We start from the raw sequence: 288,358 nt of genomic DNA on the forward strand, positions 1-288,358 counted from the left end.
ATACTATATACACACTCAAACACACACACGTAGAAAAACATATTTAGTATACACATTCAGTAATGTATATACCTTTACATATTGTACATATATTTATTACTTTTTAGATTAGCCATTTTTATATTTTGCTTGTTTTACATTATTGTATTTTGCACAACTCTGTTGCTTGTGAAGCTCGCACACAAGAATTTCACTCACATGTACTGTACCAGTGTACCTGCACATGTGATGTGACAATAAAAGTGATTTGATTTGATTTGATTTGTGTGTTCTTAACGGGGTCCGACATTACAACCACCATCACCACCTCTAAGGAAAAGAGAGCTGGATGATTGGAACTGGAAATGAGATTTTTAGGAGATACACCCTGAGGTATCAATTTCAGATTCCCTGGTGACTTTCTTCTTGAGTTATGGCATTCACAAGATTTTCGGAAGACTTGACCTATGACATTGACTTTAAGATTGAAAATGTCCAAATTTTTTGAAGAAAAATTTACCTACAGTATCAATTCAAAATACGTCACCTTGTTCTTGAGTTCTCAGACTCACAAACTTGTGTGTCCATGACTCCTGCCGCCTGGCAGGGTCACAATATCCCATGACTGGACATAATACAGATGTAATACAGAGACACAAGTAGTCTTTGAGAGCAATCACTGGTCAAATTTAGAAACTTTTTTAGAATTTAGAAACCATTGTTTTTGTGTCTGAAATTTTGATCACCTGTTTGTGAAATACCTATGGTATAACATACTATCTGTCGTAATCAATTTTTATTTTATCAAAAGTCCTGTCAATCTTGTGCTCAGAGGGCTGTGGTCATCAATCTGTTCTGTTCTGATGAACCCACATTTCACCAACATCTTTAGATCTGTTCAGTTTTATTCAATAATGCAGGGATGCGAATAGCACGCCACACTATTCAGATTTTTATTTGCTTAAATTAAAAAAATCATGTATTATTTTCATACCAAATCACAATTACATGCTACTTTGTGTCAATCTATCATAAAAATATCAATAAAAAACATTTTTGTTTGTGGTTGTAAGGTGACAAAATGTGTAAAAGTTCAAGAGCTATGAATGCTTTTTCAAGGCACTGTAACTTGTTATTCACTATTCTATGTATGTTTATGAGTACAAGATCCTTTTTTTCTATCAAATAACCTAAACAATGACTGACTACACCTTTAAAAATAGTAACTGAAATTAAAAAAGATAACCCAGCAGTCCATAGGAAATAATGTGTGCAATATGTCACTAAAGTTATTTTAACTGCAAATAATATTCATTTTTCTGTTTGGCAAATCTGAGTCACCAAAAGTCAATCAGACAAGAGAGTTGGTATAAACAGAGAGAGGAGATGAAGCTTCTTTTAGACAGAGGAATGAAAATATTTAGATTCACTTTAAAGGATAATTCTCTATTTTAGCACATTCCAGTTTCACTTTCTTGCCATTAGTAGGAAACTGTACAGAAGGTACAATTAGCTTAAAATACATTAACACAGAAAAGTAAGAGTGTGATTCTGGCAAAAGATAAAACCTAAAATTTAGCATTTTTAAAGGTCCCTGCTCACGGACCTCTCTGCCTCTTTTCTTAACTGCAGTATATGTGTTTGATTATTTGGACTACATTGCATTGCATTGTACAGTTAGACTATGATTGAGAACAATTACATTTGTTCAGGTGTATTCATTTTCAAAGATGAGTGAGCACTTCTTTAAGGCTGGTCTGGAGACATTAAACTGCTCTAGGTGACAGAAAGTGTTGCAAGGACTAAGAAGACAGTATTAATCCCTAATTTTGGTACACATTATGACAGCTGTGATTTATGTATTGTGTATATTATGTGTTGAGGTTTTCTCTTTGTGACTGAGGTCCTTACTGGCAGTGAGATTTGTATTGAGCATGCACATAGGTGCTGTTCCAGAAACGTGATGTTTTTATTGTAGTCACTGTAGCAAGTGAGATCAGGGAGAAATAAAACAGGAGAGATGGAGTGAAAAGATCAAACAACTGATCTTAAAGTCAATTATATAATATAAATTAAGAGAACAAAAGGCTAACTCTGTGGAAGGCTGAGATACTCATCACTTCTGCAGATGAGCAGCAGAGACAGCAGAATAAACAGAGAAAGGGTTTTCTTGCTCTTACCATGTCCAAACGAATTTACAAATTCTACATGACATGCCGTGTAAGTAAATACAAACAACGAAAGTTTGATCTGCATTCTTTGAAAGATCATTTCCCTCAAACTTAGAGGGTCCACACTGTCTACACTGTATTTAGTGAAGTCTGCAAGTTTTTGAACAGTGAAATTTGTTTTGTGCCCAAATCATTTTGCAGATCATCAGAACGAAAAGTTATTGGCCATGTTTGCTTAGCCCTTTTCAAAAAATATGCTTTCCTGACATTATTGTGTCGGGTGGTGGTCAGGGCTATCCAGACTGACAAGTGGGACATTGAATGTTACTTCTGTGGTGGGGAGGGAGCCTGAGATTGTCTAAATTGGGGGTCTGTTCTATAGCAAATGTAGAAAAAATGTTTTAAGAAAGCAAATAAGTTGGTGTTCTCAAAAAATATGATTGTTTGCTTGCAGGACACCAGGAGAGAAGAATCCTCCGTCACAGATGGTGTGGTCAGTGAAGATGGCCACCTTCAAGGTCATTGCATCTCCAGCCCACATCCACTGCCACTGTACTTAAGGGAAGGTAAAGACTTTGTTCACTTACATTTGGATCATCTAAATCCATGACAGTCATTCAGGCAGTAATACCAGGACTGGAAACAAGCCATCCTTAAAATATTACAACATACCAAGCTTCTTTGTTTGAATGAAAAACAAATGTGTTGTTTGATCTAGAGACTGCACTTGTGACTGAACAATAAATCTATTTTATTTTGATTATATAAGTAATGTAACTTGCAAAACAAAGTTGCGGAAAGCCTAAACTTAGTTTTAGAGTAATTCAATCTGAGACTTTGTTTCATTGTAAGATTATAACAATCATGGCAATATAATTGTTTGTTGTTCAACAGAACAGTGCCCAGTATGTTGGCTGTTATACTTTTTTGCATTTGAAAATAAAAGTTGGGCTGATTTAACACCATTACAATAAGTGTTGTTAATTATTTGTGTTGTTAATTACTTTTCGAATCATAATCAGGTTACCACAAATTGTTTTTTAATTTAGTTGAACTTGAAATGTTTGTCAATGGGTAAACAATTAGTGTTGCACAGTCAGAAACATCAAGTTATTCCTAGTACTGTATACTTGGAATGAATAAGTTGTCCTAACAGTCATCTTAAGTAAGCTTTACTTAGTTTTTTTCAGGCAAAGAGTTAGCATAATATTTTTGAGTTCTAAATGAGAACTAATGAGGTTGTACAGTGCACTCAAAATAAATAAGTTGCCCTAACTTAGTCATCTTAAGTAAACTTTACTCGATTTTTTTTTGAGTTAGCGAGTTTCCATAGTTTTTTTGAGTTCTAGGACCTAATTAGATTATACAGTGCAGGAAGTACAGAGCCCTCTGATAGGCAGCCAGGCAAGACTTTCTACAAAAAAGAATATAGAATATAATAGATTCAATAGATATAACAGAGCGGCAGTAATGCTAAAGACTAGGTCAACCTATTCGACTACAAAAACAATGACCCTAATAAAGGACCAAGGTAATTGTAAAAAAAACAAACAAACAAACAAACAAAAAAAACAGAGAAGTCCTCATTAAGGCCAGGATAACTGGTGGCCTTAAGGGTACAAATCCAATATGCCTCTGTTCGTGTTAGGCATGTGAATTCCCCCCCACCTCTGGTATCAAGATAGTACTCTCCATACCAGACACTCTTAAGTTTCAGTCACTCCCATGATGTGCTGCCATGTAGTATTTGGCTATATAATCGCCAGTGTGAATGGCTTACCTATATTTATTAAGCCTGTCCTTGATTCATTTCAACAGATCTACAGAGAAACAAAAACACCTCTAGTACATCTGAGATGGTATATGGTATGAGTTATGACAAATGGGCAACTTCTGGTAAACGTCTGTGTACAACAATGAGATACAATGAAACTACAGAAAATAAAATGTTGAAAACAAGTTAAATGTTTTGTTCTTGAAATATACAAAAGGGTAAAAAAGTAAAAGAATTTAATGCCTAAATATTATTGTAATGCTTATAATCCTGCTGGCTCTGATTTGCATAATTCACAATTGAGTAACCTTATCTTTCTAACTCTGGGTATTGGTGGAGTTCCCTCAGTTCACACTCTGAAACAAGCCGCTTATCTTCCTGGCTGGCTGCTCCTTGCAAACATAAGGTTTGAATACCAGGTGGGTGAGGGTTGTGTGCTCACACCCAGAGCACCCACATTAGGGGACACTTAGCTGGAAAAGAGCAAAACATAAAGATTCTCTGCAAAGGAACTCTAACAACATTATACTCTGCAGCTAGATGTGACACACTGGTCTGTCAGAGTTTACAAAATGAGCAGCAGAAGTAAAGTCGAAAGCTCTGGAACTCAACTTTGGTGATAGAGGAGGAAGATGTATCTGAAGATGAAGGCCATAATGATATTAATTCTGAATCTGATGATTATATACCAAATGAGGGAACTGGAATTTCTCCATTAAACATAATAAAGACAGCGTCAGGGCCCACTAGAATGTCAGTGACTCGTTTGCTAAATATCAAGTCAGGTTTTGACTAATTTAGATCCTCATTGAACCATGATCTGTGAGAGGTAAATAACACCACTGCACTTAATATTGATTGAAATAGTTAGTAACGGCATTAACAATGAGATATAAACAGTATTTATTGGACGCTTTTGGATAATTGCCCTGGGTCAACTTGAAGTACATTTTTTTTTAGGTTTAACAGTCACTTTACCACTTTAAAACCCAACTCTTAAGGAGTCATGAGAAAATTAAGTTATAAAATAACTGCGGTTCATAGATAGCACCCGAAGGAGAGTTATGTAAATATATTGTCAACCCATATTGACACAATGGGAAGCCTCTCTTTTACAGAATTACGTGTGCCAATGAAACATTTTAACAGTATGCCTATAAGAAAAACCAGCCTTGAGGCAACCATAAAAATGCTGTCCAGTATGTATTGGGCAATATAAGCTTTATTTAGCATATCTGGGTAACTAAACAGCCATTTAAAACAATCATGAATATGTTTGAACACATAGCAATATTTCCAGAATTGTTTTACAATTATAAAACACTGAATTTTGGCACCACACGGTGGTTAAAAACTGGTAAAAGACAAGCCATCTCTGCTCCAATACCTCCTGCTTGAACTGGATGTAGCGGATGTAGGCAAGTAGATTAAATCAGGGCATTTTAGATGAATCACTACATAAAGAGTATGGGCATACATTACATGAGAACCTGTAGGACAAACATTGCAATGGAGTCATCAGACAGTTAACACAATGTAAGGGCTCGAATGTGTAATCTCTGTTGAAGACCACTGAACTGTTGACTTACTTATACGGTTGATTTTGGAATCACAGTTTAAAGAGGTCTGCTCTCTGATAAAATTTAATCTCAAACTACAGCTTTAATTATCTCTTGAAAAGTCAATAGCCTCCATAGAGATTCAACATCAAGATCCTTATTATTGCGTAATTGTGCAGGAACTGTGTGGAGCGCAGATGTAGTCGTTCTAGTAACCCACAGTTATACAAGCTGTAATCTCTCTCCCTCCAGTGGTGTTTATTAGTAAGCAAATAAGGAAAAGCCACGTTAGGTTAATGCTTCTACGGGTGATGTTTAGTATGTGATGGCAATCTTTTTATAGACAGAACAAAATGCACACATTTAGGCTGACAAATATTCTCAAAAGTATGCTAAAATGATTTATGTACTTTAAAAAAAAAAAAAAGTAAAATATTTCATTTTTTCCCCCCAAAAATGAAACATTCCTCTACATGTTATTTAAAATGTATCCAGTTTAATTTTTCAGGAGATGAATATGTACACTTTTAATTTCATCATTTGCCTCAGGCAGTGAGCAGTTTACTGTATAATAGATTTACATAGCAAATACTGACATAGTATTCTGTCAAGGCATGTTCCAGCATCAAAATAGGCTTCAAAATACATAATATTGTTCCACATAAAATAGAAAATCGCTGATCATATTATAATTATTTTAGGGTATCCAAAAATCTGAACATCCCCCCGCCCCCATCAACGTTCTCTCGTGCGTGATAATTACAATGACAATCAGCAGTTCTTATAGATGCATTAAAAGGGAATAGCAGCCAGAGGGGGGGAGGGGAGGGCAGACAGGTAAAAAATATACTTCTTCTAAAGGATTTACTCTTGAGCAATCAAATAGATTAAGGCAATAAAAAACAAAAGAAAAAAAAACAAAACTTTTAGTGTAATTTGGCAACTCTCATTTTTGTTTTGCTTTCATCAAAGAGTCATCCAGCCTCCACATGACAGCGATTCAGGGTTTCTACTATCCTGAGATGTTTTCTTCTGCTTGAAGGCATCGGAGGACATAGAGGATCACTTGATAGCAGAAAATATACTGCTCCTGAAAAAAGAAAAGAAAAAAAAAAGAGGGAAATGTAAGGGAAAGCTTGGGAGCTACTAAGATGTGTAACTACTTAATACTTAAAACCAAATCACCTCTGTTTGGACCATTCCTTGTCTCTGAAGCCTCATGTTCCTGACAACGTCTGAAATATCAAACTACCAAAAGAAAAGAAAAAAAAAGGAGATTAGAAGTGATACTGAAAAAAGTTATTATTAAATTTATAAGATGAAAAATACCGACATCTGCATCTTTACTGATGAGACCCAGAACCACATCAATGCAGATGAGGGTCCCTGAACGACCAATGCCTGCACTGCAGTGTGTGATTATAGGCCCCGACAGATGAACGTGCCGCATGTAGGATATGAACGTGAGCAGCTGCTCAGGTTGTGAAGGTGTCCCATGGTCAGGCCATCCAGTGTAGTTTAGATGAGTAACAATCTGGTTTTCATTAGTCTGGAAAGAAGGAAACTCATATGTCAATGTGGACAATTCAAGTAGAAACATCTTAAATTAGGGATGTCAAACATAAGGCCAGAGGGTGAGAAACAGTCCAGCAAAGAGTCCAATCCGGCCCACTGGCCTGCTTTGGAAAATTAGGAGTGTGTAGATTTTGGACTTTCAACTGTACTTTATCAATAGCGAAAGCTGTAAAACATAAGACCCATCACCCCTAATTAGCATTCATATTACACCACAGTAATAGTCTGATATTAATAAAACTAAAAAATTAAACTTGATGTGAAAAAACATTTTAACTAAAATAAACATACAAACTAAACTACGATGTAAAGTTTGACATCCCCGTCTTAAATTATCTGCACAATCGATCTATACACCGATATACATGATATATATTTACCTGGACATCTTTGACCTCGATGAGACGGATGACGAAGTTGTCCAAGTGCTGGTCTTTGATAAGTGTTATCTGCAATCTGTCATCCACCATCTCTGCCGTCCTCGGCGTGTCCGGCCAGTACCGCTGACATTTGACTTTCCCCCCCTCAACCTCCTGGGTCATCATTGCAATCACATTGGACTTCTGCTCCCACACCATCTGCCAGAAGTCCCCTAGAGTAGTGGGTAAGGGTCCTTGACAGGCAATGTACATGAAGTTCTCATCCTTCACCGACATATTAATGAAGTTGGCGTTGATGTAGCCTCCGTCTTTGCCGAGGACAACACGAGTTGTGTCAACTAGAAGAGACGTCACGAAAACCAAGTTTCAGGATTAAAATTTGAATTCAGAGAAAAAAGTACTAAAAAAGCCATTAAAGTACAGTAGATGTACTGTATATAAAAGAGGATGTAGCCTCAGACCATGAGAAGAGACACAAGTGCTGTGGTTGGAGCATGAGGGGACAGTAAACATTTTATGGACAACTTTGTGGTTTCAGTTGTCAGTCTTATTTAATAGAGAAAGTCTCTACATCTTAAAAGTGTGGAGTGTCTAGGTGTGGGGAAGAGGGAACAGATAAAGCATAGTATCATAATATATTGAGTGGCAATATTGTATCGATATATCCATCCATCCATTTTCTTCCGCTTATCTGGGGCTGGGTCATGGGGACAGAAGCCCAGACCTCCCTCTCCCCAGCCACCTCCTCCAGCTTATCCAGGGGAACACCAAGGCGTTCCCAGGCCAGCCGAGAGATATAATCTCTCTATTGTGTCCCGGGTCTGCCCGGGGCCTCCTCCCGGTGGGACATGTCCGGAAACCAGGGGGCATCCTTGTCAGATGCCCAAACCACCTCAACTGGCTCCTTTCGATGTGGAGGAGCAGCGGCTCTACTCTGAGCCGCTGCTCAGATCAAATGGCCGAACTTCTCACCCTATCTCTAAGGGAGAGGCCAGCCACCTTTTGGAGGAAGCCCATTTCCGCCACTTGTATTCGCAATCTCGTTCTTTCGGTCACTACCCACAGCTCGTGACCATAGGTGAGGGTAGGGAGCTAGATCAACCGGTAAATTGAGAGCTTCGCTTTTACGCTCAGCTCTCTCTTCACCACAACAGACCGGTACAGCGTCCGCATCGCTGCAGCCGCTGCACCAATCCGTCTGTCGATCTCCTGCTTCCTTCTCCCATCACTCGTGAACAAGACCCCGAGGTACTTAAACTCCTCCACTTGTATCGATATAGGGACACCAAATATTAGCATCTTATTATATAAAATGTCAATAAAATTATAACTCTTTAGTACTAGCATAATAAATCAATTACTTATTCAATCTAAAATAGCATTTAGCATGCAGGACGAAGTTGGTAAAACTACAATGGAGGTATCAAAGAAAGAAATCAGGAAAGTGCTGTCTATATCAAAATATGGACCCATTTTGGAATTTCCTAAAAAAAAAAAGAGAAAAAAAAAAGGATGGAATATTTAAAATGAGGTCCACATCAAAGTAAAATACTCTTGGGATAATACGAGTATAAGGGCTCATGTCACAAACTGCCAAAACTTGCTGAGAATGGCAAGGTAATCAGCTCAACCGAAAAACCAGCCAACACTGGGCACACTTAGTTTGACTAATCTAGGTCCCAATTTAGAAGAAGTCAAGAAATCACCTATTTTATGTGAAAATATCTGCATCCACACAACACTGAGAAAAAAAATGAATAGGGAACTGCATGTTAAAAAAATAGGAAGCCAGGTGTGCGACATTTCTCTACAGTGAAGTCAAGGGTGACGTTGAGGAAAGTTTGCGAAAGGGTTGCAATAACTTGTGTTGGAAAAGGTCATAAAGTAGAAAATATTGGAATATATGCTATTGTAATGTGACAATATATTTGAAATTCAATACTATATGCTGGGTTAGTATCATTATAATATCTTATCTCGTATTTTTAGCTTTCTGGTGATTCCAGTTACTCTGACAGTGACTTTGCTTTCAGATCCACACTTCGTTTGTCACACATGGACCAAGACAGGGACCGCTACAATGCTCAAACTGAGATTTCACAGCAGTAGTCTACAAACCAGTCACAGTGGCTACATCCATCGTTCATATACAGTTCATAGTCCATGTTATTAATAGTAATCACATAGGGAACTGCTAGTTTTTCTTACAGGGGACAATATTCTTATAGCGGTTCTTCTTCTTGTTCTCCTTCGTCTGACCGATCAAACAGTCATCCAGCGGCTGGAGATTCTGAAGATTCTGCCAGAACGGAAAATGGATATTCAGAAAAATCTAATGAAAACTATTGTCATTTATTCTTTGGCAATGAAATTCAAAGAGTCATACTTCAAACTCCTGTAGAGGCACTTTCTGTTCCAAAAGTCCCCTCATCGTGCGAACCACACTGTTGAGCTTTTGTCCTGTGTACTGGCCTTCAGGGACCACTCTGACAAGGGGCAAAGAGGTCAGCTCGTCCTCTGTGATGATTGGCCCGTCTGTGCGAAGACATAAACGAGGGAATTAAAAGTTTTTTAAGTAACTTGTGACAATTATTTACATGTATTGTCTAAGACATTGACTCCTACCATCTTTTGACTTTGAGTTCATGTTTTCAATTGGCAGTTCATCGCTTCCCCACGTGATTTCATCATCGTCTGGCTGCCCAGCACTCATCTGCAGGTAGCTGTTGGTTCAACACAAACAGCCAAGAGGTCTTAATATAAATGATGTACAACCTTAAATCTGATGAGTGGACATCTAAAAAGTAAAATCGTACTTTTCATTGTGTGGATCGTCAACACTTTCCTCATTCCATCTCACCTTTCGGGAGTTCTGCAGTAAAAAAACAACAAACAAAAAACAAATGACACAAACAAAACAACATCAGAAAAAACAGACGGTTGTTTCTGTGGTTTCTCAAATGGCGAGTTTGATTTGTACCTCAGGAGAATCTTCTGGTAAAGAAGAGCCATCGCCGTCAGTGTCCTCCGAAAGCTCTGTGCCCTGCTCGGTCTCTCTCCTCTCTCCTAGTTCACCATCATAGTCTGTGAAATATGGGAATGTAGTTTATGTTGGGTTTTTTTTGTTTGTTTTTTTACACATTTATAACTTTCCATTTCATTCTGCAGCCTGTGTGTGCTATACCTATAGGTGGTATGACAGGACACAGCTTAGTCTTCATGCTACTGTCGCCACTCAGACCTGAAATAAACACGAGCAGGTTGCTTTAGAAAATATTCAGAAAGAAAAATACACTCATAAGACAAAAGTTTAAAAAATACAAGTGCATGATTTTACCAGTATTTCCATTGCACTTGTCGGAGCTGATGGGTAGAGAGGCCAGGTATGTGTTTGGGTTCTGGTCTGGTGGTCTGGATACAATAAGATGCACCAGGCCTTTAGTTTTACGGATGGTGGTGACAGCTTTGGTATGGGACACACCTGTCATTAGCTCTTCATTCACCTACAAGACAGAAAGCCAGTCAATCAGGGCTGTATACAGTCTCAGAAAATCCACAGAAAATACTTTCTTTACTTTGTAGCCAATTATTTACAAAATGTTCACAAAAAGAAAATGCTTTTTGTAAATATTTTAAATTCTGTGTTATTACAACACAGAATTTAAGAGATTCATGTTAAAAACAAACAAACAAAAAAGTCTACAAGTAAATCACAATGTAATGTGTTTTGTTTAATAAAGCACATTACAAGTCCAAAAACACTCACTTTAAGCAGCCTGTCTCCTACTTGCAGCTTGCCTGAGGACTCTGCTACTCCTCCTGGTGTGATGGATTTAACAAAGATCCCCCTCTCCCCTCCAATTACGGAAAACCCCAGACCTCCTGACGGCGGCTTCTCCAGATCTACCTTTATGATCTCTTCCTGCGTTTTCAGCAAACAAATGTGTCATTCGACACTTCAGTAAGTTACTTTTTTTGTTGGTTTGGGTAACTGTCTGCGTTCCATTAACAATAACACCTGATGAACTCCACCAACATATTTCATAGCTGTTTGCTTGGCAAAACATAACCAACACAAGAACATGTTTTCACCCCCAGGCACCAACATAATTAAAAAAAACAAACAAAAACTCACCTCTAAAGGACAAAGTGCTGCGAGACCTTCTGTATCTCTTAATTCTTCCCCTTTAAGGAACCCTTAAACAGAAAACAAAACAAAAGTTGCAGTTACACTTATCCCATTATTACTTTGGTTTATTTAGTTTTTATTATCATCACCTTTTTAAAATAAAGTTTTCACACCATCTTTAAATATTTGGCAAGTAAGAAACTTGATACGAGTAAATCTATTCTTATTTAGATCGATTTATCAGTGCATCTGTAAGTCACATTTCTTTAGATTATAAAGCATACCATTCATGGTGGATGAAACTGTCGTGCTAACGTTGTTGTTGAGAAAAGAAAGACTTTTCTGCATAGGACAAACTGGCTTTCCATCCCTGTTAGAGTAAATAAAAGAAAATAAAAGTTACCGAGATTATTGTTAAGATCTTGTATTTTCTGTAATGTGCAATGCTATAAAGACAAAAAAACATAAAAACAAGCACCAAAAAAAAAAAAATGTTATTCTTTTTTAGTGTAGATTACCTTGTGGCTTTTAGCGTGAGTTCACTGGGGGAGTGCTCCAATAGCCTAGTGCTCTCACTGAGAGTCAGGTCCTGGGTAGGGGCCCCATTGATGTAGTGGATTAGGTCAAGTGGCATTAAGCTTCCTTCTTTAGAGGCTAATGAACCTGGAAGAATATCTTTCACATATAAGACTCCATACAAACTGTCACTACCACCATCCAGTACCAAACCTGGGGAATGAATAAAGAATAAAAATATTTAGATTTGATTCTTAAGGACTAATTTCTGATGCAACATTTGGGAAGATTTTCAAGACATTAGTGGCTTAATGTGAGACACACCAGTGATATTTTCTTTTCTTAATCAAGGTTGTTTCTTACCCAGTGGTTCTTGGTTCATCTTGAAGTAAATGTCAGGCAGCAGATGAGCTTCTATGGGGGGTTTAGGAACCTCCAGGACCCTCCCTACCACCAAATCAACCACCCGAGGGGCAGCACGCACAAGATTGACCACCTCAGTGTGGCCCATATCGCTCACATCAGTGTTATTCACCTGTAGACAAAAACATTCATTCAATGTGTAATGGTTTGGGAAACACAAAGGATCAGAGAGCCAGACTGTTTCCAGTTTGTACTCGATAACCGCCTCTATATGTCTGTGTAGGTTCTCAGTCATCCAGGTCATAATAATTGAAGGAGCTTGGAAAGAAAAGCGACTGGACTTCTTTAAGTTTCCATAGTGTCCATTGATGTAGTTTCACTCTTTAGTTGCATACCTACAACTGAGGCAGTGGAGACTGTCAGAAAATCAACTACAGCAAGACAGCTTCTTAGAAAACAGAACTAGCTTTACCCCGATCAGATTTGCACACTATTAGACCTCTGCCTTAGCACCACATAATTTAAATACAACAAGGGTTTCTGCAGACAAAAACATGGATGTGCCATGGACTACCCACTGTCTTCCAATGTAGCCAATCTTTACATGGAGCTAGTAGAAAGTAAAGTTCTTGGCTCTTTCAAAGGGACAGCACCTAGCCACTGGTACCGATACATGGTACAGACTGTTCACATCAACTCAGTGGAAACAAAGTCACCAGGGGAGACATAAAGAATAATAGTTTGCCATTTCTGGACCGTGCTGTGCACATTGAGGAGAACGGAAACCTCAACATTAAAGTTTAGCCCACACACAGAGACAAGTACCTGCTTTCTGACTCCCACAACCCTTTGGAACACAAACTTTGAGTAAACAGGACTCTGCAACACCGGGCAGAAAACATTCCCTCTAAGCTAGACAGAAAAGAAAGGAACACACATATGTAGAGAAAACTCTTAAAACATGTGGTTATCCCAACTGGGCTTTCATCAAATCAGCAAAGATGCACAGTAAAGAAGGTCACCAACTAGGGAGAAACAGAAGGACAAACGGACAATCCCTTATGTAGCAGGTTTGTCAGAGAAGCTCAGGAAAATTTTCTCCGAGCACGAAAACCCAGCCACACACTCAGACAAAAACTGGTTCATGCCAAGAACAAAACTCCCAAACACATACTAAACAACAGGCAAACCAAACAGCCACCTCATAAACACATGGCACAAGACAGAAGAGCCACCTCAACAGGACAACACTCTGCATTTAAAGGAAAAAGGTCACTCTTTCAATGATGCTAATTTTCACATTTTAGACAGAAAAGGCAGATAGATGGCTTTTTTCACTCCTCTTGCAAACTATGTCCATGTGAATAACCATCCTTGAACAGAGGGGGTGGCTTGCGACACCAGCTCATCTATAATCCAGTTTTGAAATCCCTTCCCAGGTGTGTTAACGCCCACTTACATCTTGCGTCAGCTGATCTCAATACGTCACAAGATAGGGTGAGGCAAGGTCTCACAATGATTTCACCTGAAACCTCTGCTGATAATGATAATCCACACGCTTTTTCACACCTTGGCACATTGTGAATAATGGGAATTTATACCGTGATCATTCGGTCCCCGGGCCTGAGCCTTCCATCTCCTTTGGCTGGATCCTGGATGATGTCATGGATGTAACATCCATGATCATTGCCTTCAGTGAGGGTGAACCCAAGGCTGCCCTTTTCTGACTTCACCAAAGAGACCTGTAGCTCTACTTCCTAGCAACAACAAAAACACATAACCTCAGTAACAGGAATAACATCTTGATCCCCATTTTAGTGGAAACCCTAAAATGATTAGATTATGATTCCCTTCCTCAGTTCTTACTGGGACGAATTCATCTCCATCCTGTCCATTGCCAGGTGCAGTGAGGTTCAAGGGCAGAGGTAGTGGAGGAGGCAGGGGATCTGGGCTTGGGGAAGACAGGGAGGACACCTTCGGAAAAGTGGATGACTCCAGATCAGCTCCCATTGGGGATGAAAGTCCCCTGACCAAACATCCACAAAGCCAAAATTTAGCAAAAACACTAATAATCACATTTATAACTGATAATGCTAATCGAGTATTTAACATTAGGTGAATTACCGGTTGCTGAGGTCTGATCTTGTCATTGATAGATTTGAGGAATAGAAAGCTGAGCGCATGTTGTCATCCAGATGACCACTGCTGTCGTAGCGTCCCAGTCCCGGGTTGCTACCGGAGGTCTGGTAAACACCCCGCTCCCAGTTCTGCCTGCTGTTCTCCACAGAGCCTGCGCTGAAAGCTTCTTCCACCTCCTCATCCCCATCGGTGCTGTCGCTGTAGCTGTTGCGTCGGCCAGGGGTTCTGTGTAGCAGCCTCTCCAGGGCCTCTTCCACAGGGCCCTGTTTCTTACTCCCTGGAGCAGACGTGAGCCTTTCTAAGTTCAAGCTGGGCTCTCCAAATGTCCCTGGTGCCTTTCTAGGCGATGGCTTAGGTGTCTAGGAAGAAGTTTGGTTCAATTTAAGTTTTCAACTAATGCTTGAAGGACTCTCAGTGATGAGGAAAATATTAATTGACTCACCAAAGCTGCAGTGTCCATCTCAGGAAGAATGCCATGCTCAGGTCTACAGAGAAGCAAAGTCACCTCTTGACCAGTTCCTCTCAGAGCGGATATCACCTCCTACACAAAATGTAAAGGAACCACAATTTCAAACATATTATGACATCAAATAACTTAGTGTGATTTTTAAATGGGAACTGAGACAAAGTGTATTACATACATGTTGCGAGAGTCCTTTGAGTGGGGTTTGATTGACACGCAAGATGACATCACCAACTTTGATACGACCGCTTTCTGCAGCTGGCTGGCCAGGAAACAGTTTTTTAACCCTCACCATGCTGGAGCCAGGGGGTTCGTTGGGGATGTTCTCCTCTCGGCTAAAACTGAAACCCAGCCCTGATGTGTTTTTCAGTAGGCACACCTCAAACACATTATCTGTGAAACAGAACACATGAATTTGCAGTTATTGCCATAGATGGTCGATGAATGGTCACACAGAATAAGATAAAATATAAAACCAGAATGGATGAATTATAACTTATTATGATAACAGCCATGTAATACACTAACAACCTGTAGACGGTGTACCCAACCTCTTAAAATTACATGCAAGTAAATATAAGGAAAGGATGTTCTATTGGGGGTGTGGGGGGCTCAAAACTGGATTTCATTGTCTGATTTGGTAAAATATTTAGGATATTGTATATTAGGAACCTGACTAAACACATACAACTTCAGCACACGCCTGATACACAAAACAAAAAGTGCTTTCCCAACTTGTATTTATAGCCAGTTAGGGAGAGCACAAAACTAAAGAAAGTCCAGCTCTGGTTGCAGAAGAGCAATTTATGTAGATTCTACCCATCTACTCAGCTCTAATAGAACAGCAGTGTGCAAACGATGGGTTGTACACACATGCTCATTTGATCTTGGTGTAAGTCTTGGTGTAACACTGCTAAAAAAATACATTGTATGACCAAATTTGTTTGTTTACAGGTGGACACAAGTATCAAAAAGAAATGGTGCATATACTCTTAAAAAGTCTATTAGCCTTTTTAAAACTCAAGATGGCTGTTGGCAAAAGAAGAAAATATAATTTGTTATTCAGAGTAACTATAAAGTAAATGTCAAATCACATATGTTCAATAATGTAGAAATTTACTTTAGAAGTCTGAAACTACCCTCTTTTTTTTTTCTTTTTAAATCATTTGCAAACAGTCTCCAGTAGTACAGGAATTACTCTTCGTTTCCATTACATCTCCTGGATGGACCCTTACATTCTCACCTACAGCAAAGCAAACTCGTATTGCTTATGGTTGCACAAGAGTTAGAGAAGGTTGTCTACTATTCCTAAGATCAGTGGCTTGATCTGCTGCATCCGTATGTGGAAGCATCCTTGGACAAAATACTGTAAAATGCCTCTTAAGCACCTATCTGGGCTTTAAAAAGTGGCTGCAGGTTGCAGTATAAAAGTAATTCATGTGCTAGGTGAGGGTAAAAAAAATGAAAAAACAGCATTATAGAAACTACAGTCGTTTTACCATGACTAAACTAAGACAGGGTGGAACATTGACCAACTAACCTAACTTACTTGATGGTGCAGTTAGATTAGTTATGCAGGTAAGTTAATACATCAAAGAGCTGGGCAGTGGAGTGGGGCATGTGTTGCCTTGGAGCAAGAAGGTTTGACCTGCCCAAAGACCTGCCTGTCAGGTTATTCTAAAGTCCCTTTTTGGTGCCATGGTAAGTGGTTATCTGTCTCTCTGCGACTGCCTGTTGAAAGGATAAGTGGCTCATTTTTTTTTTTTTAAACCCTTAAAATTAAAACAATAGCATGGTGTGCCAGGATGAGAGGCTGGGTAAAAGAGTCTTCATCCATTAAACACGTGAAATTCACTGAATTGCACAGGAAAAAACTGGCACAGAATGAATATTAAATGTCTGAACCTAGCTTTGTTGCAGTGCTACGAAAGAGGTCAAAGGATAATCCCTCAACCTGCACTTTGCTGTGCATTTTCAATGATAATTAGACCACTGAAATTAGACCACAGAAAACAGGAAAACGCATTATAGGGGGTGTTAAAATAGATCTCCAATCCCAAAATAAACCACACCACATCCTTTACCTTGTGTGATGAAGCTGTACTCTGGTTTTTCTTTGGCTTCGAGTGGCTGCTCCTTGTTCTTGGTCGGATTTCTGTCGTAGCCAGTGCTGGCAGATGGTGGAGTGTTCTTAGGTGTGAGGGGAGCGTGGATGCTGTTTGCAGGTACGTGACCCCTCTCCAGCAACAAGTGCACTGTCTGAGCCATGCAGGAAGTAAAACTAAATGTTAAGATGCCAGCTAGGCAGCAACATAATTTAAAGATACTGCTCACATGGTGGCTCATGGGAACTGTCATCCCCTCACCTGCCCGGTGTCTCTGAGAGCCTCTACCGCTTGTTGATGAGTGGCCCCCTCCAGGCTCTTTCCATTGACGGCCACCACACGATCACCTAAGCCGCAGACAGGTGATGCCCAAAGACGAAAGAGTCTAAATTTCATCTAATTTCATTTTTTCCTTTGTGCTACATATTTTTTACACCAGTGTCTACCTTTCTGTATCCTTCCATCAAGCTCTGCAGCACCTTTTGGTATAAGACCTTTCACATAGATGCCTCCATGTCGGACAGCAGTGCCAGCTCCTCCCTAAGATAATGACAGAACTCTTAGTGAAATGAGCCAAAGAGAAAATACGTAATTCTTTATTTGTCTGTGGGGGTTGATGGCAGGGTTGGATGTGTTTTATATGATAACTGCTTTATCTTTATTGTGGCTTCAGAACTGTGAAGAGAATATCAAACTTTACAAGAGAAGTATTTTAAAGTAATTTTAACAGAAAATTCAAGACCAGAAGTTTATATTTCAAAGTTTTTTGGATCGGGGGTTGAATGAAGCTTATACTTTGGTGCATAAGAACTGTCACAGGTGGAGTAGATGATGATTTTGAAGTTTAGCAAGTTTTGTCCAAGACCAAGTTAAAACTTGGTTTTAGACACTATGAATCATGACAACATGACACAAGCTTCTTTTCCTCTTGTTCAAATGACATTTGAGGTGGATTTTGTGATTCTGGAGTTTGCGTAGGTATTAAAAAAAGCTCTTATTATTTTTAAATCTTCTAAAAATTTAAAAAGATGTCAAATTTCATTAATACATCAATGTTTGCAAACCAAATCAGTATTCTAACCACACAAGTTCACGTGTGACAGCAGTCTGAAGACATAATAAAGTGATTTGTTAAAATGGTTTAGTGGTTTAATTAACCCAAGTCAATCATATTCAAAATTCCAGAGAGACTAATTAGAGCAGTGATTACTCGCATCATTTAAAATCCCTACTGTAAGAGATACCGTGACATTTCTTTCTTTCAAATCCTTCTTGATTAAAAAAATAAAGTTCACATGCATGAGGGTTAGTATTACCACAAGAACGTCCAACACACGGCAATAAGAAATGAAACCAAACCAAACAACATGTGAACTGGATGAGTCGGGGGGGAAAAAAAAGGTGCAAAACAAAGAAAAGGGTGAAAACCTTGCCGAACAGTACCGTGACACTTAAGCCCAGGCTGCTGTCTTTTTTGGACAGCTCAATGTCATATAGTTCTCCTGGATGGAGACTATTGACCCCTGAGGCATTACCATTTAAATTTTCCATGATGTTTTCCTGCAAACAGAGAATAGGGCATTACAGTGAATTATCACAAGCCTGAACATGCAGAAAGAAATCAAGGTGAGTGAGTAGACTGACTAAACAAGCCGATCCAGTGAAAAAAAACACACACAAGGAATATCATGCAGCATACAGTTGCAAACAGCCTTTCATTGACAGTGTAAATGCAATGACAGGCAAATGTTATAAAGAACAGGCAGTTAGTTGTGCCAAGCATCAGGTTATATATAATGCTTGTGTATAGAAAACAAACAATCATATTCTGTTCCATTAACATAAGCAAATTTCTACTAGAAGACACAATTCTGTGTATTATACTTAACAGAGCTCCTAATTGAGAGCCTAGGGCAATGTATAAAAGTAGGGAATCCATTGAAATGAGTCCATTTAAAAAATAAACAAACCTTTTTGACCTTTTGTTTCTCTTGACTACTTGAATAAGTTTCCTCGTCCATGTCTGAATCTCCCCGGTCAGAATGCTCAGAGACTTTGGGAGCTTCCAGCACTTTAGATTTTCTAGTTTTGGGAGGTAGAGCTGGTGGTGTAGGATCAGGACCTACATTTGGATGTTGGGCAGTGGGTGCAGCTTTGGCAGCACTCCTTTCTAGGTACTGCTGAACTCCACCAGGGGCTTGGCTGGTTTTAGCCATAATGCTCGTCTTAGAGTCTTGAGAACTGAGGGAAGTGTGCTGTTGAGCTGGTGATGAGTTAGATGACTGTATGCCAGCACTTTGCTGTGGAGGGCTGGGGCTTCTTGTTCCTGCATGCTCTTCTGAGGAGGTATCAAAGTCTAGTTCTTGTTTCTGAGCAGAGTTAAGGGACTTAAATGAAGACCTATGCTGGTAGGGTGAATATCCTCCAGGAGATTCTGTCGGAACAAAAAAAGTTTTGGGTAAAAGTCAGGATCAATCCTGACAAGGTGCACATGAAAACAAAAATTATACTTGTAACCCTGATTTTACCTTTGTAGAGCCTCTCTTTGGGCTGTGATACGACGAGAGTAACGTCATCAGGAGAATTCTGAAGTATATCAACCACGGTCGTGTGAGAAAGTCCTTCTAGGCTTTTCTCATTTACAGAGATCAGCCGGTCACCTGAATCAACAAGACCACCGTTGCTCACACAGACAACAACTCTTCATATTCACAGCAAGAACGAAACAAACTTAAGAGCTAACCATCAGCACAAGCAGACAACAAGAACACTATCATCAGAATACGGAAGGTAGAAAGTGGCAACAAAAAAGTAGCATACCGGGTTTGAGGCAGCCATTGATATCAGCGGGACCACCGGGAGTGATGGAGCTAATGATGGTGCCAAGGTCTGCACGGCCAGAGTTCTCTCCTCCTACAACTTGAAACCCTACAGGACAAACACACACGCGCAAATGTATGAACCCAAAACTATAAACAGTTGCATGCAAATGTAGAGGCAGCCTCTGGCAAACACCATTTTTGTTTATTCAGCTGAAACATTTGCACACAGCAAAATTACTGGTTATCCAAGTCCTTAAAATAGAAAAGCAACAGCTTGCCTAAGGGGGAGTTATTCACTTCTTTAACTCAGAAATCTGTCAAGTATACAGCATGGCCAGGGTTCCCCCAGCATTTCAAGCAGTTTAAAGCAGTTGTCAAAACAGCAGAGACTGTGTAAAATAAAACGAATTTTATGAATATATTCATTCACTTTTACCTAGTCCGTATTTCACATCTTTCTTCAAGTTTACAGTTGTGATCTCTCTCTCTGGAGATGGTAACGCATTGACCTTTTTCTTTAGGGAATCTGTCCAAACAAAAAACATTAAATACATGACATCTTTTGTGACACAGTTACATCCTTTTGTGAGTTTGGTAAGCAGGGAAGAAATGCACAGGCCACTCTGAAAGCACTACACTGTAACTACTAATCAGTTCAAGAGGACATACAGTGTAGCTGAAGGGCTCCCTCTTTAGTAGAACTGAATAACAAGCCTGAAAAGCTTGGCTAAGCTGGGATGAAAGTTTCGTTCAGTGCCAAGAATTAAGCTATTAAATGGTGGGAGCGGGGCCAAAGCCAAGGTCCACAGGCATCGAGCACTGAGAGAAAAGAGACTGGACTTTTTTTTGTGTATATATTCATAGTTTGCTAAATCTCAGAGAGATATTGTTGAACAGACTAGAGTTGTAGAGACAGAATGCTAAAAATGAGTAATAATTGGTATCTGTGGGAACAAGAATCACGTTTCCTTACGTACCATTCACAGATGCTGGGGTTGAAGGTGGTCCAGAGGAATTGTGCATGCTAACACCTGTGAAAGAATGCAACCCATTAATAAGAGCATTCTTTCAGTATTTCAGGTATGACCTCTACACCTCTGATGCTGTGCACCGCTCTTCACAGGTCAGCATTCTTACCTACTACATATGCTTGGCCAGTATCCTCTATGGAAGAAGAGTCAGATTCTTTTTTGGACATGCTGGTGCTCCAAGCTGCGCTGCTGAGGGATGGTATGCCAAATGATCTGAGAAAGCAAAACACAGATGAGAAAAATGAGGTGTCTTCTACAACGCTGAAGACACTCTCTTAATAACATTAGGCCTCTGAAATTTCTAAGCTAAAAATCACAGGTCATCTGTGAAGCTGACACAAGGGGGAGCAGCTGACACAAAACAGACTTGTTGCTTACTAAAAAAGGCACAATGACACAAACACACACTAAGGCGCATGTACACCCACACACAGACCCCCAGAGGGTCAATTACAGGCTGGAGGTAGAGTTTTATATGTCTCTGTAGTGCAGAGTAGTCTCAGCAACAGATCCTCAGTAACTTTAGTCTGCCCTGAAGAGACTGACAGTGAAACCTAAACACATGCGCAGGACCCCATACTGCGGGAAAAAGGCATTGAAGGACCAATAAAAAGATAAGAAACACATAGTTTTCTTATTTATTCTTATTTCTTATCATAAAGTTAAATTCAGCATTTGCTCATAATTTCTTTTCATTACGTTTCATTAAGCATATGGGAAATAATCCGGGTCTTGCTTTTGACATGCTTTGCTTTTCTCAACTCACTTGTCCTGTTGGTGTAGGATGGAGTCTGTGTCTGAGCTGGCTCGCTGATGTTGCTGGAAGTGAGAGGCCAGTTGGTTGGCTTGTGGCTGACTAAGTCCGCTGTGCGACTGACCACGATACAACTCTGCCAGTCTGTCCTCCGGAGACTCTGGCATTTGCCCGAGGTTGTGGTGGGAACGACTCATTGCTCGGGGATTGGAAAGGACCGTGGAGGCCGCTGGATTGAACCCTGGAAAGTGAAGCTCATCTTGGACTAATACTGAGCCAGACAGTGCCTTATTGAGGGCTGCCTCTGAGTATGAGATTCTCTTCAGTTGGTCTGGGTTGGAGCGTGTCGATAAACTTGGAGCCAGGCTGCCCGAACTCGCCGTCATACCAACAGCATCTCCACTCCGAGAGTCGAGGGAGTACTGCAAACTGTTTTCTGGTGAGCGGGAACATGAAAGACATAAAAGTCTGTCATTCTATAGTAATAATAATCATTAGTGCTTATTAACATGAGGCGGGTAATTCCAAAGAGCTAATTCGTTGATTTATTCCAATTAGTGTTGCCTGTGACAGATGTATCAAGTTAACCCTCATCTCTATTAAAAAACAAGCAGCGCTTAGCTGGCTATATATTTACATCTTTCTAAACATGAGGTGCTCTTCTTGCTTACCTAGGTCTTGCTGCTCCTGGTTGTTTTGGCGAGCCTTCATCTGCAGGTGGAACTTATGCTGATCCGAACACAGCTGTAGCAAATACTGACATGTCTTGTTGCTGTCTGTCTGAAACAGGTGCTTAATGCCATCTGATGTGTTCTGAAGGCAAATCTTCTTTTTCTGGAGGATTACAGACAAAAAAGAAAAAAAAATTATAATAATAAACAAAGTGAAAATGGCCATCAATTGGATTACACTATAGTGGAAAACAAATATTGGTATACTGTAGTACAGGTTTATGTCGAATAATAAGAGACAAGCGCATACTGCAAAGGAAATCTTCTTTGTCTCCCTCCAGGGGAACCTTAGCACTGGGGTACGATTTCCATTAAGGACTTCAAAAATGAGCACCCCCTTGGAGTAAACACCCAGCATGATCCCTGTCTGAGATCTCTTCTCAGGAAGCACTCGATGGAAGTGGACTCCATATTCTGTCAGCTTCTGGCTCATCTTTAAAGACAAGAGAGATGGTACTAAGATACTCAAATAATAATCAAATTAACATAGAAAACGGTAACTCTCCAAATGAGAACCAGGGGTTAGTTTTTTTTTTTTTTAATTAAGGTCGATGAGGAAGCAAACATCTGTTTTTGTAGTCTCCAATGAGACAAAAAATACAACAAAATGAAATTTAAACAGACATTTTGCTCTTGTTACAGTACTTATTTTTGGTCAAACATACACTGCATGTCAGTCCTTCTGCCAAAGTAAACTCTTTGGTATAAAATAATCATTTACATCACAAAATAAAAACCTTGAGTTGCAATTTATTACTGAAAAAAATAACTTCAGCCATAACTGAATATATTTTTGATATCGATATGAAAACTGAATTTAAATGCAGTCTACTTTATTATTGCCAACCTTAAGGAACTCAAACTCCGCCTCAGATTCTGTTGCTCCGTAGTAGTTGCTGTGAAGCTTTGGCAGATCCTCCCTGATGGTGGCCTGGCCCACTTTGTCCAAGACAGACATTGGGAGATAGTGCTCCATTCTGAAATAAGTCTTCCCATGGAGCTGCAGGATCAGGATTAATGAGATTATTTTTAAGATACTTTTATTGTTTTATATATACAAGAGTCAAACGAAATACAATTTTTTTTAAGTCATAAGAGAAAAGACACTTTTAGTTGACTGATAACAAATAGATAAACAGCAGAGTGGGTACCTCAGGCTGATAGTCACCAAATTCAGCCTGCAATGCCAGAGAAGCCAGCAGCATGGCATCTTCTGTTCCGCAGCGCACTCTTTCCTCCAAGATGTCCTTCCTCAGCTGTAGGTAGTACTGATGTTTGGTCATTGCGTGCCTATAATCCACAGAAAATCACTTTAAGTGGTTAATATGCCAACATGAACACACTGTGTTATTTTTTTGTGTAACGACAGCACACATTTGGCATTTAGGTTTTCCAGCTAATTGTGTGCAAAATGTGCACTTACTGTATTAAGTTGATATCTTCAAGGAAGAATTTGATGCGGAAAAAAAGGTTAAAAAGCATGTCAGATCTCCTTTTCTTGGACTCCTCCTTCCATCCCTCTGGGGCCACTTTGGATAATTTGGCATCAAGATCAACGAAGAAAAACTCATTTTCTGTGTGTGATTTTCAGGATGAAAGGGTTAGAAAGTCAAGTTAGGCTGGCTTAAGTTTTGCATCTTTACAGGAAATTGATCAAAATGAACAACTAAAACCAACCAAACCGATATTTTTTATGTGCATTTATACACTTTTTAACTTTCCACTTCAAAAATGGAAACATTTATTTTGAATACAATTTGAGTTATTTTTAAAGAACTTTTAAAATGCTTTTTTCTTATGTGAGAATGAAGACCACTGGGGGCAACTACTAAAGACCAAACAAACAAAGAACAACTGTGAAACACTTACCAAAATCCCAAAATAACACAAGAAAATGCACATCCATTCTCTTACACACACCTCAAACCACAAACACACAATACCTTTGAGGTATGCGAGGCCGAAGAGATGATGCTCCACAAGTCCAGTGTGAGCAACCACCATGTCAAAAACGTCTTTACACACTGCCTTGATGTCACAGCTCAGCTCCAGCTTTTGGCCATTGAGCAGCACCACACCCACCTTCCGCTGCACTTCTTCCACCTTCCCACGTTTCTTGAGTTAAGGAATACAAAGCATGGAGTAATGGTTTACAAACAGAGATAAAAATATGAATTCTTTGGCTTCAAGGTGGCATAATTTTACATTCTCACCATTATTGACGAGGGAACAGATAAGGGCACGCAGGGCTCGCTGGCCATCTTCACAAACTCGGGTCCATGAAAGTTCTACCACATAATAAAAAAGTCACTGTTAGACTTAAGTTTTATTTTACCAGCACACTAAAGGGTCTTTTGAAAATTACAACTGCCCTCTCACCCATGACATAAAATATGCATAACACAAATACTTCACACTAAGCTGCCACTTTATTAGGTATACCTACTCAGTTGCTTGTTAATGCAAATATCTAATCAGCCAGTAATTTGGCAACAACCCAGTGCATTTAGGCATGGAGACATGGTGTAAACGACCTGCTTAAGTTCAAGCTGAAAATCAGAATGGGGAAAGAAAGGGGGATTCATGTCACTCTGAATGTGGCACGGTTGTTGGTGCCAGATGTGCTGGACTGAATATTTCAGAACAGGAAATATTCCCAAGGCCAAAATTCACACAGGCTCACTAAAATTGCACAACAGAAGTTTGGAAAACATTGCCTGGTTCAGTGATTCTTGATTTCTTCTGAGAGACTCAGATAGAAGGGTCAGAATTTGGCCTTAACAACATGAAAGGATGCATCCATCCCACCTTGTATCAAGGCAGCTGGTAATGTTGTAATAATGTGGGAGATATTTTTTCTGGAAAACCTTGGGCCTCTTAGTACCAAACAACATAACCACCTTGAGTATTGCTGCTAATTACGTTTATCCCTTTATGACCACAGTATGCCCATCTTGTGACGGTTACTTCCAGCAGGATAGCATGCCACAAAGCTCAGATCATCTCAAACTGGTTTCCTGAACATGACAATGAGCTCACTGTACTCAAATGGCCTCCACAGTGACCAGATCACAATCCTAATGGAGCCCCTTTGGGATGTGGTGGAATGAGAGATAGGCATCATGGATGTGCAGCTGACCAATCTGAAGCAACTCTCTGATGCCATCATGTTAATATCCACCAAAATCTCTGAATAATGTTTCCAGCACCTTGTTGAATCTGTGACACAAAGAATTAAGATACTCTGAAAGCAGAACGGGAACAACCAGGTTCTAAAAAAGGTATAACTCATAAAGTGACCAATTGCGAAAAACACTTTGTATTCATATGATGCTTTATAGTGTTGTACACATTTCCTTGTTGATTTTTTTGTTTTGTGTTTTTGCTATAATTGAATCTCACATGAGTCAGAAGAGCAGGACTCCTCTTCCTTAACTCATATGCTGTTTTTCCAACTGGAAACCTTTACATCCTAAATTCCACCAATTATAATCAACCACAAACTAACTAAAAAGTCTAGTCTTAGCAAGGGTGCTTAATTTATTGGCAATATAATATTCTATAGTATTTGGGGTATACTGGGAACAGTAACACAATTGTTACCATGCTTACCAATTGTGTTGATAAGCATGGTAACTACTATTTGGTATTGGGTAAATACTGCCAAATTAGACCATCCCATAAGGGAAAAAAGGGAGAAAAAAAATCCACACGTCCCACAATCCTACATACTTTTAATTACTATAAGGAGGCTGAAATGAATTATGTACTCCAGTCAGCAGTTCATCTTTAGAGCATCAACAAGTTTGCTGCCAGTGAGCTCATGTGAGTCAAAATTATACATCCATCATCAAATATTGCAATGCAAACACGCTTCAAGGCCACAAATGCTCAGAACTTGGATGCTGTTCTAGAGTTAGTGTGCTCCATAATGATTAAGGAGCCGTTCTATTTAAATAAGAATGTTTTTGTAAAGAAAATAATACTGCTACATGTGCAAACCTTGAGTTTGCGTGGAGGTACAGAAGAGGTATAGAGAGACTCTTGAAGGGCCAAGGGGTCATCTGTGGGGTAGAGGTTGGCCCTGGACAGCCTGTGGGCCATGTGGGCCTGAAGCCGCTGCACTTCCTCCTCCTGCCTCTGCAGCAGCAACTCTGCTCCAACCAGAGTGTCATCAGCTCCCCCCTCATTTTGCCTGCAGGGAAAAGAAGAGAAGAGGATGGGCGTCAGAAGAGTCTGATGCTGTCTATAAGCAGAAAGGAAGCTATTCTCTCTGTGTGAGTGTGTGGTGGGGTTTATCTGAAGATACGTCTTCTATTTGCAAGCTTTGTTTCATTTTTTATGTAATGGACAAGTTTAAAGCTAGCAGCAAAATGGCTTTTTGTGTACAGCTGATGTTTTCGCTTTAGCATTCTGGGGAAAAAGGGAAGAAAAAGGGGCTCTGCTGTGGGACAAATTGTTGAGCAGGCTGAACAACAGCAGGCAGTTCTGATCTATAATGCCAGAGATTAGAGAGAGACAGAGAATGTTGAATGTGGATGTCACATTAGATGACCTCACTAGTGAAGCATGGAGCTGACCCTGCTGAGCCACACCAGCTGTATGTTTGTGGCTTAGAGTACCAAACAGGATAGCTTCCACAATCACCAGGAGTTTTGTGAGGTGGGGGGTGGGAGAGACTGGGCATTACCTGTGTCTGTTTGCATTGTGGCTTGACAGTGACAACGCGTCATGTTCGGTTAGAAGTGCCAGCTGGGAGCCATACCTGCCAATTTCACCAGGTTTCTTAGCTAGAAAAGACAGCAGAATGTCAGTACAATAAACAAAAACAAAGGAAAATGCACATCAATTAACATGAATACTTAGGTCCATCATTTCATTTTTCACTGACAGTGGAAAAGAATTCTTACCTTGCGCAATCTTACATAGTGAAAGACAACATGCAATTTGTTTAGCGGCATCAGGCAATCAAATAACAGCAGTTGATTGGAAGTTACCTCAACATGGGAAACTGCCAGGTCTGCTGCTGTGCTTCTAAATCAAGCAAAAGCAGCGGCACTTCGCTTTAAGCCTAAAAAGTGCACTATGAAGTCACTGTAAGCCACTGCGGAAACTGAGTATTAGCAGAACAGCCACAGCTCAGTATGGCTCTCTCATGTTATTATTAAGTGACTGATTTATTCTCTTGCATGCACATAGCCAAGATGAGTTACATGTGTGCGGCACCTATCACCTGTTAGTTACATTTCATAGTATGCTATGTGTGGGTGGGATCGCCATTAAAAGCGTAATAGCAGTAAAGGATTTGTCAGTGGCGTCTTTTACCTTGCCTGTAATCTGGATCAGAGGAGGCGAGTGAGGGGCTTTCACTGGATGAACTGTAATCACTGTGGTACCTGTGGTGGGTGTGGACTGGGTCTGGCAACAGAGAAATTCATTTGAAAATTATGTATTATACAAACCACACAGTACTATAGTAATAACAATAATAACAACAAAAGGGATAACTTCATGCACTTAATACAAATTAAGGTGTTAAGGTGAAGCCGTGTATTTGTCAGTGTTACATAAAACAGAGGTTTACAATAAGTTGTATGAGACTTTATGGGGCTAGGACAACATATGAATTGATGGGCGCATGTTTTCATTTACTCCACAATCTACTGAAACCAAACGGTGACACTAAGCCTGTAAAATAACACACACAAAGCAGGATTTAGTCATGCTGTGGGTAAACACTTCTAATGAAAGGCATATGTACCTACAAGGAAAAGCAGATTTAGCAAGTGTATGCAGGCATGCCTCCAGTCAGGTTAGAATGCTTTTTTTTTTTTTTTTTTTAATTTAAGGCGTAAACTTTTGCCTTGCTAGACTGGGTGAACCACAGCACCACAGCAAGCACAGACCAGTTCTCCACAGTTAAACTTTTCTCAAAGCAAAGCCCAATTAACTCAATAATAACCTAAAAATCTGTGGTAACTGAGAAAAAACAAACAAACAATATGAGTCAATCTGAAACCTACCCTAATGTATCATGTGCTCTTTGCATTGTACACAGAACTTGAAAATCCTGCTCCTCAGTACCAACTACATAGCTTGAATGAATGGGATTCCCAAGTCACTGCTAAGGCATTTTATTTTACAGTTTCACAAAACAACAAAGTTCACCTTGTACTGATCTCTGTCTTACGTAAACATGTTAAGCAAAAAAGCATTGTGGCCCGACAGCCACTATAATGTTACTTAGAGGAAGGAGGACTGGTTGGACTATCACCCAAAATAGTTTTCCATCTTCCAGTGGACGGTGACTCATCATTTCCTTTAACACAAAAAGGTGCACAGAGGAGCAGTCTTGTGTAATTTACAGCAAATTACCCATGCAGTCACAATGACTTACATTTCTGCTTCAAAGCCCTCACTGAGACATACATACGTGCAGTCACCTGCCTTTATAGTTAAGTGAGTTTTAGAAACGCTGAGGTGAAGAATACAATGCAGAGAAAAATTATCATCATGAAAAAGTTTTTTCTAAGAAGAGGAGCTTACAACAGCTAATAAAAAACATATTTATCAATATGGATTACTTAACAACACTTTACTGAGCTTCACAGAAAGGAGGAAACATGATAAAAAGCAATAAAGCATTTGATTTTAAAGGAATCTACTTCTACTATCTAGCTCCCATTACTCAACTACGATGTTTTGCTATAAGTCAGAATGAAACTGAAGGTTATTTCAGTTTTATCAACCTTGTCAAGGAAAAAAAAAAAGAATTATAACCCCACTGTTTAAAAAAAACAAAACAAAAAAAACCAACCCCACACTCCGACTCCCTAAGTCTAGTGAGGTCCTGGAGGTGCTAAAAATAACAGAAAAGCTTGGAGCCTATCCCAGATAAATTTCATCCAGGGCGGAGCACCCATTTTGACAGGTCGTTGGTCAATCCCGGCAACCACACTTACGAGTTTCCTCCTCATCTAACCCAATTGTCTTTGGACTATGGAAGCAACCGAAGCACCTGGAAAAACCCATGCAGAAAAGTCTGAGCCGAGCTGTGAGATTACCACGCTGTGCTGACCCACGCAAAACATAAATATATTTTTATGAATGTGTCAACCTGAATCTGGATACAGATTTAAGATGATTCATGTGCCACACACTCTTTTTGGTCATGGAAACAGCACTAAATGAGTTAGTTGTAACAAAGACAAGAAAAAAAAAATCACCCCAAAACCCCCCCAAAAAAACAAATAATCCCCAGGACCAACGTTTTCAGTGTGTCAGGCAGTGCTTTTAGGTCATTTCAAAAAGTAACAGAGAGGATAACAGCTGAGTGGAGAGTGAGATTTTCCTCATAATGTAAATGTTTAAAAGTAAGCAAGGGAACAGAAGGGTTAGAGAAATGCCGAGTTCAAAAAAGATGTAGTGCAAAGCTCATTCTCAGTGCCACCAATTATACCAGCTTTATTCACAGGAAAATATAAAGGAAACCATTAAGGTAAAGGTAAATAAAGAATGCAATAAAAATCCTTCTTTTTCTTAAAGATTGTAATGACAGAAAAAAAGATGAGTACTTCTGTTGTTCATATGTTTTGTTTTCTGGAAATACTTTGCGTGAGAGAGAGCACTCCCCACAAACTTGCTGGAAAAGCTGTCTCTACATAACAGTTTCTACATACTTTAAGGCAAAGAGCATCAATTCTAGGAAAGAATTATCAAAGCATGCATTCACCACCAAGCTTTCTCCAGGCTGCACTTCATCTTTCATTTGTCCTCACATACATGTTTATCTCCATGATCTGACTTTATGTAGGTGACACCTCTGCATGTACTACAAGTGTCTACAGTCCTTCAGTCTTTAAGTATTTTACACTGAGAAAAAAACCCTACTCTGACTGTGCTCTGAGGTTATTTAGTGCCTGGAGGTCAAGGGACATTGGACATTATTCATAATGTGAAGAGGAAATAAGTTAGGTAGCTTAAATGGTTTAGAAATAACAAACAGTCAACAGCTTTTCACAAAAAAACAAACACTCAGTAATCTCATCTCCTGCTGACTCAAATAGAATAATTAAGACAATTTCAAAAGGCTGTGATTTACAGACACACCTCCCCTTCCTCTGGAGCAGCAGCGTTCTGTACTGCTGTCCAACATGGACCCACCCCGGCAGAAACCCACATAATCTGCTGCCAAGTGCCGGAAAAGTCCAATAATGTTAGGAATTCCCTCATCTGCTACGCATGACTCCTATTACAGCCTCCAGTTCGACAAGGAAAGCTTTGACTTATTTAAGACTGACACCAAAAATGGTGTGTGGGGGTTGGGGGTTTTCTTGGAACTGTTTGAGACGGAAGAGCCCAGGTAGAGACATGCCCATGCACACAAAGGCATGCACACAAGCACACAAACGTGAGCGTTACAATACATTTAGACAAGACTTGTAAATGCACGCACACACAGAAGGGCAGTCAAGGGCTGTTTAACCCTGTAAAACCTGAGACCACTGACCACTGCTGTGCCATCACTTTCCTGCAGAAAAGAACAGAAAGAAGTGAGAGAGAGAAAAAAAAGAAAAGGAAAAGAGGTCTCTGCCAAGAAACACATCCAACAAGGCCCCCTCCAAATGGTTTGTACTCAATTAGGCCCCATTCATGGTGTAGCCAAAGAACAGTTGGCTCACCCTTCGCAGACACCCTCAGTCACTTCTGATGGCAGTAAACAAAGCTTCTCTCCAGGATGCTTTGTAATATCCATCATTTAATATTAATGAATAGTTCAACCCACTCAGTCTTCTCTGCACATTTACAAGCAATCACAAACACAACAGTAATGCCATCTTTTCCCCACAATTCCTTGCTAAAAATCTCAATTTTTTAAATATTTACCACAATGTTGGGATGACTGCAGCGTGTGGCAGTCATCCCAAAGCTTTAGTTTAAGTTTCTTTCAGTTTGTGGATCTTAAATTGGAAATATCTGCTGGACTTTTTTTAGTGACTCTTTAAATCTGGACCTTGTTTTTGTGTCATCTTAGCAGTTATATGAAGGTGTTGCTCATGCTACCCATAAGGTGTGAAGTGACAAAGTCTTGCACTTTCATGAGATGAAGAAAAAAACCCAAACCCTCAAATCCTCTAAATTACAATCGATACAAAGCAAAGGGGAGTGAAAGAAAAGAAGGCAAGAAGGTACTTGCTGGGGGATGAAAAGCCACAGTCGAGGAAAAGAATGCTTGGTTGGTGGTTCAGTCAGCATCAAAAATAGCTGCGAGAAAAGCAGGGAGGCTGAAGGCTGGAAGGAGCACAGAGTGGGGATGTTGCAAGAACAGCAAGAGAGCAAGAGGTAGAAGACAGTGGTTTATTGTATGAAATCGTTCAAGCCTCATGCGCCTTAAACGGCTCTCAGCTGGCCAAGAGACATGTGACTCACTGCATAAACTTACTTTACTAAGAATTTCATAATCTCCAACAGGAAACTTAAAGCTCTTATAACACATGACTGACGTGTTAAACAGTTCTGTTTGATGTCCTTGATTTAAGCATTGTGCTATTATTTTAAGACTATTTTTCTTTCAGTCTGTACACACTGAAAGTATGTAACTAGTTTGCATCTATCCTTTATATGCATGTTTATAGCCATAATAATAATATTTTTAAAAAAAAAGGGATTTTGTATATAACATCTCTGACAGTCAGCAGCAGGCTAGAATTAAGCCAACCTATAATTACTGGTCACTGTAGCAATGAGTCATTCTGTCTAAACCTTGCTGCCCAGCCACCACCAAGCCAGCACCCGGTTCCCCATACTTCACAACACTTACGTGGTAGTTACTACAGATGGATACGCAACTTGTAACTAGTCCAACTGTCTGGTTGCTCACTTGATCCCGTTGCTTTCACTTTTTTTTGTCTTTCAGATCAGGTCAGCTGATGACTCCATGCTGTGCCTGATAAATCCATGCACTACAGAGTCTGACACTTCACTTACATCAAGTGACCCTGAACTGGTCTGTTTTATTTAAGACTTCCTTCCTTGCCACAGTTGCAGACTAAACCCAAGAAATTTGTTGTGGCCAACCACACACATAACAGCAATCTTACATTTTTACACACTATAGGCCACATGTTGTATGCTCCGACAAAGGACTCCTAACCACACATGACCAAAAGCAACCAGGTGCTTGTTGTTTGTGATGTGTTGAAATAAGGAAAGGCTTACATCGAAAAAACATCCCATGGAATGAAAACAACAGCTTGTTAGTCATTCTGTTTATATTTAATCAGCGCCAGCTTCCAAGAAAAGGCCAAAACTGCCATGATGGGTTTTTTTCCTAAAAGTGAAAATCATTCACAACACGTTGTCCACAGTAGGAGTCACAACCACAACGTGATACCACTTTGAATTACATGATTCTGGTTCATATTTTGTTTTGAAAATTTGTCAAGGAATTTAACAAACACACAAAAAAAATCACTTTAAACTTAACCCTGAAAACATTCATTTGTACAAATTCTCTATTAAATTAAACCCCTAGTTTCAGCATACTCACCATCCACTGCTTGTCTTAGCGCCTGAAGTTTCCTCTGTTTTTCCTTGATCTTGTCATAGGCACCGGTGATGCCCGAGCCTACAGACAAGGCTGAGTGGTGATGAGGCTTCCGACTGTTCAGCCCACCAAACTCAAGGTATTGAGAATCCCTTTCTCTTAAAGCTTGCAAAGGTGATTTGCGCCTGCCACTGGAGTGTGTACTTAAGGCACTACTGCCTCTTCTTGCATCCTCCAAAGCCCCAAAGCGAAGAGCCTCTGGGTCAATGCAAGCCAAGTCCACAGAGGAAGCCCAGGTCTTCCTGGGCTGACTTAGCTTCAGTTCCCCACTGTGGAAAGGCAGAGATCTACGGTCCAGTTCCACAGGCCGGCCTTTTTGCTGGGGGTGAAAGGGGTGCAGATAGGGATAAGAGCGCTGGGAATGGAGCGAGGGGGGCTTTGGGTAGAGTTCACTGGGTGAGTCAGAATTGGTGTGATAATCAGACAGGGAATACTGTAAGGCTGCCCCGTCATCCCCCTTCAAAAGATCCTGGATTGGCAGTGAGCCCATGGAACGACTAAGGCCTCGGTTTAGAGAGGTTTGTTCCTGAGTCTTCGCTCTGTAGCGCTCCAGAACCCGAGGGGCAGCACTCCTCCCTAAGAGCAGGGGAGAACCAAAATTTTAAACACCAAGCAGATACAGAGGCTGACAAGTGTTAAAATAGCTTCTTTGTGTCCAATAGTATATGACTGTTACACTTTTGCATGTAAAACAAACAACAGCAGCCCAAGGAATAAAAAGCTAATATTACTACAGTTCCTCAGTTTGTTGAGAAACTATTTTTCCATTGTTTTAAAAGGAAACCAAATTGTGGCCCAATAACTAACAATTTCTGCCATAAGCATCTTACAATCTAGCACTGCCTTTCCTTGAATAAGAACTTTTGCTTTCACCATCCATACATTTAAAGTTTGCCTTTCCAGGCATATAAACACTACTAGTAAAGTCTGTTTTTTAGAGAGAAATAAACCAGTGAAGTATGCAGGAACAAAACAAAGGGAAGAAATACAGAAACAAGAGGGTAATCGGGCAGATGTTGAGGCCTGTAAAAAAAAAAAAAAAATCCTGCATGTGGGTTGGTTTTAATCTAGAAAGCATATGTTTGGAAATGCATTAAAGATAGCCAGATTTCAGTCTTCCAGGAACTCAGGAGGAAACTTGAAAAAACTTGACTGAGTAAAACTGGAATAAAAAAAAAAAAAAATCCAAAATTTATGCTGCATGTCTTTGATTTGTCAAAGAGGTGAGTTACACTCCCGGACACGCTGCCAGTCGATCACAATGATAACATGCACAGCATGTGTAAAAGGAAAAAAGACAATATCTGAATTCCCTAAGCAGCAATGAGAACTTGGAGCCACTGGGTTAAGGGTGACAGAGAGAGAGAGCTGGTCCTTTCAGAGGAAAGATGCTTAAGAACTGAGTAATACTCTTTGCATGTACTTTCCCTAGGGCTGGCTGGGGATCAACCAGGGAAACAAAGCACTGATACAAACAGGAGACCAGCAGCTACACTGGTGACTCCAAAATATGCATCTGTAATCAATGCCATGCCGTGCTTACATAATCGGGATGGAAGCCATGTTTGTGCTCTGCTCTCCTCTTCATGGCCTGGAAAAATGCCTGAGTTCTCTCAGAAACCACTGGGAAGATTTGTTCATATTTTCCTGAATTAAATCCGATTCGAGGTTGTAACTTGCTGTTCCTCTCTCTGACTACTTTCACTTCTTTCCCACAGACTCAAAGAGTGAGTATGTCACTGATAAATGGTTAGAAAACAAGGGGAGCAATTTACATCTCATTCTTTCTTCATTAAAATATATTTTTAATAAACATGTGGGCAACCAGCATAAACTGTTAAACCCTCACAGCTTAAAGATTAGGAGTGAGTAAAACCACCCGGCCAACATATTACGATGACCCCATGAGCTGCTGTTCTTTCGTGTTTTGCCAAACATTTTAACCGACTTATGAACCTCTGAAGGTGACCCATGGTTTCTGGCACCACAGAAGCAGTTCAGTAAGTTGTGAGAACCCCTAACACCCTTTCGCAATTTGATTGTTTTTCTTTCCATGAATAACTTTATACCGACAACAACAAGCACCCTGCATAGTTGGCTGTTTCAGAGATGAAGACTTGGCCACTGTCAATATAATCTTCAACACAATGGCAATTCACTATTCATCTAACATATACCAGATTATTATTTAATCTTCCATGTCACAATGTTATTCTCTGTATCTATCAGTGGACACATGTTTTGGTTCGTCTCTGGACTCGCTTGACAAATTGAATTTCAAAGTGTTCTCAAATGTTCTAAACAAAGCCTGCTTATCTAAGATCTGGTGATTTGTTTTAAAGAGAGGCTGAACTTGTGACCCTCATATGAAGATTACACAGAATGTAGGTAAACAAAACATTTAAGTGCAACGGACTAATATTTGCAGAGTTCGACACTAAAAATAAATAAAAACCTTATCTCGTTGGCAGCCTTTTATCCCCCTGCAGCCAATAGATACGACTCAGTGTGGAAATTAATGATTTTGAGCACACCGCTGCAACATTACTGTGTGTCACTTAGGTGCGGCTCATCTTACCTGAGGGCAACCCTTTGCCCCTCAGCCTCTCCCGAATCTCTTTGCTCCGCTCAGGAAGAGATTCTCTGTCAGTCAGCAGACCGTCCAGCTGTGAAAAAGACAGAAAATGAAAAACAAAGAGTGAGGGTGAAAGAAGGAAGACGTCCTGAAACATGTTCTATCAGCATGACCACATTACCTGTTGTATAATTCAAACCTAGTGTGCTTTTGGAAGAGCTTGTTATAGGTCTTTAACATACACTTAGCTAAGAAGCATTCTTCCAATAAAGGCTTCCTGACAATTTTGCAAATATGGACTCCTAGACAGGAATGCTGGAATTTCATTTTATATACATCATCACATTTTATACCTGAGAAAGGCTGCCCAGCACTGTCCTGACGAGTCTTCTGATATAACTGAAAGGAGGGTCACAGCTGGAGTTTCGGATGTGTTTGCTGGAGATGTCCAGGACTGTGCGCAGTGACATTCGACTCAATGTAATGTCATCACACATGTTGAGGAGTAAACTGTTTATGTGTTCTCCCAGCTCCATAGGCTGCATAGGGGTAGGGGTGGGGGTGGGGATAACACAGTTAAGCTACAAACAGTGAAAAGAGCATCTTGTTCTCAAGCATCCTGGCAAACGGTTGGTCTAGATTTTAATTAGCGTCACAGTCACTACATAACATCAAATTAAATTTTATGAAATAATATCAGAATTCATCTGTCTGTTAAACGGAGAAATGTTTGGCTGCTTTTGGACCGAACACTTTATAGCTAGTATGCAGTTGGGAGGGCTCATTACAAGCAGCTGTTTTGATCCACAGTAGATGCACATTCACAAACAGGAACTGAAGCAAGGCTAGGACACCACCTAATGTTGTCATTCTTTAGTTTCTGTTAATTCTGTTTTCAGAGTCTTCATTTTCTCTGTTTTTAAAAATGGGAAATTTTGGTGCTGCATTCCTGTGTTTAACCAAACAAGGTACACTTTCATCTGCACATATCTCAAAACCTTAAACTTTGTCTTATGATGAGAAAGTACCCAGTCCCTGATGGAAGCTTAAAAAAACAAAACAAAACAAAAGACCCTAAAAAACAGATTTCTGAGAGATGTGATGTTCCCCAATTCAGTGGTTTGTAGAAGTAAAAACACGTATACTACCTCCAACAGTTATTACATTATGAAAATAGTTTCTGTTATCCAAAGGTGCCTTCTTTACATGCATTTCTGTTCATTCTTCATGGTTTTCAACAAGTCTGATCATTTTACATCATGCAGGTGTATTGCCGGGGTATCACAGAAGTACTGTGTTGAGTTTTAGGTCACTTGGATGAAAAATTCTCCTACTTTAGATTAAGAATTGGGTAATTGATAAGATTTTAAGGATACCAACTCCAGTACTGACTGTGCTTGTATCCCTGATTCTTTATCAATTTCCTGGGTAGTTTAAAAAAAAAAAAAAAAAAGAAGAAAAAAAAAAAGAAAAGAAAGAAAGAAAAGAAAAAGAACTAGACTCTGGTATGCCAAAGCAGTACTATTGTGATTTTTGCCTTGCTTTGCAATACATGACTGTCAGAAAAACATACCAGCAGTGATAACAGGTACTGATAAGACTGGAGGCATGTTGGAAGCTTTTCTTAGTGCCCATCACCAGTACAAAATGCACTCGATCATCTTTTATTTTTTCATATTTTTTGGTACTGTAGCATTTGGCTGTGGGCAGTGAGCTAGCAACTGATTTCCATCATTTACCTTATCTTAGAAATAAAGGGGAGTTTTTCAACAGAGCTGAATGTTGCAATCCACCCATTCCACAGAAAAAATGCTTTGATTTTGTTTTTTCCACCATATATCATGGGATTTTTCAAAATACGGGATGAACAAAGTATATCTTTACCTATTCTACTGGAGAGTTGAGTAGAATGACATAGAGTTATGTGTTTTAAGTGCACACAGCCACACCTTTAAGGGTGACAGGAAAGGCTGATGAGATAGGGATGGATGAGAGTGGATGGAGCCTCAGCCTTTCAGTGAAGCGGAGCAGATGGCAAACTTGAGTGTGAGATGCCTCTAAACTGTGGGCGGTATTTTCTCACAATAGTGAGCACGCTGTGCAGATTATCTTTTACACCTGACTGACTCTGGTCGAGATATGAGCATGTCTTCGAACCATCTCTGTAAATTCCAAAGTGCCTTTACCTTTTCTTCCATTTCTTATCTAGATGTGAAGATCACAGTTTGGAAAAAGACATATATGCCTGAAACCTCATTGACGATGTATATACAGGTATCTGTGGAAGTATTTGGTACTACAATATGCCTAAGAGGGACATGCGCTACTTTCTCCTATTCCACTGTTCTCCACTATTTCGGCAGCATGCCTGTGCAGGTTTGACAGCTGAATTTTAAGTAATTCCACAATGCTCAACATGATAGATACTATTAAACCTTGACAAACACAGGTGTGTCTCTTCCAGTAAAACCCGTTCAACACTTACTGTATTTGCCAAGTGTGCCATTTAAACACCTGATGTCATATCTTTAGTCCAGTCTCACACAGGCAACAATGTACTAAAGCATCACTTCTACACTTTAAAATGTGCTGCTATCCAAACTCTGAGATTTTTTAATGTATATTCACTTCACTGAATATAAAAAATATATATACTTTTAGTTTATAAGACTTTGTTAAAGTGTACACAGAATTCCACATCCAAAGCTGTCCAGGTGGCCGGATTGGAGCCTTTGGTGGGCCATTCTGGACCCCCAGGCCATATGTTTGACACCCTTGCTCTGCACATGTGGAAGGAAGCGTCTGTGTTAAAGATTTACCTGACTATGGGGGATCTCATAGTCCGCCCCCCAGAATAAGGTCATCCCCAGAGAGTACATGTGCATCTGTGAAAAATAACACCACTTAGGAATCATATATAACATTATATTTCATTCACTCAAGACAAAATGCATGCAACAGTAAATAATAATAATAATATATGTATAAAGATGAGGCACAAAACCTGAAAGCAAGTCAAAGATAAATGGACTAAGGCTCAACAACTGCTAAGAGATTTTAGGGGGGGCGGGGGAGGAAAAAAACAGGACAGGGGCTCTCAACCTAAATCCAGAAACATTTTTCCATTTTCCCCTCCTTACTCCTCTCCGCTCGTTGCGTGGAAGAGAAATTACTTCCCCTGAATGTTGGGCTTGGTAGAGGAAAGAATAATTCAGGGACTGCCAAAGAATGCAACATTGCCTTCAAGGTCTTTTAGGAACACATCACAGAGTACAAATTTAAAGAAACACTAACACTTTCAGAAAACGTGTAACCTTAGACGCTGTCGATTAAAAGCGCAATATGACCTCTATATGTCAAAAAAGGAAAAGGAAAACTTGCACATGACGTATGTTTATCCGCAGTCTGATAATGAAGGAAACAGATTATATTCTCTACACTGAAATAACTTAGCTGGGGAGACAGGCCCAGGGTTGGAAAACTGACTCAGCAAAAAACCATGTTGAGGTCTGTGGGTCTGTGCCAGAGACGGGAATCCAGTCATGCAAGGTTTTTGCTCTTCACCAGAGAGGCAGAGTTAAAATGAGGGGGTGTGGTGTACTGTGATCGCTCACAACTTCAAATCTGAATCTTCTACATGCTGTCTCTGCTTTTCCAGTGAAGAAATGCTCTAACCATACACACTGACTATTAGTATCATCTATACCCAACATTTAACACGAAACGTTGCAGAACAGACTAAATGTACTAAATGCAGAAAATGTACAAAACTTTAAAAACGCAAGACATCTGAAAAAACAAAGACAAAAACTCGTGATAGACAATAAAGACAGAACAAAAATAGCTCTGCCTTGTTTGTTCATTTTCCATTTAGCATGTCATTTGCATGTCTTTTGAAACTTTGGATGCCAAGGAAAACAATGACTAGCATCAGCAAAATGACGTAGGCAGGATCTTAAAGAAACAGAAAAAGAAAGCACGACACACAGCTATGCACGTAAGGAAGATCTGTCTGCCAGTAAAGCCACAAAGTATGTGTAAACCTTTCACAGTAATGATGCTTTTTCACAGCATTTCTAACCATTTAATGAACAATTATTCATCATGCTTGAGTACGTGAAGCCGATAAACAAAACAAGTTATAAACATTTTTCTTACAATCATGGTGATTTTCTTTTGGATTCTGCTAAAACATCTTTGGGAAAGATAATTAAATTCCTTTGTGCAGGAAACCCCCCGATGAGCACACAGGTGTTGACACATATTTCTCTAGCCAGTGTCAGGCTATTAAACTAATGGTTTTGTGCCAACAAACCACCAAAAGGCAGAAAAGTTAAGCATGTCTGACAAAAAAAAATCTCCATTTAAGGGAGAAAATGCATCTATGTCATTAGTTAGGATACAACCGACATGACTTGGTCAGAAAGAGCGAATGTAAACATGGCTATGTTTAGAACAAGGGGTACTCAACAGTCACCGGCTGGTTAGATGACACCAAGTGATGGTTCGAAATGAATGTTTAGTTTAAACACAAGATTTCACTTAAAAATATGGGCAACAACAAAAGATTAGAGCACACACACACGTAGACTAAACAATTTGGCAGATGCTGTCGCCACGTGGTGTATTATCATGGTTTATACCTTTTCTATGTCAGAAACAGAAGTCAAGGAGTTCCCCTTCAGGACCTCTGGTGCTGTGAAGGCCCTTAAGTCCTGCTGGGTGACATACTCGTCTGTGAATGAGATGTTGCCAGATGGCATGAGCAGGAGGGACCAGGGAGATATAATGAAGCCCATGGCTGAAGGGTCTGGAAATGGAAACAACATTTCAATGATTAGTTTGCCATCACGGTTGAACAGCAGAAAAAAAATAAATAAAAAAATAAATCATAGTTTCTTCACATAAATTCTTAGCCATTACCACATATTCACACAAGGACAGTGTTAAAGTCAAGATCTGTGTTTTTAAGCTTCATACTAGCATCAAATTTTGTCTAAGCATTTACAGCCTGGATCCAGCGACTGTACACATATCCAACCACAGTGGAGGTTTCTCGCCATGGCTTTGGCGTTTATGGAAATTCAAGATGATTGAAGTAAACAAAAACACATGTTGCTTTCTTAGTCGGCAAGAAAATAACTGTTGGGGCATGGTTGCAGAAAGGAATGGCCACACAGCGTAATTCTCTTTTCCTAAAAAGCCACAGCCAGTGTGATGGTGGGAGAAGGTTTTAAAAATACACAAAGGAATGTTTAAGCAGCGCTGCAAAATTCTTTTCTTTGACTGATAGTTAACTCTGAGAGGAGCAGGGAGACGAACACAGGAATTTGATTTGAGGCAAAGCTGGTTTTTACTAAGTAAATACAAGTTTCCTGTTTAAAAACTCATTTTACCAAGATCTTACTCAAAAGTAACTGGTTTAGTAGTAAGTCTATCCCATGCAAAGTTTTTGCTGACCAGACTGACTCAGCCTGAGGACATGCATTTCATGACAAATTTTAATACATTGCAGATATATGCAGAAATCATGCTAGAAGGATAGTGCTTGTCAAGCCAACAGAACACCATGCAATGCAACATTACATAACCTACCATCTTCAAATGTAAGTTTTTAGCCTTTTGAACTGCTAACTAAGCTTAAGGAACAGGAAATAATTTTGAACAGCTATATTTATAGCCCATTCAGCTAGGAATGAGAACTAAGCAACTTATCCAGTTGAGAGCTGGTACCAAATTATCCAATTCATTAGAGTCGTATTCCTCTAAGCTAAACAATGCCTTTTTTATCAGTGCTGGCGTGTTTTTCTGACAAACGAGCATTACAAAATGAGACTCATGGTAGCTGATATTTTGAACACAGAGGTGCAAGCTTTTTTCCCCTTAACCATTCCTACAATGAGTCCAGAGATGAAGAAGAACTGCTTTTGAAGATACACCGACTGGAATTGTCTTGGGCATCTGAGTGTCCATCCTGATGTTTTCTGACTCCAATTTTGTTTCTAGGAACTGAAATTGACAGCATGTGCTCTCATTCATTTGTTTCTTCTTTAATAGAAAACTGAATTTGTGTTCTTAATAAGAACACTGACCACTTAACTTTTTCCCCCAAAGAGGCCCCAGGTCCTTAAGTCACTCTCACTCAAATAAAATCTCAAAGTGAAGTGTTTTACACAGTAGTAAAAGAAAATTAATGAAAATTAACTGGAGTATAAACTACTTTCTCTAATATGCATTATATGTCTGTGTCAATCTGCAATTACTTATCCAAAAAACTTGGCCATCGGGTACTTTGCAACATGACTTTAGCTGTACTACAAACACTGCTTACTCAGCTGAGCTCACAACTTTGCAGTCGGAGGTAGTACTTTGACTAAAATAAAATAAAATAAATAATAATTTATATTTTGTTACCACCTAGCCCTATAAAAAAAGGAAATGGCAGATTACTGGTTACATTTTGGGTAGTAATCAGCCAATCACATGGCAGTAACTCGGTGCATTTACGCATGCAGATATGCAAGACCTGTAGGAGATCAAGCTGATCATCAGAATATGTAAGAAAGGTGAGTGACTCTGAAAGTTACATGGTTGTTGGTGCCACACAGGATGGTCTGAGGATTTCAGAAACTGCTGATCTACTGGGATTTTCCCCACACAGCCATCTCTATGCTTCACAGAGAAAGGTTCAAGAAAGAGAAAATATCCAGTGAGAAGTTCAGGTCAGACAAAAATGCCCCCCTACATATTAGCTGAGCATCATTTGGTGCTCACAGCTAGGGCTGGGCCATATCATACTGTTCACGGTAATACCTGTATAATGTTGGGCAATGATAAGAAAATGAAATATCGCGATAGAATAATGGTAAAACACGCATGTGCAGTGCCTTTGTTGTAAAGTATTTTGTCTCGTGTCAATTATATCGTCAGTTATATCGTTATCGCAAATTTTCAAATGTATATCGTGATAAATATTTTTGGTCATATCGCCCTGCTCTACTCACAGCCTATTTTTAGTATTACTGAACGGCTGATCTGGTGACTCAATCTATCACCGTGGATTGAGTCACCAGAACTCAATCCACGGTGGTGGAACGAGAGACTCACATCATAGATGAGCAGCAGAGAAATCGACAGCAACTGTGTTATGCTATCATGTTATGTCAGACCAAATCTCTGAGGCACTCCTCTAATATATAAATGGGACCATGAAGAGTTATTCCTACAACAAATTAGAAACACTCACCCAGCACTTATTCAAACAAATCATTCTTATACAAATATACAAACCACTACTGTTTACACAGAGAAAAAAAACTGTGCTAGTGGTGTTTGACCACATTAGCACACACAGAGTGCTGGAAAATCTTGACCCTACCTTTAACCACAAAGACAATGACAAATCTGGTGCAAAAAGCAAATATCTAACACACTTCACCAAAAAAACCAAACCAAAACCTATTGTTTTCTCTTTGTTTAAAGTGTTTCTAGTCATAAATGGCCAACTTCATCTAAGAGAACATCCAACACAAATATTAAAGTTAAATGGTTACTAATATTAATCCACTCCGTCATAAACTGTCTTTACATAGCTTTTAACTATATAACAGCTGGCTTCAACATCTGCTAGTTAAATTGTAGCTTCTCTATGCAGTCTAAAACTATCCAACTAAAAATATTCTCAGCATAGCAACACAACTACACAATAGCAAAACAAAAATTATGGTGCATTCATATCATTGTTCTCCTACAAGTCTTGCCACCTAGCACCCATATGGAAAAGCATTTGGACACTTATTTTGAACTATTATATAAATCAACCACAATTTCAGTGGTCATGAGACAGAAACCGCATGTATAGAGTCACAAGTCAGCTCTGATAGAACTGGTTAAAAGGTATGTTGACATGCCCCAAATGTTCTTCCCACGGGAAGAGATGCTTCCATCAGGACTTCTGAAAGAAAAGACTTTAAACCAGGATTCACTCTGTGTCTCTCTTCAAATATCTCTGATTAGAAGAGAATATCATAAATAACTGGTACATCAATGCCATGTCAAGACTACTTTTATCAAAAATATTCCAAATATCAATCTTTCATTCATGTCCTTAATATCTTCAGAGCTTTATCTCAAAAGACAATAAATTTCTGTATAAGAGTATCTGAGCATATATTGCTTGTAATTATTGTTGAATATTTACAGGCTACGCTGACAAGAGAGGGTTATTACAGCATTACCAGTACTGTCTGGAAATGAAACCAATCAGAAAAACTAGAAGTTGAACTCAACCTGGTTTATGCAGACTGTAGAAATGCACAAAGTCAGTGGTTGACGGTTTATTTGACACAGTCCTGCCCTATGTAATCAGGTGCAATGAAATTTTGTCTGAACACCCAGGGACTGCAATGTCTGCTGACTCACTTCCTCTGAGTCACATGTTGTTTAAATTTTTCTTAAGTTACAAACTGATATGATTGCATGAGAACCAAAAGGCATTTATAGGCACAAGTAAGTCACAAAGTTTATTTAAATACATTAAATACGGCAGATTTAAAAATCCTACTAATTATGTCATTCTCTGATGCAAAACACTGACAAATAAAGGTTTGCATTGATTCAATGTTTTTACAGATTTTACAGTGAGGAAATAAAATTATGACAATACAATTTGACACTGAAAACTCACATGATGTGGTTTTTTTTAAGAAAACAACACAGATAAATATATTAATTTATTTTGAAATAATAACGCATGATGATGACAGAATAAGGCCTCTACCTTTGATTCCATGTTCACCTACCTTTGTGAAAAAGTTCTTGGAGGCTCTCTGCACTCTGACTCAGCACTGCCCAGACCTCCTCTTCCTGGAGAGGACCTCCTCGAACCTCCAAGGCTTCTGCCAGAGACACATGCATGTTCCCTGCAGAAATACAGCAAGACGAACAAGAAAAATTTAATTTACACAAAAAGACCTTCTGAAATCTAAAGAAATACGTATTTATGCCAAAAAGATTGCCATCTTGAAATTTTAATGCTTCCATCCAAGTTTTATTTATTTTTTGAAACGATTGCAAAAACTTTAAATATTGTTTTCTGCAAACTTCCCCCATAAAGACAACATTGAAGCCTGCCCGTACCCTTTAATTTAATTGTTTTGACACCTCAGTAAATATCAATAAACATGTTGTTTAACACCAATTACAATAGTTTCTGCGTTTTTCCAAGGGTAGTTGCATAAACAGAGATCACCCTCACTAACTTCTAATGCACACTACAAGTAGGCCTGAAATACGACATGATCTGCTCGGTTCAGAAAAGAGCTTCAAGAGTTACTCCTAGTAGGCTTTCAGGGGGTGAAGTATAAAATATAGCAGACCTTTAATTCAGTCCATTCCATCAAATTTATTGATTATTCGTCCACTGATGTTGGACGAGAATGCCTAGCTTGCAGTCTCTGCTCTAATTCATCCCAAAGGTGTAGAGGTCAGGACTCTGTGGAGGCCAGTCAAGTTCTTCCACACCAAACTCGCTCATCCATGTCTATATGGACGTTGTGTTTTGTCCTGGTGTGAAGTTATGTTGGAACAGGACAGGGCCATTCCGAACATGTTCCCAGAAAGTTGGGAGCATGAAATATTCCAAAATGTTTTGGTATGCTGAATATTAAGAGTTCCTTTCACTGGAAGTAAAGTAAAGCTGCACAGCCATGGAAACCCATCCCATGAAGCTCTCTACGGACTGTCCTTGAGCTAATCTGAATGCCACATGAAGTTTGGAGGTCTGTAGTGATTGACTCTGCAGAAAGTTGGTGACCTTTGTGCACTATGATTTTACGTCTCCAAGTGCTTGACTTTATACACCTGTGACTATGGAAGTGATTAAGCAGCAGAATTCAGAATGGGTGAGTGAATACTCGGCAAACAGAGATTTCTTGATTAGAAAACAAAACAAACAATCAGGCTCGTGAGTGCAGACATTAATTCAATTGTCAAGCTTTGCAATGCAACAATAATATTTTAATGGCTCCATTTAGCACCTTGTGCACACTCGTTTTTCACATTCCTGGAGCATGACTACTTCATGACAAATGTATGATTGCGCTGAGTTTTGTTTTAGGCCAAGAATTTGACTAAATTAGACTTAAAGTTATACAGATATGTTTCTGTCTGGTGACAGTACTTAAAATCAACTCCCCTCCTGCATGGAAATCACTTTCAATTAATTCTAGGGCTATACACAAAAAAAAATGCATTTTTTTTTAATGTAAACTTTTAATTGGCTGGGATTTCAATACTTGCTTTATTAAACCACAAACACCTACAAACCAACAGCTCCTGACAAAATACTCTCAAAATGCTTTCAGAGGCACAGAAGTCATTTCACAAAAAATGCTAAGTATTTTTAGGTCAAACCCACACAGGAAGTCAACACAACAGGTAAGACAGGATAATAAAGAAGGAGCCTGCACAAATCCACAAGATGACACATATAGTTCAGTCTAATTCACCTAAAATGGATTTGGTGCTCTCAAATTCAATGTTATCAAAACTCAGTGACTCTAAATACATGAGTAACCAAATAATCTACCTTAAAGGCAAGTCCCATAGTGAGACATTTCACTCATGCTACTCTGAGAGCTGGTGTTATGCAAGAACCAAAGATTACGAAACAAGGACACTTTCTATACTTCTAACAAAAGCAAAAACGCTTCACAGTCCAGCAGATTTCAAGCTACAACATTTCCATACCTCAGTGAAAACAAGCATCTCTATTTGAACCTGAGGTTCGTTCCCACGCATGTAAAATGACAAAGGTCAAATAAAGTGTATGCATATCTCATATGTTAGGCATGTCAAGTGTGAATTTGTAGGTTTGTTTTGTCATGTGTTCTTGTGAATGTGCTTCTATCTGTCCCTGTCAAGAGTGAGCATGCCTACTCACAATGACTGGACTCTATAGAAGCATGTGGGAAAGCACTTGATCCACCAACTTCCTCAAACACAAGTACACACATATATTCTGTCACTACATTCAAATCCTAAACCTAATTCTAATTGCGTCCCACACGCATTCTCTGAGTATAAGAGGCTACACGCAAACACAAGCATACACTCCTGCAGCCTCTTAAAACAACCTAAATGTTGCAAATGAGCATCTTAGTTTGCAACCAATCTACTTTAGAAAGTCTTTCAGAGTCAACTGGACGCAGTTTGTCTACGGTCCCTGTGTGTATGTTTTATTCCTTTTCCTCTGTGTCAACAAGTGTGTGCCTTAAGATTTTTTTCTGCACGGTATGCAGAGGGGGAATGTGCATTTTAGCAGTTCCTCTGGCTTTTTATAATGAGCCAGCTACTACTTGCTAACACAACTAAACCATGAAAAGTACTTTGTGCATACACTACTCAAAACACCAACTACTAAGTGCACTGGCCTGGCTTCTGTGTGAGTTTAAAAAAAACAAAAAACACTACAACTGTTTGTATTCGATTACAAATACTACTAAAAGTCAGAAATCATTTTTATTCATGCACTAAAACTTAACTAGATTCCCTGTCACATAAAAATCACCTACAAAGACCATTTTAAATAGGAAAATAAAAACTATTTGCTGGAAGATCACATTTTAACCACTGATTCAAATAATCTACTATCTCATTATTTGTGTTTTTTACTGTCTCCACTGTGCAGCTGTTTACTTTTTTTGGACTTTTTTGGTTTTATGTACTGTAATGTGATTCTAACCGCTGTTCTAAGCTGTACAACAGGGGTTTGTTGTGAACCAGTATTAACTTAGGTGGGACAATTAAATGTATTTAATGTTGCATTTTATTTTTCCTGCATCATAAAAGGAATCAGTCATCTGTTTTACAAGAGCATCCGCCATAAGTTTTTGTTACTCCATATTTCTGCCAATGCAAGACAAAAGACAACTTGCATTTCTTGAAAGTCAGCAGCTTCCAGAAAACTCATATTTCACATTCCCGGAGGACAACTTCATGTTCCAACAATTTAAAGACTTCAAGGACCTTTTAATACGTTTTTAATAAATTTAAGATGTAACTGTTGTAACTTAAATACCTTTGGGTTTTTGACTGTTTACCCAGCTATAATAATTCTTAAAACTTTAACTGGAGCTCTGTTACCTGAAGATTAAAATTTGTTATCACTTGCTAGATTTTAGACAATTATTTCAAAAGACTAACCACCATATTGTCAAGATCATAAGCTGAGAATGGACTGAAACAATCGATAGATTATGTAAACATACAGAATAATTAGACTGTTACTCACCTGTTGACACTTCACACCACAGTATCTCACACACTATACAACAACATACAGGCTGGTACAAGGTGCATAGTTAGCATTACTGGTTGTTAGCAGGATTCTTCTTGAATGAAGTAATTGTACTTTTGGGCACTTCTAAGATGCCTTACAAGAGGCAAATGAAAGTGACAGTTTTAATTTTTAATTCACGCTTTTTAAATTTAGGCACAATTTAAATTTATTGTATTGAAAAATCCAATCCATAATACAACATGTTCCTTTCTCTTATAGTATGCTAATAAATATATAAAAAGGACATTTGGGAAAAAACAAAAACGGCATGTTCAGAGATATATATTAGAAGTAGTTAAAGCTAAAATATTATTGGATATATGGATAACTTCGACATTCCACCCAATTCTATGATTCTGTTTTAAAGGATCCATCTGTGAATAACTTTGCATGTACAGGTTTCTTTCACACAAGACAGCAACAACACAACATGTTAAATTACTAGCTATGGCTGCAATTGCCTTTTATGGAATTTTAAAAAATAAATAAATAAACCCAAATCCGCCAAGGGCTGTATATTCTTTTCCATTTGGCACTTAAAAACATGTGTTAGCCATCTTGTTAGATGACCTTAAACACTGACCACCAAAATTCTAATCAGTTCAGCCTTGTATCCAAGTGAGTTTTGCGTCACATTTAAATATATTTCCTCAAAGCTTTCAAGAGATATCACATGAACATAATAGGATGTGCAGACATGCTATCAAACTGTAGCGGCATCCATATCTGCCCAGTGTTGGCGGATGTCTGCGTGTCAGCAAAAAGATTACAGTTAGTGATGTCACTGGCTGACGTTATCATGTCAATTTTCTAAATTAAAAAGAAAAAAAAAACAATTAAAACAGTGCACTTATTTTTTATAGTTACAATTTACATGCCAAAGAAAATCTAAGAAATGCTAAATAAACAAAGAGAACAATTATTTGCACTGACTATTCACCATGTTGGTATTATAAAACATTGGTATTAACCCAGAATTTCACATCTATATAGCACACAGACTAAATAAATAAATACTAATAGAGCTTAACAATAAATGTGGAAAAAGGGGGAACATATTTCCCACTTATGATATACAATAGGAATAATATACGGTCAAATCAGCCCATGAAACAGAGCATCTGAAAATTACACTTTCTGTTGTAGTCAAAGCTATATTTACCTTAGACTTTTAGCTTCCCTACCTAATTACTGAGTCATCAATCAAACGTATTGCTTCAAAGTGAAATAATGCTTTAATTTATTTAAGAATTATAGTCCTACATTTATTCATGTAAGAAAATGCACAGATTTGTTCTCCTTGCTGACCGGACACACTCAGAAAGCAAATATTTACAAACACGAAATATCACAACAATACAATCCAATGTATTTAACCAATGTATTTACCCCTGCTTAAACCTGCGTACATGATTTACATTAAATCTACCCTACAAACCACTGAATGAGAAAATGGCACAAGGAATATCTTCTCTTATCTGTAGTTTTTCTTTGTTTTTTTTTTTCTCTTTAAACTCCAGCTACTGTGCTGCACTGACAACTCTAGCTAACCTTCCCAATCGAGTGATGGAATGATACCAATGTAAGCAAAACAGGAAGCTCCAGTTTTACAGACTAATTTACCCTGAGCAGAAACTGTGAGCTCATTTCACTTAGTTCAAACATAAACAACCATATTTGCATCTTCGTGCGCATGTGTGTCACATATAAATGGCTCTGTTGTGTTGGTTTGTAGTGCAATTTCTCCAGGATATAAAAATGTCACTGTAAAGCTGTAAAGCATTGTTGCTTTACGGCATATTTCCTGATATGCAAATATGCAAATATCGAGGGCAATGCAACAGATTCAGAAGGTGTGCCGGGTGTACTTGGTTAAAAATATGCATTACTGTGCATTTATATAATAATAATGTGCATTTGTAGTGAGGATTTAAAGATGTTTCACAAAATTGAAAAAAGTCCACACTAAAAACAGGACAGACTATACACTCAGCCAGTTCATTAGGGACACTTGTTCCAATGTTCATTAATGCAAATACCTTTTAAAATCCAGCACATTAAGGAAAGTAAATGTGGTAAAGACGACCTGATGAAATCTTATCATTTCAGAAACTGCACAGATTCTCCCACACAACCATCTCTAGAGTTCACAGAGAATGGTGTGAGAAACAGAAAATAATCCAGTGAGTAGCAGTTCTCTGGGAGAAAATGCCTTGTTGATGTCAGAGGCGAATGCCCAGATTGCTTTGAGCAGATAGTAAGGCTTGGTCTGATGAGTCTTGAACTCTATTGCAACACTGAGAAATTCGGGTTAGAATTTGGCATAAACAACATGGATCTCAAGACAAAGGGTGTCCAGCTCAGTACCAATAAGTGTACCTAATGAAGTGGAAGTGAGTGAATGTATGTAGATGTGCTTGATCACAGCTTTGAGACAAGATTTCATTAATCAGAACTCAACACAAAAGTCCCGCCAAAAAAGTCAAGAAAAGAAATCCAAACAGGAAAACAAGCATAACTGCAATAAAAGATCAACCAAACAGCAGCCACTTAAAACCTGTACCAGACTGTGCAACGTCACATTAAATTAATTTTCATCTTCTGTTGAAAAACTGTACTTAAAACATTTTTTCAATGAGCTTAAAATCTTTCATATTTGGATCAGATATCGGTCTGACACGGACTCAAAGAAGTAGCTCAGGTATCTGTGGAAGCACTGAGCACTGGTAGCGATCTGTTCAGTTCCATATTGTTCTGAATTTATTTTGCACTAGTTGCTCAAAGGACAACTCAGCATACCACTGCTTGTGTGAGAGGAGAGGTCCTTAAGGCAATCATAAATTCAGGCACAGTTAAGCCTGTCACAATGAGCTAAAATGAAATGGAAGCAAATAAATCAGGTAAACAACGTAAACAGGTGAACAAAAAGTTTATCTTATATATCTTGGCCCTGTTAAGTATTTATTTTTTAACCAAACAATGCCAATTTAAAACAAATGTATACTTATAAATCTATTTTTTATATTTTGTTTTATAATTTTACAAAGAAACTAAGTAGAAAGGTAAGTTTAAGTTTCACGTGATGTTGACTTTCATTTCAAAGAATGATTCGCTCTCTTCTCCAATCAGTTCAACCAGTTCCAGGTATTAGCATACAACCAAAACTTATCTGTATCAGAACCGCCACCTGAGATCGTGTCCCTGCCTCATAAGTTGGCAGCCAATCAGATGTGGCAAAGACACAAAAAGGAGCTTAACAGCAACCATGTCCACACCTAATGTTTCATTTGAAATTTGACTGCATTACATGATATTACTGCTCTGAAGTGTTGCCAGCACCAAGCACCTGTGTTTTCCTCTTTCTTTTGGACCACACCTTTGGCCTCATTTGGTCTAATGACATCCCCCTTTTTTGCAAATTGCAAATTTCACAACTGAGAAAAAAAAAAATCACAAGAACATGATATCCAAATATCAGTACTGGTGACTGACAAAAACATGGCATTTACCAGTGTCACTGGCTGATATATCATATTACATAATATCATCAGTAGCAGAAAGCATCTGAAAATCCATTTTCCCACCTTTTTGTCACCAGGGAACTGAGAGACCTTGGACTAAAACTTTCATGACAACTGAGGGAGGGTGACTATGTGTGAGGATGAGAGAGAGTAAAAAGGGTTTTACTTAATCTCTTAGGTCAGCTGAAGAAATGTCAAAGACCATCAGTCTAAAATCGCACCAAATTGTGAGCAAATCCCATTTAAGTGGATAATATGAAAAATCCAACATGCTTGTGGTTCTATGAAACTCTCTGGGGATAGAAGTGTTACAGAACCCATTACCATCCCCTAAGAAGACATCACAAAGGAAAAGCCGTGTACCAGTGTTGTTATGTCTGGCACTATGAACTCATCTGCTATAAACTGGGTCACCAGCCTGTTCTAGCGCTGTATTTTATTTCTGAAAATAATACGTGAAACAGTGTCCTTTCAGTGAATCTTAGTCTGGAGAAGAGGGTTAATGAGTAAGCAGGCCAAAATTCTTATGCAGGAATGCAGGTTAACCATTCTAGCCATCAGGAGGCGTGAAGTTGGAGGCGAAGTGGGATACTACCCATCTTGCTCATTACCCATGAGAATGGGGAGAGCGGGTGCTGTGAAGCCCGATTGTTTTGTGGCCCTTGTTATTTCAACAGAGACCTACAGTGGAATGTTTTTTATCCTCACTCAGGCTACTGTGCAGGCCAGCTCCTCTCTCTCATTGGACTATGGTCCTGCTCATTATTGAGGTGCTTAGAAGGCAGCGGGCCAAAACAGCGAGAGCAGACAGCCTTCACCACTTCAGCACCCCATTCTCTGTTTTCCAAAGTGTAGAGATGTTTGTTCCCAGAAATTCCTCTGAATTCCCATACCATAGCTAGGGAAAAAAAGGGGGAGTCTGCTGCTGTTCGTGTTTAAAAGCCTAGGCTACAGTCACAAGGATTTTAAAGAAAATAATCCTGGAAACGTGATAATGTTCTTTACTCTGCACTTTTCCTTTCCTCCCACCTTCCTCTGTCACGGCTACCAGTCCACAAAATGGATTTGAAAACAATCACCTGCAGCTAAATAACAGAAGCACACATAATTCCAGTTTCTCCTGCTGTCTTCCAAGTTCATCCCTCAGCAATAAACAAAAATCTAACCCTGCTCAAAATCATCTGAAAACAAGCCTAGCCGCACTTTGGGGGCAATGTGGCATAAAAGCACCAGATTCCACTCTTGCGTCCAAAAGCACAAACTCATAAAGATATGAGAAGGAATGTGTTCATATCCTCCAAACATCAGACCTGTGGTCTCAGCTGGCAAGCACATCTGGAACAGAAGCTGGTAAGAGGTGGTGGGGAGGGGAGAGGGGTTACCCTGCGCCAGCACTGAGGTGAAAATCGTCCTGAAGGTTTTGCGTGCCAGGAAAATTCAGTACCAAACTCTGAGTGAACCTCTATTCCCCGAATCTTACTGTACTGTGCAGCCTGCAAGCACATGATTCAAATTTAAAAAACACACCCGTGTGTGTGTGTTTTGAATTTGAAGAAAGGCTTGATCAAGATATCTTTCGCGAACACGCCTTATGACACAAGCAATGAGAATTCATACATAGCTAACTAGGCTGCACACTACTGAGGTGATAAAATGCAACTTTAAGCCAGAATTACGGTTTGAAAACCTCAACCTTCACTACCTGTTAAAGGAGCTGATGTGGTGCTCCTTTCTGCAAAAATTAATCTGCTGTTGTATTCACAGCTGTGTCCTGCTCATGTTTGCTTATGAAAGAAACTGAGCAGAGCAGGAGTGACTCAACTAAATAAAATGGGAAAACCCAGTGGTGAGTTTTCATTATTTTTGACTGACGTACAATCAGTAGACATGCTTTTCCACATTACTTATGAATGTCTAAACAGGGATGCTGACAATTACAGCAATGGGACCAGTACCTTCCAAGTACGTCCCGTTAATCATCTCTTAGCGTTGGTGTTTGTCTTGTTTTTTGGTTGTTTTTGTTTTGAACAAAGCTTGGGTAGGAACCAGAAAAGAGAGCTTAGACTATTTTGTTGAATATCAGCCCAGCTCTGGACCAACAGCCCTCACTTCTCATTTTGGTCTCGACCTCATCCGTTCCATTTCTGTTAATCACAGGGTTGCTGTGAGTACAGTGACATGCAGAGCTTGGTTTTGCAAAAAAAACCCTCACTCCAGCTCCCCCCCACCTCTTCCCAGCACACACACACAAACCCAACCCACTGTCTATATTCCTATTTTTTCCTCTTTTTCTTGACGGTGCCCCATTATAGCCACTTTAAACCTGGTCAGGCACACAGCCTAACCTGATCGTTATATAGTCTGCAAATTGACCTCTGACCTTAGGTTAATTACCACAGAAAAGCGGTGAAGTTAAGGGGGAGGGGGGCCAAGCTGCCTTCCCCGATAAAATCCTTAGCCTGTAGAGACACTATACCGCTTCACCTTTTGTTAGGGTTTGGAAGGTGCGTATATGCTAAAATGTTATTCGCATTTCTCATAATTATCCAAAAATGTCCAGGTAGAATCACTTGAAATAAGTCAGTCTGCCAGTCTTGTGCTATTTTTGAGGTGGTGTTTCCACCCTCGCAAAATTACACTACGATGTGATTAGCTTAAAGATGCCCCATTTGTCATGGGTTCTGGACTAAGTTAACATGACGCATAACTTTTAAGGTCGAGACATATTAGTTAAATATCAACAGTGCAGCCAGCTATTAGTTCTGACGATGTTAGTTTTGTTATTAGTTTAAAAAAAAGGGTGGAAAAGACATAAAACCTCCGGTATTTGAGGCTCCTCACGAGTTACTCAATCCCTCGGTTATCCCGGTTTGGCTAAAGTTAGCTAGGACACTATAAAGTTTGTTTACATCACTTTCTGAGCGGTTCATAAAAAGCTTACCGGCCGAGACGAGCTACAAAATCAGCTGTGAGGGAAATGTTGGTGCTCGGACGAGGTTATGAGTGGGCATACAAACGGCACCAGACGCCATCCCATCCACAAAGCAACATCTTGGATCGTAACTGTCGGCGAGGCAGGCAGGCAGGCGGAGAGGCAACAGGTTTACCTTTCCGCGGAGCAGTCACCTATAAAAATCCACTTCCACTGAAGCTGGCCACAGCGAATGAAAAAAGAAAAAAAAAGTAAAACTGTTCTTCTGAAACTCCTCAGCTCAGAAGCTGCGCTTGTTGGCCACTAAACAGTACTGCTCTCACCACCAGAGAAGCCAAGTTACCATTACTGCTGAGGAGTGGAACAACCCCTCCCTTTGCGCGTGGGCTGACTGGAAGTAACCAGACACCTTACTGTGGCTGTCTATTGGCTCTCCGCGAGGGGACTGTCATTTAGCCGTTCCTATAGTAACACAGTACCAAGTCATGGAAGCAGAGTATGTATCCAGATCGCCGACGTTTCTTTAAAAATTGCTCTTATAAAATTAAATATTGTCCACTGAGATACATTTAATAGTTGTATAAGAACGAAGTTTTTTTTTATTACTTTAAGATAAATTTCTTTGAAATACACCACTTCCATAGGGTTATGTATGGTATGTGTGTGAATCTATTTGTGTATTTTAATATAATTGAAAGGCTGTTTTTAAAGAGTTCTTAAACCATGGGAAATTACGACGGACCCGACCTGTTTCCTGTTTAAAATAATTCCAAAATTAACCATGATTTCTGTATATCCCATAACATCAAAATGAGTCAACTAAGCAGTCAGGAAGCAATTCACTGCTGAGTACTTCCTTCCTATAGGTGCTCTTGTCTTGATGAGCTATTTTTGTGGTTTACTTTGCGCCATCTTGTGACATTTATTCCTCATTACAACCTTTAGTAGCCAGATTGTGGCCAAGGGTTATCTCTGCCTGCCTGTGCCTGTTAGTGCTAAAAGACATGATTATTATCACCAGCCATTGCCTGCAGTGATAAGGCTTGATTACTTGACACTGATTTTCCACTTAGATTGAAACCAGTATTATCATTTCAGCAGATGATGCCATTGCATATAAACCATTTCATTTTTTGCGCGGGCATGTCTTTGTAGGTGCATATTTAGTCTATTTCTGAATGCAATAAGACAAATATTTTAGCCATTCCTTATATTTTTAGTTTTGTCTGTAGGAATTGTTATACTTTTATACGTATAACAGTCTGTTGGTGGGGATCTTACAACATCAGCAGTAGATCACCAAGCACAACAACTCAGTAACAGAGACAAATATGTTGTAAAAAATAAATAAATAAAGGAGAACAAGAACAACGAAACCAGAACAAGAATCATTAATACATGATATGCCTAACCATTATGACTAACTATTATGACGCCCTCAATAATCCGATAAAATGATGATATTTGCAAAGATAAACAGCATCTTTGATTGGCCCATCAAAGAATATGTGACAGAAGATAAGATTGCCTCTTTATTTTCAATTCAAAGCATGTCTGAGGATGCTCAGAATCATACTCAATCATTTGTTAGATAGTTAGTTATAGCTTTCCTTCTAAAAACATGTAATATTTGGGGAGGCTGCTTAAGTTTTTTTTCCACTTTTGTTACACTGTTATGATAAACCGTTACAGCTGTTGGAATGTCCTGTTGTGTACCTGTTGTCTCCTTTGACTGACTAGCCTTTAATCACTCTACATTACCTGGAGCAGAGAGGCCTCATCTGGGGACAGAGTCTTAGCAAGTCCTTGCTAAGCCTTAGTAAGGAGTTCTGAATTTTAGATTTCTTCTTCCTGCTATTTCTGTCAGTACTGTCCTTAATACCTCCTTATTGGCACTGGCCTGAGCCCTCGAGGCAATTTGCAGTAAAACCCTGAAAGAGTGGATATGCCTGTCATGACAATCTTGAATGTGGGGCACCTGGAACTGTTGGCTGTGTGTGTGTGTGTGTGTGTGTGTGTGTGTGTGTGTGTGTGTGTGTGTGTGTGTGTGTGTGTGTGTGTGTGTGTGTGTGTGTGTTAGGGTGGTGGTTTTCCAGTAGGTTTAGCCTTTGGTTCCAGCTGGAAAGCATTAAAAAATCTGACCCTCCTTTGCACTTACTTTGAAATTGGGTCCTCTATCTGTGTCAAGTTAAAATAAAACCTTGGCAATAAATTGTCTCAGACACTTCAGAAGTCAATGTATACAGACTGATGTTTTGAAGCTCTGCATGTAAATCCCCCTATTGTCCCCAATATTGTGTCAAATCCCTTTTAACTTATGGAACCTGGCCTCTGTACTTGACAGTGATGAATTCTCACACACTGAAATTCTCTAAGAGGCATCAGAGCAGATTATGCTGGTATTTTGCTAGTTTGTGATTACAGTAAGTTAATTCAGTGGTTCCACAAGCCTGGGAACAAAACAAAACAGCAACCACTGCCTCTGAGTTTCCGTGAAGCTGGTGCATTTATCAGCTTGGTTCAGGGGGGATTTTTGACAAATTATGACAGAAAGGGATTTTTTGTTTTTCCTTTTGGTTGCTTGGTTGGTTTTTACAAGAAAAGACATTTTATCAGCTACTATCAAAATGAGCAATGGAAGATAAGCATTTAAGAAAGCAAACCAGTGGCAGAAGCAGACTATTTTTCCAGGGTTGGTCTGGCTGAGACTATTACATTGATGTGATTATCTCCTTATCTTCTTTTTTTTTTACTTCTTGGCTGGTAAATCTCACTTAGGCTAAATATTCAATGTTTTGGTCCCTCTCCTGTTTGATTTACATATGCAGGTTTCCATGCAGAAGTCTCTGTGTGGAAACGTGCTCACAAAGCGCTCAAAACAGGTTAAATGACTGCTTTGTTTAATGTGTTTGTGTGTGTAAAACTATTCCTCTAAAAAATAACACTGTACTGGTAGTATATGTAGTACCTTGCATATACTCTTAGAACTGGCAGTAGTTTGTTTGAAGTGGTCAGATGAGTGGAGTAGTCGGGGCTGGCAGCAGCCACCGATTGCCAAGAAAGAGTGCTACGATGTTTATTTCAAATACTGATGGAGAAGTATGGAGAAGGACACCACCATATTTTTGTGGATCTAGAGAAAGGATAGGATAGGGTGCCAAGAGAGGAACTGTGGTACAGTATGAGGAAGACAGAAGTGTGAAGAAGTTTGTGAGGGTGATGCAGGACATGTATAAGGACCGCGAGATAGTGGTGAGGGGAAGGAGTGACAAATGGGTTCAAGGTGGGGATGATATTATATCAGGGATTGGCTCTGAGCGCTTTCTTGTTTGCAGTGCTGATGGACAAACTAACAGATGAGGTCAGGCAGGAGTCTCCATGGACTATGACCTGTAGTGAGAGTAGGGAGCAGGTGGATGAGAGCCTGGAGAGGTGGAGGTATGCACTGGGGAGAAGAGGAATAGTGTAACAGTGAAGACGGAAGACGCAGTAGTAGGTGATGAACACAGTGCACAAGAGAGGTGACAAAGAGAGTGCGGACAGGGTGGAGGAGGTGAAGGTGAAGTGTCAAGGATGATAGAAGGGTAGCAGAGTGAAAGGGATAATTTACAAGACGGCAGTGAGACCTGTTATGAAGTATGGTTTGAAGATGTTGGCACTAGCAAAAAGCTGGAGGCAGCAGATTTGAAGATGCTAAGGTTTTTATAAGGAGTGAAAACAGACAAGATTGGAAAAATTAAAAATGAGTATCTCATAGAGACACCTCACATTAAGCAATCTGGAGACAAAGTTAGCAAGACAAGGCTGAGATGATTTGGATATGTGCAGAAGAGGAACGATAGGTTTACAAAAGATGCTGAATATGGAGCTGCCAGGCAAAATGAGAAGACAAAGGCCTCAGAGGAGAATCATGCGAAGGGAAAGATGCAAAGGGCTGATGTGGCCAAGGAGGATGCTGAGGTGAGATGGATGCAGACGACCAAACATAATGAAAGGGAACAGCTGAAGGAAGAAGTAGAAGAGTGTAATAATGTGTATGTGATTTTAATTATGTCTCTTCTGCTGGGTAGCTTTATCTATGAGACCAACACAATATCTGCAAAATAATTTTTTATCTTCAAAATAAGACGTAAATAAAGTCGAGAACAAAAAACAAATAAAAAACCCAAAACAACAACAACAATAAATGCAAAAACATTATTTGCATAGACACGCCCCTGGAAACCTGAGAAATAACAGAGCTTCATATCGCACCAGCGGGATGGTACAGGATGGGATGAGATGCTCTAACACGCCCCTCCCATCCGGGGGGACAGCTTTCATGTGATCTCTCCCTCTCCCCTCTCTGTCCTGGCTTTGACGTCAGACGTGCTCCTGTTCGATTGCCATGGCAACATCGCCCCCCATCGCCCCTCCTCTTCCCTCCCTCTCCTCTCTCTCTCTCTCTGCTCTGGTGAGGTCCACAATGGTACAGCCAGCATCTTGCAGCACAATGGTTGCAAGGTGGTGAGCTGAGGGAGAGTGATTCAGCATCAGCAAACCTCGGTTCGGTCCACCTCTGCTTCTTTTCCCCCTTTCTCTCTCGTCTTCTTTTTCGGACCCCTTTTTCCCTCTCACTCCTTCGTCACATCAATGAATTTTTTCATGAAGCCTTCAGCAATGGTCTCCGCAGTGTTTCCCGTCGGGATGTTTTGAAAAGGACTGGCACCGGACTGGGATCGTCATCAACTGGCACGGAATGGTAAGGCCGGACGGATTTGTTTTATTTCAGTGTGGACGCGATGCTTGGATCTCGTGCCTGGCCGGAGGGTGGACTGATGAATATTGATCGAAAGGGAAGGTTAATGAAGTCCACTGGTGATGCCTCAGTGAGGGGGGAAAAGGGACAGCGATTGATAAATAAATAAATAAATAATCAACCCCATCTTGAGTCATTCACAGCCGCGTGTGTTGTTCTATAACTCACTAGCAGCGCTGTGAGGGATTTCATAACGACGCGAGCCCTGGCCTGACAAAATATCTCGCATCTTGCATTGCCTTGAACGCACATCGGTAATAACATCATCCAAATCGGGTGAGAGAGAGAGAGAAGGGGTGCGTGTGTGGTGGTGGTGGTGGTGGTGGTGGGGGGGGGGGGGGGGGTATCCAGATCCAGGCTACCTCCCTTTCCATACATCCATACAGTCTGATTAGTCGGTGGGAAAGCGCGTTATGTATGTTTGATTGGCGGATGAAACTGGATGTTGGCTGAGTGATGCTCTTCATATCTCTTCATAGCCTTACACAGGATACATATTGGAGGCCTACATGCAGGGCTTGTCCCTCCTCCTCCCCCTCACAAGTCAACTGCGCACCTTGTGCATTATGCAGACCATCAGTACTTCACAGAGATGATGGGGGGGGGGGGGGGGGGGGGGGGGGGGGCTTGCCTCATATCTTTCATAAGTGCTGGAAAACTGTGTCCTCCTGCAAACAGTCTGTGCTATAGTGGTGATTTATTGGCCCATATGGGTGTTTCTAAGACTCATGGTTTTGCTGCTGTGATTGTTTATAGTGTATATGAAGAGAAACAGTTGAAGTCATTTCTGGGCTGTTTGTCATGAAAGCTGAACTTGAAATAATCCTAATCCTGCAGACAGAGAGAGAGAGAGGTGCTGTTCAGCCCTAATGTGGGCTGCATGCTGTGTAGTGGATTAAATGAGATGAAGCTGCAGAGGAAGGTAATTTCTCTAAATCAGCTTTGTCCTGAGTGCTCGATCATTGGGAAGGCATGGTAAACCCACCTGACCTACTGCACTTATTGCACAGGTATGCAGGCGTGAGCAGGGCTCTCTGTTCTATTACTATTTCTTGTTTTTGTGCAGGCCCATAGTCATGGACTAATTGCTGGCTTTATGCTGTGCAGTGGAGTCAATAGATGTTTGAAGGGATCACAACAAACTCTTCATGTTCATGACAGGAGGAAAATAGAGTTCTTTTCTTTTTTTTTGTGCCGTGACCTTGGGTGCTGAATTATTCAGGAGCAGGCTTCCATGTTTGTGAAAGTGCTGCAGGGAACAAGCTTAACAGTTAAACAAAGCTTTTTTATGGGTGTCTCCGCAGCAGCTGAAGAGTTGCTTTTTATCTCTTTTTTATTGGATAAGTAGGCTAAAGGTTCTACCCTTTCTCCTCCTTGTCATCTTTAGCTGCCAAAAAAGGAACTTTTTTTCCCCAAAACAACTCAGGTGAATTTCAAAAGTAGCTCTAGCATTATATACATTTATATTTAAAAAAAAACAAAAAACAGTCTGTTTGATTTGATGTGATATTGACTGGCAGTGAAGCAGCTCGTTTATATAATGGAGCATCATCAATAGAAATGGTCACCAGTAGACTAATATTATGCTGCACCACTGCACTCATTTTTTTCCACCATTCTGTTTTTGTTTTGCTGAGTCTGGAGCATCAGTGCAATAATCCTTTGTTATGTAATAAAATAAGGCAATGCATTAAGTTGAGATAATGGAGGGATTTCAGGCTTTATTAATCAGCAAAGTAGGGAATGTTATTTTCTAGCTATTATTTGGTTGGTCACTCCAGTCAGTTTCACACAGTCTGTGGTAATGTCTTCAAATGTCCCGTTTTGCCCAAATAGCACTCCCAGTCTTAAATATATTCAGCTAGCAATGCTATATAACAGCAAAGTCATTACAAATGAAACCACGGGGAGGAGAGGAATGAATAAACAACAAATAATTGAATAATTGAAATTACTGTCCAGTTCAAGGTAGCTAGTCTGAAGCTGAAAAAAAAACATCTTCCTCCTGACAATCAGTTACTTAAATATCCACATCAGTCATCTGAGGGCCTGCCTGTCATTGCTCTCTTTTATGGAAGGTCAAACTCATCATTAGATGAGGATGGGTTACTAAGGAACGCTGATTTAGTCTGCCATCACCCAGTGACCCTAGCTGAGCATTGTTCCTAGCTGTGGATTGGTGCTAATAATCCATATTACAATGACAGCTCAGTTATTAACTTGGATGAATTAAATTCAACAGTTGTCTCACGATGGATAATTAAACAAGAAAGGAAAAAATATGGAAAACGCTGGCTGTGAAAAAATGTAAGCAAGTAAGGGAGAGAAGATTTATTTAGCCAGCCTGAAGTAGATTAAGACGTGCTTGGTAAGTGGTCACACTTAAAATCACATAACTATTAGTAATGTACTAGATATAACTGCTTAGAAAGCTGAAAAATGTGCTCCGTGGACATCTTTCATAGCATGCTCTTATTTATTTTAGTTTGAAAAAATGAAATTCTCGCTGTGTGCCAGTTTATTCCCCCCCTGAGTTGCAGTATTGCTTACAACTACAGACAAACAGTGACAATATGCCTGCAGCATGGGAAATGCAGTTATGTAATTGGATTTGATCTGACAAATATGCAGCTTTTATTTGCCTTTACAGATAGCTGCGTGCAAGACTTAGAGCTGCTTTAGATTTGATCTCAATCTTCTCACACTGCATATGAAGATAATTAGGAGACAACAAAGGTCACCGTGGAAACTCAGGTGTTATCAAAGGACCTGAGGGTGGAGGTTTTACATAAATTCATCAACACAGGGGGGTCGATTTTTGTTGTTTTGCTCAAACTGAGGCGTTTACAAGTATAAAAGTTCAGAAAGTATGCCACAGTTGAAACAGAGCAATAGAAATGTTCACAGTTCACATGACAGTGCTGAAAACTTCTCTGTCATTGTGCCAAAATAAAAGTTAAAAGTGTTCAGGATGCCATTTTTGCAGGATGCGCGGTGTGCTCCAGTTGTGGCTCTTCTTCTTCTCCTTCTACTGAATGTGTGTCAGGTTTTGCAAGAAAAGCTGTAAATCAGATGATTGCACTCAGCACTTGCCAAAGGTGTACATGTCGTTACTATGCAGCCTATCAGAAAACTGCAGTGTCAGCGTGGTTTTTCGGCCAGCGTGCCTGCTGTTTACCTAAAGCAAATCAGAGGATGCGAGAAAGACTACGTACGAGAGCAGAGACAGAGGAGGTGAGCAGATTTTCAGCTGTGAAGAAACAAATCGATGGGTGTCAGTGAGCGTTCGGATTCTGACACCCCTTAGATGAGTCAGTCCAAGTCTTGTTCTCCTGCCTGGGCCCTGCAGTTACTTTTCTGTTTTCCCCGAGCCCAAAAGGGGGAGGCTGTGCTGCGTTTAGCTCAGGCTGCACAAGGAAAAGACGAGGCATTCGCTGCATACTGCAGGAGAGGCTGAGGCTGCTGAACCAAGCACTCACAATGGAGCTCCGAGGGAGGGGGAGGGGAGACAATTGCAGGCAGGCTGGGAGCCTGGGAGTGGGAATGGTGGGAGCAAGGGAGGGACAAAAGACAGGAAGGGTAGGGAAAAATGCAGGCTCTCATCAGTGCGGACGATGGAGGGAGGAATAAAGAAACAAGGGGGATATGGGCAATGTTGTGGTGCGAACTGGGTGACATCAACAAAAGGAGCGGAGTGGGAAGAAAGAAAAGATGGATATGAGAGCAAACATTGGTATCTGTGGACATTTTGACTGGCACATGACTGGCTTTATTGAGCTTTATCATTACTTTTTAGTAGTCAATCAGCCTGACAGCACAGACAGTGCCTGTGCTGAACAAAGAATACAGTGGGGAGAACCATAGAAGCACAACAATGCCATCCTGTAGCAATGTGCCTGAGTCCAACCCAAAAACAGGCATAAAATGCCCGCTGAAAGCAGGTGAGACATAGCTACCACACAAAGACGAACATCATTATTGCCTGTTTCCAACACCTCTAACACTGTTCCCTCCAGTGCTTATTACTACACTGTACCATTGGATAAAATACTTTTTTTCTCTGTCTCAGAGGCCGCTATGGCCGCTATGTCTGCCATTTCTGTCTATGAATATTTTCAAAAGCAGAAATGGCAGACATATTCAAACACACCTTTCAGTCCTGAGAGACTCTTGGTAGATATTGGCATGGCGCCCCTTGGCTGCAATTCTGCAGCTAGTAATGAAATGGACCCCCGTGACACACAAAAAATATCTCATAACAGATCCTTTAATAATAGTCTGTGGGCTTTTAAACTTACCACACTTGAAAGGTCAGAGTCAGAAGAACTTGACGGTACCCCAAAGCCTCTTAGCTTTACTGCAAAGGTTTTGTACTGGTTATTAGTTTGGATAATTAATTTTAGTATTGGTGTTGACCACTTTATTAATACACTCAGCCCACAAAAGAAAAACCCCCAGCAAAATCTGTTTTTGAAGATTACTTTTGTGTTACCTCAAACTAAGGTTTGCCTTTCCTTTGACCTGGGAGACAACTAACACTGTATCACGAAGGAGTAACTATTTCACTGTATCCATACACTGTATCTGCGATTAGGTGAGTGCAGCCTTGGGCTAGCACTTGTTAAAATGAATGGGTGCAAAACTGTCTACTTGTTCAGATGGCTGGGCTTTGCACTGAACTCCTTTGTTGAGTTTGTAACTAAACACTAGCATGTTAAACTTAAAAGAGAGGAAAGACACCGTAGGAGGAGTCAAAGATGGAATAATAACCATATTCGGTCACAGCTTCACCTGTCTTAGCCATGCAGAGCAGGTGCATCTGTGGCCCCAGCTAGCAGCCTCACAACATGAGCACTGAGCACCAGAGCATCCAAGCTCTCCTTTCTGTAGCATCTGCAGATACTTTTTTTTAAATGGCCTGGATCAATACACTAAGTGTTCATACGGGGTAGAAGGGATTTACCGCGAAAGTTACTGCAGGCCGCACTCAAAACTAACTTACAGAGTGTGGTGGTCAGTTTTCTCTTTTAATCAGTTGCTCTAGTGTTTTTCTGCTGATCATGCACAATTTTGATAACCTGGCGTGGTAAAATATGATCCGCATTTTACTGTAGAGCTACTGTAGTTTGCCTCACCTATAGTGATAATGTGATTGGTTTGGTTTATCAAGGAAAAGCCTTCACCATGTACATTTAAATCTCTGTATATATTATAGCTGAAAATCACTGTCATCCATTTAGTATTTCCTGTGTTACACACACAGATAAATACACCAATACTCTCTTTGGAATAGTTCTGTGTAAAAGACTATTTGAATGTAAATTGTAAACTATATAACACTATATAGTATGAACCTTTCTGCCAGGTATGTGCAAAAAAGAAGCATCAGAAAATCTTAAACCTCCTACAGTTGATTGGACAAGAATTAGGAACTAATGCTGTATTTTAGGATCCTGCCTCCTAACTAAAGTGATCACTAGTTGCCTGAGGTACAGTTGTACCCACAGGGGTGGATGTAACACAATGCCCAGGATCCAAATAACAAGGATCAGCTACAACTGCAGGCAAATGCACTTACACACAACAGCCACTCCAATTAATCCTGAGATGTACCATACATCATCTACATTAGCCCATTTTAGATAATTAAAACCTTTCTGGATTTCCATGCTGTCTTTTTCATTGTGCCGTTCTTGAGTTTCTTTAGTTGTCTCTTAATGGCAGTTGGTCACTTTTTTTGTAATCATACAATAGATTCATTTCTGTAAATGCAATGCTGCATCTGAGACAGTTTATTTACGGCCTATGTGAAATAGCCTGAATTTGTTTGCACTGCGTGATTTCTCCTCTTTTTATATGTCTCCTATTTTTTTGTGGACGACTGTTAGCAATTTAAAAAAAAGATGACTGAAGGTGACGCTTACATAAAAACCAGAGCCAATACTTGTAAAACTCTTCATTTTGCTCTTTAAAATGTATTTAGAAACATTTTTAATCTGTTTTCTTTCTTTATTTTATTTGTTAATGATTCCATTTCTACAGCCTGCTTCCCCATCTAATAATTTGGGACTTAATAAAATGCATAAAATATAAAGTTATTGTTTCAGTTATCTATGTCTCTTGTTTAGTTTAAGAAAAAAGAAAGAATCAGCGCTAAATCAACGTGTTGCTGCTTTTGTTTTATAAAAAAACTGCATTAGTAATGATCCTTTTTTGGGGACAGTAAAGTGACTTTGTTTGTCTGTGCGCTTTGTCGTTCAGTAGTTTGCTGTAAAATTGCACATCACCCACAGGTCCATAAGAGTTATTCAAATATGTTAAAGCAGTTACATGGTCTGGAACTGGGACTGATGGAAGTTCGCTCACTTGGCTCAACTGGTCCTGCATTTAATAACTTTGACACAGGCTCTCAGTTGTCATTTTCAAACTAGGAAAACAAAACAAAACAAAACAAAAAATGTCAGACATGATGGCAGTGCTACTAAAGTCCTACCGACTGCTACTGTTTTTATATAGTTTACAATGCCAAGACTCCTCAACATCCTATAAGGCTGTTGCTTTCTTAAGCGTGATGCAATGTAGAGTAATACTTCGGAGACAGTTCTCACCTTCATAGAGTCAATCCAGGTTTTAAAAGCACAGAGCTGGAAAGTGAACTTCCTGAAAATGAAAACTTTGTTCTCTGAGTTCCTGAAGCAAGATATTAGCACCATGCAAGGCATTTATGCTGCCATTAGCAAAGTTAGCTTTCTTTTAAAGGCAATGAATCTGACGTGAGACACTGTACTGTTGGAAACGGTATCTGCACTGCTCCTCTAAACTGTTTTCTACACAGTTTTGTCTGATGCTGCGCTTTCCACACTCCTGATAGAAACCCCTGCAACCATATTAAACATGCCCTATACATCACAGTCTTCTGCAGAGCAAAGCTGAAGGTGAAAGGCATTTTAAAGCAGAGTAGGTCATGCTTGTAACTGCTGTAGTGTTATAAAATCTTCATTGGAGTTTAAGGTCAATTCACTGTAATGTAGGCAGGTCTAAAAACTCTTCAAAATCTTTGAATGAGCTGAAAATCATCCTCACCTTATCCTTACTTTTTGCTTATTCAACCTCTCAATCAGCTGATGCCGGCTTGTACTAAGGAGACGTATTGCAGTCAGGATGATATATGGGCATTTTGAGGAGTGGTGCTGAGCATAATTGTAGGTGCAAGCAGCATTTCAGCCATAAGGACAATCAGCAGAATGTAGTCACAGGGTTAAACAAACAAAGCACAAAATCTGGTGGGTTTTTTTGTGGGTTTTTTTGTGTGTGTGTGTGTTTTTTTTAGCTGTGGGCTAACGTGGGAGAGAAGAAACTGTTGTGGTGCGATTTGTTTTGGTCTGTCATTTTCATTGCTTCTTCGTGAATAACTTTTCCTGATAATTACCCAATTTTGCTTGTTTTTAACGACGTGCCAGACAGCCACGTTCTAATTTTAAAACTCTAATCTCCAAAAAATTGTTGGCTCCCAGGTAAATTGTTTATGGTCTGTACTCAGTCTCTCCTTCATCTTTCATTCGTTCTGATGAAAGTGCATTCACCATCTGCTGTCTGTTAAAAGTCTTATGGAAACGTGTTGCATTAGAAATTAAAGCTTTTTATTGAACTGTTTATTTATCTTACGTTTATCTTTTTTAAAGCAAAGAAAGCATAACATGTTTTACTAGTTTTTTTCTAAGGCTGCAATATTTTTAAATGAACATCTGCATATAAATATGCTGCTAGGTTTGACAGGACTGTAGTGTGCAGGATCCCGCCACCATCTAGGTGGTGTTTACCAGCGTATACTGCTGGAAGACAAACAGTTTGGCCTGTGAGGGCTTTAATAGCTTATGTACTCAGACAGGTAAAGATTAGAGCAGCACAGATACAGCTAGCCCCGTGCCAGGGCTGATTCAGTGTTGACCTGTTAGAGTAACAGCAAATATTATGCTACTTAATGTGGTGACCGGGATGCTAGTCAAACACACACATGTGGAATGACATTACTATAGTGGTTTGACGTGTTGGAGACTGTGGGCTCAAAAATCGCATATCTTTCTCGTCTCATTACCCTTCCCTTTTCTTTGTTTCAAAACAGATTTTAAAAAATCCATTTATGAATGATTATTAATTAATTTCTCCTAATTTAATAGCACAAATTCCTACCACACCCAACAGTGAAATTCACCCATTTACTTTAACACTTTTTCAAGTGAAATAAGCTGAACCAGAAATCTCCCACCTTCGAGTCCCTTATCTCTTTTCTAAAAGCTGCTCTGCTCCCTTTGGATTCAGCACACGCATTAAAGCGGGAGCTGTGACAGTATTAGAGGACAGCTAGAGTTAAAAGAGACATTTATGTCCATTTGCTCCTCGGAGAAAATTGCAGAGTTGGATCCTTTCAATGCTTTGCGAGAGACGAGGACGTCCTCCAAACTGTTTGGTGACATTTGTGTAGTTTTACAACCACATGTGAACTCCCGAACTACCGAAAAAGGTCTTTTTACCCCCCCTCCTTCTCTATTTTTAGTAGCATCATTAACATCATGTATGAACTTATTCGAAAGATGTGGTCTTTAGCCCTCTGGGACTTTCATTACCTGAAAACCCCTCAAAGATAGAGTCATTGTGGGCGAGCTCTCCCTCCAGCTTAATGTGGGAGCTACTGTCATTCAGAGCTTTCTTTCCTCTTTGCTTCACTCTGGCAATGAAAAAAAAAAAGCTAAAGAAAATTGGCAAATCTCCAGTTAAACCAAATTTACCCATTAGCTGCTGTTTCACAGTGAAAGCCTCAAAGCTTTACCAAAATTCACTGCACTGCTTTTATGCAAATGCAGTCTTTGATGGTACTGGCTTTTGAAAAAGCTTTTTCACCTGTGATGGTAGTGTTAGATATATTCCTGGGAAACCGCTTGTGTAATCCTCTTAGTTTCCAAACTCATATGTTCCTGTAGGTTGAAAAGGTTAACAAGTTTAGTGTTCTAGTGTTAAAATAGGAGGTTGGATAAATGCATACAGTGTCAACAGGAAAACGGTTGACATCACTTTTTTTTTATTTGCATTTGTGGAACTAAGATTGAAAAATCAGAAAAACATGTAGTTGCGCAACTTATATGTCACGGATTGATTTCTATGACATGTCATTGTATATTGAGATCAACTATCAATGCATATGCACACGTCCACAAGAATAATTTTTGGGGAGATCAGACCATGCAATGTTCAGAGAAATTGCAAAAGAACCCAAGCGCTACATCTCACACTCTACTGGCCTCAGTTAAGATGTTAAATTTTGAAGTTCATGACAGTACAATTAGAAAAAGAGTGTCTGGAAAATTTTCCTGGGAAAAACCTTTTCAGTCTTTGAAGTCAGCACCACACATGACTTTATGTAAGGAAATGATGACTGATTTTAGAGTCACCAGTCAATTTCCTTGTTTTTCCTTTGAGTAGTTTGGCCAGCTGTTCCTTTTTCTTCCCAGTGTTTATGCACACATATCCTTTGGACACTTGAGACCAAAGTGGAGATGTTTAGCCTTAATATAAAACCTTACAGTCTTGGTAGCTGGGGATCGGTCCGCCAGGGCCTCCGCTCCTGGCCGCCGCCCAACTCACATTGCACCCGACCCCTACGGTGCCTCCTGCGGGTGGTGGGCCTGCAGGGAGATGGGCCCTTGTCCCTTTTTCGGGCTTTGCCCGGCCGGGCCCCATGGACTAAGGCCCGGCCACCAGACGCTCGCCCTCAGGCACCCTCCCCGGGCCTGGCTCCAGGGCGGGGCCCTGGTAACCCTATCCCGGGCAGGGTGAACTGTTCCCTCGATGGTCTTTTCATAGGGGTCTGCTTAATCGCTCTTGTCTGGTCACACACCCAGGACCAATTTGCCATGGGAGACCCTACCAGGGGACAAAAGCCCCCAGACAACATAGCCCCTGAGATCCCTGGGACACACAAACTCCTCCACCACGATAAGGTAGCGATTCACGGAGCAATTCATCTGACAAGGATGCCCCCTGGGTGAGGTTTTCTGGGCATGTCCCACCGGGAGGAGGCCCCGGGGCAGACCCAGGACTTGCTGGGGAGATTATATTTCTCGGCTGGCCTGGGAACGCCTTGGTGTTCCCCCAGATAAGCTGGAGGAGGTGGCTGGGGAGAGGGAGGTCTGGGCTTCTCTGCTTGGGTTGCTGCCCCCGCGACCCGGCCGGACAAGCGGAAGAAAATGGATGGATGGATAAAACCTTACATTTGGCAAAAAACAAACACAGCATATCAGCACAAATACCTCATGCCAGCTGTCAACTGTTGTTGTCTTGTTTTCACACTGAAGGCGAAAGCGCATCAAATACGACTTTTTTGACCCTATGCGACCCATATCCGATCATGGTATGACAGTGTGAACGGCACAAATCCGATATTTTCAAATCCAATGTAGGTCACTTTCGTATGTGGTACTGAATCCGATACATATCGGATGTTTTAGAAAGCGACTGCTGTTTAAATCGTCATGTCGCATTAAATCCGTCTTTTACGTCACTGACACAAGACAGACGCCAATTATCAGCTCCGGAGAAGCACCCGATAAGACAACGCGAACACTTCCTGGCCATCCAGTGTAGATGTTAGTGAAACTGCTGGGAAGACAACTTTGGAGAAACGTGAACATTTTATTTGTACTGTATAATCTGCAGATTCTGACTGAAATCTGGAACTATCCTGTGAAGCACCGCTCCTCTCTAAAACAGCAATAAGGATCATTATTTGGCCATATGTAAATAACAAAATAACTTTACAACTTAAAGCAACATTGGGAAACGTAAAGTCCGAAACAGTCAAACAATACTGTTTGGTCTGGGTCTAAACAGAGCGCGTTGTGTGTTAAGTCTTCTTTTGCGCATGCGGGACGCTTTGAGGGTTCACACTAGAGCGCGTTTGCTGTCACATTTTATTTGTAGTGTGAACAAGCAGACAAAAAAATCGGATTTGATCAGAAAATCAGAATTGAGCATTATGACCTGCAGTGTGAACGTAGCCTTAGATGGCTTACAGTCATTGGATGGACCATAAACTCCTTTTACATACCAAAGTATTTCAATTTCAAATGTGAGGCCATCTGTCCAACAGCTAAAGCTTGGCAAGAATTGAGTAATGCAACAGAACAATGATCCCAAGCAGCAAATCTACAACTGGATGAGTGAAAAAGAAAAGAATTGAGGTGTTGCAGTGGCTCGGTCCAAGTCCAGACCTCAGCAGTGCATAAATGAATGTATGTAAACCCCAGTGAAGTGAAGCAATGCAAACAAGAGTGGGCCAAAATTCTTCCACAATGATATAAAAGACTGAAAAAGTCACACAGAAAGTCACACTGGTTTTAGAATGGGGGTACTAGTTTTTAAAGGTGCTGATCAGTAATTTTTTTTTTTTTAACTTTGGGCAGCTATTTCTTTGTCTCTCCTGACTTCAAGCTGAGCTATCTAAAATTTAACAAACCAGGTCTCACACAGAGGGCAAAAGAAAACACATTTTAAAAAATATAGATTTATACTGTTAGCTTTAAATTTACATTTACACAAAACCTGTTTTAATCAATTTTAAAAGGGAAAACTTGCTTTTAAGCTGTTTTGGAATTCATCAGCAAATATCTTCTCATCGTCTTTCACTCATCAATGGGACCACCTCCTCATGTCTTATTTTCAACACGCATTGATCACTGCAACCACACTGCAATGTGCTCTGATGAAGAATCAATAACTGGTCAGTTCATATTTATCGAGGACTGGGAGGTGACGAATTGTTGTTTTTCTCATTTTTATTGAGAATGATGGGAACAGAGTAGAGAGGACACAAGTGAATTTTCCTGGTGGGTTTCAGTCCCCACACGGGGAGAGGTGTGAGTGTTGTTTTGCAGAAATACAATAATAAATCTTTGTTTTGCCATTGTATATGTGACAAATTGCCACTACCCACACCCACACCTACATGTGCTCACTCTCTGCTTCTCCTCTGTTTGTGTCTTTCAGGTATTTATGAGCAGACATTTCTTATATAACTGCAGCCAACCAGTCCTGGATGTAAAGATAGCCTTTTGTCAGGTGTGTGTTCCTTACAGGTAAAAAAGGTACAGTATTCATTCACTTCCATTCCCTCTATTCTGACTCTGTATGGTTTTTTTTGTTTTGTTTTGTTTTTTCTGTGTATGCAAAATGAGCTCTTAAGCAGTTGTGTGCTCAAAAAATAATTTGAAATGTTTAATTAAGAAAAACAACACAATTTGTGCAAAATGGTTTGATTAAGAGGTTTGAAGCAAATGTCCTTGAGGAGCCTTTATCAGAAGCTGACGTGTTTTCAGCCTTTTGTTGATAATTCATTATGTATATCAAAACAATTCAGCTAGCCCTGATTTTCTACTTTTGTTCAACACCTCCACTATTTATCTTTAACTGAGGTCTATACTAAAAAGAATGCAGTATAATCTGCTTATTACTGAAGCTTAATTGCTGTCTCCTCTTGAGTTCCCACAGTGTAAATACAAAACTCAGCTGGGGTTGTGATTCCATAAGATAAAAAGTCTTTATTTTGACTCTTTTTACATGCATTGTGTTGCTTGTTATAAGGAAAAACCACAGACAATTCAGTTGGAGCTCAGATAGATTGGGATGTTTGCATTGCACATGAGATTCTAGCTGAATGTTTAATAGCTGCTAAAGATGCCAGATATATATGAATAATCTGAGTTTGGAGGACATCGACCTTCAGCGCCTTAAAGCAGATTTATCAATCTTCCATTGTGCACAAAGAAGATGGTTCAACCATAGCAGTGCATATGCAGTAACTTTGGTTGGTTTGTGAGCTGTGTTATAATTACCAAGTCTGTAATTACCTGATATGCTTTGTTGTGGCACCATTTGGTTGCCTGCTTTGCCCAAGTAATTACAGCCTGATTGCCGGGTGAAATGTAGTCAAGTAAGGACTAAAGCTAATGTCGTTAGAGGGGCTATTACAGAGATTATATTTCTGCATTGAATTCATTCAGCTGTAAACTCGGCTAAACCTTATGTCCTGTCTTGTTTATTCTACTTTACCATTTTTACCAAATATACCTTGATGTATGCTTTTTTGTTGCCTTTACAGCAGTTAAATGCATGTTATGATGTGAAGCTCTTCTTAGATATTAATGATGGTTATTATGGCTATATATCATATAACAATGATATCGATTTTAAAATGAGTAGCCTAATAAAAACAAATGTGCAGTGTAGATGTGTTACATATGCATTTTATGTCATCCCTTTGCAGGGTTTTGGAAAACAAGTGGATGTGTCATATATTGCCAAGCATTACAACATGAGCAAAAGCAAAGTGGACAACCAGTTCTACAGTGTGGAAGTGGGAGACTCTACCTTCACAGTTTTAAAACGCTACCAGAATTTAAAGCCCATTGGTTCTGGAGCTCAGGGAATTGTCTGGTAAGTGCTCAATGGTACATTTCTCTAATGTCTTATTTTATATCATATCAAGCTGTTTGATGGGCTTTGGTGTAATCTTTAATGCTCAGTTAACTCATTGCTAGCTGATTTTCTAACGTTTGTTTTTAATGTTGGAGTGAATTTGTGAGGTTTTCTGAATAATTTTGCTAATTTAATTTATATTAAAGTCATATTTTCTATTCTTCTGAAAAGCCTGGAGAGATTCCTTCTTCTTTGTTCATTTGCACAAATGTTTGGTTTAAACTTAATCGAGGCAAGCAGGTGCAGTGATTTTAATTGTTTGAATTATCTGTGTCTGCTGATGAATGTTAATATCTTTAATGTTAGGGAAAAAAATAATCATTAAATGATGTTTTATGTTGACATTGGGGAAACAGACTGTATATAAAAGATGGATTTTAACTTTTTTGCCTTTAGAACTGACTTAATTCGTCATGGCATAGGTTCAGTAATGTGTTAAAAACAGACATTTTGGTCCATGGTGACCTGATAGCCACACAGTTGCTACAGATTTTTCAGCGGCACATACATTATGGGAATCTTCCATTCCAATCCAATAGAGCTTTCCAAAGGTGCTCTACTAGACTGAGTCACATTTGAAATGATCCTGCTGGAGGCAGCCATCAGAGGATGGGTACACTGTGATCATAAAGGGATGGACATGGTCAGCAACAATAATCAGTAAGGCTGTGGTGGCTAAATAAAGCTAAGTTAGTACCAAGTTGTCCAAAGTGTGCTAAAGGCTTTTCCCACACCATTACACCACCAACAGCCTGAGCTGTTGATATAAAGTAGGACTTGAATGCAACATTGTTCATGTTGTATGCAGCAAATTCAGCTCAATGGCATCTGAATATTTCAGCAGAAATCCCAGACTAGTTGGACCAGCCAACATTTTTCCAATCTTCTGTACAATTTTAGTAAGGCTGTGTGAACTATAGTTTCCTCTTCTTAGTTGACAGGAGTGGCACCCAGTGTGGTCTTATGCTGTTGTAGCCCATCTGTTTTAAGGTTCAGCATGTGTTCAGAAATGCTCTTCTGGGTGCTTTGTTTTTAACAAGTTTTTATTTGGGGATGGTTGTGCAGGAAAATCCTAGTAGATCAGCAATTTCTAAAATACTGAGACCAGCCAAACAACAGCTGTGCCACGATACTTAAGTCACCTTCATTCTTATGTCCGGTGTGAACTTCAGCAGGTTGTCTTGACCATGTCCATCCATCCTTTTCCACTTATAAAATTCAAGGTCATGATGGTGTTGTTTCTAAAGGCAAGACGTATGTTACAACTTGGAGAGGTGAACAGCCATTTGCATTCACACCTACAGCCAATTTGGAATCATCAGATAACCTAACCCCACGCATGTCTTTGGAGTGTGCGAGGAAATCAGAGGGAACACATGCTGACTTTGGTGACTAGCCACCATGCTAGCCTTGATCCTGCCAGCATGCCAAAATACACTGAGTTACTGATGGGTCAATTAGATGTTTGCATTGACAGGGAGTTAAGCAGGCATACCTACTAAAATCCGTGTAGCTTGAGAGGCTGAAAAATAAAGCCAAAGTGCCCTAAACCTAATTCAGGCAACCGGCAGGGGGGTTTCTTATTAGCTGCCTGTAAGAAAGACGCATTGGTGCAGAAGTCTGTGGGGAAACAACCCTACTTCCCAGTTGATCTGTGACCTCAATAAACACTTTCCTGATGAGTTTACAATCTTAATTGCTTGTTTTAAGCCACATTTGGACTAAAATTGATAGCAAATACTTAAAAAAGCTAAAAAGACAGTTAAATTGTTGCTACTTTAAAAGAGTAGCAACAGTAATAATATCTTGTGATAATAGTATGAATTGTAGTTGTGGTGTTTCTGAATAGACTTTCCTGAAAAAATTACACTCATCAAATATCAGAATTAGCTTTTTTTCTCTTAATGTTTTCTACAGATGTGAAGGGTGTAGTCTTATATCCTTCCTGGTGTGCTCCAGTGAGCTGGTGACATATCGTTTATTTTGAATATGGATGTATGAGCCATAAGAGCCTTACAGGGTGGGCATTAAGTGGACCCTTAATCCAGATTGCAGAGGAAGCTTGTATTCATTACAAGTCAACTCACGCACGCCCTGTCAGAATGCAGAGGAATGTCTGCCAAGCCTCCACTTAAAGGAATGCATCTTACAGTGTTTGTGAAATGACCAGACAGAACTATAAGTTATATTTATGTTAATGTTGTGTCACTGAGGGTGATATTCTCATGCCACAAACTCTCCCAGAGATGACTTGAGCTGACATGTTTTACTTCAGTGTATATTGTGTCGTTTTTGAAGATTCACTAGCTCTCAACTCTCCTGCCCTTCACTTGACCTCTCTCATTGTCCTTCCTTTGCTTCCCATGTCCTCAGTCCCACTCTCTTTCCGCTCCAAAGCAATTTCGTGCATTTGCAAAAGAGCTTGGGCAGGCTGTAACTGCTAATGCTGGGATTGTGCCCATTTTAAGGATATTGTAGAGATGGATGGCAGGGAGTGCAAATCTAATTGAACCTGCTCTGCTGTGTGCTGCTTGGCTGTGTCCACAGCTGTCATCTGGTGTCATATGGTGATAGCATTAAAGCAACCAAACCACATAAAACCACAGAGAATGATATAAATATCCTTGACCATATCCTGATCATAGAGATGAAATTGGTTGAACTATAAGGCCTTGTTTAGATGTTCACAAATACATAAAAACATAATAAATGACTTTGACATGTGTATTTATAAAGATAAAACAGGTGACTTGCTGTGTCTTAACTTCAGCATAATCCCTGACTGGGTGACATAATCATATTTACATAAACATCTGTCTGATGGTTTGCACAGATGGTTAAATGCTTACACATTTTATAACATACATGGGCTTTCACTGCAAGCAAATAATATGCATACGAGCAGACAGAGATCCAGAAGCTTGTCTGGAAAAAATCAGCAGTGACTAAGTACACATTCTGCTTCTCTTATGCAATCAGTAGAGTCTTGTCCCAGTAAAGCCTGAGAACATGCTAATGAGGTAAAACTTGTTCTTGCTTGTCTTTGCCGCAGTTAAGAGTCACTCTGCTAATGTGGTCGCCCACAAAAATCCCAATCTGTGCACATCTCTGACCTTATGAGTTGGTCAGAATGAGCTTTCCCAAGCATCTTAGGAGGGATGAAGGCTTTAAGTAGTTTAGCTGGTTATGACATCATCTTTCACTCAGCTACAAATGTGATGACTGACTCCAAATCCCTACTGGATCAATGCTTTTATAAAGGCTCCACTGTTTCCATGGCCACACATCATCTCTGGCCTGCAGTCTCCACACAGTCATGGCAAACCACAGCGTATCCCACCCAGCCGTACACAGTCAGATGCTTGGAAACTCAATTTTATAGCATCTTGTCAGAAAAGGCACATTTTGAGGTTGAGCCGAAACAGTGAGATGACATTTTTATGGCAGCTTTTTCTGTATTACCGTTCAATGAAGGCCAACATAAACTGCCACAAACAGCTAAAATACCTGAGGCTTTCAAAAATTGGGATTGTGTTGAGCCAGCAAAGCACCCACTCTGCTGTAATGGTCATCAAACTGGTGGAAGGAAAGGGCATCTACATATAACACACATTCTGCTGTGTGGTTTAGTTTAGGTAACACTTTAACTAGAGAGATAGATAGATAGATAGATAGATAGATAGATAGATAGATAGATAGATAGATAGATAGATAGATAGATAGATAGATAGATAGATAGATAGATAGATAGATAGATAGATAGATAGATAGATAGATAGATAGATAGATAGATAGATAGATAGATAGATAGATAGATAGATAGATAGATAGATAGATAGATAGATAGATAGATAGATAGATAGATAGATAGATAGATAGATAGATAGATAGATAGATAGATAGATAGATAGATAGCCTTACTTTTTCCATACTAATTAAGAGGGTAAGTAGCAACCACTTAGCAGTTTTAGCAGTTTATTGTTTTTGTTTGGCATTCAGGTGCGTATTAACACAACACCAAGTAAGAAAGACATCATCAATGATCTTAGAGAAGCAACTTTTACTGTCCATCAAACAATACTGTTGATGATTTTCATGATCACCTCTGTATACCAAAGTACTGTAGAGTCAAACTGAGAAAGAAAGGAATCGGGGTGTTGCACTGGGCCAATCAAAGTCCGGCCTTCAACCTGACCAAAATGCTGCAGCGGGACTCTAACAGAGCTGTGAATAAATGAATGCCAGTAAACCTCACTGTAAAGGAGACTGGTCCAAATTTGGTCCATGATGATGTGAGAGACTGGTAAAAGTCACAGAGAAAACACTTACTTGACTCTGTTGCTGTTAAAAGTAGTACAACAAGCTGCATGTTGCCTTAATTTATGTTAAGTAAATAATTTCTTTTTACCATGACTGTGAATTCAAAATGCAGAAATAAATACAATAATAATTATTAAAAAATAAATAAATAAATTGAATATAAGATTAGATAAAAATTTCAAATAAGAGTAATAATAATAATAATAATAATAATAATAATAATAACAATAATAATAGTAATAATAATAATACGATATGAGAGTAAACTCATTAAATTAAAAAATAATGTATACATTTATGTTTAATCACAGTTTGTCATGGATTTAATGGGCTACTTATTGATTTTAGTTTTATTAAGTATATAACTTACTATTACTGTAATACACAGTTGTCACACAGCTAGCAAGTTATAATTGAGCCCTATAATCTTCATGTATTAATAAGTTCTGATTTATATTATTTTTACAGAGAGAAATAAGCTTAAAGCTTTCGCCTTTCATCTATTTTATCCTTTTGTGTCAGTGACTATTGACATTAAGCCATGGATTGTTACAGTGTGCAAGAGGAATACTGATCTCTGTGGTTTGTTTTCTGCAGTGCGGGCTATGACGCTGTCCTGGACAGAAATGTAGCCATCAAGAAGCTGAGCAGACCCTTCCAGAACCAGACCCATGCCAAGAGGGCATACCGGGAGTTGGTGCTCATGAAATGCGTCAATCACAAAAATGTAAGCGATTCTAACGAGAGGTAACAAAGGACCAAAGGAAAATGTATCCCAACTTGAATGAGATGCAGTTTAAAACTGCACCCCAGTCTGAGTCTATTTCTGGCTCCTGCAAAATCCCTTTGCTACAAAAGCAGACAAGTCTCAGCGATGTTATGACCGTGCTAAATTCCATGCCTCCAGAAATGTACTAAACTGGCAGGAGACTGAAACAGAGAGTGCTTCAAGGCATGGATGTAATCACCAGTGCCGCAGTTTGTGCTCTTCTGTCTCTTTTTTCCATCCTCCACATTTATCCCCACTCTTTTGTTTCGCTTCGCCTCTCTGGTTTACTCTGTCTCTCACTCAGCGGTGTCCTTCAAGAGGGTCATTACTAACTTGTGCCCACAGTCCCTTGCTTTAATGTCTTTTCTTGTATTTTTACTGCTCTTTGTTGACCCTGTTCATGCTGTTCTCTTTTTCAGATTATCAGTTTATTAAATGTCTTCACACCACAGAAATCATTAGAGGAATTCCAGGATGTGTAAGTATACTCAGGAAAAAAATTAGCAAGAAAACGAAACATGTGTTCATTTAAAATGCCAGACAAAATACAGGGAGTCTATTTATACTACATTAGGTGCTTATTACTCCTTTGCACCTCATTCGTTTTTGACAACTATTCGAGTGGAATCAGTGAACGTACTGTAGGTGTAATGTGAGGCAGCCAGAGGTGTCCTGTTTCCATAATGAATGATAAATGAGAGTGAATTCACTTTTAGAACAATGTCTGTGTAAATAGTACCACAGTGAGAGTGATCGGCCCACGTGGAGGCTTTCAGTTTCTCAGCAGTAACTCGTGGGCCACACATCTCACAACTGTGTCAACCATTCATGCATAAATTAAACTTTTTTTGTTTTTGTTTTTTAGGTATCTAGTGATGGAACTAATGGATGCCAACTTGTGCCAGGTGATTCAGATGGAGCTTGACCATGAGAGAATGTCCTACCTGCTCTACCAGATGCTGTGTGGTATCAAACATCTGCACTCAGCCGGCATTATTCACAGGGTAGGAGAGCAAGCCTGCTCTGTCTTCTTGTTCCACTGCTGGATTTGGTTTGTGTCGTGTGCTTTTAAATCTTCAGCAATGTCAATATATTGCACACGTTTTGTGCCATCACCTCAATCGCTTTAGTGAGAAAACGCTACAGAGACCAGGGCTGAGAAGCGGGAACAAGTGCCCACTGGACTCTGCAGGTTTTGCGTGCCACGTGCATGAAGGCAAATGAAATTCCGGGGCAGACAGCATTTGCATTTGTAGAAAGCACCTTCCCTATGTCAACAATAATTTAGTCCCGACATTGCTGCAGTTCAGATTACCTCCTGTAAAATAGCAAATTGTTGTTCTAACACCCCGAGTTGTGTGAGGATCAAAAAAAGAAAATATGTGTTGATAGAATTTTAGAGTTGCTGGAAGGTTTGTTATCATCAGAGAGAGGCAGTCTAGTTCATCCTCGTTCTTTCATTTCCCTTAATTTCCACGTTTTTGTTCTATTCCCTTAAATGAAAAACTGAAGTATTGTACTAAAGATTTTCTGAGTCTCTTACATGAATCATTAACAAACAATAATTAAGGCAAATGCCAGTTAATAGACTTTCTATGAATAACAGCAGGAAATAATCATTAATAAACATTTTTTCCCATTTCCTATTGCTTTTGCCAGGATCTCAAACCAAGCAATATAGTGGTGAAATCAGACTGTACCCTGAAAATCCTGGATTTCGGTCTGGCTAGGACTGCAGGCACCAGTTTCATGATGACCCCGTATGTGGTGACTCGATACTACAGAGCCCCAGAGGTCATACTAGGAATGGGATACAAGGAGAATGGTGAGATTTAACAATAACTAGATACATGTGGGATTCAAACGGAAAACCTTTAAGGGCTAGAGTCATGGTATTTAATTTTTATTAGTATTAGTATTTGCTTTTAGATCCAAGTACAACTGTAACTGTACACTGCAAATTGTAAATAAAAACAGAATGTGATGATTTGCAAATCTCATGAATCCATATTTTATTCACAGTAGTACACAGAAAACATCAAATGTTTACACTGTGAAAATGTGCTATCAAAAAAAAATCAAAAGTGGTACAAAAAAATGGTAATAAAGTGGTAATAAATTTTTTTGCAACTGCTTGGGTCATAATATTTTTCTTAAAATGGGAAATTATCTCAGTTTAAACCCTTGATGTAATTTCCTATGTTATATTGTGAATAGAAGATGAATTTATAAGATTTTCAAATCATTGCATTCTTTTTAAACAGCAGCCTATTTTGGGGGGAAATTTTTCTAATATGGTTATATCATCAATTAGACTTTTTAGTTTATTGGCACTTTTTTGCACTTGGTTATGTTCTTGCTGTGGCAGTGAACCAACATAAAACTGATGTGGGGGAAAAAAAGCCTTTGAAATGTTTACATTTTAAGAAGCTAATTACACCCAGCAGCTGCGAGGCTCTATGTGTTTTTAAATCAGCTACGATCTGAACAATCAAACTGCTCACATGTGCAGATGATCGTTTGATGATGATTCCAAATTAAAGTGTCATATCATTAACTTTAAAACCTTATCAACAATTCTGGTTGAGTGAATTAAAGTGCTGGAGTTATGAGTCACTGATTAAAAGCCCCCAGAACATGTGACTGAGTGCCAGCCTCAGTGACTCATTAGCCATATTCCTCTGAAGAAGGGAAGCCTGAAAGCTCCAGGGCTTTGAATTTCCTGCCACTAGTTAGTCTATCTAAGGCGCTGCTTCACTGTGCTTCACTCTGCTCTGTCTATCTCTGTATTCCATTCAGATTTGAATCCTGAAACATGCCTCTCACTAATTATTCCTCTCACAATTAAAACCAGTTAGCATCTGATCACTAATGCCAGTCTATGAGCTGTCTGTGGACAACACTAACCTTTGCTTTCCCTCCTTGTGTTTTGCTCCCTCTGTGTCTCATCCTCACCTCTATGCGTGCAGTGGATATTTGGTCGGTGGGGTGCATTATGGGAGAAATGGTGCGCCACAAAATCCTTTTCCCTGGCCGGGACTGTATCCTTGTTAATAAAAACAGATCAATTCTTTGACTGTAGCTTTTTACATGTTGTAGTTTTGCTCATAAAAGTCAAGTGACACTCACACTGAAAATAGTTTTTTTAGTTTAAAGTATAACCAACCATGTTCAATTTTGATTGATTGTAATGCTCTCTGAAAGCACCTGAGGGTATCTGGAAGTGCTATGCCAGCTAAGGAAAAAGAAGCTGCCGCCATGCAAGCAGGTAAAGATCTTAGAAATATAACTTTTAAATGGTGTTTTGGTCAAGCAGATACTGAGCCTGATGTTTGCTGTATGTTACTGAGGTGAACTAAACCACACTCACATCTGGCTGGCTTGTAACACATATTTATAGCAACAACAACTTTTCTTCTTTAACGCTTTTCACTTAACCTAGTAACATCATAAAATGCTCTTTTCAATGCTTTTTTTCACTGGGAAGAGGAAATTCTTTCTTACCTTATTTCTGAATATTTAAATGTGTGCTCTTAGAGTGCTACCTGGTGTTTTCTCTTGCAGTGATCGGGGTGTGATTGCATCCCTGAGAAGACTTCTTTCAGTAGGGTGGATTTGTAAAAATAGTCCCTGTGCTGGAGTTGAGGACATGCGCACATATGGGATGAGCACATCTACATGTATGAGTCAGGAATGCTAATAAAATATTCAGTAATGAGTGAATAATATTGAGTATTCCCTTTGAGCATGTGTAAATAGCAGCCTGGTTGAACTCAATTAGCAGTGTGTGGAAAGTTCAAAGGTTGAAAGTGTAGTCGATTAGCACGTTAGCATGGGTAACAGTTTATAACACGGCCCCAGTAATTCCCCTGTAATTAAATGAAGTTATTTGAAATTACAATGTAATTATATTTACCCACAAATACTTAAAGACAGATACACAATTAGGGGTGTCAAACAAATGCTAAAATGCAAAAGTGCAGACATCAAACATTTTCCCATCTTACATCGTAAGCACACTGTACTTTTCAGGCCAGAGGTCTTATTATGGATTGGGTTAATGTTGCCTTTTGATATCTTTATTTAATATTTATAATGTTGATGTGCATGATGGATGTTCTATTATTCAACTGTCCTTTTATTCTACCAATATATATGTGATAAGGACTGTTCCCACTCACCAACTTAAAAGAAAACATAAATACCATCAAAACTTGTAGGTGTGTGACCTTATATTGATGGAGCCAAGTCGAACTTGATTCATTTTCTTTCACAATCATTATTCAAAAATAACTTTCAGGAAATTTCAAGTTATTTTAAATTTTAAGGTTAAGGCTACCCCATAATACAAAAGCACAACATGCTTACAGTGTAAGATTGGCAAATTTTGTTTACTTTTCTACAAAATTATGTAGAAGTTAGTATTTAGTACTTGCAGTACAATTTGTGTTTCCTGTCTAAAAAATCCTCTGAATTCTGGCACTACGTAAAGTAACTCATGCTGTAATTAAAATTACTTACAGACTACTTGAATTCACTTACAGTATATTCTTTTCTTTGTTTTGTGTAAAATCCTGACTTGTCATTCCTTATTTTAGTGTACCTACCTTTACGTATTTTTAAGTAAATATAATGACACTGTAATTTCAAAGAAATACAATGAAATGCCATTTATTTACAGGGGAATTAGTAAAGAGCCATATTATAATCTGTTACCTTAGCAAGTAATTAAGATGAAGAATAAAGTGCTATAGGTGGTAAACATTCCACTAAGGTGATGCATGTTTATGTATGAGTTTTGGGATAACCTATATTTTACCAGTATCAAATCAAACATGCCTTTTAAAGACTGAACCCAAAGAGCGCCATAAATTCAGACACACAGATTGGCTACAGCCTACTGCTGTAAGGCTTGTGTCTCATCCCCAGCTGAAAACAGTTTCTAACAAATACACAATTTAATTTGGAATTAGAGGTAAAAGATTCCGACCCTTTGCCTGAATTCAGGGGGAACAAATGGCAGTGAAAGCAAAGCCATTTTCATACGTTTTGTTGTTGTCACAAGTCTGAAGCAAACCATCTCCTGTTGTGTTTTCACGTGTCGCACACAACAGAAGATTGCGTCAAAGTTGTTCTCACCAGTATAAATACTCAATTGATTTAGGCGGGGGTGCTGCCTGAATAGAGAGTACTGGGTGCAGGACACGCAATGCCCTATTGTTTGTTGTGAATCCATTAAACAGTTATCTGTGCTATTCCCCGTGAGGTAAAGACCATTTAATGTCTGACACCAGCTAATTGGATATTGCCTTTTAATGCGTGTCAGTCATAGGCTTTAATGTATGTATGTATAAAAGAACCTTAGCATAATGACAGATCGTCACAATTCTTGAGACACATTGCACTTAGGCGCTTGAAGGGATTTCTTTGCACTCTGCATGCAGATCCAGTGCCTACCTTTTCAAATATGAAACATGAAGCTCACAGGTTTTGCAGCCTGTTTGCAGATTCTTGTAATTGATTCACTTTTTGTTGTTTAGGAACCTCAAGCAAATTCTGTTTGAGGGTCAATATTCAGATAATTAATACATTTATTAGGACCAGAAAACAAACAAAAAGTAGCACATATATCATACAGTGGTAGTACCACTAACTGTGCTCTCTTTTCATGTAGCTGCTAGCGTGTTTGACAGTGAACTGAGATTGATCACAGCCACACATGGCAATGGTAAAGGTAATACTCTGCTGTCTGCAGCCCTGAGCACTGGGTCCCTGAAAGATTAATGTTCTGGAAAACTAGAGAAACCCAGCAATGAGCCAAGCAATATCTTTCTCCGCTGTCTCTGCTCCCAAAATGACCTAAAAATTCGTATCATTTCATCACTCCATACCTTTTGCTTTAGATCAATAAAGTAGAGTCATGCACACTTTTGTTAATCTTCTGCTTATAGATCAGTTCTGGACTGGTACCCTGTTGTCGCAAATCTTAATGTACTTCATTGATTTTTCAACTTAGAACTATTGACCTGGCTAAAGTCTACACGTCCCAGAGTGTCTGTCAAATGATACAGAGTAGGTAAGAGTCTACCGGTAAAAGCCCTGTGGGCTACAGGGTTACTGGTTGTTCTGTGATGGATGAGTGGAGCAGTGTGTTTATTAATAAGTTATATTGGAGGTCTTGGAGGAACCAAAGGTGGATTTTACTGTGTTCAATAAGCTTAAAAATATATTCTCTCTAGAGAAGGTGAAATGATTTTAACATTTCCTTCTGTACAGAGGTCTTATGTAGGCATTTTTTCTACTTAGTAATCATACAGCCACCATTATCTCCTTTGTTCTTTAAGTTTTAAAATGTGGCTGACTTTTGTTTTAAAGTACCTCTCTGCAGAAATGATTAAGTACTGATACATAGTTTGGATAGCATTGCTGACTGGTGTTGGCCTATTACAGATGCACTATATGGACACAAGTATTGGGTCACGCTGCTTAATCTTTGAACTTGGGTGGAATTATGTTTTTGTTTTGTTGCCAATTTTGTTGCCACAGGGGTATAAAACCAAGAAAGAATGGGTGGTTCTGAAGAGCTCACTGAATTTGAGCGTGGTACTGTAATAGGATGCCAGCGTTGCAACAAGTCAATTTGTTCCCTCCCAGATATTCCACAATCAGCTTCCACAATCTTCCACTCCCCCATGAAGTGGCAGACCATGGTTGCCAAGTGCTGAGGCACATAGTTTGGCACTCCAGACCTCCTTTGGCATTAACATCAGCACAAAAACTGTGTGCTTGGAGGTTGGGGAGGCATCGGTTTCCAAGGCCGAGCAGCTGCATGCAAGCACTATATCACTAAGTGCAAATCCAAGTATCAGATGAAGTGAGTAAATCACTGGGTTCTGGAAGAAACTTGTTCTGTGGATGGGCGAATCATGGTTCTCTATCTGGCAATCTGAAGCATGAGTGCATTGCATTATGCCAACTGTAGAGTTTGATGGAGGAGGGATGAACTACAACAGAGACTGTGAGCCAGGCCCTTTTGTCCAACAGCACTGTGTGACCTTCACAAAAGGTCTTCTGGATGAATGGGCAAAAATCCCCACAGGCACACTTAAAAATCTTGTAAAAAGACTTCCCAGAAGAGTGGAAGCTGTTATAGCTGCAAAGGAGGGACCAACTCCATGGCTTTAGAATGGGATGTCAGAAAATCTCCCGTGGGTGTAGTCAAATAGGTAGCCTAAAACCTTTGTGTATACAGCACATATTGGTATTTCATTGATGTATATGTTATGATATACTATAGCAAATGAGGCTCGAACAACCCAAAATAGCTTGTTGTCCGAACAGGGCTTAAGGTTGCAGTATAGCCCAAACTGTTCCTGGGTGTTTAAGCGTTATGTGCTAACTCTGTTGTCACACCTAATAAACAGCATATGTTTCTTTTCCTTTTCTATTTTCCTAAAAAATAAGTTAAATATATTACACAGCATTAGTGTGTTATTTGATTTTCTTCTGAAGTAATAATGGTACGTTTACAGGTACTCTATTTCTGGTTGACATTCTCAGTATTTCTAAATGGGGACTTTAAATTGGAGGCCAATGTGTTTGTCTCACTGGTCTGCTTATAATGTGCGTTAGAGTATCTTCACCCTGACAAAAAAAACCCTCCCTAACCATTTTTTAAAAATGTAAACACTTTGCTATTTGAAAAAACGGAGAAGGAGGAATTTTAATTATATTAAATGGATCAAATTACAAAGTGACAAAGTGATTGTTTGGCTTCTAGAGAATTGTTGTTGGGGTGTACACCCTCTCTGTAGCTTTACAGAGCTTCATAGTGTTTTTTTAAACACTGCTGAGCTGTCTAGCCCCAGTGCATTGCTTTAACTGTTAGCAGGGGGCCTGTTTTCTACAAAAAAAGAACAAAAAACAGCTGTGATGACTCACTGTAAGCAACCTGCCCTAAGGACAGATGCAGTTAGCAGATAGCTGGTGAACATCTGGTCGCTAAAGAGTCACATATTTCCCTCAGCAAATGTTTGTGTTTGTGTGTTTATGTGGGTGCGTGTGACCTTAGTGGACATGTGGTCAGTCGGCTGCATCTTTGGAGAGTTGATAAGAGGGACAGTGCTGTTCCCTGGGACGGACCGTATCCTTGCTCCCTCTGTTAGAAATGTAAACCTGAAGGCAGCAGGAACCCTGCAGCGTTTTTTCGAGGGCAGTTGCGAATGACTCTGAGTCTATCGAGTATCATGCGTTTTGGCACTGACATGCTGAGAAAAAACAAAAAAAATCACCTCGAGGTGTCAGAGCGAATCCAACTGCTTGCTGAAGAGCCGTGGATAAGAGTCTTAGTGGATTAAAAAAAACCCCACCTTACTAGGCACTGGGTGGATCATGGCCAGTGTGCAATAGAGACAAAACGGAGATGGGAGCGTGAGACAATCCAGCAAAAAGAAGTAATAGGGATCTATAGTGGCCACTGGCAGCTCTCTGCCCTAACTGGCACTCGGTGTGAGAACATTAGGAGGGGAAGGTTTGGAGTGTGTCGAAGGCTAAGAGAGGAAATATTTGTTGTAAGGAAGGAAGTGAAAGAGAAGCTGATACAAGTATACTGGACACATGGCTACATTTATACCGTACACGTGTCTTTTAATCCAATCAGTCATGTTTTCATCAAAAGGTTTTTTATTTTTTTATTTTTAGAAACACTTAACAATGGCTGGAGACAAAGAAAAACAAAAAGAATAAAAGGAATTTTTTTTTTTAATAGAAATCTTGTGTTTTTCACCATTTAGAAGTCAGCTGGGTTTTTTTTCCTAATCCTAATGGATGCTTCTTTTGGTGGTTAAGTGGGACACGGCTGATTTGAGATTAAAAATTATTAATTTATCTTGGTCACAGCACTTTGTAGCACTCCTCTTTGTGCTTTTAAATGGAAAATGAAGTCAGAATTGTATTGTAGTGTGATACCTGAGGGGACACTGAGCTTTGCAGGGTGACAGGATGCTCTGTATTCCATGTGTGTTTCCCTTAATCTTGGCCTTCCACACCAGATATTGATCAGTGGAACAAGGTGATCGAGCAGCTGGGCACGCCCTCGCCAGAATTCATGAAGAAACTTCAACCCACAGTGAGGAACTATGTCGAGAACCGGCCAAAGTACGCAGGCCTCACCTTCCCCAAACTCTTCCCCGATTGCCTTTTCCCTGCTGACTCTGAGCACAACAAACTCAAAGGTGAGAACCTGTAATTATACACAGGGAACCTGTGAACTTAGGCTATTGCAATTTAGCCATTTCATTAGCTTCCAGTATGAGGCTTTTAAGGTCTTTTATTGAACCTTTGCACAAATATGATGTCTGTCGATTAAACAGAGAGTCTTCTTTATTGCACTTATCACTCTGACAGGCAGTCATTCTGTTTTATAGATCAGGCATGTATTTTTAATTTGTGTGATATACTAGGATATTAATAATTACAGCTATTTGTATAGCTCTAGTTATTTGCATGTTAACTCTGTAAGTATGCTATTCTTATTCTCAGCATCTTAGCTGCTCTGTGAGTACATATCACCTAGCAGCTAAGATGGCTATACATTTTGTTCATTTCATGTATGCTGTAGTATGTCAAAAACTAAGTATAGCCTGCTTCTATAGAATATAAGAGGGTAAGTAGTAGCCAGGTGTTGCAAATTAAATGTACTTGATTAATTTGTCATCAGCAAGTGTGAGAACCTCTATAGAAACCGAAGATTTTAACAGTTTGTTGATCTTGCTAGGACTGGGCATCTCAGCAAATTAACCCCAATGTTAAACAGTGACCACGAACTGTGTACCAAAGTATTTTAGAATCACATGCAAGGCCATCTGTCTGACAGCTAAAGCTTTGGGTGATGCAACAGACAACGATCCCAAGCACAGCAGCAAATCTACACTCAATGCCCAAAAAGTCTCAAATTCAGAGTCTCAAAACTCAATTAAGTTATTGCTGCTAAAGGTGGATGCACAAGCTACTGAATCGTCAGGTGTATTTAGTTTTTTAACAGGACTGTACTTTTACATTTTATCTTTGGTCATCCTCCGAGCATCAGTAAACTGCAGTATGTTAATCCTGTACCGTGTGAGCCGATTTCAATCGACTTCTTATGCAGAGTGTTAACTGACATGTTGTTTCTTCTGTCTCAGCCAAGAATTGAAGGCATCAAAAACATTTCCAGTGAGCTATAAAAAAAATATGCCTTTAAAAAAATATTTTGCTCTCCCGCTCCCACATCAAAGCTCTCGAATGTTGAAATTCTAATGAATCGCTTTTGTATTCAAGCTGCTCCCCGCTGGAGTGACACTGTTAAAGGAATACACCGAAAGAGACAGACAGAGTGAGAGGGTGTGAGACCAAGATGAAGTGTTTTGTGTGTTTTGTTTTGTGACAGGTAGGAAGTGAGTCAGACATGAGAGAAACATCCTTTGGGTTTTATTTATTTTGAACCTTAGGGGGAAGACGAGTCACAGTACTGTAGGACAGAGGGAATGAAAAAGAGGTAGGTAAGGAATAAGGAAAGGTGAAAGGAGAGAGACAGAGGAGCTATTTTTTCAAGTTTATCATCTTTTTGATGCTGTGGTGATGCTCAAAGGGTACGCCCAGCTCATCTGTCTGTACTTGCTTCAGCTTCTTCGCTCCTCTGCTGGTGGAGATTTATTTATAGTGAAGGTCAAGTGTGTAGGAGAGGAAGTGTTGTGTGGTTTTAGGGTTTCAATTTCAGATCAGTTCAAAATGGCCAGAGGATAGAGAGTCTGTCCGAATGAGTGACTGGTAATGCTTATTGAAATTTTTGCTGTTGATGTCCAATTTACTGCAAAATGCAAAAGAACAAGTTGACTGGCAACATCTGCAACAAACAGACCTAGTGCTTCATTAAAAAATACATATGGGACAAACTGAGGAGATATCTGGATGGTTGATTATTAAAGAATTATCTAGCAATAATTCAGATTTCAACCAGTCTGCAGATTAAATACTTAAAACCCAATAAACCCTATGAAAATTCTGTGAAGCCTTTTTGATTTGTCTGCCCTAATAACAAGTAAAACACAAATATAAAGAAAAGTTTGGCACAATTTATTCATGACAACAACAAAAACAGTTATAAAGTTACAATATCAGTTACAAAGAGATACACATATCCCAGCATACAAACACATGGCCAAGCCTGAGTTCTTACATCTGCTCATACAGTCATGCTTCCATGTAAGCAAAATTTAAGGAAAAGCTGACTTACAAAGAGTTTCAACAGTTGATTCAGTCAGCCAAAGTTTAGATGCTAAAAGCTCAAACGTGTCATCATCTTGGGACTTACAATAAGAGTGTGGAACACTTAAAAGGCCCTGACCTGATCACTGGAGAGGCCCATCAGCTGTATAAGCAGGTGCCTGGCCATTCATATGTAATTAGTAGAAGTTTAAAATTTCATGTGAAGCCAGTGATGGGAAAGAAGAACAGATGGACATTCGGTTGCTAGTTTTTGCCTTGACTAATTGAAGATGGGCTAAAGAGGGCTGAGAGATGCACATTCAGAGTGAATCACAATAATCAAGATACAAGAAAAACTATAGCATGTAATAGAAGTTTGAGATTATTGGCTGACTGTATAGCAGATGGTCTGATACTGCTGTTTTAGAGGACTAGTTTGACATATGTCCTCCTTAGAGAAGCTATCAGGGCCAATCATGAGAACCTCAGTTTTGTCACTGTTGAGCTGGAGGAAATTTGGTTAAGGGAAACAAAAGAAATAAACTGGAAAATAAACAAAAATAAGAAATAAACAGACTTTGGCCTTTCTATTCTCAGGTTGTGAGATTACTGTACTCATCCTCCAGAGGTCACCATTGATGCATCTTTGACTATTAAAGACTATTATTATTAGTAGTAGTAGTAGTATTAATATTATTATTATTATTATTACAATGCTAATTCATTGAATCTTGGATCTTTAATTTTTTTGACCATCTATTACCTCTAATAACCACACTGCATGCTTGTATATATTTTAGATGTTACCCATATCATTTATATTAACTCATGGTAAAATTAAACCAAGATACTGCACTTTGCTGTGAGAATCTGGTTTCTAGTCACAAACTCCTGTTAATTATTCTCTTTAATCCCTGACATTTCCCGGTCTCTCTCTCTCCTCCCTCTTCCATTTCCTCTGCTGTTTGGCATGTAATACTTTCTTGTTTCATCAAAACATCTAAATATGGTTTTTTCCTTTTTAAATGTTTTTTTTTTTTCAAACTACAGCAAGCCAGGCTAGAGACTTGCTGTCTAAGATGCTGATTATCGACCCTGCTAAGCGGATGTCAGTGGATGAGGCCTTACAGCACCCCTACATCAACGTGTGGTATGATCCGGCTGAGGTGGAGGCGGTGAGTAGGACTTCAGCAGAGCTGTGTATCGATTACCATCCCAAGCTAAATCCTCCTCACCCCGCCCCTCCCATGTTTTAATTTGTACGCACTGATAGTGATTTATAGCATGACTAAACTGCATTTTTTTAACCGCTTGCTATTTTGATTACTTTTGTTCACATCTAATTTGCATTTTTTTCCTCACTTATATTTTTAGTCTTTAGTGCAGAACCAAACGATTTTGTAGATTTCTGTAAAATAACCCAAAGTCTTTGCTGGTAAATTTTCATGCTACACTGAAAGATTTATATAGTGGATTGTTGGATCTTGTAACATGAGAGGGGTGGTGTTGCTGGTTGATTTGGTGAAATCTGGCGTCTTCATCAGCGCCTCATTAGTATGAGGTGACAGTGAGATTGGGTAAAAAGCCATCTGCAACCCGATAAATTTTTACAGCAGTACAAGTAATGAGAGCACAACCAGCTGATGAATGTCAGTGCTGCTGTTCTACTACGTGAAATATCCTGTTGCCTAACACACTCACTGTATAGTAGTTTTTCCTCCTTTACAGAAGATTTCATGACTATGGCCTTGTCTTGTCATCTGGTGTCTGATGGTTTTTAAAGATGACTTTGTTGCTTCTGTTGATGTATAACATGGCTGTGAATGGCATTTCAACACGTTTTCTGCTGTTTTCCCCCCCTTCTCTAATGTCACCTCATCCTGATGAAGGCCAGAGATAACATCCAAATATCCATGGTAAATAACAAACTCCCTACATCAAAGAATGCACTGCAATTGGACTTCTTCGAATAAAGAGTGTAAATGAAAGAAGATTTTTGGACACATGTGGTTCAGTGCTTCTGCCATATTTGAAGATATTTAAAATCAAGAGAAAAGAGACTGTGTAATGCAAAGATAGGAGCAGAAAATGACAATCAAATGAAACATCCAGAATATCTGGATATTGCAGTAATCACAGACTGTATATAAAAGATGGAAGTAACTTCTGGGTCTGAGAAGTGAAGCCAGCGCAGAAATGACCCTACTGTTCTCTTGATCTATGATGTATATGTTTATTTAAAAGAGATAATTAATATAAATTACCACAAGCACTTAAATTCGTCATGTAAATATGCCAGATTTAGCCAAATGGGCTAATTTTCATGTGTAGCTCCTGCCAGGTTAAATGAATCAACAAAACAATGATTGTGAGCATAATTAAAAGACACAAAAACATGTAAAATTAAACACATACCAATATAATATATATAAAAAAAACTAATATTATTCTTAACTAAAAGTAGCACAATGCTATTCAGTAAATACTGTACTAACTTTATGATAACTGTCAGGAGTTTAAAGTCTTTTTGGTACATCATCATGTTATTTTTGTAAATGATGGTTGAAATTAAAGTAAAATAGATGATAAAGTGAGTGCTTTATGGTGCAACAACCTAGTGACTAACTCGTTGGTACTATAAGAGTACACAGTGTCCTGGTTTATTAGTCATTTTCACTCCATGCGTTTCATTTTGTAAATCAAAATGCAGCAGACTTCAAAACAGATATCCACCAACTAATGGGTCACATCAGGGTGGTTATGTCCATCTTTTATATACAGACCGTGCGCTGATTTTAGTGGAGCTCAAAGAAACTGTCACATGTTAGCAGTCATTGTCAAACTGCACATGCTTCACTCTGCACATAGACCAAAACTCGTATGTCACAGGAAACCTAATCTATTCATTAAAAAAAATCGTAATAGAATACAAGGTTTTAATATTTACTGTAAGAATTTGTTTTGAAGAGAGCTCCTTAGCTACTTCCACAGCTCCACAGCGTTAACATCTACAAACAGTTGGTTTGTCCTGCTGTGGCCGCTCAGTGCTGACCCACAACAGTCCCCTCAGGGTTACACCAGAGAGGTTCCTTGGTGGTCTTGTCACCCACACTGACAAAGATGGGCAGGATTACGATGTCGGAGTCTGGGGAATGAGTGAATGAGTAGTTAGATGGGCTGACTCGATGCCAGTCAGCGTATTCTTGACCGAGTAGACGAGATGACAAGTCCCATGAGGGAGGGTGTGGGGGGAAAGCACTGGCGCCAGATGTTTTCTTATCTCACTATCCTGTCAGGTATTTAGTCTTGATTATAAAGAATGACCTACTTTGAGACATTTTTTGTTTATAAATGGCAGACAATGAACTTATAATGCATTTTATGGAAGTAATACATTATTGCTTAATTTTTATTTAAATTTAATTCATAATCAACATGTGCCGAACTTTTAGACCCGGCATGCTGTTTGTTTGTTTTTTTCCTTCCATTTGCACATTTGAAAGATGCATATTTATAATGTGATCTTGTAAAATCTTGAGCTGCTTTCTGTAGGTATTGCACTTGGGAGTAATGCTAGGCCGTTAGCTGAAATGTTACTAAAATGGAATTGTGTTCTCTCTCTCTCCTCTTTAGCCTCCACCTCAGATCTACGACAAGCAGCTGGATGAAAGAGAACACTCCATTGATGAATGGAAAGGTGAGTGCTGCTCATCCGGGCTAAAAATAAAAACTCAACAAAGGACACATATGGTAGAACGATAAAAAGCTGTATATTATATGTGCAGTAATGTACTCGATTGAATAATTTTTTAGTGTTACCATGCATTTGAATGATCTTGTTTTTTTTAGTAGTTAATGGTAATATGAACACTGTCTGCATAGATGGGTGCAGATTGCACATATTTTTGTCACTTGTGTGTTCTACTACCTTTTTCCCACACCCCTTGCAGAACTTATCTACAAAGAGGTGATGAACTTTGAGGAGAGAACGAAGAATGGCGTTGTGAAGGGACAACCTTCACCTTCAGGTACTCTCAGTGCATAAGCCTAACCGCTCTGTAAGTGAATTTAATATAACCTTACTGGAGTTATCCCTTGTAATTAGAAAAACCCATTGTGCTGTTGACCACATGTCTCTGTCCCTTGCATCTCAAGTTAAATGTTGTTCAGTTCAGTGATGTCACTTTGTGCCTGATGATTTGTAAAGATTGCTATTCTGTGATTGCTAAAATTGTTTCGTAGTACAGGATAATTCAAATGCCTTTATGATTGTATGTTTATATGTATTACATTACTGTGTCTTAAGCTTTGGGTTTTGAGGGGTCTGTCTCAGGAAATGTCAGTCTACTTGGCTACAAATGCCCTCAGAGGACAAAAACTGCTATTCTTATGATGTGCCACAGGATGGCAGTATAGAGTCACTTTGAGCATACTAACCAGCCCAGTCAGCATTTGCAGAGATCCATCTAAAAAAAAAAGAAAAAAAAAAAGGCCGCAGTGCTTGTTTGAAACCACAACCACACTGCACGAAAACAGTAAGAAGGTAGATTTGGAAGACTGAAAACACAAGGAGAAGAAATTAAACAGACGCCTCAGATCAGAGAACGCCTTTCTGGGTGTCCTCTTTCAGTCTATTGTACAAAGTGAGTGGGATTTTCCCTCTTAGAAAACTTATAAACCATCTCTCACTATAAGCTGGGCAACAAACATCCTTAGTGCCAAATATAGTTAAATAACATGGTGCTCGTTTTTGCTCTGTGTCTCTCGGCCCGTCTCTAGAAAATTCACGAGCTTCATCTTTTTTCTTCTTTCCATCTACTTGTAATTAAGCAGATGGGCCGCTGTATAGCGTCTGACGCAGTGCAGGAGCTGCAGACGACAGTGTCTCATTGCAGCATGAAGAGAAGACCTGCAATCACACACAGTCAGACCCACTTTGTGTGTTTAGATTATGATATTTTTAATGATGTTAGCAGAAGATTTATCAGCCCAGTGCTGCAGTATTTATTTGCACGACACTGTGCATTATCTCATTATCTCCAAGAATATGAAGAAATGAGCAACAGTTTATTGAGTGTGGAAGATATGTGTGTGGGCGTGACGCTGTGATATGATTCAGACTTTTTTAGGAGTCAGAATCACATATTACTGCTTTTGCCACAGTTTCTCTAAAGGTTAATAATATGAGGTAATGACTTAAACTCCCATCTTATATATCGCTATGTAACTAGTGTGGATTATTGCACGGTACAATACTTTATGCTGTGCTCCTCTCACACATGAAGCTTTAACTGTCACTTCTGATTAGTTACCCTATAAAACCGATGCGCGCTATTAATCTTGCTTTATTTAAACAGTTACTCCCAACAGGAAACAGACACAAACAGCAGACTCACAGCGTGCAAGTCCTCTGCACAAATTACTGCATTTGGTCTGTTTCCTGCATCTGCTTTAAAGTCTTTTTTTAAAGGCTGACAAAGCAGGAACCAACTTCATAGAGGTATAAATTGGTCACTGCGTGCTAATAGACAGAGCATGTACTCACACACACAGTTCCAATTAGGCTTCTGAGGATGTTGGAAACAATGTAATTTTATTTATGCATAATATCATTATGTATATTATTTATTAGATCATTAATGTTCAAAAGCAGCAGATTGATTTTGGGGAAGTACCCCAAGTTCCCTAATGTGCATACCTCTGACTTTAAAACAAGGTGAATGTAAGATTATTAATATTAGATTATTAGTCTACCATGTAACCAGCTATATAAAACAAGGACCTGGCCACCATCTCTTCACCCACCAGGTTTTGGACCATGGGTCTTGAAGTTTCAGCATTACTGTGTCCAGATGAATACTCTAGTTATGGATGGATACCCCACCTCATACCCCTAGAATCTATCCATAGAGGGAAAAATCTCTTTTGTAATGGGCTGTAAATATGCTTTATAACATTGGGCATCTATGGGGACTAGCTCACTTTGGGAGCCAGGTTAAAGGAATTGGCACTTTTGTGTTGGCTTTATTTTTCAGCTCCAGAGGTTGCCATTTGTTACACACACAGACACACAGACCTGTATGAAGGCATAAATCAGGTATATAATTAAAAGGAAATCATCAAATAGCAGCTTGTTGGCATATAAATGACTACAACAAGCCACGCTTATGAACTGCTGAAACACTCAAAGCCTTTAATGATATTTCCTGTGGAACCCCCCGGACCCAAAGCTTAATTATCTTTGTCTCATTACAGATGCACTGTGATTGTGATGTCCCACAGATGTTGTAAATGTTGTTGACATCTCTATCTCATGGAACAGCTAATCATGAATCAGCATTTATCTCACTCTAACCTGTGTGTGCACTTGTATATCTCCTGCGACTGTTTCTCTGCTCGCATCTTGGCCAGGACTCTTTTACGTTGTAACCCCCCGCTGCTGTTGATTCCCTTAGCACAGGTGCAGCCGTGAACAGCAGCGAGAGCCTCCCTCCCTCCTCCTCAATCAACGACATCTCCTCCATGTCCACCGACCAGACCCTGGCCTCAGACACTGACAGCAGCCTGGAGACCTCTGCAGGACCCTTGGGGTGTTGCAGGTGACTAGCCGCCTGCCTGCGCAACCCCATGTTCTTCCGAAGGTGAAGAACCCAACAAAAACGACCGCCGGAAAATACGAAGGCAAAACAAAAAGACAAAAAAAAAAAAAGAGTAAAGATCAAAATTAATATATTAAGAACAAAAATATGAGATATAGGAATCTGAATTTATGAAATCTAAAGCCTGTGCATTGTCACTGAAAAACAGCAGCGGTATTCAAGTAAATGAGCTCAGATATATGTTAATGATCCTCTAGTTGCTTTGCTTATATTACCCCTCATATTCTTGTATATGGCATCAGATCAAAATGACCAAGCGCTTAGACTTGCATCTCCTGTAAAGTGCATATTGGCTGGCAGCTGGTTTCCCAATTCCTTACAGACAAAAAAAAAAAGCAACCAAAAGAAAAGCATTTATGCTCTGATCATTGTGGCAAGGTGGGCTGCCATTTTTGCTCATCACTACTGCTAAATGGGGACTTTCCTCTCGTTCCTCCCCCAGCCCCTCTCCCCTATTCAGCTCTAATTTAATTACACTGCTGTATTTAAAACATCTAGGCTTTGTGTGAGACACCGCCCCCCCCCCTCCCAAAAAACAAGTAAGGTTTCCTGATGTGTTTTCAAGTGGTAACTCTGCAGGGACATGTTCCTGCTGTCACCAGGAGTGCCCCCCCCCCCTCCCGTGCTAATTTGTAAATATTGTAATTCTGTACAGCTGAAGGGCACACAGAGTGGGACTGACGGCCAGTAAACTGAGATTTTTTTCCTTCTATTTTTCCGACTAGCACACCTTGCCACATCACCGCTTTCCACCTCAGTTGCCCCTGCCTATTGCTGTAGTCCTGCATGATTAGATTTAAACAATGCTAATCTCACTGTATGCTAACGAGTCTGTATAGAGACTTTTGTTTATATACAATGTAAACTAACTGGGCACAGTAGGACGTGTGAGTGTGTGTGTGTTGGTGGACCACAGGCAAGCCAATAAGACACTGATAAAAGTCGGGGCTGTTTAGGACGTAAAGGGCCAGTACACACAGAAATAAGTTATTCTGATTGTGCTCAGACTTCACGAGACAGCCTTCAAGAAGTCTAATTTGTGTGTAATGTCCCTTTTTATTTCCCCTGGCAGTGTATGATCGGTCCCTTAACCACAGCCCTGCATGTCACTGTTTATCATTAACCCCTCACAGGCACAGGAGTTGGATCGGTTTCACTGTGGAATAACCACAGAGAACCTTTTCCCCTTTTTGTTTGACTCTTTAAAACATAGCAGAAGTGATACAGTGCGGAGTTTTTAAGACAGGTGATGAGTGTTAACCTTGTAGCTATGGCTCGTCTTCTCATCTGCTTTATATCACTGCACACCGCACAAAAATGTCGCGACATGAGAAAGCACCCATTAAATGATTTCATAGGCGAAAGATTCTTTAATTTATTGATTTATATATTTTTGATAGATGGAATCTGAACATGGCAAGTGCCTTTTGGAATGAAGCATTGCAGGTGCAGAAATGATATATTTTTGTTTCCCTCTGTTTTTTCTTGTTCTGCCTTAAAACTGTCTGAGCCCCAAAGCTTAACTATGTTTTCCTCGGTGTTTACATTAAAAAACATCCCACAAATTTTTCTTTTTACATTTTAATTTGACCTCTTTGTTTTGTTTTGTTTTATTTCTCCTACAAAACCAAATTAGCTTCCTTAAAATAGTGTAACCATATTTTCTCTAGCTGGGGTGCAACGCTCAAATATTCACATGCAAAATGCATTTGCACTTTGCAAAGGCTTGGCAGCTGTACTGCTCTCATCTCAAGTTAATGTCACATCTCACATTTATCTGTGCAAACTCAGTATTCTTAAATGAAACAAGAATATAAAACAGTTTTTGGCAGACTGAAATAAAGTGAGCTCCACTATGGCAGAGATTATTTCACCCACTGTGAACCTGCATGGGCAAGTTAGGGTAATTTGGCGTAGTAAGACCTTGGAGCTGGATTTATATGGACAAAACATACATAATTCCCTACTTTAGGCATATTTTGTTTCAAAAGGTGTTTTGCCATGATCCAGTAAATGACAGCAATTAGGTCAGATGAAGAACAAGAATGCTCACACTGACTTGTAATAAAACATATGGGAGCCTCCGCATGTATGAAATAGATTCAGTCGCTGCCATGACTTTAAGGAGATGTGGAGACATCGTTGCCACATATTTATTTCAGTGACAGTACAAGTCTGTAACCTTCAGTTCAGCTGCTGCTGCACAATGACTCTTTTTTGCATGGAGTTGTTTTGTGTACAATCTCTCACAGTCCTCCACGTTATGGAGATAACTTCAAAAAGCTACTTTGTTAACACTCTTACTCCCTGTGGCTTGTGTATAGTGAACCACACACAGACTAACAGACTAACCTTCGCAGAGCTCAGAGGGTAACTGAGGTTGGCGTCTCCAGAATAAGCTATGGCTAGCTTGGCTTTTTGTTCAGGGTCTGGCCAGGGCAATCTTTTAAAACAGGGTGCAACTTTGATGAAATACTTTGTGTTTAAAAAAAATGTTTTGATGAATTTCTCACAAAAGGGGCGCAGAGTCGACCTCTACACCACAAACACACAAGGTACTGTTGCAGTTTTTTCTACAGGGCATTTTTAACCATCCGAACACACTCTTCTTTCTGTATCTTTATATGTTCTGGTCACGGAGAACAAACACTAACATCGCTAATGTTTTTTTTTTCACTTTTTCTGAATGTGAACTGTTTGATCTTTTTATAAGACATCCCTCCAGACAATTCTGTTGTGATAAAAGGAGCTTTAGTTCGGGTAAATAAAGAAGGAGATTGAGCTGGGTTGTCAGCAGTGAATGTAAAAATGAACGGTTTAACAATCACGCACATCATTGATGCTCTGCTCATCAGTGTGTGTGTGTGTGTGTGTGAGAGAGAGAGAGAGATTAAATCAACCAGCATTCAACACAAGCTGCAAGTCTGAGTTGAAAGGTGTGATGTGGCGTCTGGAGAAATGATTTTGCAACACGTCTTCATTTTTTTTTTTAAATTTTAATACGAAATCATGACTTTTGTGCAATTATTTTGAAGAATGTCAATGGCGAGTAAGCACAGTTGTGTGTTTAGTAGTAGTTCATGTGTGTATTCATGTTCTGTCACTTTGAATTGAATTAGAAAACCACTGTCATTCCAGCTTCTAATTTTTTGGAGGGGGTCTTAAAATGACCTCTTATGGATTCATACACTATGAAAAATGATTACATGTCACAAGTTGTACACAGCTGTGCCAACTTAAAAAAAACAATCTTTGGATCTCCAGCTTGGCAATTTTCACCTTTTTCTTTTAACTTCTATTGTAAATAATAACAGTTCAACAATGCAATAAACACTTTATTGCACTCAGACAGGGAGGCAAGCTACTGCAAGGGGTCGGATGCTAAAATGTTTAGAGTCTTAAATGTGGAACTCTACAATGACGAAACCCTGTATAGCTCATCTGAGTCAGGTGATGTTGTTATTCAGTTCTTTTCTGATTCCTTCTCTCTTGTTTCTTTTACTCCGTGCTGTTTTAATGAATCATTCCTTTGACATTGTCAGGTTTAAAACAAAAAAAAATTCAAAAAGAAACAAACAAAAAAAAAGAAATGGTATTGTTTCAGGCTGATCTCGAAGCTTCAGGCTATAGCGTTTCAAGTAAAGTCAAAAACAAATGCAAAAGAAAAAGAAAAAAACTTACTGAAAGCTGTTACTGTAAACACATTTTAAAGGAACTGTGTATGTAAAAAATATTATGTATTATGTATGTGGTTGAAAATAAACAAAACCTTTGACCTTGGGCGTTCGTGGACCTTTTCTTTTTACCTGGAGACTAATTTAAATGCACTGCAGATTTGTTTCAGGCCTTGCTGTCAATAGGAACCATTTATCCAATCTGTCACTGTGACCCCTACACAGAATCTAATGTGCTTTCAGGCACTTTCAGGTGGATGCACAATCTTAAAGCAGTGCCATTAACTAGTTCTCTGACAGAGAAAAATAATGTAGCATGAGAGCGCAGCATGAGAACAAGTGCACTGACCTTTCTCAGTAGTTTCAGGTTGATAGAGTATACCAATGAAATGAAACGCACTCGATGGCCACTTTATTAGGTCTACCTGTTTAATAACGCAAATCACTGATCAGCCAGTCAGTGCGGCAGGATGCCAGTGCATTTAGGCATGTAGATATGTTTTACATTACTACCTTAAATTTAAACTATGCATCAGAATGGGGGTGAAGGTTGATTTAAAGTGATTGAAAATGTGGCTTTGTTGTTGGTGCCAAACCACGTTGCAAAACCATTTTTAGAGTTTACAGAGAATGGTGCAAAAAAGAGAAAATATCGAGCGAGTGGCAGTTCCCCGAGCAAAAATGCCTTTTTGATACCAGAGGTCAGAGGAATATAGTCAGACTCCTTAACATGCAGGCAAGCGCAACTAAAGTAAAAACATTCATTACAACTAAGGTATGCAGAAGAACATCTCTGAATGCACAACATATTAAACCTTGGAGCAGATGAGCTACACCTGTTGACACACCTGTAAACCTTAAACGGGAAACAGAGGCCAAAATTGAACAAGAGGACACTGGAAAATGTTGCCTCCTCTAATGAATCTTGCTTTCTGCTGCGATATTCAGATCATAGGGTCACAATTTAGGATAAGCAACATGAAAGCATAGATGCATCCTGCCTTGTGTTGACGGTTCAGGCTGCTGCTGGTGGTGTAAAAGACCTGAGCGTTGTTTAAACACCACCTGACCATTGTTGCTGACCCTGTCCATTCCTTGGACCAAAGTGCGTGTTTCTTGAAAAAGAGTGCACTGTACTCAAATGGCCAGATCTCAATCAGAACGAGGAGCCAACAAATATGCAACAACTGTGTGATGTTGTCATGTCAACATGGACCTAAATCTCAGAAATGTTTCTAGAAATTATTCGATGCCACAAAGAATTAAAGCAGTTCTGAAATCAAAAAAAGTAAAAGGTGTGTAGTGAGTGCAGATATAATTTCTAACCTAGCCGTGCCTTTTGTGGTAAGACAGTAGGCAGCATCACTGGGCATGACTACTTTTGGCAATTTACATTTTTTTGCATCAGCTAATACTAATACTGATTTCTCATGTACTTTGTTAGCAGCAGTAGACATCAGACACTTGAGATTAGCAGCACAGGAGGCCTCAAGGATGTGTTTTTTTCGTTTTAATAATCAGTCTGTTCTTTATTTGGACAAAATTTATTTGTTTTAAAAGCACAAATCTTAACAATTCTAGTTTTTTAAAAGTGAATATTTTCCACTTTTCTCCAAGTTAAATGACTCAAAATAGTTTTTTTCCCTCTAAACAAAAATAATGACAAATAAAAATAGCCCTGACTGTCCGCCCACTAATTGTGTTAACGTGAGGCCAATCAGATGTTCTGCCTTGTCTTCAAACATATTAGTTGGACATTTGAAAAGGAAAAATGACAACAGAGACTTGCATTAAAATCCATCTTTATTCCTATTAAGTCATTTTTAAAGTTCCTTTGTGTATCAAGTATTGTCATGAAAACATTCCACTATCCCCGTCCACTCCGTCTGGCCCTCCATCCATAATCCGCCCTTTTGTGTGGAATTCACAGAACAAGGTGACACTGTCAGCTTGGCTTAAGCCCATTATTTCCCGGTGAAGGCTGTGAAATGAGAAGCGCAGGCTCCCCTCTCCCTCCCTCCCTCCCTCCCTCCCTCCCTCCCTCCTTCACTTTTTCAGGCACTTTTTTCTTCTTTTTTTTTTTGACTCCATATGCACATTCCAGATGTCCTGCAATGACCAGCAGCAGGTTTAAAAAGAAGCCGAGCAGCAGGTCCGCGCACACGTGTACGCACCAACTCCTCTCTGACGCAGGTCCATTCCTGGTCTGATCTATCAGAGGTGTCCCGTTTTGTAATCATTTGCAAATCCACATCATGTGCAGACATTTGGTTTCGGGCTCCATAAATACACTTCATCCATATACAGTCACTTTACAAACATTCAGTTAGTGTACACCGACCCTCGTAGACTCATGCAACCATCATGCACATACCACTTATTACTGAATTTTGCAGCCAGGCTGATAATGTCATCAAATTAGAGGCTTTAAAATCCCAATTATTTCACAGTTATGACCCACAAACGTGTGCTTGCCTAGAAAATCAGCAAATTGTATCTTTAAAAGCGGCATCCCATACAGTTTCTTATCTGAAATTCTGAATTCAAGACTTAAAAGATTTATGCCAATAACCCACTGTGCAACACCTTGAACTGTACTCTAACAAACTACAAATCATTCTTCAGTATCAACTCAATTCATGCCATACCCATCTGAATATCAGTAAACCACAATGCAAACTATCTAATCTAGTCACGTCTGCATTTATCTATACAATATTTACAGTACAGGCTCTTTTTCTTTTGGTCATGGGTAAATATAACAGCACAGAAGCACAGGCACACGCATCGACATATAGACTGACAGAACATCCAGTACCAACTTGCAGAGACTAAACAAACATTTAAGTGCAAAAGAAAAAGACAGAAAAAAAACTGATAGAAAATATCACACTTTTATAGCTTTGCTTAAATATCACAAAAACAATGAAGTGTCAGTTTTACTTCTCTTTACAACATATGACATCTTTGACATGAGCAGATGCAGAATTATATTGAACAATAAGGTGTTTTTTGGTTAGATGATAAAAATGAATAAAAAGGAGGAGTTTGGTGTGGTCTTTTCTGCATTTTCAGGTCCAAGGTTGGTGTTGGTATTGTTCTTTTTTCTATTTTTTTTAACATTTTTTCTTCCCTTCTATCTCGGAGCTAACATAAAATGGTAGTACCATATGTCCTCATAGGCTGTTGTGTACTGTCCCTTTGCTCCATTTCCCAGCCAGACAACTGAACAAACCCCAACCACTTCTGGGAGACTGGAGTGTGTCCATGAGCGTCTGTTTAAATAAGGCTATATACAGATAATGTCACTCTGGCATCACTCCAGGTGATGTCTACATTTATAAAGGCGGCTTACATCAGCCCTATATCTCCTATTTCTTAAATTAAAACGTGCCGTTACCCTTTGCAATGTGTTTTCCCTCCTTCGATCAGCAGCCAAATCTTGTTAAGAGTCTCTCTAAAGTTCACATCATTATAATAACCCAGTTCCTGTCTTGGCTGGCATCTTTTTTCAGCCTTCCTTCACTGTATCCAGATGGTGTTGTTTCGCTCTGGTCGGCGGGGATCGGGGGCTGCGGCGTTGCCAGTTGCGGTGAGGTCACTAAATGTGGAGAAAAACTGTTCCATCTCTTTCTGTAGCATCTGGTTTCGGCGCTCGGCGTCATCCTTGGCGCGCTCAGCGTTGCGCAGCTTGATCTCCGCCATGGTGTACTTCTTCCTCTCCTGGTCCAGCTCCTCGTGCAGGTTCACCATTTCAGTCTCCAGCTCCAGATTACGCTGCTCCAAACTGCAAATGAACCATACATGGGATTAGGAAAAGATTAGTAGTGCCGTAGTGAACAGAGGATTTGCTCATCTCAGAGCACAAGGGCAAGTGTTAGCAGCTGCAGATCTTTTTAATTTTCTTAATGACCTAATGAATTACATGCAACCACAATCTCTGGGGCTGTGGAAGTGTAGAGGTGCCAAAAAAACCCCCCCAAAAAAACCAGGTCCTCAAATGGCAAACTGATACTGCTCCATAGTTTTCCATGTTAATATAGCCAACTTTAAGATAAACTATAGCTCAAAGAAAAAAAAACCCAAAACAATTCTTTGGCAAATTTCCTCTTTGTTGACGGCTGTATGGGGGCATTTTTCTCAAACTTGATGTTCAATCAATCTGAAAGCTTAAATACGTTACGGATTATTCAGGAAAGGGCTATTTTGAGTGACTTCTAGGTACCTTTTCTTCCTGTTCAGTGTTCAGGTTAGATTGGAGATATCAAACTTTGATTTTCAGTGGGCCAGAGCAATTCAATTTGATTCAGTTTCCTTTATATAACACCAAATCACAACTGTCGCCTATGTGAAGTGCCACCAGTGAAACTCTTCTTTTTGTCAGTATAAAGAACTACACATTTAATACCTGCTACATTGTTACATAAAAAAAAGAGGTGTAGTTTCAACCGAATGTCTCAGTTTAGTTTTGCATTTGCAGCAGCAAATGAAAAAAATCTGTCAGCATGACTCATAAGTAGAAAGAAATAATTGTATAAAACTACTTACTACTTTTTTCTTTTATTACTTTGGTACAGGATGAATGTAGCAAAAGCTGTAAAACTTAACAAAACACAATTTATGCCCACATTTTCCAAAGCCATGCAGTGGGCTGAATTGGAGTCACTTGTCCCCCACTGGTTCTGGACCCCGAGCCTCATGTTTGACAACCTTACAAGATTGTAGCTAATGGAACAGAGTGAAAAAGACAGCTTCTGATTGGCTATTTAATCCTCACTGGAGAGTGGGCCCGTTTTGTTGCTTTCCCATAATAGGACAAAGCCATGTGGTTGCCAAAGACTAAGGCAGCTGTTCAGACTTGTGTACACTCCTGCTCATTAATGGGAATGCCCATTAATAAGATTTTGATTGGTGGTTTCAGTTTTATTTCATCTGCAGCCATCAGCTTAGATGCTCTGCCAAAAGGCCACTGTGACCTTTGGATAGTAATGAGCCAACAAAGGGCAGCTGGTGAAGCAGGCAGGAGGTTACAAGGGCTAATGAGATAATGACGGAATCAGGTGAGGGGCATTAAAAAAAGAAAAGATGTGGGCAGACACAGAGGAGGGTGTAGTCACTGCCAGTGAACTTGAACTCTGCGTTTTAATGAAGTGGTGAGATGTTGATTTATAGAGTGGATCCTGATGCTCTAGAAAGGTTTATTCACTGCCTTCTTGTCAAATGGAGGGAATGGTGGATGTAGTAAAAGAGGAAAGAAGACACAGAGCTGGGTGGAGGATGTTATGTTTTATCACTCATGTACTGGTATGTCTCTGTCAACCTGATTAACGGATGAAGCCTGCTGCACTAAAAGAAAACAGTGGTCTCTTAGAGCCATCCATGCAAAACAACATTTTAAAGCAGGTTTATAGTTGGGATATACATTTTTTTTCTGTTCACTGCTGGCATAATACAGATTAAAGTAAGGCTTTGAAGAGCTACAGCATCTGACTAATGTGTGCCAGCTTTTCATATTCAGAGGAAGGAAAAATTCAAAATAAGGACTTGGTTTTTTTTAAGTGCTAGATTAAGAGAGGTAGCCTGCACCTAACCTCATTTTAAGATTTGAAATTTCCTTTTTTCTCTTTTGATGTGACTTGATCTCTACTGGTCTAAACCTTTGAAGATGACAGTATGATACACAAGAAAACCTCACTGGTTTACATGCCTGATCACCTGAGAAAAAGGATGGATAGCTTGCAAAAAAGGCCAAAGTGAAGATTAAGCGCTTGTATTGATTCAAGCCCTTCACACATGGAGCCGTACCTTTTTATCCTGGCCTCATACTCGGCCTTCTGCTTGTGCATTTCCTGCTTAAGACTGGCCACTAGACTGTGCAGAGCGCTGTGGTTGCCGGGTCCATTACCAACAGGAAAACCGTCGCTGTTATCACTGCTGCTCGTGCCCCGACTGCTCCTCCCAACCTCTCCACTTCCTTCTCTGTCGCCATTTCTGCCCTCTCCTCCTTCGCCAGACTGGGGATGCTCGCAGTCTTGTGCTGGTCCATCCAAGTCTTCGTAGTGCCCTCCATAGAAGTCCTGCTCTGGGCAGGTGGTTGTGGAGGAGCGACAGGAAGTGGAGTTGTCAGGGAGGGAGATTTCACAGGAAGAAGTGGACCAGGTGGCACTGTCCACACTCTGCTTGTCCTCGCAGCTGGTGTTCAGACACGTGTTGGCGATCTGGTTCTGCTGCTGCAGATTGTGATGGTTTAGCTGCACGTTATCGTATGTGGACAGACGATTCTGATTGGTTGTCTGATCTCCGCCGTGGCAGTCACGAGCTTTGCTGTTCTCCCGTAACATTACACAGCCATTCGGCTGCCAGAGGCTGTTGCGGCTGTTCGGACTCCCTGTGACAGCGTCAGTCCCATGAATGCCCATGCGTACAACTCCAGTCCCATTCCCTGTAGTGCTGTTTCCACTCGTGACGCCGCTGGTGCCCATTTTTGTCCCCGAGCCTTTGAGTGTGCCACTGCGACGCACCGGTAAGCTGCCACCTCCACTCTGGCTCTTTTCCACAGTGGGATCTGAAGAGGGTGAGGAGCTGAAGGACCCATTGGTAACAATGCCACTGCCTTTACTAAAAGCTGGATTCTTTTTAACGGTCAGCGGTGGACTGCGGGTGACGTCGAAGCGTCCCATGACTCCATTGCGGGGGCTTGCCGATCGTGGGGAGCCACTGTTGTCTGCGTGCTGGCGGTGTGAAGGAGACTCGTTGGCTTCCCAAACACACTGCCGCACAACATGTGTGTTGTTGTTCTCAGCATTCTGAGACACTGTAGTGATGGCTGAGGTAGATGTAGTGGTTTGCCGCCGTGGCTGTTCAATATTGTTGTTGACGAGCTCAAGGGCAGTAGGGCTGTCTTCATCTCGGGGGAAAAGCACGTCGTGGTGACCAATCAAAACAGCCATGAGCTGCTGGACCAGAACAGTACCTAAAAAGAAACCAAACATCATCATCATCTTTCTTTTAAAACCAACATTCATCTTATTTAAGATTTAACACTAAATATTAAGAAAGTAAGACACGTATACCTGACATTCTTCAACACTCACCTTCCATAATTGCTACTGGATCCTCAACTTTTGGCCTCAAGATATTTGGCCCAAAGACTGTGGCCAAGTTTTGGACACTCATTTTATTCACCCCTGAATATGACTGGACTTCATCAAGAAACCTAGGGAAATGGAAAATATCAGCTTCTCATGGTTCAACAATGTAAAACTGTATCCAATGTTAATTATTAGTACCTGCAGATGTATTTTAGGAGGTTGTAGTTCACTGGAGGTAGACTTTCCACAAGCCTTCTCAATTCCTTCATACCCTGCAGATAATAAACGGTTTTAAAGTAACAGTAACTCAGCAAAATAATCATTCATAGAAACTTTTGCAGCAGATTGTCTGTAAAGCCCGTGATTGATCACAATGTGTATAATGGAACAATCACACCCAGGATCCAGTTGGAAATGAATCAGTGGAAAAGAGGGGGGGCTTATGTAAATATATGCTCACTGGTCACTTCATTAGGTACACTTATTTAACAAACATCTGAACAATCAAACACATGGAAGAAACCCGAAGCATTCAGGTGTTTAGATACTGTCAAGACTGTTTTGAGCTGACAGGAAAGCAGCGGTAACTCAAATGACAACTTTTTACAAACAAGGAATGCAGCAGAGCATCTCTGAATGCACAGTACAGTGAACGCTGAAGCAGATGGGCAACAGCAGCAGAAGTCACTGTGTGCCACTCTTTAACTGAGAAAAGGAAACTGGGGCTACAATTTGCATGAACTCACCAAAATTAGACAATAAGATATTGGAAAAATCTTGCCTAGTCTGCTGAATCTTGTTTTCTGCAGCAACTCTCACATGAAAAGGTCTGAATTTGGCAGGATGAAAGCATGGATCCATCCTGCCTTGTATCAGCTGTTCATGTTGCTGCTGGTAGTTTAATGGCATAGGGCAGGGGTCGGCAACCTGCGGGTCCGGAGCCGCATGTGGCTCTTTTGTCCTTATACTGCGGCTCTGCGTGGTTTGGGAAAATAAATTAGAAGTATTTAGCTGAAGTGTATTTTATTTGTGTTTAGTTATTTTTTTTAACTTGTAGTTCTAAATTGGAAGATTATTGTGATATTGAAATATAAAAATAAAATTATATTTTATTATTTTTCATCGCTCAAAATAAGCGTCACACTCGCGGAAGCCGGTATACCCGCCGAAACGCCGTGCATTTATCGAGACTTTCAACCCCAGGTAGGCCAGTTGTGGATTTTTGGATCCACATTATGTCAGCAGCTATTCTCCACCGTGAACTATGTTAAAAACAAACACCGCTCACGCCTCACAGATGACAGCTTATAGTCCTGCATAAAGATGAAAGTGACTTCTTACAGCCCCGATTTGCAGACGCTGTGCGCAGAGGTTCAGGAGCAGAAGTCCCATTGTAAACATACCACGGCAGACCTGCTGCTTTTCAGCATTTCTTTATTGACCACTTTTCACACACGGTTGCTGTACGCATACAGCCGGCTGTAGCTTTTCAGCTCACAGCCTGACAACACAACAGCAGAGAGAGCACAGACTTTAAGGCGGCGAGGCGTGATTGCGGGTGCCGCTCAGGTGCGTCCGACTCCCATGCAGCGGCGCTGCGTCCAGCCACACACATTAACCAGGTAAAATACATATTTAGGCAGAATTTTGCAAATATCTATTTTTCATTTTTTAGCAGCATAGTGCTTTTTTTCCAATTACTTTTTAAAAGTCAGGTCAAGGCTCCAAACGAACCAAAGGCGATATAAGGGTGGCGGCTCACGACAGTTTTTGTTTGCTGGATCATTTTAGTTCAGCTGGGTGTCTTTCCTTTTGTTATATTTCTTTAAGAGTTCAAAATGTGTTAATTACATAAATAAAATGTAATGTTCTCTGTAGCACTTCATGGATTTCATAAGCAACACACTTTAGTTGCTCTGTGGATTCTTTTAAAAAGCAGTTAAAATATTTCTGTTCAAACAAGCCTTTTGTTGATCTACGTATTTGATATTCTTTACATTTGATCTTTTACATTGTGTATAATATCTATTGATTGTATTGTTTATTTTAATATTTGTGTACAGCGCTTTGTGATTGCCTGTCTGTGAAAAGCGCTTAATAAATAAACTTTACGTACTTACCTACTTTAGTTGTTCACACAAGGCATAAAGGTAAAAAAACAATATATACAGTGTTATCTTCATTTTAGATGTCAAAAAGTATTTGCAGCTCCCAGTGTTTTCTTTTGCGTGGAAACCGGGTCAAAATGGCTCTTTGGGTGTTAAAGGTTGCTGACCCCTGGCATAGGGAATATTTTCTTCATACATTTGATATCACCCTTAGAAAAACCCAAGTATCATTTATACACCACAGCCTACCCACCAGGATTGGTGCTGATCGCTGCTTCCATCCATGCTATTTTTTTTAAATCCAGCTTTATATTTAATTAAAATCCCTTTTGCACTCGATACAAAACTGTGACTAGAAAAAGCAAACCAGATATAAGAGGATTTATCATTATACCCATTTATAAACTATCTATATGGATGTGCCACTGAATCAGAAGTGGTCTCAGTTAGGTTACTGAGAATAAAGGATATGTGGAAACGCTCTGAGGCCTTTTCACATGAAGAAAAAAAAAAACTCTTTTCCATCCATCTCCTTTCAACTTCAAAGTCCCAGGAGGGTTAAAAAGCGGGGAAACTCTCATCCACACTTTACCATATGTCTTCTCGTGCCCATCTGTAGCATACATACACACAGACAAAAACCACAAACTTAGGTTCAGAAATGCTGAAGAGGGGAAAGACACTGAGGGAGCAAAAGGCTAACCCCAGCCATGCTGCCGACTGTGCCTCATGGTGTGAGCGCAATCCTATTTAGATGTTAAAAGTCAAGACGGACTCAACAAAGTCATTGTGTGAGAAACACAGGGCTGAGCGTGGATGACTGGGCGGCAAAAGAGCAGATTAAAAGCCAAAGAATAAGACTTCTGTGAGGGCTTTTCAGTACCAACTTTTATTGTTATAAAGGTTGAAACTTTAAAAAAAAATCCCTATGGTGTGTGAAAGCTAATTTGCCGGTAGATGTGGATACAAAGAAAGCAATCATCGCATGTTTCTTACCATTTCATCATCTTTGCCCAGGAGCTTGGCGTAGGACAGGAACTCATCGTACTTCTGGAAGGGGATGACGGGCTCGGGCAGCTCTCTGAGATACAGTTTCAGCAGAGAAGCTACTGTGTGCACATCTGTGTTACTGTTGAGAGAGACAAGACACCGATAAAAAGTTAGGGCCATCATTTATCCTGGGTGAACCGCATGGAGACAAACGGCAATCACCATGAGGCCAACTCCAACTTTAGCTTTCACACTGTCGGGGAAAAATGTCAAGCTGTAGTCTTTTATTTAAAAGTGTATGCATACAACTGACATTACTGACCACCTACTGACTGCTAATGCAGGTGGTACCATCATTTTCCAGTTTTTATTTTCTATGTTTCCAATCGGCACTTTCTAAATTTATTTAATACGGCACCAGCCTAAACGTCTGCCAAGAGGCCACTGCAGCCTTTGGAGCAGCTGGCGAGGCAGGCAGGAGGTTGCAAGGCAGGAGGTCACTAATGAGGGAATCAGCAAGATGAGGGACATCAAAATCAGACACAGGCAGGTACACGGGAGGCTGTAGTTTCTACCACAGCAAAGCAGAAATAGGAAGGCAGAAATGTGTTACTGTGCAGAGGACGTGATGGACGCACTCGTCAGTGTGAATCTGAATTACAGGAAGTGATTAGATGTTGATTTATAGAGTCGATCCTGACAGTTTCATCCAGGTTTTATTTATGTTATTGGTGGGAGTGGCACGATGCCGTGGAAAAAAGCGATCCACAGCTTCGTAGAGGATGGTATGTTTCATTACTCAAGTATGCTCTAGATGAAGGCTGCTGCATTAAACAATCAGTGCTTAGTCTCCTACAGCCACCTACACACGGCATAATATAACAGCAGGTGTATAATTGGGAAGTATGATTTTTCCTTTTTACTGTTGGCAAAATACTGAACAAAGAGATGCCTCGGAAAGTTTGAGTGGCTGGCTACCACGTCCCTGCCAAAGGAAAGAAAAGCATGAAATAAGGTTTTTTTTTCCCTCAGTCCATTAATCCAGGACATAACTGAGCTGAATTTACCGTGAAGAGTGTGATTCTCACAGTTTACTGATCTTTATTGGTCTGAAATAATTACCTGTGGAGATAACGGATATAAATGAGAGCCTGGCTGCTTTACAAGGCTTATCAAGTGGATAAGTAGTTAAGAAAATGGATGGACGGGCTTCAAGTGCTTTTGAAAAAGACCAGAGCAAACCAGTGATGGGAATAACGGCGCTACAAGTAACGGCGTTACTAACGGCGTTACTTTTTTCAGTAACGAGTAATCTAACTAATTACTATTCCTATCGTTACAACGCCGTTACAGTTACTAACAAGAAAATGCGGTCGCGTTACTATTTTTCAAAAAACAGATGGTTGAAGCTGTGCTCAGGTTACTGCATCTTATATCAGTTGCACAGAAGTAGCTGCAAGTAATCTGGTCGCTACAGCTTTAAGCAGCTGCGCGCGCTCCCGCGGACGGCAATCACTTTCTGGCAGACGATCACTTTTTGGCACAACACCTGAAGCTAAGGGGGTAAAAACAATCGCATGAGTGCTGCTGTTTGACTGAGGAAGAATAAAGTACCGTAGTCGTGGTAAGCCAATCACATGACCACTTCAAGATGACAAAGCAACAATGTGATATATACCAGTTTTTAAATTGTGCTAATAGGCCACGTAAAACCAGAGTCATGATAAACAATATATGCGGTGTTTTTCCTGAATACTTTCATCATGTTTACTGTCTAAGGACAGCGCTAGCAAGCACTCTCTGCTTATGACCAAAAAAAAAGACAAAACCCCCCCACCCCTTTCGTGTTGGTGGAAAAATTTTTAGGAGTGACGGCGAGAGAGAGAGAGAGAGAGCGAGTTTTGAGATGTGAGAGATTTGTGACGTTTAGCGTGTTTGGAGTGTGTAGTTAATGTGTTGTCTTGTGTAGTTAGTGTGTAATTTTGTGGATAGTTTTGTGTTGTGTGTCAGAACAATGAGGCGACTGCTGTCTCCAAGTCAAGTCAAGTCAAGTTTATTTATAAAGCACATTTAAAAACAACCGAGGCTGACCAAAGTGCTGTACAATAAAATACAAATATAAAATACTATAAAACACAGGTACATAAAATACCTCACAGATAAAACAATAAATTAAAAACAATAGGTTAAACCTTGCTAAAAGCCAGTGAAAATAGGTGAGTTTTAAGAGCAGTTTTAAAAGTTCCTAGGCTTGTGGAGAATCTGATGTGAGGGGGTAGACTGTTCCACAGTCTGGGTGCAGCCACAGCAAAAGCCCTCTCTCCCCTAGTCTTTAATCTGTACCTGGGAACATCTAAAAACATCAAGTCTGCTGACCTCAAAGATCTCCTGGGGCAGTAAATGCTAAGAAGCTCTGCCAGGTAAGGAGGTGCAGTACCGTTAAGAACCTTAAAAACCAGCAGTAAAATTTTAAAATCAAACCTAAAAGCAACTGGGAGCCAGTGGAGAGAGCAGAGGACCGGAGTGATGTGGTCTCTCTTTTTGGAACCGGTCAGCATGCGAGCAGCAGCGTTCTGCACCAGTTGGAGGCGATGCAAACAGGAACGATCTAAACCAGCATAAAGGGAGTTACAGTAGTCCAGCCGTGAAGTAATAAAAGCATGGACCACCCTTTCTAGATCGTTCCTGCACAGGTAGGACTTGACTTTAGCTAAAATCCGTAGGTGATAAAAAGATCCCTTGACTACGGAGCTGATTTGTTTATCAAATTTAAAAGCACTGTCAAAAGTAACACCGAGGCTCTTAATAGAGGAAGTACATTCAGAAGTTAGGGGTCCCATAAAATCAAAAGAAGAGTTAGGGTCTTTAGGAGGCCCAAACACAATGACTTCAGTTTTACTTTCATTTAGATGTAGAAAGTTAAGAGCCATCCAAGTCTTAACGTCAGACAGACAGGAGAATAACGGCTGCAAAGAGTCCTTACAGTCTAACCTCAGAGGGAGGTAGATCTGAATGTCATCAGCAAAAAAGTGGAAGGACACATGTTTGCGCAGCACATCGCCCAGAGGGAGCAAATACAAATACAATACTCCTGTTTCCAGGTAGAAACAGGAGTGATACACCTGCTGCTGTCAGACCTGCAGGTATCAGGCTGTGATGTTCTCCTTTATAGTGGACAGAAATTATTTTTATGGAGTGGCACAAATAATTTTGTGGCATCTTATTGAATGCAGAACAGCTGATTGTTCTGTAAATAGTTTGAAATGGTTATTTAAAAAAAGGGTAAAAGGTAAATGGCTGCAAATAACTGTTTGCAAAACTTGTGCATAGGATTTTAAATTGACAATTTATATTTGCATTTAAAGTTCTGAAATATGATTCAATAAACATGTTTGTGGTTGTTACAGTAAAAAACCTTTTCTACTTGGAATTTATGTTTTTTGTCTAATTTAAGATCAATTGTGTTAATACAGTATGTCAAAATGAAAACGTAACTGTAAATTCAGACACGTGAGGTTGTGCTGAAAAGGATGATACCAAACAAGGCAAAGTAAATAGTTTTTAAAGGTAAAATGTGGAGGGAAAATCAAAAGTAGTTAAAAAATGGCCAATTATACCCTGGACCCCAGAGGGTTCATTTACTTTTTTTTTAAAGTAACGCAATAGTTACTTTTCAAGTAATTAATTACTTTTAGAATATTGTAACTCAGGTACTAACTCAGTTACTTTTTTGAAAAAGTAACTAGTAACTATAATTAATTACTTTTTCAAAGTAACTTGCCCAACACTGGAGCAAACAGTGATGTTGCCTTTTCACAGTCACAAAGCTTCACGGTGATCCAGTGAAAAGGCACCTTTCACTTCAACGTCCCAGCAAAATGCATAAAGCGAAAGCTAAAAGTCTGAAACCCATACTGATATTTAATATTTTACAATAACAAACAACCTGCAATTCCAACTTCCAGATTTCTGTTGTTTTTATATATCCTCAAATCTTAGAGCACGCATTTGTCCATTTTGCAACATTGTTTTAACTTCCCAAAATCTGAGTTCCAGTCCAGGCATACTTTTAGTTGTACAAATAGGAAATAAGTTGATTATCTTGGATATTTGTACCTTGTGTTGTGAAACTGGTGTCTACAGCACATGTTTTTTTTTTTTTTTTTCTGGTTAGTCAGAGCCCTTCCGAGATCTGTAGAACCGATCTACGTTTTAATACAAAAATTTGGACAAAGTGGCGGTTCTTGTTTTGTTTTAGATACCCTGTGCAGCATATGTACTGAGGCTGCTGTTACTCTGGAACCGGATGGGGGCAGTTTACATTTACACACGTTTAAGATACAGATTGCCATTAAGTTTGAGACAGTTTTGCTGTTGTACAATCAACTATTTTCAATACGCTAAACGGACGGCATTGGCTAACTTCCATCCATCCGTTACCGCTTGTCTTCCATGACTCCATCGGTTAACATGAAATGCTTTAAAATAAGCTCATATTATACCTCGTACTGTCACTTGGCTACTCTGCAAACACTTCTTTAGCAAACACATTTCTGATATTGTGACATCCCTACTTCTATGTTAAGTTTTCCTGCCCTACTTGGGATTTTTCAGAGGGCTCATACCTTTAACTGGTGATTGTAAACTGGGAATGAATATTGTGACTGGTTGTCTGCCTCTCTGTGTTAACACTGTGCGGACTGTCGATCTTGTCCAGGACATACCCCTTTTTTTCCCTGACAAAGTGGTGCTATCTCACAAACTAACATATCATACCATCAACCATCCATCCACCTATATGTCCTGTTAAGTGCTTATCCAATGCAGGATAATGGGAGGTTGGCACCTGTACCAGCTGTCATTGGGTGAGAGGCAGGGTTGAATCCAAATCTTTTTTTCTGTGAGGCGGCAGTGCTCATCTCATCACCACTGTACTGCTCAGACTCTTATTTTTGTCTATTATTGCTCCGTAATGATGGTTAGGAGAAAACTGTTGCATTCTTGTTTTCTTCATACTGGACAGAATAATTTGTCTTTGATTGATTTAGATTTAGCAGAAATTGGGTGGAATTCAGTGAGCTCCAAACAAGATGATGACTTTGGTCTGATGGGACACAGAAAAACTCATTTGTGCACAAAAATGTTCCTCTGAGCAGACAAGTCAATGAACTGAGCTGTGCCGCTTTCTGTGCTCTCCACACACCCACTCAGTCCGGAGGTCTAATTCAGCAACAGAATACCTGTTAAGGAGGTCAAGGGGCATATAGGTCCTTAAAACGTATTATATAATATGGTAACTGCCTGCATTTGTTTATTATTTGTGTGGTTGTGCTCAAAAATGTAAAACCGGTTCAGTTTTGATTATTTGAAATCCGAATAATGTGTGGTAAAATGCAACACACAAATAACCAACAACAGAGTTGTGTTTTCTCTAATTTAATGAGGCGATATTCAAGCTGTTGTGTTCAGAGGGACAAAATGAAAACTGGCAAGTTAAACACCCATGTTTGATAACGATGAAAGCTTCATCTCACATGCTAACATTCCACCAGAATGACCTGAGACTGACCTCCAAGTGGTAACCATAAAACTGACAAATTGGACATTAGCCATGCAGAAGAAGACAGCCAAAGGAGGCCAAGTGCTAATATGAATTATGACAGAATTTGGGAGACCTGCAGAACTCCCACAGTAAAGATGGCTGAACAATGAGGCTGTGTTTTAAATATAAGACATGAAAAGAGCTGAGGAAATTTGTTCTGATACATCATCGTGTGCAAGAGACATCTCACCAGGTCAGGTATGAATATGGTGCCTGCAACTGTAGTTTCTAAAACATAATCCTTCATATAACTCACCTTATAGATGGACAGATAGTGTGCAAATATGAGGATGACCTCTCCCTGCATGGAGGGGAGTTATCATACATTTTAACTATCATGGATTTACCACATTGGTCTTTGTGATAGCGCTGTTTAAGCAGCTTGATACTTATTCAGGTACTTATCTTCAGTTTAATAAATCATAACCAATCAAGTTTTTGCCAAGCTTCAATTATCACATTGCTCAGACTTAAGATACATATTAAATATTCCTAAATTAAATAATTACGTCTTTCATAATTGATACAGGTTTCGAGCAGCTGTATCACTCAAGTTTCTCTAAGCAGATACAACTGAACCCTGTACTAACCCACCCACTGTTTTTGCATTTCAACTCCCCGAGCTGAACGTATCAAGACGACATTAAAACGCACTGAGGAAATCTAAACCAGCCTTTACGGGCACATTTCTGCTTACCAATCAAAAGAGGGCTTCTCTCCACAGTCAAAGGCATCCTGCAGCTCTTTGACCAGGTTGGCCTGTCCTGGCAGCCTGAAAAGGCCCTCTTCCTGAAGACCCCTCTGCCGAATGAAATCCACGCACTGCTCTACCAGCATAGGGGCGAGCTTGTTCCCAAACCGGCGTTCATACCGCACGGTCTCTTCCAGCTTCTGACCAAAGATCCCTGAAACAGACACACACACACACACAAAGTTTACTAATGCTATAAAGGTGATAAATGTCAACTCTTCAGTTCTGTATATATATATATATATATATATATATATATATATATATATATATATGAGGGGTTTTTTTTTATCTGGAGAAATCAATGCTGTTTAATATGTTGAACTCCCTGACATATCTCAAAGAATTACAGAGGCCATTAGCATGCCATCTACAGCTCAAGTAACATCAAAGAGAGCAGTTAAATCAATTGAAAGGAATTTATGATAAGGTTTTCCTGACAATCCAAGCAAATAAAATGTAAAACATTCTCTCTAGCACAAACACACACACACACACACACACACACACACACACACACACACACACACACACACACACACACACAAACACACACACACTTAGTCTGATGATCAAATCTCTAACTTCCTGAGCACCTCTCGCCTTTTGTCCGAGGCAGACGCTGTAGAAAAAAACCCAGCCTGATTTCCATTTTACAGCCGTCTCATGTGGATGCAACACAAGAGGGGATTAAAGCTGCCTTCCTGAGAGATTTGGATCTGCATACTTTTCCAGTCTCCAGATACAGACAGAGGCTACTCACACACATACACACACACACACACACACACACACACGTGGTACAACATGGTACAGTCAGACACCGGAAACAGATCCAGCCTACCAGCATCCTCCTTAACACAGCAAGAAACGGCTTCAAATAGCCAGGGTCTTCAAATAGACACCAAAAAACTAGTAGCTTAAGATTCTCAACAGGTGTATTGAGACTTTTCCCACAAACTGCTGCAAAGGCTTCAACACATTTCTCATTAGAAGCGAATGTGATTACTCACCCCTCTTAAAAATGACGCAACTTTTAAGTTTCCAGAAAAAAGGCCTATTAATAAATTTGTGATAAGAAAACATACCAGAGGTGCAAATTTTCAAGTGCCCGCACACAAGCATTTTCCCAAAACCAGCCCTAATCTTTGCAGAAATGACAGAGAACAAAACAAAAGCAGTGGAATAGACTGGACGCTTCAGTTTGACAGCGGGTCAGCCAAACTGTTCTCATTTCCATCTCTCAGAAAACTGTCTTTGCTTGATGAGAAGAAGCTCCTCAGAAGTCTGGAGTCGCTCTGGGATTTTGCCACTTCAATCTTCACAGCAACCCCAATATGACAAAACAGTGAAATATCTGAAGCTGTGGGTCCATTTTTCCAAATATTAGACAGAGTAAAATACAGAAGAGCTCAGCTTCACTTTAGTAAAGAATGATTAATATCCGCGAGTATCGAAAAGAGAAGGAAAAAAAAGTGAGTGAAAATGAGGTCATCCCTCCAGACGTTCTGGTCATGAGTCTAGGAATGTTTTCCTGGGTCACATGTAAATGTGTGTGTGTAAGAGTGTGTGTGTGTGCACCAGCTTATGCAGAGTGTGAGCAAGTGTTTATATGAATATTTGGCGCTCCCAATAGTGCTGGATACGGGACAAACCACAAGACCAAAGCGTGCACATGAGTGACATCTCTGCAAAAAATCTTAGTATCTGCCAGTTGCACAGAATCTCTCTCTCTCTCACACACTCACACACACAAGTATAAAAGTGATTTTAGTTCATGGACAACATACAACCTGTTTTATCAAATACAAACCAATAAGACATTTCATGATAATCCACATAAAAAACCTCGAATTGCTTCTCTGACCTTTAGTGTAAAGGTAAAACATGCAAACGTGTAAAACATTTGCATTTAATGAACTGCCGATTTACAAAACTGACGAGGCCAGTCTGGATTGTCGTTAAGGAAATAAAGTTTAGATTCAACAATACGCCTCCAGACAGAAACATGCTGACACAGCTCTGTTTGTTTTACCATCGCTCGGTGTGCCATGGCAGGACTTAGGTAATGCCTTCGTTATTAAGAAGGTTTAAAACGTAACGATGATTCAGAGCTTTGGTATGGATGAAATTAACAGTTAGGACAACTACTCTGAGTGTGATCTGTAAAGCTCAGAAGCATAATATAAAGGCAAATGATGGCTGATCTCACATCCCGACCAACATTTAAAAACAAACTTTCTCCAGCTTTTATGGAGATGAGATCAAAGGAATTTTAGAAGAGGACACTGCAATCCAAAGCCAGAAGACAGATAAGCACCACACTGTTAAGTACATTTATCTGTGGGGTCACATTTAAAAGCAATTTTTTTACTGTAAGTTATGACAGTTTTGGAAGCCAGACTGAAGCTGAAAGTGCACAAGTGCGCAGGAGGTGAGGAGCTGAATTAATAGATGAAAATTGTTATTGCCACCACTATTACTGAAAGTCAGTGCAGCACAGGGATCAGACAAAACTGGACAGAAATGGCACAGCAGTCTGGAACAGCTGACATTTACCACAGGGAACATGGCTTGGAAATGAGGCATTTTGAAAATACTAAAAGAAGCTCTTTTCAAATTCAAACTCCAAACACTTCCCCAAACTACGAAAAGACAACTGACATTTACCATGACACAGATCTCCAAAGATCCAGACGGAAAAGCCGCAGCTGCACATCTCACACTCTTTCCTGCTTAAGTGTTTGTTGCGGTTAATGCCACATCACAGCGAGTGGCATCACAGCATGACGGTAAAGGTTTCAAGGGGGGCTCATTCATTCTGGCAGCCGCCTTCCTGTCACTTACTGAACAGAGTTTCACCACACTTCAGGATCACTCGTCAGCCAATCCGTGCTCAGCTAGCTTCTGCTGCTACTGCAAAATGTGAAAAGCTGGAATATGTGTGTGTGGTGTGTGTGCGCATGTGTCTGGGCTCTGTATATGTGTGCATGATAGAGACAAAGACAGCCTGGCTCTGGTCCAGCATGGAGCCACCTTTCGTGTGGTATCTTTGACGAATGGCTCGTCCTTTTGAAGAGCAGTCAGCTGCAATAGACATCAAGCTGCCTGCACTGAAAACAGAGGGGCCAGCTCTGCCTCCTCTATTCATTTTGTTACTGAGAGCTGCCTGGACTGGCTGTCCGGTTACAAATGCTGCACTTGTGCCCCGTTCTTACACAAAGTAGGCCAATGTCTGCCAGTGCGGTGGATAATGAAACCACGGCGGCGCAGCAGGAGGCTCGGTAATCAGCGCACTAATTCCAAAGTCAGGAACAACTTCATGAGAACAATTACAGCATCATGCACTTGGGCGATGACTCACGACTTATTTTATGATTAGATTTCAGTTCACTTGACACATGTGACCACTATAGAATGCATTTGTGTCCTTTTATTAGCATGACCAGGCTGGGTAGAAATGAAAAACAAAAATACTATGTGGAGAAGCACAGACTTGGATTTGACAGTTCAAAAGACACTGAAAACATTATTATGTCAAGTAATGGCCAAGTACTATGATAATGCCACCCGGAACACGTGCCATGATGCCACAAGGGGAAAAAAAGGTTTTAAATGCCAGCACACTCTTATTTTATACTCAGTGGACTTTGTGCCATAGATTGCTGCTGGAAACATCCACATTACACAGTTGCTGCAGATTTGTCCCGTTCCACTACATGCCAGAGGTGATGGATTTAAGATCTGCTGACTGTGGAGGCCATTTCAGTACAGTGATCTCACTCCGAGTTCAAGAAACCACTTTTAGATGATTTGAGCTTTGTAAAATAGCATGTCTTTCAGTAGGGTACACTGTGATGATGAAGGGATGGACATGGTGTCCAAGTGTGCCCAGAAAATACCCGACACCATTGCATCACCACCAGCAGCCTGATCATTTGATACAAGTAATCTATGCTTTCATGCTGTTTACACCAAATTCTGCATGTTGCAGAAATCAAGACTCATCTGATGAGGAAATGCTTTATTTTTTTTTAATCTTGTGTTTTCCTATTTTAAAGAGCAGGTGTGAATTGCAGCCTCGCTTTCCTGTTCTCAGCTGGAAGGAGTGGCAGTCAGTGTGGTCTTTTGCTGCTACAGTTCATGTGCTTCAAGTTCAATGTGTTGTCCATTTAGAAATGTTCTTTTGCATCACTGTTCAGCAGACTGGTCGTTCTCCTCTGACCTCTAGAACAAACATGACACTTCCTGCCAGAGAACTGTCGCTCACTTGAGGTTTACTCTTTTTCTCTGTAAACCATAAGGACGGTTGTGTTGGACAACAACCATGGCACATTCAACGTCGCTTAAATCACCTTTCGTCCCCCTTCTACAGCTGTGTTTGAACTTCTGCAGGTTGTCTTGCTGATGTCGACACATTCAAACAGTTAAAAACAGAATAATTCAAATAAATGTTACCACTAATACAAATTTTTCTATATGCTGTGTGTTCAGATGCTCTTCTACATATCTTGGACATGCAGAAGAGCATATCCAAAATATGTAACTAGTAGTTATTTTAATTACTGTTGCTTTCCTATGAACTTGAAGTAGTCTGGTATTGTCTGTAAACTTTGAATGCAGTTCCACAGGTATACACATTGTATAAATATATTCATATATTAAGACTTTTACTTGCCCAAAATGGGCTTTGCTGACCAAAAGGTCCCTTTTCAACATATCAGCTTTATCTGGCCTAAACACAGAGTGAGTTTATACTTTCAGGTAGGGGCTAGAGCACAATGCTGTGAAGAGAAGATGTGGGCTGGAGTTACTGGAGACAAAACATCTTGAACGTCTTCGTTTCACAACTGTTGGAAACCAAAATAGTATGTACTAACCTCCACCAAAAGGCGCCCAGATGACTCTTCGGATTGTCTTCACCCAGTCTTCCATGTCATTCTGGGTGCTGGCCATAAGAAGGTAGGTCTCATGGTTGGCTGTCATCCGCTCTCTGTCTCCACCTGTATAAATAAACGGAGGAAAAATTTAAATGATGCACGATCCAAAACTGCACGCTCTCCAACAAGAACTAAAATAACATGAATCGAGAATAACGTTTTTCAGCACGACAAGAAATCACCAGCTGGCTGCAAAACACATTTCTGAACGGACAGAGACTAATGACAAGACAAGACCTTCTGGTAACCAAGGTTGCCATTAAATGTCTTTGTTTGACATAAATTACTTGAACTCCATTTCACAACTATACGTCTTCTGAAACACGCGCACCACACAGTCAAAGGCAAATGCTTGTATCTCAGCATGTTCCATTAGAGGCAGGCTCTGTATCTTGATTTAACCTGTGGATAATGGCCACAAGCACTCTGCTGTCATGTCATACCAGACAGACTGAAGTGGAGACTCTGTACCTGTTTCACATAACCAATCTGGCTGCAGTGATCACTATGACAACAGAGCCCTTTTCACAGCTTTACATCAGCTTCATCGAGATAAACAAAACAACTCGCTGCATTTCACAGGGATGCACCGGGCCTGCTGCAGAAGAGACGAGCTCTTAAGAAGACAAATGAGGAGTCAGACTAGCAGTTTAATTATTTATGACTCTGACCACCAGGGATCCTGCCACAGTGATGGCATCAGATGGATGAGATCTGCATGTTGCATATGAAAACTATTAATAGACTGGAACACAACATGACAGTGGGTGGAGGGGGGGTCAGGTTTACTCCTAATGAACTGAAACAAAGAAAGAGAGATAAAAAGAGATGCCTAAACTGTTTGCTGGCTCACACAGAGAGTCATGCATGTGTTTAATGTGAATGTTGCATAAACAGTGCTTTCAACACCTGAGCTGTCAGTTTGGTGCTGGCCTTTGACAGTTAGATTGATCCTTCTTGTAAGGCAGCAGATGCCAGTGTTTGCTCAGTTTGCCATGTTCACTATGTTTATAGATGACAAACTCCCTTCACAAACACACAATGTGTACACACGACAAGTAGACTGACTATACTTAACGTAGAGGATAAGCTTCTATCATCTGTTGGTATGTCATATTTGAAAAGAAGTTTCAGATGAGGAATAGTTAAAAATGCAAGGCTAGTATCACGTTACGAAGTGTGTAAATTTAAAAGCGCCTTCTGTTACTTGTAGGCTTCTCAAAATCCCATGACTAACAGCACAGACATCACAGCATGTGTCAGCATGTATCAATTTAGTGGGGTGGGGTTCTCTGTGTCCTGAAGAATAGGTAAAAAAAGGAAATTTGTCTTCCTATCTAAGGACAATACATTTGCTGTACTTTTGCATGACCTCAAGGTTACTGGTACATTCCCAGCACTCCCCAACTGCAATCAGTTTGATACAGTTGAAATAAGCAGAGTAGAGGTTCCTGGCACAACTTCATCACTTCCAATTTGCATGGAGAAGAGGAAAAAAAAAAATTGGAAGAGGCCAAAACTCCAGCAACACTTGAAATGTATGTGTTTTGGCTGGTAGACTTCACCAAGTTGCTACAATTTTGACCTTTTTATACAGTAAAGATTACACAAAAATCTAACTAAAATACCCGGGAATGTTTTACAAGCAAAAAATACAATACAGCAAATAAATGTTTGCCAAATTTGACAGTATTCAGACTTTGAAGACACCTCAATCATTAAGTTAAATAAAATTTACCTCATCATTAACAGTCAAGGATGATAATTAAGGTTACATGTGCCATAAAACACAAACTAATCCAATAGGGCGCTACCTTTTGTTAGCAACTATTAGATTCTATATAAAAAGCATAAAAGTAGTTATGTTTGAAGCCACTCTTTAAACCATTTTATTAATAAAATAAAAGATCTGGCGGATTGCTACTGTTCATATGGTTCCTAAATATCATTACAGCAGTACATGTAGCTGTTTAGCCTATTGATAATCAATCTAAGCATCCATTAATCACCGTTAGAGTAAAAGTGTCTGATCAATGCTTGCAAAGGTTTGCAATTCGGCTCTCACATTAAAGTCGTTTAAGTTTTGATCTATTTTTCGATCTGTATCCAGAAACTAAGAGTCATTCTCACAGTAGTCTAATGCGCTCTCTCGCTTTCCTAATCCAGTGATTAGTCACGACCCGCTATTGATCGTTCGCAGAGTTCCCATTAATTAATTACACTTTCCGCGAAGCAGATACGATTCATTAACCTTGCCACGCCCACATATTTACCTTTGAAGACACTTGACGTTTGTGTTTATGCATGCAGAAAACTTATTCGGTCGTTCCAGTAAATGTTTGAACGTGGCCATTCACGAGGAAAACAAAAACAAAGCGGCAGCTTTAGCTCACCTCCCAACCGCACAAATCACAACCGCAGCGTCATTTTACCTTCCCTCGACCTGCGACACGCAGTCGGTCAGTCATTCAGTGAGGCTGTTTGTCAACGAAAACAGAACCAAAACGGTGCACTAACCGGTAACCGAGGCGCTCACTCGTGCTCGCACATGGGAGTGTTTCTTTGGTCACCGGCGTAAAAGCTCCGTCGCTCCAAAACACTTCTCGCTTGCGAGACCGCGCCTCCGCTTTTAATCCAGCACGGAGTCCTCCGTGTAGCAAACTCGAGAAAGCGGGGGATAAATATTAGCTTTAATTCAAAGAGCGGGTGAGAGCGCCACAATATCGATGGGTTTGCGTGTGCCTACTGTTTCCGACACACCGTGTGAGACTGTGGCGACCAGGGCCGTGCAAAGCCGTTTCGGGTTCCAGGGCGAATGATTTACCCCTTATGGTCCAACTTCCCCTCTTGTCAGTACTGAACTCACTTGTTCCTGCTGAAGGCATAGGTCATTCCAAATGGCTCACTACTATTTCAATTCATTTTTAACGTCATATATCCAATGTTACATTCTCCATTTACATTTATTTCACGTGTCACATTCAACATAGTAACTTAACGCTCACCAAATATTTTCTGTCTATGCCGTGGAATCTTGTCACCGTGTAAATACGAAATGAAGAATTTGAAAAAGTGCCAGAGGCTAGTTTGTATAATATAATTTTAGATGTAAAGCAGACATAAGCAACCAATTAAACAACAACACAAATACAATGTATTTTATTTTTGCAACTATGAGGTAACATATCAAAGTTGAAGTATTGTTAATAAATTATGCTACAAAATCAAACATTTTTAGAAATAAATGCACATTATTCCAATTTTTGTTACAGTTGACTATCAGTGTTACATTTTGACATTAATATGATAGAATTTAAAATGTAAAGCAGACCTAAGCAGCAAATTGAAGAACATTGTAAATGGAATGCATTTTATTTGTGTAATTATGTGGTGACATATCAAGGTCAAAGCATTGTTAATATATTATACTGTCAAATATAACACTAAAGAAACAAATAGGATATTTTGTAACTGTGTAACAGCCTTACATTCGTTTTTACATTTGTATCACAGTCACCTCAAACACCTTGAGACGACTGTTGTGAATTGGTAGTGTATAAATAAAATTGAATTGAACTGATTTGAATAATATCATTTTAAACTTAAAGCAGACAATACAGATGCGAATACTGCAGCCATTCCCCAACTCTCTGTGAATGGTTCTCATGACCATTGATCAATGGGCTCTGATCAGTGGTTGTTGATCAATGGTCAAGACAATTTGCATATTAATGATCAAGGAACTCACCTCAAAGCCCATTGTTCATTCAGTGGGCTACTTTCAGTCACTGTGCAAAGGTATTGTTTATAAGGTTGGGGAAACCTGCAGTCAGCTGAGACTGAACAAGTCACTTGGATGAGTGACGAAACATTTCTCCCAGTGAAAACGCTACATCCAGATGAACAGAAGACCTGTATGATTGAGCATGCATCAAGACGACTCACTGTGCAGAGTTATTTGTGAAACACTAAGCCACAGTGCCTACAGATGCATTCTTTCTAATGGCCTGCAGGGGGCAATGGATCCAAAAACAAGTAGGATTATATTAAGGCGAATAAGAAAATCACCCAACTGGTCATGAGCTGATGAAGTTTTGATCTGAATCGCTAGTTTATAGCGTTTAGCATCAGGTACATTTTGTAAATTTGGTTCACTATGGAGTAAAATCAATAATAAAGAAATGACTACTGTATGAGCAGGCAGTTCAACCCCTTGCTTGTGATACCTAAGACGACTAGACATCCAGTCTATGAGTGTAGTTCACTGATGTATTTCTTTTATAAGCTGCCTATAATGCATACTAGTTAACAATTAAATCTTCTTAATTTTGGTCTTTTCATGCGGTACACGACACGGCCTTTGAATAAGGCAAAGAAAAAAAAGGTTTGGTTTTTTTGCCTTGTATTACAAGCTGATTTGACTCATAAGTTTACACTGCATATTTAAAAAAGAGAACCCAATCTTAAGAAACTAAAATTAATTCATATATGCAAATTAAAGCACAAATGATGAATCAGTTTACTATGCAGCAGCAGGTCCAGTGTAACAGCAATAATTAATTAGGCTGTAGCAACAAGGAAATGACGCATGCGTAACGCTTTATACAAACTGCCTCAACAAGGTCAACCTGACATATTTCTCAACCTGAGCATGTGATTATTCTTAACCACTGCTTTGAGTCATTACCCACAGTTACACCAATCACTCCCACTGGCCAGAAAGGTTTCTGACTCTGAGGCATCTCCACCCTGCCAGCATTGTTTGCGTTAATTGTCATGCAAAGTAACTGCAATTCCCTGGTGTCCCTTTGAGTTCCTCTGTCCACATTTAAAATCAATCAGCGTTCCATTACTTGCATGGACAGACAGAGCATTTCCTCTCGGAAACAACAGTTGTGAAGCCGTTAAACAAGCGTGCAACAGGATTAAACAGCATACCATGGGCATTACAGCACACTGCTCTTCCTCCTGTCATTTCCTGTTGATGATCCGCTTTCTTCCATAGCGGCCTAAGTTGGCCTCATAGTTTATAAGGTTGGGTGAGATGTCACACTCACTTAGCACATGGAGAATATAAACTATTTAGGGCTCAAGTGGTAAGTGTTTGGAGAATCTTACTATTTAGAAGCACAGAGCATTCAGATAATCCCATCGTCTCCCAGCATGCAAAGGTCAATCACTGATTTATGCCCTAAAACTATTCTTATCCACTTTCAGTGACATGGAAATGGTAGTAAATAATTAATAATATTAACTTCAGAAAGAAATTAACATTTAGCTCACAAATCATGAGCCACAGGTTAAATTCTGACTATAATAAATTAAGATCATTTTTGACTGATTCTTTTACGGACAAAGTATATCTCTCATACAATTCTTGGGCTGATTGTAGTTCAACTGGTACTATGTTAAAAAAACAGAAACACTTTTATGACTTTATAAATGATATCAATCTCAGTAGGTGTTCATATGCAGAGACGGTCTTCGTGTATAACACGACTTTACCTGAAGAGACAACCGTGGCAGCTTTCACAATTCGCCTGATTTGCCATGCTTTGGCACACTGCTCCAAAGTTTTACAAAAAAAAGAAAAAAGAAAGAAAACCTCAGCTTTCAGACCTTTACTTCAGAAGCAGCTTCCATTCAGTGAGACATAGACATTAAGATTCCCTGTTCACACTGAGACTTCATAGAAGAAACGTTAAGGAGAAGGGAAAACACCATATTTTTCATGTTTTAGCATTAACTCTACTGGTGATATTCTCTGCAGTGGAGCACGTACCAAAATGACAAGTTAGTTTAGGCTTTCATCTGCTACTTCAAGATCAGCATTACCAGACAGAGGATTAATACAATCAACCCCAAAACCTGATACAGCAACAAACACAGGAAAGACACAGCTAAACTGAACTGCATGCAGCTGCAAGAAGAATTGGCAACTAGACCGCTTTGCAATAAACTCCTTGTTTTCTTTCGAGAACAGCGTTCTGTGAACAGATGAGACAAATGTTGAACTTTTTGATAGAATGTGAAACACTGTGTTTAAATAAGTATGGTATTGCACACACACCAAAACCTCAAATCTAAAGCCTGGTGGAGCAAGTTTTGTGTTCATGTTCAGCATCTTGACCTATAATACTGGTGAGAATATATACAGACTGTATACATGCGCCCTCTATGAGGACAATGGTAAAGCTTCAGACTACTTTAAACATTCAGTTTCAGATGCTTTTTTTCCTCCTCTAGGATCTGTATAATGTCACAGAGATGGGATAATAATACAGTCAGCTCCAGCACACAACTCTGGTAGGGAGCGCTGCAGCTCCTTTAAACTTCACACACTGTTCTGCAATAACATAGAAAACTTTTAGTGGATTTTCAGTTCAGTCAGACTGTTCGTCTATATGAGTTGGACAAAAAAAATCCAAACGGATTACAAACTTTTCTTGCAGCTGTGCATAAACTACATTAACAACTTGAGAGCACATCTCCAAACAAAACTATAGCCTCTCACTGACAACCTGGGATCAGGTTCAATTACCTTTACATGTGAATGGCAGGCCATCTTAGATGGGCTCAGTGCAAACGGCTAACAACTGTTCATTCCAGCTGAAACAACTGGCTTTAATAAGTGGCCAAACCAGCTGCACATAGTCTTTAACTAATGGCTCAAAACAGGTGGGAGACAACAAAGGATCCCACTGTGCTGTAATTGCTCACAAATACCTGGATCCCCCGTGCACTTCACTTTGACTTGCATGTCTGCACTGAGCCCTCTAGGAGCCACAGTGGAGTGCATCTGTGTAGAGCGCCACAGTGTGGCTAAAGACCATAGAATATATGGTTATGTTTTGTGCTGATAAACAGTAATATGTTACCAGGCATGAATGGCCCAGGATACTCACACCCTGTAGTTACATCAAGTATTATGATAGGTTACATGAACAGTAAACATATAATATAAGTGGATGTGAAGCGCCTGTCTTTTGGCTTCAGTTATATATTTCGGAAAGTTCCAGTTACTATAAGATTGACGTCTTTCTCATATAAATATATTTTACATCAAATATGGTGACCGTTAGCTTAGCAGATAGATTGTAACAATACCATGCCCAAGAAAGTAATTGTCTGGCACATAAACTCATGTAAAAACACAACTTGATTTAAAGTTTATATGCTTTTGAGTTGTTGGCAGGCAGATTTGTCAAAATGGTTTTTTTTCCCCCTAAATACCTTCAGACAGCCCATCTGTTTCCCCGCCTCCAGGCTTTGTGCAAAGCTAAAAAGCTACCTAGCAGTTGTAGCCTCACATGTGAAGAAAAGATCTGAAAACAGAATATCGGTTTTCTTGCACATTTGTCAAAAAATAAGAAACGTATTATTAAAAATGATAAAATATTAATGTAATGTGGTTCTAAAGTATAGAACGCAAACCTTAACAGTATGACACTTCCATATCTTCAAAGCAGTTTTAGTCCATCGAATTGATAATTGCAAACCTCACTCCTGGGGTATAACCACATAAAAAAAAAAAAATTAAGGCAAAGGGAGCACAGTAGGTGTTAAAAAAAAAGGGGGGGCCAAAATGAGCTAAATATTCCGTACACACAAACATGGAATAGATTTTTGTCTGCAGACTTGTTGTGAAATGTTAAGCTCTTCCAGACCCTGACTGCACATCTTGCCAAGTGGAGGAAGCAGCTGCTGCTGGCAGAGAAAACAATGCAGACACTGTAACTACCTTGTTTAGCGATAAATGACAAAAATATGTGTCATAGTTCTCCCAGCCTGTGTGTGTCCATGTTGAGTTTAAAAGGAGCACATCAGCGTCAGTTCTCTTTTGTCTTCTGGAGTCGTCTTGTTTGTGTGCAAGCAGGAGCAAGTTGAGATTCAATAATAGGTCTAATGATAGTCTTCTCCGAGGTCCGTGCATCATAAATGACTCTAACATCACAGGAAGTCGGTCACTGGGTGGTGAGCTACGCTACACGGCAAAGGGAATTGTCCATTCATACGGAATGATGAGTATTAAGAGTGGAAACAAAAAGAAAAAAAAACAAAACACTGCTCCCATTTTCTTTTTCATCTTTTGTTTATGACTGTTGGTACCCTTATCTACAGGGTCCATTTCACTCATGAGTAATATCATCTCCAGATGGTCTAAACATGCAGCTGTAACAAAGAAGCCTGTAGTAAACAAGTTAAGGAAATACTTAAGCAGTAGCAGGACAGAGGCTGTGCATATAAAAGCTTTCAAAAGGCTCAAATAATAAACTCATTACTGTTACCTTGATGGGATGACAATAAATTAGTTAATCCATACTGGGGTAAGCTATGAATCGACTGATGAACCACCTCCATCCCTCGTTCGTTATCTCCGGCAAACCCAGGGTTGGAGGAGGGGGGAAATAAAGAGGCGTCCTGAATGAGTTACAAAGTCCTGGCTGTCTGAGTCAGTGAGGACGGGAGTTTCTGACTGGAGGAGCTGCTCTGCCAGTTTTTGGCCCGGCTCAGAATGAGTGAGTGAGCACAGCTGAGAGGGTGTGAAAGAGAAATCGGAGGGAGGGAAGGGGTGGGAAGGGGAGATTTGGAAAAGCAGGGGGAGGTTGGTGAGTACACACACACACACACACACACACACACACACACACACACACACACACACACACACACACACACACACACACACACACACACACACAAACTTCTGCAGAGCACTGTAATGGGAACAATAGGTAGAGCTCTCTGAAGGCTTAGGCTTAACAGAGGCCAGGGTTCTCCAGAGGGCATGACCCCCATGAGCAAACATGGAATCTCCCATTCCCACCACAATGCTTTTTTAACATTAAGACTATAATGATGTAATCATATTGAGCTTTCAAATGTGCAATCAGGCATTAATGACAACATAAACAACATTTAGAGTGTATGTACGAGACTAAAACTTCTGCTTTTTTACTCCACTTTATATCAGTCGATGCAATTGATTTATCAAAACTAAAAATCTTAAATCTTTGGTGTACTAGTGGAAAAACATCAGCAGAAGGTCGAATGAACACTCGGCTACAAAGTATGCTGGAGATTAAGCTGTTTAATTTGCCTTAGTTTGCATGGCTGATTTACTAAATAAGAAAAAAATATACACTAGCTTTTGGCTGTCTCTCTATCTTGGCTTTATGCTTAAACTAAGAGTCATTCTGTTTTAAGATAACAACATAAATGTATTTGCAAAATGAGTCATCATCAGCAAAAATGGCAAAAGTCAGTGCATGCTTAAATCTTCGCAAATGTGAGGATTTGCTACTTTTTTCTGAACATATAGATCATCAACTCAAAAAGGTCACCTGAGGAGCTTAGGCTAATCTTTTTAATTTCTTGTGACATTTTTTATACAATCAAAAATAATTCCTAAACTTACATTATAATAAGGTTACATATTTTCTGTCTGTGTTTTGAAGAACGATTTAACGTTTTAAAAGTATTTTCAAAACAGCTATACTCTCATTACAAGTCTGCCATGCTGCTGGTGATACAGCTCCCCTCTCTGCAGCTATATCTTCCCACGTATTTGTAATGGGTGTCCCGTTTCACCCCCCCCCACCACCACAGCAAGGTATCGACGGCTAATTCTCACCCTGGTGTCATGGTGGTCCTTGCCTGTCAATAGATGTAGTCTGAAGACAGACATCACAACATTAGCCTGAATCCCTAAAGACCTCGTCTAGCAGAGAACACAGACTCCATAGATGTTTCTATGGCTATCCATTACCATCTGATGCCGAATGAGTAACATAGTGAATAGGAGTGGGGAGGTCAAAGGGGACAAGGATTCTTTGGCTCTACTGTCTCTTTTACAGGCGCCCGTAGGAAAGTGGATAATCATGGCATCAAAAAAAAAGGAGAAAAAAAAAAAGGAGACTAACAGCCACATCTCAAAAATCGCTGCATTATTTGCTTTTGAAAGGCTAACATGATACTGTGTCTAGTTGAACCCACAAGAATATGCATAGTCAAACTCACTGGAAGGTTGTCATGTTTTAAGGTGTAGTTGCATTTAAAAAAAAAATCAAACAAGTTATTATCGAGTTATTCTGCGAATACACATTCACCTCTGTCGTCACAGGATATGAAAAGAAATCAAGTCAAATTGCAGCTGTTGGGTAGAAAAAGTGAGTGGAGTTTTAATGAGCTGTCATGAGCACAAGCAGGGAAGCAATGGGTCAGTCCGTTCAGGGAGGTCACAGGACTGTCAAAGAGCCAAGTGTCTCTGTTCTGATTTCATGCCAACTAAATAAAGAGCTATGTCTGTGTGTTCTGCCAAGGCTGCTGTAAATATACCATTATGTAAGGGGAATCAATTTCAACTTCTGAAGGAAGGAAACGCGGCTCAAGCAGGCCTTGAAGCCCAGAGCTTGTAACGTAAGTTGGCATGATAATCATAAAGGCTAGACACTAAAGCAGAGGTGCAGTAAGGGGGGGTGGTGTGTCACACAGTCAGATTTAAACATACCAGCATTTTAATTTTTTTTAGGTTTTATCATTAGTGTGTGATTTAATGTAATATAAGCTTTTTTCAAAGAATGTATTAATATTCTTCTTCTAGAAAAAGAACAAAAGGATAACATTGGTATATCCACGCATTCCTCCAATGGAAACTGTTGGCTGCCTTCGGGGTGGGGAAATTTGAATCAAACAGTCTAAAATAAACTATGTTTTGCTTTGAAAAGCTGCTGCAGGGGTGTAAAGCATAGGCGATTTGCAGTGAACGTGCTAATGGATGGGAAAAGACCAGAAGAATCCTTTAATATGCGACTTGTTTTTTTAAAAGAAGGGTCCAAAGCCACAAAAAAAATTGTAAACATTCCCAAATGATATTCATGTTAGTTCTCCGGTGTCGTTAAGAAACCACAATCATTCTGTTCAACCTATTTATTGCCGTGGCAGCATAAAGCGGACTTAACTCCGAACACATTTAAGTTATTCATGATAACAATTTAAGTTTGTTAAAATACCAAAATCGTTACGAGTGAACCTTTTAGAGCACTGACAGCTTTAGTGGCTACTAGCTGCTGGATTGATATCTCATTTAAATGTTAGGGAGCGCTGAGTTTTGGTGAGGGCTGGCAGCTGTTGTCACTTGCACACAACGCTGGGATGTTAAAACATTACATTAGTGATACAGGCATAATGATGCTGGAGGGAAGCTTCTGGAAAGGTGCAGAACACGCAGATCCAAGAGAAAAACCTCAAATGGCCTCACAGAAGTCAACCCTCCCGCAGATATAACGTGCTTTTAGTCTGGTATCGTCATCACCACACTGTCTGAGAATTTGTTTTGTGTATAACCAGAGACACTTTGAACAGCTAAGCTCTCTGTTGGGCTGGATTGTATCTGACAGGATGAGTGGTATACTGTATTTTTTAAGTGAATGCATTCAGTCTGTGTGGAAGGAATACGTTGTCACGGTTATGTAAACACATTGGATCACACTATAACAGATTTGACAAATGTGTCGTGCACCCCTGGCTTGGGAGACTGTAAATCTGTGTGGGACTCCTTGCCAAAGAATTCAGTGATGTGAACTCTGCACTACCAAAATGTTTGTCACTTCTAAAACGTTTTTGATTTACAAACAGGATGCTGTCATTACACACAAACAGTGTAATATCGGATTCCACCCATCAAAGGACTTTTGTGGTAAAAAAGCAAAAAAAAAAAAAAAAGCAAAAAAAGAAAATAAAGAAAAATAAAGACATGTCATCAGCCTCAAATATCCTCATTGTTAACAAGGATATTTTTAGATGATGCGGTTTGCTACTTGATTACTAAAATCAATTACAATATTGTTGATGGAGCCACTGGGAGACAAACTTCCTGGCGCTTGAAGATTGCAGTGAGCTTTTCCTTTATCCTCACCAGAGAAAAGAACAAGGAGTGGACTTGACAAAGTACCTGTTGCCCCACTCAGTAATACCTTCTAATATCAGCTTTCAGCACTGATGAGGGCCTCAGGGTAGATGCACACCTGCAGTCCCTGCAGTCAAAATAAGTAGTCTGAGTCAGCCTGGCCTTTGGGAAGCCCTTTGAACCTTTCACACAGGGCTGTGGAGACGTGACTTCTGGTATATTTTGAATAATGGAAGCAGAACAGACGGTAGAATCTATTTTTCCCATGAGAACCCATAGATTTAAAAATATATATGCATGCAAGCTTTTCCCTAGCTCAGCTCTTGTGAAGAATAGAAATTCTGAAAACACAAATTATCGTTTCCTTTAATTTCATTAACCTTGTAAAATGAAGTCGTTTTGGACACTTCTATGAGAAGCATAAATCAGTATTTTCATTTCCTAGATTGCTGTAGAGATGTAGAGAGATTGAGGAGCCTGTCGGGGCAACTTTATTTTGATAGAGAGAGATAAATCTGACTGACAGTCATCATTTATCATCCTGGACGTGAGATTCCCACCAATGCATTTTCTACTTGGTGGCTATGGCTATAAAACAAGAAACATGAATATGGATAACTATTAGGAAATGTGTTTCCAAGTTACACTGTGCACTTCTATAATAATCTGCTTAATAGGGTCAGGTGACTGGGTGAATATGCTGGCTCTAAGATCAAAGTTTCACAATTTTGAGGAGATTTTTACCAGTTTATTGAGTTTTAGTTCTATATTCACACATCTGAAGGATGGCTTTGTATTCATTTTTTAAGATGTTGCTGAAATTGCTTGTGGAGATCTCTGCAACCCTTACCCATGCTGCACAAAGACCTCCTCAAATACACTGATTGTCATCTTTCTCGAAAACCCCTTTATGCACCATAAAACACTCAGGTATGAAAATATCTGCAATCTGGACATTCAGTGCTTAGTGTGAGCTTCAATAAGATGGACGAACAAGTGAGTCTACATATTGATCACTGCAGCATTGCTAGCACTATTTTTTTTTCCCCCTGACAAAGTTGGCTAAAACACTGCACTGTCTGCTAGAAAGTGATGCGGCGCACTGGGGGCAATTAAATAAAAACATTGGAGAGACAAAGAAATGCAGATGATGATGAAGACTCTCAGTGTTGACCTTCTGCTGAGGTTTTTCCACTAGTACAGCAAAGACTTATCATAAGGTGAGAGGCTATGACTGCAGTGATAGGTTGCCAATATGTTGCAATGTTGCAGATGGACAGCTATCCACACTCCACGCCAATTTAGAATCCCCAGTTAATTTAAAAACATGGACGTCTTTGTTCTGTGGAAGGAAGCCAGCGTAGCTGGAGAGAACCCACACACGCCTGTGGAGAATATGCAAACTCCACAAAGCTGATATTATTAGTTGATCTAGCATCATTACTTGCCGCCTCCCCACCAGTTAAGTAATCAAAGAGACGTGTTGGTTTCATTCAACACTTTTCACATTTTTGGTTTAAAGGTGACAGATTTCAGGATGTCTCAGCTAAAGTCAGGAGAGTCAGTTTGCGCTCTTGGCTTCTAACATATCACTTTTATTGAAATACTCATTACAACTTCCCAGACTGCTTTAAATCACTGTTCCCACCTTTGCTCTCCTCACCGCCATCATTCAACTTTTTCTCATGTGTAGCCAAACATTATGTACAATACAGTATTTCTTTTGTCTAGTTTCTCTCCTCATTTGTTGCCTTGGATTTTCACATGAGAATGTCTTAACTAGGATGGATTTACAAGCAGGCGGGGAGCTGTGCGTTCAGGACTCTGTTCTGTTATCTGCCCCAAGCAGCTAAGCAAAGTGAAATTTGAACCGGCTAGGAGAATGTTCTCCACCAAGCATGATTTTTCTTCCTCTGGCAAGATTTATTTTAAAGCTACATATATGCATAGTGCAACCAAATTGAGTCACACTTACATGTATTGTGTATGGTTTATGGATGTTATTCCTTTGAAAGACTTTAAATTGTAATTTGAAATGACATGGTAAAGATAGAGAGTAGGGTTACCAAATGCTGACTTTATACTGATGTTAATACCAGAGTAGGTTCGGAGGTCTGCAGTTATTAACTGCACTAAAGCTTCACAGCCTGTTATCCATGATTGAGCAGCTCCTGTAGGTGTAAAAAATAAAAAACAAAACAAAGAAAGAAAACCCCACACTAATAATGCCTTACAAAGATCTAGCATAGACAAAGATGAAATAATAGTTTAAAAATTAACTGAACTCAAACAAATATTCTGGATGATCAAAGTTATTTCTAATTGTGAAATCAACCCAAACAAGCTGTTTTTTGTGGCTCAAAGTCTATGTAATAAGACCAAACAAGCTACTTTTGACTCCTAAAATATTTCTAATTCAATGAAAAAAAATGGCATCAAACCCTGACATCAAAAACCACGAGCATCAGACTGTAGATTCTCACCTGATGTGAGCAACAATCAGAAATGGGTGGCAAGTTAACTGAAATCGTGTGAGGACAGGTTGAGCTGTATGGTTCAACTAGAGAAAGACAGGGAAACAAGGCTAGGGCTTAGAGAAAACTAAGTAAAATCACGGGAATTCGCGGTACTTTGTAAAAATATGCCACAGTTACTTGTTTTGAGCTATCAGTTGTAGTCCTCCTATAGCAGGGACGACACAATACAATGAGTAGCTGGTAAAAACACCAGTAGAAGCACATAATTCTCAAAAAAGAAAAAAAAAAGATTATTTCATGTACTTAGTCACAACCTCCATTATTAAAAACTTATTTTAAATCATTTAAAACATAATATTTTGTCAAAAGGACACAAGGTATAATGTTTTAGTTAGCTAAAGCTAACGTATATTACTTTATGTTAGCTTCAGCGTTCATATAATGTTAGCTACTGCAAACATTTTAGCCTATGAAACACCACAGGCTATAACTGTCTCAAAAAAAAGGTAATTTGGGATAACTTCAAGTCTTACTGCCTTTCTTATTGACAAGTCAGGGTGAAGCTAATGCTGCACATATATTACACAAACAGCATCTGTAGGCGTATGCTGCCCCCATCAGTTTTGAAAGAATTGCAGCCTTGGTACATATACCGCCAATGGTACCTAAGTGCCCCCCCCCAGTACTGATGTGTTTTAAGAATTCTGGTATCAAATGGTGTTGGAAGTATTGTTTGTATGACATCCCTAACAGTTAGTGTACCATTAGCCATGAATATTTACAGGTTTCCATCTGGTCAAACACATTCTGTATGAAATATTAATGCCTAGTTTACTATATATGTTATTAATTCTTTTGTCAGAAATAGTTCAATGATCACAAAGCATATTTGCAAAAATGATACCAATGGAAGGAAAATTAATAACTTCTTTCTTCTCAAAATCAATCACAGCTGCAAAAACTGTAAACCATAAAGTGTAACTTATAAAACACCCATCTGCTCACATTCTGCCTGACGTCAGATCCTTCACTTTGAGATAAGTCCAAAAAGCATCTCATAATGACACTGTCTAAATCAAATACAGATGTATTAGTTTTCGTTATTGGTATGCAAAAAGACACACCTGGGTTATAGTTTAGATCCATGGGATGCAGATGAAGACGCGCCCCCTCTCAGGTGAAGGCTGAGGTAGCGAAAGCCACGCTCTTGCTGCTTACTGCTGACCCCCACGTGCCACTTCTTCATCTGTTCTTGTTGTGCACCACTAGCAGCTCTATCACCCTATTTTTCTGCTGAAACACAGTCCGCTGCACTTCATATTCTCCCCCACCTTTCTTTGCTTATCCTCCACGTCATATAAGTCTTCTACAACTTCATTTTGCTAAGTCAAACGCAGGTCAATGTGACACATCGATCAGCGGCAGTTAGGCGAGGTCAGGCCGAGGCTAGTGTGCCTGCATGCCTCTCAGGAAGCCTTTTTCTCAATGTACAGTATACGTCTGTCAAAGGAGCTGAAAGAGCGGAGGAAGCACATTTTTGAGACACACGCGAAACGACTGCAGGACAGAAAGCAATGAGTGAAACGGCGAGCCGGAGGCAAGATGGTGTGTCTGCTCTTCTCTGAAGAGCCCCTGAAGGAAGTGAGTGGGGTGGGGTGGGAGCTAGTGGCGGAGGGAGGTGGGTTGCATCATAAATCAGGCGTCCCTCCCCGGAGTGGGACCTGTAAATCTGGTGAACGAAGAATGGGCACTCAGCCGAATGATTCATCCACAGTGCTCTATAAATACTGCTGTACAGGGTCGGCAAGGCTGTTGCTACTGGTGGCCAAGAAACCCAGAGACACTGGGGTTTCTCCCTCTGAACGGAAGGTCTTTAATAACCCTCTTATCTTTTTCAGTCCAAGCCAGACTTGTAGGTGAACTACACATTACTTGCTTCCTTTAAGTGGGAGAGAAGCTGGCGGAAAAGGTATTTAACATTTAACACCAACACTACCTGTTGGGAGTCAAACACAGGAAAAAAGGGAAAAAAAGACATGTGGGAAGAGATCTAAATATTTACCCAGAGGAAAAATCAGTTTACATACCATTGGTCTGGACAGTCATATGAACTGACCCCGACAGACAAACACAGTATAACAGTCCAGCTGAAACTTACTTCAGTGGAGCCCCAAATGTGTACTCACTGAAACCTGGCCTATCAGATACACGGTGGGGGGCAGGGGTTGTGGAAAGACATTGGAGTGGGAGTCTGATAGTGGACATTGGTATGCAACTTTCAAATACCAAGCCCCCCTCCCAGAATAAGGCTGTTATATAAGCATCTGTGCTTCCTGTCCTGCTTCTCTCTCTGGCTTAAACTGTTTTCTGCATTTTCTCGAGAGGATCGAGAGGCATGGATTCTCACAAACGGGGATGTAGTGATGCATGGATACAAGAAAGGAGGAAGTCTGGAATCCTGGAGCCTAAATGATAGTGAGGAGGACATCTCAAACATCTACTACATACAAAAGGCATGCAGCATATTGTCTGGAAATGCCGGCCTCCCTTTTCCTGCTTTTTGTCAAGTCTGTTCGATCCAGATGTAACATTACAATTATGGCGTGTTTAGCTTTATGCTAAACAACGCATGTACCACTTATTGTCCTTCACAGATCGAATGCAAAGTAGTTTTCTTGCACAAGCTTGTGATTTATCATCTTTTGACTGAATGACAGCTAATGGAGGACACATCATTAAGTGAAACGCCTCTTTTGTAAAGTATGAAAATGTAGCAGGCGACATTTCATGTCCATTCATCCAGTATTTTATCCTCTAGGGCTGTTTTTGCAAATGCCTTTCCCCATTTACCAGCTGATCAATCATGGCTTCATGAAAAATGGCCCTAGTCAACACAGGGTACAGTCTGAGCTATTATGTGGACTCTCATGGGCTTTATTTCCACCACTAAAACACACAAACTGCACATTGTGTTGTTATAGAGAAATGTAAGTGGGCTGAAGCCACTAATCAAACTGCTGTTGATTTGCTACTAACATATAAAACCAAAAACTATATTTATGTTGCGTTTTGCGTAGGAAGTTGCCTTCCTGCGCAGGAAAAAAAAAGTATTTTGTTAACTGTCAAACCATCAAATTCAATGTGCAGTGATTTGCTGTTGATATTACAATCCCTCCTAACAATCATTTAACTTAAATTTGTTGAATCAAATCATTTTTATGCTCTTTAGATACTGTTCTGATATGAAGTTTCAATCCTCAGTCAGTTAGCATACTCTAGTGCAGACCTTCCCAAAGTGTGAGGCCCGCCCCCTACGGGGGGCGCAGAGATATTGCAGGGGGGGCGCGGTATGAAAAGGGAAAAAACCCCACAAAAAAACCCAAATCTTGGACACTGCTAGCACGCCTCCACAAACGCAAAGCAGGAGATGAAGCATCGCTGAATATGTTTCCAAACCAACTTCATTCTAAGCCAAAGACTAGAAAATATGGTGAAGCAAATCTTCCCTTTGGTTTCACCTGCACAAGTGCCAAGGTAGGTCTCCCTGCAGAACTGGTTTTCCCTTCGTGGGAGCACGTGCTGGGCTCTCCAAATCACAGACAAACGGTATCCCACATTCTTGATTTTTAGTTCACAAACACTTCTTGTGATGACTAACTACTCATGACATTTTGGAGATGTTAGCTCTTTATACAGTAAAGTTACAGTGGGATACAAATAATATCAGGCTGATCCTGCCACGATTTGTCCCCCGGTTCAAATCACGGACAAACAGTATCCCACAGTTTTTTATGTTTTTAAACCCATTTTGCACAGAGAGGCATTTTTTGAAAAATGTATTGATAGCAATGTTGAACATTATTACACAGGAAAAAAAAAATTACACCGTGACCTCTGCCTTTCTAAATGGAGGGACAGTAACTGCGTGTGTATATGTAAGTGTGTAAAACCTGAAGATAGAGACAAAATACTGTTAATCTGACTATCTGCCATTCTGCAATTCATCTCATGTAAACAATAACATGGCGCACAGCATGACGTGAAAAAAGGCACATACCTTTGACGTTGCCTGTCCAACTCTGTATTCCTCGTCCACACGTAAACGCAAAAAAGGAGTTTTAAAAAATCTCCGTTTTCGGTGATTCGAAAGGCCGTTTACGTGTGGACGAAACAGCTGCGTTTTCGAAAATACCCCTGTAGGTGCGGACGTAGCGTAAAAGAGTTAGTAGTTTATTTCCTTACTACCTGTAATTTATTGTAGATTACTTGTATTTGCTTAATTGTTTACTAAATGTTTGAGGTGTGAAATAAACCGCAATGGAGCAAAATATGGGTGTGTGTGGTTGGAGGATGTGTTTGTGCGTGCGTGCGTGCGTGTGCGCTCGCGCGCGGGGGGAGGCGCGAACATTTTTCTTGTAAAACAAAGGGGGGCCTAGCAAAAAAAGTTTGGGAACCACTGCTCTAATGTAACAAAGGGTACAATGTGTATGACAGACTCTTTCAAACCAAAGATGACCAAAATGAAGTAAGTGTGGCAATACATTAGGCTCTTATTTCTACAGTGAGAGGCTCAAATGGCTGTTGTTGGTTGGATTTTGTTAAGCCTCAGTCACACAGGCCTAGAGATCAGCTCCTGGACCCCTGGCAACCACCGGTAGCTAATGACGTTAGTTAGACTACGTCCACACTAGCCCGGATAGATTTGAAAACGGCGTTTTCGTCTGAAAACGGCGTTTTCGTCTGAAAACGCTCAGCGTCCACACTAGCGTTTTCAGTCGTTTTCAAAGAGTTGGCGTCCACACTAAAACGGCCGAAAACGCTGTTGTTGCAGTTCTGCTCGTGTGCAAAAGCGAGTGAGAATTAAAGAATTTGAAGAAAAGCTATCTGAAGCATGTACAAACTGATATTAATCTTTTTTAGGGCTGTCGAAATTGAGAACAGTCAAAACAACTGCTGTATAATGCACTCCGCTATCTTTAATTGATCACATGACTAAAATGTGTCATCGTTTTAGAAAGTCTGCGTTTTCGAGTGTCCACAATGCGACAGGACAGCTCCGTTTTGAAATGTATGCGTTTTTCCTCGGGGAAAGCGCCACCTCAGTGTGGACGGGAGGCCGAAACAGAAAGAAAACGATGCGTTTTCAAATGAAAACGCATTAGTGTGGACGTAGCCTTAGTATTCTCTGACCAGTTGCAAGTGGTTGTGATGAAAGCCATAGTCTTATCAGTGATCCTCTGTAAAGTAAACGTTACACCTTTTGAAATGTGTTGGCTGCAGCAGTAAGGCACAACAATAAGAATACTCTCTGTTTCTGGTTTCCATTTCATTTTTTCTACTTCCACTAGTGCTCAGCCAGCAGTTAGCAAGTGTCCGCGGACAAGTCGGTGCCTTCCATGAAAACTACACAACAATCTGCTCTCAGAAAGTCTCACTTGCAAAATTTTTTATGCAGTACCACCTTTATGACCAATTTCCTTCAGCAACCACTCAACCAGTCAGGAAATACACTTTTTTTCCTTAACAACTGGAGGTTGCCATGGGTCACCGACCGGCCTTTAGGCCTCTGTTGACTAAGGCCTTAGAAATGTAGGATAGCCATCTCACTTTGTGCTGCTGCTATGACCTTCCTGTGTTCCACGAGTATTGTAGCATGAAATGACAGTCTTATCAATGCGGACTGATAAGAAAAAAAAACAACAAAAAAACAGAATAAACCCACACAATAGCTGGAGATAAAATATTCAAAATGTAATGTTTTGGATTCCACATTGAAGAAAAAAAAAAAGTTGTCTGCAAAGCCTCGTTTGTATAAAATTTCCTTGAGCTATAATCAAGATTACGCCAAAGAAGCAGCAGCATAGAAATAAACAGAAAAGCCTACCAATCGATATTGGTGGGCATCATCGCTCTGCCTAGGTACATCACACTTTATGTCATACCCAGATTTGTTTTATCTGCACAGTTTGGTTTGCAATAATTGTTAAAATGACAGTCTGTAGGCTGTGAACAGTTCCCAATTTAATGGTTGCAACACAATTTATACCCTTTTTTCCCCAATTACAATGAAAAACATTAGTGAAATTAACAAGTCTCTAAGAGTGCAATGTGTGTGTGTGTGTATGTCTGTGTGTCATTACAGAGATTCTCTGCTCTCTGGATTATAGTTGACAGACAGATGTGCGCTGTCATGTGGAGGAGGATGAGTCGCACATTTCAGCTGGTAGTTTGAGTTCCTTTCAAAATGTGCAGCTTCTTGTGTTTCACAGTCCACTAAGATTCACAGAAGCAGCTCTCTGTCATTTATGTGAAACTGCAGCACAAAATGACAACAACAACAAAAAACTCAATCATTTACTTTTTTTGGCAGGCGTATGACTCCTGTATCCTTCATTTGGGGTATAAAAAAACCCCCCAGAATAGTGCACATGCTCTGGTTTTACAGTTGCCAGATGCAGTTTTGGCTCGGGCTATTTTTTTTTTTTTTTAGCATTGTTTGCTAGCACAAGAAGACAGGTCACATAGCGGTCTTCTGTCTCTGCTCTGAATAAATCCATCCACGGTACACTTAAGAAAGATGTCACTGCAAAGTGGATCTGGATTGTTAGCACAGGAATATATTTCACAAATTTCAGATACCTCCTTAATCACTTTAGTGATTGAGGTGCAAATTCCACACATCCTTGTCAAAGAGACATGTAGCTCAGTTTTTCTCTTTAATAAACCAAATAATAGCAGGCAAGCACTTTTCTCATTCTATGGATGATTAAGCAGCTTGGGCTCCAGCTCCGACAGCCCAAACTCCTGTGAGTGTGGGACACCTTGGGGAACTTAGTGACATTTTTCTACAAAGCCACATGAAATCAAGAGCAATTCCTGCTACCCTTACAGCTACCTTTGAGGAGGAAAAAAGATTATACTTGTGCTTTGAGAGCCAGGAAAAATTTCTACTCTTCAAATCAATTTGCCAGTCAGAGTTTCCTTTCCAGCACCCTGTCAGATGCTTTCAGGGAAAGGGAGCTGTAATCGGTTTGAACAAACCCTTCAGACCTCATAATGCTATACTACCACCATTCACCCATACAGGGGAAGTGATCCTAAGCATGGCTGACACCGAAGAGTCTTTTAAATCACAGCAAGCCAACGTTATCCAAACATTTTTTTCACTGATAGTAATGCGTTTTCTAGCTATTTCAGCAAACTGCAGAGGAAGTTTACAGACGGTGTTGAAAATCTTTTGAACTAAAAACGTGATTTGAGCTAATGCGATGGTGCCACATACTTACATAATATAGTAGTAGCCAAAAACATAGGATAAATTAGATACCCTCCTCTAAGCTCACACTTTCTCACTGGCAGCAAGACTTTACCTACTATTGCCAGCCTTCAGTTAGCCATTTCCACAGCTAGAAGAAGGATAGTGAAGACAGATTTTAGTTGGACGCCCACTTCTGGTTAAAGATGAATTATTTGGACAAATGTGCATTTATTCTACTGGCCACTGCCATAATTTGCCATAACAACTTTGTTCTCTTCTAACGCAAAATTTAAGATAATGCTTGACTTTGTCATGGTGCTAGTGAACCTTGAGCTAAATGCTAACGTCAGTATGCTAACAAACGCATGCCAAAAAATATCAATGCTGTTATTTTGTTAATAATTCATACACTTAATTCTTTTATTATCAATATTTTAAATGTATATTTGATTTAATTTATCTGTATTTTAATGATATATTATCAAATTTTAATAAGAATTTGAAAATTGCAGTGATGAAGTGACAAAACCAGAGCAATGACCTGTGTTTAGGAATGCCGTTCAGTTAATGACTTCCAGTTAGCACTATATGGTTGTCCAGCCTGCAGTCTTATTGCTTTGGCACACTCAGTGCTCTCATAACACTGGTTTCTGCCAAAGCAGACAGCTGTTTCGGGTTAAAGCACTAAACAGCTGGCGAACACAGGGTAGCATTTAGCTGCTAAATAAATCTTAAAAACAAAACAAAACAAAAAGGCCAGATAATATCAGATTTATATTTATCTTTTGGGCAGACAGATCCCAAAATTAATGATAATGTGGCTGTGTTACTATTACTTCTTGATATTTAAATAGACAAGCATAAACTGTAATTTATGAGGTGATTAGGCCTCCTGACCAATGTCAACATCGTCACAACTTATTTCTGCTGCCCTCAAGTGGTCAAAAAGAGGCAGGGCACATTCTGGACAGGTCAGTCTATAACAACTGAGCCTTAAAATACACATTTTGGCTAAGTGATAAAATGACTGTGAAGAAAAATGTAAAAGTGTTGCATACAGAAATGCTTACTCATAACTGTATAGAAAGCTGTTTCCTTTTTCACAAGATAATTGTGCTAAATGAAAAGTTAAAAACACCATCAAACTTACTTAAATTGTTCAGAGCAGAAAATACTACAAGCACCAATTTCAGTAGCTTTTTATAGTTTACTTTGTACACCATTTCATAGCAATCATTTCAGCTTGTGTTGGATATTTTAGATTAGGCCAAAATGACGGACTGATCTAACAGATAGCTACTGGGATAACTGTATAAAAAGAAAAAACAAAACATCCCAGTGTTAATACGATGTATTTGGTCTGTTATTTCAATAACCCTCATATCAGATGCTTCATCTTTTCAGAGTTTGTGCCTCAGCGCTCAGTTCTAAACACAGTCTGAAAAACAAACATCCTCCCCCGAAGTCCTTCCTGGGGAAAAATGTCACTAATGAGGCACTGTGTGGTTTTGGAAAACACCATTCTTGATGTTGGATGTTACATTAGAGGGAACTACTCCGTTATTGAATTGTGGATCTAGAACATTAAGGAGCATTTAGTTTACAGAATAGGTCAATACGAAAAGGTTATGGGAAGAAACTACCATTGTGACTATTACCATGTTTGTTTTTTACACTCACACACACACAAAAACAAACCAATCTAGTGGCTATTACTTTTTTAATAATATTAAATCATCATCAGACACACTCACTTGAAGCTGAGCATTGATCCACGATGTGTGTCTGAAGGTGGCCTTCTGTCTCCGTGTGATCGCAAGCATAAATTCAAAATGTAAAGAGAGCAACAACAACGAGAGATGAGACCCACAGAAGCTCCACACACGGTATGTCAATAGCAGCAGACTGCAAGGCCATATGCTGGTGTGGCACAGACACCAGGTTATTGAATTCATGTGGACACTGGGAAGATACAGTAGATACATGCACACCCACACACTGATAAACAAGCACAAGGAATGAGTTCAGTTTGTGACCTTTTTCAAAATGTCATCGAAACAAATTCTTAAAGAGTAAAAAAAGCCACTGAAAAACATCCCACAGGCTCTGACAAGACAAGCTAATGGAAGATGTACAGTGAAGGATAGTTGACAGCTTCATATGCAAAAATCAAACCGTTAGTTCTACAGGCAACATCATTTTGCCAAAATAATATCCATAAAATCCATTACACTTATAATGCACGTACCGATAATGTTGCTCACATTGTTCCTAGATTTCTGGAGCATTAGATGCTGTGTGGGCACTACGCGTCCGAGTGACGATTAAATCATCATATCAGAACATGGAGTCTGAAACCCAGAAAGCATGCTCATCTCTGTCTGTTTAATTTGACCTAATGTATGTGTGGATTGACTCATATTCAGTGAAGTGGGTGTAGGAGGTGGTGTCAGGTGGGGAAATTATTTGATTTTCACAAGCTTTTTCCATTTATGTAGCAGGGAGCTCCCTCACTGTGCATGCTATTTGGTAGCTGGGTTTACTGCACATTAATGGAGATGCAGACAAGCTCCTCTGTTTTACCTTTTACAGCCTAAAAAGAGATAATGTGTGTAAATAAGCTATGACCAGGAGTCGCACATAGTTGCATTTTACTTAAATGAACAAAAGTTTTCTCAATCTGAACCTTCGGGTAACGGTTAGGGTCGAGAAAATCAAATAGTTTTTGATGTGTTTAAGTTATGATATTTATTGATTTGCTCCCTTTCAAAAGCTAAAAAAAAGATATGAAATAAATTGCATGTTGGAGTAGCAGAGGTTTAAGGCTTGGCATGGGATTAAATAACAAAAATAAAAATACATACAAGCTTAAAATATTACCAACAAGGTAGAAAATTGTGTGGGGTTTTTTTCTTTTGCATTGCAAATTAATGCAAAGGAATAAGGAGGAAATGTGCGCTCGGAACATTTGCTTCTCTTTGGATATCGGCTTGAAATAGAAGTGCGGATAGAAGACGTGAGCATATTATGGGGTTAAAATAGCACCTGGTATTTAGAGACTTCATAAACACGAGGCCACGGTAGCACTACAGATGGATGCATACGCACATGATATCATGAGAAACTGATTGGGTCTGTCAGCCCTGTGAAATAATCACGACTACAGTAAAAAGACAGTGGGCTAAAGTTTAAAGCTGCATCGACTGCCTTCAGTCTGTGCCAATATAGAAGAAGCTATCTGTGACTAATAGGACATGAGAGCCTTTATGAAAACCACCTCCGTGTGTCCTGTGAAATGTCAGCACAGCAGATTCATAAGTGTTCTTAATGACTCTACAGGGGCTTCTTCAACCTTAAACACTGCTGCCTGTGGGCTTATATTGTCACTCTGTCATATTTCTTAGCCACAGTTTTTTTATTTGAAAACTTCCATCCATCACTCACTCATCAACTTTGAGTGCTTTTAATTTAGCCCACACTTTCTCATAAAAGACGGCACAGTGGTCCATGGTCTTGAAATTGCACGTCTGTCTTCAGCCTCCAATAGTTATCAGTACTATTAGCCCGACATTCAGGCATTACTAGTTCAAGTTATTTAATAAGAAGGCTGATGCAAAGTATTAGGGATTCCTTTAGTGTTATACAGCATGGCCAGTTTATGCGTCATTCACTCAAACAAAAATAATGATACGAAAAGTCTCAGTTTCAAGTTTCGAGCTCTCTGGGACTCTTAGCTTCCTAACGCACGTGAATACAATTACATCAGCATGATTATCGGAGCAAGCGTCCACCTCAGTGACAGATGATACCCACGGATCTTCAAGGTGCCCTCCCCAGAGCTGTTGATCAGACACAGATGGGAAGCAATCACAAGAGCAGGATTCAATTATTATCCCCACCAGCTCTAAAATGAAAATTAAATATTTACATGAAATATATTAAATAACTATCACTGAGGATATTTTAACACAGTGAAGGACTCCAAGCATTTGGACTTTTTTTAGAAGCTCTTCTCTACCAAGTTACTTTTAGCTGTAGAGTGTTGGCAAATACTACCAGAAAAACAGTACATTAAAATATGTTTCCCACTAAAAAAAGATATGTAAAACTAAGGAAAAGGTTAAATCAAAGTCATATTTGCACTAGACTTGCACATTATTTCAAACAATATTTGAAAAGGACATGAGGTCATCTTAACTTGCAGCACAAAGGCTAAAAACTTCTGGTGCTGATTTTTTTTTTTAATATTTGCAAATTTTCTGTGTTGTAATGAAACCAAAAGGTCAAATTTTTATAGTTTGACAGATTTTAAAAGTTCTTGTTTTTAGGTAGCATTTGACATTTTTACTGGCATTGCAATGTCTAAGAAAACCACATGAGGGCACTATACCCTTTCTTTAAAAAAAAAAAAAAAAAAGGCCCCAAAGCTGTAGATTTACTCAAACCCAGAAAAACATTAAAACACATTCACTGTGAGAAAATGCTGAGAGATTAATTGCTTATAAACAACAGTTTGTCAGCTTTTTCAGTTGACTCAGTCAGTAGCATTTAAGCTCGAGGCTGTCCACAACAACATGAGGAGTTTCTCTCATGAATGAAAGAGTGGCAGTCTCTGTAAACGAGCAGGGCACTATTCCCTTAATTAAAAAGCAGCGGTTTGCTCGGTGACAGAGCCGAAGACTGAGCCTGGGGGCAAACACAGACAAAGTGACGCACTCTGAACTCTTGCTGGAGCTTTGTGCTTTTTGGAAACTTAGAAAAAGACGTGCATGCATTTTCTCCATCAAAACCACAGCGGGCAGTCTTTCCTGCTCAGATAATTAATCACAGTTGGGTGACAGGGAAGTGACATTTAGCAGCAGCTTAGATGTGTAGAATGAACGAGCAGCGTATGCCTTTTTTGTTAAGATAGTCGTAATTTGCTTCTCTGCTTGCTCACTGCATTGTTCTGAGCTCTGTCATGCCATGCAGAAATATTATGATGATGATGATATCTGACATTCTTGAGAGGATTTAACAGCACTGCAGGAAATAGAACTGCAGAGCGATCCTTATCACCGGGACGTTCTGATATGCGTTTCCGATGTATGGCCTACATATCTAGACAACACTATGAGAGCTATAGCACCTCCAAGATCCTCCAGGTGGAAGGAGGATCCACAGGCACACATCTGTCACAACATTATTCATACAGTTTAAAAGTGTCCAGCACATTCACTTTGTTGTTATTCTTCTTCTCCCTAGCTTGGGCCCGTGAGAGTTTGCACACGTTGTGACGTGTCGGCGCTGTGGCTGGTGTTTAAAGTTTGGAAAACAAAAGGTCCACTGTGTCTGTACCTGTGTTTCCCTGTCAAACAGCTGAAAATGAAGACAGTCTAAATATTGTTTTCACTTTGGTGCACTCACCTCGTAAGCCCCCTCCCCTTCTCCTTTCTTTCTCACCTCTTCAAGTTTAACACACACACATCAGCCAGATGTGGAGGGAAAGCTAAGAGCTGAAAAACATCACAGAGTGCTCAGCACAGGTGAATAAAAGTCTGAGATTTTTTTTCCTGAACTGTTTTGCAACTTCTTTTTCCAGTTCCTCCGAGACAGAGTAACTAAGTAAAACTTTCCAGAAAAGCTAAAAATACAGAGAGCCTCCCCTCCCTGTATTGATGCGGGATGCTTCTGTTCAAGCCCCTTGTTGTCACACTGCTCAAATTTAAACCTCATCACCACGCTTACAGACAACAAGCATCTCTGTAGAGCTCTGACTTTCACCTCATTTTGAATACACCCCTCTCATCACTTCCTGTCTGTCTGCCAAATTCTGTCTGTATGCTGTGTTCAAACTGCAGGGCCGCATTTAGACCAGTGGAATAAATGTGTTGTTTTTCCCTTTCATTTGCTCTTTCTGCTTCTCTGAGACTTCTTTATTGGCTTCCTCATAACAAGCCATGTTCTTGTTTTCCATCAGTATGAGGCTGCAGTGGATGACGCCGGATGGGAAAAACTGTTTTGTAGTAGAATGCCGAAAACTCTCTGCCAGGCGGTTGCATCCTAATTGAAAGACCCTTATTGTGAGCAAGTAAAGTCACATTTTAATTCGCATGTTCTGGTCTGGTGCTGTTACACAGCAAATCTGCCTTTAATAGTTTAAAGACGAAAGCTTATAAGGGACACTGATGTCACAGCAGTGAAGTAAGGCTCCATGTATAAATCAGAGGCCCCAGTCACACTGACCTGGAGACCAGTTGGCAACTACCTGACAAATACAGCAGCTAGGGACAAAATTTGTATTAGTCATTATGAAATTGACTGCTAAAGCCCCAGTCATGCAGGCCAAGCACCTGGTCAGTGCTAACCACCAATCACTGGGGAAGAATGTGTTTGACCAACAGGTTGGCAAGTGGTTTCAGGAAGTTTCTGGAGTCACTGGGTAAAATTGGTGTCAAAGAACAAATAAAAAAAAAACAACAACAACAAACAAACAGAAACACTCATTGTGATTGCTTTGGTCCCTAGCAAGTTTCTGTGGTTAATCGAAGTAAAAGTTGCACCTTTGAAAGCCTTCACCTCTTGCAACTATTTGACCCAACAACAGCCAGTAAAATCCAGCGACTAACCAGCAGGTTGGGAAATGCACATTTTTCCCTAGCTACCAAAGGTTGCTAGTGTGGGTCTCAGGCCTGTGTGATGGAGGCTTAAGCCTAATTATACAGATTACATTAAGAACAGAATTTACAAGAAGAGTCTGACATTTTGAGAAATATGCTTGTTTGTTGCTGAGATTTAGGTAAAAAGATTTTTGCGACTCTTATTTATCTATATGGTGATTAGCTTATCCTGGAAAAATGGTTTCGGTGTGAGGGTTAAACCAAGGCACAAGGGATTAACTATAAAGACTGGTGGGTGAAGTTTATTAACTTTGGACAAGCAAGTTCACAAATATCCTCCCAAACGGTTTGCATACCTTTTAATAGGAAAAATGGCAAAAATCGTTGTTTTGTAAAAGGTTGAATTCATACATACAATGCTATAAATATCTCAATTTCACAGCCGTCTGGAAAACCTAGCAGGCTTTTTAGCTACTGATGGAAATGTTAGCTACAACAGGAGATACTGCTGTATGAGTAACAGAGGTGAGTGAGAGGTGAACACATTTAAAAAACAGAAGTTGAACCAAAGTCATAGTCAGAGATTTCAGCAACACTGTCCCTGTATTTACTAAGTATCAGATCAATAGCAAAATTTGCAGTATTGCACACCACTAGGTGACATTACTTAGTCATTTCACTTCCCACTTTTGTATTTGTGCTGGCAGCACACTTTAGAGATACAGCACAATGAAGTTAGTACTTAAATTAACAACCCCTGAATTTACAGTTGAACACAATTTAAGTTTATCTTGCCTCTCACACTTTAATCTATCACAACAATGACTATTAGCACATGTTCTTTTGTACAGTACTGTACAATCACTGCCAGATGCATTATGAAAATACACTTGAGCTCGCTGCTACCTTTTCACTGATATAGTTGGCTGTAAAACCTTTAATACGTACTGTAAACACTGGAACCTTTTCCCTGCAGCCTTTAAGTCATTCCAGCAGTACTGAAACAATCAACATCGTATCAAGACTGAAACTCGGCGAGCCCTGAAAGATATCGAAACGCATTTCTCATCACTTAACACCACAAATGAAACAAACAGCTTTATGAAAGCCTCACTTCCCAACAGAAGTAAACGATATGTAGCTTATGATGATTACATGGCAGCTGGAAACTGCACTTTACAAGTAGAGAGAATACACACTGGAATTAAAAAAAAAAATCCTTTTCCTTCTTCCAGAAGTTGTAAAGAATGTATTAAGGTGTACTCCCATTGGAAAAAATAACTGTAGAGGTAAAGACTGGAAGAAATGTACCACATATTTTCTAAAAAGAAAATTATATGTTTAAACGCATAACCAGTAACTGTTCACATTCTTCTTCTTAACAATGCCTAAAATGAAAACAATAAAATACGGCAGCTTTGGCCCACGTGGACTTAAAAGTTGTCGAAGTAATCGAATTGGTTTCTGAATTTTAGCAATTCTCGGCTAGAAGTGACAATAAGCTAATTTGTCTAATGCTGAAAACCGGTGTCGAACTAGCAATAGTGAAGTGTGATACACAAAACTTAATGTTTTCACTTCTCTTTTTACATTTTTTCACAGCTGAAATGCACCCCGGATTTAGAAAGACAGGTTTATGTTTTTAACTGAACTGTTGCAGGAGCGGAGCCGATGCTAAAGCTAAAGCTGTTTTTAAGAGACTTGAACTTGTGTGTCCAGAAGAAAAGAAAGATTCAGTAATACAAATTAAAGATAATTATACAATTTTTTTAAACTTCACATCTTAAATCTAAGATTGCACTGCGTTTTTGCAGTAGCCATAATATATTATGGACTGTTTACAGCATTATCAAAAAAAAAAGAAAAAAAAAAAAAGAAAAAAGAAAATGAATCTTGCACCAGCCCTTTATGCACACTTTCAGTTCTTCATCTGTTTGACACCATGCTGCTGAAGTCACCCACACTTAAGACAACCTCTGGTTGTCTGCCTCTCGCCTGGTTTCCACAACCAAAACCCTTCCCATGCAGGGAGTGTAAGCCCCATATTCTCATGCCTGATGATCAGATAGGAAATTTGTGCTGAGGTAAGATGTAAGACTTCCCTTACATGTCTCACTGAGTCACTGTGCCCTCCTCCAAGCCCAGTTTCAGTTAGCCTTTTGCAGAAGTTTGAAAAGTCTCACGCTAGCTGTTGTGTGAATTACCGGCTTAGGTCCACTCTCAGTGTGCCTCAACAAGTCTCCCAGTTTATATCTGCGTGCTCGCTGAATGCAAATAGCATCAAATTACATTATAAGCAAACTTTTAGATGCTCACTGTGGCTTTATATTGAGAAATCCTTTTTGTTTCACTTCACTCCTGTTGCATCATACTATTCAGAAACAGCAAATACAACGTGAAACGCAGAATCAAATGAAACTGTTGCATGGTTGGAAAACAATCATGGGCAGCCTTGAGGAGTATTATTCAAAAGTTCACCTCTCCAACTGAAATGTGAATACTGAATGAAAGAGTAGCAAATGAACTGATCTCTGCAGGGAGCGCTTAATCCTCATCTGACGTTGAAAGTGTTAGACAGCCAGCAATGAAACGACAAGAACACCATCAAGATTTTTTCAAACACCCTGTAACACACACATATTGACCCCTATTACCCCAATACTTGTACCACTATCTGCTTGGTTTGCGTGTGTCTTCAGTGAGAAAAAAAAGTCTTGGCAATTATACTTTTGTTTCCTCTGAGGGACACTCAACTGGATACACACCAGGGAAAAGACTAACACAAATAAAGTATGAGTGCTTATAGCATACATCCGGTGTTTTCTACTGGGTTTTTAAGATCAACTGGGGCTGTTGATGCACTCTGCTACTGTATCTTTTAACAGCTGCGTCTGTTTTCCCCCTGTGAACGTGCCTTTTAAATATCTATTCCATAAGCTCACATTCTCAGCATTACTCTGCCTGGGAAAATATCCCACATTTCCTTCATGCTGTGCTTAACCATGTTTTCACATGTTGTACGAGTTTGAATTAGCCTCTGATTGAAGCTACAGAAATTGTAAAGATATGTGTAAATGACTGTCATCTAGATAGAAAAACAAATAGTTATATAGGAAAATATACAAAACGTCACATTTATTCCTGTTATTGTTCTACTGGGCATCCTCGGCACATACAGCATTAACAGTCTAATAATCCATGGTTGTTGTCTTTTTTTTTTTATTGCTCTACTTTGTTGCATTCAAGCCAAAATAAAGACAAAAAATAAAATGGAAATCTGTATATTTAAAAAAGCTTAACAGTAAAAACGGATCATGAAGTAAAGCCCATAATGTTATGTAAAAACAGACAGACGAGCTACAGACCTCACTGTGATCCCTTAACAAATCCCCAGTAGAAGGCAAGCAAACAGTTAACCTCCTGGTTTTGTTCCTTCTGCTGCCAAGTAAAGATTGCTTTCACCATTCTGTCCTCAGTAAAAACAGCAGTGATTAAATTGCTGTAATCTCATCCTACCTGGAATGACCTCGAAAAGAAATTTTCCCCCTTCGTCACCGCTGATTGGATGCTCTGTAACTTTGTTTCCACGTAAAAAAATGGCTCCCTGTGGAGAATAAAGAACAGAAGCAATTTTTAGACCACACAAAACAACATTTACTGCTTTTGGTTTATAAATGTTAGTTATTTTTTAGCAGGTAATGTTTTTTGACACAGTCCAGATGAATGCTCAAAGGTTTTTTTGTGAAATCTGTTGATCAGTATTAGTGCTTAATGATGATATCAGTTCACTTCCCCGCCCAGACTACACAAATTAGTCAGCTGTTCTAGTCATAGACTGTATATAACGGATGGATGTAGTCACCATGACACACAGGCTGGCCATTAGAGGATCTGTATGTGTCTTTCTTCCTTTGAGAATGTGTTGAATTATCCCACTAAAAAACCAAAACAACAACAACAACAACAACAACAACAAGAAAGGGTTCTTTACCCTCCTAAACATGAAACAATCATTTTTAGTAAAATGCCACTGAAATATTTCAAGTTTATTTACTCAAATAATTAATCATAAAATATGCTTGGTGTAAACTAAATGTATACCAATCAATTAAATTTGATTTGACCAGATTGTCCAGATTACAAATGTAATGTTTTATAGTATACAAGTACTTGTGTGGTACTTTAATACATCCATTCACTTATTCAAAAGGTGAAAATCCAACACATTTACAGTAAATTATTCCAGAGTTACATTTTTTAGTTTGCAGATGAAAATTGCATATAATATCATCTTAACTACAGTGTAAACAATCTGACAAGCACACAGCACATTTCAGATATGTTTACTCAATGTTCTCTTCAGCTCTGCTGGGGATTTAAGGGCTCCTCGACTTTTTTTCTGAACTAGCAGAAATGACTAATAATACATTTATTATTCAATTCAAATACCAGCAAAAAACACATTTCCACTGTAAACTATAAAGGGCTTTGGTTATTAGACTCTTGCAGTTTTACCATTTATATATAATTTCTTCTAATTTTTATTGTCATAGGTTATGTTGTGAGACGGCCCAAATGGAAGGAGGCAGGAAGCAAGCTTCCATAAGAAAAGGTTACTCAGAGACATGAAAGCAGACACAAAGTGCTTACCATAAACACCATGGCAGAGCACAGCTGAAGACTGAGCTGTTTAATCATAGACTGATTACAGATGGGAAACAGGAGAGAGAAACACAGGTGAGCACACTTAAAAGAAAATAACAAAACAAGGACTATCACAAGGTAAAACTAACACAAACCATAATGGAAAACCAGACTTCAAAGTCTAACAGGAAGTAACAAAAGGAGACTAATCCTAACCCAATCACCTGCATCTGACAACACAGAGCTTGGGGTGGTAGCTCAGGAGGTAGAGCAGGTCATCTGCTAATTGGAAGGTTGGTGGTTCAATCCCTGACACTCTGCATGCCAAATATCCTTGGGGAAGATACTAACCCCAAGTTGCTCTGTGTGTGAATGTTAAGCATAGAAAAAAAAGTACTTGTGTGAATGTGTGAAGCAATAAAGCATGTTGTATAAAGCACTAAGAGTGTTTCAGTGGAGTAGAAAAATACTTTATAAGAACTGGTCCATTTACCATAATTAGGAAACACAAAGGAACAAGGCATAAACACCGAACAAGCCAGAGGGAGGAACTGAGAAGGAAACACTGAAGCAACTTAACACAGATAACCTTAACAAAGTAGAAGTTGAAGCTATATTAGGACAGAAGTATTAAAACTAAGACTAGAAGGGAAAACATAAATTAATATAAAACAGGGAAGAAACATGACTTGAACTGCAAAGAGGAAACTGAATGTGAAAATACTAACATGGGTAAACTAACTTGATGCATTCTCAATCATCCAGGAAAGTAAATCTCCAAAAGTTGAATCTGTTCATCTGGACGTAGCGTTTTGTGGGAGAAACGTTTCGTCACTCATCCAAGTGACTTCTTCAGTCTCAGCTGACTGCAGGTTTCCCCAAAACTTATAAACAGTACATTTGCATAATGACTGAAACCAGCCCACTGAAGGAACATTGGGCTGTGAGGTCAGTTCCTTAATCATAATTATGCAAATTCCCATGACCATTGATCAACAATCACTGACCAAAACCCACTGATCAAAGAACACTGATCAATGGCCATGAGTACCATTCACAGAGAGTTGGGGAATGGCTGCAATCACAGCATTGTAAGATGGCGAAAGATGTACGAGGCAGACAAATTTTACCATCGACATGCTAAAATCTCAAGAGGAGCGGATCCGACGGAGACTGACAATGCTTTTAGATGAGAATACTCTTAAAAAGGTCTTTGACTTCACTGAGAAGGCTCGTCTAGCACAGCACAAGAAGTCTAAGACCAGGCAACAAAGGAAGTTTGACTTACTTGTTGTACGTCGGAAACCACCGCAAAATACTTCTGCCCACTGAGTGTCCTCAGTGGGCAGAAGAGACAAGCATGCGACATGGAGGATGTGGACAAGTGGGTGAAGAATTTGTCTGACAGACAGCTCACCCAAACAGAGAAAAACATCCTTGCTAAAAGGGTTGAATTTTGCTGTCACACCGAGACAAATCCCGCTAGTGGAGCTGATCACAGCCACAGAAACAGCAATTCGTAACAACAATATTGCAGAAGTGGAAGCAGAGCAACTACAGACGAAAGTTTCGGCCTGTCTCAGCAATGCAAAGCCCCCAGCATCCAACATCACCATGGAGGAGAGGAAGGCACTCACATCACTTAGTGATGACAACAACATTATCATCCTTCCGGCAGACAAGGGTAGGTGCACAGTACCGCTTAACCAGAAAGACTATCATGAGAAGATTTTGTCACTACTCAGTGATGAAAATACTTATGAGTCCCTGAAACGAGACCCAGGAAGTGGCTACAGGAAGAGGGTGATAGACTGTCTGAAGCAGTTAGAACAAGACAAGGTGATTGACCGGACCTCATACCACAGGCTGTACCCAGGGGAGTCTACACCAAGTCTGTATGGTTTACCGAAAATACATAAACAGGGTGCACCTTTAAGACCAATTGTCTGCATGATCAACTCGGGCACCTATAACATCTCCAAGTTTCTGGCTTCGATCCTCAACCCGCTGGTGGGCAGCTCTGAACACCACATCCAGAACACCCTGGATTTTGTTGAGAAGGTGAGAGATGTCATTATGGAGGCAGATGAAACCATGGTCTCGTACGACGTTACATCTCTCTTCACTTGCATCCCAGTCATGGAAGCGTTGGAAGTAGTCTGTAAGCGATTACAGGATGACACCAACCTCAGCAACAGGACCACTCTCAGCATCAACCAAGTGTGTTTGCTTTTGGAACCGTGTCTTCATTCCACCTACTTCACATACAAGGGTCAGTTCTACAGGCAGAAACATGGGTGTGCCATGGGCTCCCCAGTTTCACCCATCGTGGCCAATTTGTACATGGAAGAAGTGGAAAAGAGGGCTTTGCTATCCTACCCTGGAACACCACCAAGTCATTGGTTCAGGTATGTGGATGACACCTGGGTGAAAATCAAATCTCAGGACGTACCGCAATTCACGGATCACATTAACTCGGTGGACCGACACATCAAATTCACCAGGGAGGATATGAAAAGTGGCAGGTTAGCCTTCTTAGACTGTGAGATTTCCATCAGTAATGGGGGACATCTAAAAGCTGACGTGTACTGTAAACCTACACATACGGATCAGTATCTAAGGTTTGACTCTCATCATCCACTGGAGCACAAACTGGGTGTCATTAGGACGCTACAACACAGAGCGAACACCATCCCCACTGACACAGCGGTCAGGGAGGCAGAAGAACAGCACACCAAGAAGGCCCTGAGTAAATGTGGTTATCCCAGCTGGACTTTTGTCAAAGCTGGAAAGACACCTAAAGGAAGCTCCAGCCGATCCAGGAGAGAAGGACAACCGCTGCCCAAGCGAAAACCTGTAGTGATCCCATATGTGTCAGGAGTATCGGAGCAGTTGAGACGCATTTTTTCTAAACACCGCGTCTCTGTGGCTTTTAAACCCCAAAACACGCTGCGCCAAAAACTGGTCCACCCCAAGGATCGGGTCCCCCGACACAAACAGAGTAACATAGTGTACGCTGTTAAGTGCCAGGAGGATTGCCAGGATTTATACATCAGGGAAACCAAACAACCTCTAGCGAAGCGGATGGCACAACACAGAAGAGCCACCTCGTCAGGCCAGGACTCTGCAGTCTATTTACACCTACAAGCCAGTGGACACTCTTTCAATGATGAAGATGTACACATCCTGGACAGGGAGGAAGGCTGGTTTGAGCGTGGAGTCAAGGAGGCCATTTACGTGAAAAGGGAAAGACCATCTCTGAATCGAGGAGGGGGCCTAAGGGTACATCTTTCGCCATCTTACAATGCTGTGATTGCAGCCATTCCCCAACTCTCTGTGAATGGTACTCATGGCCATTGATCAGTGTTCTTTGATCAGTGGGTTTTGGTCAGTGATTGTTGATCAATGGTCATGGGAATTTGCATAATTATGATTAAGGAACTGACCTCACAGCCCATTGTTCCTTCAGTGGGCTGGTTTCAGTCATTATGCAAATGTACTGTTTATAAGGTTTGGGGAAACCTGCAGTCAGCTGAGACTGAAGAAGTCACTTGGATGAGTGACGAAACGTTTCTCCCACAAAACGCTACGTCCAGATGAACAGAATCAACTTTTGGAGATGGGTAAACTAACTTAAATTGCGCCACCTGGCTAATGTGTGTTGGTCCCCCTTTTGCTTCCAAAACAACCCTGACCCATCGAGGAATCAACTCCAGTATCTGGCACCACGATGTTGCCGACAGATCCTTTGTCCTGCAAGTTTTAACTTTTTGGCAGGGCACGCTATCCTGCTGAAAGAGGCCAAAGCCATCAAGGAATACAATCTCCAATGAAATGGTGCCCATGATGCGAAACAATGATTAGGTAGGTGGTACGTGTCAAAGTGACATGCACATGGATGACAGGATCCCAGCATAACAGTCCCCAAAGCATCACACTGCCTCCATCGGCTTTCTTTCCATAGCACATCCTGGTGCCAGGTGTTCCCCAGCTAAAAGAGGCACCTGACCGTCCACATGATGTGAAACAAACATGAGTCATCAGACCAGGCCATCTTCTTCCATTGCTCTTTGGTGCCCATTGGTAGTGCATATGGCAGTAAACAGAACGAGATAATCAGTGTTATTCATCTGTCAGTTGTCAGAATGGTATGCCTGATCAGTGTAACAAGACACATAAAGCATCTCTCAGGTCTTTGCTGGATACTGTTTTCCTATTTCTTAAGGACATGACTTTCAGATACTGTTCATCTGCTGCAGATAGTTTTTAAAGCCTACTACTTCTTTTTTCCTCTACTTGTTCAGTTTCCTAAAATTTATAATGACACCATGCTGATATATTGCAGGTTTTCAGATAATAGTGGTTTAAAAATCACTTTCTTGGTGCAGATAAACTGTTTCATGCCTGTCAAATTGTGTTATATTTGGCATTTTTTTTGTAGATTCACCTAAAGAAATTGAAACAAAGTATGTGTTTTTGCAACAGACTGTTTATCACAAAGTGTCTAAAGGCAGAATTTACTTTGCTTCTTTGTCATGTTGACTGTTATGTGTAGACACAACACTGGTTAATCTCTTGAATTAGGTGGCAGTTTTATGCTTGTATGATTCATAGGTCAGTGTTAAATATTTCAGCGAGAACTTTTGGAGAACTATTGCTCAAGACCGCTTAAAAAAAAGAAAGAAAAAAAAAAGCCTGATTTCCTGGCAGCAAAATGTAAAGAAATAAGGCAGGGCTCAAGACCTTTGCAGAGTACTATATAAGAACTCAACAAATAACAAACACCAGCAGTAAGAGACTTCAGAAGAGGCAAATAAATAAATATATAACTCAACCAGAAAACACTAAGAACTATGAAAACCAACAAAACCCACTAAGTAGTAAAGAAATCCAAAAACTCAAAACCCTGGATCCAAGCCCCAGGACCATGACACTGACTTCACAAATGATACTGCACCATAAATTCATGCAGTTTAGTAAACTTACCAACTAACAGCCAGGTGCTTACATAAGTTATTTCTAGCAGAATGACAAACTAGTGCCAGTAATTATTGTGTGGTTGAATATTCTTTTCAGATTACTTCGTCCTTTACAACTGATTCAGTGACTTCTTGTGTTCATTAACAAGTTGGACATCAATGGCACAGTGCAGCATCTGACAGTCATTAAAGTGACCCCTTTGTGGGTTAATGCTAACGCAGACAAGATGTGCAGAAGTGACAACGTCAGTACTCAGGACTTGTGCACATTAACATGATCAGAGAGAGAGTCAGTTTCCTTCCTGCTCGCAGAGAGAAAAAGGGACTTTTTAATGAGCCATAACTGTGACAATCAGGAAGTTGAAACCCTACCTGAGGCCCCAGATGAAGCGCTTTGAAGGAGGCTATAAAGATGTTCAAAAGAGAGGGAAATAAAGGAATGGACTCGACTGATGTGGCTGTCAGCAAGACAATATGACTAGCTTCAATATATCAGGATTAAAAGCCAAGGTTTTTTAAGAGGTTCCTTTTGTAAACATTGTTTTAGTTTGAGGGAAATGAGAGACGATTTAGATAAACAGTGTGCATTTGAGGAGAGATTTTTAAAAAAAAAAATGCGTGTCACATTTAAAAAAAACCCAGAAAAAAAAGACGAGGGCCTGTTAAGCCTTTCTATAACATAAAACCACAACACCACTGATACTCCTCTCCTCCATTTTAAGCCACAGCCACACTTTCCATGCATCCTCCCTGGTGGCCTGTTGTTTGCTGCAGACAAACCCAACCGCAGGCAGAGTAATATTTACCCAGCAAAGAGCACGTTTGCCCAGCCCAACCCAACGCGAGACAAAAACCCAACCTATTTCGGGGTGTTTTGTGCATTTTTACATTGTTGTTAAGTGGAATGAGGTCACTTTTGGAATCGGTGCAATGACACAAAACCAATTATCTTTTATTCCCAAACAAAAAGCCACGCACACACATATGGGACAAAAGTGACTCAGAGAAATCCATATGAGCAAAGCAACAGCAGGAGGCTCAGGCTTGTAAGCAGCAGCCCAGCCTCCAGGAGGCTTTTTCTGAGGCTGCGTCCAACAGTGTCCTCCAACTGAAATCTAATTTCATGTGTTTTCTGAGACTGCAAGCAAATACAAGAACACTGACTGCGGCTTTTTTCCATTTAATGGAAGAGAGTACAGAAATTTCAGTTGGTCCTGCTGGTCAGATCAGCCTGTAAAAACTGCAGCTATTACCTTCCACATGTGACATTGATTTGTTGGTCATAAACCCAACAGCTTACTCCTGCTGATGTGCCATGTTTGTTTATATTGAGGTTATAGGGTGAATGTCCTCTCTGTGCCCTTTACCATTGGCTGTCTCATTAATTACCTCTGGCTTCTTCAGTAAATTTAAAGGAACGAGCAAATATCTGTGACTTTACCAGCTTAATAATCACCACACAAGTGCTAACATAGTACCAGTCTTTTAGGATTCGTACTAGGTACGGTGCAGTGAGATTTTTTTTTTTTCTGAAAACAGCTAAATTGTCTCAATTTTTAATGGCATGGATTCAACAAGGTGCAACAATGTGGTCTTCTGCTTCTTCTGCTTCCCGATTCAATGCCTTCTCAGAGATGCTCTCCTGCATACCTCTTCAGTAGTCGGGCCATTCTCCTCCAACCTCTAGCACCAGCAAGGCATTTTCACCCAGAGAACTGCTGCTTACTGGATATTTTCTCTGTTTTGAACCATTCTCTGTAAATCCTAAAGATTGTTGTGCTGGAAAATCCCAGTAGATCACCAGTTTCTGAAATGTGCAAAGCCTTCTGTACATTCCGTGGCTTGCAAAAGTATTCGGCCCCCTTGAACTTTTCCACATTTTGTCACATTACAGCCACAAACATGAATCAATTTTATTGGAATTCCACGTGAAAGACCAATACAAAGTGGTGTATACGTGAGAAGTGGAACGAAAATCATACATGATTCCAAACATTTTTTACAAATAAATAACTGCAAAGTGGGGTGTGCGTAATTATTCAGCCCCCTGAGTCAATACTCTGTAGAACCACCTTTTGCTGCAATTACAGCTGCCAGTCATTTAGGGTATGTCTCTACCAGCTTTGCACATCTAGAGACTGAAATTCTTGCCCATTCTTCTTTGCAAAACAGCTCCAGCTCAGTCAGATTAGATGGACAGCGTTTGTGAACAGCAGTTTTCAGATCTTGCCACAGATTCTCGATTGGATTTAGATCTGGACTTTGACTGGGCCATTCTAACACACGGATATGTTTTGTTTTAAACCATTCCATTGTTGCCCTGGCTTTATGTTTAGGGTCGTTGTCCTGCTGGAAGGTGAACCTCCGCCCCAGTCTCAAGTCTTTTGCAGACTCCAAGAGGTTTTCTTCCAAGATTGCCCTGTATTTGGCTCCATCCAGCTTCCCATCAACTCTGACCAGCTTCCCTGTCCCTGCTGAAGAGAAGCACCCCCAGAGCATGATGCTGCCACCACCATATTTGACAGTGGGGATGGTGTGTTCAGAGTGATGTGCAGTGTTAGTTTTCCGCCACACATAGCGTTTTGCATTTTGGCCAAAAAGTTCCATTTTGGTCTCATCTGACCAGAGCACCTTCTTCCACATGTTTGCTGTGTCCCCCACATGGCTTGTGGCAAACTGCAAACAGGACTTCTTATGGTTTTCTGTTAACAATGGCTTTCTTCTTGCCACTCTTCCATAAAGGCCAACTTTGTGCAGTGCACGACTAATAGTTGTCCTATGGACAGATTCCCCCACCTGAGCTGTAGATCTCTGCAGAGTCACCATGGGCCTCTTGGCTGCATTTCTGATCAGCGCTCTCCTTGTTCGGCCTGTGAGTTTAGGTGGACGGCCTTGTCTTGGTAGGTTTACAGTTGTGCCATACTCCTTCCATTTCTGAATGATCGCTTGAACAGTGCTCTGTGGGATGTTCAAGGCTTGCGAAATCTTTTTGTAGCCTAAGCCTGCTTTAAATTTCTCAATAACTTTATCCCTGACCTGTCTGGTGTGTTCTTTGGACTTTATGGTGTTGTTGCTCCCAATATTCTCTTAGACAACCTCTGAGGCCATCACAGAGCAGCTGTATTTGTACCGACATTAGATTACACACAGGTGCACTCTATTTATTCATTAGCACTCATCAGGCAATGTCTATGGGCAACTGACTGCACTCAGACCAAAGGGGGCTGAATAATTACGCACACCCCACTTTGCAGTTATTTATTTGTAAAAAATGTTTGGAATCATGTACGATTTTCGTTCCAATTCTCACGTGTACACCACTTTGTATTGGTCTTTCACATGGAATTCCAATAAAATTGATTCATGTTTGTGGCTGTAATGTGACAAAATGTGGGAAAGTTCAAGGGGGCTGAATACTTTTGCAAGCCACTGTATAACCTGTTATCAACTCCATCTCACATCACCAACAACACCACCATGTTCAGAGTCACTTAAATTACCCATCCTGATGCCCAGTTTGAACCTCACCAGGTCGTCTTGACCACATCTACATAGCTAAATGCAATGACATAGTTTAATTTGTTATAATTAAGTGTCAGATGAGGGTATGATATAAAAGCTTTGAGAGTGAAATAAAATAGGAAAAAAAATATTTCAAACTTAATATAAACAAAATATTTAAAATCTAAATACTACTACTACTGATAATAATAATAGTACTACTACTAATAAAATATTGAAATACTTTCTCAGAATCACTGCATAACACGAAGGAATCATTCAAAGCTAGTGAGAAGAATCAACTGCTTCAGATAAAAGCTTAAGAGTGAAGTCAAGCTGCCATCTGTTTTTGGCTCAACAGGTAATTCATTACTTGGCTTGTTGTTCAACTGACTTTGTAGACAGTAATTAGTGTTCTCCAGCCCGGCCAACCTTTTACAGCAAATCAAACTCAGCTGGAGCTTAGCTGGAGACCTACAACTGGTCTGCCTTTCTAGAGTACCATATGTATCCATTAATTGGACCTTATGTATTTATTCTTCACCATTTCTGGTTCTAGATTTTTTAAGGGGCAAAGAGTTACTAATGTTTTTCCTGCTGCAAGGTTCAATAATGCAATAAATGTCACTATTCCACTGTTACACAGCAGGTATTTCTTGCACTGTACCACATTCAAAAGCAACTATAAAATAAAAACCACCAACTGTGACTGCATAACCCTCATAAATATTAATATGCCAGTTAACTAGAGGGAAATGGGAAACTTCTTCATTAATTTTTATTTACTTGTCAAATTAACGTTGGGTGAGTAATATGAGAAATTAGACAGGATAAATGATAGACTGAAATTACCACAGGGAACCTAAATTGGTGAATTACAAAGCAAGGGCGATTTAATTTAAGTGAGTGTATGAGCTGCCTGGTTAAAAAACAACCGTATGTTAGATGCGATGCATCCGATTGTGTCCCAAGCTGGAAAAGTTACCCACAGATTTTAAGCTATTATCTTTAATAATGGTATAGAAATAGTCTGAAAATGTATAAACACTGTAGTTTTTGCTAGAACTGAGATATCAATCACAGGTTTTAATAAAGTATAGAACGGAGCTATAGGGGTGGAAAATATGGACGAGCATGCCTGCTTACCACAAGCAGTATCAGGGCCATTTAAAAACATGTCATGACACTAAGACTAAATTCCCACAAAGGCATACACTATGCCCTACCATTTAATTTTAAGAATACCTGTCACTGCTGTTGCTGCTGAATACCTTTTATACATATCCATAGAGCTTACAACACATAACCAAAGTTATATAGAGTAAAGTATTTTCTGCCTAAAATAAAATAAAGTAAGAAAATACTTTTTATAGGCTACATACACAGTTCTCCTTGCACAAGATCATATCTAATAACTATTTGTATCACAAAATCATTTCCAGGATCCACAAAACAACACTCTAACAACTGTTTTCCTCCACAGTGTAGGCTGTCGGTCAGTGGCATCACTTAACCTCATTAAAGCAGTAATTTCTTTATGTAACCCTATTAAAGTCAGCCAACATCATTAGTTTATGCGTTTATCTTTTGCAAAGACCTAAAAATACGCCTACATTGCAAGAACATGCTGCTGAAGTCAAACTTGTCCTCCATCTTCATAAGTTGAAGAAAAATCACAAGAAGTTGGCAAAGGAGATTCTATCAAAGAAGCCTCTTTGTATCGTTAATTGCAGTTCATTTACAAAAAGACTGACTTCAAAGCAAGCATTAACAACATTCATGACAGCTACCTTGTATTAAGCTACAGGGGCTAAATTAAGGTCATTCGTCATACACCTGTCTTTGCATCATGTTGCTAAAATAAGCCAAGGCATTAGAATGAAATAATGCACAATAATACCAACGAATAATAGGACAAAGATTGTATCTTATATTTCATTTACATGTTGCCACTGAAGTCTATTTCAGTCCATTCAGGTCTGCCTTAACATCCTGTATCTATACCTTTAACACTAGAACACAGGTGCAGGAGATATTTGACTTGCAAAGTCTACAAACAACAAACCACAAAGGCAGAAGGTATTTTCCTGTTCAACCATTTTCCTGTGAAATTACTTTGCAGCTATAGCCCTCAATATAGTCCTTGTACTGCAGCACATTATATATTCCACTGTTAAGTAGAGAGAGAGAGAGAAAAACTGAATACAGCTGCACCAACCACAGAGAAGACATATCCCTGCTCATCAGCTATGCTTGTACTACAGTTTGGATGTCTCCTACGTGTGATCTGTTACCAATATCCTTCTCTGGATGCCCCGACAGCAGGAAAATCAAAAGCTGTCTACAGCCCACAAATCAAGCTTCACTATCACAGCTTTGTTCTATTAAACAAATGAGACAAGCAGATGCGTAAAGGTTTCAGACATCTCAAAGCAGACTACCAGAATTCTTACAAGATGGCCTTTCCCAGGACTTGAAGATAAGTGGATACTAGGAAAGGCCTATAAAGCCTTTAGAGTGTATCATAGAAGATAAACTGATAACATATGTGGTTTGGTGTACCAGAGGAAATGAATGAGGCAGATGGAAATGAGGTCAGCAGCACTTTCCCCATACTGATTTTATCCTCTTTACAGATCATATTTGTCAGATCAATAGATAAAAAAAGTCAAACTATAACAACTGAAAGACATAACATGGCATGCTGAGAAAACAGAATAACACACGGTTCCATAGATATATGAATGATATATGTACAAGTACGAACATGCTCAGGACGTTCTCAAGAACCTTGAAACAACCTTATGCGATTGTTTGTGCTTTAAAATAACCAATAGGTGAGCTCTTCCTCTGGGAAGCATAACTGCAAACTGCATGTTAAAGTTACCAATCTTTTTTGAGATATTTTAAAGAGACATAGCTGCGCATAAATTTAAACACCACTGAGATAGCTTTTTTTTTTTTTTTTTTTTTTTTTTAAAAGAAGAAGTTAGCACTTTTTAGTATTATTTCTCAATGCAAATGTAATACAGATTGGCAGTGGTGTGAGCTGACCTGTATGTAAAATGTTCATGAGTGTGACTTCATATATTTCAGCTCTCAAAAACAGAAGGAAGTAAGAATGAAGGCAGAGAGAACAGCCCATGAAAAAGTGACATGCGTGACAGGGGTCAGCTTGACTTCAAAGTGGTGTCAGCAAGGTCAGATTTAAAGTTAAAGCAATTCAAGCGGCTGACTGTTAAGCTCTAAAGTTGATGGCATTAATTATCTGAGTGAAACTTGATTCGGGTTTTAGGCCAAAGCCACCAAAGCATGGTTTTGATTTATTTGACACTGCAGGCTTCACTAGGCAGACGTGAAGAAGATGAACTCGATGTATAAACTACAAAAGAATGCAGAGAAAATGGGATGGCATTTCTGCTTAATAGAGGAGAATGGCAGAGGAAGCAGAAAGAAGCAAGAGTTTCAACATTGGTTAAAAGTATTTTGATTTAAAATCTCCCAGCAAAGCAAAGTTAAAATTAGCAAAGACCAATTAAACCTATTAAGGTGAAAGGCAGAAAGAAAGTCTTTAAACCATCCACAGGTGAGGACCAGTTTTCAGTATATCTGATATCCGATTCTGCCCTCAAATCTCCTTCGGGGGTCTTAGAGGAGACAGGAGGGAGGAATATGTTATAACCTGATATTGCTGATATGGATTTTTGTCAGGTCACTCCTTGCTCTGACTGAACAATGACCTTCACACAAAGCGTGTGTGGTTAGCATATGTATGTTAAATGTGTGTTAGCTTGTCCACATGTTTGGTTACCCATTCATTATTATTCATTCATGGGAAACCAGATCAATGAGAGTTCTCTAAATTATACAGAACATCAGCTAATCAACATTCATTAATGTAAACAGATGCTAAAACAGTTAAAAACTTTACAAAATCAGTTTTTGCACATTTATTTTAATAATTTACTGAGGGGGAATATTTGTGTATCTTGCCCCATTAAGTTATGTCTCAGTCACACAGGCAAATTTGTATTTCCCAAGTAGTAGTTTCTGTTGTTATGAAATCCGTTTCTAATCCACCAGCCATTAGGAAAAGTTTGTGCTCCCCAGCTGGTTGGCAAGTGGTTGCTAGTGGTTCCCCTTTTCTTGTGGTTACTTTGATTGCTAGCAGGTTGCTGCAGTTGCTCGTAGTTTGCTCATTTTGAAATGTTGATTGATTGTGGTGCTAATGCTCAACTTTTATTTGGAAGACCAATTTTTTCCGTTATTGGTTTGCATTGCACTTCCTCAAGTTTCACTGCACCTCATTCATTAAAACGGCAAATGTTTGCAGACAAGTCATAATCTTTCATGCAAACTACAGAATACTGCTGCAGTCTAGAATTTAATGTAAACCATCGGCTCCTTATTTTGGACAAAATAACAATGTATCACTAGGAGTATCAATGTGAATCACACCTTTTATCCACAAATTCATTGTTAAGATACAGCTATAAATTAAATATAATGAGTCAACAGATGTGAGCCAGTGCTTACTGTACTGTGTTATGACCATCGAAAAGTGAAGCATTCTAAGACAGACAGAACAAGAAGCTCTGCAGTTCAGTTTTTTAGTGAGTTGGGATTCGACGTGAGTAAATATTCCATGCAGCTGCTTTGCTCCAGCAATACAAATACCACTACATCTGCACACACCTTAAATTCACTGTTTTACCCTCTTGCACTATCAGGTATTGGAAATAGAAAAAGTCCTTAGGCTACAAAACTTACAGGAACTTGTTGCAAGTCCAGTGAGACTTAATTGACTTCTTCATCCATCACTGCAGAGCTTATTAGACATGCAGCCACCCTACAGGAGTTAAAGGAAATAGCTTCTATGCAGTATATGCAGCCTAGGAATACTAATGGACGGGGCTGCCTTCTATTAATGATAAACTTCTTCATGCTTTAATATATTTAGGCTAAAGGAAATGTCTTTGCCCTAATATTATTGCCCATCCATACTTTTAAACAGCCACCCATGCATGCAAACTTATTGAACCACTTTAATGGAAATTTTTTGTCTATTACCAGAGGATGATGTCAGCAATGCTTTTCATGATGTTCACAAAAGGGTGTCTTGATAATGTCCACTTCTTGGTTCACATGCCTCATACATTCAAATATAATGCAAATCAGATCTGCTCTGGATTTGACGTGACTGGCTGGAACCCTGCCTGCTATAAAAAGCTTTTATTACTTTGTAATGCCTCAAAAACATCTTTGTCAATGTCAAACGAGGGCTACAGAGTTGTCATCAAATCAGCAGTAACACAGTGTTGCAGAATGAAAAATTACTGAACTGCAGTGGCATTTTATTTACTCCAGTTAAATGCCAAGGTCAAATGGTTCTCAGCTTAAGCAGGGAAAACAAAAGGACTTTTAGTACACAACTGCACTGCTGCATTATTGATATAATGCAATTTCTTATTAAATCCAGCTACTTCTCATTTCGTCTGCCTCCAGGTGTGCCCCCCTACATGCTATGAATATTAACTAACTTGTAAGACGTGCAGCAGCTAAAATCATAATAAACTTATGAAATTTTAATGTCTTTCATTTCTTAAAACATTAAATCATTTCAATGTATTAATTCACAATTCTCTCATTCATTTACAATGCTACTTTCCTTACATCCCTGGCACATAGATACAAGGCTAAGTGGTTTGAATTACAATAACCATACAATCTCACCCACTGCATGAATAGCGTCTTTGTTTATGGCTCAGCCAGATGAAATCCGAGTAAATGCATGTGTGCATCTAAGAATGTGAGTGTGTACATGCGGGCTTGTGTGTGTGTATTCCTTCATAGACGAGTAAGTGCAGGCAGATGGCATGTTGACACTAATCCTACACGTGCTGTACCCTGTACCCATGCTTTTCTGTGACCCTTCACCTCCATCTGACACCCATTCTTCGGATTCCTCCCGTTACTCAGAGAGGTTCGGCCTAACTGTATAGCATCAACATGTCTGCCTACATCAGCAGTAATTTTTCAAATAATGTTACAGTATCTAAAAACATCAGAATTCTTATGAGTTGAGGTATTGGAAATCAAACAAATGTTATAAAATGTTCACTGCATGAAAACAAAACAATGGTATGTCAGGTATAAAGTCCTAGTGCATCACACATGACGACATGTTACAGCCATTCTGAGGAAATCACATTTTTTGTTTTTTTTATTTATTACTTGATGTTTTTTTCTACAGCTTTCTGACTTCATAATTGCAAAGATTATTCTAAGTTTAGTCTAAGGAGCTTGGAAAGAAAAGCGTCTGGACTTCTTAAAGTTGCTTGAAGACGTTTCACCTCTCATCCGAGAAGCTTCTTCAGTTCTAAGGTCAAATGGCCGAGAGTCCCAGATTTAAACCCAGTGGGAGTATCCCCCCAAAGAGGGACAAAGGACCCCCTGGTGATCCTCTAATCACATGAGCCAAGGTGTGAAAGCGGGTGTGGGACCTAATCAGCCAGGGTTTCGGGTGAGCTCATTGTTAAACCTGGCCCCACCCTATCATGTGAATTCCTGAGGTCAGATGGCCCAGAATGTGAGTGGGCGTTAAGGCGTCTGGGAAGGGATCTCAAAACTGGATTATAGATGGCAGACAATTGGTGTCGTAAACCACCGCCTCTGTTCAAAGATGGTCGCTCACAGTGGACATAGATGGCCTCTTTCACTCCTCTTTCAAACCATCTGTCCTCTCTGTCCAAAATGTGAACATTGGCATCCTCGAAAGAGTGACCTTTATCCTTAAGATGCAGATGGACTGCTGAGTCTTGTCCCGTGGAGGTGGCTCTTCTATGTTGTGCCATGCGCTTGTGAAGTGGCTGTTTGGTCTCTCCAATGTAGAGGTCTGGGCATTCCTCGCTGCACTGTACAGCATACACCACGTTGTTAAGTCTGTGTTTTGGAGTTTTGTCTTTCGGGTGAACCAGTTTCTGTCTGAGTGTGTTGCTGGGTCTGAAGTACACTGGGATGTCGTGCTTGGAGAAAACTCTCCTGAGTTTCTCTGATACACCAGCTACATAGGGGATGACAACGTTGTTGCGTCTGTCTTTCTTATCCTCCCTCGCTGGTGTCTGATCTTCTTTTCTGTGCATCTTTGCTGACTTCATGAACGCCCAGTTGGGATAACCGCATGTTTTGAGTCCTTCCTTTACATGTGTGTGTTCCTTCTTTTTCCCTTCAGGCTTAGAGGGAACATGTTCTGCCCGGTGGTGTAGGGTCCTGATTACTCCAAGTTTGTGTTCCAGAGGGTGATGGGAGTCAAAGAGGAGGTACTGGTCCGTGTGTGTGGGCTTCCGGTAAACTTCAATGTTGAGGTTGCCGTTTTCTTCAATGTGCACAGCGCAGTCTAGGAAGGGCAAGCAGTTGTCCTTTGTGTCTTCCCTGGTGAACTTGATGTTTTTATCCACGGCGTTAATGTGCGCATTGAAGGATTCCACTTCTTGTGTTTTGATTTTGACCCAGGTGTCGTCTACATATCTGTACCAGTGGCTGGGTACTCTCCCTTTAAAAGAGCCAAGAGCCTTTCTTTCCACTTCCTCCATGTAAAGGTTGGCTACAATAGGTGACACGGGGGAGCCCATGGCACAGCCATGTTTTTGTCTGTAGAAACCCTCGTTGTACTTGAAATATGTAGTGGTGAGGCAGAGGTCTAACAGTGTGCAGATCTGATCGGGTGTGAAGTTGGTCCTGTCCTCCAAGGAGTTGTCTTCTTGTAATCGTTTTCTGACAGTCTCCACTGCCTCCGTGGTGGGTATGCAAGTGAAGAGTGAGACTACATCAAAGGACACCATGGTTTCATCTGGATCCAGGGTAAGTTTCTCGACCTTGTCGGTGAAGTCGGTGGAGTTCTTGATGTGGTGTGGGGTGTTCCCCACCAGAGGTGCAAGGATGGTAGCAAGGTGTTTCGCAATGTTATAAGTGGCTGAGTTTATGCTACTGACTATGGGTCTGAGAGGGACACCTTCCTTGTGGATCTTAGGAAGTCCATAAATGCAGGGTATGGCATCCCCTGGATAAAGGCGGTGATATGTGAGGCGGTCGATGATTTTGTCCCTTTCAAGGTCTTGAAGGCAAGCTATAACTTTCTTTTTGTAGCTGCTTGTGGGGTCTCGCTTTAAGGCTTCGTAGGTATTGTTGTCACTGAGGAGAGTAGTGATCTTTGTGTGGTAATCCGTTGTGTTTAGGACTACGGTGCACCTTCCCTTATCCGCTGGTAATATAGTGATGTTGTGGTCTTTGCTCAGGGAAGCGACGGCCTTCTTTTCTTGTAATGTGAGGTTAGACGGAGGGACTTTGGCACTGGATAGGGTGGCTGAGACTTTCATCCTGATTTGCTCTGCTTCTGTCTGTGATAATTTGTTGATCCGTATGGCAGTTTCTGTGGCTGTGATGAGGTCCGCATGGCACAACATAGAAGAGCCACCTCCACGGGACAAGACTCAGCAGTCCATCTGCATCTTAAGGATAAAGGTCACTCTTTCGAGGATGCCAATGTTCACATTTTGGACAGAGAGGACAGATGGTTTGAAAGAGGAGTGAAAGAGGCCATCTATGTCCACTGTGAGCGACCATCTTTGAACAGAGGCGGTGGTTTACGACACCAATTGTCTGCCATCTATAATCCAGTTTTGAGATCCCTTCCCAGACGCCTTAACGCCCACTCACATTCTGGGCCATCTGACCTCAGGAATTCACATGATAGGGTGGGGCCAGGTTTAACAATGAGCTCACCCGAAACCCTGGCTGATTAGGTCCCACACCCGCTTTCACACCTTGGCTCATGTGATTAGAGGATCACCAGGGGGTCCTTTGTCCCTCTTTGGGGGGATACTCCCACTGGGTTTAAATCTGGGACTCTCGGCCATTTGACCTTAGAACTGAAGAAGCTTCTCGGATGAGAGGTGAAACGTCTTCAAGCAACTTTAAGAAGTCCAGACGCTTTTCTTTCCAAGCTCCTTAGACTACGATGACCTGGATGACTGAGAACCTTCACAGACATTCTAAGTTTAGCTATTTAAGCTTTGACTTTCAGAATTTAATCTCAAAAAACCCAACTACTCCATCGAGATTTGTAAAACCAGGTTGTATGGCGGACACTGAGTTGGCTGCAAAGACAGGTGCTTGCAAAGCAGCAGAGAAGCTATGAAGAGAGCGACTTAAACCAGAAACGGGGAATCTTCACTTCCAAAGTAAAAGTTGTGCTTTACCACTGAAACCAACCTGTTTCAAGGAGTACAAATTTTTACTTTGAAGGCAAATTGTTCTCACAGTTTCACTACCACTTAGTGAGTAGCTAGGTGAGTATTTGGAGACAAGTCAGCAATGTAAGGGTTACCATGGCAATCTGCAAGCTGCCAAAGCCATCTCAAGGAGGTTTTTGGTGCAGCATAGTTTACCTCTTTGCTACCAGTTTCACGTAGCAACAGCAAACAACCTCCAGCAACCGCTTGCCAACCGGTTGGGTATTACACATTTTTTTCCCCTAGCGTCACTGACCGCTCGGCAGTGTGACTAGGAGTTTAGCAGTCAGTTTTATAGTGACTGCCAGCAACAGCCAGCTACGGCTTACAACCAGTCAGGTAATGCTAGTTTAACTGGTGGTATTACGGTTCTAACTTGACTCTAGTGGTCCCAAGAGCCCAAAAAAAAAAAAACAATGTTCTTGCAGGATTAAGGACTGATATGACAACTCGAGTTTTTTGGTTAGAGTAACAACAGGATTAGAGGAACTAATCATAAATACTGTTAGGCTTTCAGTATCAAAAATAGACACTGAAACCTAGCACTCTGCCTAAGATAGACAGAAAAGTCATACTGTGATTAGTTACATAATTACAAGCGATCACTTACCAACTTTTCTGGTAAGTCTCTGTGTTAAAACCCCCCCCATAATTATTCACAATATTAGCAACTAATATTTACTGCTTAAGAGTGCAGTGCTAGTGCTATGTGCCACTGTAAGTAAAGATAAAGCAGTTCATTGTGTCTAAATGCTACTATTTTCCAAACTTGTCCCCCCGCCTTTGTTTTTTTTTTTTTTTTAAACTGTGCGTACTTTAAATTCATTTATTGTGAGACTTTATATTTATATGTGAATAGCATAATAAATGCTTTTTTTTTTTCAAAAAAAATGTAGATTCAGTTTGTGCCAGAAACTGGTTAAATATGTAATTTTTTCCTGTCTAATCGTTTAACAAATTGTTAGCCAACAGAAAGTAGCACATGTTCATGTGTCCGCTGAGGTAGCACCAATTAGGCTAATGTGATGGGTAACAAATGGAGAGATCACAGCATGTGAGAGAATTAATCAGTTGCGTCTCTGTTGGATGTGGCTAATAGGTTAGCGTGGGTAGATATTACTCCACCACATATAGTCTAAGTAAAGTGGAGGATCTTAGTGCACCTTGTGTGTTTGTGTCTTTGCCCTGATCTGAAACATCAGCGTTCGAGGCAAAACAAAAAAACCAAACCTGTTCCTGACAGTTTTCTGTCTCCTCTCTGTCCCGCTGGTATTCCTCCTTTTTGGGATGTTGGAAACTCTACACTGGTTATCTTGTATTCTGTTCGGTACGCTGTCTTTTTGGAGTGTTCTGTTTGTGCTCTTACATGCTTCTCTGCTTTGGAGGTCATGGAGATTTGAGGACTTTGAGCACACTCCTCTGTACCTGACCTAGTTTCACTAGAAATTTCCCATTCTCTGCAAAAAAAAAAAAAAAAGTAGCTGAAATTTATTACAGCTTTAGAAGTAGGGCAAGAATGGAAAGTTGCTAACCAAAGAAGAGTATTCCACAGGTAGATGGAGTTGTAGGGACATTACAAATAACTTCTCTGAGAAGATGATGATAAATATAATTATCAAGTTGTTTCAGGAAAACTGTTTTCTCTCTTTTTTTTGACACAGCTTCAAAACCTGGCCTTCCCAGAAAAAAAGAAAGAAAATCTCTCCTCCCCGTGTATCTGGCCTGTGGCCCACCTTCAGGTCTGGAGCTTTAACCTTTAGAGACTTCTGCTACTGCTGTTTCTTGGGTTTGGCTGAGGCTCAGTTTCCTGGGAAATTGGCCAGGCAAAGAAGTGTGGGTAGATGAGCAGAATAAAGATTTCAATTGTGCACAAGTGATCAAGTTTCCACAGGAAAAAAAGGAGATATTGTTTGGTAGGAATAAATATTACAAAAGGATGTGGTCTTTTGTGTATTTGCCAACTAGGAGTAAGCTCTGGTGTAAAATAACTGCAAAGAGGAAAAAAAAAACAAAACACGAAACATCTGCTAACTGATATAAAGATTAAAGGCATGATAGGATAGCTACTCATAAAACACACTCTTAGAGTATTTATGAACTAGTATTTAATAAGAAGTTGCTATCCAGCGTCATTATATTTGACAGCCAAGAAAAGGCTATTGACTTTATCATCAAATTCAAGAAATTAAACAAATGTCTTACTGAACTAAACTTGTGGAATCAATATCCGCTCTCTTTCACATTTCGAAGATTTCCTCTGTATTTCTGGCAGCTTCTTTTTCCAGTCTACACATGCTAAGTGAGAGGGAGTTCCTTGTTACAGTAATGTTAGAGATAGCCATAAAACTCGTGTTACTCATTGTCTCTTCTCATTTCAGGATAGCCATTTGTGTGTGTGTGTGTGTGTGTGTGTGTGTGTGTGTGTGTGTGTGTGTGTGTGTGTGTGTGTGTGTGTGTGTGTGTGTGTGTGTGTGTGTTTCCATAAAGAAACTGAAAACAGTTTGGTTTGAGAGTCAAAACAACCTCATTTGAACCATAGCTTGATGTTATCATCTCACCTGGCTATACTGTAGCATGCATCTACAAGAAATATGGTGGTGCTGAGAGTAAATACAGCAAATACAGAAAGCACAAACAGACACTTCACCACTGCAGGGTTTAGAGTACATATTTAGATTCATATCTGATCGTACTGTTAAAGTGAGCAAAACATTTCCAGCACATTTCCCACTGTTGAATGGCTGACTTCATAGCGACACACTATATGCCAGCCATCATTTTATATTGAGGCTGGCCCATTAGATTGAGTAAGAAAAGTAATATCACCACTTGTGACGGCTCTAGAGGGTTGGCTTAAATTTCACTGAGGCTTAGAATTATCATTAGTGGCAGTTGCAAGCTGCTTTGAGTAAATGCTTTAACTGTATTTGTATCTTACTTAGGAACTATCAGCATGTATCCATCTATGTGAAACACCCACATGCGTCCTTTTTCACAGGACTTTATGCAATCCTGTTAAACAAAAAACAAAACTGCTTCTATTGGTGTCAAGAAGGTAAGTAACAGCCAGGTGCTACTAATCAAATGCACTTGATCTTTTGATCATGAAATGTAACCACTGCTATAAAACAGAATGTTTGACAGTTTGCTGGTCTGGAGCTTTAAGGTGTGGCAAGGAGAAAAGGCATCGGCAGTAATCTTAGAGAAACAACTGTTGTTGCCCATCAATCTGGGAAGGATTATGCGACCATTTCCAAATAATTTAAAGTCCATCATTCTTCAGTGACAAAGATTCATCACAAGTGGAAAACATTCAAGACAGCTGCCAATCTTGGATGTGGATTGTCCCTGAACATTCACTCCAAGGTCAAACCCTTGCAAAGCTGAGAGAAACTGTATAAAACCCAATAGCTACATCTCAGACTATAGGCCTCAGTTAGTGTGTTAAATGTTAAACACCATAATAGTACAATTAGAAGAAAACTGACCAAGTAGGCCTTGTTTGGAAGTGCTGCTAAGAGAAAGCTTTTTCTTCTGTAAAAAGAACATGGGAGTATAGCTTATGTTTGCAAAGTTGGATCTGAACAAATCACAAAACCTCTGCAACAACCTCTGTGGACGGACCAAACGAAAGAGATGTCTGGTCATGTAACTCAGTGCCACGTTTAGTGAAAACCAAACACAGCATATTAGCACAAACACCTCAACTAACTATCAAGCGTGGTGGTAGATTGGTGATGATTTGGGCATGCAGCCACAGGACCTGGGTACCTTGCAGTCACTGAGTTGACCATCCTCTGTGTACCAGAGTCACATGTGAGGCCATCTGTCTGATAGCTAAAGCTTTGCTAAAACTGGATCAAGCACATGCAAGCACAGCAGCAAGTCTGCAATAGACTGGCTGAAAAATAAAAGAATTAAAGTGCTGCAATGGCACAGTCAAAGTCCAGAGCTCAACCTGATTGAAATGCTGTGTTGGAACCATAAGAGTGCTGTGTATAAACAAATGTCTGCAAACTTAAATGAACTGAAGCGATGCTGTAAATGAGAGTAAATAAGAGTGGGCGAAAATTCCTCCACAATGATGTGGGAGACTGATAGTCATATAGAAAAGTATTACTTTTTAGTTTTTCACAGGACTGCATACAATCTTGTGAAAAACTCACATTTTTCATATGACTGTAGGAACGCACCTTGCTAACCAACCATGCTTACAGTAGCTAATACTTATGACCCTAGGTGCATAGCTTGAGGTTTCAGAGCCCATAAAAACTTCACAGATGCTACACCCATCTTTTACATACAGTCTGGTCATAAGTCAAAGAGCTGTGTGATCCAAAAACAGCTCAATCATCATACAGTGTGAACTATCATCTGCATATGTGTGGGTGTATGCCTGAATTTTTATGTTAGTTCATCTTCTAGTACACTCACAGTCTTACCAGAGCTTTAGACTCCTCCTCATCTTTGTAATAGTAGAGCTGATCCCCTTTCAGCACAAACCAGCGACTGTGCCACGTTTTGACAAAACCTCCTTGCTTCCGGAGCCAACCACACCTGATGACATTCGACTTCTGACCCTCAGTACTGACATGACCTCCGCTGCGATGAGGACTGCCGTGAGACACACACTGGTCATCCATCACAGCTACTCCAACCTGCAAACAAGCAAAAGAGTTCCAGATTGATTAAACTCACAGAAGCTGCAAGTTCCACACAAACCAAACAGCACCAGTATTTTTGCAAGATGTCAATCATCATTAGAAGGATATGGAAGTTTTAATATATTTTGTCTGGGGCTTTTTGTGATTTGTATTAACCTATAAGCTTATCGTACAGGCCTCTGCATTGCTGGATGTGAAGCTTAAGGCACTCAGACAGAGTTGAGTGTTGCAAGGAGACAAAGGCAGAAGTGGAAATGTGGGAGGAGGAATTCATAAGCCAGATAACAAGTCCACAGACCAAACCTCAAATCTCTTTTATCTTATTCAATGTGTCACCCACCTACACATGTTGGCCTGCTAGGTCTGATCTTGTCCCAGTTTTATATTTTATCTCTCCTATGTTTAGTGCCTCAATCTCTTGAAGTTGCAATTGGCAAGATGCATTGCCATTTTGCTGATGACTTTTAAAGGTCTTCATAGCCAGATGCCTCTCTATAACAGTGAACTGACCTGACCACAGACCTACATTTGGAGGCTTGCTTTTATTTTAGTTTGATCCATTTGTACAATTTGAGTTGTTGAACCTTATTTATAATATGAAGCACTTCACTTTAAGTAGGTTTAAATAGAGAATAGTTTGGGCCATTTAGTGCTTATTGACTAGCATTAGCATTGCTAGCAAGCTAAACTAAGATGATAAGAAAACAGCATAAAAACAGTTTGTCATAATAACCGCATTAGCATGTCGCTGTTGGTGTGCAAAAACTGAAGGCTTACAGGGCTGCTGACATGGCTTTAGACTGTTTATTAAGGTGCAGCTAGGCGATTAAAATACTTTGTACAAAGTCAAAAGTTTGTGTACAGTTCTCATTTTTTGCAGAGTTTTATTTAGACAACAACAAGTCAACAAGATTAGAATATGTTAAAAAACAGGCGAATGAAATAATGTAGTTAGCGGTACCTAAAAGATCAAACTGGTCACAAGCATTTTGCTGCTGGTATACTTTCACCTGTGCATTAACAAACCATTTTCATCTCTTTCATCCCATTTTTATAAAGTTATGATTTTCCCAGAATTGGACGGCTAGAATGACTGGGCAGAAACAGTGATACATTTTAGCCTTAAGAAATAAGTTTACTGTCCAAAAAAATGCAGCCAAAGTGAAAGAAGGTGTTTTTGTTGGTCCTGAAATCTGTGAACTAATGCTGAAGCCATCTGAATCAGCAGCAATGGGAAACATTTGTGCACAGAATTGTCTTGGCAATATCAGAGCAGAGAATCTTGCTGAGCTTGTGGATAACATGCTGAAAGCACATCAACTAATGAGTGCCAGAATATCACTGAAATTGCACTTTTTACATTCTCATCTCGACATTTTCCCACCAAATCTGGGTGATGTCACCAAGGTATAAAAGTAATGGAAAACCGACACCAGGAAAAATTGAATCAGAGCATGATGACCCACTACTGTTTGTTCTTGCAAAGAGAGATGGATGTGCAGTGCATGCGCAAAAGCAAGTGCCTCAAGCATTTTTGTGGATTTATTTTGAGCTAAAATGACAGAAATACGCTTTGGAGAGATCCTGAGATCGTCTTCTCTTGTTTTTGTCCAGAATAAACACATTAAAACAGTTTTTGCAAACTTCTAGCCATGGCATTAATACATTATATTGAGATACACATCATTCACGTCAAACATCAACGATGTGTATCTCAAAAATGTTACGTGCAAGCTTAAATCAGATTTCATGTCTGAAATCAGTTGGAAAACAAAAAGATAAATAGCCCATCTGAAGTTCTCAGAAGCAAATTTTATTTATCAAAATATATTGTTTTTGTAGACCTGTGTAATACAAGTCAGTGCAGTCTGCATATTAATGTACCCTATAACTACTATAAATATACACACCTGCATCATCATTGACATATGCTAAGACTGCTGCTGTCAGCTGTAAGCACTGCCATGTTATCGGTGGCTCTGGTTGTGCTTGGCTTGGTGAATGTCCAACCATCCCACATGGACCAGCTGTGGACCAGATGTGGACCAGAAGCAGCTCTGCAGTTTTCCAGGCAGCAGTGGAGCAAGTGCAGCCAGGCTGCTGGCGAATTCAAAACTCTCTCTGGTTCGGTCCAGGTAAGAATGTCACCAGTGCACGCTCATGCACGAGCATACTCACGCCTTTGCACTCCTCTAAGAAAATAGCTGTTTTCCCATTGCAGTGCGGTGACTACAACCTACTTATTATCTTTTATCCATCTCAAGTTCATCTTTGTTCCACTTTCATGCTAGATGAATACATGGAAAGCATGAGTAGGGCTTTTCTGTCAACAAAGAGATCAGTTCATTCAGAGAAAAATGATGGTGTGGGCTCATCTAACACTAATATTGGTGGGAATAATCTCCGTTTCCCTGCATGCATTTATTCATCATTATGTTGGCCAGTCTGCAAGCACACAAATCAACAGAAAAACCACTAATATCAACAGTCACTCCAGATTCACTGATATGCTCATGAGTCACCTGCTGTATTAGGAGTATGAAGCCATAGCCCCACATTTTTATGCCTCCTGCATGGGGCATAGCTAACAGCACTGCTGGGACCAACCAATGGTAAAACTATGAATTGAAACTGTAAATAACTCAGCCCTTTCTTAATGTGAATATCTTGGATCTGGCTGACAATAGAAATACCATTTAGATTTACATTACACTGTGGCCCAGTCCAGGGGTAATAAATTGCCGTACAAAAGCATAGCCATTACTAAATCTATAAATTACCTGACAAATGGAATAGAAGCAGAAGAAAAGTTAGTGTTTTTATCGACCATGCAGGAACTGCATGATGAATGGTGACCTTTGCAAAGTTACTCATTTTAATTGTTATGGTCTCACTAAAAGCAAATTCATATTTGTGGGTTACATAAAAAAATCTAATAGACTCAATAGAAAAGAACAGCAATAAACTGATGAACAATGTACAGTATATGTATATAATTTTATTTTTTTATTTTTATTTTTTTATTTTTCACCCTCAGGTATACTTTCTGCTCAGTACTAATTAGTAAATATTAACATGCTGACAGTGGTTATTTTGCTAAATGGGCTAAATAGTTTTTTTTTCATTTAGCAGTCTTTCAAAAGCAGTGAAACGCATGATGCTTTATCACTTATGCACATCACATTCCTGAGTTTTAATTGATAGAAACCCAATGAAGCAGATAACCATTTCCTCAAAAGCTTGCATACATATCACAAATAAGAAATCATAACAGCAGCGGATGGTTTATGTGGCCATCAAGCAACAACAACCCAAACAAGCGCTAAGGTAAGCTCAATGACCCGTTTTCCAAACCAGCCATTCGTTTTGGAAGACACCTCCCCAGTACGTGCTTATAGTTGTGGCTGTAAGCACATTTATGAAGCACCAGCAAAGTCTCTTCAGAGCACATCACTGTTATATCGATTCAGCATTTTGAAAACCACCTCCAAGAGCTGTATACTGTGTCCCAGTAAAACACCTGTGTGTACAGATGCATGTGTGCAGCAGCGTATCAGTCCCTTGAGCCACAGTCTCAAAATAAACAGCGGCACACTGGTACAGTAATATTAATGACTTTTTGGTCTCCCGGCATAACCCCACTGTTAGGAAAGGGAGGGAACTAGTGACACACGAAGACAAGAAAGCTTTCAGATTCAGTCTGCTTTAAACTTTAAGGTGCTTTCTTTTACATACAACCATACAGGTACAGTACATTTCAAATGAAGACAGTAATGTAATCAATGTTGTTTAAGTTAGAAGTTGACACGAACCCTTGTTTTTTTTTTTTTTAAGTAAGGTGATGAGATCAAGCATGATACAGAATTTGGCATTTAATTTTCAAAGCAATATTTATCATTTAAAACCAGAAACCAGAAAAAGCAATTGTTTATGAGCTTTTCAGCAATTTGTATTTCTGACCTAGTTGGCAACACTGTGCAAAGACACGTTCTTGACTCTGTACCACCATCTGCTCGGCTGTGATGCTGCTCTTATGCATGTGCTGCAGACTGAGCTGAGATCATTCTAAACAATAAAAAGAAGCAACATGCACTCACTGGCTGCTTTCTCAGGTGCACCTGTTCAGCTGCTTGTTAATGTAATTATCTCATCAGCCAATCGCGTGGCAGTAAGTCAATGCATTTAGGCATGTACATATGGTCAAAACAAATGAAGGTCAAAAATAGCTGAAGTTCAAACTTTCATCAGTATGGGAAAGAAAGGCAATTTTGTGAATGCTGCACAGTTGTTGTTGTGAGATGGGCTGGGAGTATTTCTGAAACTGCTGATCTACTGGGATTTTCCCACACAACCATCTTTAAGGTTTACAGAAAATGTTCTGAAAAAGAGACGATATCCAGCCGCCACAGTCTAGCTGGGTATTGTTGCCGACTATATCGGTCCCTTTTATGACCACAGTGATGGTTGCTTCCAGCAGGATAGCACACCACAAAGCTCAAAACATCATAAACAGGTTTCTTGAACATGAAAATAAGTCCACTGTAGTCAAATGACCTCCACAATCACCAGATGTCAATCCAACAGAGCACCTTTGGGATGTGGTGGATCATCATGGATGTGCAGCTGACAAACCTGGAACAGCTGCCGCACCTAGTTGGAGCTACGACATGAAGAATGAAGGTAGTTGTAATATATATATATATATATATATATATATAGCTATTCTAGTATCTACTAGATGTATCTCAATCTTTCGGTTTCAACAGCTAATTATGGTCAAACAATATATCAGTCAGGCTTTAATCCAAACTACCATCTGTCATGCCTACTAGATTGTATTTCATTGCTAACATTACTTCTGTTTCAGCCAACAGGGAACATTCAAGGTGCCTTGTACTTAACACTATGCTAGAATTTTCTCATAACACGCCTGAGAACTTTGCCCATGATGAAGAAAAAACACCCTGACCTTCACTGTAAACAACAGCTTTGTATATATTTCACACGCATGCACACACACACACACACACACACAGACACACCCGCACACTCAGAGTGCTGAGTTGTAGATATCTTCGTGCTGTCCTTCTAAGGTTGTGCAGCATGCACTATAATTTCTTAGCAGGGTGCAACATATCTGTGGTTCTGTGGCAGTCCGATAAAAATGAATGAACTGAGAGCACACAAGTCAAGCAGAAAAAAAAGCAGAGACTGATTTCTCTGTGTTGAAGTGAGAAGAAGTCTTTCAAAGCACCATCAGTGCTGGTCCCTTATTGAGCACAGACGTATAAATAGGCAGTCTTTGTCCATGGGAAACTAAGCCAGGTTGCATCAGCTTCATGGACTTTGTTGATTTAAAAATATACATCTGTCAATGAAATAATAAAAATACAGGCAGCGGATGTATCATAAGTGATGACAGCTGTTTTTTGAAGCAGGCAGAAAGGTACCAAGTGGTACAATAAAGCATTGTTTCATAGTACATAACCATGTGATAAAAACAAAAAGGGGCTCTATGTTTAGCTTGCCGCTAAGGGTTCAACATATACAGCCATAAATAAAGTTATGGCAACTTTTACACATTAGCTGGCCAAGTTTTAAGTGATGTCATATGTACCATATGTTGGCTACATCATGGATAACAGTATAGCCATACGCTATGAAATAAAGATATCTAAGAGGTCGAAAGGAAGGTGACCAAGGCTGTAAAGTCTCTGAAATGTGACACCAGAGACCTTCCTGTCTACACAGGACTGGTCTCACAGCATCAGGAGGTTGCTAGTTTTCACTGCTTACACACACTGTTTGTTCCCCATATGGGAAACTACTGAAGCTAAGAGCACACAAAAAAGCCTTAGCTGCTGTTTGACATGTCTTTATTTGAACTGAACTAGTTTGGAAGAAAGGAAGATTGAGGCCTTGCTGCACTGTGTGGCTCTTCCTTTGGGAAATTAAAGTTCTGCTTTTCTTGCAGATAAAGACTACAAAAGAGCTAGCAAAAGATATATTTGGGCTGTAGAAAACAAGGATATTCCACCCTTTGCTTATTGGAACTATAGAGATAATTGCATAAATGGTTGAACTTTTTGGTCTTGGCAGAAATTTCTGCCACATGGGCCACCACAGGAAGTGACTGGTCACAACAGCAGCCCAGAGCACTGCTGAGAGGTAATTGGATTCAACAAAGTTAGAACTACTGACTTTCCCACTGTGCGGCTGCCACAAAGCATGAGGATGAAATGTTAATGTTAAAGCACATCTACTAACTCTGAAATCTGTGCAGTGATGTCAGGCAAATTACCAACCATTTACTAAGCCTCAGTACCATGTGCTTTTGGAGTCAAGCTTTCTGTTGTTGCATGACACATAAGGGACAGTTCCTGTGTAGTCAAGCATCCAAACCCAGCTAACCCTACATCTAGAACACGTCCTGCTTCTGTACTTGTGCTCGTCATGTGCAGGGCTTAGTTTTTAAAATAGGCGTCTCAAGCATAATGCCCAGGGCCCAGAAGCGGCCCAGCACAGACTCCAATCCAGTCCACTGGAAGGTTTTGGAAAATGTGCATAGATCTGAACTATTGATGAAGATTTCCCCCACTGCCATTGATACTACAAAGTATTAAGAAAAAGATAAACTAGTACAAACATATCAAAGGTCCTGTTTTTCACTGATGCCTATAGACATTTCACACAAAAAAAGACATTTTCTATGAATTAAATGACAAGACAAATAATAATTGAAATAATAAGCTCCTCAGGTTTCTAAGAAAATCACATTTTTCAAAACCTTTCAAAACCTGTTGTGACTTATTTGTTCATATAAAAGGTCACTGACAGTCTCAGCTAAGTAAATAATCCCCAGCTTGAAGTATTAATGATTCACTGATAAACAGAAGAGATAAATTCTTCATTGGTGTCATTGCACATTGCAGCAAGCACTGCCATTACCATCTGTCTGTCATCAGTCCTCAGTTCTGCATTTTCAGCAGCTGTAACCTACTTTGAACCTGGTGCTTGCCAGTAAAACCAGAGCCAACTTTCCTTGGGTCATGTAAATCAGTAGTCCAAGAACAAAAAAATAAAGCAGCAATGGCTCATCTCCCTTTCTCTGTCTTCACCATGATTGACAGGTGAGTGACTCCACCCTGAACTGACAGACTGTGTGTCATGAAGCTACATTTAGATTTTTTGTTCACATGCATATGTACTAACTGTGCTAACAGCACAAAAGACCACAAAACATGCAAGATGAAACATGAACTTGCATTACCATTCAGTGCCATCAACTCTTTAAATATCTCTAACCACCCTCACCCCCTCTCTCAAAACGCAGAGGGCCTCTGTGACCAGCATGTGTTAAAGACAAATATAACCCTCGGCTGCCAAAGCTGCTACCTCGAGAGCAGTCTGTTTCTATTAGACTTCTGTTATAAAGTCACAGAGGTAAGAGGACGGCATGCTGCTTGCTGCGCTGTTGCGGTGCTAATCACCGGAAAGGATGTGAAAGAGGAAGGGCTTCAGAGCAGTCACAGATGGAAGTACTCGCACACATGTGAAAAAAATAAATAAGGATAATAATCCATTGCTCCATCCAACACTCACATAATTTAGGTCTACGGTGATTTAACATGGGATGGGGTTACAGGGAGTTCAGGATCTGAGGAGCTATCTTTCATTATAGGGTAAGAAACATCAATGATTGCTTACTACCCACACAAGTCATTGTGAGTCATGCAGAAAGATGGATGGATGGATGGATGGATGGAAGCGAGACGAGAAGCAAGGAGGTGAGGCGAGCAGTGTAATATATCACAAACACTAAGGGTCAGTTCTTGGAGAGGAATTTCTTGGAGTTCCCAATAAACTGGCTTTATTTTATGAATCAGTGTGACGAGTCAGCATCTGTTTTGTCTACACAACAATTTAGACACAATGTGTGCCCCTTGTTCTCCTCTATGCTGGCTTTTTGGTATGATACACTCATTTCATTAGCATACCCCCCACCCACACACATACACACACACTCGTTTCCCTCCATGCCATGTGTCACAGTATGTCTGGGAACAGAGCAGCAACCCTGTGGAGAGATGAAGGTGAAGACTTCATATTGACCCCTGACTCATCTCACACGTTTTTGACACTGTGACAACTGAATGACAATACTGTTAATTTGGCTGTCTCTACAGTATATGAAGAGGATATTTTCCTGATGGGAAAAAAAAGGATGCCATGCAAGATCATACGGTGCCAGGTGAGAGGGGCAAAGTGAAAACAGCGCCCAGTGACCGCAGTCATTTTCACTAGTGATGTTTGCTGGAAGGAGTTTATGCTGACTCTGCATTATAACCTCCATAAATGTCACACAGGATGCTGTGCCTGGCAACAAAACAAAAATAGCAAATTGTCAGTTTGAATATAAAGATTAGCCGTGTCTACTTGTTTTAATCTTTTTTTCCAAAACATGAAGAAAATTAAACAACAACAACAACAAAAAAACACCTTTAGCTATAGGACTTCCAATCTGAACTCCTGATTTGCTGCAGTTCAGTCGTTCTGGTCCCCGCACCCTCTTCAGTAAAAAGACGTTACATGGCTAGACCTGGGAACAGTCCCGCACAGCAGCTGACACGGGGAACCTGATCCCTGAGCTTTCCAGCAGCACAGCTTGTGAGCTGTAGACATTCCTGGCACACGGGAGTCATCATCCTTCCTTCTACTGGTTTGCTCTCATGTATTTCTTTTCCATTCACACTTCTGTTTTACCGATGTTCTGTCATGATCCTTTGAACTCTTTCTTTTCTCCACCACGTTCCTCTCTTTGTTGACTACTTTTTCCATTTTAGTAAGCTGGAATGAGTGACATTCTCTCTCTCTCTCTCTCTCCCCCCCCCCCCCCCCCCACACACACACACACACACACACAAGTTCAAAGATGTTTCCAAACAGTACTGACTATCTTGTGATCAAATCGTACCAGCCAAGATGCCAAGGTGTTCTTGGTCCAGAATATTTGAAAAGAATATAGGATTTAGGATAAAAAGAAATATAACAATTGGTTATTTTCATATGAGAAGTTAATTATACAAAAATGAAAACTAATGTGGGACAAGGGCTTAAAATTTATGTGGGAATGCAAGCCCTACTCCCCTTTGTCCCTGTACTCCTGGCACACTTTACTCAATAAAGTAAAACCACATCAATCTTTGAAATCAGGCAAACATGTATGATGTGTTTTTACCATAAATCAAATCCATCCACAGATAGACAAACTTATATGTGCTACAGTCAAAAGTACTCAGAACTGAGGTCATAAGCAACAGTCTTACCATTTTAAAGATTATTCTATTGGTTTAACTGTACGGCATAACAAAACCTGCCACTTACTAATTTTTCTCCGTAAAGACGCTGAAGTTTAATGCTTCCCGGCCTTCCAACAACAATTGCCACACATGCTCCTAATTTCATATTTCAGCCACACATGTGTAGCTTTTAGACAATAACAGAGCTAATGGAAAAAGACTACAGCTCAAAGACAGTTTTGCGCGTTAATGCACAGATTCACAGCAGCTCAGAAGTCGTGCATTTGACGTTTCCATTGCTCAACATGGCAGTCACCCCAGGTGTCACTACTTCACACTACCTGCGACAATAAATCACTTTAATGAGCCATTAACCCAGCGATGCCGCTTTAAAAAATGTGCCAAAGCAAAACCACATGCCATATTTACTGTACTGTAGTCTAAGGTGAAGAATGCCCTGTTATGACAACAAATTGTCCGTTTTGCTTACAGCATTTTCATATTCATAACAAAGAGTCAACAGATTTACAGAACGGACTCACCTTTCAAACGAGCAGCCCTGTTGAATCTCACAGCTCGGATGTGTGGTGATGCCCAGACACCGTATCCTCTTCAGCGACAGGTCAATCAATCAACTACAAGACAAATCCCGCTCACACACACAAGCTCAAGTTGTCCTCATGCTCAGCTGCTGCTGCTGTTGTTGTTGCTCCCCTCCTGGACTGGCACAGTGTATGAGTGTGTGTGCAGTGTGGATTGAGTTAGCCGAGACTCAGTCGAGCTGTTAGAAACTTTTCCCCTGACTGCTCACACCATCTGCACGCTGAGAAAGTCTCCGCTGTTGGACAGGATGACTGTTGCGGTCAGCACAGTCACACACACACGGGGCACCATTACAGCTGGAGTCCGCCCAGGCACGTGCACACGCACACAAACGCGCTCACGCCGTCTTTCTCAGCACCGCAGTGTCTGCAGTCCCAGCTCCTCCAGTCATCCCGGCTGCTGAGGCGCTCACGCTCGGTGTGAGGAGACAGCAGTGTGTGTTGGTACAGAGAGGTGGAGGAGGCGGGGAGGGGAGGAGTGTGTGTGTGTGTGTGTGTGTGTGTGTGTGTGTGTGTGTGTGTGTGTGTGTGTGTGTGTGTGTGTGTGTGTGATACAGAGAGAGAAATCATGTTTGAGGAAGTCTCAAAGAGAGAGGGAGAGCTCCGACTGAGCAGTGCCCCAGCTGACTTTCTCTTTTATTTCAGCATACAGAGCAAAGTAACCAGCAGTTTTGAAACTTGTGCTGCTCATCTTAAAATTTCAACAGCCAGGAAATTTCCCACAGCAGGCTTATAATGCGGAATAAACAGAAAAAATCTTGACTTTTCCACACACCATCTGTGACTAATCCAGCGTGCATACACACCCAGGGTTTTACGGGGTCTTCAACATGACATGTACAAACGACTGCGTGCAGGCAGCTCAGCAAACATTTATTCAGTCACTCTGTCCTCACTTTGGTTCCAGCCCAGCTGTATACATAGCCCCTGGAAAGTGTTGCTTTTTTAGGGGTTGTTCTAAAAGTTGTTGATGTTTTTTTTCTAAATTCATAGTGCTGCATTAGATAATTCTGGTGAGGAGGCATTTTTCATTCTGTAATTTACAAATAAAGTAGTGCCTGGGATGAGGTCGCATGAGCTGTCACAGTCGGAATCACTGTATCTGTGCTCCTGCAGGCAGAACGTCTGACTTGTGTGGTAATTCCCCATCATTATGCTTCTTATTCAGCATATTTTACAATAAAGAGCAATACGGCTTGCTAACAAGGCTGGTTATGATCACACTAAGCCACTTTTTTAGGTTACATGAACAAATATTGCTGCTCATCTGTTTGTTTATGTTATTTACTTTTTTCTACTTGGAGGGAAGGCTATCTTTAATGAGCTTACCATTTGTATCACTATTTGTAAAATAGCTTTCGTACTTAAATGATTTGTTTTGCATGGTCTGTGCAATATGTGATGACTGAATGAATCAATAAATATCAAACATTTAATTTAAAATTGGTGATAAAAAAAAATATGTACTGGCTATTTCAAGCCCCCATAGCATAATAGCACAATGTCAGTAAAGGAATAGATTCATTATTTTGCATTTGAAAGAAAAAAAAATTCCAAGCTCAAATGCATAATTTACAGAACTGGTCAGCATGCAAACTAAATTTTATGTTATCACCTCAGGACCAGGATTTATGAATTCCCAATTTATCCCCTGAGCCTGCAAAATGTGCTCATTACCAACGGAGAGACGCAAATTCCAGTCTGTGTAGGAGGTAGCTGGTGTGTCCACAATAATTACTTCCTCAAAATCAAATCATCTGCATGATGATGAGTTTGTTTGCAAACTCACAGGTAATAAGATGCGGGCAAATTTGACCTGTTGTGGTGGTGCAGTCCTGCGGAGGAGCTGGTTGAGTGAGGTGACGGAGAACTTTAAATGAAGTGCTGACAACTGTGGAGGAGATAATATCAACAAGCAAGGTCCCAGCTGGGTTCCTGACATAGTAGAGGGTCAAGTGAAGGCTCAGGCCTTTCTTTATTATCTATTAGCTGGCTGTGGGCAAGAGTGAGAGAGATCTATGACCTGTTTAGCACCAATCATTAAATTGTGATCATAATTCTCTAGTCATTAGCCATCCAGGCCGCCAGGCTCCACTTATGGGAACATTAGCTTGTCCTCTGCTTCACTTTGGAGTGAAATATCTCAACAGAACTGCAAATGCTTTGTAATAAAATTTCAGTCCCCAGAGGTTGAAATTCACTTATATTTCCTTTCTGGGTTGTAATGAAGTTGACACTTTTAGAGCCAGTTAAAGTCAAGTAAATTGCATCGTTGTGATTTTTTTCTACAGATGTTCATGTTGTGATCATCACTGTTACTGATGGTTTTAGTCAAACTTCTAAGTCAAGGCGACTTTGCTCAATTTAAACTTCACATCTATAGTTTTGTATTCTGCTAGAGTAGCTTTGCATGGCTCACAGTTGTGAAAATAAGTCTTATTTATCAGTTGCTATCTGAAAGAAGCCCTTTTAACTACCCTCACCCTCTCTTTCTTCTAAGTGGCCATCCCTCACAAACACAATGTGTGAACAGCAGGTGGGTGGGGCTTCTGCACACACCAAGGTTGGGGGCACCCACTCCTACTGACATACAGCAGCGTGTTAACATGCTGACATCAGTGTTGACACTAGAGCACCATTTTTAAGAAGCATTTTCTCACAAATTGATAAACAGATGACTAAAGACTGTTGGCACAGCAATCATTTAGCTTTATTTTTAAATCTTGTCCCTCTAATTCAGTAATAATAAAAATCAAAGCTTTTTAATATCTGGCAATCAAAAGTAAACAGAATTCCTGCTTTGTAATAAAATCTAATCACTTTACAAAAATTAAGCATCCTTATGAGAAATCTCACTAAATAAAATGGAACACACAACAGCAGGCTCGGAGCCATCTGTCCTCGGCGTGTTTTATTATATTTGCAGGACGAGGAATGCTGAACATGAAACAGTGTGACCTTGTGACGTAGGAAGTGGCCATCTGTAAACAAGCTGGAGCTGCATCTACTCCCATGGGATATTCTGGGAGACCTCATCTGATAGACAACTTATGAGATTAGTATGGATGAATCTTCACAGAGGAAGCCTCTGGGAATGGGTTTTTCTCAGTGTGTCTCCTGTTCTCATGGCCTTGCAGTCAGAGGTTTTGGACTGGTGACTTCTGGACAGACAGCAGGAATCTCTGGTGAGAAGAACCTACTCACTGTGAATGGGAATAATGCTTTTGTTATTTGTTTTTCAGCTTTTCAGCTTCATTTCTCCATTTGTAAGTTTCTTATTCACTTTTGTCCCCTTGTGTAAATTCCCAAAGAATGAAAGCAGTAGCTGAGTGATCTTCAACTTCTGCCAGTCAGTGTGTCGCGACAGTAAGTGGGTAGATGACCACAGTGGGCAGGTGTCTGGGAGCACTTCCCTTTTAGCATCATAATGAGGTTTAGTTTGGCAAAATCTAGAGAGCCTCTACAGAAAGGTAGAAAGGCTTACGTGTTAGACTCAAAAGCAGATAAGCAGCCAGTAAACAGTCTCATTTTACAGAAATAAATGCCAGCTCACTAACTAAGGATGCAAGATGCTCCATATAGCTTCAGTAGCTGTAATCAGTACCCCACAAAGCCACAAAGCAGACACACAGAGGTTGTAACTGGTTGGCAAACGGTCCTGACAGAGAGGAGAAAACAAAAATACACAAGGCAGATGCAAAAATGACTTAAATAAATGGTGAATGTTGAATAATGTTGGTGCTTTTTTGACTCTGAGTGAAACTCTTTGAGCCACTTTTAAAGGATGTCTGTGTTTGCAGCTTGTTCACACTGCCCCCCAATGGTAAAGATCAGTTATTGCTTGATTTCTATCCAAAAATCACACAATCAATGACAGTGTCAATTAGAACAAGAAGGGAAAAATACTATAATGAGATCTCTTTGTCAGAACAGCTGTACAGGATAGTATTAAACTGTACAATGGACAGCTCTCCATAGCAAAGTTACCTCCCTGTTTGTATTTGTATGGCATATAGAAACCAAAGTATGACATGATAAATTATATCTGCTCATCTGTTAGTCTGTTTGATCTGTGTCACTCATTCATCCTTGTGAAACCAGGTTAATGGCTACATATCTGACTGATGCCATCACTGAGGTTATGTTCAAACAAGCCAAATTAACTGTTTTTTTCAGTTTACTACCTTATTTTTGCCTAACTTTAATGTATGAGAAAAAATAGCTTAGTTTACGTGCTATATCTGCACAGCTGTGCCTGAGCACTGTCTCTGGTGACAGGGAGCTGAATGCACAAAGCTGTATCAAGGACAAAAACATTTGAGAAGGAGACATATTTACAGCAGAAAATGAAAATGGAACATGATGTGAAGATCTGAGTGCAACAAACTTACCAATGAATTTTGCAAAAACAAAAACACATTTTAGCCCGCAGGTATGACTGGCTACAAAAGAATGCAGACATGCTTGTGCTGGCAGGGTCGAGCTTTGGACAAAAATAAAGTGAAAATGTTTAAATTGAAGTATTAGAAATGATATTCTAATATTTAGGTAACTGCATTTTTTATGTTTGTGCCAGTGATTATTTGGGTGTTGTTGGTTATTTATGACATAAGCTTGGGATTGCTGCTGCTTCCTTTCACTTCATCTCCTTCACTCAGCAGTTTTTGGTCCATATTTTGTGTATTTTACTGGAAATATGTGAGATTGCATGTGATGCTACTATTCAGTGTTATCATTGAGATGTCAGAAATGTGTCCGTTTAACTTAACAAGCAGATAGGTGGACAGATAAGATGTTAAAATGTGTATAAAAATTTTGATCTTGAATTTTGACATTTTCACTCATTTTTTCCCCCACACACTTGTGTTTTAAATTTACATCACCTTCATACAGATACCACCTTCAGTTATAAGATAAAATTCATCTTCTCAACCTTCCTCTATTGCCAGCTAATTTAAACCTCCCAGTTAAACATGCACAGTAAACAAGTGGTGCCATTCAGAAGCACTAATTCGAGGTGCATTCGTTCCTTATAAAGTCATTTGGTACATTCTGTAGTATACTGAGTGCTGGTGTTTTGAAAGGAAGTTTAAAAAAACCAGACACACAAACACACCCACTCACAAAAAGACATGTTCATTCCACTGCAAGAGTGGAATGAACACACTTCTTGCAGCATATTTATCTTACCACAGGGCACATTTCTTTTCCTTCTTTCTGTTGAACTAAAAAATCCAGTTGACCTTGAGTTCCATGAAGTGCACATGTCTACATATGCTAAGGTACCTGAAATATCTAATAGCACCTGGGTAAAAGTAATGATTATGTATCCTAAATCAGTGGTGTAAGGTTACCATTCTCTTTGTATACAATAGTGCTCTCTGCTGGCGGTCTCTAAAACATTTGAAATAGGAACTTCAGCAAGCGTGTTTGTTTTTCTCTTTTTATTCTGGTCTGACAGTGCAAAAAGAAGCCACCAGAGGTCCATGTGTCTCTCCAAAAATGGGTAATCACAAATCTATGTATTTCAAAACTCTGTTCACATTCACTAAAATTAAAAGCTTTTTAATGGGCATTTTAAAAAATGCCCACAAATGGGCATTTAAAAAAAAATGCATTTTAAAAAAATGCCCATTTGTAGCTTTTTAAATTTTTTTATTACATTTTTTTTTTATCATAATGTGGACTGTGGGAGGAAGTGGGAGTACCTGGTGAGAACCCACATAAAAACAGGGAGAACATGTGAACTCTACCCAGAAAGGCCCTGACGGTGGAGTCAAACATATATATATATATATATATATATATATATATATATATATATATATATATATATATATATATATATTTTTTTTTTTTTTTTGAAGTATTTATAATAAAAGCTACATTTATTTTAAAAAATTGTTTCATGAGGGGTGGCAAACCCCGGGACCAGAATTAGCCAAGACTCTAGGCCATCCAACTGTGAAGGAGGGCATCAATTTTAAATTTTAAAATTTATAGTCATAATTTTACAATTTTTCCTACTGATAAAGACCTCACCCATGGCCATTCATACACCAAAGTAAAAGTAATAGATAAGCATTTCAGCGAAAAACAAGTTTCTGTTTTGCACAGCGTGCTATAGAATTTACTTTTTGTTTTTTTTCTCTGTTTTTTTTTTATACTGGATCCACTGTAAAAAAATAAATACATAGGATATTTGCTTTGAATTAAGAAAAACCTTATGTTTTATAATTAAAGGACAGTCTTCTCAATGAGTTACAAGAACTTGTGTCTGTGATTTAACATATTTAAGCCTTACAATTTTGGCCCAAAGAGTGGTGCTCACAAATTTCTTTCATTTACTACAGCAACATTTCTTAATTATGAAGAAAACAACTGAGGTGTACTGTTGAAATTGCACTTCTTTGTCTTATATCAAGCTACAGTATGTCAAGGATTAAATGTGTCATTAAACTTCTTTTCACTGAAAAAAGGGGAGTTTCACTTGTCCAGTCCACTTAAGCTCAAACTGGACTGCATGTGGCCGATGGTAAATATTTCTGATTTCTGCAAAAAAAAAGGACGTTCGCCAGGAGAACATTTTTCTAATGCCAGAAAATTCCTTACTGTTTCCAAATTACTACTAATAAAAAAAATGTATCCCCATTCATTAGGTAACAGAATAGGTCCTTAAAGCAAAGAGTTACATAAATAAATATCTCAGGCAATTATGAAAAAAAAAGGTCATTTATTTCTTTGTGTTGTTTGTTGGCTACTAAAAGTAAGTCTCCATATTCTGGAGGTGTGATGATAACGCTGCTTGGGAATGTTCCTCCTCACGTCACGTCATGATGGAAAAGACAATCCCTCCAGGGGTCAGAAATCTGTCAGGTCGCCAAGGTCAAGGCTCTGACCTGTTGTTTTGCTGCTATCAGTTTACTACGTGAGGTTTCTGAGAACCATTAAAAAAAGAAAAAGCGAGTGAAACCATTGATTAAAAGAACCAAAAGAGTTGATTAATCCGACCGAATTTACGTCATTTGAACAGACCAGGATGGTCGCGACGTGCTTGTTGTTGCTTAGTTTTGATTACCTGCAATCAGTGTAATCAAACTCATCACTTAATTTCCTTGTTTGCGGTGTTTGTCAGTCTACTGCTACAATAAACAACCTGTTGAGGCAGAGCCAAAGTATAAATACCAGAACATCTATTTGCAGTAAATCAGTGTTATTTACTACTCCATTCACGCACCTTTGTTTCTGCAGAGGCGGCAGTGACGTGTTCAGGGAGTCAGATAAAGGGTATTTCTCACCAACTCTTTCCTGTTATTTTCCAGGGTCCTTTGTTTGGTTGCGGGACCTCGGCCGGTCGGTTCTCAGGGGAATGAGAGGAACATTTGAGCCTAAGCACTTGAATGTGTGAATGCTCACTGCCTTCACACACAGACTGTCCCATACCTGTATGTATGTGTGTGTGTGTTTGTGTGTGTGTTTGTGTGTGTCACCTTGTCCTTGGACTGACAACCAACACCCATGCAGTGTAATTTGTGTCTTTTTCAGGAAACTTCATCCTTTCTGCTTTTTATGGCTATTGGTCAAGGAAATGTGAGGATTGAGAAATCATGAATGTTCCTGTAAATAATAATAATACAGATATGCTGATACACTCCTGTTCATCATATTTATGATTTAGAAACAAATTCAGACTGGCCACATTTGAACTCTGTTGTACTGTTTAGAGGTGAAGCGTTGATTGAAACGATAATATAATGGACGCGAAGCATTCTCTAACAGGCTCCCAAAACAAGGACAGGGCATGTGCAGTTGTGTGTCACGTATAAATTCCAGAGCTTTCGGAGTGTCACTTGAAAAACCCCATGCTTTTAAATTCCTGTCTTGGGCAGACACAACAACAACAGGAAGAAGGACCATTTTCACAGGTGTCAGGAAGCACAGGAAATAAACAAGCTGAATACTGGAAAACATTTTTGTACCAGTAAGAGTCAGAGGTGAGGCTAATAAGAGTTATTTTTAGCTCGGCCAGTATTTTCTTGAAATTTTTTTATTGTCCTGGATGTTCTGTAGTTATTTTTTTTTAATCTCCAGCACAGTTTCTATACGTTAATGCTGCCTTATGAAGGATTACATATGATAAGTATCTAATCAAGTGCCACATGTAATGAATGATCATTAATGCCATGAGGATTCCTTGCGATTTTAAAGAATTAATTTAAATTTTCATTGAACTGTCATAAGTGTTATTTAAAAAAAAAAAAAATAATAAAAATAATATATATATATATATATATATATATATATATATATATTTATATATATGTATATGACTACTTTGACATTTATCTCCGAGTATTACATTATTGTTTTCAAATGCTATCATGAACTCATATAGTTAAAAAATGTGCACAGATGTTGAGCCACCCCTCATTTCTAAATATTTTGCTACAGACAAAGGTGCAGCAATATAATAGAACACATGTAAACATACACGGGAAGACAGTATATAAGGCTAAAACAGGGTTTGAACAAGTCTTGAAAATCAATATTTGGTAGATGTTCGCACTCCGCTTCATGTTGAGGTCAGGGCTCTGGGGAGGACAATCCACACCTCATAGTGTTCAGTTGTACGTTTTTCTATCCAGGTAAGTTTGTACTGCACTGGCAGCGTGTTTGGAAACATTATCGTGGTGGACAAAGAAGATGTTGCCAATCTGATGCTTTCCAGATGGTATTGTATGATGGATCAAAATCCATTTTTCTGTTCTCAGTTCCATGAATTCTGATGAGATCGCTAAACCTCTGGCTGAAATACAGCCCCAAACCGTGACAGAGCCTCCACCGTGTTGGTTTCACAAATTTTGTCCCTCTGTCCTGATCCCCTCTGTACATAATGATAATAATTTGAATTCAAAATTTCACATCACTCCATCAGACTTGTTGCCAGTGATTTGTCAGTATAATTTGGCATACCACAGCTTTTTCCTTTGTTTTCTTGACATCCACCCTTCCACTGAGACTATTTCTAATGAACAGTAGATGATCAAATAAAGGGCTAAATGCATCTCTCAGGTTCTTTCTTCTTTTTTTCTTTTCTTTTTATAAGGACAGACTGCCCACACTGCAGACATATGCTAAGTTTGTTGCTAATACCTGAGTGGGAATCATATTATTTATGCAAACATCACTATTTTATGCCTGTCAAATTGGGTTATCTTTAGCATTTATTATGGATTCAGCTAAGAAATAGAAACAAATGAAATGTTTTGCTCCACTTGGGAGCAAAAATTAAAGAAATAAGGGGTGGCTAGTACTTTTACACAACACTGTTTGAAGTGCTTTGTATAATCTGCACAGAATTTGTTCCACTGTTTTTCTGTAGAATTTTAGGATTTAAATAAAATTGTTAAATCTAAAGTTAGATACCATTTTCTGAAAAGGGTGTATTCTTAATGACACTCACTGACTTAAAATTTGTGTCTATCTTCTCTGGTGTTTAAAGAAACCGATGGGTGAAGTGGAGAAGAAAATCCAGTAAATAAACAATATTATAATGTTTGCTTTTCTTGTTCTTGTTACAAAACTAAAAGTCTGTGTCCTTCATTACATAGACTGAAAAACCTTCCTTCTTTGAATCCTCTCTCTTTCCTCCTCCAGTTTTTCTTTTGCATTTTTGGATTAAAACATTTTTCATTGATTGAGAGTTGTGTTCTGCATGGGAAAAAAGCATATTTTCCCATTTTTGAAAGCTAAGAAACTAGGGCACCCAAAAAAAATGTGAAGTCAAAGATGTCTGTAAAAAGTCTCAGCAATAAAATCCATTTTTGCTCCTGTGTTTGGATACATCATGTCACATCATCATGGGAAACCACACTGACAGGAATTCCTTCTGCTCAAAATATGCACTTCTCATCAGACTTCTTAATATTTTTGCACTGCTCAAAAGACCCCTTTCCCTCCCTTAAATAAATGCCAAGGTTTTCTATCTGTGCGACACTTTGGTCCAAATTTACAACTATATCTGGACAATAAATTTTCTACACACAAACATACTCTGGGAATAAGGAGAATACTCATCTGAGATAAAAAATGATGTCTTGGTTTGTGGGGGTTTTTTTTTTTCTGGTGGAACCCAGCCTACTGCAAAAAGAGAAAAACCCAGAGGTATACGAAGAAATGGCAGAGCTCCCTGCTGCAGTAACATGGCGATAAAGCACACAGCCAAGCAAAGCCTGGAGAGGCTTCTGGCTTACAGTGATTAATCTGCTGTGTCCAAACAACTCTGTCGCCTTGCACAATGTACTTACAGTTAACAACATGAATGGATTCCACTTATTTATGGGCTTATTTGTCCTTTATATTTAATTAGTTTAATCTACAACAGCACAATATGTTAATTACCATGCAATAATTAATGCGTTTACAACATACCCACTCGGTGTTTCATGTCTGGCTTGATTTAACAACCAAGGCAAAATATGTATTGCTAAATTAGGCAATTAAATGATAACCTTAAGTGATAACTTTGGTTTAATTGCAAAAGCATTCTCTACCACACCCGGTGTTGTGTATGATAATGCCCATTTTGGATCATTGTACAGTTCAACTTTGACAAACAAAGGCACTCTAAATGACACTGAAGCTAATGGGAAGAGACTGCAGGGTCATTTTCATTAATTTATTGAGGAACAAAGAAAGATCTGGAAAGAATAACATAGTCTGCATATTTCATTAGAAAAGATAATGGTGTCAAACAAAAACCAAGCAAACCAACTAAAAACTCCAAAAGCTGTAACAAAGTGTTTTTTCTTTCTTTCTTTCTTTTTTTTTAAATTTGTTATCTGACGTATTCTAATAAAATATATCTTTCAGTTAATTTATAAGTTAATGCTACATTTACACTGAATAGATTCAGTCTTGTCAGCACTTGTCAGCGAGGGTTGAGCCGCTTTGGAGCAGTGGATCTGTTTGTGTTCTGATCTGTGTTCTGCACAGCGTTCACTTCTCCCGAGCCCACCTCAGTCCCTGAGAATACAAGTAAAGGAGACCATTAGCCTTTCAGTTCATGCAAGTGATACATCATATTCAGAATTTTAATTTAGTCCACTTGGCAAGACACTCAACTTCTACTAGCCCATAGAGAAGTTATTACTAATTACACAAAGGCTTCAAACCTTCAAGTTTAAATGAAAATAATATTTCTCCTTTACCTGCTTGTGGTTCATTCTTAAGCTTGCTGGCGATTTTGGCAAAGAAGGTGAGGGTGAGACAAGCTCCGGTCTCTCTGTCACATATGCCTCCCTTGCAGTTGCAGGTCTTACGGCACTCAACCCCATAGGTTCCATAGGGACAGTCTGTAAAGAAAGAAAACATTTATTATTTAGTGGATATTGCTACAGCATAAACTGCAAGTCTCAGATTATACAAGGTATGATCATCAAGTTAAATATTCAGCAAGGATGTCCGCATCTGCACATGCTTACAGATGTGTGCTGTTATTTGGGAGAATTTCTAAAACCTTGGGTAAAGGCTGTAATAACATAAATGGATACTGGGTTTGGTGCAGTAACATCAGTGTTATCAAACTGCAGCATGCACAAACAGCTCCCAGATTTTTTTAAGGTTATTTAATGAGAAAATACCTTTGCAAATTCCATATTCGTCTCCATAGTCGTCTTCATCCTTGTAGAACTCGCAGAATAATCCCGGTCCGCACTTCACTCCGTGCATCCCCGACACTGTGCGGTAGCAGTGCTCCCCTCTGCCGGCTGCACAGACCTGGCAACAGCCGCAGTCATCCAGGACCGTCCGAGAGCACCGCTGCGTCCCACCACACCGCTCCGCCGTGCATCTGTCGGGGCAGTTCACCGCGTACTTCACACTGGCGCTCCATGCCTCAGCATCATGCACCACGAATGAACACGACACTGTGATAAGCAGAAAAAACATCACTGCACGGAGAGAAGCGGAATGAGCAGAAACCTTGAAAGGGGTGATGCTGTCTTTTGGATGAGTGTCCTGGTGAGACTAGAGAAGCTGAGCACCTCTGCCAGACTTAAGCGGAGTGACCTGTGGTTCATCAGGTTGCATGGTTATCTGCAATGAACAACTTTGTTTTGCACATGGCTTGCTCTCGTCAATTTCCTCATTCCGGTGTTGTTGTCCCCCCCTTTTTTTGTCAGTCAGTTTTGTCAGTCCCTTTTTTTAGAAATCCGGCTTGGAAGTGGGATTAACTCTGGACCGCCATCCAGGAATTGAAATTCGTGTGAACTGATGTCACAAGTTTAGTTTGGTTTGTTTTTGTCTGAGTGGGAACCCCCAGAGCTCCGATTGCATTAGGTTTGTCGCCACTGATTCAACTTTAGTTTTGTGCTATAGTTACTGGGCCTGTAGCTGTGTGAGAACTCTTACACGTTAACATGTTACACAATTGGAGATACGTCTTTTTAGCCCCCACAACACACGCAAATTAGTTTCTTGAATTCAGATTGCAATGAATGTGCACCTGAAATCACAGAGGAAATGCTTTCAAAAATAAATTCATATAAATTTACAATAATGTTTAGCTCCTTGTTAAATTTACTGCATTAATATTGTTGAGTTTTATAGTAAGAAAAGGGGAAATTGAAACGATTCTGATGACAAATCTTTGCTCCCTTGTTATTTTTTTTTTAAGTTAAAAAGAGCTCCTTACGTTTCTATTTTCGTTTAACCTAAAAAGTAAGGCTGGAAAAATACTATTATTGGACATCAAGAGTAGCAATCATTACAAGATACTAGACATAAGCGACTCAGGAGAACAGAAATGAAACGTGAGAAGGAATTAACCTGGTTCCTAGCCCCAGGGTGTATACAGATCCTACATTTCCCATAATGCAACAAAGTTTCAGAGGATCATTCGTCTGTGTTTCTTATTAATTTTCATGTTGCCTAATTAATACTATTAAGTGCATATTTCCCATAAGTATTGTATCTTTATAAAACTTCTATAATTTATAATAAAAAAATTTTTAAAGAGCGGTTTAATGGGGTATAATTATTTTGCTACAACTGTGGTTTGGGGAATTCAATGTGGTTACAGTCTGTCTCTTGTTTATCCACTTTGACTTTTTCTCTGGCCATGCAGATTTTTTTTTTTTTTTAAACAAAAACTCAAAGGTGTTAGTGACGTTAATGAGCTTCGCTCCGAGACACACGGTGGCGGTAACACGTCGACCAAACACCGGCTGCCATCGGCGATTAAAAGTCGTCCGAAGAAGAAGAGGGGGAGCAAGGAGAAGGTTGATGATGATATTTGCGTCCAAGGGAGACCTCACTGGGACACAGCAGGTAACGCAAAACATTTACTGGCGGTGTTTTTACTGTCAATGTGTCTTATATGTCTCTCGAGCACTTTTCATTTTAAAATTACCTTTAAGACGTTAGCGACCCACGCGTGGGTTTATTTTACCGGGAGCTGACAGGCACCAAGTGGAGGGGCTTGGTCGGGTTTTGACAGCCATGGAGCAGACTAGCAACTGCACTGCAGCCAGCGTTAGCTCAGCTGTCACCGCAGACGCAGAATAATGTTACCGGTGTTTGTGAATGACACGGCGGAATCTGCGCTTCACGTTTGCCGGTGTTTTTATTGGTGCAGGTCGGTAGCTACTATGTAACAATAAACCAGAGAGACGTGAGCCACGTAGCGGTAACGGTACTAAATGTTGATATAAGCTTTAAAGTGAGAAGCCAGCCCGCAGGACTGTGTCATGCTGTTAATTTAAATACTAAATGTCCTACGGGTTGTCATAAGCGTGGGTGCCCAACTCATTTATGCTAGAATTATTATTATTAAATTGTATTTATTATTATTATTATTATTATTATTAATAAATTTAATTTATTTTTAACCGGTAGCTTGTATTATGGTGAACAAATTTCCTTTGTTATCCAGTCCTGGTTTTGATTAACAGTCATTCAAGTATTCATTATGCTTTTAGTGATCGGGGTTGTCCTGGCAACAGCAGCCCAAACGTCCCTTAATTGGGTCGGCAACTTCCTCCAGCTCATTCTCGACAACTTCCAAACCCCATCGTGCCGAAAGGGCGTCCTAGTGTCAGCTCACCTCATCCAGCAGTCAGTATGAAGGAGGTTGCGTTTAAAGTCTTGATTATTTTCTTGTGGATTTAAGCTCAGCTACCGTGCACAAAAATGTAGTCTTAAAGTAAAAATTAAAGAATAAAATAATAATAATTAAGAAAAATATACAGATTACATTAAAAAAGATTTTATGTCGGGAAAGTTGTCCAAAGGTGTTTTTTTTTTTTGGAAAATATCACTGCCCCCCCCCCCCCCCCCCCCCCCCCCAATTGCTTGATCCCACCTATGACAGTGGCAATTTTATTTGTATAGCACATTTCTATATACTTAAATTCATTGCATTTAATGCAGAAAAAAACAGAAAAAACAAAACCAACAAACTATGTAGGTTTATTGAGTCTTTGTTTTCATTTTAACCAATTGGGACCTTTGGCCCAAACTATTATCTGTTCTAGACAATCAGGAATGGAAGAAGTGTTTTGTGTGTATACTCTAGATACTCTAGATAATGTAGATTGACATTTGCTGACTAAAGTCTGAAATGAGCTGCTTGGAATGAGAACAGAGAACTAAATTCACAACGTGTCCTGAATGTTGATATCCTTAAATACCAGACGGTCTGCAGTGTGTGATGGTTGCGTCTTACACTGCTGGCAGTTTCTTGTTGTCGTCTGACCATGGAGCTCACTACTATATCAATGCCTGCTGTTATTTTTGGCCAAAGTGGAAACTATATAGCCCCATGGGCCTCAGGGACAGCAAGAGAAATGAGAGTCTGTGACAGGACTATGGACTATGGATAAATTTGTGTGCTCACATGTTGAGCAACCGTTAGTTTACCTGATTTTACTCATACCTGCTTGTTTTGGTACAGTTAGAACCTGTAGGGTCATCCAATAATCAACATAATGGTAATCAAGATGGCTTAATATCACTGTTTTGTTCACCATTAACTAGAAGTATTAGTTCATGTATGTTTAAAATGTTTAAAAAATAATACAGTAAATGTACGAGTGGGTATCAGGTCTACTGGTTAACCTGCTTTAGAATATTTAAGATGAATGTGCGTAGGCAGTTTCAGGGGAATGTCGTGCCTACTAGTGCTATGAATATGACCTCCGTATTGTGACCATTACAAGGACTGTTGTGGCTTAGTTTGTGTTATGAATGTAATGACTTTCAAGGGGGTGGATACAGTTAACCAGCTGGTGTCTGATTATCTGCAAAATATTATGAGTAAAGTCATTATTTTCCCCACTATCTGGAAAGCTTCTTGGCTGGAGATGCATCATTTCCAGTCGACAGAAACAGACACGCTCTTATTTTGGTTGGAAAGCCAACAAAAATGCAGCAGATCACTGGGTGAGGATGTGGGGTTAGGGAACCAACTTTAAATGAATGAATTATGAATTTAAATTTGACATGTGCTATTTTGTATTGCATCCCTTTGTGCTTTGTGGCGTAATAACTTGTAAGACAAACGCACCCTCCTCATTAGTGTGGGTGTGCTAGTTAGCTGCTATCATAGGGTGAGCTGACCTATTTCAGTGATACCCACCGGGCCTATGGCAATATCCTGGATGTAGTGTATGTTGGACAAGTGCCGACGCTAAGGAGAAACCCGACACCTTCACACTGAATGCACTTGGCAGGAAAACGCATCAGAACACTGGCTTTCTGCAGCAAATGTTGCCTGTAAATTTGCGATGAAGAGAGATGTGCAATTCTTTATATTAATCTGTACCCGAGTGGATATGTGTGAATTTTCTATATTAGACTTTCTTTAAGCCTCATCCTCTCTTTTGATATGTTTTTTTTTTAGGTATACATCAGAGTATAGATAATGCTCAGACATGGTGCCTTGTCAGACCCATGTGTTGCTGAAGTGGCAGGAGCACTTCAATAGCTCCTGGGCGGCAGAGGACAGCCTGCAGACAGCCAGGAGGCATGGTGCTGCCGCGCTCTACGATAAGCTCCTTCACAACAAGGAAGTGGTGACCCTCGCCCAACCTGTTCAAGAACTCGCAGGCCCACGCCTTCCGGACTTCGAATGTGAGTCCAGCGCATCTGCGGAGAAGGAAGAGTACCTGTCCTCCCTGCTTCGTAGCCAGCGATGGCTGGCTCACCGCGTGCTGACGCAAACCTCCTACACCCTGGGTCTCCACCACAGGCTGGTAGTTCTACAGAGGATCTACTATGCACTTCACAGCAAATACCATGACAAATTCCGTGTGCAGCTGCCCTCCCACTCCAAAGACAGCGGAACTGAATGTGGGCAAATTGAGCCGGCCTCAGAGCCTTTCCTACCAGGGGGAGCATCCAAAATCAAGTCGGGTACAGATGTTCTGATAGAAATGGGTGTCAGGACTGGCTTGAGTCTGCTCTTCTCGCTACTGCAGCAGAACTGGAGATACGCAGCTTCTATTCATCCAGAGTCTGTGCTTTGCAACGATGTGCTCAACACAGCGTCCTCTGTCCTGACTTCGCTACCACCACTCTCTCTGGCTAATGAGAATAAGATCCCGTCAGTGGGTCTGGACTGTCTGGCACAGGTGGCTGACTTCCTGAAGAAGACATCGGTGAGCAGCGGGAACGGTGGCGCAGACCCGATTGGTCGGAGGCTAGCGCTGGAGCTGCTGCTCGGCCTGGCCATGCAGAGAGGCTCCCTGAAGTTTCTGCTAGAGTGGGTGGAGGTAGCCTTGGCTGCTTCCATGTCCTCTTCCACCCCTACACTGTCTTCCTCCTCCTCCTCACTGAGCTCCCAGCAGTCAGCCGGTGTGGGCTTTGATGTCATCCATCAAACTCTTCTCCAAATGAGGCAATATTCGGTATGCGACTTGTTTTCATATCAGTCTTTGGAGTAATCGTACTTTTTTAATGTTACACAGGGTCACTGATGGTATTTCTTTAATTGCCTGAGATAGATTTGTCCTGCAATCATGTAATATATTGGGCATATTAGTTTACAGAAGTTTAAGTACAATCAGTTCACATGCTGTGGCTCTGTTCCACTTTCAGAGTGATTTGAATTAGAGCCATGGTTGCTTCATGCGTTTATTTTTGGTAACTTTCACAGCCTTTCATGAACATACTGATAAAAGCCCCATTGTCTCTAAAGTAGGAAAATGGCTTTTCACGTTCATGCTTCTGTAGGCTGTCCTTTTCAGAAGTGAAGTGTGTCATTGAAGCTTGTAGATGGGTTAATGTGCAGATAAGGATTAGGATTGAGTCAGCCTTGCTATCCTCTATAGATATGCGCATTGAGTCATACTTTAGCAGGTTAATCAGCTTTGTAATATTTCTGTACAAATGGCAACCAGAGATGGCCGTTGCCAACGACTTCATTATATTGCACATTATTTATCACGTAGAGGTGGTCAAATTCAGTCTAAGTATTGGAGTCATAGCTGGTGCTGCTAGGCTGAATTATATTTAATTGGCCTTATCTAACAAAGTGGCTGGTGAGTGTAAAAGATGAAGATTGCTGATTTGTTTCTAGTGAGACAAATAAAAGTTGAACACAGCCTGCTGCTTTCTCCACTCACTAGTGTGCCTACAAAGAGCTATGTTGTTGCCTGCTTGTCTTCAGTGTCTGTTTGATCATGCTGTGGCATGTCGCTGTTCTTAAGGAGAGAAATGTTTTTCCTTCTGATACATCAGGTTTTGAAATATTTGGTACCGAAAACAACAGACTGCAAAAACAAGTTCATTTTGTTATAAATCCAAATCTGCATGCAACATTTACACACACTGAATGTCAGATTAAAGTGAAAACGTACTATGCTGAAGGATCAACAACAGCTATTTATTTCCAGGGTTTTCGTGGCGATCCCGTCAATACTCAGGTGCTTAAGAAGGATGCAGATGGACATTGTCGACTCTCCCAGGCAGCTCTCTGCTTATTTGAAGAGGTGAGTGAAATCTTATTGACATGCATATCGACACTATTAAGAATTCATGGCCGTTTACAGTAACTGACCTGAAAGGCTTCTCTCTACGCCAACAGATTTGTAACCTAGCGTCCTACTGCCTGTGCTCGTGTAGCACGGATGCAGCTGGTCCCGGCACTGAGAGCGATACAGTCATGGTGTATGTGTGGGGCAGCAACAGCAGCCATCAGCTGGCAGAGGGGACACTGGAGAAAATCCTGCTGCCAAAACTGACGCAGGGCTTCAGTGATGCCCAAATGGTATGACAAGCCACAAGGGTAGGGCTTAAACTAATTCAATGAAATGATTAATGTTCCTATTATTTATTGAAGTTTTTATACTTGATAATCTCTAATTTTGTGGTGGTATTAATAGATTTTCCACATGCCTCACACTTGAGGTGGGTTTTGTCTTTTTAAAAAATGGTTACAGATGTTAAAAATCCCAACTGTGCTAACAAAACAAAAATTCCAAATAAAACAGGTGAAAATGCTGTCTTTGATATGAGTGCTGTATTGAATGTGTTGTTGTGAGTTTATAAAATTGAAAGCACACCAGAACTACATTAATAAATCATTAGAATTATCTTAGCGTGCCAGTTTACATCTCCTATGCTGTCCACTTTAATCTTCTGTTAGATTGAAGCAGGCCAGTACTGCACCTTCTCTGTGTCTGCGGATGGCTCAGTGAAAGCATGTGGGAAGGGCAGCTATGGCCGTCTGGGCTTGGGGGACTCCAACAACCAGTCTATGCCCAAGAAGCTTGTACTTGAACCACACAGGAACATTAAGAAAGTGTCCTCCTCCAAGGGCTCCGATGGTCACACTTTGGCCATCACTGTCGAGGGAGAGGTGAGAAGTTAGAATGAGTATTAGTAAATATTTTAAAGCTTTGCATGCTGGATTTGTGACACTACAACTGCGATATAATGTGTATACACTCACCGGAGATTTTATTAGGTACATCTTTCTAGTACCAGGTTGGACTTTTGTCTAGAAAGTTGCTTTAACTCTTCATGGCACAGATTCAGCAGGGTGCTAAAACATTTATCAGAAATATTGGTCCATATTACCATGATAGCATCACACATGCATTAATGATCAGTTGAACAGGTATACCTGATAACATTGTTAGAAAGCGATGGAGCTTTCCCGCTTTTCAAAGGCCAGTTTGGTAATATATTAAACTTCACACATTTCACACCCACTCAAACATCCGCATGTGTGGGTGATGATTTATACTTGTTTTTATTCACTGTCTTCCACTACCACTACATTTTAAATAAACCGATTAATACGGTGTAAATTGTCAAATATTTCTTTCAGGTCTTCAGCTGGGGTGATGGAGAATATGGGAAGCTGGGCCATGGCAACAGTGCTACACAAAAGTATCCCAAAATCATACAAGGACCGCTGCTGGGCAAAGTAAGCAGGAAATGGCAGCTTGTAGGGAAAAAAAATGTTGGTAAAATGTTATAAGCCAATTGATTTTAACATAATTATAAATAAATAGTGGTGTTTTTTTGTTGTTGTTGTTGTTGTTTTTTTTACAGGTTGTTGTTTGTGTGTCTGCTGGCTACAGACACAGTGCTGCTGTGACTAATGATGGAGAGCTTTATACATGGGGCGAAGGGGACTTTGGCAGACTTGGTACACAGCTTATTTCTCAAATTGCTCAATCTTGTCTCAGCCACTTCAAAGTGATGTCATTCCTCTGGTAGCATAGCAACAACCTCTGATGTCCTGTGTCCAGGTCAAAGTGACAGCCAAAGTCGGAACATGCCCACACTAGTGAAGGATATCAGTAGTGTCGGGCAGGTGGCCTGTGGCAGCTCCCACACCATCGCTGTGGCTCAGGATGGGCGTACTGTGTGGTCCTTTGGAGGAGGGGATAATGGTGAGTGGATGGTATACTGTTCGATTTTAACACAGTTAGTGTAATTTAAGTACTTTCAAAGCAAGATTTCATGTGTGTGACAGTGCCACAGCAGTATATGTTGTGCCCTATCATGCTCAGATATGACTCATCCTTGCAGGTAAACTGGGTCACGGAGACACCAATCGTGTGTATCGGCCCAAGGTCGTAGAATCCCTGCATGGATTCATCATCAGGAAAGTGTGTGCTGGTAGCCAGTCGTCTCTGGCCCTAACCTCTGCAGGACAGGTGAGATGAAGTGTTTTTGAAAAAACAAATTTTCTAAAACTAATTTGTAGACAAAAAGAATAAAACTATTTGGTGAAGGCTTTTATTTTAAAGGGATATACCAAAGTCTTATTAACAAATGTTGCTTTCATTCTCTATTAGCACTTCTTTAGTATAAAGTTGTAGTTCTGATCATTAATTCATTAGTGTTTACCACATAATTACTACAGACAAATATTCTGTAGATCAATCCGTCAGTAATTCATAGATTTAAAAAAAAACATTTTCTTTCTTTAGGTGTTTGCGTGGGGCTGTGGCTCATGTTTAGGATGCGGCTCCTCTGAAACAACAGCTCTGAGGCCCCGGTTGATAGAAGACCTGAGCATCACCAAGATCATTGATATCTCATGTGGAGACAGCCACTGTTTGGCTCTGTCCCACGGTAAGACATCGTCAGCAGCTCACATTCCCTTAATAGATGATTATTACACTTACAATAAAAGAAATGTGCTCCAGCTGCAACGTACCTGGTTTTCTTTTCATCAGAGAACGAAGTGTATGCATGGGGAAATAACACCATGGGCCAGTGTGGGCAGGGTCACACTTCTACACCTATTTCCAAACCCAAGAAAGTGCTTGGTTTAGAGGGCGTTTCGATCCAGCAAATTACAGCTGGCACTTCTCACAGTCTGGCTTGGACTGCAGTTCCAACTGACAGGTAATCCCTTAGCTAATCATTAAACCAATGTACAGTGTACCTCTGTTGCTCTGTGCTGTCCACCTGTATGACTTTAATACAGTTTGAAGCAGAATGTAAAGAAATTGGTGGAGAACCAACACTTTTAAACAGAACTGTGTTTCATATTAGTTATTAAATATTTGTGCTTCTGTTTTCAGGCAGCTTGTAGCGTGGCACAGGCCCTTTTGTGTGGACTTGGAGGAGAGTACGTTCACTTATTTACGCAACTTCCTGGAAAGCTATTGTGATGGAATTAGTAATGACACCCCACCAGCTCCCTTCGTTTGTAAAAGGTGTGATATTTACATTCAGTTAGCAACACATACTCATCTACCTCAAGGAAATTTCATTCAAACTAAAATTATATGAATTTCTCTGTGCCTCAGGGACCACCATCATTTTATTTTGCTGTGCATGAAGCTGCTGTCCATCCACTTGTCCCTGGCCCACGCTGGAGGCACTGGTGCTATGGTTCTGGGTGCTCAGGGCAGGCCCCTGAGAAACCTACTCTTCAGGCTAATAGACACTGACATGCCAGACTCCATACAACAAGTAAGCGGACTATTTTTTTGTAGTATTCCTACAGTGACATACAGCAGTAGGGTTGTGCTGGTGCTGGTTTATAAACCAAAACATTATGGAGCTCACTAAGAACCCTATTAATCTGTGATTTTCAAGCTTCTTGGTTGAATTTAACCATAAGTCAGTTTCATGAAATATTTTGGCATGGATATTTATTCTGTGCCAGGAGCAGGGGCTGCACTCCAAGACCAGGCTTATATTCGTACCAGTTCCTTTTTCAAGTAATTCAGTTCTTATATATATTTTACTTTATTTTTGTTAACCTGCATTAAAAAAAGAAACACACAGGTACATATTTCCATTCAGTCAAGTACTTTTACTAAACAATTCATTTCAGTTTTATTTCTCTAGCACCAAATCACAGCAACAGTCCCCTCATAGTCCCCTCATAGTGCTTTATATTGTAAGGTAAAGACCTAAAAACATAGAGAGAAAACTCTGTTACCATTATTTTTTTTCTAACTCTTCAAGGGGTATTAAGGACCTTATTATATATTTTGTCTTGTTCTGTGTGTCTGTGTTATATGTGTTATTGCAGGTTTGCAGATGATTGTATATGGCTGTTAAATTGACATCAGTGGTTAGGGCACTATATAAATTCCAGCATACATGTATATCAACTTCATTGGAGAAAAAGTTTTACAAGCTTCCATTCTGTGTAATCAGACATGTGGCCAACCTGTTTATTTATTGAAAGAAGCACTAACTGTTGATCTCATGTATTTTGATGATGATGATGATTGTTACCCTTCCCATCAATCCTCAGGCAGTTTTGAACACGCTGTCTATTGGTGCGGCCCTGCTGTTGCCTCCACTTCGGGAGAGAACGGAGCTGCTCCTCTCACTCCTTCCTCAGGGCCCTCAGAGTTTGAATGTTCTTTCCAAAGGACAGGTATGAAGGTTCTGTTTTAGCAGCGCTGCAGTGACAGGATGTGTATTTTCCACATTTGTGTCTTAGCTCATTAGAAATAGTCTGCATTGAATTTTTAACCACTGTTTATTTTGTGTATTTAAACTGTTTTAAATAAGAATTCATCCTTAACTTCTAGTTTTTCCTGGTTTTAGTAATGACAGTGAACTGGATAGCTAACAAATGGATGGATATTTGGAGCCAGATAACAGTGTCTGCTAAATTGATGTGCTTAGTTGGAGTGTTGCTTGGCAATGTGTTGAAGACTGCTGGAACGCTGTGAAAACAAGTGATAGTGAAATTGTTAAGACTTCTCTGCAGCAATGTTTCTGATAAATTCACATTTAAATTATGAAGAGCTAGACCATCTGTTCTTCTTCACTCTGTGTCTTTTAAAGCGTCTTCAGCTAGACATGGTCCTCAGCAGCCTTCAGGACCAGAGCCACGTAGCCTCTCTTCTAGGTTACAGCAATTTTGGAGAAGTGACAGCCCTGGGGCCTCCAGTGACTCCTTTGTCAGTCCGACAACCCTCTTCATCCAGCTCTGTTGACACCTGTGACCCTCTGCACTTAGCAGAGGTGCTGCTGAGAACCCTGCTGCTTAGCATAGGATTTTACACGGTAGGAAATAGAGGCATTTGTGTGTGTGTGTGTGTGTGTGTGTGTGACTTGTCTGTGAGTTAAATGGGGAGAGATTTCACTTTAGGTTGAATTAGTGCTTTCAGGGTTAATTTAGAACTTTTCTTTCCCATGTCAAATTTTGTTTTCTTTTCTTGTTTTCCTAAATTTTGTATTATTTTTTTTTTAACTCAGTTACGGATGTTTGTACTGAACTGTTGAGGTAAAGGGAGCATAGCTGAAAGCTTTGAATTTACTAGGCCACCTACATCCCAACCCTCACCTATGGTCATGAAATCTGGGTAAAGATCAAAAGAGTAGGATCACAAATACAAGCGTTTGAAATGAGTGCCCTCTGTAAGGTGGCTGGGCTCAGCCATAGAGAGGAAGGTACTGTAAGAAGCATCCACAGAGATCTCGGAGTACTGCCCCTGCTCTTGTATGTCAAAAGGACACAGATGGTTTAAGAATCTTAGGTTTAGGATTAGTCCTGGGTGCCTCCCTTTGGAGGTGTTCCAGGCACACTCAATCAGGAAGAGACCCCTGGGTAGACCCAGATTATGGATGGATGTTTTAATAAATAAAGACTTTAATCAATAGTGTGTCAGTGGGGTTTGATAAGTAGTTTTGTTTACAGTTTTAGCAGCTTTTCTGAATATTGTGCACATTTTTACTGTTCAGTCAGACTGTTCCATCCATCCATTTTCTTCCGCTTTTCCGGGGCTGGGTCGCGGGGGCAGCAGCCCAGACCTCCCTCTCCCCAGCCACCTCCTCCAGCTTATCCGGAGGAAGACCAAGGCGTTCCCAGGCCAGCCGACAGATATAATCTCTCCAGCGTGTCCTGGATCTGCCCCGGGGTCTCCTCCTGGTGGGACATGCCCGGAAAACCTCGCCCAGGAGGCGCCCAGGGGCATCCTTGTCAGATGCCCGAACCACCTCAACTGGCTCCTTTCGATGTGGAGGAGCAGCGGCTCTACTCTGAGCCCCTTCCAAATGGCCAAACTTCTCACCCTATCTCTAAGGGAGAGGCCAGCCACCCTTCGGAGGAAGCCCATTTCCGGCGCTTGTATTCGTGATCTCGTTCTTTCGGTCACTACCCACAGCTCGTGACCATAGGTGAGGGTAGGGGCGTAGATCGACCGGTAAATTGAGAGCTTCGCTTTTATACTCAGCTCTCTCTTCACCAATCCGTCTGTCGATCTCCCTTCTCCCATCACTTGTGAACAAGACCCCGAGATACTTAAACTCCTCCACTTGGGGCAGGGTCTCGTCCCTGACTCGGAGTGGGCACTCCACCCTTTTCCGGCTGAGGACCATGGCCTCAGATTTGGAGGTGCTGATTCTCATTCCTACCGCTTCACACTCGGCTGCAAACCGTTCCAAGGTGAGCTGGAGGCCATCACCTGATGAAGCCAACAGGACCACATCATCTGCAAGAAGCAGAGATGAGATCCTGAGACCACCGAAGTGAAAGCCTTCCGCCACTTGGCTACGCCTAGAAATTCTGTCCATAAAAATTATGAACAGAATCGGTGACAAAGGGCAGCCCTGGCGGAACCCATCACCCACCAGGAACAAGTCCGACTTATTGCCGGCTATGCGGACCAAGCTCTTGCAACGGTCGTATAAGGACTGAATGGCCCGTAGCAATGGGCCAGTCACCCCATACTCCCGTACTCTGATCTCCATGCAACATTGCAGAGACATGTCAACCAAGACAGCCCTACAACATCCAGAGCCTTCAGGAACTCGGGGCGGACCTCATCCACCCCAGGGGCTCTGCCACCAAGGAGTTGTTTAACTGCCTCAGTGACCTCGCCCCCAGAGATTGGCGGGTCATCCCCTTCGTCCCCAGACTCCAGTGGGATTGAGGAGATCCTTACACCGCCTGACAATTTTTTCAGTCGAAGTCAGCAGCACTCCACCCGCACTATACACAGTGCAGGTAGAACACCGCTTTTCCCTCCTGAGTCGCCTGACGGTTTGTCAGAATCTCTTCGAGGCAGTCCAAAAGTTTTTTTCCTTGGCCTCTCCGAACTCCTCCCACACCCGAGTTTTTGCTTTCGCCACCGCCCGCGCCGCATTCCGCTTGGCCTGTCGGTACCTATCAGCTGCCTCCAGAGTCCCACTGGCTAACCAAGCCCAGTAGGACTCTTTCTTCAGCTTGGTGGCTCCCCTCACCTCTGGTGTCCCTCCTCACCTCTGGCGTCCACCATTTGGTTCGGGGATTACCACCACGACAGGCACCAACTACCTTGCAGCCGCAGCTCAGTGCAGCGGCTTCGGCAATGGAGGTGCTGAACATGGTCCATTCGGACTCAATGTCTCCAGTCTCCCTTGGAATACTGTTGAAGCTCTGCCGGAGGTGTGCGTTGAAGGTCTCGCGGACCGGGGCCTCTGCTAGACATTCCCAGCACACCCTCACTGTATGTTTTGGCGCGCCAGGTCTGTCCAGCGTCCTCCCTCGCCACCTGATCCAACTCACCACCAGGTGGTGATCAGTTGACAGCTCAGCCCCTCTCTTTACCCGAGTGTCCAGAACATATGGCCTCAGGTCTGGTGATACGATTACAAAATTGATCAAGTCTCCCAGTAGGACAACAGAGTCCTCAGGGGGAGCACCCTCCAGTGCCCCACCCAGGGACTCCAAGAAGGCTAGGTACTCTGAACTGCCACTCGGCAGATACACACCCCAGCCCGACGCCTCTCACCAGGGGCAACTCCAGACTGAGACAGAGTCCAGCCCCTCTCCAGGAGACTGGTTCCAGAGCCCAGGCCATGCGTTGAGGTGAGCCCGACTATATCTAGCCGGTACCTCTCAACCTCACGCACTAGCTCAGGCTCCTTCCCCACCAGAGAGGTGACATTCCATGTTCCAATTGCCAGTCTTGGTAGCCGGGAATCGGTCCGCCAGGACCTCCGCTCCTGGCCGCCGCCCGACTCACATATATATTTTTCTATGTTTACATTTAATTTCAAATCATCTATTTTTGTATTTAGCTATCTCACACACTGATCCTTTGTTCCTGTTCTTCCTAATGCTTTCTGTTGGTCTTTATCTTCATACAGGAGCAGCAATTTGGGGAACTGGAAAAAAACAGCGACAAGCAGCTTGTTGGCGATAGTCAGGGACAAATGGATCCTCCCTCTCACTTTCACCAGCTGCTTTCTGGACTTCACAAACACCTGCTTGCTCATTGCTACATCAGTTCCAGCCCCGAGGTAAACAAGGAACTCTGCCAAATGTGAAGGAAAATGAGTGGTACCTCATCAGAAATGAGCACTTCAATAGAAAGCGAATGACACATTTCTAAATGTTTCAGGGTACAATGTGCTGGCATACCAAACCTAGTATTTTACCCAGTGTTCTTAGTATTGCAGTTGCATTTAAGTTTGCAATTTTGGCTCTGTAGGATGACAGCAGTGTAGCACTGCTTCGTGAGCATCTTTACCTGCTGCTTCCCTGTGCTACTGAGACCCTCAGGAGATCAACCAAATTGTTAAAGGAGATTGCCCCAGACAAACAAATCATCAAAAAGCTGCAAGGTAAGAAAAATGGTTTTGGTGTTTGGCAAGTGTGCGCTATTTTCACCTAGATACACCACTTAAAAAGGGATTTTCTGCTGCTCTTTTATTTACAAAAAACACAAAGTCACTTCCCTTCTAATCATTTATATATCTGAAAAGTAATTTTTAATCTCTACTTGGCTGCTATATTTATTGTTTATGTTTATCATCACTTCAGTTAGTTTAATCCCTTTACTCCTCTCACCTCTTGTCCCAGTGGTGTTATACAATTCAGTGTCTGGCAGCCTGCTGTGCCAAGTAATGTACTCCTTGCTCCTGCTGCCCCTGGGCACAGTTCAACCTTTGCTGAGCCATCTACTGGGCTTGCTGGAGCAGCTCAATGACTTCAACAGGTTGCTGCCAGAGACTGTCTTGCTGGAGGAACAAGAACTAGGAGTGAAAGATCAGAAAACCTGCTCAGGTAAGCTCAATGCCCCTTAGATTTATGCTGGACATTTATTTCTTTAGCATTGTTTGGTCTAGTGTAATAATGCAGCAATCTAACAATCTCAAGTGATCTCTTTTATAGATAAAAGTGAAGAAAACACAAGCATTGGGCCGCAGGAGGAGGAGGAGTGCAGATGGGCCTGGCTGTTGGACCTGGAAAGGTCTGTAGCGCTGGCAGTTGGCCGCTGCCTCGGTGGTATGCTGCAAGGCTCGCCGCTGTCCCTCCAGGAGAAGGCGTCAGAGGTCTGGCTATCAAATGTCCTCTTCAGGAATGGCCTGGAGATGGACTTTGAACAGCTGGGTAGGAAAACATGCTGTTGGCTCTTCAGGTTTTCACATGTGCAAATGCTTCGTAAATCCTTAATGCAAGATTTATTTTGCACCATATTACCATGATCGGTTTGGTAATAATAAAAGCCTTCATTTAGCTGTGCCAAATGGCATTAGTTATTTTTAATAGCTCCAGACCAAGAGGATATTACAGTCACGGCAATTGTTTCAGTTTTAAGCTACGTTCACACTGCAGGTCTTAATGCTCAATTCCGATTTTTTGATCAAATCCGATTTTTTTGTCTGCTTGTTCACACTACAAATAAAATGCGACAGCAAACGCGCTCTAGTGTGAACCCTCAAAGCGTCCCGCATGCGCAAAAGAAGACGTCACACAAAACGCGCTCTGTTTAGACCCAGAGCATACAATATTGTTTGACTGATGGCCCTTAATATAAAGACTTCGGACTTTACGTTTCCCAATTTTTGCTTTAAGTTATTTTGTTATTTACATAATAATGTAAATAACCTAATAATTATCCTTATTGCTGTTTTAGAGAGGAGCGGTGCTTCAGAGGATAGTTGCAGATTTCTGTCAGAATCTGCAGATTATACAGTACAAATAAAACATCGACACTGGATGGCCAGGAAGCATTCGCGATGTCTTCTCGGGCGCTGATAATTGGCGTCTGTCTTGTGTCAGTGACGTAAAAGACGGATTTAATGCGACATGACCGTTCAAACAGCAGTCTCTTTCTAAAACATCAGATATGTATCGGATTCAGTACCACATACGAAAGTGACCCAGATCGGATTTGAAAATATCGGATTTGTGCCGTTCACACTGTCATACCATGATCGGATATGGGTCGCATAGGGTCAAAAAAATCGGATTTGATGCGCTTTTGCCTGCAGTGTGAGCGTAGCCTTAGTCACGATAAAAATATATACATTTAAGATACTGTGCCACACAGAAGCCTGACCTTTTTAAAAGAAAGGTATCATTATCGTTATTCTTAAAGAACAAAGAAAATAGTCTGAGTTAATCCTGAGCAGTTTTCATTAACATTCTACATGTTGCTTTAATCTGTAGACTCAAGCATGACGTGGCTGACCGAGGTAGTGCTGCTGGGCAGTACTGATGCCAGACTCACTGAGCTGAGCTTGACTGAAGAAACCCGGACTTTACTGGAACTGGCACTGGGCTCATCCAGAGGACTTGCAGGTGGCATATGGCAGAAGATGGAGGATTATGCTCACGGCAAAGGTACTTGTGCTTGTTTATGTGTATAATTTTGAAAGTGTATATTGTTAATAATACAGCTTATATTGAACTAACTTCATATTTTGAGAATCTTGTATGGATGTTTTTAAATTTTGGTTAAAATGTGGAAAGTTTTTCTTTGTGTCTTTTTAAAATTGATCTGTATTGATTGCTTTGATAGCAGAATGGGAGAATGGAGGCTCTTCAGGTGATTGTTTGCTGCAAATTGTGTGCCGCTGCTGTCTGGCTGCTCTCCTGAAACACACGGGCCTGCAGAGTGAGGCCTGTTGGCAGGACAGGTCAGTTTACTGAAGCAGTCAAAGATCTATTGGACAACACTGAAGGGGTTTCTAGTATGTCAAACTTTTTCTTTCTGCCTCAGTGTATATTATTGTATAACCTGTTCCACTGTGTTTATCTACTCTGCTGAGACAGCCATGAGCCCTGTGAGATGCTGTTTGATGTCTATGAAACCGTTTATAAAATCAGAAGTGCTCTGTTGACCCTCAAAAGCAGTTCAAGGATGACACAAGTAGAAGCATCTACCAAACAGGTACCATTACAGTATAATTAAATATATGTAATCCTGATTTCATTTAACAAATTTGCAAACAGTTTATCTAAAATGTCTGTTTTTGTAAATACTGCTGCATGTTTGTGATTGGCTTCATTTCTGTCCATTAATTGATTTTTAACTTATAGTAATCTGATCATTTTTATCAGGTAAAATTACAGATATGTATTTAAAGCATTTACTTAAACTGCAGATCTCTCAGTCTCCTCAAAGTCCTGATGTGGAAAGGCAAGAGCCATGTACCTCAGTGGAGCAGGTGGGGAAGGATAATGAGCAGCAATCAGTAGGACACTGTAGCCGGGAGGTGCAGGTGCCCCCGTCACCCGCAGCAAACCACAACCAGGAAGAGGTTGCAGACGATGACAGATTTGGCAGTCGTGTTTACCTGTCAGGTTAGAAATGCAAACTGTATTAGTTCTTATTCTAGTAAACAGCACAGCCACACACACAGAAAGAAATATGACACATCTTATTTTCACACATCTTTCGATGTCCCTGCAGAAGTCCTAGAATCATTCATGGCCACCCGGGAAGCCATGCAAGTGCAGCAGAATGTGACAGTCTACGAGTCATTCGGCACTTCCACCCTTCAGAGCAGCGTGGAGAGCCCCGTCAGCCCTGAGGGAGAGCCTGATTCCAAGCAGCAGTGGGAGAAGAATGGGGAATCTGAGGAAAGCTTGTCTTTCCCTGCTGCCTGCCATCTGGTGGTGTCCCGATGCCTCTTCCTTCTGCTGGGGGTCAGGCCTGCTTGGGTGGAACCCAGCGAAAGGGAGAACGTTCAGGCTGTGAACACTGGAGGGAGGTAAAGACTGTGGTATGCAGTGTGTGTTTGTTTTAGTGTATTTGTGTTCTGTGTTAGCAGTTTTTGCACTAACTGTCCACAACATCTAACTTTCAGGAAATTGTCGGCAGAATCCCTTACAGTCACTGTCAGTGGAAGAAAACAGGTCAATATTGTAAAAATGTCAAAATCTTCTAACAGAATTTGGCTTTACAGCTCGTCATCAGTATTAATATACTGCTCTTATGTCTCATTTAGTCTGATCAGTCCAAAAACACCTCTGGATCTGCAAGGAATAAAATGGGTAGGTGGAAAGTTCAGATCATCTACTGTATAGTCTGATTATGTTATAACCTACATTTTCAGGCAGTTCTTTTGTACGCTGTCGTTAAGAGATGGTATAGACACTGATTGTTCTACTAAAAACACAAACCCAGACAGCTGAAGTCTGGGTTTGTCAGGTAAATTATTGTCAGGTAACCCTCTTTTGCACAAAATGGGACTTGGGGATTTGTATTTCAACATTTTCTTTAAAAATAACATAAGAATTTGTAGCAGGCAGAATAAATAAAGACTGATCACATTAGGCAAAACCTTTTGATCAATATGACAGCCTGACTGTTTTAACTGTTCTGCATAATCTAATAATATTGAATAATTTAATAGCTTGTTGCCTGTCAAGTCAAGATAATATCCAGAGAAAGATGTTAAGAGAATGAATGAGATGTTTTATAGTCTTTCATACAAGACCCTCTCTTTGCTCTAGGTTTACCTCTGTGTTCTTTGGGGATAATGAAAGATGCTTGGGATCGCCTGCGACAGTGCATCAGCCCGTCCAGCACCATGTCCCACTACAGCAACAACACTTTGCCTATTCTTAACCAGGTGTTTCATTTTGTCTGTGGAAGCCTGGCCCATTTATCGCCCTCCTCAATGGTGTTTTCCCCTGGTCAGAGTTGTAGTCCAGCAGATCCAAAGTCTATTACTTTTGCCATTATTCAGCAACAACAGCGGGCTGAGGTAATTCAAATTTTTCTTTTTTATGACAAATTATTAATTAATTCTGTTTGTTGTGGGCCCAAAATGGTGTTCTGTAAGGAACTTGAAAGTCTCTTATGATCTACAAACTCTGTCTGTTTTGATCAGATGCGGTTGGAGGCCTTGTGTCAGATGTCAGCCTTTCTGTCTAAGATGGAAGAAAAGAGCTGTGAATCCACAGCATCCAACCAGTTTCCTGCTTTGTTGCAGTCTGTGCAGCTGCAGTTCCTGTCTGGATGCTTTGCCTTAGGAACACAAATCATTGGCTCCCACTCTGCTAATTATGAGACTCAGCACTACATGGTACATCTTATAGTTATATGGAAAGACGTTTAGAAGTAATGAATATGCTTTCTAATCTGGATGGAGAAGAGAAAGACACTGAAAATTGTAGCCATGCTTCATTTTGCTGTCTTTTTTCCCCTCTTTTCTCAATGCAGTGTGGCACACATTCAGCTTCTTTGGATACACAGAGAGAGTTACAGTCTGCAGCCCACACCTTCTACCAGCAGGTGGTGCGTGTTCTTAAACAGAGAGTCCTGTTTGAAAGAAAACATCCAGGTAGGTTTTTTCTTACACAGTGTTGCAGTGTTTAGGTTTTAATATATATTTGATATTTATATTTAACATATTGTCTCTGTCACACTCAGGTTCTTGCCAGCACCTTCTTCTTGCCACAATGTTTGCACTGAATTTCTGTTACCAGCCTGTGGATCTGGTGCTAGTCATCAAATGTGGCATCCTGGAAATTCTTTCCACGCTGACCAACAACAGCTGTGTGCTAATCAACCAGGGCTGGTTTGCAGCTACAGCGTCTGGATCTGTGCTATTAGGTGGAGCTGTGAGGCTCGCTTGTGCCCGCCTGCTTCAGATATTGACTGTAGCTGCAAGGTGAGAATGAAGAGGTTATCAAAACATAAATAAATAAATAAACCAAGTATATATAAATTACTAATTCTTTTATTTTCTTTACCCTTGTCTAAAATTTTCATAAAAATTTAACCTGTACTTATAGCTCGTGTGAGGATTTGCTGCCTATCGATGTATCCCAGGCCCTTATGGAGGTGATGTGTGAGCAGCTCCAGAACATCTTGTACAATTTCCACCAGCAACAGATAGCAGAGATGGGAACAGCCGAGAAAACCGATGTGGACTCCTACACAAATCTAGTCGGTGGGGCAAATTTAGAAATAATAAAGGGCGGATATGGCATTTGTAAAACCATTACATCAAGTCACCCCTCTGAGCATGTTCTTCCTTCTCTTTATGTTGTTTTAGGAGCAGAAAACAGCAAAGTAGTTGAATCCCAGCTTGCGGATTTCTTGGTGTTTCTGAGGCGTGTACTGTCATTAAGAGTAATGAAAAGACTTTCTACATTTATAAGATGGATCGATCCACTCATGGCCATTATTTCACACAAGTGCTCTTTAGGTAAGGCAAATTAAAAAAAAAAAAAAAAATCTGTGTTAACCTCCTAAGACCCGAACTCTTCCACAGCATGAATTTTTAATTTCTCTTTGATATTGGGGCCCGATGAATGTAAAAACAAAGAATTACCAGATTTTTATTTTTTTTTTTTTTTACCTTATTTTTGTTTTTAAGAAAAATAAGAGCCACATATGAGGATATTCGTTTCAAATTTTGATAGAACAGTAGCAGTATAATGTCCTCGGGCCCTTGTAGAGCAAAATTGAGTATTTTGGTCTAAATAACCCAAAATGTGATGTCCACATATGTGGACGCCAGGTCCTAGGAGGTTAATACTGTTAAGACTGCACTTTGCTTTTAAAATTAATATCACAAAACTCTGCTCTTCAGGATCTCCACGCTTCCAGAACCTCCGCACTAAGCTTCTGACCTTCCACGTTTTAGAACGACTGTTACCTGCTTGTTCTGAGCCCGTTCACATTGAACAGGTATGATGTAAACATGTAAATATAGTAAATGCAACAATTGAACAAAATAGGTCAAGAATATTTGAGTGTTCTGAACAGTACCAAGTTGGCATGACATGTTAAAGGTGATGAATGCAGGATTACCCACTTGTATTTTTCCCTGTTTTCTTGTAGATTGTTAAACAACTCTTTCAGCTCTTGTCTGTTTATATGTGGGAGGAGCCTCTAAGTCAGAGCAACCATGAAGAAATGCCTGAAAAAGACAAAGGGGTAAGACATTATGAACACCATGTACTGCATTACATATTAATAAAGCTGCAGCTTCTTATCGGCTCATCTTAAGCATGTGCACTTCTCTGTATGTCTCACTTACGTTTTATTATTTGTGTTTTTACTGTGATCTGAAGTGATAGGAATCATTTTTTGTTTTTTTAACTGTGCTTTCCCTGCACTGTAGACTGATAACCTTTTGAGAGAAACGGTTACACAAAATAATACTACACACCCTTAAACTTGTGTGTTTTTATTTGCTTGTGTTTTATACTGTCTTGATTTGCAGAAAAGAAATCATGTCTGTTGCATAAACAATCCTCATCTTTGTATTTAAAACATTAGATCACATTTGAGTATTTTTGCAGTCTATTAAATTTTTCATCAAGCCAAACGAAAGCCACATAAAAATGTCAAAAAGTGCCTACATTTTTTCTCTGTTGAAAATAGCCAAGGATAGCAGTAATCCAAGAGGAAATGCTGTTTACGGCAAAATGAAATGCTTTCCTGGCAGCAATGAAACTGAAAACAGTGGGGCCACTCGATGGAACAGATGGGCCTGTTCTCTGTGGTAGGCTGAGATGAAAAGTGTCAGAGGATAGAAATGTACAAGTATGATTAATTATCAAAATTATTACATCAGGATTGTGAAATGAATTTTAATAATTCAAATAAAACTAAACTCTATAATGTTTTATTATTATATTTATTATTTCATGAAAATGGGATTTTCCTGTCTTTGTTTATTTTCAGTTTAACTCTCAGTCATGTACTTCTAGTTTTTTTTTTTTTTTTTTTCAAAATTTTCTTTTTTTTTCTTTTTTTTCTTTTTTAGAATTAATGTGTGATTTCTCATTTGTCTTAGTGTGTTGTCCACAGCAGTTACCACCCTCTGTATGCAGAAACACTTCATCATTAACATCTTTTCATCGACACACATTATATTGCAATATTTGCTTAAGGTTACTTTTGCAGAGGAGGTTATGTTTTTAGTAGTGTTTGCACCTGTGCGTGTCACTCTATGAACACAATAGCTCGAAAAGTTTGGAATTCATTCTGATAAAGCTGCGGGGGTGTAGAGGGGTCATGTTAACAGTCCATTGAAACTTCACCTCTATCCACCAAGATCGTCAAGGTCAACTTAACGATTTATTGGTAGAAATGTTTTTTAAAAAGCCTTAAAACTTCCATTCTTCCAAGTGTGATGTGTATTGTCAACATACAGAAAGTACTGTTTAAAGATTTAAAATATCATGTCACATTTGACTTCTGACCTCTCCTTGTTGATGTCAATGGCTTAATCCGAAGGTCAAAGTTATAATAATGCTATATAACGTTATATATAAACATTAATTTGGACCTCTGACCTCTTCTTCAAGGTCTGTCTTTAAAGTCTGTGGATCTTTAAGACTATCCTTCAGATTTTACTGCCTCGTTGTACTGGCAATGTTTAGGAAATGATACTGGAGTATGTGGTTTCCAAATACCACATTGTAGTTTGCACCACAACATAAAGATTTGACCTCTGATCTTAGTTTTACATTTCACATCTGCCTGTATTTCAAGTTGATCCCAAAATGATTTTTTTTTTTACTCCACAACAAACTTCTGTAAATGCAATTAAAAAGAACAAAGAAAACAACATTAATATATAAATTAAGTGTTTAATACATAAAATACATGTTTAATATTTTATCAAATGTTTAATTATGTATCAAATCCATTGTTTCGTAGAATCCTGGCAGCTATGATGAATGTATTCCCATTGGAGATTTTTCCTTTGACCCACACAAACTAATGTGCTGTTCTCTGGAGAGCGGGAACATCCTCTCACATGGTTCTGGAGGGAAAGGCTACGGTTTGGCAACCACTGCCATTACCTCTGGCTGTTTTATATGGAAGGTGAGTACTAGTTTACTTTGTACATGGACCACAATTACACAGTTCAAAGTTTGTTATATTAAATATTAATTATAGTTTACAAATTAGAATTTACCACATTATGCCGCTTCTCTCCACAGTTCCACATTACCAAAGAGAATAGAGGCAACGAGGGAACCTGTGTTGGTGTTTCTCGCTGGCCAGTTAGAGATCACAACCACCATACAACTACAGATATGTGGCTGTATCGTGCTTATAGTGGCAACCTTTACCATGGAGGGGAACTGGTGCGCACACTTCCCTCCTTTACACAGGGTGACACCATCACCTGCATCCTGGACATGGAAGCTCATACTGTATCATTTGCTAAGAATGACAAGGTTTGGTCAAATATTTACTGTCAGTATTCCTCAGATTGAGTCCTGTGCTCTTGTTTAATCTTTGTCTGCCTGTTTTCTTTTTCTTTTAGGAGCCAAAGTTGGCATTTGAAAGTGTGGTCGCTAATGAACTGTATCCCTGTGTCTTATTCTACAGCAGTAACCCTGGAGAGAAGGTACTCGGTGTACTGCACAGATTTATTAGATTTATTATTTATTTGAATCAGATTTATAATAAGCATGGGTAAGGTTAAATATCTGGGAACACAAGCAGCTACGCATACAGTGCTGTGACCTAACATCCAAATTACTGGATAATAGCTGCATTGGGCTATACATGCAAAAAAACTTGTGTTGTTTCACATACTGCACAATATGTTTCAAAAATATTTTGTACTGCAAAACCCCCCAAACACGTGAAATTCTGTACTCGTCACAGGTAGCTCTGAGTGATCTCCAGATGAGAGGCATGCCCAGCAGTCTGCTTCCTGGAGACCCTCTCTGCAGCCCCCGGGCTACTGTGCTACTCGAGTCAACAGTGCAGCTGCTGCGTCGGCTCCACCAGTGTGACCAGTGGTCCCCGCACATAAACCAGTATATTCATACCCATCTGGAGCTCATTGGTCCCCTGCTGAGAGAGGATAACTCAGGAAACTTCAGTACAGGTCATTTACCCCCTTAAATAGTGATTCTACCTCTGTTTTCTTTTAGGTTTTTAATCTTTTATTATGATAGTACAGTGGGGAGAAGACAGCGTGCCCAGCGGTCACGTTTAACTTGCTCGCTTTTAAACACACCTAACTTAGGTTTTCTTTAAAAAGTTAAGTAACACTTTGCTAGTATAGAAAACTCTCTATTCATCTGTCTGTATTTATCTGTAAGGAGAAAGACTGATAGGCATTAATTCAGATATTACAGTGGTCCCTTGTCGTGGGAGTTATGTTCCAAAAATAATGCGTGATAGGTGAAATCCACGAAGTAGCCAACTTTATTTTTTACAATTATTATAGATGTTTTAAGGCTGTAAAACCCGTCACTACACACTTTATACACTTTTCTCAGACAGGCATGAACATTTTCACACTTTTCTCTCTTGTTTAATCACTCTCAAAGTTCAAACCGTAGAAAAATAAGTCCAGTATTATAGAATGAAACCAAAGGAACCCGCAGGTGCAAAACGTTTCGTGGACATTGTTGTGTTTGTTGGAGGAAACTTACAAACATACAGTACAGCACTTCAGAGTCACACTGCTAGCGATCGAAGATTGTAAGTTGTAAATTTGACAAGCTGAACGCATTCTGTACTGTACAAGAGACACAGCACGAGATTGGGTGTAGACCATTGTCAATCAATCAGGACGCAGAACACAATGCGCTGGAAAAAAAACAAACAAACAAACAAAAAACCCCATGGAAAAGTCCATACAAAAAAATCAGAGAAACAGCGAGGCCGCTAAAGGTGAACCGCGTTATAGCAAGCGACCACTGTAATTGTTTTTGAATCTGTATACAAATGTAGTGATGTACACCAACTGCAGTATTAATTAATCTTTAAACAAGCTGCTTTCCCCACACTGGTCTATTTATTTATTTCAAAAAGAATACTAACCCCTTATGTTTATGCTTTATTTGTAATTTTTTTGTCCTTATTATCAAAATTCACTTGAAGTCCATTTTCACTTGTTTAGGATTTTATTCAGGTTTAAGGTTTCATGATCAACTCGCAGTGGGATACCAGGAGTGCGTGGCACTTGTTTGCCAAATGGATGTTACGCTTTGTTTTACTGTCAGTGTCTTATGTTCCCCTGCAGGCCTCAGTGCGTCACACAATGAGAAGGAAGAGAACGACAAAGACCTGACTGGTGATCACACAAAGGACGTGCTGTCACACTGTCGGTTTCTGTCTGAGGCCAAGCTGGCTGCTCTTTGCACTGAAGTGTGGCCGGTATTTGCTCTGATTGGAGGAGTCGATGGTGGTCTCCGTGCTGGAGGCCTCTGCCTGCACAAACCCAGCGGGCGTCGAGCTATTCTTCTTGGCATTCTAAAGGAAGGAAGCTCTCTCGCCAAGCTACAGTGGGAAGAAGCAGACCTCTCTGTCAGGTATTACAAAATGAGATCATATTCCCACTTACTTCTGATGAATTTATTTCTCTTTTTCGTAAATGACGATTCTCATTAACCTCCATGAAATGATTCTTATATTTTCTTGTCTTGGTCCTTTCAGCATGTGTATGATTCTACTCTTTCCCTTTCTGTTAGTTTGTTTTTCACTCTCTCTACAGTCTGTCTAACATTTTTACTTTATTTTCATCATTTAGCCCTCTGATCTTACTTTTTTTCTTGCTTCTTCCTCTTCATTCTTAAATCCATTAATCCCTGTTGAATCCGTCCTGGTATCACTCCATGCTGTATCTGTGGGTTCTTCCCATCCTTCCCAATAACTAAGCTCCATGAATTCTTGGTCACCCAGCGACACGCCGATCATCTCACTGGATCCCTGTGACATATCCTGCTGTGATGTCACCCGCCTGGGAGGCCTCAAACCAACTGTGTTGTTAGATCTGATTTATTTGATGGGGCTGCTGGAGGAACAGGGTTGGCTAGGTGCTCACGTGCCCCCGAGAAGGAAGTACTCTGGGGAGAACATCAAAGAATACCTGGATAAAGACATACAAGATGATGCCACGTGGCTGACAGAAAATGAAAGGAAAAAGGAGCAGAAAGATGAGAGCGTCTCGTCACCATCCTCAACCAAAGATGCAGCAAAGATCACTGACCTGCAGGAGTTGACCTCTCAAGCTCAGCCTCTGCAGACATTCCAGACTTCCAAAATGGATGCCTTTGCACTTGAACTTAGGGCACTCAGAGTGTCATACCTTCTCACTGGAGGTTTGAAATCCCTGACTGTCATTTTTAGCTGTGAGAAATTGTCAGATCTGCTTCTAGTGCCAAAACATGAGCCCCCCAACTCCTCGGGGAGTTCCCTGTCCAGTCCAAACTGTGACCAAGCTAAAGCCGGCAGTAAACAGTGGGATGAAAGTGCTGAGCTGAGATCGGTGCTGCAGTATGTGGTGCAGAGCATGGTGAAGTGGGCAGTCAGACACTGCCCCATCAAACAGACTGTGTCTCTTGCTGATTTGGAGAGAGTTCAAGTCATGATATACAAGGGAGCTGTTAAAGGACTGCAGGAGGACAAAGAGAACAAGGGTATGTCAATGTTTATATTCACCAGACAGAAAACACTTCATAGAAAATATATAATGCAAAACCTACATGCTATAAATATTTAATCATTAAGCCTTAATAAAAGACCATAGTTACTATGTTAAACAGACTATAGCTACAAGGTAAAAAACTATTGTAGTATGTTAATGATCACTATTCAGACCTAATATATTTGTATCTTAACTTTGAATTTTTCTTATGATGAACTTGACCCGGTTCTACTGTTAGGCTTGAAGTTTACCTGTGCTTGTCGCCACTAATTTAAAAAAATAAATAAATAGAAACATTTGTATAGTAAGACACTTGGAGTCATAAAACCTTCACGGTTTCTTTTCCTGCAGAATCAGGCCACCACTTGTCTTCTCAGCCCATCTCCAAGTCCTCGAGCTCTGTGTCCTTGTACAGCGTGGGCTCCGAAGGCACTGCCGTCTTTGGCCAGTCAAACAGAGCCTCTGCCTCATCCTCTAACACTGATTTGGCATCCTCTCTCCCAATAAATCTTCAGGCTGACAGCCTTGATCATTTTAACCCTTTCCTTCCCATCAGCCTCCTCCAGTGAGTATGTTATTTTAACTTGATTTAAAGTTATTTTGTAATCCACATGAAACACCAAGTGTGGTAACTTCTCTGACAAATATCACTATAATTAGTCTTATTGTCAGTCCCCATGTTGTTGCTGATTGCTGCAGACCTGTGTCTTTTGGCAGCAACAGCTATTCTGAAGTCCAGGGAATGGGTGAGTTAGGATGTATATGGAAAAATGAGTGAGAGATTTTGCCCGCACTCTCTTTAACCAAGGCTGCAGCTCTGCCTGCTTGTTCTTCTTCTAACTCAACCAGCTGACCGTAGTGTCAGTGTTACGTCTGCTTTCAAGAGGCAAACAGAAACACAGCTCTAGTCACGTGTGTTAAAACTGCAGATAACATTTAAAGCCCTCACTTCTGCTTGTTTTAACAAGAAGAAGGAGAAGATTTTGACCAAAGACTTCAGAATGATATAGGTTAATATAGATGAATACATAATTAGTTTTACTGTGACTTTCATATATGTAGCAGTGAATCAGAATGAATAAAGCTCAACTGATCCTTTCATTTACTTAATATGTTAAATGTCTATTGAAAATGTAACCCTACTGGTGCAGCGCTGCTTCTGCTTTGTCATTACTCTACATGCTGTATCCTCACTTCCTCTAGGCACATGGTGCTAACTCGGTTCCCTACGCTTACGGGACTGGTTAGCACTCCCCCTGTGTTGCACCCTTGCTTCAGCCTTGCCAGCTCTGCTTCTTGTGATGCCTTCACAGAACAGCAGACTAGCTTCATGGAACCCGGTCCCTGCAGCACACAGGCCAGAAGCAGCCTGGGTAAGAATGAGCACAGAGACAATGGTGGGGAGAAAAAACCCACGAGAAAAAAAGTCATCTAATTTAAGAAAAATATCACATTTTAAGGATTCTGATCAATAATGGCGTATGTAAAAGAAAATGTCTTAGTGTCTCAGTTTTCCCTCTGATGTCCTCATACTATTACTATAATGTGATAATTAGGTTAATAATGCCCTGAAGTTTATTCAAAGGAACACAGTAGATCAGTAGTAACTGAGTTGGAATCGTCTGTCTTATGCATGGTTATAAATGTTTAGCCTTTGGTCACAGCAGACTTGCTGCTCAAAACAGCATGTGTTTTGCTCTGCTGTTAGTCAGATATTAATACTATCAAATGCATGCACTCACATGCTTGAATGGCACCTTTGTTTTTCATTGTCATTTATGTTGGTGGCATTCTGAGCTAGGTCCTTTAGACTAAAGGTCTCCTCTGTGTTTCATATCATGGGATAGAGTTGGATTAAAGGGCTAGTTGACTTGCAACTTTAATCATTTATTATCTACAAGCCTGCAAGAAAGTGGAGTTCTTTACATAAGATGAGGAGGCCTTTCATAATCTAAACTTGTAAGAGGCAGCATAAACAAATAAAAACAATTGCTAAATTACACATATACTTCCCGAAATGGAGCTGTGGGCTTGTTTTTGTTTTCTGTTCTTTTGTGCACTTTTTCTTATCTCCTCAATCACCAGAACGGACACAAATGTTTGTCACCAGTCGGTTGCTAGAAATGGGATTCTCTATGAGACATATCTACTGGGCCATGGAGGCAGCAGGTACTGCTTTGTGTAGTGTGTCTGATGCCACAACATTTTTGCTTCATGTGCTTTATCTTCTTAATATCTGTCCTTTTACTGCGTGTTTCAACCTTCCTGTGGTATCTAAAATAGGATAAGTGTCGTTTTGATTGAGAAAATGCATTTTCTTTGATAAGAAGTTCAGTTTTCTAGTTTTGGGATTTTCGTGTTGCTGTTCATTGGTGGACATCAACTGAGACTTTTTTTGTGAACAATCTGCACCTCAGTGGCTCCCCACCTCGGCATTACGATTTACTGATCGGTTTCAGATTCTCTTCACCACTTGTGGAAAAGTTTTTGCACAGTTCACTTTCTTTAATTTGCAGTATTTCATAAAAATCTCATCTTCACTTAAGATTTGCATTGTTAAAAATGGACCAATTCACAATATTTTGTTCTCATATGGTACACATACATTATGAGCATGTAAGCAACTTAAAGTATGTGAATATTGTCACATTTTTGGCACCACCTTTTTTTTCATCTAAATTTTAGACCTTCACCCTTTATATCACAGATTTCACTCTCTTGTCACACCTGCATTTGTCAGATGTGCCTGGTGATCTCAGACTATAAACAGTAGTGGTCGCATGGTGATGTCTGACATGAATTAGCAATGCAGCACTCTGTGATGCATCTTTTCCTTTTGAACTGACAGTTCAACTTCCCTGTGGTTCCCCCAGATGTAGCAGGTGACTTGGACTCACAAACCATTGAGGTGTTGGCCAGCTGGATGCTAGAGCACCCCCTGACTGAGCAGCAGCAAGTAGCTGAGTCACCAAGACCAGAGGGGGCCCCTGAGACTCCGTCCCCAGATGGGCCAGAGACAGTTCAGTGTCCTGAGCGCCCCACCAGTCACACCACTGAAAGGTGAGGGGTCCAATGAACATACACTCAGTACATTCAGTACATTTAATGAGTACACTGACAGCCTTGGTTATTTCATTTACAGCCTGTTGCCCGGGCTCGACTGGATAGAAAGGGAGAACTTCTTGGATGTCCACCTCACTAGGAACAGACCTCCTCCGGCCCGGCGGCGACGCTCAGGCCCCACTCAGAGGACCTCGTTCCGAAGGGCAGGTCAGACACAGAGAAAAATCAAAATGAAATGCAAAACATTTAAACTATGTTCAAAGATCAGCTGCGGACAACAATAATATATTGTATTTTCAATTCTAACGAAATTTTTTATTTTCAGACTTGCCATCACCCAGCCCCCTCCCCCAGTTGTATCAACAGCACACAACTGTCAGTGATTGGCCGGAGCAGGTAGAGTTTCACCCCTACTCTGCTGAGGAAGAGTCAGAGCTTGGCTACATGGATGATCCATACCATGAAGAAAGTTACGAGGACCTCCTCACCCCTTCATTCTTCAGCTTGGAGAGAGACACACTCCAGATAGTGGAGGTGACACATAAGCACTTAATGTGCATCAAAAAATAGCATTTTAATCTATCGCAATCTCTTTAAAGACTTTAATAAATATAAGTGACTGAATTCATATGCAAAGTTAGTCCAGTTAAACAAAGATTTGACTTTTATGCTTTTTGACAGTCCAAGTCCACATGCATAACTTTTTAGGCTCTACTCTTACTGTCCTTACATGCATTTTACTATGCCCCTTTTAGGCTGGAGAGGAACACAGTCAGATGGTTAAATGTGAGCTGTGCAACACCCTCACCTTGCAATTTAACAATCACATAAAGCGGCGACACCCAGGCTGTGGGCAGAGTGCTGCACGTAAGGGCTATGACAGCACTGGGGCCTACGTGGATGTTTGGTTCAAAGGGGAATGTGGCTCCAACTTCCCCTTCTACCTCCTCTGCAGCACCTGCAGGGAAAAGTACCTGGCTGCAAATGCAAGCAATCCAAACTCCAAATATGAAAGGTACAGGAGACAATGTACAGATGGGAAATGGTAGACTCATGCAACATGCTCCACATGTAATGTAAGGAAGAAAACCTTTTGGATTTACTCTTTTTCTCACTTTTCATCATTGTTGTGTCCTACTTTTTGCTTTAGGATTAAAGGCCTGACATCAGATTTAATTGGCCAGATGGACAGCACATCTGATGGTATGGAAGGTATTTTTTATCTAACGTGAGGTACAACAGAACAATTATCTTTGACTTTATAATGAATATACAATATGAATGGTCCTTCTGCTTGTGTAGATGACTGGGAGATGAGCCACCAAGATGAGTATGACACAGAGAAACTGACAGGACTGGAAGATTTTGGGCTCCTGCTCAGACCACTCGGTTTGACTGAGAAGAAGCTGGTACCAGACCCCATTGCCTTTACAGAGCCAGATCCACTTGGAGCGCTAGTTTACAGTTCAGCTTTTCCTTCAAGAGCACCAGTTCCCAAAGGTAATTTTTCATTTTGTTTTGTTATACAAAGAACCAAGTGCTGTAGTTTTTTAAGTTAAAACAGAATTACAGAACCTTGATGCATAAAATGATGTCTTTTAACAGGTACAGGTACAGAACTGAAAAACAAAATGATAAAAAAAAAATGTGTCTGCAGACTTGTACATAAACTGCCAGGCATTCACATAGAATCAAGCCATAAATATTCAGAAGCTTACTGTCCACTGTTTTTTATATTTTGGTGAATGGTTTGCTAAGTTTTTAGACTTGTAACACACGCCCACATTCCCTCTGTGCATGTTGGCAGCAAGACCCCAGGATCAAAACCTAGTTTTATTCACTGCTGGGTGGTGATTCATCGCTCACTTATCATAGCGCGACATCTGAAACACAAACAGTACTTCCAGCTGTCTATTTGGATCTAGGATTGTGAATATCTTGCACACCCACACTACATAAGTGTTTTTAGGTTTTACCGTTCCATTCAAAATCATGTTTTTCCTTTTAATTAAAATGTTTTTACGTATTTCTTCCCCAATAGGGAATGCCCTTGTCGAGCAGAGGACCTCTTTGAGCCTCGGACAGCAGGCAGTATCACTGAGGGACTCTCATGATAGACTGAAAGCATTAAGGAGAGTCACATCCACAGCCCAGATTCTGCTTGCTTACAGCATCGTGATGAGAGCGCTGTCCCAGACTGCCTCAAGGTTAGTATGATTATAAAATCAACAACATTTTCTGTATTCCTTTTTTTAAAATATATTCTTTTGCTGAGTGGTTTCATGAGTCCTTTCCTTTTGTCATCTTCAGTGCATCAGTCAGTAGCCAGTCTAACGGACTTGAGTCCTTGGGTCTGGCAGACATCCGTATTCTGGTGCGTTTGATGACTTTAGCGGCAGGTGGCAGGGCTCACACCTGCGTGGACGGTCGGTCCAGTATGAGAGGGCTGGCAACAGATGGCAGCAACTCCACCTGCCTCACCTTTCTTACCTCAGCCATTGGCAGCGTGGTGTCCCACAGTCCTACTGCTTACAGAGAGCTGGTGGAGATATGCACTCAGGTTAGTTTTCTCCTGTCAGTCTGCTGATTATAGATAATTCAGGTTTTGAGTTCTAAAAGCTTGATAATGTCATGTGATCTTGTTTAAAATCAGGTTCAGTTCAGTCTTGTGTGCAATTTTGGTGTGTTGAAGGTTTAAGTAATTATAGCCTCCATGGACATGCAGTAAAGGATGTCCTCTTTAAATCTTTATTTATGACCTAGCTGTGTGTGGTCTATAGATAACGATAACTCAAGTTATAAGAGAAAAGTAAAAAATTAGTTTCCCAGTATTTTGTATGAGTCACCGGAAAATGCCGAACAAATACAAATACTAATAAACTTAATCCTATTTTTTTTATTTCGTAACTACAACACTTTACTCTGTTGTTTGACTCAACACAAACATCAAAACAATATTTGTTTATTAATATGGTTTGCCTGAACTTCAAGAAATCCTAAAAACGTGAACGTATGTTTAACGTTATTTCTGTTAGGACCTGATGGCAGCAGCTACAGGGGTTAATATTGGAGCCATCAGTGACCCACAGCAAAGAGCATGCCTGAATGCCAGCTTAACAGCTGCAAACCCGGGAGCCCAGCAGCAGAGGGACTATCATGACCAGACGCCGCCAACGTTCCTGGTCACACAAAGTCTGGTGTCCCTGCTCACTGAAAAGAGCCATCACTGTTACACCCCAGACAAAGCTGAACACGAGACTAATGGTGAGAGAGAGACTGTTTGTTATATTGGATGCACTGCGTGTAATGATTTAATGCACTGTTACTAAAATAGCTCCCCTCTGGCTCAGATGCAGGAAACCAAGGGGGCTCTTCCTCTTTGACTCCCTCCTCTTTGCCACACCTCAGTGCCAAAGTTAGCCCTCTGGAGCTGGCAAATGCATTGGCAGCATGTGTCCTCTCTGCTCGACTAACCAGTAAACACCGCCAGTGGGCAGCACAACAGCTGGTGCAGGCTTTGGCTGCCACAGGAAGGGACAATTCTCATCGACCTCAAACATACAGCGACCTGGCTGGTGACCTGCGGAAATGCCCTCTTAAGAGACTGGAAGGACATTATAACAAGGTGAGTCATATGTGCATCCTTTTTTTTTTGTTGTTGTTTTATTTGTGTGTTGTGTAAGATGTGTTTTGTGGTTTGTTTTGCTGGAAAGATTGAGTTTTAATCTTCTCTATTCCCATAGGCCTGCTGCTAAAAAAAACAAAAAAACACCACTTAGAATATAAATGATTACACTCACAGCTGTAACTATGACTTTATACTACTTTATACTGCTTGGGATCTTGCATTTCCCAGGTAAATGTGAAGTATATAGTAAAATGAGTTGGCATGTTCTCCCTCTGCCTGTGTGGGTTCACTTCCAGGTACCCACATCAAAGACATGCTCAGTGGTTGATTAGTAATTCTGTCTCTGTGTGTTAACCCTGTGATGAACCTGCCTCTCGCCCTGTGATAGCAGGGATAGAGTCGATCCTCTTGTGGCCCTGAATTAGATAAGCAGTTAAGAAGATGGATGGATGAGTGGATGTAAATTAAAAGTACGTTTACACTGTTTCTCTTCTGTTTAGGTGGCCAGCTGTTCCTGGAGCAGTGAGCAGAGTTTGTTGGCTACATGTTCTCAGGACAAAGTGGTACAGCTATGGAGCATTAGCCACAACACCGTGGAGCTACAGACCACCTTCTCCTGTATTACCAGGTTATACTTTTTTGTAGTTTTGCATTTTATACACAGATTTATCATTTTAACTACCAAATCTAACAAAGCCTTAATTTACATTTCAAAGTCTGATATACTTGCTCATAAAGTTTAAATTATACTGAATGGACTGGTGTTGCTGTAACGTATCCTTTTTCCCGTTGATACTTGCAGTAAGACAGACCGATCAAGCAGTGAGAGGGCTGGCAGATGTCATCTCATGTCTCCTGTGTACTGGAGTACAGGGGGGAACTTTTTGGCTGCCCCCGAGAACAAACACATCAACATCATGAACATTAGAGGTAGTTCCTACAAGTCTTTTGTTTTTCAGATTTTACAGTTACTTGCAGCTAATAATAAAAACATAAATTTTATATTTAAGTTCTATAATAATGTCAGATTAATGAAGAACTCTTTCTTTCAGTACTCTGCATTTTATATTAAAATTAAAAGGATAAAATAACTAAAAAAAGCTTGGTAATGCCTCATATCAAGCTTGAATGCCTGATAGTTACATTCCTTCAAAAAAAAAAAAATAATAATAATAATAATAATAAATTAAGAATTAAATTAATAGAGAAAATGTCGAGAAAATTCTCACTTTCTGCAGATGAATATGACACGACTGACAATATTAAAGCACATTATTCTGTGACCTGTCAAACAAAACACAGACTTCAGCCCATGTGACTGTGTTTCTGCTGCTTTTTAGGATCGCTCTGTCACGTGGAGAACCAGGGTTCTCGGGTCACTGCTCTTTGCTGGGCTCAGGCCTTCAGTTTGTGGGTGCTTGACCAGTCTGCAGCCTGTAAGAATAGACCCGCTGAGAGCCTGTTGGTGGGACGGCTGGATGGCTCACTGTGCTGGCTGCAGGTCACAATGCAGGAAACAGACCTGCTTGTGAGGAGCACTGAACTCACTGCCTGCCACAGGAACGAGGGTAAGGGGAGTCTTACACACAACTGTTGCTGCTTAAAAACAAAGCTGGTGACCAAAATTGAATCAATATATTCACAGGTGTTGAATCTGAGACACAGCTAACCTGTTCCTGCTTTAACTGCCTGCTTGCTCTAAATTCACAAATATAAATTATGAAGACTTACAGACTTAAGAGTGATATCTATCAAATATTCTTAGTAAACTCTCATCATGCAGAGACGTGCAATAACCTCATATGTCTTCTAGCTCCCCAGTGTGTAGCCTGGCACAGTGAGGACAAAGCATTTGCAGCGGGCTATCCCAGTGGGAAGATCCTGTTGTCCACAACAGAAACTTATGAGAACGAGCAGCCCGTAGTGCTGTCTCTCTTCCAGGTTTGCCATCCACACTCACTCTAACTGCGATGTATTAGTGAGCACTGCAGAAAATTTGGTCTCGATATTGTGGCAGTTTTATGGGGGGGGGGGGTTCTCTTTTAAAAAAATATAAAGTCATCTGTCATGTTTTTTTATCTTTTCCTGTGCCACATGATTTCACTTTCCTAACATGAGAGGCTTACTGACTGCTCATCTGCCCTGCTCTTTACGATATAGGACAGCGTGTGCTCCTTAAAGTGGGACCCCACAGGACACTTGCTGCTCTGTTTGGGGAGGTCAGAGGTAGTAAAGGTACTGGGACGCTCTGGGAGCTCCTGGGTGACCCTCCACAATCTCTTCCACACCAGTACTGTTAACATTGCCGAATGGTGTCCACTCCCTGGCAGAGCACCTGATCCCAGACTAATGCTGGCCGCGTATGTTTAATACAGTTTTGTAACATTTTAGAGAAGGAGAAGAATAATAATAAGAAAAATTAATGTAGGTTTCATGTGGATCATTGATTTCTGTCTTTCTTCTGTGTGTTTCGACAGAGGTTGTCAGAATGGCTCTGTGTATGTCTGGACACTACCACAGGGGGGCACTGTTGTATCGTTGCCCAGCATGTTGAACAGCTCCATGAGCCAGGAGAGAGACACTGAGACCAAGGTGAGTTTGGATCTGCTGCTAAAGCTCTTTGGTGCTGTTAATTTTATTTCATTGCTTTCATAAAATCACCTGTTTGTGTAACCAGTTTTATCTTATGAAATCGTCTTTCTTCTTCTCTTTACAGCAGGATAGTGCAAAGTGTGCATTTGTACTTCATGGCCACATTATGGCCGTGAAGTCCCTTTCATTTTGTTCCAGTGGATTAGCTCTAGTGTCTGGCGGGATAGGGGGTCTGCTCAACATCTGGTCCTTACAGGTCAGAAAAAAAAAGATTATTTCTGTTTGCCTCTTAAATTAGTGCCAACATCCCTAATTATTAAGTCCATCTGCTTTGTGTGGTAACGAAGGAACTGCTTGCCGTGATTCACTGCAAAATTGTAATCCATGTGTTTCTTTCTGCTTGTTACAGGATGGTTCGGTGTTACAAACTGTTACCGGTTTGGGTTCAGCTGTCAGCACTACGTGGATACCAAACATGGGGGTTGCTGCCTGTTTTGGAAGGTCAAAGGTAATATGAATCACTCAAAGCCCTAATGTGTGGCTAGTATATCTCATTTATTTCTATATTTATAATAACATTAACATCTATAATCATTTTAATTCCCTCAATGCTGCTTGGGTAAAAATATCTGTTCTGTCATTTCCCAGGATGTTTTGTTGATCTGCTGCACCCCTGACTGGATCAACCAAAATCACGTGCTAGCTTCCTGTCGTATGGTCCTCAGAAGCCAAAACATTTCGGGTCTAAATCGGGCACCTTGTTTGGCTGTCTTCCTGGAGAGGCTGCCCCTGCTGCTGCAGGAGCAGTACAACTATGAGCGGGTAATTTATTTAAACTGCACGTTGAAGCTATATTGGAGCTGTTTCATGTTCTACAACTGAGACATGACTTCGAATGTCTTCTCTGCAGACCCATGTGGGAGCTGGCGACCAGCTCGTCCACAGTGCCTTCCTGCAGAGCCTGGCCTCCTTGACAGTTGGGTTGTCCTTGGAGAAACACCTGTGCTGTTACCCACACCCGCCACACCACACTTACCCCGATGCTCACTCCTGCCCTCCAGAGTGGACCTGGCTAGTCACTTACGCCACCACAGTGCGCAGCGCTGAGGCTATAGCCAGTGGCACTGCCTTCCCTGAAGCCTTCATCGTTTCAGAATTTCAGGATGTGCAGGACAATAAAATTGCCAAGGCACTGGTGAGCAGGGACATTCTGTTTGATGCTGTTGCTTTGTCTCTATTATATTATAGTCTCTCTTGTATTGACTTCTTGCAACTTTATGCTCTCCTTTGTCCTTTAGGACAATAGCAAGTGGAGTTTCAGGATGGATGAGCAGCTGATGTCATGGGCCACCAGTAGACCGGAGGTAATAGTTGTGCCATTCTTAAAAACAATTCAGGTGTGAAGGAAACGAAAAAGACAAACATTAGGCTGTTCGATTGACTGAAAGTGCTGTGTGCCCTCCTGTGTCTCTAAGGATTGGCAACAAGGGGGAAAGAGTGAGGTGTATCTGTGGGGCAATGGACGTTTCGGGCAGCTGGCTGGAATGGGAACCAATCTTATGATGCCTACACTGGCACCCTCTCTGTTACAGACACAGCAGGTACTGTTTCACTCAGGGTGCAGTCTTTGTTCCTGATTGCTGCTCTTTTATAATGCTACTTCACTTTTTTGGGCGATTCAACTGTCTTTCAGGTTGTGTGTGGTCAGAACTGTACCTTTCTGCTCCAGTCCAATGGGACTGTACTGGCTGTAGGAGAAGGACAATATGGCAGACTGGGCCAAGGGAATTCTGATGATCTCTATGTTCCAACTATTATCTCTGCTTTTCAAGGTAAAGTATTCCCAAAGGGGGTAAGAACCAGTCGGCGCTGGTCTGCTTTTGAATCTCTCAGTGTTTTGGTTTTTTGTTGGGGTTTTTTGTCCTCAAGAGATTGGAAGGAAAACTAGTTTCCTTGTAGTACTGCAGTTGGATGTATTCGCTTGTAATTAGGCCTAACTGTTAATTTCCTCTAATTTGTAAATTTGTATCAGTCTAATTTACACTTGTCTGTGGGCAGGGTACGTGGTGACACATCTGGCGACATCTTGCGGGTCAGACGGACACTCGATGGCCCTGACTGAGACTGGGGAGGTATTCAGCTGGGGAGACGGAGATTTTGGAAAACTGGGTCATGGCAACAGTGAAAGACAGAGGAGACCCAAACAGATAGAGGCGCTGCAAGGAGAAGAGGTCGTTCAGGTATCGAGGAAGTCTTTGCACCAAACTTGTCATGTGATATTTTAATGTTTTTTTCAATAAAGTTAATCATGAGTTTATTGTATTTTATTAAATGCAGCCACTGTTTGATTGCAGTGCTTCTTAATTTGTAGCTTTAAAAAATGAATATTTTCAAAGTTCACTGAGTGAATTTAAACACAAATATTTGTTGACATAGATGAATTTAACACAGCTTTGCTTTGTTAGCTCGCTTGTGGCTTCAGGCATTCTGCTGTGGTTACAGCAGATGGGAAGTTGTTCACCTTCGGTAGTGGTGAATCTGGCCGTCTGGGTCAAAGGTCGACATCTAACAAAATGCTTCCTGAAAGGGTGGCTGCACTAGAGGGATATCATGTTGGACAGGTAAATCATGGACAGCATTGGCTTTGAATGTAAAAGACTTTAAATGTAAATTTTTATACTGAAAAAAATCAAACTTTGGTTACGTTTCTCAGGTGTCATGTGGTCTCAATCACACTTTGGTGGTGTCTCTTGATGGCATGGTTGTGTGGGCATTTGGAGATGGAGATTATGGTAAATTGGGAACTGGTTCTTCCACAGCAAAATACTACCCTCAGGTAGGTCAGCGCTACCAAATATTCACTTTTAGGAATCCTGGAAGGACAAAAAGTTTATGTTTGTGTTATTTTTTTTTTCCTGTTTGAAGAAAGTTGAGCAACTTTGCAATAAGAGAATTAAGAAGGTCTGTTGTGGAACTCAGTTCTCTGTGGCCTTGGCCTGTGATGGACATGTCTACACATTTGGTCAAGGTACATTTTACTGTCAAATTCAAAAATGTTATGTAAACCCAACAGTGTTTGCATTATTGGTTGAAATATTGTTTGCAAGCTTCCCTAGATCCCCAAAAGTTGATTCTGTGCATCTGGATGTTTTCAGTGGGAGACTGAAAATGCTTCCTTACCTGAATGATTGAGCGTACATCAAGACAATTTAAACTTCCTGCTACCAAGGAAACTAAAACTTACCAAAAAAATTGCATTACTTTTTTCAGAGCGTATGATTGGCCTGCCGGACTCCATGCTGAAGAACAAATCCTGCCCCCAGGTGGTGCCGTCCCTGGAAGGACTGTTTATAGAAGACATTGCTGTGGGCTGTGAGCATGTGCTCACCATGTCCTCCACTGGAGACGTCTATGCCTGGGGCTGCAACAGCGAAGGACAGGTAATCGGCGTGCTCTGAAAATGACAGGCTGTGCTTACATTGCACATCTTAACATCTTGCCATGTTGTGTTTTAATGCGTGTGTTCCAGCTTGGCCTTGGGCACGCCAACTCAGTGAAAGAGCCCACGCTTGTCGCAGCCCTCCAGGGTAAAAACATCAGGCAGATCTCTGCTGGCCGCTGCCACAGTTCGGCGTGGACCACCCCCTCTACCTCGATGAAGAACTCAGGTACAGACACATACGGCGTTACATTGCACACACTATGATGGATGAATGGGAACACACCTGGTACTGCACGTTTTACTTTTATCTCCAGGTGGCTCTGGAAATTTCCAGTTAGGCCTTCCACAGTCAGTCCCTCCCCAGTACACCACTCTGAAAGACTGTAGCCCTGATGTTCTCAGCATGCGCCTCAGGGTACTCTACCACTTTTCTGATCTCATGTACAAATCCTGGAGGCTGCTCAACCTGGACACCAAAAATCCGGTACCTGTAATCCCCTTTTTTGCTCTTTTTAATGTGTTAAAAGAGTAATTCTTAGGACTAAATACTTCCTGGCAATAACTGTGCATCTGTTCCTTTTTATTGTCCCTTCCATCCTTATATCCAGGTGTCCACTTCACGCTATAATTCAGGAACAACAGCCATTATACGAGGGGAGCTCAGAGGCCTTCTATCACCCAAGGTCAACACTCTGCCTCTTGTGCGCTCGATTGGCAGAACAATGACCCAGGGCAAAACATATGGGCCTCAGATCACTGTAAAACGGATTTCCACAAGGTAAGAATGACCATGACATTCAGCGTGTTGGCAGCATGTGAATGTCTTCAGGACCCAGCTGGTGGAAAAACAGGACTTGGCCAGAACAGCTTGCTGTGTTTCCAATTGGCCGGCCAGGATTAATAATGGAATTTCAGGGCTTTTGTTTGGCACCTTTGTTGTTTTGACCTGTTACTTGTTCTGTGTGCCCATTAAAACCTTCATATTCCCTCACTCATACTCCTCTGCAGAGGGCGTTCGAGCAAACCCATCTTCGTGCAGATCGCAAAGCAGGTCGTGAGCCTGAATCCTCTGGAGCTGCGGCTGCCGTCACGAGCCTGGAAGGTCAAGCTGGTAGGAGAGGGAGCTGACGATGCTGGTGGAGTGTTTGATGATACCATCACCGAGATGTGCCAGGTGGGGATGAAAGCCGCACATTAACGTCAGAGATTGCTAATAATGCAGGCTGGAACGTTCTTTACTTTAACTGATAAATGGTAATGTGTTTACACCAGGAGCTGCAGTCTGGTGTGGTGGATCTTCTGATTCATACTCCCAATAGCTTTGCAGACGTGGGCAGTAACACTGACAGGTGCACATTTAAAATAAAAAAATAAAAACATTTATGAGCGTTTTAGAAGTGTAACAGAACACACAGCCTGGTGTACTAACTGAGTATCTTCACAGGTTCCTGCTTAATCCAGCGGCACACTCGGATGATCACATGGTCCAGTTTCGCTTCTTGGGTATCTTGATGGCAGTGGCCATCCGCACTAAGAAACCTCTGGACCTTCATCTGGCTCCTTGGGTGTGGAAGCAGCTTTGCTCGATGCCACTCGGGGGAGCTGACTTGGAGGAGGTGGACCTGCTCACCTACCGCAACCTCCAAGGCATCCTTCACCTCGAAAACAGTGAAATCACTGAAGACAATTTCCATGTGGTAAGATATTGTGTGAACTGGGTTATTGCAGAATGAATTAATATTAATGTTTCCTTTACGCCTTCCTCCTGAGCTTTGTGTTTTTTTCCCAAGTCCTTTATTTCTCAACCCTTCACCTTATTCCCATTATTATTCCTCTGTGTTATCTCCCTCTGAAGATGATCCCACTGGATTCATTCATGGCCCACAGTGCGGATGGAAGGCTGGTACCTGTGGTTCCCGGAGGTCAAAACATCTCTCTGACCTTTGGCAACCGGACTGAATATGTGGAGAGAGCTCTGGAATACAGACTGCATGAGATGGATTCCCAGGTTTGAAGTGTTGTGGGATGATTTGGCTGTGACTGGCAAAAATGTAGTCAAGTGTTAACATGAAAAAAATGTATCTGAGCATGCAGCCTGCAATCATACTGATCAGGTCGCTTATTTTATGCCTATAGTTAAGAGTAAATGTTTTATGTTACAAAAACTTTTGAGTAGAGTTTTGTATTTCATTTATTTGGTACATTTTTGTTTCAGTTCAGTTTATTTGTGTTTGCTTGTTTCATTTTAGTTGAATTCTGCTTCATTTTTTGTGCCCCGGTCTGCCCGCCAGCTTCCATTAGTGCTCGCTGCTCACCCTGTTTGTTGTTCTTGTTGTTCTCGTCCCTCAGAAGTATCAAAGCTGAGCTTGTTCTGTTATGTCCAGGTGGCAGCAGTGAGAGAGGGCATGTCTACCATCATCCCCGTGCCCCTCCTCTCCCTGCTGACGGCACTGCAGCTCGAGCAGCTGGTCTGCGGCCTGCCAGAAGTCTCCGTCGAGATGCTAAAGAAGCTGGTGCGTTACCGCGATATCACCGAGAGCCACCAGCTCATTTGCTGGTTCTGGCAGAGCTTGGAGGAGTTCACGAATGAGGAGCGGGTGCTTTTCCTACGCTTCGTCTCTGGCAGGTCCAGGCTGCCCTCCAACCTGGCTGATATCACGCAGAAGTTCCAGATCATCAAGGTGGACAGGGTAAGGAGATCACAACCAGGTGACGAAGCTGGTTACATGAACAAATACCAAGAGTAAGATTATTAAGGTTTACTTTTTTTTTCTCTCTGCTGCTCATATTTAGCCCATCAACGGACTTCCAACCGCTCAGACCTGTTTCTTCCTTCTTCGCCTGCCCCCTTACACGAGCCAGGCCATCCTCGCTGAGCGCCTGCGTTACTCCCTTCACAACTGCCCCTCTATTGACATGGACAACTACATGCTGACTCACAACACCGACCCAGCAGACAGCTCTGACACCGAGGACTGAAGCAGAAAACTCCAGACTCCAACGGGGTGGTGAATGTTTCTCTCTGATGCCATGCACATTATGCACTGAACACAGATTTTTATTCACCAAACTTATACGGTTGTGATGTTTATATGTTGGTTAATTTAAAGATATGCATAGATTTGAGTTTCATTTCCAGTTGTGACAGATGTTGTAATTATTGCAGTGCTTATTCTGAATCAAAACTACTACAGGGAAAACAGTAAGATTTTTTAAAAATCTACGTGAATAAGCCACAGTTAAGGAGTTAAGGTGCCTGTTGTTCGAAAATGTGTAATAATTTATTGACCTCTGAAACATACTGTAATCAGTAAAACTGTAAAATAAAGAGTGTTTAAATAAGGAATATGGTGTCCAAATAACATTTTCAAGTTGAAATAATGTAGGAATAAAAAACAAAAGATCAAATGTACAGATTCAGATTTTGAAATGCACATATGATGTATTAATTAAGTGAAAACAAACTGGTTTACACTGGTTACCACTGGTTTGGTTTAGTGTCTCTTGTGTTTGTTTATCTTTGTTGTCTTTAAATGCACTTTAAAAAGTTTGGAGATCAGTAAAAAGGTTAAATGTAGATGCAAAATATAATGTGATGTGTAGAATTGACATATATCATATGCGATAGAATTTTAAAAATAGTTTTAGAGATAAAAAGACATTTTCTGAAAGTTTGACCTTTAAGAGAAAGCGATCCAGAGTAACGTGATATTTAGAATCCCCATATATTCCCTGTATGCCTGTGTGTTGTCAATACAAATGAAGGCAGTGAGAAATGTAGGTTTAAAAAGCTCTATATGGGAATATTATCACTTTTAGCTTCAGATCAATTTATTGAAGTTGAAGAAAAGGTCAGAGGTCAAATGTGAGATGATATTTTAAATCTTTAAACAGTACTTTCTATATGTTGACAATACCCACCAAACTTTAAGTTATGGCTTTTTTGGGTCAATTTTTAATCAATAAATAATTTAACTGATGTTGAACGTTTGTGGATGCAAGTCGAATTTTAATAGCTTTAAATCCCTACAGGTTTACGTTTTATCACAATTCATCCAAAACCTTTCGAGCTGTTTACAGACAGAGTGTTACGCATGCACGCGAATGCCACCAGAAACCAAACCTCTTTGGTAGCAGTAAATATCTACACATGCCAATGCAATATAAATCAAGTACAAATAAATAAATGGATAAAAATACATACATCCATGATTGTGATTGTGAGTTATGTAACCTTTTCCAAGGTAACTGACTGACAGCTCTGCTAAACTGCACTGAGACCGATGTGTTTAATCAGTTAATCAGATTATTAGATTAGGATAACAAACTTCGTTTTTTAAACAGAATTGAAAAACAATTCCCACTGCCCGTTGCAAGAAGAATTCCAAAGCTCTGAATAAAGCTACACATTTGTAACAGAATCTAGCTGAAAACACAGTTTCAAGTGTAGTCAGTCAACTTTCTCTAAAACAAATAAATCCTGTGAAGAATTATGGGGCATTAAAAAAGTACAGTAAGAAACAAAAAATAGTTCCAGTGAGGGTTTCTGCTGAAAATGATGCACCTAAAAATATTTTTATAAAAATCTTCTTTAACTGTTTATCACATAGAAAATATTTTTTCTGTGTAAGGCCCAAATATCAATGGCATCAAACTGGTTCGGTCATTACAACAAGACGAGAGTCCAGACAAGTTAGTGACTTAAACATAGCAGTGCCTGAGCTCAGCTTGCCAACATACTCACAATACTAACTGTGTAAGCACACTGATCTCTGGCCATTTGTAATAAATAGTGAGAAAAACAGTGCCACTATAGAGGATGGTGCATCTGTGTCTGCATGATGAACCAGTTTTTCTTAGGACAGAATAATCTCTGGGATAAAGATGATGTTAAGTAAACAATAAATGTCAATGGGGGAGCTAGAATACTAAAATGTGTGCTATTTCCTGCAGTCATTTCTATTGCAAGCTAAAACACAAGTAACTCAAAAGAAACACAAAATTACTGAGCTGTCTTTTTGCTCTCACATTTACTGGTGCGCTAGCGGATGGTCATATTAAACCCGGCCACAGTTTCAAACAACTGAGCTCACCATGCCCGAACCTCTTTATTTTTCAATTTTTAAATGTTTGGTCTGTATGATGTCAGTGAGAGTAGATATCCCTAATTTGGTCATCACAGGCACACAGCCTCGGCTGTGAGCACAGACAGTTGGTTGATTGAGCAGCTGCACCAAAGCTGCTTCATTAAAAAGTCCAAGAGTTAAAAGAAAAAACAAAAAAACAAAAACCAAACAGTTGGGAATGAAAGTGTAATGGTTCCTTTTAAAAGTGTTGGCAAGGTTTATGGGCAAAGCACACCACAGCCCAGGTATGGTAGGTCCAGGTATTGTTTGTTGCATGTTTAAGAGGCTGAGTCAGTCTGCTTCTTCAAGCAAACTGGCCACAGTGCCCTGAAACAAGTCCAAAATTTGGACAGGTAGGTATTAGATTGACCTAGACAGGTAGATATTAGACTGCAAGACATAGAAGAGACAAGTCACTATAGGTCAGATTGGAGATGGATGAATAACTCAAAGGGAAGCAGACTTCATGGCTCTCAGAATTCAAAAGTAAAAAAGCAGAAAATAGCTGACAGATGTGCGTGATCTGAATTCTTCCACCTTTGCAGAAAATAATGTGTTAATGTGGGACTGCATTATTCATACGAGAATAAAAAACAGACTGAAAAAATATGGTCATTTCTTTCATTTTCATTTGCATTAACCTCTACTTGAGAAAAAAATAACAGAGAAAGCAACAGCTTCCCGATTGTACAAAAAAAGAGATCTTAATCCGGCTCCCTTGGGTCTAATGTTGTCCTGAGTCAGCACAGCTGGTGCGTCTGCAATTTGTCTGTGCTGGTGTGAGGTACGTCTGCTCTGACCTTATTACCCATCTGTTTTCCCTGTGTGCTGTGTGGCCAATAAGGCACAATTCAAGTCAGCAGCCCTGCAGCTGAGAGGGGGAGGGTTTCTCATGAGAAGCCTCGCCAGATATAAATAAAAGCACCATCTATCAACCTAACAGGTCCGCAAATTTGAGAAGGCAGGGCAGGAAAAAACCAAAAACCAAAAAAGCATCAAGGCCTTGTTTCACAGATTTGCTGCAGTTGTACTACTCTAATAGATATTCCTGTGTGGAGGTAGATGTCATTTCAGGTATTTTCTATTTAATTCTCTTTGCAGATGGTTGTAGAGGCCGGGGTCATTTAGGGAGACCCAAAAGGACATTAGACTACAATAAGTAATCACAAATGAAAATATCCTGTCTGGAATTACAAGCTGGAACAATGTAATCTTAGCCAAAAGGGGATTATCTGGATATGAAAGGTACTCTGAACTCTGTGCCGAAAGAAACAATTTATCTTACTATATGTTATAAACCAAAAAGCTAAAACATGAAAACTACTGGCCGGTGATGTGACATAATTGGAAACTGGGTCCTTGCTTAGATAACCCGGCTAAACTTTGCAAATGCAGGACAGTGTGCCCCCATCCACCTCATATAAACTGCTTCTGATATCTTTTAGGTATGATAAGGTGGAGCAACACAAGATTGGAAAGGTGATCTTAATGCTGTAGCGGTTGTCGTGTTTTTTCTAAATGTTCTTAATCAAACATTGTAGACATGCAGTACTTCCTATTACCACTGGAGGGCAGTCTGATTTTTGCACTTCCCACTGCATCTACCAAGTTCAAGAAATCAATTAGAATCAGGGGAGATCATTAACACACACACATGCACACACACACAAACACAGATCCTGCATAGCTGATGATGCATTATCACTGTTAGCTAATATCTGTCACTGTGTTTCTGCTAATTTGATCAGTACAAATAGATGACAACCTGGATGAGCTAAAATGACTCCAGTGACAGACCTTTTCAAACCTGAGCAACAGTAGCACATAGAGCTCTGTGGATTCATGCACTTCTAGTTATGGTCAAACCTTTTTTTCCTACTAGCCATAAGTGCAGATGGATTTAGTCTGCATCATGAAATTATTTAAAAAGAAAGAACTGCTTGCGTGTCACCGCTCTAATTAGGTCACCTACATTTGTTTCCGCCCAGGTGCAAACAAAACATGTACACTGAGTTTCAGAAGGAACCCTTGGATATCTCCCAATTTAGCCACATTTTTCATCCATCACAAATCACAAAAGGGAAGCCAAGACTGATTTTTTTTTTCTTTTACTCTGCAAACTCTGTCATCCACAAATCGATTGTTTGATTTCAAATCCACACTGGTGGTGCACAGAGGCAAAATTGCAGTTAAAAAAATTGCATTATAAAAATAGCAATTTGAGAACAGAGAGATTTGTCTTGCATTTCTCCCTTCACTGTCCCTGCCGCCAACCAGCTTCAGTTTAAACCTCATGAGCAAATACATGCACTTCATATGCCTTAAAAATAGAAGCCCTTTGCTTAAACCAGTGCACCACCACAGATTAGCTGTTGTGTGGACTATTTGACCCTTTAAACTACTTTAAACAAACAGTTCAGTAATTATTACAGTGCTGTACTGAGGTTTTTCTATCTATTTGCTTCCCAGGAGCCAGACCTTGTAATTTTTAAAGTGTTCTTGAGTAATAGTTCTCCTGGGTTTCTGAAGATCTTTTTGAATTTTTCTTTGGACTTTGGCTGCTTTTTCACTCACTCTCAGTCCAGTCTAGAGAGAGGTACAACAGTGAGTGTTTACAACCAACTGTAAAACACGGTAGAGACTGTGTCAAGGTTTGGGACTGCATTTTAGCTAGTGGTGTTTGGGATATGGTGGATATTATGGAATGCAAAAAAAGCACCATTAGATTGTGAAACACCTGGAAAGCACCCGATTGGCAACTGGCAACTACATTTTTCAGCACGATCCCAAACACTTCACCAGTGTGCACACCTTGGATAGATAGAGTCTGCACCTCAACATTACTGAAGCAGTGTGGGATCATATTTACAGGGAATGAACAAGAGGCAGCCAACATCAAAAGAAGAGCTTTGAATGTCCTCCAGGAAGCCTGGAGAAGTATTATTGAAGTCTACTCAAAGGAATTACAAGGAAGCTTGCCTAGCAGCGTTCATGGTGGGTGGCTTAAGACAAAATTAATATACTAAAATCATTCTTTTTCTTTGTTTTCTTTTTTACAAAATAGTTGATGTACAAAAGACATCAGAGGACCACCAAAACTGGGAGGTAACTTTATCATTACCTTTTTATGTGTCTTTTCACAGTGTTTTTAGTACAAGTGTGTGAGGCACGTTAACAGTAATTTTGAAGCTTAACCAAGTTATGTGTACACATCTTATTTTCTGCTCTGTTAGACTGAGGTGGCAAAGGATGTTTAATAGATTTTATTTTCATTTATAATAAAAAATCATGCCTCTGGAGAACAGAGCAGGTACCCATCCTGAATTTTTAATTAGTCAAAGGCTGGTGTGACCTATATAGTCTCACTGAAGCAAAACAGGAGTGACTGGTCACCTGATCCTCCACCCACTAACACCCCCTCCCGTTCCCCTCCAAAATCAGAGAAGCCCATTTCATCTCGGTAGTGAATGAATGGAGGGCTGCTTTGAAAACAAGGGCACTTGGGTGCGGGTCAATGAATCGCTGAGTTAATGTGCTGATGTGACGTGTGCCTGGGCTTGTTTGAGTGTACAGGCTGACACCCTCTCTTCTCTCATTACAGGACAGGACAGACAAGGTGTGACCCGTGTCCCTCTGAGATACTTAAGACTCTGGTACAGTTTCAATCAGTGATGTCATGTGTGTGTACTTGTCTGGTTGCCAAATTACAGTCGGGATGTTGTGATATGTGCCACATAGGTGACAGGAAGGAACTGAACACATGCACAAAGGCGTTATCTGTCATTTCAGACCCATGATTTGATAAATACTGCATCTGTGAAGTAGCTGTGTATTTTGCAAATACACCCATTACCTGGACCATTCTTAGTTAGACAAATAATGCTGTTTCTGACCTTTGTCATAAAGTTACAGCCAGCATGAGCTGGTGTAGTTTAGCCTAAAGATGAGAAACAAACTTCACCAAAAGCATGGAAAGATATGCGCTTGTGTGTATATGCTTGAGTGTAAATAGTTTAGGGGATGTAAAGTCAGTCTTCCTGTCAAATACACACTCTGTTTTATAGAAACAGAACAACTCAACAACATAACACAGTCTAAAGTGCTGACCTTTTATCAAAACCCCAGTGCCGTTGAGAACCTGCAGGAGACACTAGAACAGATCTAAGGACCCACTCACTTATCCTGATAAATTGTAGCATTCGTTGAATCGGCATGGGTTAATTTGCAGCTTGTCATCTTTAACATTTGTCTGTAAACATATTGGACACGTTATGAAGTTTGCATTAAATGCGATAACATGCTCAACAATGTGTCCCAAACTTGTTGTGTCCCAAAAACTGCAGTTCTTTAGATAGCCAATTGAGGCAGCATCCATGCTAAACTACCAAATTTACTGCGGACCAAAAGTTTAGAGTCTTTACAGTCTGATACCAAAATATATGTGGTCTCGAGAGATAATTTATCCAGGGTGGTGGGTTTGTTTTATAGCAAACCCTTTTAAATTTAAGGAATAAAGGAGTAGAGTGAAACATTATTTGGGGTGTAGCCACTTTGGCTAACAGGTAGGAATCAACTAGGCTGCTAGCTTAATTCAGCTAATCAACTAGCTAATATTTACTGCTGTCGACTGAGGAGTTGGTGCTGTTATGAAAACGCCCTTTTACCACTGTCTTCTTTAATGGCAGTTTCTCTCGAATGGCCTGCGGAGTGACAAGCCAAGGTGTGTCAGGGAACTTAAGGAGGATTTAAGTGACACTAGGTGGGAACCAGACTGCTCCGATTAATAATTCAACAGTGTCTGAAGGGGCAACACAATCTCCTCATACTACTGAACCTTTCTGGAATGAACCAAAATACGACTCTAAAACAGGTATCAAGTGTAGCTGTTTAATTCATTGGGTTAAGTAGATTTTAAATGGCTATTTTTAAAGTGTTGGTTTGGTGTGTGCCTCTAGGAATAGCAGTGTCATTCTATCAGTCCAGCACTCTGGTCTTGCCTAACAGATGCTGAAAAGCAATTTCAATGAAACTTTATGTTCTCAGGCTTTTTCAGCTTTTTCTGCATCTTGTCCTCTAGTGATACCGAGGAAATAGTCGACTAAGATGATGATTCTGGCACGCCACATCTGCACCACCATGGGTCCTTTGATTTTTTTTCCTAATAACCTTGAGTGCGTCTGCTCTTACACTGCGAGCCTCTCAACATTTCTCAGTACCACTACACTGGCTTCAATCTAATTTCCCCATGAGCGTCATCAGACAAATAATCTCATCTGAAAATGAGACTGCCCCACCACTTTGGCCAGCAGCTGCAGTGACAGCAGATCTCATTTCAAATACATTAAGTATTACCTCCAGGCTTTTAAAAGTGACTTGATCTTTTTTAAAATATAATTTTACCTCCTATTGAAAATGGAGTTTTCTCGTATAGAAATAACATTTTAGAGGACAGCGTTGCCTGAAGCCAAACACCACCAGGACATGAGCAATTATGGATGTAGAACTAAAGGATAGAGGATATAAAACTGCGAATAGTGCCTCCTGTTGTGTCTTTCTGAATAAAGTGCTATGAATTATATGAATTAAACAGTGTAAATAATCAAGTTATTTACCTTTTTATTTTCACAAAGGTGCCTAAAAAACTCCCCCCACACAACTTACTCATTTCATTGTGACTGCGCTGCAGTTTGACATCCGCATCCCTATCACAAAAGGGAGATCCTGCATGTAACTGACACAAAATACCCTCTGAGGCTCAGTGTATCCTCTTTCATTTAAATCCATGTTATGATACGTCAGCTCTGCTAAATGTCTGTGTAGCTGGAGCTAGTTGTCTAATATCTCTGGCTTACAAACACTGCGCAGCGGAGAGTCCATCCATCCTTTGGCTCACAGACAGTTCATCAACGATGGCTGGGGCTTTACCTCCTGTGGGCATCAGCCCGGCTTCATACAGCCAAAGCTGGCTGGCTGCTTCCAGAGGTTGGAAGCCAATACTAAACAACAGAGCTTTCATTTTCAATGAGTTATTACGCAACAACATCTGGGCAAGAGACCTTTGCAGGAACAGAAATTTCTTTCAACCCCTCGCCCTCCCTTTTATTTGCTAATGATGTTGAAATCGGGAATCATTTTGTATTCTCAGTAATCATGAACATCTGGTGTTTGCCATCTGGCTAAGTTGCTATCGGAAGGGCTTGACCATGATTATTAGACAAAAAAAAAGAAAAAAAAGAGAGATATACAAATGTACAGGCTGCTTTAAGCTGGGCTATTTTTGTAAAGTTTATGTAAACATACTTCCACATGTACAAGCAGTGAGATGAAATACAAGTAATCCATTTTTGTGCTTTTGTTTAGTTATCTGGATACTTTACCAAAATTGAAGTTTTAATTGCAAATTAATTGTAATTTTTTAAATCAGGCATTACACATATATATGTGTTTCTGGGACAACATAACCTCATTAAATCTCCACCACAACCACACAGAAATATATACAATGTTTGCATGCTGTAGAATTGGGACAGAAAAATGATGACACAGGACAAAAAGGACCAAGTTACGTTCCCTGTGAGCTCAAAATACCAAAGAAAGTAGGTCTGTATCATACAGTGTAAACGTGGTACCTGCTATAATGCACATATATCACAGACCCACAGACAGTATGTCACACACTAACAGGCATGCATTCGTGCGCGTATATACTGGGCTGTGTGGCAGCCTACACCAGCCACCAGACAGTGTCTGCAGGGTAATCACGCAGACAAAAATAGCTGTGTGACAGCCTTTCTTGTGATTTATAGTCCTTTAAAATCTGCACCACCAGAGATGCTTTCCTTCTTCAGTCACTGTAAACATGCTGCCTGCTCCAAAAAACACACACGAAACACTGATTTGACATGTTGGTCCTGTCCCTTTATATGCAAGTGTAAATAAAGCAATGATGTGCAAGGAGATATAGTAATATAGTTCATACAAAATTCACTGTTAGTTGGAGCAGAACACTGTAAAATGGGTCTAATTTCACCCAAAATATGAATCTCTGCTATCTTTAACCAGAAAACAGCTAAAAAAAACTTTAAAACTGTCCTGTATGTGACTTAATGTCCAGCATAAGCTCTATTAGTCTAATCGTGTAATGACAAGCTGAGGAAGATTGCTGAGACTTGTTGCTCTCCAGTGAATATTGCTAGATGTTCCCTGAGACAGCTGAAACAATGCTGAATGCTGGCCACACGGACCTGATGATATCCATGTGTGGACTTCCGATCGATTGCTGACAGCTTTTTTTTAAAAACTCGCTGCTAAATAATTCAGTGTTGTCACTCCAGGTATTATCCACCTTCCTCTGATCTTATACTGTACGTTACATATTCATGAAGCTACAGTTTATGAACCTGACCTACATAAAAGTCTTTGTATACATTTGTGCTGACATCAAAGGCATGAAGATTATATTTTAAGCAGGGCCTGTGATTTATCTCCAGCTACTTGGTTAAACTGCAATATTAATCATGCAACAAACTGAGCCTGATCTATAGTCTAAAGTCTGCAAATACAACTAAGTCTCTCTGTGCCAGAGATATTCTTCTTTATAAAGAGAGATAAAGAACAAACAAATACTGATTTTATTAGTTTGCTGTGTGCGAGAATCAAATTTTTCGAGGCACATTACCAACCACGTGTGAATAAGGGAGTCATGCAAGTATGATGCATAAAGCACTGGTTTGTTAGGGGTAATAATCCCAGAGATTTAGTCTCAGCTCAGGTGGATTGTCCTCTCTTTGCACTTGAGGTGTCTGTGATCAAATCTTATCCTACAGTGCCGGTGCGAGTGTTGTACACACTGCTCTTGTGTTACACACAAAGTGTCAGATGCCCGGTGCGTGCACTTGTAAACACATCCCGGTTTGCAGACAGAAAGAGGTGTCGCTGGTAAACTCGAGCGCTTCTGACTACCTTTCCAGAAGAATCACGAACAACTCCACTTCACACTCAGACTGCACTCTGCTGGTTTGACGGGGCATGGGTTAGCACTGTTATGACAAAACAAAAATGCGTGTTTAAAGAGTGATGTGGTTTCCTCATGTATTAACATCATTAACATATAAGGAGGACACAGCTGAGCCCATAGGTAGCAGCAAAGGATCTCATTCATCATTAAAGTGATTTACAGTTCTGCACATCTGAGGTAATAAGTTCCAAAAAAGATGAAATGGCTACATGATTTCTGATTCTTTGCTAATGCAGTGCATGTTCTGATTCATAATTCTGACCATACATGAACCATCACATATGTCTGTTTATCAGTTTATATTTTTATGTTTAACTAATAAATGTAACCCTTTGTATTTTAATCTATAATTCCAGCTTCATATAAAATCCATGGAGAGGCTTTTGAAGAAGGTTTGTTCTTTGGCACCCACTGCCATTGATGGCAGACATTAAAAAAAGGAAGCGTCAGATGTGACATCTGTGTTGGGTAAAAACCCAGAATCACTGTAAAGTATATTTATAGCAATGGAAAAAAAAAAAAAACAATAAAAAAGACAGAATTGCATAATGAGATGAATCGAGGGAAATGCACAGGGATGACCTCCTGGAGGAAGGATGGTGCCAGGAGAACGGGGGTGGACCAGGAGCAGTACCAGCTGTTTGCCACGTGTTATGCTGCCTATGTTGTTAATATGATGGTAAAGTCAGATTATGCTGTAGATAGGCTTTTAGTGTTGCTGTAGAAAGGATTTTTTCAGAAGGCAACATGTAAAAAACCAACCAAAGAACAAAAAAGCAGACCAACAGTGAAACAAACAAAGAAATTGAAAAAAAAATTGTGTGCATGTAAGACTTGTTGCGTATAGTGTTTATTTTTATTCATATGAGTCTGTGCATGTGCGTATGTTTGTGTCAAGCCAATGTGCCTAGCTGGAATAGCGTTTTCAATTAAGGCGATGTTTGGGCAGATCAATCACCATATAGCTCGCTCTCTGTGTGGCGGACCCTTAGTCACATGTCCCGCACTGCTGTTGCTGCTGCACTCGGCGGTTTTGATCATCACAGCGTTTCTGCTTGGGGTCCTTTCGTATGGCTGGAAAAGCACACAGAAAACAGTCTGAGGCACGTGTCACTTGTACCATTGTCGATTACTGACACTTTAGAATTACCTTCTAAGAAACCGTTGAGAGTACCAAGGGCGAAAAAAGGAGATTTTCAGCATTTCACCTTATGGTTTGATGTCCATAAAAGGGGAAACGCTGAGATCAGTTCAGGGACTGTATGCTCTAGCTGTGAAGCCTCATTTTCTTGAAAGCCCTCTTATGGCCTGGGTGCTGCCAGCTTCCTGTAACTGCTGACTGTAATATACAGTGACAGTTTGTGTCCTCTCAGCTGGAGCCTTTATGTAGTAACTGATAGCTTTTTGTCAAAGCTCTTTCACATGTGATGCATGACTATGTGGTATAAGTGGGTGGACTGGCTTAGAATCAACTAAAGTCTGACCCTGCAAAGCAGATTTATTACAAGCTTGTAAATGAAAGCAATGGATAATAGACTAAAAAAAGAACATCTGCTACCCTACGTACGATCCACCAGCCACAAAAGGGTGACAACTAAGCTCTGTTTTGATAGTGCAAGAACTAAATGGTCAGATTCTTTAGAATAGAAGCCACAATAGTTTCCCAGTGATGCAAGTGTCTGCATATTTGTAGAGCAGGTAATTGTATTTACTAAAGGTTTGGTCCAAACCCTGCAGGCTTGTGTATGATCAGCCCTAACGAGGGCAACAGAGACAGATATTCATTAGTGAGTTTAGGCGTAGACTTTCCCTCTAAAGCCAGGGAGATTAATTATCAAAATGGCAATAGTTTTATACCAGTGAAAAGATTAAAGCAATTTTCATAACCCACCCAGTGTTGCAAACGTAGACTGACAGCTTTGTTGCCATGCTAAAGAATGACCCCATAGGTCATTTGTCCAAGCAGCTTATTACAGGGTTGGTGCTAGATTGGATCAGCTGAAGGGATGCCCTATTCTGCTGTGATTGGTTATTTCTCTGTCAAGCAACTGGTGACCTTCTGGGCTTTCAGGAAGATCATGCTTCAGCTTAATGGGTCAGTTCTGTCCTTGGCTAAGTAGCTTGTTTAACATTTTGTGTAACTGCTTTGCAGCTCACAGATAGTCCAGGAAATGGGATTTTACAAGACTTGATTAAAAGCACAAATGATTTCACAAACTGTCAAACAGGCCAAACATACAAATTATTAAAAATACTAAAAGAAAAAAACTGAAATTATGTAACGTTGGTATTTTTGCAAGCATTACAGTTCCACTCCTCTAAAAAATGTGTTTTATATATAGAAGGATTGCATGATATCCCAAATACATTTTGCATGTCAAAGTCATAATATGGAGGAATAAGTAGTGACTAAAGATGCCAAATAAATGTAGTAACATAAAGTACAGTTACACACACTGAAATCCCGAGTCTTATTGCAATGAATATAAAATTATCTACATGGTGAAGTGTGTAAACTGTACTTACATGGGCTGTTTCAGACTTTAGAAGCAAATTACTGATATAATTGTTTTGATCGAAATGTTTACATGGCAGATTATCTTAGACAATGCGGGTGGAGCAAAACAACTTAAACTGCGCAGCCTCAAATGAGGACTGGAGATGGGGCTCTTCTTTCAAATGTAATGTCAGTGTTTGTGGACCAAGTAGCTCCGGTTTTGTGAGCAACTCCTGAAAAACAGCATCCGAGTCTTTTGCCTGATCCGGCACTCTGATGTCTGTACCCAGCATTTATTTATGCCGGCTTTATGCTCAGGTAGAGGATAATCATCTTGAATGTGCTCGAGGGCCTAGAGTTCGAGGCCACAGTTAAAAACCAACATTTATACAAGAACTGTTATTTGCTGGGTGGAGTGTCTCTAGATCTAGAATAGTATCATTTGGTTTCTGCCTTTGTTAATTATTGATAATATTGTCACATATAGTAATCAATCTCAGTAGGCCCGAAGCAGGGAGTAATGTGGTTTTCTGGATTACTGCGGTATACTTACAGCTGATTTCATTATTACTGCTGACATCCTATGAAATGCAATTTTCATAATCACATAAAATGATATTAGTCCAAGTTCAACTACTGAAAATTTATAAAATTATCATTCTTGAAGTTCTTCTGTTAAAAGTAGTATTTTAGTTATTAGTGCAACAGAAAGGAAAATTAAATAATAACCAGTCTGATTGAAGAGCAGAACGAGAAACTCCAAGTAACCGAGGTACCAAGGTATTGGCCCACCACCTCCCAGTTTGGCGTTTTGGTGCTGATGGTGGAGAGCACTATCTCCACAGATGTTCCATTGGGTTAAAAGCTACTGACTGAAGGCGTTAGGATATGGTTGTCTTGGTCATTTTGCTCCACGTCATCTTGCGCAGAGGCTGGGGTCATTATAAAGTTGGAAGAGATAATGACGCCTTTTTTATCAAGTAATAAATGTGATCCATGCGATTTGCATAATCCTGCCTCTGACGGGACAAGAGAACCACAAACAATGGCAGCAGAATACTCTAACATAAAAAACCCCTCAGTCCTTAAGATTCACCTGTTGTTTTTTTGTCATGGAAATTTATACTAAATCTGAGCAAACAAGCACAATCACGTGCACATCTAATGAGGACAATCGGTGCTGATAGTAAATTATTTTTCATTTCCTTATCTAGCCTGGATTTCTGTGTTTTTATATGTTTTTATTTTGATTTAAACATTGTATCCCAGATCTGACAGGAGGATGTTATAGTAATGGATTTGATATTAATGCCCCCTTTTCTGTGCATGGTTTAAGATTACTCTAGTGGTACTTACACCTCTGACACTTGGCATTTTCAGTAAGAGCGGTCGATTCAATGTGGAGTGGAGTGAACACATTGGTTTTACTGAACTTGCATTTTTCCTTGGTTTTTTGAGATTTTTAACTTTGTTTTTGTTTTTTAAATTTCTGTAGACTCTTAAAATAAGTTTACAGATTGAACTTTGAAACTTATCTAACTTTGGAAGCCAATGTGTCTTTCTTCAGCTAGGGTTAAATTGGGATTTAGCAGGTCAGGGAACCCTGAGATAAAGTGTTGTAATGCAGCGTGGGGAAACACATAGAAATAAGTCGGAATAATTTGTGTTGTGAGGTCCAGTTTTTGATGTTTCTTCATGTGAGGATGCGATCAGTTGATCTGTGCTTCTTCTGCTGTGAGATTCACTGCTCTTTGTGGATTTCGCCGACTCAATTCGACAAGATCTGAGCAGATGTTTGTGAGTAACTGCTCATTACTCTTATGAAGTGCTGGCGGGATGCTGAATTTCCACGACCACAGTTTTATTTACACCATGAGTGCATCACAGGGATAAGAAGGAAATATGTGATGAGGGTGTAAGCAGAACCGTGGGATGTCATTATTTCCTTTTTACTCCATGCTGTCAGCTGGAAGCAACCCTAGGTGACAGCACATGAAAAATGAACTCACCCAACAGTTTTATGTAATCGTCCACAGATCAGATTTAAAGACATATTTGATGAAGGTTCTGGAGTATACACTTTAACCCCCAAGCATGAATAAACTCAAACACTTCTGGACAAAACCATGTGTGTGACTCATCTTTACACCATCTTGAAACCTCACTCTGTATTTCACTACAGGAAGTGTCTTCTGGCGTGACCAATTACCGAAGCTCCAATACCACCATGTCTGACATGAGGTCCCCTATAGTGCCACGCTCACCTTTGACATTTTAAAGCAAATTAGTCTTTATTCATTAAACATAGACAGATATTTCCCATAACTACCTATTGTTCCACATATAAGATAACCATATGACCTAACACTGCACTTAAATCTGAAAATTATTGGGATTTTTAAAGTAAAAGACTTTGCTGCTTCAGTAATTTCAGTGACTCACAATACTCACATGAATTACGTGCTGGATAAAACAAAGACACTGATAAGAAATACTTTAAAAACGCAGACATAAAGCCACTAAAATAAGATTGGCAATTACCACCTGTCAAATTACACTCCTCTAAGAGTGAGAAATACAACAATCAGATAAATCAACCCAAAGAGAGCGGGGATTAAAATGCAGTAAAAACATATCAATCTAACCCTCGGTCTGCTATTAGTCAATTCCTTGAATAACACAAGCAGTTACAACAACAGACTAATAACTGTGCTTTGCCTGTCACATCCTCTGGAGAAATGCGAGTCGCAGTAGACGAGACGAGAAAAAAGGAGTTTTGACACCTAAAACTAACACTTCAATCCAACAGAGTCGTGCTAAAGTGTTGCTGGGTAGATGTCAGGTCCGCTCATGTCAAGTCTGGGGAGCTAAGTGAGTCATTAGTGATAGATTCATTAGCTTGGGATCGAGTTGGGGCACCTTGCCATTGTGGGCTTTTTAATTATTCATAAGGATGAGCTCAAAGGACTTAAACATAGATTTAAAGCTCTGACCTGGGCCTCTTTTTTGTCCCAATGATCCTAATGATGAATGAAAAAACAGAACACAGCTGTTATGCACCTTTACAAAAAGGAACATATTTAATATACATGTTATTCTCCTTTCTTGTTTTTACTGCATATAAATGTTTTTATGTCTTCTTCCATAACGTGGATGTATCTTAAGTGTACTCAGGTATGAGTGTCTTCCATGATGACAGTGGGTACTCAAGCAGAAAAATCTTTGTCTTGCTGCTCCTGCAAATCAGAATCGTAGCCCTGTGGTCATTCATCATCACGCTACAGAAAATTGATCATCACAAAAAAACTCTGATAAAAAAGTCTCAAAGAAAACAAAGGTTTAATCAGGGTGGCTGTTTGAACAGGGACTACACGCAGTTTAAAAACCTGATTCCTGATGGTCAATTAAACATCAGGGCTTTAATACACTAGGCTGTGGCCAGGAGGCTCTTATCTCACTTTCTGGTAGACAGACAACAGAGTAAATAATTAACTGGTTTCGATAGCTGTGGTAATTTAAGGCATTTAAATGCACCAGCATTACACTTTATACCATGGTAGGTAAAACCTAAGCATGCTTTAAAAAATACACATCAAACTGGATCAATTTGTACTTCTGCAGACCTAAATATTACTATTTTTCCCCAGCAAACAAATAAAATGAGCGGCAGGGAAATTTTGCCTTCAGTATTATTGTTTTTATACGGCTGGGTCAAGAAGAAACTGAACACAGGGCTCCAAATGTTGCTTGTTTGGTTACTGGTGGAGTTCCTCAGAAACAGAAGGTGAAGAAAGACATTTTGGCAAATTGTTAAAGCGGACTCTATCAAATCTGTAATTTACTTCCATTAAAGTTTTAAATTTAGGTCAATTACTGCAAAATATGGTCTCTGTATTAATGGGATGGGACACTGAAGGTGAATAACACAAACATGTCACAAACTGTTCTTACAGTGAAACATTCCCTGTCGATTACTTACATTAAAACAGTTTTTAGTGTGGTACTGATAAAGTTATGTGATGGTGAAGTGTCAATCATCCATGTCCATCTTGCTACAGTTCACACAAATCACTGAACCTACAATATTGGCCATATTTTAGTGGAAAGTGCACACAGTGATCAACTTACGAATTGAGATTAAAGACACTGATTTGTCTTGGAGATAAAGTAACTGTTTGCACGCCTCATTGAAGTCTCTGAGGTTTTTGTGCAGGATGGCCAATCAGTGACAATAAAACATAACTTTTATCCTGTACATTATAATAACCTGTGATTTGTGGTAAATTACTAACATTCTGATTTGTATGAGAACTTTCTAAAATTTTATATTCAAATATGCAAATAAGGTGTTTTTTAAAAAAAATATATATCAGTCTGCATTCTTGGTCAGACCTGAAATATAAACACTAGATGAATTAAATGTCCAAATCCCTATTTCATCTTCTTGAACTATTAGAGCTCATTTTAGGAATATATGCTTAAATAATAAATCAGAAAATACAGATCCAGAAAAAGAAGAATGACATTTTATGTTATACCAATCAGATGTTTAATATATTAACAGAACACTGTAAAAAAAATACTTGTATAAAATAAACTGGAAAGTGATGGGTATAAATGCCACTAAAGTGGAAAAAACTAAATTAAAAAACAGTTGTTTAATTGTAAAATTCCTTATGATTGGAGAATTTGTGTGTTAAAAAACAGACACCACCATTAAACTGACAGGGAACATTTTTTGTTTTGAATTACAAGGTCTGTGAAACTATATTTAACATGCTTATAGAATTTGAAAGAGTATGAAGTAAAGTGAATGATAACTCAACAAAATGTAGCAAAACACAAACATCAAAAATTATATTTTTACAGTATTTTTTAGTATCATCTGGTTTCATAGAAGTAAAATAGCCCAATCTGTAAAGGTGAGAATGTTTTCATTGATTTATGCATATTTGTTAAAAAAACCCCAAAAAACAACAACAACCCCCAAACACATTTCTCTGTTGCTACACGAATGCTGATGAATCACTATTTAAACTGATTATTTATTCAAACTGTGCTTAAATCTGGATTTAAAGCCTTGACCTGGACCTCTTTTTGGTGTATGAGCTGCTTAATATTGATTTGTTGCTAATACAACATATCAGTGAGCCTGCTCCAGCGTACTGATACAGGAAAGGCATTGGAAATCAATTATGCTGTACACAGTCAGCTAGCCACATGAGACACTCAAATCAATTTTTCCCTCTCAATATTCAGCACGAAAATTCTGAAGTGACTTTTAATTATCTTTGAGGATTTCCCGTCTCTGTTTCTGTCAGTACCTCTTAATACTGCACGTGTTCACATGTTTAATAGACCTTTCTTACAATGGCCCTTTTGACGTGTCAGAGCAGGAAGAAGCACAGGTAACAGTAATGACCAAACTGATGCGCCCTGCACACACGGCAGCACTGCCTTGGAACTGGCTCAGCCACAGTAACTGATGTTATTAATGTTTACTCGGGTTTTAACCAAATCTGATAAGCATTTTAAAAACAAACTGAAACAAACACGTAAACTGTAGGATTTCCACAAGATTAGAGAAGCATGCTAAAACTTGGAAACATTGCACTTTAAGAATACCTCCAGCTATTTAGTCTTGATTTAACAAAGTACTAGAAAATGATAACACCAGTCAAAATGATTGCCTATTTGCTTTACAAACTTAGCATACATCCAGTTTGCATGTGGCTCTTGTGGTTTTGGTCACGGCATGTGGAAACAGGATGTTGACTTCAGGGTTAACCCTGGGTTTTCTGTACTACACAGGTTGTTCACTTCTTATCAGGGTATATTGCCTTGGTAACTTATGTGGTAAAACTAACCAGATTAGAGATCATCAGCTATGAAATCATCACCCAGGAGTAACCAAGTCTCCAAAAAGGAAGGTCTAAATTTTTCTAACAGATTCTGAAGTCTTTGTGTATGCCTGATGTTTAATAAGAAGTAGGCTAAATTTGATGAATATCCAAGTGCTTGAAGTGCACATACATTTATTCATTGCTGTTGATATTCAACTATCACACAGAGATTTTCATCCCACATAACGGATTTATTTGGAGCGACTGTTCTGCTTTCATGCTGCGTTTACACACTTGATATTTTTCTGTATTTTTTTCATCCTCTGTAAATAACAGTTCCCCATACATCTTTTTTTTTTTTTTTACTAAGAAGGTGGTTCACGTCTTACCGGGACATATCACCATGGTAACTTGTGCTGTGAACTTAACCTGCTCCAGAGTAGATTAAGTTCCAGATTAGAGATTTGCAGGTATGAAATCACCGCCTGCTAACCAATCAATGACCGTGGGCACTGACCAATAAATTCTCTGGATAATAGTGTCACCGCTCCTGGAAGATCCCTTGAACTTCTGCAGAGGGAAGAAGGTCTAAAGAATTTTGGACCCTCCTTTGTGTTTCCCTGAGGAGCACCAGTAATAAATATACACTGATTAGGCTTAACATTACAGCCACCTGCTAAATATTGTGTTGTTCCCCCTCTTACTGCCAAAACAGCCTTGAACCACTGAAGCATGGACTCCACTAGAGTCCATGTGGTACCAGGTGCCAAAATGTTAGCAACAGATCCTTTAAGTCCTGGAAGTTGCAAGTTTGGGCCTCCTGGGATCAGATTTCTTTGTCTAGCACATCGCACAGATACTCAATTGGAATAAGATCTGGAGAATCTGGAGGTCAAATCAAGACCTTGAACTTGTCATTATGCCATTTCTGAACCAGTTTTGCTTTGTCACATGGTGAGTTATCCTGCTGAAAGATACCACAGCAATCAAGTAATACTTTTTTAATGAAACGGTGCAACAATGCTTGGTAGCCTTTTTTAATAGAACATTCACATGGATGGCAGCACCCAAAGTTTCCCAGCATAACATTGTCCAAAGCATCACACTGCCTCCGCTGACTTGCCTTCTTGCTACAGTCTGTTGTGATGCCAGGTGTTGCACAGGTAAGTGACGCACTGGGTCGTCCATGTGATGTTAAAGAAAACTTGATTCCTCAGACCATACCACCTTCTTCCATTGCTCCATGGTCTAGTTTTGATACTCATGTGCCCATTGGTGATGGTTGATAACCAGTTCTGTGTGACCATTTATTCCAGTTGCCAATATTAGGATAAATGAATCCAGATAATGGAAAGATACCCTGGGTATGCTGAACTCTCTTTGTTGTAAAGTAAAACAAACAATAATCTCAAAAACCACAAAGGTAGCACATGAGGAACATAACAGACAGCAAGCACACACAGGAGAAGACAGTCAGGACAATCAGCTGGAAGCAGGAAAAAAAACTAACACAAGACATAAAAGTAAAGAAGACAACAAACAGGAAATAACCATTTAAGACTAGCGCAGACATCAATACTAACAGGGAGTGCAAGGTGTGGAAACCTCCAAGCATGTGGTTTATTGCTAAAGCCAGACAAAATTACAAAAATGAAGTCCAGGACAGGAACACCGGCTCCAAAGCCCAGTAATGTTCAGACTCCTTAGCAATGTTGCCACATTTACATTTATCAGCAGATTTTTTTAATAAGCGCTGTGTACGTTTTCATTTTAAAAATAATACAGCAGGATAGAAATTGATAAGATTTTACTTTTCTAAGAATCCTATTGTCTATTGGGCTTATATGTCTTTAGAAAAGTTGGCCTTCATAGGTTAGCATTGTAACTGTTTTGTTATCTCTGAGTCTGAACAGAAGCAGAGTAGAAGAAAAAGGCTTGACTCATGTGTGGAAAAGCTACAGCATCAAGAGTTTGACGTCACTGTTCTGTAATGTGCCACAGTCAGAAAAATAACTGAAAAAAGGCACTGATTATCTTGGAGGTACAAGATAGAGTGGACGATTTAGAATCTCTGACGATAGGGCTGGTGACATATCTGTTTTTATCACTGAATGTAATTCCCATTCAAAACTGTGATCAGGAACTGTCACAGTGGTGGTACACCTTAGACACACACAAATTTTATTTGGAGATGTGATCATTTGATTTTTGCAGTTTGCTGGGGACACGTTGAGATTAACAAATTTCAGAGATTAAGAGATTTTTGCCTCTGTGACATGAGTTCAACTCTTTTTGTCCATCTGCAGTGAGATTCTCCACACTAAAAATGATACTTTCATGTTAGCAAGTGTAATGGGGTTTTGCACTCCTGACACATTCATGTGTTGATTTTACTTTGAAATTCTGACCACACAAAGACTTTTGCTATATTCCTTTTTGTTTACCCTTTTTGTATGTGAACCATTTAATCAACCCTGAACCCAGTAACTCTCAAGGTGAGCGCACTGTATGTGGTAATTAGCAGAGCTGCAGGGACCCTCTTTCTTCTGGGAGATTTAACCTTGCTGTTCTGCTGAAGCAGCACGCCAAAACACCAGGAAGCCTCATAACCATTTCAGAATGGGAAAACTGAGAGAACTGAGTGATATATATAGGGGTTTGGGGCGGTCTGATAAAGAGGAAATAGGAGGATCAAAAATGCAGAAATAAGTGAGGGCTATCGTCACTCGTAGGGAGGTGGGGAGGTGTAGTGTTTAAACAGGAAAAATGAGGGATAAGGTAAAGGATGGATGAGGGAAGTAATGATGTCACAGGTTACGTATTGCTATGCTCTGCAGGGTAACCCTTCACTTCATTTCCCGAGCCCGGGACCAGGAATACATCGTATCCTCTTACCCTAAAACGTTCTGAATTCATCTAAAGTAATTCCCTCCTCTTGTTCCTGCCCTAAATGCAGACAGACACACAAGCGTGCACACACACAGACGCACATTTGTCTGTCTGCAGCTGGCTATGGTCTGCGCTGTCTGGTAGCTGGAGCACTTCAGATCATCATGGATTACTATGAGCTTTTCCCAACAGCCTCTAAAATCTCTGGCTTTCAACATTTAGGCGATTTGACTTTTTGGAGCCATAATTAACATTTAGATTCCTCTCATACTCAGCCAGCTAGCACTCAGCCATTGTTTTACTCTGCGGTTTCTGCACAACTGACACGTGTACACACATTTCTGATGTTACGAGGTTCTAACACTGGAGAAGATTATTTGTTCATCTGAAAAGAACATTCTATTAAAATACAGTCCATCTGTTACTGTTAAGGATGTTTGTCTTCAAGTCTCTACACATGGTGCACAACAAAAATGCATGAAATCAAAGCTAATGACAGAGACAGTTAAGAAAAAAATAAATCAAATAGACACTTTAAATTCTGTTGAATATTTCCAGAATTTGCTCTGTGTGGTAAACTCAATGCATCCGACAGGTGCTGCAGAGAGAAACGAGAGGCACATATAGAACACATATTCACCCTCATTAATGGAGCAGATAATAAAAGCTCTCAGGCAGACAGGCGGAGAGACAGTGATAAGATGTTTCTTATATTAACATATAAAACAGCAGTAAAGACACTTTCAATCCGAAACTGCAAAAAGCTAGAGTTGGCAAAAAAAATTAAAAAATACTGCCAAAATAAAAGCTTTTGTTTTATTTTTTTGTTCTCTAATACAAAGTCGTCTCCAAAGATTCAGAGGGATGAAGACCCTGAGTTGTTCTGTTTTATTTCTTGGAGCAGAAACGTGTGTGTCAGTGTGAACTCAAACAGTTATTGGTGCATTAGCAGAAGCACTTTGAAGACACTTTTGTCTTGAAATGTATACGTGAAGGTCAACGTATGCATTTTTTTAAGGATTATTTTTTACCTGTTGTAATAGTGTAGTAATTACTAACTTCTGTAATAGTGTAGTAATTACCAACTTCTGTTGTGAAGGAATAAACTGGTTAGTGTGATGAGATATCTATCAGATTGTCACTTTCAGATTGTGACAAAAAAATTGTCACTTTCTGTAATTCACAGGGAAAAAATGATTCAATTTCTCACTTGTTCAAGCACTTTGGCTGGCTGTACAAAAAGTCCAAACACACACACACTCACACAGCACACACAGATGTGGTTAATGTTAAACACTTTACTCAGCAAGGCTTGGTGGCTCACTTCATAACTGTTGTGAAAGACGCCACCCATCAAGGGATCAACGGACGTCAGTAAATCCATTACTAAAAATACTTGCCAATCCTTTGGGATTACTACGCTTAGCAAGTGGACACTGTGCATGCCACAAATCTGGAATTAGGCAGAGAAAGGCTGTCAATGGTGCATCAACACCTGATCCACTGTCTAGGCATATGCGTGCCCGGGGCAAAGGTGTCGTTAAGTGTGTCACTTCAACTGACCTGCACCATATGGTACACTGAACTTTGTCCACTTTCTTGAAAAAGGTTGGCAAGAATTAAACTAGTGGGAATGCCACTTAAAAGCTGTGATTTTATAACAAAATGTGTGCTTTAAAAAGACTTTTGCAGTTATGTGCTACAAATACAGTATGACTGAACAAAATAGGCATGTATGAAAATAAAGCTTTGTAAAAATGGAATGCATGCAACAGAAATACAACAGAAAGAATACTGTCACTACTGTTTGAGTTGTTCTTGGGAGCGTTGTTTCCCACTGAAATAAAGTAGATAAAAAATGAGGATCAGATTGGGTTTCTATAGACCCATATGGAAAAGATATATATAAATCTTATAAAGTTTGTATCTGTCTTGTGTGAAACTTGTATGAAAAGCATACAAGAGTGGAAACAGATATAAGATCCCTTGAAAAATTATATAATGAAACTTGTATGTTTTGGATACTTACTAAAACAATATATGAAAGTAATGAGAAAGTGGCCACTTTCATGAGTAAATCATATAAGTTTTTACTATTTCTTTTCCATATGGGGAAGCTTGGATAAGCACGTTAGGCAGCGAGCTTAGGGTGACCTGTTGTCTGCTGTGTCTTAATTCTGTGGTTACTTATATAGTAGCACGTGCTGTAAATGTTCATGCTATTTTGGAATAAGAAATAAATGTGGAGAAAAAGGACATCTGACTATGACCACCAATCGACTGCAGTATCACACCATTTAAACTTGACAAAGTGAATTCATTCTATTTTCTATTTTACTGAAAACGCACAACCTGCTTAGAAGTTGAATGTTGTAAAGAACTAGAAAACAATAAAACCATTTGAACCTACAATCAATCCATGGCAGGCAGAAATTTCTAGTGCTTAATGATGTGGTCATGTGATAATGATAATTAGTCATTTGAATTAAGCAGAAAGAACAAATTATTGACAAAAGAGTTGCAGGCTAAAACTTCAGCTTGTTTTATTCTTTTGTTTTTACAAGGTACATTTTAAGTGAGAGTGTCTGTGTAACTACACTCACCAAATGAAATGCCAAATAAAGAAGAAATTTATTGAAGAAATTAAGAAATAATTTATTATTATTTTATTTTATTTTTTAACATTATCATAGTGAGTTTGCATGATCGATTTATATTCTTATAACATATAAACATACCATATAAAATAACATATCATATAAACTGGATTAGTGTTTGTTTTCTATGTGACCCCCAATTCACACACACAGCAGGCAATGTATGGATTTATTAAGGATAAATACAGTATATCTAATTATTTTTAATTTAAAAGATCTTCAGTTTTTAGAATATTAAAGTAGTTTGGAGCATTTTTTTGTTTGTTTTCCAACATAATTTATGGTTGTTAATAACCCTAAAATCTGTTTCCATAGCCTTTTTCTATTTCTTTGTCTATCATAATTTTTTCAATTAGTTTTTACTTAATCTACTAATAATTTGTATCTGAATAACTTGTATAACTTGTATCTATACAATAAACAGCACTTCTAGCAACATCAAAATTCATTTTTAGTTCAGAACATGTTGAGCTGCTTTCTTGATGTTTAAGTTATGCCAGATAAACAGTAACGTGTGTTGCATAAAGCATGTCATTTCCATATTCTGCTGGATATTCAACATCAGACCAATACAGATATTTATTTGATATAATGTGCAATATAGTTTCAATCATAAATATTTATTATATTCATGCAACAAAGGCATCACAAGTAAAAACATACTGGACCAAATGCACAAAGCAATTAAAACTGTAAGTATAGGCAGAGATAACAGAGAAAGGGAAAAATAAAATCGAAGCCATCTGAGTATGCTGGATTGCTAGAGCTGAGTGCACTACAGCAATCTGACGCAGAGTGGATCTGGATGGCTGGTACACATACCTGTAGGCCTTATGAGGAGAGTAGGAACAAGTAACCAAGGCAGAGTAGTTCAGGTAATTAACTGAAATGAAGAAAACAGAGTAGTAAATATAAAAATAAGAATGTCTCATAAAGACATAACTGTGCATTCAGTTCTGTGTTAAAAAGTTTTGAACCTATACAGCTATGCACAGACTGTGACTGACGAGTTTTCCCATCTATACCATCCATCTCACACAGAAGGAAAACAGAATGAAATCCTGCATACTTGCAAACTATATTCACTGCAACAGGTGATCGTGGCAGAAGGTGCAAACATAACAAGAGAATATTAATAGGTAGAAATGTTGATAATTAACTAATTTTGTTGCAATTATAGGCACTAAATGATTATTAATTCATGTTGTATGTTTAAAGGTTGCATGTTGTCAAGAGCTCAGTGATGTAAATCTAACTAAGCTGCAGTAACAGACAATTCAGCATTATGGCATTTATCCCACTATGAGGGATGAAGTCACACCCCACCTACTGCATACTGCTGCACTACATCAAGCTAATGCATAATGATAATAATGATCCTGCAATTATTTCAATTTTAATTATTGCTACAATTGTATTATTTATAGATTTTTTTACATAGTAAGAATATTTTAAAAATGGTGGTTGACATGTTGGTTTATAGCTCACAATTAAGAAGTAAGTGTAGCTTCTTTTGGACATTAGAATCGTCCATTTCTATATTTGCATTTCTATCTGTTGCTTTTGGACATTCCACAAACTGGGCAGCTCATTCTGATAATTGTAAACCAATATCCGATCATTTTTATCACAGTCATCTTGCTGATTGAGCTTCCTAATGCTCTCATTTGTTTGTACAAGTCAGTTCGCTGATTAAGTCAACCTTGGCCTCAGCTGGTCCCTTTCCAATGCCTCAGTCTCATCCCGGAGGTCCATGATACCCTGATAGTCTCAGCTGGAGACAGACCAAAGCTTTCAATCTTATTACAACACTACCATCTTCCCAGCCCCAATCACGGTTTAATTAAAGTAGTCAGCCATGGGACAAGCGTCCAACGAGGACAAGTGAATTAGTAGTCACGTCTGGCCCAAGAGGTGGAAGATTTGTGTTTTTTAATTTGTGTTAGTTATTAAGCTTGGTCTCTCAGATGTTTCAGTGAGACTACAATAGGTGATTTACAGCATTTACATCCACAGGTTATTATTCAGTGGACAAGAATTTGAATACAATGGAAATGGTAAGACTAGAGTTGATGTATTCCTATGTGACAGGTGTCTGCTAAACCTTAAAACAAAATGATTTGAGCAGAAACAATTCCTGTTTGTAGGAAATCTGGTTTTACATTTAATATCTTGCAGAAAATGAAATGAGTCCAAGGAGGCACACAGTGCCACTATCCTGCAGAGGGGTGATGCTGTTGTTGGCAAAAGCAATGACTGACAGTGCAGGGGTATGTAAGGTTTCATATCTATCAGTGTAAAACTGGATGTAATCTTAGACACACAATGCAATTTCAAAAAGGCCACTGAGACAATCAGAAGAATCACAAACACATTTTACAATGTAGGAAGCGGGATATTAAGTACACAATTCTCTGGATATTCATCATAATATTATAAAGCTGGATTAGATCCCACTAGGATCAGATTAAACTCGCAGCTTAAACTGCAACATACTGTATGGTAAAGTGTTTAAAACAAATTTCCATACGAGGATGGAAATCTCACTATTGATCTGTTCACATTCAATATGTGTGACTTTTTTTTTTTTTTTTTTTTTTTACCTAAACATGATTAGATGTGTAAAGAAAAGTCAAATAAAATCTCTGAATAATTCGTTTTTACCCCGCTCACCACTTCTCCTCTGGCTGAATTATCGGACAGATTTGGATGCAGGATGAAGCCGTGAATTAATCATGAGGTTTGGACAAACCCAAACAAAGGTTTACTCCCAGATGAATGTGTTCCTCCGTGATCCACGTTCTCCACCCGCTAAAGTTATTTGTGTTGTATTTATTCTCTGACATGTGAATGGGCCATCTGTGATTTCCACTTGTTCAATATCAGTATTACTTTAAGCCATAAATCTTATGCAACATTTTTCTCTAGCAGTACCCCTCCCTGTCCCATTAACTGTGTAGTTACACAAGCGTTGTGTAGTAGAAACAGTTGGCATGCCAGCTAATCCAATCCAACACTAACCCAGCTGAGAGAGAAAATGAACAAAAAATTAAGGGATGTCTGTTTCAATTATGATAACATTTGGATCATTGCATAATAATCCACTACCAAACATGCAAAATATCTGAGCTAATGTCCTCTAGTGATATACACAGCCAGCTGTGAGATTTTTTGTTTTGTTTTTTTGTATTGACAGGAAAAGACTGGCTGCGTGGGTTCAGCTTGGGTATACAATGCCACGTTGTGTAAAAAAGTACAGCTTCAGGTGATACGAAATGCTTCTGACAACCACACTTAATTGGACAGCAGTGGCTCAGGCAGTAGAGCAAGAGGTCTGTCACTTGGAGGGTTGTTGGTTCAAGCCCTGGCTCCTCTAGTCTATGTGCCAAAATGGCTCATAGCACAAAGTATTGTGTGCTTGTAGAAAGCTTAGTTAGAGTGCTATCTAAGTAACTGTCCAATAAATTATTAAAAAAAATATCAAGCAAGTTTATTTAGAATTAAAAAAGGTCAAAAATGTATTTTTCCTTCAGAAAAACAAACATTTTTTCAATGGAGTATATTCTGTTCAGAAAAATTTTGCATTCAAAATCTTAATTACAGCCAATCAAATCAAAAGTAACAGAAGATGGGTACACAGTGTTCATAAAGAGATGGACATGGTCAGCAACAATACTCAGGTAGGCTAAATGAGTTCTAAGAATTGTCATTTGGTAAGGTACCCAAAAAGTGCCAAGAAAATATAGCCTGCACCATAATTTGAGCACCCTGAACCTGGATGGATCCACGGATTCGTGTTGTTTACACCAAATTCTGACTCTACCATCTGAATGTCATTAGAAATTTAGACTGCTTAAATCAAGTAACATTTTTTCAATCTTCTTTTGTATGAATTTGGTGACCCTTTAGTGGTGTTCTGCTGCTGTAGCCCACCTGCTTCAAGATTTGATGTGTTGTTCTTAGAGAGCTGCTCTTCCTGTTTATTGACTTGAATCAACCATTCTCCTCTGACCTCTGGCTCCAACAAGACATTTTTGCCCAGAGAACAGGTGCTCACTGTGTGTATTTTGGGTTATTAATATCAGCACCTTCATGTATAAGTCCAGTTTTTCTAGTTTGCTTTTTAAAGTTAGAGGTACTTTAATTGATTTATATTCTTTTGGGTAGTCAACAGGGCCTTTGTTAAGGCTACTGGGTTAACATGCTCAAGTGCAGGACTGAGCAGCAGCAGGTTGAAAACTATATCTAAAGCCAAATCCAAGAGAGAATCCCGAGTAGGAAGAACAAATCAAAAGCCGAAAAGAGAATCAGAGAAAGTAAAGAACACAAGGAGATTAAAACAGATGGAAAGGACTATTCGTACACATAGGGTAATCACGGGAGTGGAGACAACTTGGGGATATGAGACACAGGTACAGGCCAAAAAAAACCCAAACCAAAAAACCAAACAAAACTAAATTTACAGTTAGATACTGGAGACAAAATTCAAAGTAAAACAGAAAATACCAACAAAAAACATCCTGCCTTGATAACCTTCTAATGTGACCATAGGCTTTCTGAATAGTAACAGTAGCAGTTTAGTAACTTTAACCTAAAGCATGATTTCTCATGAATCTAATAAAACTGTATTACCAGTTAATACCATCAGAAGCCTGTTTTATATTATGTTCATGGTAATTAATGATCCTGGTATAGTGAACAATGCAATTGGGGACTGGAGCCATGTGAAAATAGCTTTAATGCATTTATAGCATGACCAGTGTATAATGGCCAGTGTCTCATAACCAGTCATTCTTATACTTACAGGAGTACCTTTTTTCCTAACAGTTCTGCACCCAGTCAAAAATGTACATAAATGGACACACACACACGTACACATATGTACACAGTACCTGAGTATAAATATGCAAATAAATGGATGTATGTGTGTGCCCATCTGTATGTGTGTGTTTATTCTAAAATATCTCTTATTCTTAGACCTATTGATAGTGTGGAAATTAAGAAAATCTCATTTCATGCTGTGAGTCTGACATGAAAATCACAGCACTAGATTTTCCCATGCATAAGGCAAAATTTCATCCTTCACAAAATATCCTGACTCTTAGCAGTAATGTCTAAATAGCGTTTCCATGGCAGATGGTTTGTGTGACAGGCTGTCCTGCAATTATGCCATTAAAGGGGAAGCCACTCCCTGTGCTCTCTCACTCTTTCTGCTTCTCTTCATCCACACTCCCAAGCGAGCAACCTATAAAACCACAACTACTCACTATTTCCTTTTATTAATGAATAACCCAATTATTCTTTTGATCAATTATTTAATGATTCAGTCTTAACAATGTCAGAAAAAGTGACAAAACATGAACATTTTCCAAACTTGATAGCTTGCTTTGCAAATAATAAAGAAATGTATCATAAATTTGGATGTAAAAAAAAAAAAGCTAATTCCGATTAGAGTACGATTAGCTGATCAGAATTCCTTTTAATTGGTTGGCTGCTTCTGTAGTTTCTGTATTGCTCCATCTACTGTTTCCAACCTCCAGTCTTTACCATCCTTCACAAAAATTATTTCTGCACTTTATTCTATTATTTTCCCACTGCAATGTAATTCCAGTACTCAGACTCACATCCTTTCTTTGGTCCATCTTCTTTCTTGTCTATTCCTCATCCCATCTTTACCTGCAATCCTTGAGATTTATTCTGGATAGAGACCTAATTCTAGGAGAGCGAACCGCATAATTAGAGAAAACACCTTTTGGAAACAGCATGAGTGGAACAGTTGGTCATCCCTTAATTTACACAATATTTCAGAATGCGCTCATTAATTCAGACGTTACCTAATTAACTACAGAATTCTCCTACATAGAGCAGAGCATCTCTTTGTGGTGCATATAAAAGGTCTGGTTTCTACGCAGCCTATACGTCAAGTTTGGAAATAAAGCAAACTGCAGCAGGTAGTTACAGGAAATGTTGGATCAAGATCTGCAACACTTTAAAAACTGCGATATCCACAAGATGTTTAACTTGTAGTTTAATGTGGCCGGTGGCACCTACTTTACAGTCTGTTTCATCCAGTTGGCTTCTACTGTAACTTCCCAGCAGGAAGCAAACCAGGTGCCAGGCGAACCATAGGAAGCACCCAATCTATATCGGTTTATTAAGAAATAAAATAATAAAATCAGCCCTCATTAACTTGTCATACGTGTGTTTTTTCTTCTACAGCAGCGGCTTCCCCCTGCCGTGTGTGAAACTGTTGGCAAAGGATGGGACTGGAGACGGAGGTGGGGGGTATCGTCAGCCACATTATGTAAATAAGGTGCAAGAGCATGTGCCAGTTAAACCGCAGTGTCGTGCGAAGTGAGATGAGGCACAGGCTTTGGACGGCAGAAGCCGGGGGCCGTCGGTAGATGGCGGTAACCCAAGAAACCTGATCCACCGGGTTCTCGGCCACTCTGTCTCAGTTTGCAGCACTCGCGTTGAAGGCAGAGGAGCCGAACAGTTTGAAGGACATCAAAAGAAACAGGAGAGCTCGCGGCGCGTCCTCTCTCCCCCCCTCTATCTCTCTCGAGCCGGAGACGGAACGCGTAGTCTCAGAGAGAAAACAGAAGAAAAAAACCCCCCAAAAACAGAAAACGGGAAAACTAAGAGCGCCATGGAAGACAAATCGAATTCGTTCTCCAGCAACAAGGAGGAGAAGGCGGATGGGAATAATGTTTTTCAGAGGCAAGACTCGATACAGAAAAATAACACGGGGAGCCAGAACATGAAGGACCATGGCAACTCAGTGGGCTTCAAGGGGGAGCGGGAAGAGACCATGGTTGGTTTTGATGATCTGGAGGGGGCGTCCAGGCAATATGGTTTTATGCAGAGGCAATTTGGGGCCATGATGCAGCCCGGAGTCAATAAGTTCTCCTTGCGTATGTTCGGCAGCCAGAAAGCTGTGGAGAAAGAGCAAGAAAGGGTTCAGACGGCCGGATACTGGATCATTCATCCATATAGCGATTTTAGGTAAGGGCTGGAATAGACACCTGCTCAAACCCCCTCCCCTCCCCTTTATTTTATCCACCCTCACTGTCACCCTAAGGTCTGCAAGCTATAGCCTCCACTTGTTATCGGCACTCTCTCACACACAACCTGGCCCAAAGCGCATACGCTAATCTACCTCTGTATTTAGGCAATCAGGCTTCCGCTGTAGGGGAGGGGAGGGGGGCTTCTGTCAAAATGTGCTCAGTGATTGTGTGTGTGTGTGTGTGTGTGTGTTTCATTGCGGCATTTTTAGTGTTATTATTATTATAAGAGAAAAGGGAGGGACGCATTAAGGCTAAAGGTGTATCAGTGAAACGTCCTTGGGTAAAGGATGGTGAATGTCATGATTGGAGAACACACACAGAGCTCAGCCCTCCTGACTGCTTCACACCAGCGGCGCAGTGGCAGCTTCTCATTGCGACACATTCCCTGCTCGTATAGGGGCGACCGTACCTGGACACAACGTGACAATGCCATTGCACCATCGGCGGTTGTAAACATTTCTTTGTAGGCGGATGTGAGCCGATGGGCCTGCGTGCATAAAGGGAAAAATGCACAGAATGCGGTAAAATCGTGCAGGGAGACGATTAAGGAGAAGATGGCCGTGTTTTGAATTAATTAGTAACAAAAAAATCTGATCTCCGAGTCTTATCAGAGAGTTTTTACATGCATTTTTTTAAACTGACTTGAATGAGGAAATGTGATGGAATGTGTTTGTTTCAAAGGAACCGCAGAAGGATCGTGCCACACTTCCTTCCTCGGCACCCACTAAATGTCATAGTGGTTGATCATTTGGATTTGGTCTTTGGTTTGTCTAATGTATTTATTTTTCCTCTCAGCTGCACCAGCTCTCTGGCTTTATTGCAGCAGAGAGTTTGAGTTTCAGACCAGCTGCCTCCAATTTGCTTACATTTCCATACACACTAAACAAATGAATCCAGGTAAAGGCGGTACGGGCTCACCCCCCACCCCCCCCCCCCCCCCACCCACCCTCCCTCTCTCTCTTTCTCTCTCTCTCTCTCTCTCTCACACACACACACACACACACACACACACACACACACACACACACACACACACTCACGAGCTGCGTGTTTACAGTTCACCTCTTCACCAATTAAGCATCTCATCTGGTCCAGCCTCTTCACCAGTGTCACCTGGCACAGCTTGGTGGTGACAATCATCCCCGTTTTCCGTTGTCGCAACATGTAACGTGTCGGGGCACGTCCCCCCCCCCCCCCCCCCCCCCCCCCAAGGCTCCCAGTGCCTTGAGCTTAGAGCTGTCCATGGTCCTGAACTTAGAGCAGGCTGCAAAAATGCAGCGCTCCCTTTTTCTGCAAGGCTTTCTTTTGCTGCTGATTTTTTTTTTATGGCAGGTGATTTCTTATTAAAAAAAAAAGGTTACATTTCCTGCTGGCTTATTTGCTATATACATTTGTTGTGATTAATGAGTTACCACATGGTACTCATGGTAGCGCTAAACTCTATAAATCTTCATGCCCCACCCCTTGCAAGATCCCCCCCGCCCTTTCCATGCATAAGAATAAAGATAACTAGGCTATCATAGCCTCAGCCACACAAAGACACACTCGTATGCGCTTGCCCCTCTGCAGACACAGATGGACAATGATGGTAGGCAAGGATTAGCACAACACAACAGTCAACGAGCTTAACAGACTCAATTATGTAAGAAGATTGACCCCCTCCAAAAGATAGCCAAAGGGTATGACCAGAGCAGTTCAGTGAAATGGATACCTGTTCCACAGCTATTAGTGAGTCAAGAGATTAATTAGTGGTCCCAAAGTGAATGGGCTGCATTTGTTATATTTGAGGAATTTCAAAAAATACAGTGGGGATTACAATGAAAATCAGCAGGAAAAAAAAAGGCTCTGTAATGAGAACGTATGTGTGATTGCTCAAGCAGACTGGGCCTTCTTCTCTCTGCAGTATTAGAAAATGTTTGTCTCACTCACGCTGGCAGAGGCCCCCTAAGGTTACTTCCTCATGACATTTTCCAGAGGGCTGTTTTTCAGAAGACGCTCTTGTCCTCCAGACAGTGCAATGAAACGACCCCCTTCTAGGCCGCGGAGACCGCCTCCTGGCTTGAAAGTGCTACCTTGAGGTTTTCATCCCAGTTTGTGCTGGCGCACAAATGGTGGAAGAGACAAGGCTGCTTCTTTGTTGCACGTGGCTCCATGTACTATTTCTTGGAAGCAAATCTTCCTCTCTCATTTTTTTCTTCTTTTTGCTAAGAAGTCTTCGCCACTTGCTCATTAATCTTATACTGTTATATACTCTCATCTTAATGTTATGTGAGCAAAAACAAAAGACACAAAACACTATCTTTAATGAAAAGCATTACGTAAGTACAGACCATGAATGACACCAAGCATTCACACGGGCTTTATATTGCTTTGTCGAGTGTTGAAACTCAATATTCAACATATTCTTTGTACACAGTAGCTGCTTAAAGATTTATGGCAGGTTAGTAATATTCATTATTAATAGATTTTTGAGAGGGCCCGTGCACAGCCTCGTGCACCTCTGGTTTTGCTAAAGGTGGCTTTGTCATGCTCCATATGCTGTTGTTCAAAGACGTTGTGCAGGTTTTAAGCCTTTTCAAAGTAAATTCTCATGTTGCAGTTCTTTTAATTAACAGAACGTAATTGTAGAGTCAACTGTGTTTCTTTCAGATAGTGTATACTCCAAAACCTGCATTCTTCTGAGTGGTTAGAGGCAGAAATTTTACAGTGTAGCTTTACTACCCCTAATTTATTCCTACAACAACAGCCTTATTAAAAAGAAGAAAGAGGCGAGTAAAGCTAGTTTAGAGTATTTAATCAAGCTTGAACAAATCTTTTTTTCCCACATGTTCTGTTTTACTCATCTTGACATTCGTAGATGACTCTGACATCCTTTTTTTTAACCCAAAGTCTTTGTTTTTCTCTCTGTCTGAGGATGTGCCATGCTGTAGCACGGTGTACCTGCTACACTGTAGACTGGATTGGGCCAGGTTGTGCTGAGTAGGATCATGTGGACTTCATTGTGTTGCTTGGCAGGAGTGGGTCTGGCATTGATCATGATGGATCACTTGTTGTAAGAAGGAAACCTACAAGACAAAATGTGCTGGCTTGATTCGAAGCAGATTTTTTTTTACTTTCTTGTGATTAATCTGCCTCAGCTGGATTATTAGAGGCTCACTGCTTCCCCCTTTGGGGTTCTGTAGCTTCCAGCTCTTGTTATAAGTGGAGCATATTGTCTCAAAGTATTTTTTCAGCAATACACTCAAATCGCATACGCTTTTTTTCTAGTTCATGCTGCGTGAATACATTTGGCAGAGTGACCAGAGCGCCACAGTTTCTCCGTTGCTGCAGAGCCTACAGTGTTTGGGAAATGTCTCCCATTTTAAACAGTCACAACAGCAGCGTGTTATAGCATTCAGACCAAGTTTTTTAAAATTGATTGTAAACTCGGGATAAAAGATGATTAGCAGAGTGCACATTTCATCTGGATGTGAATCCATAGCTGGGACGGGACTTGAGTGCTGAAATGGGCTGGAAGGGGAGGCTGTACTCCGACAGCACCGGGTGAATGTGGAAGTAGAGTACTTTAGCTGGGGCCCGAATGCATTGCTAGTGTTGGTGCTGCAGTTACAGTTAAGTGCACTGCACTCCGTTACTGGTTTAGCTGGGGTGCTTTCTTAGAAGTGGCACATTAGACCAAAAGCTTAAGCTTAATGCAGTATCAGAGCTGCCTCTGTGACTAGGTCAGTAAAACAAAAAGGAGCACACCTGCATTGGTCTTACCATAAATAAAAAAATGTTTTTAGCATTTAAACTTCGAAAATAAGTATTTTCATTATTTCAGTCTGATAACTTAACTTAAAATGAGTACTTTATTACAGAAGCAGAATACAGTTAGACTATGGTACCTATGCCCCTGGGAGTGATCTGAGGCACATAGAGGAGGATGGTGGGGTGACAGAGGGGCTAACACACCAAGCTGTGATGCAGGGCCAATGCACTGATGCGTCAGAGGGAGAGTTTTGAAGTTACATACTCTGTTGTTTTTGACTTTGGTATGTGATGAGTTACATGTAAACTCTAGTAGCATTGGAGTTTCACTCCATTTGACAGATTTCTTGTATTCTTCTTTCTGATGACGAATATTTCAAGGTTGCTTAATGCTTCTTTTATTTGAGAAGTGAAGCACAGTGTTTAATTCAACAGATATGTGGGTGTCTTAGAGGTCATGTACAGTATAAATACCACCTACAAAAGTCATAATAGAAATAGAAATATGTTAAAGATGTGGGAACTCTGTCAACATGAGTGGAAAACATCCAAATTCAAAAAATGATTCAACTTAAATTTTGATATTAAAATCTGTTTGCTGAAAGCAGGCTTTCTTAAAGGAAAATAAAACGTCTTAGTTCACAGGGATTAGGTTTTTTAATCTCCAAATTAACAGACTGTACATCTTGAACTCACATTTTTGTGTATTATTTATTATTTAACTATTTTTGCTCTACAGTTGTTCTCTTTTTTTAACTATAAATATGTTTGTGTTCATTGATTTTATATAATCCTTGATCCCCTTAGATTAAAGTTGAAAAAGATTAGTCATGGTAGCCTCTTCTTTAAAACTGAAATATAAACAATTACAAGAAAAAAAAAAGTCACAGACAACATGACCTATCGGGTCAATAAGCATCAGCTTATTGAAAGGTTGATACAATGACACACGTGCTAAAAAGCATATAAAAGCACAGCTTTTGTATGTTTTTTTTAAAATGCGCTCTTATTACTCATAATGCTATAGCTTGGTCCTCATGCGCATTGTACTTGTTGCGTAACTTTGTTGTTATTGTGCTGACCTGAGAGGACTCAGTTTGCATCATGGTTTAGCATGAACTCAACGAGCTCAGCAGTTCAATATCTGCTGGGGTAAAAATACCTATTGTGGACCTTATCAGCCACCTCAATGTTTAGTTGAAGTGAAGACAGTTATCAGACATATGATCTGTGGGTATTTATAAAGCCAAGGCCTCGGCTTAATTTATTGAAACAGATCCATTACTGGGTGGCAAGTCTGCCAGACAGGCATCCGGCCAGCCAGTTCATTTCTACCTTCAACAACAACGTGATGGTCAGTAAGGCAGAGCAGAGGCAGGCAGTCACGGAGCGGGGATAACGTCAGTGGAGAGTTTTTAGAGTGAGATAGGATTGCTGAAAGCATCTATTTTCATTCATGGTTGTCTGGCCTTTACTCGGGGCCCAGAACACTTTGTGAAAAGAGCAGGGTGCTGATGAATTACTTCTGGCTCTGTTCATCGAAAGGCAGAGGGCAGGGACATTAACACAGCCAGGAAGGATGGAGAGGGTCTCAGTCTAAAGGGCCCTGAATACATATAGTAAGTGATAGCAGTACATTACTGGATGTCCTTGAATCGTAATTAACTTTGAGCCCAAGAGTTTTGGTACGAACTCAAGTATATACTTCTCGGAGTGAAATCTTAAGCTTGCATGTAAGAGCCTTTCCAGATCTGAGCTGAAAGATTATCTAATATTGCCGGCTGTTTAGATGTTGCATGTTATCTGCTGATAGCAGAAGTGGCAACGTAAGATCTTTCAGGCTGTATACCTTTGCAGGCTGAAGCACTGGATAGGCTGCAGTGAAGAGTTTCACAGGCAGTGACTGATGTCAGAAGGTGGCTACTACTGACTTTTATAACCCCCTTACCTCTCTGCTTCCCACATGAAGTTGGAGTTGGAGCAAACTGGCGTTATAGCTATCGTAATGAAACTTGTTTCACACTTTCCCTCCTTTCCCTCAGAATGAATTGAGTTATCGCTGATACGTAACCTTTTAAATGTTCTAATAAAAGAAGGGGATGTAGCTTCGTGCTCTTGAAGCTTATCCCATTTGTAGGCAGCAGAGTATTTGAGCAAGTTCAGATTGAATAAGAGGCCCAGCTAATGTTAGAAAGTCATGTGACCTGACATGGTAAACACTGTATTTAAATGTCAGAAGAGAGCAGAGTAATCGGGCATTTTTTTAAGCAGAGCTTTATAAATCAACATTGTGCAGTGCTCCTCTTTTCTGGGACTGTTCTACCTTTTCATAAGACATGCAGTGACAGAGTGAACAGTCACCTCTGACCGTATGCAATACACTGGGATAAACAGAATTATACATATAAACAATATCTGCAGAAGAAGCAGAAAAGAAGCATGATTTCTTTTCCCCTGTGGACTTCAGTTTTGTGGCTACAGCATGTTTTATCGCTTGCATTACTCATTTGTTTCGGTTTTTCCACAGGTTCTACTGGGACTTGATAATGCTCATCATGATGATGGGGAATCTAATCATCATTCCTGTGGGAATAACCTTCTTCTCAGAGCAGACTACCACCACCTGGCTGGTCTTCAACGTGGCTTCGGACACCATCTTCCTGGTGGACCTGGTCATGAACTTCAGAACGGGGATCGTCAATGAGGAGAGCTCAGAGATCATCCTAGATCCCAAAGTCATCAAGATGAATTACCTGAAGAGCTGGTTCGTCGTGGACTTCCTTTCCTCCATTCCAGTGGATTATATATTTTTGATAGTGGAGAAAGGCTTTGACTCAGAGGTATATAAAACAGCCCGCGCCCTGCGAATCGTCCGCTTCACCAAGATCCTCAGTCTTCTGCGTCTGCTAAGACTGTCCCGACTCATCAGATACATACATCAGTGGGAGGAGGTGCGTATATATTTGTCTTTGTCACATAAATTAACAAAGTTGTGCGGTCTCTTACTGTGATTGGGTGGGGTCCTTGCTTGGGAGTTACCTTCTTATCTGTAGGTAACTAGTGTAATCAGTTTCAGTTCACTGATGTGTGAAATTAATTTGAAATCTGAAATCAGAGCAGATTCTTTTATTAGGAGAAAAATACTGCACGTCAACCAGGTAAGGAAATCCCAAACAGCTGATTCTGTTCATCTGGACGTAGCGTTTTCAGTGGTAAAGCGTGACCAGAGACTGAAGAAGTTGGATGAGTGATGAAATGTTTCGCCATTGAAATCGCTACGTCCAGATGAACAGAATCAACGTTTTGGGAACACATTTAACAGTTTACCATTCCAGTGGTCTCCAGTGTAAAAAGATGAATCTGAGGCATAGTGAGCAACCTTCTTAATAGTTTAACTGTAGTGGATTTTGTGTAAATATCACAAGGTTATACCCGAAGGATATAACAGAGAGTGATGCATTACTTACCCACTATTGAGTCACTGCATGTCTCAGACTTTTTCCAACCTGAATCCAGTGTTCTCATCCTTCTCCTAAGGACTAAGTAACTACACGTCATCATGACCCTATCATTTCAGCTAGTGGATCCAGTTTAGATATCACGGCCAAAGTCATTACTGTGTGTACGATTTCGTAGTTAAAATGTAAATAGGTGAACATAGCGCTGTCATTTTTAATCAACTTGACTCCCTCTTATTTTAAATGTCCTTGCAGCAAAGCGTCAGGGACACGTTCCTCCCTTATTGTTACACGTGCTGTTAGCCACGCTGTTTTAGATTGTTTGATATGCACGGAGTGTATTAAAAATATATCAGCAGCAAGAGGAGTGCAACAAGGCATAATGTGCTATGTGCATGGACTGTATGTAAAAGATGGATGCAGCCTCCAGGTTTGAAAAGTGGAGTAAATTTGTATGAAAGTATACGGGAAGGTTGTAGAGAGTAGATGACGCTGCTTGTTCATGTGTCATTTAACAGCTCAGTAAGCCCATTCTTAATTAATCTAGTGTCTCATTTGCTAGCTTCAGTCCATCTTTATTATACAATATTGTATAATATTGTATTATACAATATTGTATATAAGAAAGGGAAAAAACAGGAACTTTTGTGTTATTAATTACTTTGGTGTAGTATCTATATCCATGGGGGAGGTCTTTATCTGAGGGAAAGCTGTAAAACTAATGAATAAATACAGTTAGAAGTCCAAAATTGATCCTGCCCTTCACATTTCCAAAGCTGTCCAGTGGGCCGGATTAGAGTCTTTGCGCGTCCAATGATGGCCCGCAGGCAATATATTTTACACCCCTGCTATAAACCAATCGACGACATCACGGTGGCCACATCTGGCTTTTATATAAAAGCTGCTGTTGTGCCCGTGTAAACATAAGCTCCAGTCAGAACTGTGCCTGATTCCCGGTACCCATACTACGGATCAGTGAACTTTTATAATATAGAAAAAGATCATCTTTCTGCTTAAGTACCAACGAGGCAGCTGACTTTTACAGTGTTTATGGTAGCTTATAGCTTTCTGTCAGTGTGTGCTTTAAACATTTTTTATTATCCTTACTGCGTAATGTGGCATTTGAAAAACAAAACCATTATTCATGCTTCAGTAAAGCATTATTAAAGCTTTGCTGAATATGGTCTCTGGTTCAGGATTCTCACACACTCATACAAGCACACATACGTCACACAACATACTCTGAAAGTGAGCGCACTATAGATGGTGGTTGCTTGGTGTTATTATCTTGGTATGTACACTATGTGGGAAGCTGATTGTGAGGTTCAGCATAGTTTGCAGACTTGTATACATTGGGAGGATGAGACAACGTTGGACCAGGATAGAAGCACAAATATTCAGTGCTGCAAGGTTAATGAGAATCTGCAGTGAGGATGCAGGCAGCCAGTGCAGTACAAAGTACACAGGGATGTGTCATAATGCCTGGCTCCAACAGCAGAGCTTACAGGCCTGTGCTACTCTCAGTTCATCTCTCTCACGTCATTCGTCTTTGCCTCCAATCATTTCGCTGCTTATCAAACTCCGTGGCTCCTTCTTTCCCTCTGGTTCTCCCCCTTCCCCCCAGTTGCATGCCTTTTCTCACCCTCTCACTCGCACGGCATGTCCTCCTTTGGCATGTTGTCTTTCTTTAAGACACATCCAACCCCTGTGCACTTAAGAAGATAGTTTAGTATAGAAGCTTGCATCAATTTACTTATTTCGCTGTAACCATATTAAACGAGCACACCGAATAATAAAACAACGGCGAAACAGACACGTCCACTGGAGATGCGAGAGGCAAGAAAAGGCACTCGGTGGAAACATTCCAAGCTGTCGTAACATGTTAGGTGTGGGATGCAGGATTAGAGCTTTAATGGAGGGACGAATGTAGTCTCCTGCCATTGCAAAGATTTTCAAGCTGTGAACCTTCGTTACATCAGCCGTGGGATGGACCCAACTAGTTATTCAGTCAGTTTCTACAATAAGTCATCCTCCAAACTGTATGTCCATCCGTCATTCCTTCATCTGGTGTTTGCTCCCTTCCGCCCTCTTCACTCTGTCACCATCTTCTCCCTCCATCTGTGGAGTAAAGGAGGCTGTTATTTCACCAGTGCGGGCTGGCCATTCAGTCTTTTTTCATTTTTCCATCTCTGCTAATGTCCTAGTCACGGTCTCTATCAGAGAAAACCTATTCTTATTCTTTAGGGTTGTTACACTCCTAAATTCTTCATTTTTAGTTCAGAGCAGAATTTTCCCATTTAACGTGATCGATACTGAAACTGTATCTAATATATAAAAAATGAGTCTTTGGAGTCACCTGCAGGTATGTCTGAATGATTTAGCTATGTAATTTGTCAGTAAATACTCCACTTTCCTTTATTAAAAGTGCTTGTGGCAAGAAGGATCCTGATACAGGCAGTTTTGCTGGGGAGTGGATATTGGGTATTATGGTTGCAGTAAAACAGTTGAACAGCTACAGTATTAGGACCCAGTCAGGACCTGACGTGCCTTATTTAACAACTCGCACAACTGCCAGTCATTAGAAAGACATTATAAACTCCACTTCGATGACTCTGCCTATGCCAATTTGGAAATGTAATAAAGATGGAAGAAAATATATGCAGTAAAAAAAGTACCATTACTAGTGTTTTATGGGAACAGATATTAAGACTTGGTAGCTGAAAAGACTTCTACTTGTACAAGAGTGCATGCTGCTGTTTGTACTGTATCCAGTTGTCTGGTTCTCTGTGTGTTTTCTAAATCATTCATCATGTGCGTGTGCAAACATAATTATTACAATGTGCAGTACTTAGGGAAATTGCAGTGTACAGTGTGAAGGTCACGTAGAGCAGTAAATTCTGTGTGCTCAAACAATCTGAGTAGGGACCAACCAAGGGGAAGCTTGTGCACTTTTTACACATATGAAAGTAACTACTGATCTTTCGTACATTCACATCAGCAGTGTTGGTCAAGTTACTTGAAAATAGGAGTTAGTTACTAATTACTAATTACTTTTCTAAGAAAGTAATCCCATTACTTTACTGATTATTTATTTTCAAAATTAATTAGTTAATTTATTACTTTGTTACATTCCCATGGCAGCGTGCTTGCTAAGATTTGAAGATTAATTTTTAGCTGTAGAAAGAAGTTTTCTACCCACGCAGAGTGTACAGTGGACGCAAATGCTTTTGTCACTTTCTAATCAATCAAACTCAAAGTAATGTCAGTACTTCCAAGCTTTAAATGCTGCGTGGTCATACTCTCTCCTGCACTCCATATTATCCATTGTTGATATACACACGTCTGTTGCTGTCACGGACGTCGCACGCTCGTACGTCCTTGTCATGAGACACTCTCATAAAATCACGGTTTAGTAACGTAGTAACGCGGCATGCTTACTGGAAAGTAACAGTAATCTAATTATTTTTTTTCAATATTAATCCCTTACTTTACTTGTTACTTGAAAAAAGTAATCGGATTACAGTAACGCGTTACTGCCCATCTCTGCACATAAGTGCTAAAAAGTGCAGAGCTAAAAATGTAACTTTCTGCTCTTCTTTTCTCCACGTGCCTAAATGCATTGAGGCGCTGCCACGTGATTGGTTGATTCAGCACTGTGCCATTCATGATGTTAAGAAATCCTACAGCTCATTATTTCCCATAAACAGAGGATTGGGAAAACAAAAAGTCATCTAGCTTACCTCTCAACTATAGTGCCTCATTAGGGAATTATGTGTAATTATTAACAATTTAACAACTGAGAAAAATAATGAGAAGAGTTATCTGGTTATTTTACACCTAATTTCACATGATTTTTTTTTTGTTTTAACTTTCAAGGGCATTTTGCCCCCTGCTCCTATTCATTTCTAACCCTGCTTCTCTTATGTTTCTCTTATTATTTCATGCCCTCACAGACACAGAGCTAATTATCCCAATGACCTTAAAGTCACAGTAGTGTTTTTTTTTGTTTTTTGCTCTCTCAGAATGTTGGCACCTTTGGATATGTGCTTATGTCAGGCAGATCTTAATGACGTGGGAAATGATTTATATACTATCCTATTCAATGCTGATTTTAGTTTGTTTTATTTAATGAAAATGCAAAAGGAGACTAAAAGGATAACATTTTTAAACTGCTGTAGAAAATCCCCAGAGCTCCCAGTGCCACATCTGGCTTATCACAGTCACCAGGCCTCCCGCCAGATCCCAGCTCAAGCAGGAGGGCTCAGGTTGGGCTTGTGGCAACATACCATCCCCCAAGGGGAACTGTACCCTTTCTGAGGGTACCAGACAAAAACAAAAACAAAAACAACCCCAAACCCCCCAAACATCTGTCATACAATATTTATTGTTTATTGTACATTTAAAATAGAATAAAAAACTGGTGTTGGTCGTATTATGAAAACAGAACTGCCACTACTCCCGTTGCTGTTATGTGACCTAAGATATTAAATAACCATTACATCCGTGGTTAAATATGCTTCAGTTTTAGCATAAACCCCCCAACTTGTATGTGTTGTATTTGTCGTACCTTTTGCTGCCCTCTTTGGTCAGGTCTCTCTTGGAAAAGAGATTTTAATCTCAGTGATACTTTTTACCTGGATAAGTAAAGGGTGGGTTGTGGTGTACAGTACAGTGGAGTCCATATAGTAGTATGTATGTTTTCAGTACTTGCTAGTAATGCATCGGGATTGCTACTGTTGACACCAGCTTTTCTTCGTGTGTGCTGAGCATCCACATATGTCGTGACCAGCGTTGACTTTGCTGCCCTGAGCTGCCTTCAAGCCTCTCTCTCTCCTCTTCTGTTACTTTGATCTGTTGGCTGATGGCGTCCAAGTGCTGAGACACTAACCAGCAGCTTGTAGGAAGCGTCAGCTCCCATGTGCACCTTCACTTTGTCATCACTGTAGTCACAGACTAATAGTACAACCTGTTTCTGTGAGTATCCGTGTTACTGAATAAGTCAAATTGTCCTTTTATTTGCCTTCTAAAAACATTTAACCTGGTATTATTAATAATGCACTTTATCTGCAAACACTGCTGGTTCAGGCTTTTTAGTTGCATACTTTAAAAACAAAAACAAAAACAGTAGTATCTGCTACAGATGACTGCAGAACGTGATGCAAGTGATCTGATTAATTAGAATCTGCCTGTAGGGATCTGTCGTCCTAAGCAAAGGTGCTTAATTCACTGTCGGTAAATTGATCTGAAAGGGGAGAAAATGTGAGCCAACTGACCCGAGTATCCAGTTCACTGAAGAAGAGGCTTTAACTACATTTCCCTGGCTATATTTGGTCTCCACTGAAATATCCCATGCTATTTGTATGACAGCCTGACAGCATACCCTTTTATACCCTGCCATCGTCAGACAAAATATGTGAACGCACTGATGTTTGTCAGTTTGTGTTTACATCAGTGGCTTATGTTTCAGTTTGATCGGTATGCTAAATTAAAGCCAGAGCAGCTCATCGGACCTCTGTCTGTAGCTCACTTTAAATAATGCACAGTAAATTAAACACAGGCTCACAAACAAACAGCCATGCCAAGTATTAAGTCAGAAAACAGCTTAACTTTCAAAAATTAAATATTAGTTAATTTATTTGATTAAATGTGTTTAATATCTCTAAATAAACATATGAAACATAAAAAAAGACGGCATCTTTGCTAGATAAAGGATTCTTTATAAACAGCTGAATATTGAACTAAGTGCTACAGGCACTGAAAATTAAGATATAACCTTCTTAGTGATGAATAGAAACTGACACGAGGTACTGAAACAGTAAGGTGAAAAAGGCCGTAGTGTTCTGTGAGCCATTGTGTACTGTAGTCTGCCACGATAGCAACAAATAGTTTGGTGCCAAAGCAGATTAGTGGGACTGTGTGTGCAGAGTCCTGTGGACCCGATTCACCTGTCTCAGAATAGGCAATGCCAAGTATTCGGTGCCTTAAGGTCTCTGCCCTGGTGTCAGGCAGGGACACAGGTGCATAATCGCACGCACACACACTGAAAGTGTGCTGAATCATAAAGTGCTGACTCATTTGTGAGGTTAAAAGAGAGATCATAAAGAGAAAAAGAGAGGAAACAAAGGTGGACAGAGCTGGACAGTGCAAAGTTATATAGCAACAATGAGAGAACACTGGAATACAATAAGGATAAGATACTGTAAACAACTGTACAGAATAGAATAGCATAAAATAAAATACTATATACAATAGAATAAAATAAAATAATATATACAATAGGATAAAAATAGAATACAAATGCTATATACAACAATTATTGTGCTGACCCTGTTTTTTTCTGTAGTTACAGATGAACGATTATGCAAGATGAACGAGAAATTAAACTGGATGCAGTAATGTCTTTTTTAGTACTTCTGATAAGATACATCGTCCGCCAGTTTGTCAGCAAAAATCTTAAATAAAGACAACATGAATCTATAAAGAAGATATACAATCCTTTTATCACAGTGTTTACTGGAGGAAAATTAAAAGGAGCGTATCCTCATTATTACATTCTCTTAGTTACAGGACGCACAGGCAATAGTGGTGAGGGACAGCTGCGGTTCTCTCCTCTGTGAAGGAGCAAAGGCACTGGCTGATGACGATGTACAACTGCTTCCTGTTTCCTGAGATTTGAAGTAATGTGATGTGAGAGTCTGGGAATTGTTGTGAGATTGTGTCATATCTACCAAATGTGTTCATTTTTATATGTGTATATCATACCTGTGAAGTATTTTGATATATGGATGCTGTACTAACTATTGCTACAGTGTACAGTATTTTTATAATACTTAATGCTGATGAACCAATAGCATGGATAGGATTGCTGCAAATAAAAAATAGGAAAACGTGCACAATAGTATTGTTTATAGAGATGAATTTAACACATTAAAGCTTTAAAGGTGATAGCACCACTGAAAGTTGAGGCGGCGGAAGTTGAACCGTGAACATGTTCCAACTGTGGAGCAGGTGTGAGCTAGCCCAGATTTTCTGTTGGGCTAACTCAAGAAGCAAACATTGCCAAGGCTGCACAGCTGGTTGTTTATATTTAATGTCCCAAGATGAACAGGGGGCATTGATTTTCAAAGCACAAAAACACTCTGCTCTTGCTTATAGGTTAGGTCGAGGACACTGCAGGACAGGAAGACTTTAACACCATACTTTATATGGTGCATCATAGTTTTCTGTGCACGTCATTTATCAAACTGAACCAGCAGCCAAGGAGCAGCTTGTGTGTGAAGTGAAGGAGGAGATATGCTGTGAGGCTGGTTGATCAGGCCCCTGAAGATATTGATGAATGCATTAGCTTAACAGACATTTGAAAACAGAAGATTCACGTATTGCAGCTTTGATAAAACTGATGCCCACTGTGACTGCACCATGTCATTTTGACTGGACATTTCTAGTCTGCATTAGGATATTGTTACATGAGAGTCTAGGGACTGCTTGGATCTAGGGTTCTGCCTCTTGAAACATATGCTTTAATGCTTTCTCTTTTCTTAACGGTGGCTCTTTTAGCTCAATCTTCTGTTATGCATTTTCCATGGTCAGAATAAAGTCATGTTGCCGGTAGACTCTGCAGACTTTGACTAAATTGATGACTAATTACATAAAAATGGCAGTGTTATTGTTTTTATGAATTGAATTAAAAATCATAGACCATAAAGCATTTGAAGCATTAATGCAAATGAAGAAAGGCAACATAAACATGAAATAGCTACATCCTGTAAATCCAAATGCTGTGTTTATGAGGGGTGGGTAACTAATTTGGGAAACTTAGACTGTGGAATAAGGTACCAGCGAGATTAATTCAATTCTGCTCAATATCAATTTTATCTCTTTATAAACTGCCACTGGTAAGAGAAGATGCTACATTTAAGTGATTGAAATGTGAAATCAGCGGAGCTAGTGCGCCAACATTTTATCACTAGCCCCAGCAAACATGCTGTTGACTCCATGAACTCCCTCTCGCAGTTTCTTTCACGGCATGCATTGCTTCCAGCTCCTTAATAAACTCTTTGGTTATCCCACATACAAAGAGGAGTCACTGAGCTGTCATGGAAACCCCAGATCTCATCCAGAGCCAAGTAGAAAAAGTTAAAATTGAAGCCGAAGGATTTTAAATTGTTTTCCAATTTGTGTTTGGTGTTTAAGATTTTTAAATGGCTTGGTACCTTCCACAATGCTTTATTTTATTGACTTTCACCCAAGAGAATCCATAAAATCCAAACTGATGGAACTCCTGAAAGACTGACAGATTTCTAAACACTTTGTGTGTTATGCAATTTACTTTTCGTGTGACTTTTTTGTGATATTCTGCATGTAACCTGCCAAGTGACTGCAGATGCAAATTAGCTTTAAGCTAACGCTGGTACAATGCTTCAAGTGGCAACATTTACGTTAATATTGTGCACGGTCCCTTTTCAAATAAAATCAAGAATTTTTTTTAAATATTTTTAAAAAGAGACTGATATCCTAGAGCCACGTTGTTATGATTCACCTGGAGAGGGGCAGGTTCTCAAATGCTTCTTTTTTTGCGGAGTATGTTAGCGCATTACACTTTGGAAAACTCCCCATCAGTGAAATGCTTATTGTTGTTTTTTTAATTTTTATGGGAAATCACACAGCTGGTCTTGACTGCTGCGTCCCTGGATGTGTGAAACTTGGTAAAAAGTCCTTGTTGCAGCTTTGCTAGTAAAGGTTTAACTGTACGTTCTTGCTCTGCATTAGCCAAGTTTTAACTCTGCTCTGCATGTTTAGTCCCAAGAGTGATTTAAATTGTCATCCACAAACTAAGCACACTGCTTTATCTCAGACTTCAGTCTATATCTTATTAAAAACGTCTGCATTAAATGACTCACAACCTTCACGGTTAGCAAACCGAGATATCTCATCAAAGTTTGTGCTAATTCAAATACAGTGAAGCTGCATTCGCTTGCACAAACCTGCTTTTATAATTGATATAAAAAAATAGCATTTCCCTTTGAAATAACCCAAATAGTAACCCATTCTGTGAGGAGGAGTTATCAAATAGGGTTTGCTGGCTGAAATGAGAAAACTACACTTATTTATGTTTAATTGCCATTGACCTCATGTAGGCTGGTCAGGGATAACCAAATGGACCAGATGTAGCTCGGGGCCATACAATTCCCAAGTCTGGTTATAATAAAGCTTGCTAAATTAAGTGCTTGTTCAAACAATATTGGATACGACTCTAAACCATGTGCACATTTTCTGTCCAGTGTTGCTAACCATTTAGCCAGAGAACACTCTTCTCAGTCTTCTATGAATTCTTGCCTACAGTGTTTGCACATGCTTATTTGGGCTATCCAAATCAAACTGTGTTCCATAGCATGTGGATGGGTGTTTTGCTATTGAAGGATCCACACATTTTTTTGGTCACTGGCATAAACACACAAGGGAACTCCACCTTGTACTGCAGAGCATGCTAGGTTTCTGGAGGCGAAGCAGACTTGTTTTGTGTTGTGTGTGGGAGTTGCAGGCTGCAGGCTGCAAAAGAGCTCTGTCACGTGTTTTCATGTGTGACAATGTGC

General features: G+C 40.1%; 6 protein-coding genes across 22 annotated transcripts in view; 3 read left to right on the top strand and 3 right to left on the bottom strand.

The window, feature by feature from the left end:
* Positions 1-5,136: 5,136 nt before the first annotated feature.
* Positions 5,137-54,785, bottom strand: ptpn13 (protein tyrosine phosphatase non-receptor type 13). Of its 3 annotated transcripts, none has more exons than XM_063478324.1 (49): positions 54,475-54,785; positions 44,474-44,593; positions 40,316-40,482; positions 38,492-38,557; positions 36,026-36,211; positions 35,676-35,763; positions 33,041-33,673; positions 27,817-27,909; positions 27,182-27,281; positions 26,494-26,686; positions 24,705-24,779; positions 24,435-24,606; positions 23,915-24,065; positions 23,643-23,781; positions 23,339-23,491; positions 22,742-22,924; positions 22,432-22,594; positions 21,773-22,196; positions 21,113-21,219; positions 20,953-21,006; positions 20,412-20,501; positions 19,974-20,081; positions 19,682-19,813; positions 19,124-19,587; positions 18,597-18,713; positions 17,600-17,693; positions 17,415-17,500; positions 17,133-17,307; positions 15,227-15,441; positions 15,028-15,126; positions 14,571-14,944; positions 14,313-14,472; positions 14,048-14,203; positions 12,447-12,618; positions 12,086-12,296; positions 11,852-11,937; positions 11,574-11,635; positions 11,205-11,360; positions 10,776-10,941; positions 10,623-10,679; positions 10,419-10,522; positions 10,255-10,310; positions 10,064-10,161; positions 9,825-9,973; positions 9,647-9,737; positions 7,439-7,776; positions 6,817-7,032; positions 6,669-6,731; positions 5,137-6,573 (listed from the first exon to the last, which is right to left on the bottom strand). In XM_063478324.1, the coding sequence occupies exons 2-49, from the start codon at positions 44,586-44,588 to the stop codon at positions 6,496-6,498; spliced, it is 7,635 nt and encodes a 2,544-aa protein (XP_063334394.1). In that variant the 5' UTR covers positions 44,589-44,593; positions 54,475-54,785; the 3' UTR covers positions 5,137-6,495. The 3 variants fall into 3 exon arrangements, with proteins under 3 accessions (XP_063334394.1, XP_063334393.1, XP_063334395.1); XM_063478323.1 differs by having other exon boundaries at positions 18,582-18,713; XM_063478325.1 differs by lacking the exon at positions 18,597-18,713.
* Positions 54,786-58,900: 4,115 nt separating this feature from the next.
* Positions 58,901-99,562, top strand: mapk10 (mitogen-activated protein kinase 10). Of its 8 annotated transcripts, none has more exons than XM_063478334.1 (14): positions 58,901-59,206; positions 71,303-71,374; positions 72,579-72,748; positions 77,708-77,837; positions 78,299-78,357; positions 78,745-78,883; positions 79,539-79,704; positions 85,951-86,022; positions 86,930-87,112; positions 90,174-90,298; positions 91,013-91,039; positions 92,757-92,820; positions 93,074-93,151; positions 95,584-99,562. In XM_063478334.1, exons 1-14 carry the CDS (start codon positions 59,204-59,206, stop codon positions 95,724-95,726), a joined length of 1,431 nt encoding a protein of 476 aa, XP_063334404.1. In that variant the 5' UTR covers positions 58,901-59,203; the 3' UTR covers positions 95,727-99,562. The 8 variants fall into 8 exon arrangements, with proteins under 8 accessions (XP_063334404.1, XP_063334396.1, XP_063334400.1 ...); XM_063478326.1 differs by lacking the exon at positions 85,951-86,022 and adding an exon at positions 80,849-80,920 and having other exon boundaries at positions 58,903-59,206; XM_063478330.1 differs by lacking the exon at positions 85,951-86,022 and adding an exon at positions 80,849-80,920 and having other exon boundaries at positions 58,903-59,206; positions 95,579-95,698.
* A 1,939-nt stretch (positions 99,563-101,501) lies between these two features.
* On the bottom strand, positions 101,502-186,550 carry arhgap24 (Rho GTPase activating protein 24). Of its 5 annotated transcripts, XM_063478335.1 has the most exons (10): positions 186,100-186,550; positions 176,037-176,252; positions 152,697-152,784; positions 120,879-121,001; positions 115,945-116,152; positions 109,652-109,784; positions 106,746-106,819; positions 106,551-106,672; positions 105,262-106,429; positions 101,502-103,243 (listed from the first exon to the last, which is right to left on the bottom strand). In XM_063478335.1, exons 2-10 carry the CDS (start codon positions 176,235-176,237, stop codon positions 102,979-102,981), a joined length of 2,382 nt encoding a protein of 793 aa, XP_063334405.1. In that variant the 5' UTR covers positions 176,238-176,252; positions 186,100-186,550; the 3' UTR covers positions 101,502-102,978. The 5 variants fall into 5 exon arrangements, with proteins under 5 accessions (XP_063334405.1, XP_063334407.1, XP_063334406.1 ...); XM_063478337.1 differs by lacking the exons at positions 152,697-152,784; positions 176,037-176,252; positions 186,100-186,550 and adding an exon at positions 136,448-136,546; XM_063478336.1 differs by lacking the exons at positions 152,697-152,784; positions 176,037-176,252; positions 186,100-186,550 and adding an exon at positions 129,227-129,408.
* Positions 186,551-196,975: 10,425 nt separating this feature from the next.
* Positions 196,976-198,227, bottom strand: esm1 (endothelial cell-specific molecule 1). Its single transcript, XM_063480614.1, has 3 exons — positions 197,802-198,227; positions 197,370-197,513; positions 196,976-197,184 (listed from the first exon to the last, which is right to left on the bottom strand). The coding sequence occupies exons 1-3, from the start codon at positions 198,106-198,108 to the stop codon at positions 197,090-197,092; spliced, it is 546 nt and encodes a 181-aa protein (XP_063336684.1). The 5' UTR covers positions 198,109-198,227; the 3' UTR covers positions 196,976-197,089.
* Positions 198,228-199,417: 1,190 nt separating this feature from the next.
* LOC134630741 (probable E3 ubiquitin-protein ligase HERC1) lies at positions 199,418-243,180 on the top strand. Of its 4 annotated transcripts, none has more exons than XM_063478340.1 (80): positions 199,418-199,488; positions 202,061-203,066; positions 204,054-204,149; positions 204,245-204,427; positions 204,806-205,018; positions 205,493-205,591; positions 205,720-205,816; positions 205,920-206,063; positions 206,203-206,330; positions 206,607-206,751; positions 206,856-207,027; positions 207,207-207,341; positions 207,435-207,600; positions 208,397-208,522; positions 208,939-209,160; positions 212,227-212,379; positions 212,571-212,703; positions 212,942-213,145; positions 213,254-213,472; positions 214,535-214,708; positions 214,887-215,004; positions 215,141-215,258; positions 215,473-215,671; positions 215,781-216,081; positions 216,178-216,226; positions 216,319-216,364; positions 216,827-217,080; positions 217,207-217,401; positions 217,539-217,659; positions 217,749-217,989; positions 218,114-218,271; positions 218,377-218,529; positions 218,917-219,014; positions 219,168-219,263; positions 220,998-221,165; positions 221,285-221,524; positions 221,614-221,697; positions 221,961-222,186; positions 223,333-223,621; positions 223,968-224,728; positions 225,088-225,301; positions 225,940-226,109; positions 226,822-226,905; positions 227,610-227,796; positions 227,879-228,006; positions 228,125-228,333; positions 228,555-228,814; positions 228,950-229,002; positions 229,102-229,299; positions 229,841-230,006; positions 230,110-230,359; positions 230,835-231,063; positions 231,150-231,424; positions 231,928-232,055; positions 232,230-232,357; positions 232,768-232,995; positions 233,241-233,368; positions 233,588-233,787; positions 233,905-234,019; positions 234,144-234,275; positions 234,429-234,527; positions 234,668-234,841; positions 234,930-235,214; positions 235,318-235,383; positions 235,495-235,620; positions 235,713-235,851; positions 236,078-236,259; positions 236,485-236,640; positions 236,733-236,855; positions 236,945-237,047; positions 237,290-237,459; positions 237,549-237,687; positions 237,776-237,945; positions 238,070-238,239; positions 238,470-238,635; positions 238,734-238,810; positions 238,906-239,158; positions 239,317-239,469; positions 239,846-240,151; positions 240,255-243,180. In XM_063478340.1, exons 2-80 carry the CDS (start codon positions 202,092-202,094, stop codon positions 240,438-240,440), a joined length of 14,424 nt encoding a protein of 4,807 aa, XP_063334410.1. In that variant the 5' UTR covers positions 199,418-199,488; positions 202,061-202,091; the 3' UTR covers positions 240,441-243,180. The 4 variants fall into 4 exon arrangements, with proteins under 4 accessions (XP_063334410.1, XP_063334411.1, XP_063334413.1 ...); XM_063478341.1 differs by having other exon boundaries at positions 234,147-234,275; XM_063478343.1 differs by having other exon boundaries at positions 223,992-224,728.
* A 27,667-nt stretch (positions 243,181-270,847) lies between these two features.
* Positions 270,848-288,358, top strand: part of LOC134630743 (potassium/sodium hyperpolarization-activated cyclic nucleotide-gated channel 1) — a 69,509-nt gene continuing 51,998 nt past the window's right edge. The window contains exons 1-2 of the mRNA XM_063478344.1: positions 270,848-271,495; positions 277,835-278,258. Coding sequence (XP_063334414.1) covers positions 271,140-271,495; positions 277,835-278,258 — 780 coding nt within the window. The 5' untranslated portion in view covers positions 270,848-271,139. The remainder of the gene's footprint in view (positions 271,496-277,834; positions 278,259-288,358) is intronic.

The sequence above is a fragment of the Pelmatolapia mariae genome, linkage group LG7 (genome assembly GCF_036321145.2).
Source record: "Pelmatolapia mariae isolate MD_Pm_ZW linkage group LG7, Pm_UMD_F_2, whole genome shotgun sequence".
In the NCBI taxonomy this organism is placed as follows: Eukaryota; Metazoa; Chordata; class Actinopteri; order Cichliformes; family Cichlidae; genus Pelmatolapia; species Pelmatolapia mariae.

What these genes read in the sequence shown, in the direction of transcription:
- ptpn13 (XM_063478323.1), bottom strand. Translation starts at nt 44,588, where the DNA reads ATGCATGTGTCTCTGGCAGAAGCCTTGGAGGTTCGAGGAGGTCCTCTC. An exon ending in TGGCCAAGCATATGTAGTAG is followed by an intron (nt 21,007 to 21,112) that starts GTAAGAATGCTG and finishes ATTCTTTCACAG; the next exon opens with GTGTTAGCATGCACAATTCC. An exon ending in GACGATCCACACAATGAAAA is followed by an intron (nt 10,162 to 10,254) that starts GTACGATTTTAC and finishes TTGAACCAACAG; the next exon opens with CTACCTGCAGATGAGTGCTG.
- mapk10 (XM_063478334.1), top strand. An exon ending in CAGCCGGCATTATTCACAGG is followed by an intron (nt 78,884 to 79,538) that starts GTAGGAGAGCAA and finishes TGCTTTTGCCAG; the next exon opens with GATCTCAAACCAAGCAATAT. An exon ending in ATCCGGCTGAGGTGGAGGCG is followed by an intron (nt 90,299 to 91,012) that starts GTGAGTAGGACT and finishes ATCCTGATGAAG; the next exon opens with GCCAGAGATAACATCCAAAT.
- arhgap24 (XM_063478335.1), bottom strand. Translation starts at nt 176,237, where the DNA reads ATGGATGACCAGTGTGTGTCTCACGGCAGTCCTCATCGCAGCGGAGGT. An exon ending in CTCCTAAAATACATCTGCAG is followed by an intron (nt 106,673 to 106,745) that starts GTACTAATAATT and finishes CCATTTCCCTAG; the next exon opens with GTTTCTTGATGAAGTCCAGT. An exon ending in TCCAGTAGCAATTATGGAAG is followed by an intron (nt 106,430 to 106,550) that starts GTGAGTGTTGAA and finishes GTTTCTTTTTAG; the next exon opens with GTACTGTTCTGGTCCAGCAG.
- esm1 (XM_063480614.1), bottom strand. Translation starts at nt 198,108, where the DNA reads ATGTTTTTTCTGCTTATCACAGTGTCGTGTTCATTCGTGGTGCATGAT. An exon ending in CGAATATGGAATTTGCAAAG is followed by an intron (nt 197,514 to 197,801) that starts GTATTTTCTCAT and finishes CTTTCTTTACAG; the next exon opens with ACTGTCCCTATGGAACCTAT. An exon ending in TAAGAATGAACCACAAGCAG is followed by an intron (nt 197,185 to 197,369) that starts GTAAAGGAGAAA and finishes TTGTATTCTCAG; the next exon opens with GGACTGAGGTGGGCTCGGGA.
- LOC134630741 (XM_063478340.1), top strand. Translation starts at nt 202,092, where the DNA reads ATGGTGCCTTGTCAGACCCATGTGTTGCTGAAGTGGCAGGAGCACTTC. An exon ending in CTCTCTGCTTATTTGAAGAG is followed by an intron (nt 204,150 to 204,244) that starts GTGAGTGAAATC and finishes CTACGCCAACAG; the next exon opens with ATTTGTAACCTAGCGTCCTA. An exon ending in GCTTCAGTGATGCCCAAATG is followed by an intron (nt 204,428 to 204,805) that starts GTATGACAAGCC and finishes ATCTTCTGTTAG; the next exon opens with ATTGAAGCAGGCCAGTACTG.